General features: G+C 45.7%; 2 protein-coding genes across 4 annotated transcripts; one reads left to right on the top strand and one right to left on the bottom strand.

The window, feature by feature from the left end:
• The first annotated feature begins 21,662 nt into the window (after positions 1-21,662).
• LOC147105581 (serine/threonine-protein kinase 33-like) lies at positions 21,663-170,877 on the top strand. Of its 3 annotated transcripts, none has more exons than XM_086010064.1 (12): positions 21,663-21,875; positions 28,370-28,489; positions 114,293-114,406; positions 118,512-118,616; positions 146,770-146,908; positions 150,627-150,715; positions 154,913-155,006; positions 155,113-155,188; positions 156,388-156,500; positions 161,766-161,851; positions 162,906-163,100; positions 169,693-170,877. In XM_086010064.1, the coding sequence occupies exons 2-12, from the start codon at positions 28,409-28,411 to the stop codon at positions 169,864-169,866; spliced, it is 1,266 nt and encodes a 421-aa protein (XP_085866190.1). In that variant the 5' UTR covers positions 21,663-21,875; positions 28,370-28,408; the 3' UTR covers positions 169,867-170,877. The 3 variants fall into 3 exon arrangements, with proteins under 3 accessions (XP_085866190.1, XP_085866192.1, XP_085866191.1); XM_086010065.1 differs by lacking the exon at positions 21,663-21,875 and adding an exon at positions 27,447-27,508; XM_086010066.1 differs by lacking the exon at positions 28,370-28,489.
• Positions 170,878-175,563: 4,686 nt separating this feature from the next.
• arhgef39 (Rho guanine nucleotide exchange factor (GEF) 39) lies at positions 175,564-274,847 on the bottom strand. Its single transcript, XM_086010068.1, has 12 exons — positions 274,755-274,847; positions 229,715-229,890; positions 229,500-229,594; positions 227,804-227,924; positions 226,832-226,950; positions 207,304-207,374; positions 206,637-206,765; positions 203,777-204,006; positions 201,779-201,867; positions 182,800-182,932; positions 182,533-182,636; positions 175,564-179,014 (listed from the first exon to the last, which is right to left on the bottom strand). Exons 1-12 carry the CDS (start codon positions 274,795-274,797, stop codon positions 178,957-178,959), a joined length of 1,368 nt encoding a protein of 455 aa, XP_085866194.1. The 5' UTR covers positions 274,798-274,847; the 3' UTR covers positions 175,564-178,956.
• Positions 274,848-283,271: the final 8,424 nt, after the last annotated feature.

Here is a 283,271-nt window from a genome sequence, read left to right on the forward strand (position 1 = left end):
CCAATCTCTCTCTCTCACACTCCAATCTCTCTCTCTCTCACACTCCCAATCTCTCTCTCTCACTCCCAATCTCTCTCTCCTCACACTCCCATCTCTCTCTCTCACCACTCCCTCATCTCTCTCTCTCTCACACTCCCAATACTCTCTCTTCCTCTCACACTCCCAAGTCTCTCTCTCTCACACTCCCAATCTCTCTCTCTCTCACACTCTCCAATCTCTCTCTCTCTCACACTCCCAATCTCTCTCTCTCTCACACTCCCCAATCTCTCTCTCTCTCACTCCCAATCTCTCTCTCTCACACTCCCAATCTCTCTCTCTCTCACTCCCAATCTCTCTCTCTCACACTCCAATCTCTCTCTCTCTCACACTCCCAATCTCTCTCTCTCACACTCCCAATCTCTCTCTCTCACACTCCCAATCTCTCTCTCTCACACTCCCAATCTCTCTCTCACACTCCCAATCTCCTCTCTCTCACACTCCCAATCTCTCTCTCTCACACTCCCAATCTCTCTCTCTCACTCACACTCCAATCTCTCTCTCTCTCACACTCCAATCTCTCTCTCTCTCACACTCCCAATCTCTCTCTCTCACACTCCCAATCTCTCTCTCTCTCACACTCCCAATCTCTCTCTCTCTCACACTCCCAATCTCTCACTCTCACACTCCCAATCTCTCTCTCTCTCACACTCCCAATCTCTCTCTCTCACACTCCCAATCTCTCTCTCTCTCTCACTCCCAATCTCTCTCTCTCTCACACTCCCAATCTCTCTCTCTCTCACACTCCCAATCTCTCTCTCTCTCACACTCCCAATCTCTCTCTCTCTCACACTCCCAATCTCTCTCTCTCTCACACTCCCAATCTCTCTCTCTCACACTCCCAATCTCTCTCTCTCACACTCCCAATCTCTCTCTCTCTCACACTCCCAATCTCTCTCTCTCTCACTCCCAATCTCTCTCTCACACCTCCAATCTCTCTCTCACACTCCCAATCCTCTCTCTCTCACACTCCCAATCACTCTCTCTCTCACACTCCCATCTCTCTCTCTCACACTCCCAATCTCTCTCTCACACTCCCAATCTCTCTCTCTCAACACTCCCAATCTCTCTCTCTCTCACACTCCCAATCTCTCTCTCACACTCCCAATCTCTCTCTCTCACACTCCCAATCTCTCTCTCTCTCACACTCCCAATCTCTCTCTCTCTCTCACACTCCCAATCTCTCTCTCTCACACTCCCACTCTCACTCTCTCACTCACTCCAATCTCTCTCTCTCACACTCCCAATCTCTCTCTCTCACACTCCCAATCTCTCTCTCTCACACTCCCAATCTCTCTCTCACACTCACTCTCTCAATCCCTCTCTCTCTCTCACACTCCCAATCTCTCTCTCTCTCACTCCCAATCTCTCTCTCTCACACTCCCAATCTCTCTCTCTCACACTCCCAATCTCTCTCTCTCTCTCACACTCCCAATCTCTCTCTCTCACACTCCCAATCTCTCTCTCTCTCACTCCCAATCTCTCTCTCTCACACTCCCAATCTCTCTCTCTCACTCCCAATCTCTCTCTCTCACACTCCCAATCTCTCTCTCTCTCACACTCCCAATCTCTCTCTCTCTCACACTCCCAATCTCTCTCTCTCTCACACTCCCAATCTCTCTCTCTCACACTCCCAATCTCTCTCTCTCTCACACTCCCCAATCTCTCTCACTCTCTCACACTCCAATCTCTCTCTCTCACACTCCCAATCTCTCTCTCTCTCACACTCCCAATCTCTCTCTCTCACACTCCCAATCTCTCTCTCTCACACTCCCAATCTCTCTCTCTCACACTACCCCAATCTCTCTCTCTCACTCCCAATCTCTCTCTCTCTCACTCCCAATCTCTCTCTCTCACACTCCCAATCTCTCTCTCTCACACCACTCCCAATCTCTCTCTCTCTCACACTCCCAATCTCTCTCTCTCTCACACTCCAATCTCTCTCTCTCACACTCCAATCTCTCTCTCTCTCACACTCCCAATCTCTCTCTCTCACACTCCCAATCTATCTCTCTCTCACACTCCCAATCTCTCTCTCTCTCTCACACTCCCAATCTCTCTCTCTCACACTCCCAATCTCTCTCTCTCACACACTCCAAATCTCTCTCTCTCACACTCCCAATCTCTCTCTCTCTCACACTCAACTCTCTCTCTCACTCACTCTCTCTCTCTCACACTCCCAATCTCTCTCTCTCTCACACTCCCAATCTCTCTCTCTCACACTCCCAATCTCTCTCTCTCTCACACTCCCAATCTCTCTCTCTCACACACTCCCAATCTCTCTCTCTCTCACACTCCCAATCTCTCTCTCTCTCACACTCCAATCTCCTCTCTCTCACTCACACTCCCAATCTCTCTCTCTCTCAACTCCCAATCTCTCTCTCTCACACTCCCAATCTCTCTCTCTCTCACACTCCCAATCTCTCTCTCTCACACACTCCCAATCACTCTCTCTCTCACACTCCCAATCTCTCTCTCTCACACTCCCAATCTCTCTCTCTCTCTCAATCTCTCTCTCTCTCAACTCCCAATCTCTCTCTCTCACACTCCCAATCTCTCTCTCTCACACTCCCAATCTCTCTCTCACTCACTCCAATCTCTCTCTCTCTCACACTCCCAATCTCTCTCTCTCTCTCACTCCCAATCTCTCTCTCACACTCCCAATCTCTCTCTCTCACACTCCAATCTCTCTCTCTCATCACACTCCCAATCTCTCTCTCTCACTACACTCCCAATCTCTCTCTCTCTCATCTCACTCACTCCCAATCTCTCTCCCTCTCTCTCACACTCCCAATCTCTCTCTCTCTCACACTCCCAATCACTCTTCATCTCACTCAAATCTTCTTGCATAATCTCACTCAACATCTTCCAAACTACATAGCAAAATCTACAGTTCTCACACTCCCAATCTCTCTCTCTCACACTCCCAATCTCTCTCTCTCTCACTCCCAATCTCTCTCTCTCTCATACTCCCAATCTCTCTCTCTCTCACACTCCCAATCTCTCTCTCTCACTCCCAATCTCTCTCTCTCATACTCCCAATCTCTCTCTCACTCACACTCCCAATCTCTCTCTCTCACACACTCCCAGTCTCTCCTCTCTCACTCACTCCCAATCTCTCTCTCTCACACTCCCAATCCTCTCTCTCTCACACTCCCAATCTCTCCCTCACACTCCCAATCTCTCTCTCTCTCACACTCCCAATCTCTCTCTCACCACTCCCAATCTCTCTCTCTCACACTCCCAATCTCTCTCTCTCACACTCCCAATCTCTCTCTCTCACACTCCCCAATCTCTCTCTCTCTCACACTCCCAATCTCTCTCTCTCTCACACTCCCAATCTCTCTCTCTCTCACTCCAAATCTCTCTCTCTCACACACCCAATCTCTCTCTCTCACACTCCCAATCTATCTCTCTCACACTCCCAATCTCTCTCTCTCTCACTCTCCAATCTCTCTCTCTCTCAATCTCCCAATCTCTCTCTCTCTCACACTCCCAATCTCTCTCTCTCTCACTCCCAATCTCTCACACTCCCAATCTCTCTCTCTCACACTCCCAATCTCTCTCTCCTCACACTCCCAAACTCTCTCTCTCTCACACTCCCAACCTCTCTCTCTCACACTCCCAATCTCTCTCTCTCTCACACTCCCAATCTCTCTCTCTCTCTCACTCCCAATCTCTCTCTCTCTCACACTCCCAATCTCTCTCTCTCTCACAACTCCCAATCTCTCTCTCTCACACTCCCAATCTCTCTCTCTCTCTGACACTCCCAATCTCTCTCTCTCACTCCCATCTCTCTCTCTCTCTCACTCCCAATCTCTCTCTCTCTCACACTCCCAATCTCTCTCTCTCTCACACTCCCAGTCTCTCTCTCTCTCACACTCCCAATCTCTCTCTCTCTCTCACACTCCCAATCTCTCTCTCTCTCACACTCCCAATCTCTCTCTCTCCACACTCCCAATCTCTCTCTCTCACACTCCCAATCTCTCTCTCTCTCACACTCCCAATCTCTCTCACTCTCTCACACTCCCAATCTCTCTCTCACACTCCCAATCTCTCTCTCTCACACTCCCAATCTCTCTCTCTCACACTCCCAATCTCTCCTCTCCTCTCTCACACTCCCAATCTCTCTCTCTCACACTCCCAATCTCTCTCTCTCACACTCCCAATCTCTCTCTCTCTCTCACACTCCCACTCTCTCTCATCTCACACTCCCAATCTCTCTCTCTCTCACACTCCCAATCTCTCTCTCTCTCTCACACTCCCAATCTCTCTCTCTCTCACACTCCCAATCTCTCTCTCCTCTCCACACTCCCAATCTCTCTCTCTCACACTCCCAATCTCTCTCTCTCTCACACTCCCAATTCTCTCTCTCTCCTCACTCCCAATCTCTCTCTCTCTCACACTCCCAATCTCTCTCTCTCACACTCCCAATCTCTCTCTCTCTCTCACACTCCCAATCTTTCTCTCTCTCACACTCCCAATCTCTCTCTCTCTCACACTCCCAATCTCTCTCTCTCTCACACTCCCAATCTTCTCTCTCTCTCACACACTCCCAGTCTCTCTCTCTCTCACACTCCCAATCTGTCTCTCTCACACTCCCAATCTCTCTCTCTCTCACACTCTCCCAATCTCTCTCTCTCACACTCCCTAATCTCTCTCTCTCTCTCACACTCCCAATCTTTCTCTCTCTCTCACACTCCCAACCTCTCTCTGTCTCACACTCCCAATCTCTCTCTCTCTCTCACACTCCCAATCTTTCTCTCTCTCTTCACACACTCCCAGTCTCTCTCTCTCTCACACTCCCAATCTCTCTCTCTCACACTCCCAGTCTCTCTCTCTCACACTCCCAATCTCTCTCTCTCTCACACTCCCAGTCTCTCTCTCACACTCCCAATCTCTCTCTCTCGCACACTCCCAATCTCTCTCTCTCACTCCCAGTCTCTCTCTCTCTCACGCTCCCATTCTCTCTCTCTCACCCTCCCAATCTCTCTCTCACACTCCCATCTCTCTCTCTCTCTCACTCCCAGTCTCTCTCTCACTGCTCCCACTCTCTCTCTCTCACCTTCCCATCTCTCTCTCACCCTCCCAATCTCTCTCTCACACTCCCAATCTCTCTCTCTCACCCTCCCAATCTCTCTCTCTCTCATACTGCCCAATCTCTCTCTCTCTCACACTCCCAATCTCTCTCTCTCACACTCCCAATCTCTCTCTCACACTCCCAATCTCTCTCTCTCACACACTCCCAATCTCTCTCTCTCTCACACTCCCAATCTCTCTCTCTCTCACACTCCCAATCTCTCTCTCTCACACTCCCAATCTCTCTCTCTCTCACACTCCCAATCTCTCTCTCTCTCTCTCTCACTCCCAATCTCTCTCTCTCTCACACTCCAATCTCTCTCTCACACTCCCAATCTCTCTCTCTCAACACTCCCAATCTCTCTCTCCTCCACATTCCCAATCTCTCTCTCTCTCTCACTCCCAATCTCTCTCTCTCTCACACTCCCAATCTCTCTCTCTCACACTCCCAATCACTCTCTCTCACACACTCCCAATCTCTCTCTCCTCACATTCCCAATCTCTCTCTCTCACACTCCCAATCTCTCTCTCTCTCACACTCCCAATGTCTCTCTCTCACACTCCCAATCTCTCTCTCTCACACTCCCAATCTCTCTCTCTCTCTCTCACTCCCAATCTCTCTCTCTCTCTCTCACACTCCCAATCTCTCTCCCTCACACTCCCAATCTCACTCTCTCACACTCCCAATCTCTCTCTCTCACTCCCAGTCTCTCTCTCTCACTCTCCCATCTCTCTCTCTCACCCTCCCAATCTCTCTCTCACGCTCCAATCTCTCTCTCTCTTACACTCCCAGTCTCTCTCTCTCTCACACTCCCAATCTCTCTCTCTCGCACACTCCCAGTCTCTCTCTCTCTCACACTCCCAATCTCTCTCTCACACTCCCAATCTCTCTCTCTCACACTCCCAATCTCTCTCTCTCTCACTCCCAATGTCTCTCTCTCACACTCCCAATCTCTCTCTCTCTCACACTCCCAATCTCTCTCTCTCATCTCTCCAACTCACACTCCAACTCTCTCATCTCTCACCTCACACCCAATCTCTCTCTCTCTCACACTCCAATCTCTCTCTCTCTCACACTCCCAATCTCTCTCTCTCACACTCCCAAACTCTCTCTCTCTCACTCCCAATCTCTCTCTCTCACACTCCCCAATCTCTCTCTCTCTCACACTCACAATCTCTCTCTCTCTCACTCCCAATCTCTCTCTCTCTCACACTCCCAATCACTCTCTCTCACACTCCCAATCTCTCTCTCTCTCACTCCCAATCTCTCTCTCTCACACTCCCAATCTCTCTCTCTCACACTCCCAATCTCTCTCTCTCACACTCCCAATCTCTCTCTCTCTCACACTCCGAATCTCTCTCTCTCTCACACTCCCAATCTCTCTCTCTCACACTCCCAAACTCTCTCTCTCTCACTCCCAATCTCACTCTCTCTCACACTCCCAATCTCTCTCTCTCTCACACTCACAATCTCTCTCTCTCTCTACACCCAATCTCTCTCTCTCTCACACTCCCAATCTCCTCTCTCACACTCCCAATCTCTCTCTCTCTCACACTCCCAATCTCTCACTCTCACACACCACCCAATCTCTCTCTCTCACACTCCCAATCTCTCTCTCTCTCACTCACATCTCTCTCTCTCTCACTCACAATCTCTCTCTCTCTCACTCACAATCTCTCTCTCTCACACTCCCAATCTCTCTCTCTCCACTCACCACTCACACTCTCTCTCACACTCCCAATCTCTCTCTCACACTCCCAATCTCTCTCTCTCACACTCCCAATCTCTCACTCTCACACACTCCCAATCTCTCTCTCCTCACATCCCAATCTCTCACTCTCTCACACTCCCAATCTCTCTCTCACACACTCCCAATCGCTCTCTCTCACACTCCCAATCTCTCTCTCTCACACTCCCAATCTCTCTCTCTCTCTCACACTCCCAATCTTCTCTCTCTCTCACACTCCCAATCTTTCTCTCTCTCTCTCACTCACACTCCCAATCTCTCTCTCTCACACTCCCAATCTCTCTCTCTCACACTCCCAATCTCTCTCTCTCTCTCACACACTCCCAATCACTCTCTCACTCACACTCCCCAATCTCTCTCTCTCTCCTCACACACTCCAATCTTCCTCTCACACTCCAGTCCTCTCACACTCCCAATCACTCACTCTCAAACTCCCAATCTCTCTCTCTCACACACTCCCAATCTCTCTCTCTCACACTCCCAATCTCTCTCTCTCACACTCCCAATCACTCTCTCTCACACTCCCAATCTCTCTCTCTCTCACACTCCCAATCTCTCTCTCACACTCGCAATCTCTCTCTCTCTCACACTCCCAATCTCTCTTTTCACACTCCCAATCTCTCTCTCTCACACTCCCAATCTCTCTCTCTCTCTCACACTCCCAATCTCTCTCTCTCTCACACTCCCAATCTCTCTCTCTCTCACTCCCAATCTCTCTCTCTCTCACACTCACAATCCATCTCTCTCTCTCTCACACTCCCAATCTCTCTCTCTCACACTCCCAATCTCTCTCTCTCACACTCCCAATCTCTCTCTCTCACACTCCCAATCTCTCTGTCTGTCACTCCCAATCTCTCTCTCTCACACTCCCCAATCTCTCTCTCTCACACTCCCTCTCTCTCTCTCACACTCCCAATCTCTCTCTCTCTCACACTCCCAATCTCTCTCTCTCTCACTCCCAATCTCTCTCTCTCTCACACTCCCAATCTCTCTCTCACACTCCCATCTCTCTCTCTCTCACACTCCCAATCTCTCTCTCATCTCACACTCCCAATCTCTCTCTCTCACTCCCCAGTCTCTCTCTCTCTCTCACTCCCAATCTCTCTCTCTCTCACACTCCCTATCTCTCTCTCTCACACTCCCAATCTCTCTCTCACACTCCCAATCTCTCTCTCTCTCACACTCCCAATCTCTCTCTCTCTCTCTCACACTCCCAACCTCTCTCTCTCTCACACTCCCAATCTCTCTCTCTCACACTCCCAATTTCTCTCTCCAACACTCCCAATCTCTCTCTCTCTCACTCCCAATCTCTCTCTCTCTCACACTCCCAATCTCTCTCTCTCTCACACTCCCACTCTCTCTCTCACACTCCCAATCTCTCTCTCTCACACCTCCCACTCTCTCTCTCTCACACTCCCAATCTCTCTCTCTCACTCACACTCCCAATCTCTCTCTCACTCCCAATCTCTCTCTCTCTCACACTCCCAGTCTCTCTCTCTCTCTCTCACTCCCAATCTCTCTCTCACACTCCCAATCACTCTCTCTCTCACACTCCCAATCTCTCTCTCTCTCACACTCCCAATCTCTCTCTCTCACACTCCCAATCTCTCTCTCTCACACTCCCAATCTCTCTCTCTCACACTCCCAATCTCTCTCTCTCTCTCCTTCCCTCTCGCTCTCTCTCTCTCTCCTTCCCTCTCTCTCTCTTTCCTTCCCTCTCTCTCTCTGTCTCTCTCTCCTTCCCTCTCTCTCTCTGTCTCTCTCTCCTCCCCTCTCTATCTCGCTCGCCTTCCCTCTCTCTCTCTCTCGCCTTCCCTCTCTCTCTCTCCTTCCCTCTGCCTCCCCTCTCTCCCTCCCCTCTCTCCCTCCCCTCTCTCCCCCTCTCCTCCCTCCCCCTCTCCTCCCTCCCCCCACCTTCTCCCCCCTCCCTTCCCTACCCCCCTTCCCTCCCCACCTCCCCCTCCCCCACCTGCTCCCCTTCCCTCCCTCCCCCTCCCCTCCCCCTCCCCCTTCCTCCCCCTCCCCCTCTCTCCCCCCCTCCCCCTCCCCCCTTCCTCCCCCTCCCCCCGCTTCCACCCCTCCCCCTCCCCCCTACCCCCCCTTCCTCCCCCTCCCCCTCCCCCCTTCCCCCCCTTCCCCCTCCGTCCTCCCTTCCCTTCCTCCCCTTCCCCTTCCTCCCCCTTCCCCTTCCTCCCCCTTCCCCTTCCTTCCCCTTCCCCCCAGTCGCTCTCTCTCTTCCCCCCCCGCAGTCGGTCTCACTCTTCCCCCCCATTCTCTCGCTCTCTCTCTCTTCCCCCAGTCTCTCGCTCTCTCTTTTCCCCCCAGTCTCTCGCTCTCTCTCTTGCCCCCCGTCTCTCGCTCTCTCTCTTCCCCCCGTCTCTCGCTCTCTTCCCCCCGTCGCTCTCTTTCTTCCCCCCCCAGTCGCACTCACTCCCCCCGTCTCTCGCTCTCTCTCTTCCCCCCCAGTCGCTCTCTCTCTCTTCCCCCCAGTCGCTCTCTCTCTTCCCCCCAGTCGCTCTCTCTTCCCCCAGTCGCTCTCTCCTCTTCCCCCCAGTCGCTCTCTCTTTTCCCCCAACTCACTCTCTCTCTCTTCCAACATCAACATGCCCTCAAAAAAGCCTCGGCACTGCCGAGCACCCGCAGCTAGTTAAATATATTCAAGAAGGAGTTGGATATATTTCTTAAGGCTAAAGGGATCAAGGGGTATGGGGAGAAAGCAGGGACAGGGTACTGAATTTGGATGATCAGCCATGATCTCATTGAATGGCGGAGCAGGCTCGAGGGGCCGAATGGCCTACTCCTGCTCCTATCTTCTCTGTTTCTATAGGCAAATCTGGTCACATATGATATGGTTCTTGGATTGCTGAGACCATGGGTCTGCCAATTATGGGAAGGCAGTTAGGATTGAGTAATGTAGCTTTTAAGGTTAGATAGACAGTTTGGAGTTTTTTTTGAGTGTCTTTGGGGGTCAGGTTGAATTTCTGCAGAGCTTTCTTTAAGTTCATGATGAGGTTAAGTGTGTATGGTGTGTGAAAAGAATAGTCTCAAGGTGCTGAATGCTTATTTTTCCTCCTTGATACTTTTTAAATTCTTAAGTTCTTCCATTGCTTCAGGGTTTTACACATCACCTTCACTGCTGGAGGTCCTCTGTGCAATACATTTAAAGTTGGTGCTTTCCATTAGGTTCAGCAAGTTCAGCAACAAGTTAATCAATGACCATTGTTTTCCTGGCCTATGTCATGCAGTAAGTAAAGGAAATGCAGTAATAACAACAGAAAACACTGGAAAAACTCAGCAGGCCAGGCAGCATCCGTGAAGAAAGAAACAGAGTTAACGTTTCAGGTCGAAGACCTTTCATCAGAACTGGAAAAAAGCAGGAAAAGGAGCAGATTATAAAGCAAGTTTGGGAGCTGGGAAATGGGGGAGGGAATGAAAGAACAAAAGGGAAGGCCTGTAATAGGATGGAAGGCAGGAGAAGGACAGAGGCATTAAGAGATATTCAAGGCAAGAGGAGCTGGTAATGGGACAGGTTAAGAAACAGAGGATGGCTCTAGATGGAGTATGAATTGCGCTGGCAGAATGGAAGACAGCTGCCATGTGGGAGGGAAGAAAAAAAAAAGCGTGGATAAAAAATATATATCTGATAGGGGCCGAGGTTATGATCTGAAATTGTTGAACTCGATGTTAAGTCCAGAGGGCTGTAAAGTGCCTAATCGAAAGATGAGGTGCTGTTCCTCGAACTTACGCTGAGCTTCCGTGGAACAATGCAAGAGGCCGAGGACGGTGAGGTCTGAGTGGGAATGGAGCGGTGAATTAAAGTGAAAGGCCACCCGGGGAGCTCAGGGTCCCCCTTACGGACTGAACGGAGGTGTTCCGCAAAGCGGTCACCCAATCTGCATTTGGTCCCCCCAATGTAGAGGAGACCACATCGTGAGCAGCGAATGCAGTATACTAAATTACAAGAAGTACAAGTAAATCGCTGTTTTATCTGGAAGGGGTGTTTGGGGCCCTGGATAGTGGGAAGGGGGGAGGTATAAGGGCATGTGTTGCATCTCCTGCGCTTGCACGGGAAGGTGCCGGGCAAAGGGGAAGGGGTGCTGGGGGTGATAGAGGAGTGGACTAGGGTGTCGCGGAGGGAGCGGTCCCTACGGAATGCTGAAAGGGGAGGTGAGGGGAAGATGCGTTTGGTGGTGGGACCACGCTGGAGGTGGCGGAAATGGCGGAGGATGATCCGTTGAATGTGGAGGCTGGTGTTGTGAAAGGTGAGGACAAGGGGCACCCTATCGTGGGTCCGGGAGGGAAGGGCAGGGGTGAGGGCAGAAATGTGGGAGATAGAATGGACACGGTCGAGGGCCGTGTCAACCACAGTAGAGGGGAATCCTCGGTTGCGGAAAAAGGAAGACATGTCGGAAGCACTGGTATGGAAGGTGGCATCATCAGAGCAGATGCGGCGGAGATGGAGAAACTGGGAGAATGGAATAGAGTCCTTACAGGAGGCGGGGTGGGAGGAAGTGTAGTCCAGGTAGCTGTGGGAGTCAGTGAGCTTGAAGTGAATGTTTGTCAATAACCTATCCCTAGAGATGGAGACGGAGAAGTCAAGGAAGGGAAGGGAAGAGTCGGAGAGGGACCATGTGAAGGTGAGGGAAGGGTGGAAATTGGAAGCAAAGTGAATGAAATTATCTAGTTCAGGGCGAGAGCAGGAAACGGCACTGATACAGTAATCAATGTACCGGTAAAAGAGGTGAGGGAGGGGACCCGAGTAGGACTGGAACAAAGAGTGTTCCACATATCCCACGAAAAGGCAGGCATAGCTAGGACCCATGCGGGTACCCATAGCAACACCTTTGATTAGGAGGAAATGAGTGGAGTTAAAGGAGAAGTTGTTCAATGTGAGAACAAGTTCAGCCAGGCGGAGGAGGGTGGTGGTGGATGGGGACTGGTTGGGCCTCTGTTCAAGGAAGAAGCGGAGCGCCCTCTGGCCATCCTGGTGGGGGATGGAGGTGTAGAGGGATTGTACGTCCATGGTGAAAAGGAGGCGGTTGGGGCCAGGAAACTGGAAACTGTTAAAGTGGCAGAGGGCGTCGGGAGAGTCGCGGATGTAGGTGGGAAGAGACTGGACGAGGGGAGAAAAAATAGAGTCAAGATAGGAAGAGATAAGTTCCGTGGGGCAAGAACAGGCTGAAACGATGGGTCTACCAGGGCAGTCCTGTTTGGGGATCTTGGGAAGGAGGTAGAAGCGGGCTGTGCAGGGTTGGGGAACTATGAGGTTGGTGGTAGCGGGGGGAAGATCTCCAGAGGAGATGAGGTCAGTGACAGTCTTGGAAACAATGGCTTAATGTTCGGTAGTGCGGTCATGGTCCAGGGGGAGGTAGGAGGAGGTGTCGGAGAGTTGGCGTTCAGCTTCCGTTAGGTAGAGGTCGGTTCACCAAACAACAACAGCACCACCCTTGTCAGTAGGTTTAATGACAATGTTGGGGTTGGATCTGAGAGAATGGAGTGCTGCAAGTTCAGAGGGAGGTAGGTTGGAGTGAGTGAGGGGAGCAGAGAAATGGAGACAGCCGATGTCACGGCGGCAGTTAGCAATGAAAAGATCGAGAGGGTAAGAGGCCAGAGGGAGGGGTCCAGGTAGAACAAGAATTCTGAAAGCAGGAGAAAGGGTCAGCCGTGCGGGGCAAAGACTCCTGGCCAAAGAAGTGGGCACTGCGATGAAGGCAGCGGAAAAAGAGCTCAGCATCGTGCCGAGCTCAAAATTCATTGAGGTGGGGGCGTAAGGGGATGAAGCTCAGGCCTTTGCTGAGGACTGATCGTTCGGGGTCAGAGAGGGGAAGGTCAGAGGGGATAGTGAAAACGCGGCAGGGGGTGAGATTGGGAGAAGGGGGGTCAGAGGAAAGTGAAGGGGAAGAAGGTTCCGGAGGGGCGTTAGTGTTCATGAGTTGATGAAGCTTGCGATCCTTGACATCAGAAAGGAAGAAAAAAAGTTTTCGGTTGAAGCGTCAGATGAGTCGAAAGATGAAATGGAACTGTGAACCCGGACAGCTTTGGGATAGAGTGCGTCAGTGCTGCTGAAGAGAGAGGTTGAGAGTGTTCATGCGGTGCCGCATGGCGTTGAGCGTGGATCTCAAGATGCGGCGAGAGCAGTTCGAGGAACGATGAATATTTTGGAGATATTTGTAATCCTGGGTGGATCCGAAACACGAAGGGTGGAAGTTTAGTTGGAATCCACGTGGAATAATTCGGAACCAGAGACAGTTGCTGAGGAAAGAGATGTGGCTGTGAAACCGAGTCTTGGCAGATACCTGATCAAACACGAGAAGGGAAACTGAAAAGATAAACAAGGTTGAAGAGTCCCGTCAGAGAGAAGAGCAGAACTTCTTCAAGGTAGACATTCCTAGAAGAGAGGTGGCAGTGAACCAAACACTAATACAATAGCAAAATACTTTGGATGCTGGAAATCTGAAATAATAACAGAAAACACTGGAAAAACTCAGCAGGCCAGGCAACATCCGTGGAGAGAGAAACAGAGTTAACGTTTCAGGTCGTAGACCTTTCGTCAGAACTGGAAAAAAGCAGGAAAAGGAGCAGATCTTAAAGCAAGTTTGGGGGCTGGGAAATGGGGGAGGGGATGAAAGAACAAAAGGGAAGATCTGTGATAAGATGGAAGGCAGGAGAAGGAAAGAGGCATTAAGAGATATTCAAGGCAAGAGGAGCTGGTAATGGGACAGGTTAAGAAACAAAGGATGGCTCTAGATGAAATAACAACAGAAAATGCTGGAAAAACTCAGCAGGTCAGGCAACATCCGTGGAGAGAAATTTGAGTTGACGTTTCGGGTTTGACCCTTCTTCAAAACTGGAGTGTGAATTGCGCTGGCAGAATGAAAGACAGCTGTCATGTGGGAGAGAAGAAAAAAAAGGAAATGCAGTGTTGATTTCAGTCTTGCTATCCCCATAGGTTATTGCAACTGATAGTCTACCCCAACACCAGTAGCACATCTCCTGCAATGGCTTTTCCTTCCAGCACGGCCACCTCTGTTATCTGCAAGGCTCCATTCTTGTCCTCCCTCTAGTACACATCTACTTTCTGCCTCCAGGCAACATTATCCCTGAGCATTGCATCACTTTCTGTATTGGTAATTATTTGCTGAAGAATAATTTGCTTTTGTATCATTAAATATTATGTAAATACATTCAATCAGTAGTTTTAACCTGCACAATATAGTTGGACAGCATGATGTTTTATGCCTTTTGTAAAGTATAGGAGTGTATGGTGGGTAGGCTTTGCAATATGTCCCAGGAAAGCTCTCATTGTTAACCCTGTGGGATACGACTCCCATCCACAACACTCATTAAGGTATAAGTTTCTGATCCTTAGGAGCTGCAGGTTTTCCTAGGAAACTGTACTTCACTATGATCATGAATAAAAAAAGAGTTTGGAGAGAGCCCAAATTGTAATTACCCTTCACCTTGCTACATCTTTCCCTACTTCCAAAAGCCTCTGCAAAACATACGAGCATACAAAAATGACGGGCAGGAGTAGACCAGCTGGTCCAGTAACCCTGCCCCAAAAACCTACCTTTTCAAGCACACCATTGATTAACTCCGCTAACTTTTCTTCTCATTATTGCTCAGCATCTGATTTGTACCACAACATACTTTGGCTGTTTCCCTATGTTAAAGGAAAGTTTTTGTTGCTGTTTGGTATTGGTCTCTGGAGTTTAGAAGAGTGAGAGGTGATCTAATTGAAACGTATAAAATTCATAGAGGGCTTGACAGGGTAGATTCTGAGAGGCTGTTTCCCCTGGCTGGAGAGCCTAGAACTAGGATTCACAGTCTCAGGATAAGGGGTAGACCATTTAGGACTGAGAAAGTGAGACATTTCTTCGCTCAGAGGGTTGTGAATCTTTGGAACTATCTACCCCAAGAGGGCAGTGGATGCTCAGTCGTTGAGTATATTCAAGAATGAGACCGACAGATTTTTGGACACTAAGGGAATCGAGGGATATGGGGATAGTGGAGTTGAGGTAGAAGATCAGCCATGATCTTATTGACTGGTGGAGCAGGCTCGAGGGGCCAAATGGCCTACTCCTTGTTGTGTATGTACCCGTCTACCTTTAAGGAAACTATTGTATGTAACCGTTCACCTTTAAGAGAACTACTTTAGGTGTGGCACTACTTGTTTGGCTTCTGTATACTGTAATACCGACAGTGACCACACCAGTATATAAGTGTTGTGGCAGGATTGCTGGGGCAGATTCGCCCTGACCTTCGAATAGTAAAGACCTGTTTGTTTGTTACTCCTGAAGTCTGTGTCGTTATTAACAGTACAACCCACAGACTTTACAGTGGCGACGAGTCCGATCGTACCCTGCGGCAAGACTACCAAAGCAACGAAAGAGCGTCGAAGAGAGGCAACCGCCCTCGTCGTGCTGCTGGGAGAAAACACGAGGCTGCAGCAATAGAAAGGAAGAAGACTTTAGCAACAAAAGCTTCCATCTGCAACAGGCACTGACTACCCTTCTACCACGGTGCGGAGTGAGCCGATCAGCAGGAAACAAGGCGGCCGCGGAGACTGTGAGTAGGGGAAAGTGTAACGAAATCCGGAGGATAAGGGCTGTGCACTCGACCACGGTCGAGGGGGAGCAGAGCTGGTCGGGAAGGCGGGTCCAACGGCGTCGTGAGATAGCCGGACCGCGATCGGCGGGAAAAGCTGGGCAGCGACCGAAGCCACGAAGTGCTGAGACCGGGAGCAGGCGCGGGAAGAGAGAAACTCAGCCGCAGCTGGGGAGGGAAGCACCGGACTGCGTGAGGGCTGGGAGGCGAACGGGAGCCGAGCGTGTGGGAGAGGCAGAGCCGACCAAAGGAGGCTGCGCGAGAGCCAGTCCAGCGGCTGAACTGTTCTCCACCAACGGGGTACCCAGCGCCGGTAGAGCCGAACGTGTGGGAGAGAGACGGAGCCGAGCAAGGGGAGAGGGACTGCGTGAGAGCCAGTCCAGCAGCTGAACTGTTCTCCGCCAACGGGGTACCCAGCGCCGGTAGAGCCGAACGTGTGGGAGAGAGAGACAGAGCCAAGCAAGGGGAGAGAGACTGCGCGAGAGCCAGTCCAGCGGCTGAACTGTTCTCCGTGAACGGGGTGTACCCAGCGCCGGTAGAGCCGTGCGAGCGGGAGAGAGAGACAGAGCCGAGCAAGGGGAGAGAGACTGCGCGAGAGCCAGTCCAGCGGCTGAACTGTTCTCCGTGAACGGGGTGTACCCAGCGCCGGTAGAGCCGTGCGAGCGGGAGAGAAAGACAGAGCCGAGTAAGGGGAGCTGTGCGGAAGCCAGCCAGCGGCTGAACCTGTCCACTGTGGGGAAAGCGTACCCCTTCCACCAGGGAAGAAACGCGGGAAGCCGCCATTAGGCGGAGAAGACGACAGAAGCGGGAAACCGCCATTGAAGTGGGCGGAGAGAGAAGGAAAGAGCGGGAAACCGCCATTTTCGCGGGAAAAACCGCCATCTTAGAAATAAACAAATAAATAAGAATACTTAAAGAAATACTTGTGCTGCTCCCAAGGAAAGAAAGATGCCTAAGCGAGGGAATATTAACGATTTTAATTCTGAGATAGAAGACTGGGCCACGTACGTGGAACGCATAGAGATTTATTGTGAAGCCAACAAAATAGAGGAAGACGACAAGGCGATAACATTGCTAAACTCGATGGGGGCAAAAACATACGGGCTCTTGAAGCATCTAATAGCACCAGATAAACCGGCGGATCAGACTTTCGAAGAGATTGTGGCTGTGCTGAAGGACCACTTGAACCCCACACCATTGATGCTGGCTGAACGTTTCAAATTCTATGCAAGAACGCAGAGGAAAGACGAAAGTAACGCGGAATACTTGGTCGAACTGCGTAGGCTGGCGAAATACTGCCAGTTCGGAGGGAATCTGACAGAGGCACTGCGAGACAAGTTCGTATGTGGATTGTCCAAAGAAGGGACGCAAAAGCGACTACTGGAAGAGAACGACCTCACACTAGACAGGGCTGTTCTTATAGCTGCATCGCACGAAGCCGCAGCGAAAGGAACGGCAGAAATGCAGCTGAAGGCGGCGGCACTCGGGGTGGACCAAATTACCTCGAATACAACAAACTGCTATCGTTGTGGGAAGGCAACGCACGACCAGAATCAATGCTTGTTTAAGAACCAAGAATGTAGGAAATGTGGCAAACTGGGTCACATCGCAAAGGTATGCCGGTCAGGGAAGAAGACCAACAACCAAAGGAAGCCACCACAAGAAAAGTACAGCAAGGTACACAAGGTGGCTGAGAAGAGTTCAGACGAACAGAATTCAGACTCAGACCCAAACAACCAGGAGCTGGGTAGTCTGAGAATTCACAATGTGGGGAGGGAAGCTGATCTACAAACTATCTGGGTCATGCTAAGAATAGCTGGAGTCCAAGTAAGAATGGAGTTGGACACTGGATCAGCTCTATCAGTCATCAATCGAAGGGACTACCACCGGCTATTCTCTCACATACCCTTAAGGAATACCAAGTTTGTATTACAGACATACACGGGGCATAAAGTATACCCCATGGGGAAGATAAGAGTCAAGGTGAGAGAGAGGGGTAAAGAACACCCAAGAATGAACTTGTATGTATTACCTGAGGGAGGACCACCACTTCTAGGACGGGAGTGGATTAAGAAAATAGACATGGAATGGCACTATCTAAAAGCCATCACGAGTGAGGACTCGGTACGAGCAATCAGCTCAGATTCTGGAACGGATGACGATAAGACTAACTCAAATATGGAAGACAAGGCTGAAATGGACTTGCCGACTATGGTGGAGAAAACGAAGACAGGCATAAAGGCTTATGCTACCGAGAAGGATAAAGCTTCAGAGCAGAACTCCAGGTTGACAGAGAATTCTGAGCCTGTCCAAGTTAAGGACTTATCCATGACGGAAGAACACAGAGCCCGGACTCAAACGTATCGCAAAATACAACAACAATTAGAACAGTTGAGTTACCGTCTCGTACAAGAGATGAAAACAATGGAACAATTCTGGGACACCGAATGGAAGAACCTGGAAAGACAACAGAGGCAGCTAGCTCAAGCTGAGAGCGACCATAGGGCCATCATGGCTAAGTATCGATCACATCTCCCTGATGTTGTTCAAGAGTTAGAATATTTGCAGAACGAAGCAAGTGAAGAGGAATCTTCAGGCAGCCAGGATTTTATCCCAGTTCCTCTCTACGACTCCTTACAAGCAGAGTGTAAGAAGTTGAAAGAACAGTATGAACAGGCCCAGGCTACAATTCTGGAGGGGGTTAACTCGGCAACCTCCGAAAAGCTAGTTTTAGTGAAAGCATATGAGCAACTAAAGGTTGAACATGAGCAAGAAGTCCAAAGGATGCAGGAAATGTTTGAGGAGCTCCAGGCCAAGACAGACTCATCGGTAGAGATTCCATCCATCGATGAAAAATTGGAGGTGGAAGACATGGCAGAACATGGAATCCAAGAGGTTCAAGAACTCATAAAAGTACTGAAGGAAACCCAAGACAAATATGAGGCGGAAATGACCAGGGTTCAACAACTTGAAGAACATAGTCAACTGGGAATCCGGGCAGTGGAAGGAAAGGCAACTGGAAGAGAAACAGAGACTGGAAGAATGGCCCCTGAACTGGAGCTAGAGAGCATCAAGGCGCAGCTTCTTCGAGTGCTTAAAACCCAAGCACCAGAGGGAAAGGTGGATGAAATAGAGAAGAAGCTGATCCACAGTGTCCCCGGGGAAGAGTTAATGACCAGCCAACTCCTTCACAGGCGGAGTGACAAGACTCCACAAGGGGAACACGAGCTTCAGGCTTCAAAGGGAAGGAATTCGGAGCTTCCAAAAGGGATGGAGATAGCTGAGGTGGCAACACAGCTTTTACAAGGATGCCAAAAGGACGCTGAATTACGTCAAATTGAACAGAAGAATGGGGAAACAGCTACTCCAGTAGAAGGAGTAAATAGCCGGATAACGCAATCCCCGATGGAAGGGAAGGTATTGAACTCACAAATGAGGACAGTAGTGAAGGAATGGCAGACAACCCAGGAAGAGCGTGATGAATATGAATGTATGAGGAAGTCTTTTCAAGAAAGATGTCTAGGGAAGGAACCACAGTCGGCTAACGTCCAGATGGGTAAGGAGGAAGTAGAAGGCCGTCTCGCTGGCCTAACTCAGGACGACCCCGAATATTACCATGACCTGTTGAGTGACACTGAATATTACGAGGATCTGGTCTGCCCAGTTTGTGAGGAAAACTCCCAAAGTGCTGAAATCAGGATGAAACACTTAAGGTCTAAGGAACATAGAGAGTTGGTGGCGCTACAGCTGGCAGCCGAGAAAGGAGCCCCGAGAGTCTCAAAAAGGCAGAAAAGAAAAAGAAGAGGCAGAAGACAATAACTATCTAAAATATTATCACTTCTACCAGCTCAGGAGGGGACCTACGAAAGGAGCTAAATTAGTTGAAAAGTGGGAAATTATCAAGACAGCCAGTTGGTTATAAAAGTCGGCACTGCCGGTTCAACAGGACGAAAGTTCAAGCTGTTACGTCAAGGAAAAGGCTATGGAGGAGTCACACTATCCATGTGAACCGGCTACACCAAAGAGATGTTGTTCGGACCAAGTCAAGATCGGAGACTGAATCTGTGAACTGTTCCCGCAGAGACTGACTTTGTGAACTGTTTCCCACCGAGATAATATCTGTAAAGTGTTTTATATGAAGTTGAAGATATGTATGTTAATGGGACTCTGTAAGTAATAAGCTAAAAAGGGAGGATTGTAGTGTATGTACCCGTCTACCTTTAAGGAAACTATTGTATGTAACCGTTCACCTTTAAGAGAACTACTTTAGGTGTGGCACTACTTGTTTGGCTTCTGTATACTGTAATACCGACAGTGACCACACCAGTATATAAGTGTTGTGGCAGGATTGCTGGGGCAGATTCGCCCTGACCTTCGAATAGTAAAGACCTGTTTGTTTGTTACTCCTGAAGTCTGTGTCGTTATTAACAGTACAACCCACAGACTTTACACTCCTACTCCTATTTCTTATGATGGTAGTTCTTGGATCAGACAATGTTCAGCTGTACCAAATTGATGAAACCATATGTAGAATTTTTATTTTTTTGCGAGGTCAATGATATTATAGATTCTTTTTACATTTGCTGGGACAGTTACTCACCACCAGGCTCTGAGAGTGTATAAAACTTCTTTATTCTTAACAGCCTGGCCTTACTTGCAGTGATGATGGTTCCAGTGAGAGTTTGTTGAGATATACAGACTGACGTAACCGTATTTGTAGTGCCCACTTGGCATTCACTGCATAATGCTAACCAAACAGGGCACCTTGTGATGAAAGAGAATCTAAGACAGCTTGCTTGGCAAATGCATCGTTCTTAAATGTCACCCAATATGCCTTCAGGGAAAGTTACATGTGCAAAACACACATGCTGGTCTGCCAAGATTTTTGCCTTCGGTTTCATATCTCAAACTATAAAAAGCAAAGCTAGTGAATATTTATACAGGTATAGTTTTACAATAAACTTCTTGCACAAAACTCATTTCGCTGGGCACCTTCTCAGGCCATCTCCTTATTAGTGAACAAATTCAAAGGTCAAAGTGCAGTCAGCAGCAATTGTCTCACAACACCTTCTTTTCCTGCTGTTTTTTTTAAGAGTGCATCAGTAAATGCTCATTACATTTGCAAATTGAGACCCCTTGATGAAACTTTGGATCACATTGTTATATTTCCAGAAGGATATCTAGACCCAACATTAAAAAAACACGTACACAAAGAACAATTTATCAAGTTCATGACAGTGATTGATATTAACCAATAAAGCAGGTGTAATTGTTCTCGTTGCGAAGAGTTCAAGCTGTTTAACTACTACCCTCGCTTAAAAAAAATCACTTCCATTTAATGACACAGATGTTAAAAATTAAAATCCAGTTTGCTATATCACAGCCTCCCCTGTATGAACATAATGATTGCATGCTTTTGTGAGCTTAATTTCATAGCCCCTTCAGTTAAAGGGAGCAGTTGCAGTCCAGCATATATTTTAACCTATTCCTTGGCATTACTGATCGCCACTAAGCCATGATCACATCAGCTTGTGATTTAAAGGGGCATTGTTCTCAGGAATTTACAGCTGATAAACTGTGGCAGTGAGCAAACCTGCGATCATTTTCCCACTCGCAATATTTTAACTAGTTCAGAGATGCCAATCATTTACAATATGTTACCATACCATAAAAAGCAGCCACTATGAAATCACATGGAAGGAGGAATTCAATTCCACGTCTAATTCCAGGGCGGATCACAGACTAGAAATAGTTTTTTTTTAATGCATTGAAATGGTGGTGGCCTCTATGGCCAACACCATTTGTCAGCCAGACATTTCTGAGAACACCATTTAACTCTCAAAGGAACTGGAAGAACTAAATGGGGATAAAGCTCTCGAGGTGATCAACGGTGCTAATGAATAAATTAAACTTGTAAATTAAACGTGCTAACTGGCTATAAAGAAAGTAGAAATGAGTTGTTTACAGAATGTAACTATTGGATTTTCCCCTGAAGAATTCTGGCAAGGTTCTAGATGTGAGCTGGCGATTGGTAGGTAGGTCAGTTCTTTTGGTGGTTTCATTACATAAACTGTAACAAAGACTTCACTTGTGGAAGCATAATACACATGAGCCACATCGGACGTTACTATGCAACGTGAAACAGGTTGTGAGGCAAGAAAGTATTAGGTTTCTATAAAAAGAAAGCCTCTGAGCAGATTGAATAGAAAATTCCACAGAAATATGACCAGAATGAAGGACTAAGGTGATTAGAGCCAGCTTCTCAGTTGGGTGACTGGAAATACATTTTTAGAGTTATGTTTTGCCGTGTGGCAGTTCAGAATGATATACTTATGGGAACTCATTATCAGAAAGAAATGAAGATGTAAGAGATTTTTTTTATGCTGATCTCAAAATGTCAACAGTGTAAGTATTTTCAGATCCTCATGTTTATATAATGTTTCCACATCATCCTATTATTCTTCCTTATACTGTGAAAGCAGACAATTCTGGTTGCTACGAAGCTGAGTTGTAATTACCTTTTCCCTTTGAAATCTTGACTGTAAAAAGCTTTGGAGCGTATCTTTCTAAATGCTGTTCATGTAGCACACAGACAGGATATGTTTGTGAACTGCACAGGTACAATGCGAGCTATCGAACTTGTGGTTGGGCGACAGAGTTAAATCTATCCGAGACATAATTGCTTTATTTAAAACAAATACAGAGTATTTGACATAATAACAGTATTATGATGGAACAAATTATTGGAACATCTTAGTTGTGTGCTAGTAATTCAGAAAGGGCAGTTGTCTTTTGAGACTGAGTTATTTAAACATTTTACATATACTGCAGTACTAAATTTAGAGTTTGACTGCGAAAACGAAACTGGCATATGGCAATTACAAGATCACTCTGTATTTTTTAAATGTAGTATAGTTTAAAAAAAGTAACATTTTCCTTTCTATTTCTATTCATTTGTACAAAACATTACTGGTATACGACTATGCCTTGGGTCCACCTTCCCTGGTTCCAGTACGTCCATCTTTATTAGCTGCTCGTTCCCTGTCATCTCATTATATATAGCGCACAGAGGAAATCTCCCAACTGTTCTAAAGCATCAAACCATCCAACTACCTAATTTCCAACTATTCTGACCCTTTCTCTTCTTCCTCGGCTCTCTCCCTGCTCGATCAGTTTTCTCTGCCTTCATTGGAATGGAACAGACTGTAATCAGGACAGGTTCTCCATCCTAACAACTAACCTCAATGTTGTTTTATCCATAGTCAATAGGCTATATGGGTTCCCTCTTCACTAGATAGATCACAGCACCACCAGGAGAATATCATGTAATTACTCGGTGAGAAATAATCAATCTTACTGTGTGTCATAAATCGCAACTTCTACAAGAAGTAACTCAAGAAGTACTACTGAACGGCCAGCTGAGGGCGGCGCCCGAGGAGTATAAATACTCGGGCGTGGGCCCACCTTGGCCAGAGACAGTCTGGAAACAGGAAGCCAGTGACTACTAACTAGACCTCCATGTTTTGTTACAAGTCGATTAAAGCCTTGCTTATGTACAACCAAGTCTTTATTACGTCACTGTGTATGTCTGAGTTTTGTGGCTTAAAGACAGTGGGCTAAAAATTGAGTAGCGCCAACTTCGCTGGGGCACTACTTTTAGCGCCCCGGAAAAATTAGCGCCCCCGCGCTGTGAATTGAGTGGTAGTGCCCCAAGAGGGAAGCGGGGCGCTACTGGAAGTGCCCCATGCACTGCAGGCCTTCCTCCCCTTCTTAAAGGGGAGGGGCCTTGCGCAACGTGACCCGGGGCCCAGCTGGGCTCCCAGGGATCGGCGTGCCGGCAAAAGAGCCCGGCACGCAAGAGAAGTGCCGAGCTCTTGGAGTGCAGCCGACAGTCCGCGGGGGCGGGGGGGGGGGCGTTTCAGGAGGCCGGAGACAGGAGCGCAGGCAGGTGCTGGTAGGCGGCCAGCAACAAAAATGGCCGCCCCGCACCTCGCCTTTAAATTGCGCCTCCCCGGCCGCAGGCAGGCCCCCCTGACCCCGTCGGACATAGCATCCGGCGGTAAGTCAGGGGGCGCTCCCGAAGATCGCAGCCAGGGAGCGAGCGGGGCGCTGCGCATGGCGATGATGTCATCGCTGGCGGTGCAGCACCGTGGGACACTACCGGTTAGCGCCGCCGCTAACCTCCCGCTGAATTTCGCGGGAGGTGTGGGCGGCGCCACGCCTGGGCGCTAGTTGCTTTGTGCCCCATTAGCGTCCTAAGCGGGCGCTAACGAGAGGCGCAAAGCAACCAAAGCAGCAAGAGCGTGCAATGGGATTTGGAGGAATAGCGGGCTTTCCCATGGTCCAGGGCGCCATTGACTGCACGCATGTGGCTTTGCGGGCACCTCTAGAGAATGCCGAGGATTACCGCAACTGGAAGGGCTACCATTCGCTCAACGTCCAGTTGGTGTGTGACTACAGGCAGCTCATACTAGCTGTCAATGCCCGCTTTCCAGGCAGCAGCCACGATGCCTTCATCCTGCGCCAGACTTCTGTGGCAGACATTTTCGAAGCCCAGGCTCACCCACGAGGATGGCTTCTCGGGGACAAAGGCTATCCTTTGTGCACCTGGCTGATGACCCCGCTTCGTGCGCCCAGCACCCCTGCTGAAGAGCGATACAATGACAGCCATCAAGCTACCAGGAACATCATTGAGCACACAATCGGCGTGCTCAAGCAACGGTTCCGCTGTCTGGGCCGTTCCGGAGGAGCCCTACAGTACTCGCCTGAGCGAGTCTCCTATTTCATTGTAGTGTGCTGCATGCTGCACAACCTGGCTATCCTCAGGACTCAGCCACTGCCAGCAGACATTGGAGGACCACCAGAGGAGGAGGAGGAGGATCACCAAGACGGGAGGGAGGCACAAAGTGCAAGGGCCATCTGTCGGTGGTTTATTGCAACTCGGTTCCAGGCCCCCTCTCAGGGAATGGCTTGTGCCAATGAAAGAACATGAATGGAGCCGCTCCGCAAGCCCTCAGCCGGTCTAGGCAACAAATAGTTCAAAGTGCAAACATGGATAATGTGATTAAAGAAATTTTTTTACTGTGCAAACTCTGTGCCCTTCCCACATGACAAACTCATTCAGATAAACCCCCCAAAAAACAGTCAGAGACATAACTGGCTCTCACAACCTTCAGAAAATGAAAAAAAGTTAAACAAAAATGACCATGAACCTCGGCCTTCATATAAAAAACAAACACAACAGTCTCGGCCTTCATATATAAAAAAAACATTTGGCCACACCTTCTACTTTTTCCCCTTTGAGGGTGATCCGCCTCGCTTCCGTGAATGGCCCCTTCCCGCCCTGCAGCTCCTCCTCAATGGGACCCCAGTGGCTGCAGCAAGGCTGGGGGAAGGCTGCTGAGGGTCAGATGGTGAGACGCCAGATGCCCTTGGGGGACGGCCTGGACCAGCTCTGGGCCTGGAGGGCCCGGCTGCTGACTGCTCCAACTCTGCTTGGGCGGCAGCAGTCTGTCCTACAGGTGGTGGCAGCTGCAGTGGAGGAGTGACAGTGTTGGCTGCAGGAATGCTGCCAACCTGACAGAGCACAGGCACTCCCTGGTCGGCTGATACACTGGCACTCGCACGGGCCAGCACTGCAGCATGCGCAGCAATCTGCTGAAGCACAGACTGCTGGGCTGCTGCGGCGCGGCGAGGGCCCCGGCGATGCCTGGCCGATCCAGCGAGGGTGGCAGCAGTGAGTGCCCATGTGGCCCTGATCTGTGTCTGCATCAGACCAGCCAGTGAATGCACGGCACGACTGAGCACTTGGCTGGAAGCCGCCTGTGATGCAGCGAAGTCCTGCAGACTCCTTGCCTGTGCTGCACTGAATTCTTGCAGACTCCTGGGCTGTGCTGCCCCAAATTCCTGAGCACTCCTTGCCAGTGACTCTATGGAGTCAGGCATCCTTGCCACTACAGCCATGAGCTCAGTGTGCCTGCGATCAGCCTGGGCGCCCATTTCACCAAGGAGCCGCACCTCCTCTGTGCTCACTGTAGCAGGACTGGAGGCCGCACTCACCCTCTGGGGAGAAGGCCGCCGAGCTTCCCCACCCCTCCCGTGTTGCTGCAGCCCGCTGGGCCCCGGAGCTTCACTCTCCTCAGACCCTTCCCCCCTGCTCCCCTCCATGGAAGACGTGTCCCCATCATGGCCATGGGCTGCCTCGGCTGAGGGTGGCACTGATGGGCTGGCTTCCTCTTCCTCCTCCTCGAATTGAGAATCACTGACAGTGGCAGCTTGAGGGCCCGCCTCCTCACCTGGCGATTCAGCATCTGAAAGCAGGGAGGCACAAGAGTTGCTTTAGAGTGAGGACAGGGCGGCAGCAAGGGAGGCATGAGTGCTGCTATGCACTGCATTGGTTCGATAGTGGCAAAGGATGCTGGTGTGAGGCACAAGTGGAAAGAGAGAGGTCAAAAAGGTGATGACCTTACCATTGCTGTCCAGAATAGGGTCGGCATCTCCACTGGCAACGGGGCCAATCAGCCGGCCTGCCATAATGCGCTCCACAAGCTGCTCCAGGTCGCTGAGCTCTTTGAGGTCAGAATGGCCTCCCCTGGTCCGTTGCTGCTGCCTGCGATTGTGGGCCAGCTTGCCCTGCAAGAGAAAGGACGGCCTCTAAGTACAGTGTCAAGCCCTGATCTTGCCTGCACTGCCTCCCATGGTGGAATAGCCCTGACAGTGTCAAGCCCTCATCTTGCCTGCACTGCCCCCCATGGTGGAATAGCCCTGACAGTGTCAAGCCCTCATCTTGCCTGCACTGCCTCCCATGGTGGAATAGCCCTGACAGTGTCAAGCCCTCATCTTGCCTGCACTGCCTCCCATGGTGGAATAGCCCTGACAGTGTCAAGCCCTGATCTTGCCTGCACTGCCTCCCATGGTGGAATAGCCCTGACGGTGTCAAGCCCGGATCTTGCCTGCACTGCCTCCCATGGTGGAATAGCCCTGACGGTGTCAAGCCCTCACCTTGCCTGCACTGCCTCCCATAGTGGAATAGCCCTGACAGTGTGTCAAGTGGTGAATGTGCAAGTGGTTTTCATGAGAGTCCCATAGCTCTTGGATGAGGGCTGGGCACTGGGGCTTTCAGGTCCCTTTGGCCAGAAACTGAGGTGCACATGCAGGGATGAACAGGATAGTGGAAAGGGTACTCACCCTGACAACCCAAGTGAGGTCGTTGAACTTTTTCCTGCATTGAAGTGGAGTCCTGCCAACCATGCTGTTGGTGGTCACCCTGTTTGCCACCTCCCTCCAGGCTTTTCGGTATTCGCTGGGAAGCGGCCTCCTCCCACTGTCAGGGAAGAGGACAGGTCGCCTGCGCTCTACTGCGCCAACCAGTAGCCTCAGGGCACCCTCGCTGAAGCGCTCTGCTCGCTCCCTAGCCTTCTGCATGATCCTGGGCATAGAAATGATGATCCAGCAATGGTCAGGCCTTGCTTCAGGGCTGCAGTGTGCAGGGCGTCGCAGCCAAACAATTCCACCCTCCCCCTTTAAGAGCTGACCGGCGCCAGCATGTCTGCCTTCAATCAACAACTCGCCGCACCTGCGCTGCGCCCGCCCTCGGTGTTAGCACCTCGGCTCGCCGGTTTAGCGCCTTATGATAGTCTTGCACCGCCTGCTTTAGCGCAGCAGCAACCTCTTGGGGCAATGCAACTCAATTTCGGCGAAGGTGGCGCTAAGTTGCGCCGGGCACTAAATTTAGCGAACGCCCAGCTGTAGCGCCCCAAACATGGCGATACTGAATTTCTAGGCCATTTAGTTCTATAACCTACTTTTTTTCTCCAATATTTCAATGTAAGATTAGTATATGAAGCAAGACTCTGCAAACAGAGCATGTGTGAAGTTATCCTCATCAGATATACAGGAGCAGCTTTAATGCAACACATGCAATTAATGCACATTTCTACCCTTATCCATTCTTTCCTGTAGCTGGTGACTCAAAGTTGTGTGCACTTTTAAGGACACCAACAGCCCTCTGGTACCACATCCAAACGGATAGACTTCATGTGAGTCTAAACAGTGAACGTGGGGAAACTATTTGATTATGGGGTGGGTGGAGGTGGAGGGCAGTAGAGCCAAGCCAAGACATACATGCGCTCTTCCAGTGGATTCATTGGCTCACAATCAAGGGAGGGGCCCCAGCCGATTGTTCTCCCAGGGATGTCCCAGCAATGTCCCAGCTAAGATTAGCTAATCCAGGGATCAATCCTTGGACCTTCTTCATCTGTATGGCTGAGGAACACAGCACATGGTGCGTCACCCACTGAGCTCAAATCATTGCCCAACCTTTGAATTGGATCGGATAAAACCCCACATGTTCCATACTGCGAGGCTGGGATATTTATAATGGTTGATGTAACACTAACGAGGAATAAACTATCTATCTATCCTCATTACCTCACATAAACATTGCTTGCATATTCAAAATATAAAATCATATCAATCAGGGGTGTCCAACCTTTTGTCTCTGGGCCATATAGGTGTGTACCAAGAATGCTTGGGGGGCGGGGGGAGGGCATGTGTTAAGTTTAAATCTATGTTCCCATTGATTTGCAGACATCTCAAGTTGCTGATACTAACAGATCCTAGTGTTCTGATTTAGAACTTTCTCACAAATGAGGCAACATTGCTAAGAACAGTCCTTCCCATACCTACATGGCCCTTACAAATCAAACAGGACAAACCAGCGAATAAGTCTAAGCACCAATAGGCTTGAGCTGCTTGGGCGTCAAGGGCTAGATTTCCAGGGTTCAGAGGTTGCATGTGGTCCTAGGGCTGTACGATGGACATCTCTGATATAAATGCAGCGCAACGCCTAATGAATGCTAAATAATATATTCTGTACCATCTCCTTTTTTCATTAAAAGGTGACAGTTGAACAGGGACTAGATTTTCCATATGCAAAAATGGCTTTTCAGCGAGTTTCTTCCAACAGTGCGGAGATCACTGTACCTCATACAAGGATAGAAGATGAGTCTGTTATCAAGGTAGGGGGCTTTACATCTTTCTGTTTACTTTTTAAAATATCTCAGGGTTCATGAACACTGTCACCTGCACTATCACAGTAATTCCCACCAGGAAGGATAAAGTGTAATTTCATAACACACATTGGATATTCCTTGTCATGGGACAGATGTAGAATATGGTGAGCTTACCATATGGTGAGGTCTGATTTAAGCTGCACACACAAAGTGCACAACAACTCTTCCATGTTTAACATACCTTCAAGCTCTCTGGAATTCAGGATCACAGAGGATTGCAGATAAGCAATAAGCTTCTGTGTGTTCCTTAGCTGAAGATATAAAATTGCCGCTTCAACAAAGGCCTTCCCCCTCAAGCGTAAGGTTTCAAAAATGAAAACTCAAAAATTGAGGGTTTTATTAGAATAATAAATAGGGAGAAACTGTTTCCACTGGTGGGAGGGTAAATAAGATAATTGGTAAAAGAACCAGAGGACAGATGAAGAGAAATTCTTTTACATGACAAGTTGTTGTGATCTGGAATGCGCTGCCTGAAAGGATGCTGGAAGCAGATGCAATAGTAACTTTCAAAAGGGAATAGGATATATACTTGAAAAGGAAAATTTACAGGGCTATGGGGAGAGAGCAGGAGAGTGGGACTAATTGGATAGCTCTTTCAAAAAGCCAGCATGGGTGCGATGGGCTGAATGACCTCCTTCTGTGCTGTATAATTCTATGATTCTATGAACCATATGATAAGAAAATAACAAAAAAACCCTAACAGTAAGTTCACCCAGACAGTTCAAATCTCCTTTTGTCTTACCTTGCGTAGATATAATGTTGGCAGGTAAATGGCATGGTCCTGAAGCATACAGGCCAGGTTCAAAATTGTTCTGTGTTGTTAGGGTTCAGTTTCTCTGCAAGTACTGGTCTGAGACTGGCAGCTCTAATTCGAGTCCCAGCCTGGTAGAGCCATCTTCACGTTGCCTGATTGGAACTGTAACAGTCCTGCCTGTGAGAGAGCTGTGCGCTGCCTGGATACAAGGATGGCCAACTTTCTTTCCACAGTTAAAAATAAATGGTTTAGAGTGTGGCAAGGGGAGAATACCCCCCGCTTCCCTCTGTAATCATTTAGTCGGAGGTTAGTCGGGTTTTACAAAGTGCCCAAAAGATCGAGAGGTGTGAGGGTGCTGTGGCTCCGTAATCTCGCTCTGTTTGTTCAGGACTCCATATTTACACTGCCAGTTTAGCATCAGTACAAACATGAAATCGCTGCAGCGTGATGCTAAGCTTGCAGTGGCCAACCTCTGGCGGTAGCAGTGGAGTGCAATGAGTTATCTTCAAGTTCATGAGCTCGAGAGGTGCAAATTAGCTATTGTACCCGCTGCTAATTAAAATGCAGTGACCACTGCTCAAAGCACACACATCAGAACAGGACTGTGCTCCATCTATGATTCCCTTCCGGCCCACCAATGATGAAAAGCCTGCCAACACGCACTGCTGCGCTCACTTGTGAGGAATGGATGTTCGGCTTGGAACCAAAGGGCTGTCCGTGGAGCTCCATGCGAGAATGAGACATCACTTTCCGAAGCGGATAAGTAAAAACTGAAGGAAAGCAAAACATGATTTCAGGCTCCCCTAATGGCTCAGCAAGTTTACCTAGTGAGCTACTGAACCACACAGGTCAGGAAGGTCCTAGGCTTCATCCCTAGTCTGTGCTGAGTTGGCTTATCGAAGATGGTGAGGAAGCAACAATTGACCTGAGCACTCCTGGGTTAGGGAAAGGAAAATCGACCAGGGTCCCTGCTCCTGATTTCCACCCAGTGACCCAGGCTGGGTGCGCCCGAAGCAGAGTAGAACAGCTTTAACGCACAGCACTGAATAAAATTGAAGTGACAATGAAGTGAGGGGAGAATTGACCAGGGCCAATTCACAGATGGAAGAAAAATATTCCTCGCCACTACCCGTGCTTTGTGCTGTGCTCAATCACTTGCCGTAGTAATCGGATCATCATCACTTTGGGAACAAAAATTGTACTGAAAACCTATCACTGTATCCTCTCTCTATTATGCAATTAATGCAGATAACAATACTACTCAACAGATATATTATTGTCAAGCAACAATCCAATTGGTCAAGAGGGCTGATATTTATAGATAATAAAAGCCTGCATTCCTAGAGTGAATCTGACAGATCAAACTAAATAACGACTGCATCTCAATTATTTTGTGCTGTCCACTAATGATTATTATTTTGCATTACCCAGAGTGTTGTGTGCTGCATTGCAGACAGAGAGCTAATTAAACCACTGTTCATACTTTAATCATTCTGTGTCTTATTCCAGTACACAACACACCAAAATGTTCATTAGACTAATAACATTGAGTGCCATTAATGTTCTAAAAGATTTCTGATTATGACATCCAAGGCTGCTGTTAAGGGAAAGGAGAGGAAGGTAGGAACAGGAGTAGGTCATTCAGCCCCTCAAGCCTGTTCCGCCATTCATTTAGATCATGGCTGATCTGTACCTCAACTCCGGTTACCACCTTTGATCCATATTCCTTGGTACTCTTACCGAATTAAAACCTGTCAGTCTCAGTCTTGACAATTTCTATTGACCCAGGATCTATAGCCTTTTGGGGGAGAGATTTCCAGATTTCCACTAACTTTTGTGTGAAAAAGTGCTTCCTGATTTTACTCAGAATGGCCTAGTTCTCATTTTAAGGTGGTGCATCCTTGTTCTAGAATCCCGCACAAGGGGAAATAGCTTCTCTGTATCTACTCTATCGAATCCCTTTATCATTTTAAGTTCAAGGGAATACAAGCCAAGTTTATGCAACCTGCCCTCATAATTTAACCCTTTAAAATCTGATATAATTCTGCACTGCACTCAAGGCCAATATATCCTTTCTGAGGGGCGGTGCCCAAAGCTGAACACAGTGTTCCAGATAGGATCTGACCAAGGCTCTGAACAACTGAAGCATAACCTCCAAACCCCTTGAGATAAAGTCCAACATTCCATTAGCCTTTCTGATTACTTTTTGTGCCTATGCACTAGATTTTAGTCATTTGTGTGCATGGACACCTAAATCCTTTTGCACCTCCACAGTTCCTAGTCTCTCACCATTAAGAAAATATTCCAATTTGTTTTACTTGGATCCAAAGTGGATGACCTCACGCTTCCCCACATTGAACTCCATCTACCACAGTTTTGCCCAATCACTTGATCTGTATATGTGCCAAGAAGGACTTGTTCAAGGGCAACGTCTGAAATGATCGATTTAATGATGAGTAAGGAGTTGTCTTGCAAGACCCCCTCCTGGTGTGGAGCCCCATTTTATCAGGGCACGGGTCGCAGAACCAGGCCTATAGAGCTACAACCCTAACTTGGACCAGCACTTCTGCCTAACAAAGCTCGACATAGGGAGAGGACCCTGCAAAATTACCCTACAAGCTCCCAAAATAATGGGGACAGGTTTTTGGGGTTTTTTTACAGATGGGAAGAACTTGAAAAAATTCACAGCATCTTTATTCTGATTGCCAAGTTCTGTCTAAATTACCAATGTTAAGATACATTTTCCAAAAGAATTTGATGATGAGAAAATTAATCAAGAATATGCATTTGATGTGGAATTATCAAACATTTAATTCTGGATATAAAAATAAAACTGAAAATCTGACTGAAATGATGGGTAAGAACCGATTAACTATACTTTTCATCCTTAAATTCCTGATACCACTGAGTTGAAGATTTAATTATATAAAAGAGACTGTGGGATTAAGAACGGGCTGTTACACTTGATTGAATGCAAGAGCCTCCCTAGGATATTAGATCCCCTCATCATTGACTTGAGACAGACACTTACCAAATTTAACCTTTTGAAAATTTCATTAGCATTTCAACATTAACATGAAATTGCGAGATTTGTTCCGGATGTAGAGTTTCACTTGACTGGAGCGTACAACGAAATATTGGGCACTGATCCCTATGCCCAATCCTCTGATCTGCATTCCTGTCAAAAGGAATTTATTAACAACAACTACAACTTGCCTTTATATAGCAACTTTTAGGATCTCAGGACGCCCCAAAGAACTTCACAGTGCACTTTGCTGTGTAGTCCCTGTTGAAACGTAGGGAAACAATTTGCTGAGACATGCTATGGTGCTTAAAAGGCTAAGTCCTGAAATATCTTATTTCCATTAAGATTTCAAAGTATCAGATCAAATTGAGACCAGCTTTCATGGGTTAAATTAAAATATTTGCATTTAGCATATATTTCCTGTTGTCACATTTATTTTGTGCGTCACAATTTTATCACACCTATGTACACCTATGTAGCCCCCTTTTATTACTTTTAACTCTAAGATATAAATTAATATTCATCATTATACTTACAATTCAGTCCTCTAACAAAACAACAACAACTTGTATTTATATAGTGCCTTAAAGGAAAATGTACCACGGTGCTTCACAGGTGCATTCCGAGCCACATAATAAGATATTAGGGCAGAAAAGAGGTAGGTTTTAAGGAGCATCTTAAAGGAGGAGAGAGAGGTAGAGAGACAGAGAGGTTTAGGGAGGGAATTCCAGAGCTTAGGGCCTAGGCAGCTGAAGGCACGGCCACCAATGGTGGAGCAATTGAAATCGGGAAGGCTCAAGAGGCCAGAATTAGAGGAGCGCAGATATCTCGGAGGGTTGTAGACTGGAGGAGATTACCAAGATAGGGAACGGTGAGGCCATGGAGGGATTTGAAAACAAGAAGGGGTGATGGGTGAATGGGACTTGGTGTGAGTTAGGACATGGACAGCAGAGTTCTGGATGACCTCAGGTTTACGGAGGGTAGAAAGTGGGAGGCCGACCAGGAGAGCATTGGAATAGACAAGTCTAGAGGTAACAAAGGCATGGATGACGGTCAGCAGCAGATGAGCTGAGGCAGGGATGGAGTTGGGCGATGTTACGGAGGTGGAAATAAGCGTTCTTAGTGATGGCTCAGATGTGTGGCCGGAAGCTCATCTCGGGGTCAAGTATGACACCAAGGTTGTGGGGAATAGTCTGGTTCAGCCTCAGACAGTTGGCAGGGAAAGGGATGGAGTTGGTGGCTAGGGAACGGAGTTTGTAGCGGGGACCGAAGACAATGGCTTCATGCACTAGGTGACACTGTTACTCTTTCAAATTGTGTCCCCAGCCAGGTTCCTTCTGGGGAGCAGTGTGCTGTAAAATTTTACTTTAGCCATCAGTCACCGTTGGCTCCAGGTTCCCTGCATACAAGTTTCTGGACTGAAATATCTTCAGCCATCCTTGCATTGTTGCTGGATCCTAATTCTTCATCCGGCTCGGACATTTACATTTTTTCTTCAGCCATTCCAGCCTGCCCACTGGTGTCTGGCAAGGGAGAGGAGGATACGTCACGGCAAGGGTCCAGAAAAGTGGGAGAGGGCGATTGAGGAAGTGCTAATTCAGGGGAGATAGAATGATGATGGGGGAGAAAAGTAGAGCAATCAGAGAAAAGAAAGACAAAGAGCAAAATAAAGGAAAATCCTAAGATGTTTTATAAGTATATTAAGGGCAAGAGGATAACCAGGGAAAGGGTAGGGCCCATTAGGGACCAAAGTGGCAATCTGTGTGTAGAGCCAGATGATGTAGGCGGGGTTTTAAATGAATTTTTTGCATCTGTGTTCACTATGGAGAAAGACGATGTAGACATAGAAATCGGGCAAGGGGACTGTGATATACTTGAACATATTAGCATCGAGAGGGAGGAGGTACTAGCGGTTTTAGCAGGCCAAAAAGTGGATAAATCCCCAGGCCCGGACGAGATGTATCCCAGGCTGCTGTGTGAGGCAAAGGAGGAGATTGCAGGGGCTCTGACACAAATTTTCAGAACCTCTCTGGCCACAGGGGATGTACCAGAGGACTGGAGAACAGCTAACGTAGTACCATTATTCAAGAAGGGTAGCATGGATAAACCAGGGAATTACAGGCCAGTGAGCCTAACATCTGTGGTAGGGAAATTATTGGAAAAGATTCTGAGGGACAAAATTAGTCTCCACTTGGAGAGGCAAGGATTAATCGGGGATAGTCAGCATGGCTTTGTCAAGGGTAAATCATGTCTGACCAATCTGATTGAATTTTTCGAGGGGGTGACTAGGTGTGTGGATGAGGGAAATGCTGTGGATGTGGTTTACATGGACTTCAGTAAGGCTTTTGACAAAGTCATAGAGAGTCAGAGTCATAGAGTTTTACAGCACAGAAAGAGGCCCTTCGGCCCATCGTGTCTGCGCCGCCCATCCATCCCTGTCCAGTCTAATCCCATTTTCCAGCATTTGGTCCATAGCCTTGTATGCAATGGCATTTCAAGTGCTCATCCAAATGCTTCTTGAATGTTGTGAGGGTTCCTGCCTCTACCACCCTTTCAGGCATTGAGTTCCACATTCCAACCACCCTCTGGGTGAAAAAGTTCCTCCTCAAATCCCCTCTAAATCTCCTGCCCCTTACCCTGAATCTATGCCCCCTTGTTATTGACCCCCCTACTAAGGGGAAAAGTTCCTCTTTATCTACCCTATCTATGCCCCTCATCATTTTGTACACCTCAATCAGGTCCCCCCTCAGCCTTCTTTGCTCCAAGGAAAACAACCCCAGCCTGTCCAGCCTCTCTTCATAGCTGAGGCGCTCCATCCCAGGTAACATCCTGGTGAATCTTCTCTGCACCCTCTCCAAAGCAATCACATCCTTCCTATAGTGAGGCGACCAGAACTGCACACAGTACTCCAGCTGTGGCCTCACCAGCGTTTTGTACAGCTCCATCATAACCTCCCTGCTCTTATATTCTATGCCTCGGCTAATGAAGGCAAGTATCCCATATGCCTTTTTAACCACCTTATCTACCTGTTCCGCTGCCTTCAGGGATCTATGTACATGTACACCAAGGTCCCTCTGACCCTCTGTACTTCCTAGGGTCCTACCACTCATTGTGTATTCCCTTGCCTTATTTGTCCGTCCAAAATGCATCACCTCGCACTTTTCAGGGTTAAATTCCATTTGCCACTTTTCCGCCCATCTGACCAACCCGTTTATATCGTCCTGTAGCCTGAGGCTTTCCTCCTCACAATTTACCACCCCAGCAATTTTCGTGTCATCTGCGAACTTACTGATCATACCTTTTACATTCTCATCCAAATCATTTATGTAGATCACAAACAACAAGGGACCCAGCACCGATCCCTGAGGTACCCCACTGGACACAGGCTTCCAGTCACAAAAGCAACCTTCGACCATCACCCTCTGCCTCCTGCCACTCAGCCAGTTTAGGATCCAACGCGCCAAGGCACCCTGGATCCCATGGGCTCTTACCTTCTTGACCAGTCTCCTATGCGAAACTTTGTCAAAAGCTTTACTGAAGCCCATGTAAACCACATCCACAGCATTTCCCTCATCCACCCCCCTAGTCACCCCCTCGAAAAATTCAATCAGATTTGTCAGACATGATTTACCCTTGACAAAGCCATGCTGACTATTCCCGATTAATCCTTGCCTCTCTAAGTGGAGACTAATTTTGTCCCTCAGAATCTTTTCCAATAATTTCCCTACCACAGATGTTAGGCTCACTGGCCTGTAATTCCCTCGTTTATCCCTGCTACCCTTCTTGAATAATGGTACTACGTTAGCTGTTCTCCAGTCCTCTGGTACATCCCCTGTGGCCAGAGAGGTTCTGAAAATTTGTGTCAGAGCCCCTGTGATGCGCTATCAATTACTCATAAAAGACTGAGAGTTAGAAGAGTAACTAAAGGCTTTTATTAACAACAGAATGGAGGTCTGCCTCGCGTGGTCGACCGGTCCATGATACTAAGGGCTGGGGAGCAGTCACCTTTATACTAGGACCTGTGGGAGGAGTCAGCCGAGGCATGTCCAGGCATGTACACAGTGGAATACAAACAGGACAAACAGGAATACAAACAGTGGTTTACCACATTCACCCCTTGTTTAAAATTGAGTCCGGCGGGGTGAAGTGTATTAAAAGTTAGTGTATTGGAGTCTCTCCGGAGGTCTTGTCTGCCGCTGTGATCTGCGTGGCGACGGCAGGGGTAGTGAAGTTTCCGGCGTCGAGTCCAGCGTAGGCTGTGGCACAGGCGTGTCGTCCTCGTAGATGTCGAGCGGGTCGCGGGGCCCAGGCCTGCCGTCTGCTGGGGCTGGATATCGGATCGTGGGGGGGGGGTGGTAGTGGGTAGTGGGTTACTGCGGCCCCCGAGGGTGCAAGGTCTCTTATGGAGACTGTGTCCTCCCGCCCGTCCGGGTATGCGATGTAAGCATACTGGGGGTTGGCGTGGAGGAGGTCGACCCTCTCGACCAGGGGGTCCGTTTTATGGGTCCTCACGTGTCTTCTCAGTAGGACCGGCCCTGGGGACGTCAGCCATGGCGGTAGCGATGTCCCCGATGTGGACTTCCTTGGGAAGACAAACATTTTCTCATGAGGGGTGGCGTTAGTGGCAGTGCAGAGCAGTGACCGAATAGAGTGGAGCGCATCGGGGAGCACATCCTGCCAGCGGGAGGTTGGAAGGCCCCTAGACTTTAAGGCTAGCAGGACGGCCTTCCAAACTGTCGCATTTTCTCTTTCCACCTGTCCGTTCCCCCGGGGGTTGTAACTGGTGGTCCTGCTTGTGGCAATACCCCTAGTTAGCAGGTACTGACGGAGTTCGTCGCTCATAAACGATGAGCCCCGGTCGCTATGGATATAGCTGGGGAAGCCGAACAGGGTGAAGAGGTTGTTCAGACATTTAATGACCGTGGCACTGGTCATGTCCGGGCAGGGGAAGGCGAACGGGAAACGGGAGTACTCATCAATAATATTGAGGAAGTACACATTGCGGTCGGAGGAGGGGAGAGGCCCTTTAAAATCGACGCTCAGGCGCTCGAAGGGGCGAGTGGCTTTTATCAGGTGGACCCTGTCTGGTCTATAAAAGTGCGGTTTGCACTCAGCGCAGACTTGGCAGTTCCTGGTCATGGTCCTGACCTCCTCAATAGAGTAAGGCAGGTTGCGGGCCTTGATGAAGTGGAAGAACCTGGTGACCCCCGGGTGGCAGAGGTCATTGTGGAGGGCCCGCAGTCTATCGATCTGCGCGCTGGCGCAGGTGCCACGCGATAGCGCATCCGGGGGTTCATTTAGCTTCCCGGGCCGGTACAAGATCTCGTAGTTGTAGGTGGAAAGTTCGATTCTCCACCTCAAGATCTTGTCATTTTTGATTTTGCCCCTCTGCTTGTTGTTAAACATAAAAGCAACTGAACGCTGGTCAGTGAGCAGGGTAAATCGTTTTCCGGCCAGGTAGTGCCTCCAATGACGCACAGCCTCCACAATCGCCTGGGCCTCCTTCTCAACAGCGGAGTGTCTGGTCTCCGGGCCTTGGAGGGTTCGTGAAAAGAAGGCCACGGGTCTCCCCGCCTGATTGAGGGTAGCGGCCAGGGCAAAGTCAGACGCGTCGCTTTCCACCTGGAAGGGGATGGATTCGTCCACTGCGTGCATGGTGGCTTTGGCAATGTCCTCCTTGATACGGTGGAAGGCTAAGCGGGCCTCTGCCGTCAAGGGAAAAGAGGTGGACTTGATCAGCGGACGGGCCTTGTCCGCATAGTAGGGGACCCACTGGGCGTAATAGGAGAAAAACCCTAGGCACCTCTTCAGGGCCTTGAGGCAGTGGGGCAGTGGAAGTTCCATAAGGGGACGCATCCGGTCGGGGTCGGGGCCGATGACTCCGTGTTCCACAACACAGCCAAGGATGGCGAGGCGGTTTGTGCGGAATATGCACTTCTCCTTGTTATATGTCAGGTTTAGGAGTTGGGCGGTGCGGAGGAATTTTTCGAGGTTTGCGTCATGGTCCTGCAAGTCACGGCCGCAGATGGTCACATTGTCCAGATATGGGAAAGTGGCCTGCAACGCATTTTGATCTACCATCCGGTCCATCTCCCTTTGGAAGACGGAGACCCCGTTGGTGACGCCAAAGGGAACCCTAAGGAAGTGATAGAGGCGGCCGTTTGCCTCAAAGGCAGTGTACTGGCGGTCCTCAGGGCGGATGGGGAGCTGGTGGTACGCTGATTTAAGGTCAATGGTCGAGAAGACGTGGTACTGCGCGATCTGGTTGACCATATCAGCTATACGGGGGAGTGGGTAGGCGTCCAGCAGGGTGTAGCGATTTATTGTCTGGCTGTAGTCGATGACCAGGCGCTGCTTCTCGCCGGTCTTAACGACCACAACCTGGGCTCGCCAGGGGCTGGTGCTGCCCTCAATAATCCCTTCTTTCAGGAGCCGCTCCACTTCGGTTTTAATGAAAACCCTGTCCCCGGCACTGTATCGCCTGCTCTTTGTGGCGATGGGCTTACAGTCGGGGGTGAGGTTAGCAAACAGTTGGGGGGGGGTGACTCTGAGTGTGGAGAGGTTGCACCTGGTGCGCGGCGGGCAGTTTGGAAGCTGCTGGCTGCGGACTGTGAGTGGGGGTCGGGGTCCACCGTACGCCATCGTAACACTTTTAAGGTGGCACTGAAAATCTAACCCCAGCAGGACGGCAGCGCAGAGGTCAGGCAGGACCAGAAGTTTAAAATGATCGTACACGGTCCCGTCTACTACGAGTGTCACCACGCAGTAGCCGCCGATGTCCGCCGACTGGGACTCGGAGGCCATAGAAATCCGCTGTTGCGCAGGCAGGACTGGGAGAGAGCAACGCCGCACCGTGTCGGGGTGGATGAAGCTCTCCGTGCTCCCAGAGTCAAAAAGGCAGATTGTACCGTGACCATTTACCTTAATGTCCATTGTGGAACTGGCCAGTTGGTGCGGTCTCGCTTGGTCCAGTGTAACGGATGCCAGCGTAGGGGTCGGTGTGTCGCTGCGGGTATCAGATGAGGCGGTGTCGGGGGCCTGCTGCGTCCCGGCTGTCGTCCAAGATGGCGGCGTCCATGATCCCCATGTGGCTGGAGGCGTCCAAAATGGCTGCTGTACCGGTGATTCGCACATGGCCGGGGAGGTCCGAGATGGCGGCCCGCATGGCCCACACGCGGTGCTGCTGGGGTTCGGGGTGGCTTTGGCCCTGCAGACGCTAGCGTAGTGTCCCTTCTTCCTGCAGCCCGAGCAGATCGCGTTTTTCGCCGGGCAGCGCGCTCTGGGGTGTTTTGCCTGGCCACAGAAGTAGCATTTCTGGCCTTGGGGCACTGCTGTCTGGCCTTGGGACACTGCTGCGGTAGTTGGGCCGTTGTTGGGGTGTGGCTGGGGTGGCACGGCGCTATGAGGCGGTCCTACCGTGTCCCAGGCTGTCATTCCCCGCGGCGTCCACGGTGCAGAGGAGTAGGCATCCATGCCCTGGTAGGCTGCATCCAACGATAGTGCGAGTTCAGAGGCCTTGTTGAGGTCGAGGTTACTCTGCTCCAACAGTCGCTGTCGGGTGTAATTGGATCTGTGGCCCGCTACAAAAGCGTCCCGGATAAGTTCCTCTGTGTACACGGCGGCCTTTACATCCTTACAACCACAGGCCCGGCCAAGCACAGACAGTGCCTGAAGGTATTCCACGGTCGATTCCCCAGGTTGTTGTTTACGACTCCCCAGGAGGTGCCTGGCGTACACTTCGTTCACTGGGCGCGTGTACTGGTCCTTGAGGAGCTTGATAGCGTCCGCGTACGAGGTCGCGTCTTGGATGACCGAGTACACTCGGTGGTTCACTTTGGAGGTCAGGACATCCAGTTTGTCCTCGTCCGATTTGATTGCTTCGGAGGCGGTCAGGAATTTTTCGGAACACTTAAGCCAGTGAGTAAACTTGGTGGATGAGTCCGCCTCCCGATGATCTAAGTCCAGGCATGCTGGTGTGAGGATCTTCTCCATTATAAAAATGTTGTTAATAAAATTGATGCGCTATCAATTACTCATAAAAGACTGAGAGTTAGAAGAGTAACTAAAGGCTTTTATTAACAACAGAATGGAGGTCTGCCTCGCGTGGTCGACCGGTCCATGATACTAAGGGCTGGGGAGCAGTCACCTTTATACTAGGACCTGTGGGAGGAGTCAGCCGAGGCATGTCCAGGCATGTACACAGTGGAATACAAACAGGACAAACAGGAATACAAACAGTGGTTTACCACACCCTGCAATCTCCTCCTTTGCCTCCCACAGCAGCCTGGGATACATCTCGTCCGGGCCTGGGGATTTATCCACTTTTTGGCCTGCTAAAACCGCTAGCACCTCCTCCCTCTCGATGCTAATATGTTCAAGTATGTCACAGCCCCCTTGCCCGATTTCTATGTCTGCATTGTCTTTCTCCATAGTGAACACAGATGCAAAAAATTCATTTAAAACCCCGCCTACATCATCTGGCTCTACACACAGATTGCCACTTTGGTCCCTAATGGGCCCTACCCTTTCCCTGGTTATCCTCTTGCCCTTAATATACTTATAAAACATCTTAGGATTTTCCTTTATTTCGCTCGCCAGTGTTATTTCATGGCCCCTCCTCGCCCTCCTAATTTCTTTTTTAAGTATGCCCCTGCATTTTTTATACTCCTCTAGGGCTTCTTCCGTCTTTAGTCTTTTGTAACTGCCAAAAGCCCCCCTTTTATTTCTAATGCATTTTTGTATATCCCTTGTCATCCAAGGTTCCCTTTGCTTGCTGGTCCCACCCTTGACCTTTACAGGAACATGTTGGCGTTGTACTCTCTCTATTTCCCTTCTGAAAGTCTCCCACTGTTTTGATGCGGATGTTCCTAGAAGTAGCTGCTCCCAGTCCAATTTGGCCAGATCCTGCCTTATCATATTAAAATCGGCCTTCCCCCAATTTAGAACCCTTATTTCCGGGCTGTCTTTGTCTTTTTCCATGACCACCTTAAATCTCACCGAATTGTGGTCACTGTCGCCAAAATGCTCTCCTACTGACACTTCCACCACTTGCCCGGCTACATTCCCCAGAATTAGGTCCAGTACCGCCCCCTCTCTTGTAGGACTTTCTACATGTTAGCTCAAAAAGCTCTCCTGGATGCACTTTAAGAATTCTGCACCCTCTAAGCCTTTCACACTCTGACTATCCCAATTTATATTGGGGAAGTTGAAATCCCCCACTATTATTACCCTATTATTTTTGCACTTTTCTGAGATTTGCCTACATATCTGTTCCTCTATCTCCCCCTGACTGTTTGGGGGCCTATAGTACACTCCCAGCAAAGTGCTTGCCCCCTTTTTGTTTTTAAGTTCTACCCATATGGCCTCATTAGAGGAACCCGCTAATATATCATCCCTCCTTACAGCAGTAATTGACTCCTTAATTAATATTGCAACACCCCCTCCCCTTTTACACCCCCCTCTGTCTCGCCTGAAGATTCTATACCCCGGAATATTGAGCTGCCAGTCCTGACCCTCCCTCAACCATGTCTCCGTGACAGCAACAATATCGTACTCCCATGTGTTCAACAACAACTTCAGTTCATCCACCTTATTTGCAAGACTCCTTGCATTAAAATAAATGCCTTCCAGCCCTGCCATATTCCCTTTTGCCTTCACATATTTGCTCTGCCTTCCCAGCTGACTTGTTTTTCCCTCTATATTTGGCTGTAAATCACCCCCTACTATAGCTCCACTCTGTACCCCATCCCCCTGCCAAGTTAGTTTAAACCCCCCCCAGCAGTGCTAGCAAACCTCCCCGCAAGGATATTGGTTCCCCTCTGGTTCAGGTGTAAACCGTCCGACTTGTACAAGTCCCACCTTTCCCAGAAGCAGACCCAGTGATCCAGGAAACTAAAGCCCTCCCCCCTGCACCATCCCTTTAGCCACGCATTCATCTGTTCTATCTTCCTATTCCTATACTTACTAGCACGTGGCACCGGGAGTAATCCAGAGATTACAACCCTTGAGGTCCTGCTCTTTAATCCTTTACCTAGCTCCCTAAATTCTTGCTGCAGGACCTCATCCCTCTTTTTACCTATGTCGTTGGTACCAATGTGGACCACGACCACTGGCTGTTCACCCTCCCCCTCCAGAATGCCCTGCAGCCGCTCAGTGACATCCTTGACCCTGGCACCAGGGAGGCAACAAACCATCCTGGATTCACGTCTACGGCCACAGAAACGCCTATCTGTTCCCCTTACTATAGAATCCCCTACCACTATTGCTCTCCCACTCTTTTTCCCCCCTTCCTGGGCAGCAGGAGCACCCCCAGTGCCAGGAAGTTGGCTGCTGCTGCCTTCCCCTGGTGAGTCATCCCCCTCAACAGTATCCAAAGCGGTATACCTGTTTGAAAGGGGGATGTCAGCAGGGGTTCCCTGCACTACCTGCCTGCCTTTGTTGCTCCGCTTGATGGTCACCCCCTGTGCCGCCCTACCCTGAGGCGTGAACAACTCGCTAAACGTGCTATCCACGAGCCTCTCAGCATCGCGTATGCTCCAAAATTCATCCACCCGCAGCTCGAGCGCCGCAATGCGGTCTACAAGTAGCTGCAGCTGGATGCATTTCCCGCACACATGGTCGCCAGGGACACTGGCAGCGTCCCTGATTTCCCACATGGAGCAAGAGGAGCAGAACACGGGTCTGAGCTCTCCTGCCATGACTTACTCCTTTAATTAATTAAAAAATTTATTCAATACCCCAGTTACAGGTATACTCTAGGGCGCTTTATTTACCAACTGTCCTCACCACAACAGAGCCCCTAGAAATTTAACACCACAGAATTCAAGCTTGTAATGAAAAGAGAGAAATACTCACCAACCAATCACTTACCTGCTCCCTGGTGACGTCACACCCCGATTACTTTTTACCTCTCTGCAACTACCGAGCTCGCAGACTGGAGTTTGGTAGGCCTCTCCTGGCCCCGCTGCCGCCTTAAGTACCTCGCCGCCGAATCTCCCTCAGGTCCCGCCTCTCGCTGCCTGCCGCCGCATAGGAGACTGGTCAAGAAGGTAAGAGCCCATGGGATCCAGGGTGCCTTGGCACGTTGGATCCTAAACTGGCTGAGTGGCAGGAGGCAGAGGGTGATGGTCGAAGGTTGCTTTTGTGACTGGAAGCCTGTATCCAGTGGGGTTCCTCAGGGATCGGTGCTGGGTCCCTTGCTGTTTGTGATCTACATAAATGATTTGGATGAGAATGTAAAAGGTATGATCAGTAAGTTCGCAGACGACACGAAAATTGGTGGGGTGGTAAATTGCGAGGAGGAAAGCCTCAGGCTACAGGACGATATAAACGGGTTGGTCAGATGGGCGGAAAAGTGGCAAATGGAATTTAACCCTGAAAAGTGCGAGGTGATGCATTTTGGACGGACAAATAAGGCAAGGGAATACACAATGAGTGGTAGGACCCTAGGAAGTACAGAGGGTCAGAGGGACCTTGGTGTACATGTACATAGATCCCTGAAGGCAGCGGAACAGGTAGATAAGGTGGTTAAAAAGGCATATGGGATACTTGCCTTCATTAGCCGAGGCATAGAATATAAGAGCAGGGAGGTTATGATGGAGCTGTACAAAACGCTGGTGAGGCCACAGCTGGAGTACTGTGTGCAGTTCTGGTCGCCTCACTATAGGAAGGATGTGATTGCTTTGGAGAGGGTGCAGAGAAGATTCACCAGGATGTTACCTGGGATGGAGCGCCTCAGCTATGAAGAAAGACTAAACAGGCTGGGGTTGTTTTCCTTGGAGCAAAGAAGGCTGAGGGGGGACCTGATTGAGGTGTACAAAATGATGAGGGGCATAGATAGGGTAGATAAAGAGGAACTTTTCCCCTTAGTAGGGGGGTCAATAACAAGGGGGCGTAGATTCAAGGTAAGGGGCAGGAGGTTTAGAGGGGATTTGAGGAGGAACTTTTTCACCCAGAGGGTGGTTGGAGTCTGGAACTCACTGCCTGAAAGGGCGGTGGAGGCAGGAACCCTCACAACATTCAAGAAGCATTTGGATGAGCACTTGAAATGCCATTGCATACAAGGCTATGGACCAAATGCTGGAAAATGTGATTAGATTGGACAGGGCTTGATGGACGGCGCAGACACGATGGGCCGAAGGGCCTCTTTCTGTGCTGTATAACTCTATGACTCTATGACTCTATGACATGAAGAAAGATAAAAAGATGTGAAGAAAGGAGAGAGAAAAACCAGAGAGAGAGAAAGGGGAGAGAAATAAAGGTGAGAGAGTGGAGGGAGAGATCGGGGCAGAAAGAGAGCGAGAGAGAGAGATTAGAGAAGGAGAGATCAGAGGAGAGAAAGAATTGCAAAAGAGAGAGCCACCATTGGCAAGAGGTGTAATTACAGTGTGACCAGTTTATAGAGGCATTTTCCATTATAAATGTGACGTGGAAATTTATAATGGAAAAGTAAAAATAAGAATAGAATGCATGACCTGAAAATGGGGACTGAATTACATCTGTATACACTAGTCCAATTATCCCCTGGTCTCTAACCCTGCTTCACCTGAAGGTTATACTTAGTCCCAACTTTCTTAATGCAATTCATGGGAGATCGACTAGTTTTATATAATAATATATATATCTATACCTTAAACATTCACTCCCTCCACCACCAGCGCACCATGGCTGCTGTGTGTACCATCTACAAGATACACTGCAGCAATTCAACAAGGCTTCATCGACAGCACCTCCCAAACCCACGACCTCTACCACCTAGAAGGACAAGGGCAGCAGGCACGATAGCAAAATACTGCGGATGCTGGAAATCCGAAATAACAACAGAAAACGCTGGAAAAACTCAGCAGGCCAGGGCAGCATCTGTGGAGAGAGAAACGGAGTTAACGTTTCAGGTCGATGACCCTTCGTCATCAGGCAGCAGGCACATGGGAACACCACCACCTCCAAGGTCCCCTCCAAGTCACACACCATCCTGACTTGGAAATATATCACCATTCCTTCATCGGCGCTGGGTCAAAATCCTGGAATTCCCTCTCTAACAGCACTATGGGAGTACCTTCACCACACAGACTGCAGTGGTTCAAGAAGGTGGCTCACCACCACCTTCTCCAGGGCAATTAGGAATGGGCAATAAATGCTGGCTTTTCCAGTGATGCCCATGTCTCAGGAAATAATAAAAATATATCTATATACACATTTATGCTGCTGTCCAGATCTGCAATCCCGCAGTAGTAGTCAAATTTACCAGTGATTCATGAAAGTGACCAGTTTATACCCTTCGATGATACCATTAGCCTCCTCAGAAATAACTTTTCCTTAAATTACTTCATCTACTGATTTTGCTCCGAGCAAAGCTAAATTTAAAAAAAGACTTACATTTATATAGCGCCAGCACATCCCAAACGCTTTACAGCCAATGAAGTACTTTTGAAGTGTAGTCACTGTTGTAATGTAGCAAATGGCGCAGACAATTTGCACACAGTATGGTCCCACAAACAACAATGTGATAATGACCAGATATGTTGATTGAGGGAGAAATATTGCCCAGGACACTGGGATAACTCCCCTGCTCTTCTTCAAAATCATGCCATTTGAACTTTTACGTCTACCTGAGAGGGCAGACAGGGCCTTGGTTTAACGTCTCATCCGAAAGACATAAATAAAGACACAGAATGAAGTAAAAATTAAAAGAATTATGTTCCCATATACTGGGTGTGCACACCTGTGCAGAACATCAGTTTAAGTACATATATCTTGTTAAAAAAATACCTCAAATTGCTCAGTATATTTTGATTTTCAATTTACCATGTCAGCGCTGGATCCGGGGAGGTTCTTTATCGAGGCAAGTGGATGTGAAATACTTAGCACATTGGATCATTGGCCAGGGAATTGATTCTAACTGTATTATGTTTAGGTGGATCTCTTTGACAATGAGTAAGGTGCCCTAATTTGAGATGGCTGAGTGCTAATTGGAATTATGCCTTTGGGTGTTTTCACTGATACCTAACCAGTAGAAGGTAAATTACAGTTTACCTTTACAGAGACTCCCTACTGCCTGAGTGTCTATCGGGGCTGATTAGCCATCTAAGCCTTCAGTGACTGAATCTTCCATTGTCTATTATTGTCTCTTTAGGCACTGTTAGCATGGAAGTGCACTTGAATTATGTAAGACACGTTTAGTACTATCAGCCCCCAAAGTGCACTATATTGCTGCTGGTTCCAGCACACCTTGACTTTCGCAGCTTCAGCCTTGTTTTCCTTTGCACTAAGGACATGGGCAAGGAAACCTCCTGCTGATTACCACCTACCGCCCTCCCTCAGCTGATGAATAAGTACTCCTCCATGTTGAACACCACTTGGAAGAAGCACTGAGAGCAGCAAGGGCACAGAATGCACTCTGGGTGGGCGACTTCAATGTCCATCACCAAGAGTGGCTCGGTAGCACCAGTACTGAACAAGCTGGCTGAGTCCTGAAGGATATAACTGCCAGTCTGGGCCTGCGACAGGTGGTGAGTGAACCAACACGAGGGAAAAACTTACTTGACCTCGATCTCATCAATCTACCTGTCGCAGATGCATCTGTCTATGACAGCATTGGCAGCAGTGACCACCGCACAGTCCTTGGGGAGACGAAGACCCGTCTTCACACGAAGGACACCCTCCATCGTTTTGTGTGGCACTACCACCGTGCTAAATGGGATTGATTAAGAACAGATCTAGCAGCTCAAAATTGGGTATCTATGACATGCTATGGGCCATCAGCAGCAGCAGAATTGTATTCCACAACAATCTGTAGCCTCATGTCATAGAGTCATAGAGTTATACAGCACAGAAAGAGGCCCTTCGATCCATCGTGTCTGCGCCGGCCATCAAACCCTGTCTATTCTAATACCATTTTCCAGCACTTGGTCCGTAGCCTTGTATGCTATGGCGTTTCAAGTGCTCCTCTAAATGCTTCTTGAATGTTGTGAGGGTTCCTGCCTCTACCACCCTTTCAGGTAGTGAGTTCTAGATTCCAACCACCCTCTGGGTGAAATTTTTTTCCCTCAAATCCCCTCTAAACCTCCTGCCCCTTTCCTTGAAACTATGCCTCCTGGTTATTGACCCCTCTACTAAGGGGAAAAGTTCCTTTCTATCTACCCTATCTATGCCCCTCATAATTTTGTACACCTCAATCAGGTCCCCCCTCAGCCTTCTCTGCTCTAAGGAAAACAGCCTCAGCCTGTCCAGTCTCTCTTCATAGCTGAAACGCTCCAGCCCAGGTAACATCCTGGTGAATCTCCTCTGCACCTTCTCCAATGCAATCACATCCTTCCTATAGTGTGGCAACCAGAACTGCAGTCAGTATACCAGCTGTGGCCTAACTAGCGTTTTGTACAGCTCCATCATAACCTCCCTGCTCTTATATTCTATGCCTCGGCTAATGAAGGCAATTATCCCATATGCCTTTTTAACCACCTTATCTATCTGTCCTGCTGTCTTCAGGGATCTATGTACATGCACACCAAGGTCCCTCTGATCCTTTGTCCTTCCTAGGGTCCTACCATTCATTGTGTATTCCCTTGCCTTGTTAGTCCTCCCAAAATTCATCACCTCACACTTTTCAGGGTTAAATTCCATTTGCCACTGTTCTGCCCATCTGACCAACCCATCCATCTATATCGTCCTGTAGCCTGAGGCTTCCCTCCTCGCAATTTACCACTCCACCAATTTTCGAGTCATCTACGAACTTACTGATCATACCTCCTACATTCATATCTAAATCATTAATGTACACTACAAACAGCAAGGGACCCAGCACTGATCCCTGCAGTACACCACTGGACACAGGCTTCCAGTCACAAAAACAACCTTCGACCATCACCCTCTGCCTCTTGCCACAAGCCAATTTTGGATCCAATGTGCTAAATTGCTGTGGATCCCATGGGCTCTTACCTTCTTGACCAGTCTCCTATGTGGGACTTTGTCAAAAGACTTACTGAAGTCCATGTAGGCTACATCAACTGCACTACCCTCATCCACACACCTAGTCACCCTCTCAAAAAATTCAATCAAATTGGTTAGACATGCTGACTATCCTTGATTAATCCTTGCCTCTCCAAGTAGAGACTAATTCTGTCCCTCAGAATTTTTTCCAATAATATCCCTACCACTGATGTTAGGCTCACTGGCCTGTAATTCCCTGGTTTATCCCTACTACCCTTCTTGAATAATGGTACTATGTTAGCTGTCCTCCAGTCCTCTGGCACCTCCACTGTGGCCAGAGAAGTTCTGAAAATTTGTGTCAGAGCCCCTGCAATCTCCTTCCTTGCCTCACACAGCAGCCTGGGATACATCTCGTCTGGGCTTGGGGATTTATCCACTTTTAAGCCCGCTAAAGCTGCTAGTACCTCCTCCCTCTCAATGCTAATTTGTTCAAGTATATCACAATCCCCCTGCCTGATTTCTATGCGTACATCGTCCTTCTCCATAGTGAACACAGATGCAAAATATTCATTTAAATCCTCACCTACATCTTCCGGCTCTACACACAGATTGCCACTTTAGTCCCTAATGGGCCCTACTCTTTCCCTGGTTATCCTCTTGCCCTTAATATACTTATAAAACACCTTGGGATTTTCCTTTATTTTGCCCGCCAGTGTTTTTTCATGCCCCCTCTTCGCTCTCCTAATTTCTTATTTTTAAGTATCCCCCTGCACTTTCTATACTCCTCTAGGGCTTCCACTGTTTTTAGTCCTTTGTATCTGCCAAAAGCCTCCCTTTTTTTCCTAATCCATTCTTGTATATCCCTTGACATCCAGGGTTCCCTGGATTTGTTGGTCCCACCCTTGACCTTTACGGGAACATGTTGACGTTGTACTCTCTCTATTTCCTTTCTGAATGACTCCCACTGCTCTGATGTGGATTTTCCTACAAGTAGCTGATCCCAGTCCACTTTGGCCAGATCCTGCCTTATCATATTAAAATCGGCCTTCCCCCAATTTAGAACCTTTATTTCCGGTCCATCTTTGTCCTTTTCCATTACTACCTTAAATCTCACCAAATTATGGTCACTGTCACCAAAATGCTCTCCTACTGACACTTCTACCACTTGCCCGGCTACATTCCATAGCATTAGGCCAGCACCGCCCCCTCTCTTGTAGGACTTTCTACATGCTGGCTCAAAAAGCTCTCCTGGATGCACTTTAAGAATTGCGCACCCTCTAAGCCTTTTACACTCTGACTATCCCAGTTAATATTGAAGAAGTTGAAATCCCCTACTATTATTACCCTATTATTTCTACACTTCTCTGAGATTTGCCTACATATCTGTTCCTCTATCTCCCCCTGACTGTTTGGGGGCCTATAGTACACTCCTAGCAAAGTGCTTGCCCCCTTTTTGTTTTTAAGTTCTACCCATATGGCCTCATTAGAGGAACCTGCTAAGATATCATCCCTCCTTACAGCAGTAATTGACTCCTTGATTAATACAGTGACACCCCCTCCTTTTTTACACCCCCCTCTGTCTCCCATGTGTTCATTAACACCTTCAATTCATCTGCCTTACTCACAAGACTCCTTGCATTAAAATAAATGCCATCCGGCCTTGCCATACTCCCTTGTGCCATTACATATTTGCTCTGCCTTCCAGACTGACTTGTTTTGTCCCTCTATATTTGGCATCAACCCCTACTATAGTTCCACTCCGTATCCCATCCCCCTGCCAAGTTAGTTTAAACCACCCCCAACAGCACCAGCAAACCTCCCCGCAAGGATGTTGGTCCCGTTCCGGTTCAGGTCCCACCTTCCCCAGGAACAGACCCAGTGATCCAGGAAACTAAAGCTCTCCCTCCTGCACCAACTCTTTAGCCACGCATTCATCTGCTCTATCCTCCTATTCCTATACTCACTAGCATGTGGCACTGGGAGTAATCCAGAGATTACAACCTTTGAGGTCCTGCTTTTTAACCTGCTACCTAGCTCCCTAAATTCTTGTTGCAGGACCTCATCCCTCTTTCTACCTATGTCGTTGGTACCAATGTGCACCTCAACCTCTGACTGTTCACCCTCCCCCTTCAGAATGCCCTGCAGCTGTTCAGTGACATCCTTGACCCTGGCACCAGGGAGGCAACATACCACCCTAGAGTCACGTTTGCGGCCGCAGAAACGCCTGTCTGCACACCTCAATATTGAGTCTCCTACCACTATTGCCCTTCCACTCTTACTCCTCCCCTCTTGTGCAGCTGAGCCACCCACAGTGCCGTGAACTTGGTTGTGGCTGCACTCCCCAGAGGAACCGTCACTTTCACCGTTTTCCAACTGCTTTTACTGCTGAAGTCTCGCGCTCTCCAGCCGCTCCCGCTGCTTTTACTACTGCTGAAATCTCGCGCTCTCCAGCCGCTCTCGCTGCGTTTACAACTGCTGAAGTCTCGCGCTCTCCTGTCGCTCCCGCTGCTTTTACTGCCGCCAAAGACTCGTGCTCTCCAGCCGCTCTCGCTGCGTTTACAACTGCTGAAGTCTCGCGCTCTCCTGTCGCTCCCGCTGCTTTTACTGCCGCCGAAGACTCGCACTCTCCAGCTGCTCAGCATATTCCTCACTCTACCATTACCATCAAGCCAGGGGACCAACCTTGGTTCAATAAGGAGTGTAGAAGAGCATGCCAGGAGCAACACCAGGTGTACCTAAAAATGAGGTGCCAACCTGGTGAAGCTGCAACACAGGACTACATGCATGCTAAACAGCAGAAGCAGCATGCTATACACAGGGCTAAGCGATCCCACAATCAATGTATCAGATCAAAGCTCTGCAGTCCTACAACAACCATTAAACAACTGACGGGAGGAGGAGGCTCCATGAACATCCCCATCCTCAATGATGGTGGAGCCCAGCATGCGAGTGCAACAGACAAGGCTGAAGCATTTGCACCCATCTTTAGCCAGAAGTGCCAAGTCGATGATCCATATCAGCCTCCTCCTGAGATCCCCACCATCACAGATATAACTGAGAGCACCTTATTAATTCACATACTTTTTAACTTAAAAGCTAACCATCTCATCAGAAGAACATATGCCTACAGTACAATAGGCTGATGCACCATGCAGGTAGGCACAAAGAATTGTCACCTCTTCATGCACTAGAGGCTCAGAGAAACAAATTACGAACATTGGAACAGGACTAGGCCATTCAGCCCCTCGAGGCTGTTCTGCCATTCAATTAGATCATGGCTGATCTGTATCTTTTGGAAGAAGTGACGGGTCAATCTGCGCAACATTTTTGGACTGAGGATGTGAGAGAGGCAGGGTTTTTTTGCCTTAGATTTTGATTATGCACATCCAAAGGTTTCAGATTAACTTCAGGGGAGAAAGATTGCTTGGAGAAGTTTAGTTCAGAGAGAGAGGTTATATGGCTAATTAATCCAGTCACAGAAGATCTCGAGTAATAAGCAGTACTAGCAGATCTCTTGTGGCAATGCTCAATGGTGAGTTGGAAGACAGAGGCCCGTAATTTCCGATAGGAGGCTTCCTGCGTGCGGATGCTTCCTATCGGAAAAAAATCTACGAACTTACCCGAGGGCTCCCGAGGTCCGGACACTTCCGCTCCTGGGCCTCTCCACAGTCGAAATCTGCAGGGCCCAGGTATCCCAGAGATGCATGCGGTTCACAAGCGTCCCCGGGATCATGTGGGTCAAGCCAGCCAATAGGAGAAGGGAATCTCCCTTCATACTTTTGACAGACAGAACTGTCAAATATATGAATGGAGATCACCCCAAAAACACACTAAAACATTAAGGCCCCGATTTTCTGCCAGCCGTCGGGCGGGTTTTCATGCGGGCGGGGGCCGAAAATCGCCGAAATAGGGGGTCGCGACCCCCCCCGCCTGATTCCCCGCCCCGTCCGACTTTCGGACCGCCGGTTTCTCCGCGACCCGAATCAGTCCCGCCCGCCGCTGGCGGGACTGGCCGTCGGGACCCTGATCACCAATTATTGGCATGTTTAATGCCATTTTAGGGTGCCCTTGCAATTTTCAGGGGTTCCCCACGCTAAACACGCCTGCGGGGAACCCCGCTGATGAAACCTGGCGTGAAGCTTGCCGGCTTGCTTGCTCTCAGCTGCAGGTCATTCGGGAAAGCTGCGATTTAAAGGGACAGCATTTGTATGTTGAAGGACCTTGTTGTTGCAGGCTTGGGGCTACTTCTTCAAGGCTTAGGCACAGCTGTGGAAGGTTGGAGCCTCACACACTTCTCCAATGTGATCTCCTGGGAAGCACCGCTCGGCACCCTCACTCAGCGCTTCCTCAGCGGAGGCATCTACCAGAAGCATGGGACGCCTTTTTTTCCTTCCCTTCTTGCCATTAGAGGATCTCCAGCAGCAGAGGCGGCAGCAGCAGAACCAGGAACAGCAGGATGAGCACCAGGAGCACCAGGCTGCTGCTCACTCACCTGAAGCTGCACAGGCCAGAAGGGGCCAGCGCTTGGAAGTGGCTTGAGAGCACCTTGCTGCACTTTAGGGGGCCATGGGGACCCGTATCTGCACTGGCAGTCCTACTCAGAAGGACTTCCATGAAGGTCTGGTTTCTCTGTTCAATAGATGGCCAATGCTCCTCAAGAGATGTCATTCTCTTATGAGCACTCACCATGTTTTCCGTACCCTGGCGAGTTATCTCCTCCATGGAGGTTGCCAACCTTTCCATGGTGATGTGTTCCTGCGCCAATGACTCCACAAAGGCTCTGCTCATGGTCGCTATGGACTCCTCCATTCGCTCCACACTCGCAGCGACCCTGGAGACAAAACCTGCCAGAGACTCCTGTATCTGTGCATGGAGATCCATCACCTCTTCTCTTGTGGATGGACCCAGAGGCAGAGGGTCGACATGCAGCGCAGCTGAGCTGAGCTGGCAGTGTCCGGCGCCCTCCGACGAGGACTCTCCACTGCTGTCCCTGTCTCCAGAATCTGCTGAGACTCACTTGTGAGCTGTGAAACACCAGGTGACAACACTACTCTATGTCCCGAAGGTCCCCCCGAAGTGTGAGTGTCTGCGCTGGTGCTGGGTGCGCTTACTTCTGCTGACACTGCGCCCTCAGAGGTTGGAGCTTCCTCTGAGGAGTCTGGCTGCACAGCCTCTTCCTCCTCCACAGTGAGGACGGGGGCTCTGGATGGTCCTGTGGGGGAGTAGAGGAAGGAGTTAGAGATGTGATGCCAAGGTTACATGCACATTCGAGTTGACATCTGCTGACACCTGCATCCATGCAGCCTTGGTCTCAGTGGGAGGCCTCTTCCTGCCTGACCTAGGGAAGAGGACCTCCCTGTGGGCCCTAACACCATCCAATAATGCCTGCAGTGAAGCTTCGTCAAATTTGGAGGCAGCTCGGGGTCTGGCACTGGCCACAGCTGCTGCAGGCTCCTCTGCCATCCTGTATGGTTCATTTGGAAGCCAACAGAGGAAGCAATGCTTGCTGTGGACCTTGAAAGCACCACGAATGATGACATCATACTGTGGGGCTTCCTGACTGGAAATGGACAATTTGCAAGGCTGCCCACATGCTGGAAATTAATTGGCCACTTGAGGGAAAATTGCGTGCAGCTGGCTGACCCATTTTTTTGTGTGTCAGAACCCCACATTCAGGGGAATCCGACCATTTCCCACACAATCCACAAAATCGGGCCCTAAATATATATTTTTTTAAATTACATTTTTTAAATTAGTTAAAATTGCATTAAATTAAATATTTTATACAAAAATTTAATTTTTTGAAAAAAATAATTAAAGTTTTTTACGCGGTAAAAAATAAACCTACTTTTTTAAAAAGTATTTTTAAATTATAAATGAGTGAAAAAAATGTTATTTTTATTTTTTTCAACTCTTATGCTGGTAAAAGCAGGCCTTACAGTTCCCATGGATTGGAGGGTAGTTAATGTTACTCCGCTATTCAAAAAAGGTGGTAGAGAGAAAACGGGGAATTATAGACCAGTAAGCCTGACATCAGTAGTGGGGAAAATGCTAGAGTCCATTATAAAAGATGTAATAGCAGAGCACTTGGAAAACAGTGACAGGATCGGACAAAGTCAACATGGATTTACAAAAGGTAAATCATGCTTGACTAATCTACTGGAATTTTTTGAGGATGTAACTGGTAGAATAGATAAGGGAGAACCAGTGGATGTGGTATATTTGGACTTTCAGAAGGCTTTCGATGAGGTCCCGCATAAGAGATTAGCGTGTAAAGTTAAGGCACATGGGATTGGGAGCAAGGTACTGACTTGGATAGAGAACTGGTTGGCAGACAGGTAGCAAAGAGTTGGAATAAACGGATCTTTTTCTGAGTGGCAGGCAGTGACTAGTGGGGTACCGCAGGGATCGGTCCTAGGACCCCAGCTATTCACAATATATATTAATGATCAAGACGAGGGAACTACATGTAATATCTCCAAGCTTGCAGACGACACAAAGCTGGGTGGGCGTGTGTGCTGTGAGGAGGATGCCAAGAAACTCCAGTATGATTTGGACAGGTTGGGTGATTGGGCAAATGCAGTATAATGTGGATAAATGTGAGGTTATCCACTTTGGTGGCAAAAACAGGAAAGCAGGTTATTATCTGAATGGCAATAGATTGGGAGAAGGGGAAGTGCAACAAAGCCTGGGTGTCCTTGTGCACCAGTCGCTGAAGGTAAGCATGCAGGTGCAGCAGGCGGTTAAGAAGACAAATGGTATGTTGGCCTTCGTAGCGAGAGGGTTTGAGTACAGGAACAAGGATGTCTTGCTGCAGTTGTACAGGGTCTTGGTGAGACCACACCTTGAGTATGATGTGCAGTTTTGGTCGCCTGATCTGAGGAAGGATGTTCTTGCCATGGAGGGAGTGCAGCGAAGATTCACCAGACTGATACCTGGGATGGCAAGAATGACGTATGAGGAGAGATCGGGTCGATTAGGCTTATATTCGCTAGAGTTTAGAAGAATGAGAGGGGATCTCATTGAAACTTATAAAATTCTAACAGGACTACACAGACTAGATGCAGGAAGGATGTTCCCGATGGCGGGGGAGTCCAGAACCAGGGGTCACAGTCTAAGGATAAGGGGTAAGCCATTTAGGACTGAGATGAGGAGGAATTTCTTCACCCAGAGAGTGTTGAACCTGTGGAATTCTCTACCACAGAAGGCAGTTGAGGTCAATTCATTAAATATATTCAAGAAGGAGTTAGATATATTTCTTAAGGCTAAAGTGATTAAGAGATATGGGGAGAAGGCAGGGACAGGGTACTGAGTTTGGATGATCAGCCATGATCTCATTGAATGACGGAGCAGGCTCGAAGGGCCGAATGGCCTACTCCTGCTCCTATCTTCTATGTTTCTATGTTTACACATGTTTTTACCAGGTGTAAGATTTCTAAGGGTTTTCAGCGGGCGGAGGTTCTGCAGAAAGCGGAACTCTCCCCCCGCAGAGGCCCTTCTCCAGAGCAGGCGTGCGATCTGTCAAGAGGATTCTTCGCAGCGCGTTCCCACCCATAGGGATCGGAAATACGTGCCACACGGTTTTCTGACAATAAGGGTGTGACCAACAAAGCATGACAAGGAAAGCATTACAGGAAGTGCGTGCAACAGTTACAGGAATTTTGCGTTACACGTTAGACTTTTAACATATAAAAAAGGTATAAGATTATCAGTCTATGCTCGTGATAGGGTAGAAGAAACAGAGAAACAGTGCCTTAATGAATCAGGAATGAAAGTTGATCACAGAGTACTTGCTGAAGGCATAGCCTGGATGCTATTCGCATTGCAGGCAGAGAATGGTGGAGAGAGAGAGAGAATGGGACATAGAACCAAGCTGCTGCACAATTGGACCCAAACATTTCTGGAGCCAAAGATAGACTGTCAGCTATTTTACCAATACCAAACATTTAAACAGTTGCTATTGGAATGCTGCTGAGACTGTAAGACGTGAAATGCTAAACTAAATGCTCCCTAGGTGAAGCCATGAACTGCTGGACTGCTATCAGTCTGAAAGCTCTTGTAGCAATTATGATGATTATTTTGATAAACAGGTTACATTCTTTGAGTTAGGGAAATAAAGTTGTGTTGGAGATGTAACTCTGTGCTACCGTTTAATCCACGAGTTAAGCAGTTCTCACTCAATGCTGCACTTGCACAGGCCATTCATAAAATACTTTGGCCCAGAAATTCGGTGGGCTGCACCACCAATTAGCGCCTAAAGAGGGCACTCAGTGGCTTTAGTGCCACTGACCACGCCTCCCGCAATATTTAGCTGGGGCGCTAATGGCGACGTTAGCCTGTTGCGCTGCGCCACCACCGATGACGCCATCGGTGTGCGCAGCGCCCCGCTACCGCCCCGATCTCGATATTCGGTAGCGCCCGCCTCTGTAGTGCCCGCCTCTGTAGCGCCGTTCGCAAATTGCGCCCGGTTCACGGGGCCTACCTGTGGCGGCAGTGGCGCAAATTAAGGTGGAGGTGCGGGGCGGCCGTTTTTTTTCGGTGGCCGCCTGCCAGCACCTCCGTCCCCGGCCTCCTGATCTCCCCCCGCGGCATTGCCGGCTGTTTTCCGAGAGCCTGGCACTTCTCCTCAGTGCCGGGCTCTTTTGCCGGCACTCGTGATCTCCGATCGCGCTGGTGCAGGCCCCTCCCTCTTAAGAATGGGAGGAAGGCCTGCAGTACCACAGCGCGCCGTGCCGCAACGTGTGGCGCTGCGGCACGTTGCGCTGCGATATTCAGTTTCAGCGCCCTAAGAGGGACGCGGAGCGCCTCGAGCCTCGCCCCGTGTCCCTCTTGGGGCGCTCAAGCTGAATTTCCGGCGGTCACAACTGCTCCGATCGCTGCGCTAAATCCGGCGCCCAGGCGAGCTTGGCGCCCCGTTTGCGGCTCCACCGAATTTCTCCCCCTTTGACTTCAATTCATTTTTGGGTTCGTTTAATGGAGGATAACTTGAACAAGTCCAATACAACATCATATATTAAACGCTAGACACAAAGCATGATGAGGAAACTGTTACAGGAAGTGCGTGCAACAGTTACAGGAAGTTTGCGTTACACGTTAGACACACAATCACCTCCTACATACAAATGGCATAAATAAAACCCATTTCAACATAAAATGTACAAAACTCAAGTACATCACAATTTAACAAAATTCATCTGTACCATAATATCTGTTGCTTTGTGAAACTTTTTCCATAATGTTACAATTTTTCCAGTATCGTGTTAAGATTAGGTATACGCACATACACACACAAACTCACTCACGGGACTATAAAGGGAGTCAAGGGATATGGGGATAGGGCGAGAAAGTGGAGTTGAGATAGAAGATGAACCATGATCTTTGTGAATGGCGGAGTAGGCTCGAGGGGCCATATAGCCTACTCCTGTTCCTATTTCTTATGTTCTTATAAAGTTGTGATTGCTGTCGGCCCCTGTAGCATGAATCTTTTGCAACTGCCGGTCACATCAAAGAAAACCTGCTAGATGTTTAAGAATCCTGGCAAGGAAGACTCACTTTTGATTGGGTCTTCCTGACTGGCACTAGTGCCATTGGTCTTCCTAGGACTAGTAAACACACTTGCTGTTGTATCATGGCATCATGATGTCATTACACATGAACATATCTATTATTTCTATATTGACTCTGCACATGCACACTGGCCAAAATGTCATGGCTGCCTTAAGCATTAGCTTCCCCTTTCCATTGGTCAAGGCCACCCTGAGAATCAGCTTCCCCTTTCCATTGGTTCATGATCGCCCTGAGAATCAGCTTCCCTTTTCCATTGGCCACACTGAGAATCAGTTTTCCCCTTTTCCATTGGTTCATGGCCGCCCTGAGAATCAGCTTCCCCATTTCCATTGGCCACACTGAGAATCAGTTTTCCCCTTTTCCATTGGTTCATGATCGCCCTGAGAATCAGCTTCCCCATTTCCATTGGCCACACTGAGAATCAGTTTTCCCCTTTTCCATTGGTTCATGATCGCCCTGAGAATCAGCTTCCCCATTTCCATTGGCCACACTGAGAATCAGTTTTCCCCTTTTCCATTGGTTCATGGCCGCCCTGAGAATCAGCTTCCCCATTTCCATTGGTTCACAAGGAGGCTCGTGACATAATTGAAAAGCAAATTTACGTCACTATCCCTAATCTCCAGCCTATAATTTAAAAGGCCCTTAAAATGAAAATTCTTGAGAAGAGGCACACTAAAAATATCAGGAATTTTATACAGCACTGCAGTGAATTTATATTGACTTCTAGCAATTAGTTTCCCACAATGAAGTTGCTAGAAATGTGAAAAATCGACAAGGTATTTTAATTACTCCTGAGTTTACTGTCAAACGCAATAATATTGAACACATAAGGATCAAATAACATGTAAAGTTAAATCATGTATCTGTAAAGAATGTGGGAAAATGAAATAAAATGGCTTTTGAATTGAGTATTGCTTAAGGGATGTGTGTGAATGTGGAACCAGTCAAGGAGCAGACAAAAATCTTAGTTATTTTAACATATAAAATACCACAAGAAAAATAACCCACAATCAAAATTAACTGAGAAAAAGAAAAGAAAGACTTGCATTTATATAGCGCCTTTCACAACCTCAGGACATCTCAAAGCACTTTACAGGCAATGAAGTACTTTTGAAGTGTAGTCACTGTTGTAATGTAGGAAATGCGGCAGCCAATTTGCACATAGCAAGATCCCACAAACAGCAAAGTGATAATGACCAGATAATCTGTTTTTTTAGTGATGTTAATTGAGGGATAAATATTGGCCAGGACACCGGGGAGAACTCCCCCTGCTCTTCTTCAAAATAGTGCCATGGGAAATTTTACGTCTACCTGAGAGGGCTGACGGGGCCTCGGTTTCACGTCTCATCGAAAGACGGCACCTCCGACAGTGCAGCACTCCCTCAACACTGCACTGGAGTGTCAGCCTGGCTTTATGTGCTCAAGTCCTTTGGAGCGGGACTTGAACCCACAACCTTCTGACTCAGAGGCGCAAGTGCTACCCACTGAGCCACAGCTGACAGTAGAAGGTAGCAAGTAGGTGTGTTCTGGTATAACATAAAATTGGACATGCAGATTATAGTTCGATATAATATACTAAAGGGGAAACTGTATTGCGGACAATTTGAGGGCACAATCATATGAAGTTTACTCCATCACTTTTACTGTCCTTGCATTCTTTTGTTGTGCCTGTATTTACCTCTCTCTTCTGCTTAAAGTTCCTCTCAGTTTCCTTTTATTGTGCAGTCGCTCATTTTTTCCTTTCCCTCAGCTTTGTGCTTTTTTTTGCCTTTTCCTTTGTTCATTTTGTGTTTATGTGTGTCCTTTATCTTCTCTTTCTTTTCAGTTTTTCAAGAATGCTCACCACATAGGTCCCCAGTTTTCAATTCAGTTGTTGTACTTTTTATCGATTCCCTTTACCTCTTCATTCATTTTTAATGTACCTCTTTGTTTTTTTATGCCTCTGCGTTTGTTCATGGGCAAGAAACACTATCTAAAGCAGCTAAGGTGAGCAAGAGAGACGAGGACTGATAGTGGCAGCTGGGAGAATAGAAGACAGTGCTGAACTGATGCCAAAGGCAATGAGGACAGGGATAGGGTGAGCATTGAGAGAGTAAAAGAGAAATGGGCCAAGACTGGTGAAGAGCGGTTCAGTGATATGTTTGTGAGAGTGAAACCCCAATGGACTTCACTGCTTTGTGCTATATCTTTTGACTTCAAACTATGGCTATGTGTCTTCACTTTAACAGTGTTAGCAACAAATTGCTGCTTTGAATGCTCAGTTTGGAAAAATAAAATCATAATTTTCTGCCAATGTCTCTCAACGCTTCACTAGTCTCTGTCCTGTGACTGTGGTCTGACACTGTCATTTACTGTTGAAACTAAAACAATTAAAAAACTTAGAGTACTGTGTACAGTCCTGGTCTCCATATCACAAAAATCATATAAGGCACTAGAGAAGGTGCAAAAAAGATGATACCAGAACTGAGAGGTTATACCTATCAGGAAAGACTGAACAGGCTGGGACTCTTTTCTAAAGAAAGGGAAGGCTGGGTGATGACCTGATAGAGGTCTTTAAGATTATGAAAAGGTTTGATAGGGTAGACATGGGTAGACATAGAGAAGATGTTTCCACTTGTGGGGGAGTCCAAAACTAGGGGCCATAAATATAAGATAGTCATTAATGAATCCAATAGGGAATTCAGGAGAAACTTCTTTACCCAGAGAGTGGTTAGAATGTGGAACTTGCTACCACAGGGAGTAGTTGAGGCGAATAGCATGGATGCCTTTAAGGGGAAGCTAGATAAGTACATAAGAGAGAAAGGAATAGAAGGAAATGCAGATCAGATTAGATGAAGTAGGGTGGGAGGAGGCTCGTGTGGAGCATAAACACCGGCATAGACTATGTAAAAAAATAATTTAATCAGAGAGATTCCTGTTGGCCCTAGTGGAATTGTGCATCACATACGTTCTTGGTGCTCTGCAACCAGAGATATATCAACACTTCGAACTTCTTGTAGTCTGTCAGTATCCTGGCAAACTAACTTGAATTTGAAAGGTAAATATGGCTTTGAAGTAAATAAATGTGCATTAATTGAGCAATACTAACGTGCACTTCATGACAATTTGGCTCTGTTAGCAGCACTCTTGCTTCTAGATCAGAAAGCTGTGGTTCAAGCTCCACTCCAGGGCTTGAACACATCTACTCTGCCATCTCAGTGCAGTACTGAGGGAATGCTGCATTGTCAGAGGTGATGCCATTCCACTGAGATGTCAAACCAAGGCCCCAGTTTCTTATTCAGGTGCTGGTAAAAGGTTCTATACCACTATTTGAAGAAGAGCAGGAAGTTCTCCTGGTGGACCTAGCCAACAACTAGCCCTCACCGACACCATCAAAAACGAATTAATTGGTCATTCTTTCATTAGCTGTTTTTGGGACCTTGCGGTGCACAAATTGGCTGCCACATTTGCCTACAAAACAAGTGATTACACTTCAAAGGTAACCCATTGGCTGTGAAGTAATTGGGGATGTCTTGAGGATTTAAGGAGGATAAGGTGCTCTATAAATGCAAGGTCTTTCATACCACATAACAATCAATGCCATTCCAAATTGGCCCTGGCACTGACGTCAGAGCTGATACTACACTGCAAAGAAAGTCTCGACCCCAGCAGTCAAAAGAATCAGAATTTAGGATCTACACCTTGAATTTTTTTTTTAAGCATGTTTCCTGTGAACTGTTTTCTTTGATGGTGTCATTAGCTGAACTGAGAATGAAAAACATTGTTGAGGTTTAATCCATGACATCAGGGGTGACAAGACACATGTGACAATGACACTGAAGGAAGTGTGGTTTACGATTTAAACTTTCAAATATTAGCATTTTAACATGAGATCAATTACTTGGTGGAATTTAACAAGATTGCTGTTGGCCATTCAGTTTAAAAATTTGCTTAAATGAGGTCTGTGTCCTTGATTTCAGTATCGATCTTTTGCACCTGCAAGCTAGAAAGAACCATAATAATCCTCATGTTGGACAAAACAAGCCATGGGCTGAGTGTTGGGGCAGAGCGAGCGAGAGATAGCAAGAATGATGTGAATTCTAATCATCTTTAACCTTTGATGCTACTCCTTTTAGTATTTTGTTTTTTATTAGAGACGATTTGAAACAGTCAGAATTGTCTATACCAGAACATGTTTTTCTCTCCAATACCTACAGTCTTACCCAGAGGACCCAATTAAATGTCTGTGTTGGCAGTTGCTAACTCCCTTATTAAGCTTATTAATTTCAATGGAAAAAGTCAACACATTCTACTGTTAGTTGGGCTTTGTCACATTTGGAGAGTGAAATCTATCAGGCACCTCTTTTGTCAATATAGGTTAACAGTTTTAAACTGAGCCTGTATAGTCTACAGAGGTGATTCAATGATCCCAGTGGAAAGATCTGCACATCCGGAGTGTGGATCGGAAATAGGAATATAGGAACAGAGGTAGGGCATTCAGCCCCTCACGCCTGTTCCTCCATTCAAATAGATCATGGCTGACCTGTACCTCAACCCCATTTACCTGCCTTAGCTCCATATCTCTTGATACCCTTACCCAAATGAAAATCTATCAATCTCAGTCTTGGAAGTTTCAATGTACCAGCACCCACAACCTTCCGGGGGAGAACATTCTGAATTCCTGCTACCCTTTGTGTGAAGAACTGCTTCCTGATTTCACTCCGGAATGGCCTGGCTCTAATTTTCAGATTATGCCCCCTCGATCTGCATTCCCGAAGCAGAGGAAATAGCTTCTCTTTATCTACTCTTTTATCATTTTAAACACCTCAATCTTCTAAACTCAAGGCAATACAAAGCCAAGTACATGCCAACTGTCCTCACCAATTGCACCCCTTTAGCCCGGATATCAAATACTGCCACAACGTTGTAACCCCAATGCTTTGACATGTATTTCCTGTGAGCACAGCTCCCCACTGGGGATGCAGGATTGCAGCTGTATTGATTTCGTTGTGGGTTCAATGACGAGACATTTATGAAAGAGAATGTCTTTTAATCTAAAGTATGTTCAACTCTTTTAACAACATTTACAGGAGACATCATGCTAGTGATGCATCTAGAATGAAACTGAAACTAAACTAAACTGCCTTGCTTGTCTCTGTCACATGCCCTCTGCTGGTCAGGCACAAGCAATCAATACATGCAAACATGCTGGTAAGGCATCATAATCAAACAGGCAAATACCATCTCTATTTGCTGATATCATTACATCTCCTTTTCTTAAAACAAAAGTATTTTACTTTTAACTAACAACATGTTTTCTTTGTATTAATCTGCATTTTAACTGTAACACTTAATGAACTTACATTATCATTATCATGATCAAGGTTTTTTAACCTTGCTTTGTGTGTTCACATGAAGTATGTTAATACACTAGAACTTGAAGAAAGAATAAGATAACATTACTTCCTTCTATAACAATAGTCCTTAAATTTGCTCAATGAGTCTCTCAGGAGGCTTCACGTGTCTTGAGGATTTTCTGATTGATTGTCCTTGAATCTGAGTTGTTGCCTCAGATGATGTGTTCTCAGCTGTGTGATCAGGTTGTTCAACAGTATCAGTCTCTTGACCTGCTGTGGCTGGTCCCATGAGAAGATCTCGACGATTTTTTCTCAGAACAGCACCCTCATCTGTCTGAATGGTGTATGATCTCGGTTGAACTTCACTCAGGACAGTTTCCTTTCATTTTCGTTCGCTGGCCACGCCTCTTTTTTCACATTGGCGCTCGTTTTGTTAAACGGTTTGTATCCGTTCTTTCTCACTGCATCCACGTTGCAGCTATTGTCACTGAACAGCTCCTTTGCCTGCAACTTCACAGTCTCTGTAGCCCTACACAGTGCTATGGCTTTTCCCAGGTCTAGATCTTGCTCTCTTAGCAGTCTTTCCCTTAGACCATTATCTGGAATACCACACACCAGTCTGTCTTTTATCAGCGAGTCTGTCAGTCCCCCAAATTCACATGTTTTGCTTCGGTTTCTCAGTTCAGTCACATACTGATCAATAGCCTCACCCGTTTTCTGTACACATGTGAAAAATCTGTGCCTCTCAAACGTCACATTATGTTTAGGTATGCAGTAGGCCTCAAACTGTTCCATTATTTTATCTAACTTCATTTTGTCTCCATCAGCAGCGAATGTGAAGTTATTATACACCTCCAGCGCTTCATCACCCACGACATGTAAGAACAGTGACGATTTCCTTTTATTACTTTTCTCGTCAGCTCCAATTGCTGATAAATACAACCCCACACGTTGTTTGAATCTCCTCCAATTTTCAGCCACATTACCTGTCAACTGAAGCTTCGCCGGTGGGAGTAAACCTTCCATTTTTCACTTCGTTAGCTATTCTCTAATGGTAAGTAACGATGTTCTCTTTTGGCTTGCTAATCTGTGGAGAGCTGATTTAACTTCAGATTTTTCCTCTTCATCTCTTTCAATCACTTCTGACACCATGTATTGATTTCTTTGTGGGTTCAATGACGAGACATTTATGAAAGAGAATGTCTTTTAATCTAAAGTATGTTCAACTCTTTTAACAACATTTACAGGAGACATCATGCTAGTGATGCATCTAGAATGAAACTGAAACTAAACTAAACTGCCTTGCTTGTCTCTGTCACATGCCCTCTGCTGGTCAGGCACAAGCAATCAATACATGCAAACATGCTGGTAAGGCATCATAATCAAACAGGCAAATACCATCTCTATTTGCTGATATCATTACAGCAGCATCACCCCCTGATATATTTACTGGACAGAGTGATTAGCACAGAGTGAAATGTATTTCCTTACTTGTTGCATAGATATCAAAGCAAGGGTAGTTTTTCCTCTGTTGCATTCACTTCACGAAAAACGAACTCTCCTTGCAAATAACTCACTGAAGACTGAGATTATGTTTGAGATGAGAAAATTCCTGATTTATATAGTATTAGGTAAGAACAGCTGAACAACTCGTATACAAATGACAATGTCTGGATACAAGAGAAGCTTAACGATAGCTGAGCTAATACCAAGTTGTAAAAGCCTGGCCAAAAGTTTCTGTTTATCATTGGTTGTCAGTATTTGTCCATATTTGGTATTAACCTGCACATACCGCTGTTGTTGAGCAGGCTTTGGGGGTGGTGTTTCAGGGTTGGGGCTGGGACAACTTCTCACATTTTTTTAAAAAACACGCTTGAATTCTGATAGTACAAACAAAAAGAAAACTGCAAGCGCTGGAAATCTGAAATAAGAACAGCGAAAGCCGGAGATACACAGCAAGTCTGTCAGCTCTCCTTGCAAATAACTCACTGAAGACAGAGGAAAAGACGGGTTAACGTTTCGGGTGGGGAGTAAATGTTCCAATTGCGCGGTGCCAGAGGGATCCGGGGCTGCATAATCGGGAAATTGTGGATGCGCAGCCTATCGTTGCGGTCCGTTAACTTTCGCGGAGGGGAAATCACGGGTTGTGTAGGCACAATTTCCAATGTGCGTTCCTGACAGACAGAACATTTATATGCTGATAAAGGGTCCACACCTGAAATGCTAACCTGTTGGTTCTCTTTACACGGCACTCATGGGGCCTTTGTGTATGTCCTGTCCTTATTGCCAATTCTGCCATGTAGCTGGTCTGCCGGCTAATGTTACACTGGAGTGGATATACCGATGACATACATTTGTCGTGTTTAGAAATTTTTCACTATCTCAATGGCACGGTGTGTACTATCAGGACAGATTTCCCATTCCCACTCCTGCTTCTGCCCCAGTGCTAGACGGGAGCAGTGCACCTCTGATGGAGATCAGTAGCCAGAAGGACTTTAGCTTGCTGGGAGGTGGGGTGGGGGGAGAATTAAAAACGTATTTTTTTTTTACGAGTCTTGTGGCCTGGGGCCACTCGAGGGAGATGACCAGTTCAGTTGCAAACTATGAGCAATTTTGTGTTGTGGGCCCACCCACAATGGAAACTGGCCTGAGACCATCCACACTCATTTCACTTGGACCTTTCACAAACAACAGAGGGAGGAGGGATTGAACCAGACAGTCTGAACTGGATTTGAACCAGATTCCAGGAGGTAAAAGGACAGCATGTTAACCAACTGCACAAGTAGCTGACTAGTAATCATATTTCTTTGACTGTCATGCGTATCTTGTTCTGCTTCCTGTTGGTGAAAATGCCCTTTGGGATAAATAAGTGTTTTTGCTATTTGGAGGAAGGAAATAGGATGCTCTGAGTCTCTAAACAGGGAATAATGGTATAAAGACGTTATCATTGTGCAACATAATTAGGTATAAACACAATTGAATAGAGCTACGCTATTGTTGTATTGAGAGTTTGTATATAACTAGGAATTCAAGTCAACAGACTAAGTAAGCAAGGACAATTTGCTGGCCTGATTATACCCTGGCAACATATACTGAGGCGGCACTTCATAATCCTCTAAAATTATTCCACAAATTTGTTTTGGGTGGAAATATTAACCGATAAACCAATCATCGCGTGTTTTAGTTTTCAAACCTAATTGTTGTCAACTATACCACTTCAAACAACCAATGAAAGGACTTTAAAAGCTTCAAAGAAAAGGGATTAATTCACTGCTGGCACTCTCCCAGCCGGGAGCACAGGCCGGAGACAGGGCTATACTGTAGCACTGATTCTCTGACCAGCGCTCCCTTCAGGCTAGGAGTGCAGGATCAGTGAATTTCAGCCAAAGCACTCCAATTTTTAATCTAGAATTGGCTGGTTTGCTTTAAATCTAAAATACAGGTATGGTTTGGTAATTTTCACCTTGTTTTTCTGAATCAGCTCATTTGATATTACCCTTGAGCAGTTAGAAAGCATGGTACGCATTAATACTTAATAGTGTAGCGGTTCGTGTAGATTGCCACTAAATAAAAGAGTTTGACTTCGACGAACTATTAACAAGTTGTTTATTTACAGGAACAGACTAATTACATCAGGTAAGATGGCAGGTAAGATGGCTGACTGTAGGAGCACCGTGGTATAGGTCTTGTCCCAGCGAGGACTCCACGAGGACTGAGTTCGCAGTCCTGTGGAGAGCGTGATGACGTCATCGCGTTTGTGTTGTGACGTCATCACGTTGTTCGCGTTTCCCGCACTTAGGGCATCACGTGATGCGCATCGTTGCGTCGCTGGCCGTTGAGGCCGAGGTCGCGAGGCCGGGCTGTGCCGGTGCTTGCCGCGGGAACGGAAGATCGCGTCGCTCCTGTCGGCTGGCCGATGCGGCCGAAGACACGGTAGGCCGGGCTGTGCTGGTGGCTGTCGTGGAAGGCCGAGTCAGGCCGGCGGCCGCTGCACGCACATCACGTCGTACGTGACGTGACGTCAACACGTTAGGGTGCATTTTAAAGGGGCAACGGCCCCAACCGGTAAGTTAAAGGGGATTATGTGTCTTTATGTAAGGTACAACCGGTGGTACCGCCACATGGGCCCCCCCAGAATTCGCTTTAACGAAAGTCCAAGGATGAGATGATCTGACAAGCTGGTGGTCTCAGCGGTCGTGCTGTCTCGGCTTGGCGAGCGAGTTCCGAAGATGCTGCTCGTAAGGGGATCCGTACGCGCGTCGTGGCGAATAAAGTGTATCCGTCAGGCGAAGGACCGTGGAGACGTGCGAAACAGCAGGCCTTGTCAGAGTGACGGGCAGGTTGGGCGGACGCGGGCGATGACTCTGTTGATGTTGGAACAAGTCCTTGTTATAACGAACTCTGCAGGAACGCCAAACGAACGTTCCAGAAGGACTTGACCGGCGAGGTGAGTGAACTCGCCGACAGGTGAGCGAAACCTTCAGGAGGCTGGAACACGCAGAACGGTGCGTGCCATAGTGCTACGACGTTAACACAACAGAGGGTGAAGAGTTACAGCGTTAACCTGTGATCGGTGAGGCTAGCAACTTTCACGTGGCTGATCGCGGCCGCAGGATGCCCGTTGGACCCATCCTCGATGTGTGCAGCTTCAGTAGACGTTTGCGTTTGTTAAAGGGAAAACTGGAGAAAGGGCGGCAACGGTCCAGGTTGTTGTTGCTTTCAGGAGGGGTTAACTCTGCCTGGAGGGCGGCAACACTTCTAACAGTTGTAGATTTAGGAGAAAACAGCCGGGAGGGTGGCACGCCTTTTGTTCACGCCGAATCGTGTAGTAGGTAACACAACCAGCAGGCTGAAGGGCTGGTGCGTCGTTGGCGGAGAAGGAGTCATCGTTTTTCACGAGGGATGGGTCCTCGTGGTTCGCGAGGGATGGGTCCTCGTGTGCGAGGAGTGGGTCCTCGTGTTTCGCGGGGGTGAGTCCTCGTGGTATCCCCGCAGGGCGCGCTCCGATTTTGTGGGCCCGAACATACTGTACCCTGCACTTGGAGAGATTTATACTTGCTGTCGCTGTGGACGTAGAGGCGGACGATCCGTGTGGCGGTAGGAAAGACGAGTACGGGGACCGTGAGCAAGTGCGTGGTCGGCGCCGCATCGATGTTCTCGTCGAACGGGGCTTCTACCAGTATAAAGCACGAGGGAGACTGTGGCTCCCTGGATTGCGGTAGCGACAGCACAATGGCTGGTGCTTCCATGGCGTGCTTCTTTTGTGAAAATTGCTCACAAAAAAAAACAGGGTCCGGTTGAGTTTTGTCCGTGTCAAACGGGATCTGCTCCAGGCTGCGCTTACCTTGCGAATACGTTCACAAAGACGGGGACGCCTTTGGTGGAGTGAGGCGGTTGCTGTTCCGTGGTTGTTCGTCGGTTGTGCGTTGGTCGTCTTGTGTGACGACGAGGTTCAGGCGCGCGTTGCTACCGTGAAAATCGTTCACGTATACGGGGTCACCAATTATAGTGTAGGAATTGATGAACTCCCGTACTCACGTCGTTGGGTCACCAATGTAGCGGTTCGTGTAGATCGCCACTAAATAAGAGAGTTTGACTTCGACGAACTATTAACAAGTTGTTTATTTACAGGAACAGACTAATTACATCAGGTAAGATGGCAGGTAAGATGGCTGACTGTAGGAGCACCGTGGTATAGGTCTTGTCCCAGCGGGGACTCCACGAGGACTGAGTTCGCAGTCCTGTGGAGAGCGTGATGACGTCATCGCGTTTGTGTTGTGACGTCATCACGTTGTTCGCGTTTCCCGCGCTTAGGGCATCACGTGATGCGCGTCATTGCGTCGCTGGCCATTGAGGCCGAGGTCGCGAGGCCGGGCTGTGCCGGTGCTTGCCGCGGGAGCGGAAGATCGCGTTGCTCCTGTCGGCTGGCCGATGCAGCCGAAGACGCGGTAGGCCGGGCTGTGCTGGCGGCCGTCATGGAAGGCCGAGTCGGGCCGGCGGCCGCCGCACGCACGTCACGTCGTACGTGACGTGACGTCAACACGTTAGGGTGCATCTTAAAGGGGCAACGGCCCCAACAGGTAAGTTAAAGGGGATTATGTGTCTTTATGTAAGGTACAACCGGTGGTACCGCCACAATAGAAACGATTGTTACCTGGTGTGTACTAGTAGTTTTAAATAATAAAATGTCAGTCTAATGGACTTCAGATGTTTATTTTCATTGTTTAGAAAATGTAATTGCTTTTAGTTTATGACAAATAATTCCACTAAGCCTTTGATATTGAGTCAGCCATCAGGCATATTGTGATTCATTCCCCTGCAAACATTTGCTTAGCGGCACAAAGCTAATTATTCCCTTCTATCCTTTGCCAGCTTGGCACATACAAGTTTACACTCATTGTATAAGAACCAGTCATTATTTTCTGATTCCATAGTATGGGGCCAAAAGAAGTCTTGGGGTGAATTTGGCAAAGTTCTGTGAGGCATCACACCCAGCAAGCTCACATCAGAAAATAGTGGGTCCTTGACATCCACTGATGTCACTTCAAGCTCCAAAGATGCCAGGGCTCTGGGATTTTTAAAATGGAAACTAAGGCTGTTTTAGAAACATAGAAGATAGGAGCAGGAGTAGGCCATTCGGCCCCTCGAGCCTGCTCCGCCATTCAATGAGATCATGGCCAATCATCCAAACTCACTACCCTGTCCCTGCCTTCTCCTCATATCCCTTGATCCCTTTAGCCTTAAGATATATATCTAACTCCTTCTTGAATATATTTAATGAATTGGCCTCAACTGCCTTCTGTGGTAGAGAATTCCACAGGTTCACCACTCTCTGGGTGAAGAAATTCCTCCTCATCTCTGTCCTAAATGGCTTACCCCTTATCCTTAGATTGTGACCCCTGGTTCTGGGCTCCCCCGCCATCAGGAATATCCTTCCTGCATCTAGTCTGTCTAGTCCTGTTAGAATTTTATAGGTTTCAATGAGATCCCCTGTCATTCTTCTAAACTCCAGCGAGTACAAGCCCAATCGACCCAATCTCTTCTCATACGTCATTCCTGCCATCCCAGGTATCAGCCTGGTGAATCTTCGCTGAACTCCTTCCATGGCAAGAATATCCTTCCTCAGATAAGGCGACCAAAACTGCACACAATACTCAAGGTGTGGTCTCACCAAGGCCCTGTACAACTGCAGCAAGACATCCTTGTTCCTGTACTCGAACCCTCTCGCAACGAAGGCCAACATACCATTTGCCTTCTTAACTGCCTGCTGCACCTGCATGCTTACCTTCAGCGACTGGTGCACAAGGACACCCAGGTCTCGTTGCACTTCCCCTTCTCCCAATCTATTGCCATTCAGATAATAACCTGCCTTCCTGTTTTTGCCACCAAAGTGGATAACCTCGCATTCATTCACATTATTCTGCATCTGCCATGCATCTGCCCAATCACCCAACCTGTCCAAATCATACTGGAGTTTCTCGGCATCCTCCTCACAGCACACACACCCACCCAGCTTTGAGTCGTCTGCAAACTTGGAGATATTACATCTAGTTCCCTCATCCAGATCATTAATATATATTGTGAATAGCTGGGGTCCTAGGACCGATCCCTGCGGTACCCCACTAGTCACTGCCTGCCACTTGGAAAAAGAGCCGTTTATTCCAACTCTTTGCTTCCTGTCTGCCAAACAGTTCTCTATCCAAGTCAGTACCTTACCCCCAATCCCATGTGCTTTAACGTTACACGCTAATCTCTTATGCAGGACCTTATCGAAAGCTTTCTGAAAGTCCAAATACACCACATCCACTGGTTCTCCCTTTTCAAATGTTTGCTGGCTTTGTGCAAGACCCTTCCAGCAGCCTTAAAAATTCACCTCAGAGTCTGCCGAATTGTCCATAATCTTACATTTTATACAGGAGGCGTGACTCAGTGACTCAGTGGGTAAATGCACCAGTGGTATAACGTGGATGGGACTGGGTCTGTTGTGATTAGGATTACCTGGTCTGCATGCGACCTAACCAGCGATTCCTAAAGGGACCAGTGCCTTCGGTCTTGACGATGAATTTATAAAAACACTGCCCTGAATGTGGAGCCGAGAGGTGTGGTAGTGTTTTTCTCAGCCACACATTAAAACTGCCGGCCACTGCTCACCTTCCCCCGCCCACTTTCAGACTCACCTGAGGTCTTTGGCCGGCTGGGCTGCCCCTCCCGCAGGACTGGCGAGCTGCCTCTGGCCTACGACTGGAGGCCGCACACAGTGGTAAGAAACAAACCTGGCCAACGGACCAATTTGCCGTGTTCCCGCTGCCAGCCTCATTAGGTGCGTGCAGCGTGCATTGCAACTGGATTGCTCCCTGGTTTGGCTGTGATTCCATTTCTAGGCCATTGTATCCAGTGATAGCAAAAACAGGGGTGAATGTTTTAGCGGAGTGAACCCGAGGGGATATGGAGGCAGGCAATGTTACAGAAATGGAACCCAACAGTCTTGGTGATGCTTAGGATGTGGAGTTTGAAGCTTGGCCCTGGGCCCTTGCTAACTGAACTCATATCCCATTAATGCCCATCTGCTTGCCAGTTTTTGCTGTGAAGTTATTTATACATAGATCTATCTCAGGTGTACCTTCCAGGCATCTGGATATATTCATGTAAATTCACCAATCCCGTGGCCGCTGCAGGGAGCTGAAGGGAGCGTGAGTTAGCCTATCTCCGACCAGTGCTCCCTCCATGTATAGCTCCCCACTGAGCGTGAAGGATCAGTGAATTTGGCCAGTTCAGTCTGAAGTTGCAATGCACTGCGAACAGTGTAGGAATAAAACCATCTTTTTAAAAGGAAAATGAGGCAAAAGATATCCTCACAACAGCTACCCTTAAAAGCAGAGGACAGAGTTTGCAGCAATCTGATTAGTGTATTGCTGTCGTTAATTATTTATTTCACATGGGGCTCATTAAACTGGATATTGAACAGCTAAGGTTTTACACAGGAGAAATGCAACAATGTCTACAATTATACAGGGCTTCCAATTAGGTTAGATTGGCACAAAAAAAATCGTTAAATTCATATCAAGATCATTTTATAACCTCTAGCCACCATGAATACATTTTAGCATGATAATATTTTGATGTAACTTAGTTCAGTAAACAGCAAAAAGTGAGAGCCAGAGATTATACTCAATAGAATTCCTTCTCTTTATGCTATAACACAGAGTTGCCCAATCTGCAGCTTAGAGGCCACTTGGCAATTCTACCAGGCAACTCAAAACTATTAGTGTCAGCTGTGGCTCAGTGGGTCGCACCTTCACTGCTGAGTCAGAAAGTTGTGGGTTCAAATCCCACTTCCAGAGACTTGAACATAAAAATGTAGGCTAACACTCCAGTGCAGTACTGAGGCAGTGCTGCACTGTCGGAGGTGCTGTTTTTCAGATGAGACGTAAACCGAGGCCCCGTCTGCTCTCTCAGGTGGATGTAAAAGATCCCATGGTGTTATTTCGAAGAAGAGCAGGGGAGTTCTCCCCGACGTCCTAGCCAATATTTATCACTCAATCAACATAACAAAAACAGATTATTGGGTCATTATTTCAGTGCTGTTTGTGGGAGCTTACTGTGTGCAAATTGGCTGCCGCATTGCCTACATTACAATAATAATAATCAACTTTATTGTCATTGTTAGTGCACAAGTGCAGTACAACGAAATGTAGGCTTGCGGCTCTCGAGAGTGTACATTTAGATTAAGACATTTAAACATTCAACATTCATTTGGCTTGTAATACATTAACATATAAACATAATAAAGTGCATTGGCAGATGTGCAGGCTTTAGAGTTTATTTGTGGAGTTCAGTAGGATGACAGCCCTGGGAAAGAAGCTGTTCCTAAATCTGGTCGTACGGGTGCGAATGCATCTGTAGCGTCTCCCAGATGGCAGGGGGGCGAACAGACTGTGGCTGGGGTGGGTAGGGTCTTTGATGATGGTCAGTGACCTCCGTAAACAGCGTTTCTGGTAGCTGTTCTCTATGGTCGGTAGCCGGGTGCCGGTAATGCATTGGACAGTTTTGACTACCCGCTGCAGGGCTTTCCGGTCATAGGAGCTACAGCTGCCATACCATACTGTGATACAGTTCGTCAGGATGCTCTCTATTGTGCAGCGGTAAAAGTTAGAGAGGATCAGGGGTGACAGGTTACATCCCTTCAGCCTCCTTAGGAAATATAGGCGCTGCTGGGCCTTCTTCACCAAAGAGGAGGTATTGAGGGACCAGGAGAGGTCTTCCGTGATGTGGACTCCGAGGAACTTAAAGATGTCCACCCTTTCCACCACAGCCTCATGGATGTGGATGGGGGTGTGACTTCCGCCTTTAGATTTCCTGAAGTCCACAATGATTTCCTTGGTTTTCTTGATGTTAAGGGCCAGGTTGTTATCGGCGCACCACTTCATGAGATGCTGGACCTCCTCCCTGTAGGCTGACTCATCGTTGTTGGTGATCTGGCCTACCACCGTGGTATCATCCGCAAACTTGATGATGGTGTTGGAACCATGAACAGCCACACAGTCGTGGGTGAAGCGGGAGTAGAGGAGGGGGCTCAGCACACATCCTTGTGGGGCCCCTGTGTTCAGGGTCGGGGGGGGGAGGTGTGGTTACCTAATTTGACAGACTGGGGTCTGTTTGTTAGGAAGTCCAGGGTCCAGTTGCAAAGGGAAGTGTTCAGGCCAAGAGTGTGGAGTTTGGTGGCCAGCTTGTTGGGGACGATAGTGTTGAATGCTACATTGACTACACTTCAAATGTACTTCATTAGCTGTAAAGCACTTTGGGACATCTGGTGGTCGTGAAAGGTGCTATATAAATGCAAGTCTTTTTTTTCTTTAGCATTTCTTATTCACTGGTTGTCCTGTCTGAACCTGTGGGCCTGGAGGTTTGGAAAGGCCTGCTCTTGTCACTGTTGCCTCACTGGTGGACTGATCCTAAATCAGAAGATCGGGATCTGGTAGTTTTGACAACTTGAGATATATGTAAATTATTAGGAACAGGATTTAAACTTTATATATGGCCTCCTCGGCCCCATGGTGCGCGCTTATGTGGCTCACGGAGATAAAAGCCTCGACACCCTCAGTATAGGGGGTAATTTTGTGATGCTCCTCTACTGGCACAGATCTTCATGAGAAGCAGGCATGGATCAGAGATAGGGCTATAATCGTGTAGCCCTGATTCTACAACCCGTGTCTGCCATTGGCAAGGCATCACGCTGACACCAGGGTCTTGTGAAATTGCACCTTACATGTTTCACTAATATGGAAACCATTCAATTTTAAATTATTATATATGGTGACCCACAGTATACATGGTGTGGAGATGCCGGAGTTGGACTGGGGTGGACAAATGTAAGAAGTCACACAAAGAAGTCAAATAAAGCTGTTGGACTATAACCTGGTGTTGTGTGACTTCTTACACAGTATACATAGTCTACCTGTGTATACTTTATAATGCACGTGGTAAGAAATGGGTAGCAGTATTTATTGCCCATCACTAGAAAAATAGAAACATAGAAGATAGGAGCAGGAGTATGCCATTCGGCCCCTCGAGCCTGCTCCGCCATTCAATGCGATCATGGCTGATCATCCAAATTCAGTACCCGGTCCCTGCTTTCTCCCCATACCCCTTGATCCCTTTAGCCTTAAGAAATATATCCAATTCTTTCTTGAATATATTTAATGAACTGGCCTTCACCGCCTTCTGTGGTAAAGAGTTCCGCAGGTTCACCACTCTCTGGGTGAAGAAATTCCTCCTAATTTCTGTCCTAAATGGCTTACCCTTTATCCATAGACTGTGTCCCCTGGTTCTGGACTCCCCGACCATCGGGAACATCCTTCCTGCATCTAGTCTGTCCAGTCCTGTCAGAATTTTATAAGTTTCAATGAGATCACCTCTCATTCTTCTAAACTCCAGCGAGTACAAGTCCAATCGACCCAATCTCTCCTCATACGTCATTCCTGCCATCCCAGGTATCAGCCTGGTGAATCTTCGCTGAACTCCTTCCATGGCAAGAACATCCTTCCTCAGATAAGGCGACCAAAACTGCACACAATACTCAAGATGAGGTCTCACCAAGGCCCTGTACAACTGCAGCAAGACATCCTTGTTCCTGTACTCAAACCCTCTCGCTACGAAGGCCAACATACCATTTGCCTTCTCAACCGCCTGCTGCACCTGCATGCTTACCTTCAGCGACATGTGCACAAGGACACCCAGGTCTCGTTGCACTTCCCCTTCTCCCAATCTATTGCCATTTAGATAACAATCTGCCTTCCTGTTTTTGCCACCAAAGTGGATAACCTCACATTTATCCACATTATATTGCATCTGCCATGTTTCTGCCCAATCACCCAACATGTCCAAATCATCCTGGAGTTTCTTGACATGCTCCTCACAGCACACATGCCCACCCAGCTTTGTGTCGTCTGCAAATTTGGAGATATTACATCCTAGTTCCCTTGTCCAGATCATTTATATATATTGTGAATAGCTGGGGTCCAAGGACCGATCCCTGCGGCACCCCACTAGTCACTGCCCGCCATTCAGAAAAAGACCCGTTTATTCCAACTCTTTGCTTTCTGTCTGCCAACCAGTTCTCTACCCAAGTCAATACCTTGCCCCCAATCCCATGTGCCTTAACTTTACACTCTAATATCTTATGCGGGACCTTATCGAAGGCCTTCTGAAAGTCTAGATACACCACATCCACTGGTTCTCCCTTATCTATTTTACCAGTTACATCCTCAAAAAATTCCAGTAGATTAGTCAAGCACGATTTACCTTTTGTGAATCCATGTTGACTTTGTCCGATCCTGTCACTGTTTTCCAAGTGCTCTGCTATTACATCTTTTATAATGGACTCTAGCATTTTCCCCACTACCGATGTCAGGCTTACCGGTTTGTAATTCCCCGTTTTCTCTCTAGCACCTTTTTTGAATAGTGGGGTAACATTAGCTACCCTCCAATCCATGGGTACTGTTCCAGATTCCATCGAATGTTGGAAGATGATCAGCAATGCATCTACTATTTCCAGGGCCACTTCCTTAAGTACCCTAGGATGTAGATTATCAGGCCCTGGGGATTTATCGGCCTTCAGTCCCATCAATTTCCCCAACACCATTTCCCTACAAATACTGATTTCTTTCAGTTCCACCCTTTCATCAGACCCTATGTTCCCCGGCATCTCTGGGAGGTCATTTGTGTCCTCCTTTGTGAAGACAGAACCAAAATATGTATCTAGTTGGTCTGCCATTTCTTTGTTCCCCATTATAAATTCCCCTGTTTCTGACTGCAAGGGACCTACGCTTGACTTCACCAATCTTTTTCTCTTCACATATCTATAAAATCTTTTACAGTCAGTTTTTATGTTCCCTGAAAGCTTACTCTCATATTCTATTTCCCCTTCTTAATTAATCCCTTTGTCCTCCTTTGTTGAATCCTAAACTGCTCCCAATCCTCAGGATTATTGCTTTTTCTGGCCAATTTATATGTCCTCTCCTTGGATCTTATGCTATCCCTAATTTCCCTTGTTAGCCACGGTTGAGTCACCTTTTTTGTTTTATTTTTATGCCAAACTGGGATGAACAAATTCTGTAGTTCATCCATGCGGTCTTTGAATGTTTGCCATTGCCTATCCACCGTCAACCCTTTGAGTGACATTCCCCAATCAATCCTACACAACTCGCGCCTCAGACCATCGTAGTTTCCTTTATTTAAATTTAGGAACCTAGTCTCTGAGTCAACTACTTCATTCTCCATCTTAATGAAAAATTTGATCATATTATGATCGCTCCGACCCAAGGGGCCTCGTACAACAAGATTGCTTTTTAATCCTTTCTCGTTACGTAATACCCAGTCTAAGATGGCCTGATCTCTGGTTGGTTCCTCGACATATTGGTCCAGGAAACCATCCCGTAAACACTCCAGGAATTCTTCCTCCACAGTATTTCCAATTTGGTTAGCCCAATCTATATGTAGATTAAAGTCACCCATAATGACTGCTGTGCCCTTATTGCACGCTTCTTTAATTTCCCTTTTAATGCCATCCCCAACCTCCGCCTTACTTATTGGAGGTCTATATACCACTCCCACTAACGTTTTCTGCCCCTTGGTATTTCTCAATTCTACCCATACAGATTCCACATCATCAGAGCTAATGTCCTTCCTTACAATTGTGTTAATTCCTTCTTTAACCAGTAATGCTACCCCACCTCCCTTTCCTTTTTGCCTATCTTTCCTGAATATCGAATATCCCTGGATGTTGAGTTCCCAGCCTTGGCCATCCTTGAGCCACGTTTCCGTAATCCCAATCAAATCATATTCGTTTACCTCTATTTGCGCAGCCAATTCATCCACCTTATTACGAATGCTCCTCGCATTAAGACACAAAGCCTTCAGGCTTGTTTTTTAATGCTCTTAGACCTATTAGAATTATTATTTACTGTGGCCACGTTTGATTTAAACCGTTGATTTCTCTGACTGCCACTTTTGCTTTTCTCCTTCCTATCTTTTGCTTTTATCCTTGTTTTCCTTTCCTCTGTCTCCCTGCTCAGGTTCCCAACCCCCTGCCATTTTAGTTTAAACCCTCCCCCAGAGCACTAGCAAACACTCCCCCTAGGACATCAGTCCCGGCCCTGCCCAGGTGCAAACCGTCCGGTTTGAACTGGTCCCACCTCCCCCAGAACCGGTTCCAATGTCCCAGGAATTTGAATCCCTCCCCGTTGCACCATTCCTCTAGCCACGTATTCATCTGAAATATCCTTCTATTTCTACTCTGACTAGCACGTGGCACTGGTAGCAATCCTGAGATTATTACCTTTGAGGTCCTATTTTTTAATTTACCTTCTAACTCCCTATATTCAGCTGCCCTTTGTAGCGGGCTTTTAATAATGCGCAATTTGCTGTGGAACTCAATCCATTAAGAGCATTATTTTTTTCCAAGACTTATTTTTTTTTGGTGATGTTGGTTGAGGGAGGAATATTGGCCAAGACAACTCGTTCCCCTTGTTTGAGGAGTTCCATGGGATACGTAGCGTCCACCTGAACAGGAAGACGGGACCTCAATTTAAGGTCTCCACCAAAGGAGAGTGCCTCCAATACTGCAGCGCCTTCTCAAGTGCCAAATCCTAGAGGAGCAATCCACAGCCTGATTGCTGTTCCTGCTCATGAATTTGCAATGAAATTGCACATCAAAGTGGTTCATGACTAGCAATCCAGAGGTCATAAGTTCAGATCCCATCATGGCAAATTATGAAATTTAAATTTAAAATAAAATCTGGTAATTGTGGGATATCACCAAAAAATATCACCAAGGTAGGTGCTGGATTAGGCAAAAACCCAACTGATTCAGTCCTGTCTTCTTCAGCGACAGGAGCCTGCCACGCTTACCTGGTCTGACCTCCATGTGACTCCAGTTCCACACTATTGTGTTTGACTCTTAATAACCTCAGGGCAACTAGGGATGGGCAATAAATACTGCCACTCAAGAACAATTTTGTCCAGTGGAATAAATAACAGAAGAAAGGGTATTTGTAGCCCCAGCAGGGCAGTATCCAGGTTAACTCTGAACTGAGGTGATACCTTCAAAAAACGCTATTTGATCTTCCTCGCCCTCTCCATTTTCTCAATTATTTTTACATTCCCTGGCAGTAACTTGCAATAGATAGCTGTCTTCTTTTTCTGTGGGAACATTTTTTCGAGCTTGTGTTTCGCATACAATATTTTGAAAGGCAGGTAGTCCAAGAAAATCAAAACAAACGATTGCCATAGAGGCCAAAATTCTCCATTGTTTAAAATCAGGTATGTGTATCCTTTTAAAAAAAAAATTGGGCTCGGGCCAAAACTCTGGGAAAAGTACACCTCTATGGCATTAGCTTTTTATATCATACATTGATTCGGCTCTAAAACAGGAGACATGACTATCGAACATCGAAGACAAGTTGCCAAAAACATAAATTCAAGCTTCAGTCTGCCCAATCTTTCTTAATAAATGGTCCACTAGGACACAGCGACGCTTAAATTTACGTTTTAAAAGAAATGATATATGAGTTGGGTAGAGTTGCTGCTGTGATAGATTGTATATTAAAGATGATATTTATCCTGTAAACTGTAACATTTAGATCCTTACTTGGAAAAAATCGACTCTGGAGACCAAAAAACATGCAGAAACAGCTTTTGTTAACAAGCACTAAAAAATAGTTTCTCCATTTTTCTCTTCTGCAAGACAGCTCGTTAATGCCGCTTAAGTACTGTAAGCTAAACAGCTCTACCAAAAGTACAGGCATTCTGAATATAAAGCAATCCTTCAAAAAACCCAAGACTCAAAAGGCCTTCGATAAGATAACCCATAATAGACTGATGAACAAGGTCAGAGAATGCGGAGTCAGGGAACAAGTAGCAGAATGGATTGCTGGCTGGTTTCAGGACAGAAAGCAGAGAGTAGGGGGAAAGGGTAGCTATTCACAGTGGCAGAAGGTGGGTAGTGGTGTTCCACAAGGATCAGTGCTGGGACCACTGCTGTTCACAATTCAAACCTGTATGATGGAAGGTGTCATCGACAGTGCTATCAAGCGGCACTTACTCAGCAATAACCTGCTAACTGACGCCCAGTTTGGGTTCCGCCAGGGCCACTCAGCTCCTGACCTCATTACAGCCTTGGTCCAAACATGGACAAAAGAGCTGAACTCAAGAGGTGAGGTGAGAGTGACTGCCCTTGACATCAAGGCAGCATTTGATCGAGTGTGGCATCAAGGAGCCCTAGCAAAACTGAAGTCAATGGGAATCAAGGGGCAAACTCTCCATTGGTTGGAATCATGCCTAGCACAAAGGAAGTTGGCTGTGGTTGTTGGAGGTCATTCATCTCAATCACATGACATCACTGCAGGAGTTCCTCAGGGCAGTGTCCTAGGCCCAACCATCTTCAGCTGTTTCATCAATGACCTTCCCTCCATCATAAGGTCAGAAGTAGGGATGTTCGCTGATGATTGCACACTGTTCAACACCATTCGAGACTCGTCAGATACTGACGCAGTCCGTGTCCATATGCAGCAAGACCTGGACAACATTCAGATTTGGGCTGACAAGTGGCAAGTAACATTCACACCACACAAGTGCCAGGCAATGACCATCTCCAACAAGCGAGACTCTAACCATCTCCCCTTGACATTCAATGGCATTACCATCGCTGAATCCCCCACTATCAACATCCTGGGGGTTACCATTGATCAGAAACTGAACTGGACCAGCCATATAAATACTGTGGCTACAAGAGCAGGCCAGAGGCTGGGAATTCTGCGGCGAGTGTCTCACCTCCTGACTCTCCAAAGCCTTTCCACCATCTACAAGGCACAAGTCAGGAGTGTGATGGAATACTCTCCACTTGCCTGGATGAGTGCAGCTTCAACAACACTCAAGAAGCTCGACACCATTCAGGATAAAGCAGCCTGTTTGATTGGCACTCCATCCACCTTCAACATTCACTCCCTCCACCACTGGCACACTGTGGCTGCAGTGTGTACCATCTACAAGATGCACTGCAGCAACTCGCCAAAGCTCCTTCAACAGCACCTTCCAAGCCCGCGACCTCTACCACTTAGAAGGACAAGGGCAGCAGACGCATGGGAACATCATCACCTACAAGTTCCCCTCCAAGCCACACACCATCCTGACTTGGACCTGTATCGCCGTTCCTTCACTGTCGCTGGGCCAAAATCCTGGAACTCCCTTCCTAACAGCATTGTGGGTGTACCTACACCATATGGACTGCAGCAGTTCAAGAAGGCGGCTCACCACCATCTTCTCAAGGGCAATTAGGGATGGGCAATAAATGCAGGCCTAGCCAGCCAGCGACGCCCACATCCCATCAATGAATTTAAAAAAATTTAAAAATTCACATTAACAATTTAGACTTTGGAATCAAAAAAGCAATTTCTAAATTTGCAGATGACACCAAATTGGGGGGAATAGTCAATACTGAGGAGGACTGCAACAAGTTACAGGAGGACATTAATAAACTTGCAGAATGGGCATATAATTGGCAAATGAAGTTCAACACAGATAAATGTGAGGTATTACATTTTGGTAGGAAGAATAGGGAGGTCACTTATCACTTGGAGGGTGCGAGTCTCGGTGGGGTAGAGGAACAAAGGGATCTCGGAGTACAAATACACAAATCACTAAAAGTTGCGACACAGGTGAGCAAGGCCATAAAAAAAGCAAACCAAGCACTAGGGTTTATTTCTAGAGGGATGAAATTGAAAAGTAGGGAAGTTATGCTAAACCTGTATCGAACCTTGGTTAGACCACACTTAGAGTACTGCGTGCAGTTCTGGTCGCCATATTATAAAAAGGATATAGAGGCACTGGAGAGGGTGCAGAGAAGGTTTACAAGGACGATACCAGAAATGCGAGGGTATACATATCAGGAAAGGATGAACAGGCTGGGTCTCTTTTCTCTTGAGAAAAGAAGGCTGAGGGGTGACCTAATAGAGGTCTTTAAAATTATGAAAAATTTTGAGTGGATAGAGAGAGAATGTTTCCACTTGTGGGGAAGAGCATAACTAGAGGCCATCAAAATAAAATAGTCACCTAGAAATCCAATAGGGAATTCAGAAGAAACTTCTTTACCCAAAGAGTGGTGAGAATGTGGAACTCGCTACCACAGGGAGTGGTTGAAGTGAACAGTATAGATGCATTTAAGGGGAGGCTGGACAAGCACATGACGGAGAAGGGAATAGAGGGTTTTGCTGATAGAGTTAGATGAGGAAAGACGGGAGGAGGCTTGAGTGGAGCATAAACGCCAGCATGGACTGGTTGGGCTGAATGGCCTGTTTCTGTGCCGTATATCCTATGTAATCCTATGTAATCATGAACAAGAGACTTAGGAGTCCATTGTAAATGAAAAGCTTAACTGGTTAATTTGTGTTGTTTTCTCATTGCCACAGAGTTTTCAGTGACGGTCAGGCTGTCATCTGTCACTAGAAGGAATTTAAACTACTTGAACATTGTCAGAAAGTTTTAACATAATTATTTTCTTACTGATATTGAGAATCATTTAAAAGTTTGGGGGCTAAATTGGATAGCCCCCGAAAACGGGCACGGGGATCGTGATGCGTGATTACCCCGCGCCCGTTCAATTTGATGTAGGCAGCGCGCCAACTTCGTGCTGCCTGCTCATTACCATGATTGTAGCATGAAGCCAGTGCTAACCACACTGTATAGTGGCTGCATGCCTCAGCAGGTGGCCCAAAATCATTACAGGCTAGCATGAGTTAAAGCGAGCCTGCACTGCTTTAAGCCAGCCTGCACCTCTTAAAGGAGAGGTGCCTTGAGGCTGGAGCAGGTGGCGGAAGTCCTTGTACAAGTCACTCTGATAGTGGAAAAAGACTGAATAATGGCACAAGGTTCTCGGATGCTGAACTGGAGGCCTTGGTGGAGGAGGTGGAAAGGAGGAGGGAAGTGCTGTATCCACAGGGAACCAGGAGGCCCTCCAGACAAACGCTCAGGAGGCAGTTGGACCAGGTAGCCGTGGCGGTCAATGCCAGGAGTCAAGCCCCGAGGACCTGGATGCAGTGTGGCAAAAAGTTCAATGACTTCACACAAGTGGTCAAGGTCAGTGAATGCATCTTCAAATGCAAATCCCACCATCTGCACCACTCGCCTCAGACACTGCTCAATGCACCAAACCCCCATCACTCACCGAACAACAATCTCTATCAATCAGGACTCATACCTAACATTCACAGCTGCACCTCACCCTCACACACGTAACACTGCTGCAAGCCTCACACCCACAGCTCAAAGCTTGCACACACTGCCAGCTATTCAAGCATGACAGCCACTTCAACCAAACAGATTGCATCACACACACTGAGACACTTCCATCTCCCTTGCAGGACAAGGTGGCACACAACCGGAGGCAGCAGGAGCTAACTGCCAGGGGACAGGTGCGCCTGCATGTCCTTACCTCATAGAGGAGACAGAGCTCACCAACATTTAAGAACATAAGCAATAGGAGCAGGAGTAGGCCATTTGGCCCCTCGAGCCGGCCCCGCCAGTCAATAAGATCATGGCTGATCTGATCTTGGCCTCAATGCCACTTTCCTGCCCGCTCCCTATAACCCTTGACTCCCCTGTAGCTCAAATATCTGTCTATCTACGCCTTGAATATATTCAGTGACTCTGCCTCCACAGCCCTCTGGGGTAGAGAATTCCAAAGATTCACGACCCTCTGAGAGAAGAAATTCCTCCTCATCTCCATTTTAAATGGGCGACCCCTTATTCTGAAACTATGCCCCCTAGTTCTAGATTCCCCCACGAGTGGAAACATCCTCTCAGCATCTACCCTGTCAATCCCCCTCAGAATCTTATATGTTTCAATAAGATCACCTCTCATTCTTCTAAACTCCAATGAGCATAGGCCCAACCTGCTCAACCTTTCTTCATAAGACAGCCCCTTCATCTCAGGAATTAACCAAGTGAACCTTCTCTGAACTGCCTCCAATGCAAGTATATCCCTCCTTAAATAAGGAGACCAAAACTGTACGCAGTACTCCAGGTGTGGTCTCACCAGCGCCCTGTACAGTTGTAGCAAGACTTCCCTACTTTTATACTCCATCCCCCTTGCAATAAAGGCCAACATTCCATTTGCCTTCCTAATTACTTGCTGTACCTGCATGCTATCTTTTTGTGTTTCATGTACGTGGACCCCCAGATCCCTTTGTACCGCAACATTTCGTAGTCTCTCTCCATTTAAATAATAATTAGCTTTTATTTTTCCTACCAAAGTGGATAACCTCACATTTTCCCACAGTATACTCCATCTGCCAAACATTTGGCCACTGACTTAACCTATCTATATCCCTTTGCAGACTCTCTGGGCTGGATTTTACCAGCCCCGAGGAGGCGGGTTTGAAGGCGGGTCAGGTGGGAAAGTTGCAAAAAATGGCGGCAGGTTCCGATCCCGCCTTCAATCCGCCTTCAACTTTCCCAAATGTGGGCTTGCAGACTCCGCTTCGGTCCCGCCTCCAAGCGGTGGGATAGGCCCTTAAGGCACTTAACTGCTACTTAACGACCTCTATAATCCCATTTTGAGAGGCCTTTCAAAGTTTACCACATTTCCAGCGTGCTGCCCATCTCTTCTAGAACACGCCAGCTAATCCTGTCGGGTTCAGAAGTGGTTGGCTTCCTAACAGCTGCAGCTCCAACATAAAAACTGAGTTTTCAACAATGATCAGTTGCAGGTGGCAGAACTTTCTTTTTTCAGGTCTTGGACAACTTTTTGCAGGTCTACTGATTTTGGAAGTGGTGAAGCTGAGATCCATCTCCACTGTGACCTCCTGGGAAAACCCTTTCCCCACCTTGACTAAGCACTTCCTCAACTGACGTATGTCAGGAATCTTATCATGACTCATGAAGTAACACTGGGCGGCCAGCTGGTGGCGCCGTCCAAGGAGTATAAATACTCGGGCGTGGGCCCAGCTTGCTCAGGATGTTTCTGTAACCAGGAACTAGTGATGTAACTAGAATCTCATGGTTGTGAAACAGTTGATTAAAGCCTTGTTTTATACTCAAACCAAGCGCTCAGTCGTCTTTTTACATCAATGTATATACCAGCAGCATGGAAACCATTTATTTCCTTTCCTCCTGGACCTCAGATTCGGACGAAGACCAGCCGCGGCACCAGCAGAACCGGGAACAACAGCAGCACCAACAGCAGCAACAACAACAGGAGCGCCAACCTGCTGCTCACCCGCCTGAAGCTGCACAGGCCAGAAGGCGCCAGTGCATGGAAGGACATCGCTGCAGGAGATACCCCCAAAACAGAGTTTACAGACAGAGGATGAGCTACCTCAACATGACTGAGCAGCAGTGCCAAAGGAGGCTCAGACTTTCGCGAGAGGTAGTGGGTGACATCTGCGCAATGCTGCACCAAGACCTGGAGCCCAGAGGAGCGGGTGAACAGCCCTTACCAGTAGCTGTCAAAGTCACTACCGCACTCAACTTTTTTGCTTCAGGCTCCTTCCAGGGATCATCAGCAGACATCAGCGGCATTTCCCAGTCGGCCGCACACACTTGAATCATGCAGGTAACCGATGCCCTCTTTGCAAAGACGCACAATTACATCAACTTCTCCAAGGATCAAGCAAGTATAACCACGCGTGCGGTTGGATTTGCAAATATGGCAGGGCGTCGTAGAGTGCACACATGTGGGCCTTAAGGCACCCCATCACAATCCAGCTCTTTTTGTCAACCGCAAGGGCTTCCACTCCCTCAACGTGCAGCTGGTATGTAACCACAAGAAGGAAATTTTGCATGTTTGCGCCAAGTACCCTGGCAGTTGCCATGACTCGTTCATCCTGCGGCAGTATAGTGTGCCTCCACTCTTCAATCCGGCAAACCAACTTTGCATATGGCTACTTGGAGACAAGGACTATCCCCTGAAGACGTGGCTAATGACGCCATTCAGGAGGCCATTCAACGAAGCTGAGGAGCGCTACCGATAAGACTGGCGTGTGATGCGTCTCCCTACGGCATTGGGGCGGTACTGTCACATAAATTCCTTGATGGTTCAGAGAGGCCGATAGCTTTTGCGTCACGCTCGTTAACTTCAGCCGAGCGTAACTACGCCCAGATTGACAGAGAGGCCCTCAGCCTGGTGTGGGGGGTGAAGAAGTTCAATCACTACCTGCACAGTCAGAAATTTACTCTACTAACTGATCATCAACCTCTCATCTCCATTTTCAACCCTCAGAAGGGCGTACCGATAATGACGGCACAACGGCTACAGAGGTGGTCCCTTTTCCTAGGGGCACACCAATATGACATAGAGTAAATAGGAACTAAACAGCATGGGAATGCTGATGGATTGTCGCGCCTACCATTGCCGACGGTGGAAGAAGAACTGGCAGTGGATCCAGTTGAGTTACTCCACTCGACCATAGTCGAATGTCTCCCTGTGATGAATGCAAACATAGAAAAGGAAACACAAAATGACCCGACACTCTCCTGGGTCTATGATTTAATGGTGAAGGGATGGCCAGCACATGGCGAACCACTGCTGCCAGCATTCTCGCCGAGAAGAAAACAGCTGTCAGTGTGCAGAGGAACCTTGATGTGTGCATCTAGAGTAGTAATTCCACCCAAATTGAAGGATAGAGTGCTCAATGAGCTTCATGAGGGTCATCTGGGAGGGGTAAAAATGGAGAACTTAGCCAGAGCGTTTGTGTGGTGGCCGGGAATCGATAGAGAAATCGAAGAGATGACCAAGAGCTGTACAGGGTGCCAGAAGGTCCAAAACGCCCCACCACAAGCCCCTCTACATCCATGGGAGTGGCCCTCATCTCCATGGCAAAGGGTGCACATTGATTTTGCTGGTCCCTTTATGGACTCGATGTTTTTAATTGCGGTGGATGCACATTCAAAGTGGCCAGAGGTAATAAAAATGTCCTCAACCACCACAGAAAAAACTATCACAGTCTTACGAACCATATTCGCCAGGAATGGGCTGCCTGAACAGATTTGCTCTGACAATGGACCACGGTTTGTGTCTGAAGAGTTCCGGAGGTTCTTAAAGAACAATGGTGTTAAGCATTACACATCCGCCCCATATCATCCAGCCACTAATGGATTGGCCGAGAGGTTTGTTCAAACATTCAAGAAGGCTATCAAGGCAATGTGTAATGAAGATATACCCCTACAACACAAGGTGGATAACTTCTTGTTTGCCTACCGGAATGCGACACATGCGGTTACCAACCAAACTCCAGACATGATGTTCTTCAATCGAAGACTACGATGCCGCTTAGATTTGGTTAAGCCAAACATCAGAAGAGATGTGGAGAACAGGCAGTTTCAGAATATGAATGAAAGGCCGACCAGGAGTTTTAAGATAGGTCAACCAGTTTTGGCCCGGGACTACCGCACAGAGAAATGGCAGCCAGGAACGATCTGTACACGGCAGGGACCTCTAATGTATACCGTGGACGTTGGAGAGAGCATTGTAAGACGCCATGCTGACCAGATTCTAGAGTCACTGGAAAACATCAACTCCACACCACGATCTGATACACCTGGCGATGAAACCGAAGTACCAATTGCATCTACCGCAGAATCGGTGATATTGGAAGCAGACGAACCAAACAACGACATTGATCCCGACTCAACCTTGCCAGAAGAACCTGATACCCCAAAGAGGCGTTATCCAGACAGAATCAGGAAGCCTCCTCAAAGACTGAACTTATAATTGCTTAACTTCAACCAATTTATCTAGCAACCGTAGTTGTAATTGTAATTAGTTATTATTTAGTTGTTAAATGAATGTTATGTACTGTTTATCTAAAAGGGGAGGAATTGTTGTGTATGTCCCTTTAAGGGAATAACTGGTCTCAGACTGCAGTACCGGCAGTGACCACCCCTGTATAAAAGGCCCTAGCAGGCTTCTATAGTTTCAGTTTCCAGGTTGTCTCCATTCAGTAAAGACTTGTTAAACTAACTCCTGCATTCCGTGTCTCCATTAACACACGGATTTAATACTATGGATCTGAATTTTGCGCCCAAGGACATTTACCATTTATTTCTGTGGCAAATGAGCTGATTGTAGAAAAGCAAAGGAAAGGAATGGACTTGTATTTGTATAGTACCTTTCACAATGTCGCAAAGCATTTTACAGCCAATGTACACTTTACACTTCCGAAGTGTAGTCACTGTCGTAATGTAGGAAAAGTGGCAGCAAATTTGCACACAGCAAGATCCCACAAACAGCAAAGTGATACCTGACCCGAATAATCTGTTTTGGTGGTGTTGGTTGAGGGATAAATATTAGCCAAAGGATCAGGAGAACTCCCCTACATGTGAAGGCGAGGGAGGGGTAGAAATTAAAAGCAAAATTGATGACATTTTCCAGTTCGGGGCGGAAGCAGTAAGCAGCACTGACACAGTCATTCTGTGGGACTAAAAGCCGACAAATCCCCTGGACCTGATGGCCTACATCCTAGGGTTCTAAAAGAGATGGTTACAGAGATAGTGGATGCATTGGTTTTGATCTTCCAAAATTCCCTAGATTCTAGAATGGTCCCAGCAGATTGGAAGGTAGCAAATGTAACCCCACTATTCAAGAAAGGAGTGAAAGAGAAACAGGGAACTACAGACCAGTTAGCCTGACATCAGTTTGAGGGAAAATGCTGGAATCCATTATTAAGGAAGTGGCCTTTTTTTTGTCTTATAACGCTCCTGTGAAGCGCCTTGGGACGTTTTACTACGTTAAAGGTACTATATAAATACAAGTTTTTGTTGTTGTTGGTAACAGGGCACTTAGAAAGTCATTATATAATTAGACAGAAAACAGAGAGTAGGGATAAATGGGTCATGCAAAGGGATATAGTCAGGTTAAGTTAGTGGGCAATAAAGTGGCAGGTGGAGTATAATGTGAGGTTATTCACTTTGGTAGGAAGAATAGAAAAACAGAATATTTTTTAAATGGTGTGAAACTATTAAATGTTGGTGTTCAGAGAGATTTAGGTGTCCTTGTACAGGAAACACAGAAAGTTAGCATGCAGGTACAGCAAGCAATTAGAAAGGCAAATGTTGGCCTTTATTACAAGGGGGTTAGAGTACACAAGTTAAGAAGTCTTAATACAATTGTACAGGTCTTTGGTGAGACCACACCTGGAGTACTATGCACAGTTTTGGTCTCCTTATCTGAGGAAGTACATACTTGCCTTAGAGGCAGTGCAATGAAGGTTCACTAGATTGATCCCTGGGACGGGAGAGTTGTCCTATGAGGAGCGATTGAGTAGATTGGGACTATACTCTCTGGAGTTTAGCAGAATGAGAGGTGATCTCATTGAAACATATAAGATACTGAGGGGGATTGACAGGGCGGATGCTGAGAGGTTGTTTCCCCTGGCTGGAGAGTCTAGAACTAGGGGGCATAGTCTCAGGATAAGGTGTCGGCCATTTGAGACTGAGATGAGGAGGAATTTCTTCACTCAGAGGGTTGTGAATCTTTGGAATTCTCTACCCCAGAAGGCTGTGGATGCTGAGTCATTGAGTATATTCAAGGCTGAGATCGATAGATTTTTGGGCTCTAGGGGAATCAAGGAATATGGAGATCGGGCTGAAAAGTGGAGTTGAGGTCGAAGATCAGCCACGATCTTATTGAATGGTGGAGCAGGTTTGAAGGGCTGTATGGCCTACTCTTGCTCCTAATTCTTATGTTCTTATGTATCCTCACCTTCACATGGTCCATCTCCTATTCTTCCCTTCCTTTCAAACACTTCTCTATCTGCATTTCTGGGGATAGGCTGTCAACCAATATCTACTATAAGCCCACTGACTCCCACAACTACCTTGATTATACTTCCTCCCACCCCGCTTCCTGTAGGACCCTGTTCCATTTTACCAGTTTCTCCCTCTCTGTTGCATCTGTTCTGACGATGCCACCTTCCACACTGGTGCTTCTGATATATCTCCCAGAGCCACGATAGGGTTTCCTTTGTCCTCACCTTCCACCCCAGCAGGCTCCACATTTAGCGGATCATCCTCCACCATTTCCGCCACTTCCAGCGCATTGCCACACCAAGCATATCTTCTCCCCTTTCAGCATTCCGAAGGGATCATTCCCTCTGTGACAACCTGGTCCACTCTTCAATCACCCCAATACCTGCACCCCTTCCCATGCAAGCGTAGGAGATGCAAAACCTGCCCTTCCCACCGCCCAGGGCCCCAAACACTCCTTCCAGGTGACACAATGCTTTACTTGTACTGAAGGGATAATTACAAGTCCTAGCCCTTCCCGGGCTATCCCAGATCAGGCGTATTCCCCAGACATTCACCTTCAACTAAAGTTAGAGATAGCCGAATTCTACAAGATGCTTAAATGGGTCTAAAGGTTCAGGCTATCTCTCCCTAAAGGAAAGGAACGACTGAAGATGTTACCATCCTCCAGATAGCATTTTTAATAAGTTTAACTAGACTGTAACCTTCCAGATATTATGATGGTCCGGAATATCCCCCAGAATTCTGCAACTCCTTACAAAAGAGTGTACAGAAATTGGGTTTGCGAGTTTATACAGAATTACTCTTTGAGACAATTCTAAAAATATATAGTTTTATTTAAGAGCCGACATTCAGTTAACAGCTGTTGAATCAGTCACAACATTAACAATTCAAAATACAGATAGCTTACATTTCTTATTTCTCAGAGATCCTTATTCTCAAATCTTTACTTTGTTATATTTCTTATTTCTTACTTATTTCTAAATCCAGATTATCCACCAAAATCAATTACTTTGATTACCCGAGACTCAAAGTTAAAAACTTACAGATGGTGCCTGTGAAGTTGAGAAACGCTTGCCAGTTCAGCGAGTTCTGACTTTCTGTTTGAAAAGCTCTTATTGTTATACCCTTTTTGCAGTGGTTTATTCTTTGAAGTTCTCTGCTGATGTAAGCTAATTGTCTTTATTGACACCTCTGTTGAATGCTTTCTATCTTACTGTCAATTCAACTATTGCATGCATAATTATGTCTCTACCTTTAGGTGTTTCAAAAACCATCATAAAAACAATATGACAGCAATGGTTTCTATTTGATGCCATTCTTATAAAATTCTTTCATTCAATTCTTAATATTGGCTTAACTGGTTTTTAACAGTCTCCTAATTGCTCCAAGTTCAATACAAAAACCTTGTGATTGCTTGTTGTCTCTATTGAAGTCATATCTTCAAAGTGTTCTGCAGGTATCATATTTACTATGTATAAATTAAAGACACTTTGACTGAGTGTTTACTTGTTTTCTAGCTATCTCGATTGGTTGCATATTTAATCGTGTTTCCTGTCTTCCAAGTTTAACATAAAAACTATTTGACCAGCAGGTGTTTCTTTTATTTGATGTCATCTTTTCAAAGGCACGTGCCTCTTTTAATGTTTGTGTTTCTGTTAAACGTGTTGGTTTATAACACCTTAAACTGGGTCTTCCATTGTGTTATTCCCAAGCTCCAGACCCTCTGGAATCACCAAACTACCATTTCAATAGGGTCATTGTTTTAGTATATTTAACTAATTCCCATTTCAAAGCTTGTTTGGTTTTTACAACTTTGTTATCAAACCATCCCATCTCAGAAGCCTGTTTTCTGTTTGCAGCCTGTGTCTCCGAGGCTTTAGATTTTTAAACCCAATATATCATGTATTAATAAATATCAGAATTCTGTTCATATTATGGTGTATCTCTAGAAATATGGCTTATTCCCTCACAGTACTTCAAACTTGGTTTACTGTATTCGCTGCTCACAATGCGGTCTCCTCTACATTGGGGAGACCAAACGCAGATTGCATGATCGCTTTGCTGAACACTTACGTTCAGTATGCAAACATGACCCTGAGCTTCCGGTCACTTGTCACTTTAATTCTCCGTCCCACTGACCTCGGCCTCCTCCACTGCTCCAATGAAGCTCACGCAAGCTCGAGGAACTGCACCTCATTTTTCGATTATGCACTTTACAGCTTTACGGCCTCAATATCGATCTCAACAATTTCAGACCATACTATTACTCCCATTTCCTCAGACAGCAGGTGCTGGTAATGATTCTGCTATTGCCATTTACACCTTCCTCTGGACCCATCTTTTGTTCCTTTACTTGTCCCATTTCCACCCCCTTTTGCCTTGCACCGTCAGCCCTGATGTCATTTAATCACTCCTGCCCACCACCCTATCACAGACCTTTGTTCTTTCTTCCACCCCCACTTTTCCCTGGCTCTGTACTTGCTTAAAAACTGGTAAATCTCCATCTTCCTTCCAGTTCTGATGGTAACCCTGTTTCTCTCGCCAAAGATGCTGCCTGACCTGCTGAGTATTTCCAGCTTCTTCTGTTTTTATTTCAAATTTCCAGCTTACGCAGTATTTTGCTTTTGTAGAAAACAGGCATTCCTGGCTGAGAGCATTAGCAAATCTGGGAATCTGGAGAGTCTTATAGAAACTAGAACCTTTTGTATTGGTGTCATTGGGGTGTTTGCACCCAGCTCCTGAAGCACACGTCTCACACAGCTGGTGACAATCCCAATGTAAACCTGCTGTATTTGCCAAATCTGGGATGTCCCGGCAAAAACCAGCAGCCAGATTTGGTGAAACTGATAGGTTTGCAATGGAGTTGCCAAAGGTTGCATAATATCCCCAATCTGGCTGCACAACTACCCCACTGACCACCAGCTTAAAATTACCTGCATGATAGTTCTCCTAACTCTTCCCTTATCTTTGATGCCATGGGCACATTACCAGATGCCAATAACTAATATAATTTGATTCTCCACATGTTGCTGACAGAGCATACCTGCCGAGTCACTGGTGTTTTGGTCAGGGAGGTTGCTCAAGCTGTTTTTATACAGTGAGGGGGGGTTGGTGCTAGGAGTGGGGACCCTTTCAGTCAGAACACTGTGCTGGAGGGGTGCTCTGCACCCTTGGTGCCGACATACATTTATCTTCCTCCAGACTGCTGCAGATGCTCCACTTTGCCAGCTTTTCGTGCTTCCCATTCTACTTACCTATCTTCTTTTAGTGTCAGCTGTGGCTCAGTGGGTAGCACACTTGACTTTTGAATCAGAAGGTTATGGGTTCAAGTCCCACTCCAGGGACTTTAATCACATAATCTAGGCTGACACTCCAATGCTGTGCTGCACTGTTGGAGGTGCCGTCTTTCGGATGAGACGTTAAACCGAGGCCCCGTCCACCCTCTCAGGTGAATGTTAAAGATCCCATGGTACTATTTCAAAGTTATCCCCTGTGTCCTGGCTAAGATTTATCCCTCAACCAACATCACTAAAACAGATTATCTGGTCATTATCACATTGCTGTTTGTGGGATCTTGCTGTGTGCAAATTGGCTGCTGCGTTTCCCACATTACAACAGTGACTCCAATTCAAAAAGTACTTAATTGGCTGTAAAGACGTCCGGTGGTCGTGAAAGGCGCTATATAAAGGCAAGTCTTTCTTTAGCTCTTCTCGTACTCTCAATGTCTCCTATATGTCTTTTATTTCTCTCATTCTGCCTCCTTTTGTCTCTTCCGCATATCATTTTTTTACACTCATTCTCTGTCTTTTCCTCTGTTTATGGTTGTTGTGTGTTATTTCCCCATTCCCTTGTTCTGTTCTTTTTTAAATGCTGTTCCTCTGTAATGTTTTACATTCTGAAGAAGGGCGTATACCTGAAATGTCAACTGACTTGTGGTTTTCCATAAAAAATCTGACCTGCTGAGTGTCTCCAGCGTGTCCTGATTTTTTTTCCAGATTTTCAGCATCTGCAGCAGTTTGCTTCTTTTTCTATATATCGCGTGAGAGCTCAGCGAATGCCAGTGAGATTACTTTCAGGTAGCAAGTGGCTGTGGATTGGAGCCTGTGCCACTAGCACAGTGTCACACTGTATAAAAACAGCTTCAATACATCAGGTTTCTCATACCTAGCAAGAGTAATGGAAAGTGAGTTCTGTGCTGTTGCACAGTTCCCTCGTGTACTGGGAGCAACAATACTGCACAAATATGAATATCTCGGCACTGACCAAAAGTGATTGTAATTGCTTTGCGTAACCTGCAGGTTCTTGCGATGGTAACACTTTTGAAATTCATTCTCAGGATGTGGGCATCGCTGGCAAGGCAGGCATTTATTGCACTCATCCCTAGTTACCCTGGAGGAGGTGGTGATACAATTGAGTGTCCTTCTATACCAATTCAAAGGGCAGTTAAGACTCAAACACATTGATACAGGACTGGAGTCATATATAGGTCAGACCGGGTAAGGATGGCAGGTTTCCTTCCCTAAAGGACATGAATTAACCAATTGGGTTTTTATGACAATCTGACAACTTCATGGTCACTTTTACTGATACCCGCATTTTTATTTCCTGATTTTTTTGAAGTTGAATTAAAATTCTCAATTCGAACTCACGTTATCAGTCCAGTAATGTAAATACTGCACCATCGTGTAGTGATGACAATCTGATTTTCTTTGGGATTTGGTTTTGTATTCAGCCTTGAGCTCGGAGGTCAAAAGATTAGGTATTATTGAGGCTGGCTCATTCAGTCCTGATTCCATCATCTGATGGGATTCTTTCTAGACTGATCGGGAAAGTAGATAGCTCCTCCACAGTATAGAGATAATGGATGGAGAAACATGGGGCGCATGCTCCCAATTTGCACTGGGACACAAAAATTCCAAGATAGTTACAGATGAGGAAGGCCATTTGGCTCGTCTTATTTCACCTATCCCGAATGGCCTCAAGGTCTCCACCACCCTCCCCACTCTCTCCACCCCCACCACCCCCCCCCCCCCCCCGCCACCCCATGGCAGCATTCAATTATTTCTTAAATTATTCCAGGGTTTTTGCTTCCTTTACTCTGTCCAAGAGTTCATTCCATGTGGCGATCACTCTCTGTAAACTTCTTGACATCAGTCCTAAATTTCCCTTTTACTAGTTTAATCTGTGATCCTTTGTCTTACTCTTACAATTTAATTTTAAGTAATTTTCCGGATTTACCTTTCCATACCATTTGCAATCTTGTATATCTTTATATTTTAAGTTCACCTCTTAAATATTTCCTTTCAAGGCTGAAGAGCCCCAGTTTCTCCATTCTTTCCTCATAACTGAGATCTCCAGGAATGAGTATCATCTTTGTGGCTCTTCTTTCACTGCTTCTTGGGCTCTCGCATCTTGTGACCAGAACTGGACACAGTGCTCAATTGGGCTTGGGATCAGAGCACTGTACAGTTTGATCATGACTTCCTCTGACTTGCATGGGTTTGGCTATACAGTTCAATATGATATTGGCTTTATTGACCGCTGCTCTGTACTGGTGAGACATGTGGAGTGTCAAGTCTACCAAGACTCATATCTTCTTCAACTTCATCCTTAGCTATTTCAACACCACTAATAGAGTATGCGTGTCACCTATTATTTTTCCTTTCTATGTTTAATACTTTACCTTTGTCTGTATTAACTTTGATCTGCTGTTGTTCTGTTCTCTTGCCTATATTCTCTAGCTCATTCTGTAACTTCTGAGCTGCCTTTCAGATTGCACTCCCTCTCCTAGTTTAGTATCATCTGCAAACCTAACCAGTTTGCATTGGGTTTCCAAGTCCAAGTCTTTGATGTAAATTAGAAACAGTAATGGTCTCAACACCAATCCCTGGGGCACCACACTTAGTATTCCACTTATGCCCCATCACAATGTAACTCCTTTAGCAAGATTTCTATTTATACCCAAGATTTACTGAGAATCCCCACCACTTTGGGCTTGCTAATAGCCTTTCATGTGGAACTTTATCAAATGCCTTCTGGAAGTCTAGATACAGTACATCATCGGGTTTACCACAGTCCACTTGGGATGTCACTTCCTCAAAGGAGTCAAGGAGGTTGGTTAGGCAGTATTGTTCCATTCTGAATCCATGTTGAGCATTGTTATTTTAATCATTATTGTACAGATAACCTTTAAGCATACCCCTGACAATCAATTCCATTGTTTTTACACAGGACTGAAGTCAGACTAATGGGTCTATAGTTACCTGTGTCGGATTTCTCACCATTTCAAAATATGAGCACTATGTTGGCCTATTTCCAAATTACTTGTACCTCCCCAGTGTCCATTGACTCCCTCATAATAATTTCTCAATACCTCATAAATCTCTTCTTAATTTGTTTTGGTGGTGCGGTTAGAGGGATAAATGTTGGCCAGGATAACTCCTTGTTCCTCTTGGAATAGTTCCATGGGATGTTTTAAATCCTGCGCCGGTACACAGGGCCTCGGTTTACCACCCCATCCGAAAGACAGCAGTACTGATCGTACAGCATTCCTTGGTATTGCACTGAAGAGTCAGTCTAGATTATGTGTCCTAGACCTGGAATGTCAGTGGCAGAGAAGATAAGGGAAGTAGTTAGGGGAGCCCATAACCTTCTCATTCAGAGGCAAGAGTGCCACCAATTGAACAATGCTGACATTTAATGGGGATATTTTATAATGTAGTTTTGCAGCGCCTAATTATGGTGTAAAATAATCAGTGGTAGCTTGTTTGAAGTAAAAGGACAAATAACGCTTGTCTTTCTCTAAACTGGCCTGATCCTGACTCTCATGATAAACTGAACACCAGGCCTTAATCCTTTTTGTTTATATATGGTTAGCAATCTCCATGATTTGGACGTGTGTTATGTTAGATAGATTGCTTTTTGCTTTTCATTCTTTTTCAGTATTAAGATATATATATTAGATAAAAGTATTAAATAATTCTACGTTGTATACATGTTTTGCACATTTGATGACAAAAAGCCAATAAAATCTGCATTTATTAAAACTAATTATTTTATTTGAATCCTCCCAGATCATAAGTTAGGTAGAATATGCAACAGGTCTTATTTATAAGTTTGTTTTGCTGATTTTGTGACGACTATCTACTCTGATCAAATGGCCACATCTGCTACTATGGCAACAGTAATTGCCTTTTGACTATATTTGTTAAAATGAAAGGCTGTGAAGGATTTCTTACGCAATTCTGCAAACCAGCATATGTAGATTAACAAAGAAGATAGATACAGTAACCATCGTTTTCTGTGTTTAAAATGTGTCCATTGTGGCGGAGCCACCAAAGGACTCAGAGCAGTTGTACATAATTCCTTTAACAGCAATGTAGTTACTGTCTGTGCCTGTACCTTTAATTACACTGTTTGACTGTACAATGTCTAGTTACCTTTACAGCGCGGTTTCAACGTGATGACGTCATGCCGCTAGTCACGTGATTCCCCAATGGCGGGAAGAACGTCATGACGTCAGCCTTCAGACCGGGGATCAGTCCTCGTGGAGCCTTCAAGGAGAGCAGACCTGTAGTTGATGTATCCAGCAGTTTCTAGTTAAAACCTGTTTTGTTCCATTAAAGTTCATTGTTTTAATTGCCTGAGTCGAACTCAGTCTTTTTGATAGGAACCTCCGTTCCTACATTGGTGACCCCGACTTCTACGAACAATTTTTGTGGAAGATTCATCATGGACACGAACGCCGTCACGCTGAAACTGCCACAGTTCTGGAAGCAACAATCAGACGCCGGGTTTATCCAGGCTGAAGCCCAGTTCACCATCAGGAACATCGTCGCGGATCAGACCCGTTATTATTACGTGGTCTCCGCCCTCGACAGCGCAACTGCCTCACGGATCATCAGCCTCCTCGGTAGTCCTCCTACTGACAGCAAGTATGATGCGATTAAGGCGCGGTTGCTTCAGGTCTTCGGGCTCTCGAAGTCAGAGCGCGCTCGCCGGCTCATCACGATGCCTGGCCTCGGGGACTCCAAATCGTCCGAGCTCATGAGCCAAATGCTCACGCTCTTGGGTGCCGAACCGGAATGCTTCCTCTTCCAGGAGCTTTTCCTCTACCAAATGCCGGAGCAGGTACAGGCTGCCCTAGCCAGATCCGACATTACAGACTGCACCGAGCTTGCTGCCGAAGCCGATAAGATTTTCACAGTAACCCAGCAGTGCTGCGCGGCCACGAGGCGCCCATCCCCCACAGACGCGGTTCCAGCTCCTCCTACAGCGGGCTGGTGCTCCTACCATGCCCGCTTTGGCGCGAAAGCACGATGCTGCCGCTCCCCCTGCAGTTTTTCGCCCCAAAAAAAACCCAACAAAGCTCCTGCAGCGTTCCTGGCGAAGGAGGACCGGGTCTAACGGGCGCTCCACGGTTGCGATGGCCGTCGGATCTACGGGGAAACTTCTTTATATCACCGATTCCCTATTGGGTCGATGTTCTCTTTGTGACACCGGGGCGCAGTGTAGCATTCTACCTGCGTCGAAGCTCGATATGCAGGCTGGGAACCTCGGTTTTTCCCTCGTAGCGGCTAATGGCACAGCAATTCGAACTTTCCGAAAGCGGCGGGTCCAAGTCTGTTTCGGAGGTCAGCGCTTCTTTTGGGAATTCGTCACGGCCACAGTCTCACAGGCCATCCTAGGGGCGCATTTTCTGTGTGCCAACAGCCTCCTCTTCGATGTCCGGCACCGCCGGCTGATCAACACGGCCACCTTCCACTCGATTCCGTGCTACCATGGTACCTCCATGTCCCGCTCTATTGCCTGCACCTTCCCTCCTCCGGATGACTTCACTCGGCTCCTCGGGGAGTTTCCAGAGCTGACAAGGCCCACTTTCTCCTCCTCGGCAACAAAGCATGGTGTTGAACATCATATCACCACTACTGGCTGCCCGGTTTATGCGCGGGCTAGAAGGCTCGAACCCGGCAAGCTCGCGGCTACGAAAGCGGAGTTCGACACGATGGAGCGGCTCGGGATCATCCAACGATCCAATAGTCCCTGGTCCTCACCTCTCCACATTGTTCCGAAACCGGGCGGTGGCTGGCGGCCATGCGGTGAATACCGACGCCTAAACGACGCCACCACTCCGGATCGGTACCCGATTCCACATATTCAGGATTTCTCGGCCCATTTGGCAGGAAATTCTATCTTTTCTAAAGTCGACCTCATCCAGGGATATCACCAGGTTCCCGTGCACCCGCAAGACGTCCCGAAAACCGCAGTCATCACCCCTTTTGGCCTCTGTGAGTTCCTGCGGATGCCGTTTGGCTTGAAGAATGCAGCACAGGCGTTCCAGCGCTTAATGGACTCCGTGCTCCGAGACCTACGCTTCATCTTCGTCTACTTTGACGACATTCTCATCGCCAGTGCTAGCAAGGAAGAGCACGTCTCCCATTTGCGTACCCTCTTTACGCGCCTCAGCCAGCACGGTTTAATCCTCTACCACTTAGAAGGACAAGGGCAGCAGACGCATGGGAACATCACCACCTACAAGTTCCCCTCCAAGCCACACACCATCCTGACTTGGACCTGTATCGCCGTTCCTTCACTGTCGCTGGGACAAAATCCTGGAACTCCCTTCCTAACAGCATTGTGGGTGTACCTACACCATATGGACTGCAGCGGTTCAAGAAGGCAGCTCACCACCATCTTCTCAAGGGCAATTAGGGATGGCAACTAAATGCAGGCCTAGCCAGCGACGCCCACATCCCATCAATGAATAAAAAAAAAAAATCATCAACCCAGCCAAGTGCCAGTTCAGCCTGCAGCAGATCGATTTCTTGGGACACTGCATAACATCGGACGGCGCCGTCCCCTTAATGACGAAGGTGGAAGCGGTTACCTCTTTCCCGCGCCCGCCAACCGTCAAGGCCTTGCAAGAGTTCCTGGGGATGGCCAACTTCTATCACCGTTTTGTCCCTAAGGCAGCTCAGCTTATGCAACCCTTGTACGGGGCCTTCAAGGGCAAGTCCAGTAAGGATCCAATCAGCTGGACAGCCGAGATGGACCAGGCGTTCGTCAACACCAAGAGCGCTTTGGCCAACGCAACCATGCTGGCGCAACCACTTCCAGGTGCCACCATCACCCTTACCATGGATGCGTCAGACTACGCCATCGGTGCAGTGCAAGAGCAGTGGGTCAATGGCACGTGGCAACCGCTGGCGTTTTTCAGCCGTCAACTACGGAAAAATGAAAAAAAATACAGCGCCTTCGATCGGGAGCTACTGGCCCTTTTCCTCGCCATTCACCATTTCCGGTTCTTATTGGAAGGACGTCCCTTCACGGCTTTTGTCGACCACAAACCTCTTACGTTCGCCATGGCCAAGACCGCTGAACCGTGGTCCGCTCGTCAACAACGTCTTGACGTTTATTTCCGAATTTATCACGGACATTCAACATGTGTCTGGTAAGGACAACCTGGTGGCGGATTGCCTCTCCTGTGCGATGGTCCACGCACTGCAGCTGGGGATCGACTACGCCCTCATGGCTGCAGATCAGGCCTCGGACACTGAGGTCCAATCATACAGAACCATTCCCTCTAGCTTCCAAGCGACTGACGTCACTTTCCAGGCCACAGGCGCCATGCTCCTTTGCGACGTCTCCATGGGCGTTCCCTGACCTATAGTGCCGGTCGCATGGCGCCGGAAGGTGTTTGATGCCATACACGGGTTGTCGCACCCTGGGATGAAGGCTTCACAACGGCTTATGTCGGCGAAGTTCGTCTGGAAAGGTATGCACCTCGATGTCCATGACTGGGCTAATACCTGCATCGTCTGCCAGAAGGCCAAGGTCCAGCGTCATGTTAAAGCTCCAGTGGCTACGTTCGCTGTTCTGGAGCGTCGTTTCGACCATGTGCATGTGGACCTTGTGGAGCCGCTTCCACCTTCTCAGGGTTATACTCATCTCCTCACCATGGTGGACCGCACCACTAGGTGGCCAGAGGCAATTCTTTTGGTTTCCACCACTTCGGCAGACGTCGCTAGAGCTTTCATCTCCTGTTGGGTTGCCCGTTTCGGGGTACCGGCGGACATCTCTTCTGACCGTGGGCCACAATTTTCCTTGGAGCTTTGGAATGTTGTAGCTCAGGGGCTCGGCACCAAACTTCATCGCACCACTGCCTATCATCCACAGGCGAACGGCCTTTGCGAGCGATTCCACAGGTCGCTTAAAGCCACCCTTCGGGCCAGTCTTCAAGGTGCAGGATGGGTGGACAGACTTCCATGGGTCCTTTTGGGTCTTCGTACGGCACCCAAAGAAGACCTGCAATCATCCTCAGCTGAACTCGTTTATGGCCAGCCTCTCCGAGTACCAGGGGATTTCCTCCCTTCTCCCACAGAGCCATGGTCCGCCTCCCAGCAACTCGTTAGCCACCAGGAAGAGGCCAGATGCTTCGCTCCGGTGCCTACATCAAATCACGGCTTACAGAACTCCCACGTGCCACCGGGACTGAAGAATGCTGAGTATGTATTCATCCGCCACGACGCTCACCGGGATCCGCTCAAGCCCCCTTACACTGGTCCTTTCCGAGTCATCGAACCAGGAGACAAATCCTTTTCGGTCGACGTCGGAGGAAAGCCGGATCATATCTCGGTGGACCGATTGAAGCCGGCTCACCTGGACCTGGACCACCCAGTCGTCGTCGCTCAACCACCCAAACGTGGCCGACCGCCCGCAGCCGCCGTGCCAGATCAACCAAAGCTGCCCGCCAACTCGACCACGCTCGCCGCGCCTGCTCAACCACAATCGCCTGCCAGCTCGACCACCGGTCATCAACTTCCTCTGCCAGGTTATCGAAGTCGATCAGACAGACTTGTCAGACCTCCCCCTCATCTCACTTTTTCTGTTAAAGATAATTCTGGGGGGAGCGCATGTGGTGGAGCCACCAAAGGACTCAGAGCGGTTGTACATAATTCCTTTAACAGCAATGTAGTTACTGTCTGTGCCTGTACCTTTAATTACACTGTTTGACTGTACAATGTCTAGTTACCTTTACAGCGCGGTTTCAACGTGATGACGTCATGCCGTTAGTCACGTGATTCCCCAATGGCGGGAAGAACGTGATGATGTCATGACGTCAGCCTTCAGCCCGGGGGATCAGTCCTCGTGGAGCCTTTAAGGAGAGCAGACCTGTAGTTGATGTATTCCAGCAGTTTCTAGTTAAAACCTGTTTTGTTCCATTAAAGTTCATTGTTTTAATTGCCTGAGTCGAACTCAGTCTTTTCGATAGGAACCTCCGTTCCTACACCATAACATTAATAGGCTTGTCTTAGCCCCTATACAAAAGCTACATGTTAATGAGGTGTCCGACATGCAAGGAAACCCATCACTAGGTTTAAGAGTATCCAAGCCAATGCAAAGAGCACAATCTTCTCCTCATAAGAACACCCTGCACTTATCTAAGTCCAGGTACCTTAGGTGTAGGTTGGTGGAGCCAAGGCTTAGAAACACCCAAGTGTGCGCAGGATTGCTGTTGGAGATTCACCAGCTAAAACCACACAGATTGCCAGTACAATGGGGCTGCCTCCAACCTGTGTACACCCATAATTGTTAGGTTATTAGGGACCCAGCCATTTTAGTAAGCCACAGTTTTTATCTACTTCAGCCTCACTCCTGATCCCCAATAGCACAATCATCAGCTCACTGCATACTTATTTCTACAGTAGGGGTTGACTTGTGCCCTTGACCCTACGCATAGATAGCCCTACCCTTGTGTAGGCCTACCGCTGGTGGTTTCATATGTCCAAAACTTCATAACAGGTTATTCACAGAGTAACATGTCTGGTACTATTCACTGTGTACTGGGCATTTTATATCTCAGTTCATCTACTAGCGCAAGACAGAAATAACAACAGACTGAATCTAATATTTGAGTAGTACTGTACATATGGCTCAATTGAGATCTGTCTTGTGGTTCCTTCAGCTTAAATATGTGCAATCTACATCAAATTAAAAACGTCTTTGGCACAGCAGACTATAATGGTCATTAGGTGTGGTGCTGAGCAATGGAATAATGCCTTCAAATGATTTGGTGCTTATTAACAGACACAATTATATTTGCTTCTAAGCCCCAGTTGAATAAGTAATGATTATTTGAAAAAAGTAAATTAATAAACAAGCTCATGAGGCAAGAAAGTGTATCAGTGTTACCTTTCATAGCACCCACTTTTAAACCAATCTGTTGCAACAGTCCTTGCACAGTGATCACAATCTAGTATTGATTATTCATCATATTTTTGTTTCCTTTTGCAAAATCTGAAAGCAAAATATTGCACCGATCGGCAATAATCCATATATAGGAAAGAAAAGTGTTGAATTACTCAGTGAAAGTTTAAATTAAACATTATGACGGGCTGACTACAAGTGTAGACAGAAATAAAACATATGCCATGTATTGTTAAGTATTGGGGAATCATTTATAATTAAGAGGATCATATATTAAAACATTACTGATTCAGTGGTATATTTTGCAGAAATAATTGACCAGTTTCGTGCCTGCTCACCTACTAGAACATGACCCCAACCCAGAACACAAACCTCCTGAACACTACTCTGTGGGGGTCATGTTGACTTTGTGCGGTAGTGTAAAATGGCTGGTAGCAAATTGGCAGCCAATTTTAAATCGCTCCTGATTATTATTTCCATTGACGTCAAAGTCAAAATGACCCTCCTGTGTCTTAAGCGTTTGTCAGCGAGCGTGACACTGATGCACAGCCAATACTCACAAGTGCTTCCCACTCCATAGCTGAAGCCAGTTGCAGCCCAGCGAATGTATAGATCAGCTAACTCAGCACTGACTGGGAATCAAACCTTGGGACCTTCTGGCTTGTGTGGCTTAGTGGCTCCATCAGGTGATGCCTTTACTCACTAGACTATGTAACCTAGAAACTCAGATTACGGACAACCTATTGCTTCTAGTTGATTACTTTGTTTGAGAAAGAATGAATATTACAGCTAGGGTAAGCTAGGGTAAATATATTGGAGTGTTTATTTCACAGTAAGTTAAGTATTGTAGATGCTAAAAACACAGCCATTTGAGCAATTTATCAAAGGAAGGTTTACGGTGACAGTAAATGTGTAAATGGCTAGTCTGGGAACTCTGACCTTAGTGTTGGATGAAGTTTCTGACTGACCCAAACAAGGTCCACCCTACTGCTGATGAAGGGGATGGAATGGGACTTGGGCCAGGACACCAAACAGGCGGAATCACATTTATCGCCCATTATATGACACTGTAGGAATGGCTAGATTCCTAACTAAAGGACTGAGGTCGAGTCAGTCTATCAAACAAATGATGTTTAATACTAATCAACAGAGTTTAAAACGAAAACACAGGAGAACTACACTACAGGTCTGTACTCTTTGCTGGATCCACGAGGACTGGCTAGGGTGACTCCTCAGCCTGACGTCATGACGTCATGACGTTTTCCCGCCGCTGGAGGATCACGTGATCAACGTGATGACGTCATCGCGTTTGGTCTCATTCTTAAAGGGACCGCGCTATGTACATGCAATGATATGAACAAAGATACAGGTTCATTCTGAAGCTAATAATTTGTTAAAGATAATTATGTACATTGGATCAGAGTCCCCCTGGTGGCTCCGCCACAACACACCCGATATTCAGTTCTGTTGAAGTCAATGGAACAGCATATTGGGTGGGGCGTATAACAGGTGAGCAATGTTTGGAAACTGCCTGTTTAATGTTCCTGCCCATGTCCTGTTTCACCCCCCCGAACTGTTTTTCGATTGCTGTTGAAGTGGAAGGCTTAGAACGCTGAGGTGAAAACCTGCTAATGTCGATGATTTTGTGGAAGTTTCGAGGGGGCCGTTTTGAGAAGCAGGCGGAGAGCCCCGTCAGATGTGAGCGCAGGTTGGAGATAATGCGATAGCCCCGATTCTCTGACTGGCGCTCACCACTAAGGAGGCTCCGTCCTGGCAGAGCAGCCTCACAAAGTGACACCTTCGGCATAGTTTTCCCCGATAGTTGCCTCACCACCAAAATGCACGGGAGGATGATCACTATACACGAAGGATCATTTGAGATATTATTTGTGCGTATGAATTAGCATAATGAGAGCTGAAAGTTACAGTTTTGAGGCAGGAATTTGAGGTATTAAAATGGGGGAGGCACTGTGAATGTAGGAGAGGGTAAGAAAAGTGTGTGTGTGAGTGAGTACCATAGTTTCATTGAATTCCTTTGTATCATGTTTGTAATTTATATTAATTTTTTTTTATTAACACTCCCTTGATTACCCTGTTTTTTTTTCCTTTAAAGAGAAAGTGTGTTCTGGTCAAGCGTTACATAATCCCAAGTATTAAAAAGCTTGTATATCTACAAGTTTCCTCAAAGTGATCTCACAAAGATCTGCTTCAGTGATACATGAAAATATGTATATCTGTACATATACCATAGGGCTAAAAATTGATTAGCGCCCCATTTGGGGCGTTCACTTCGCCCCGGAAAAATTAGCGCCCCCCACGCCGGAACTTGAGTGGTTGTGCCCCAAGAGGGAAGCGGGGCGCTACTGGAAGCACCGCGCATCCCTCTTGGGGTGCTGTGAGTTAATATTGTGGCGCTACGTGCCGCAGTATTGCAGGCCTTCCTCCCCTTCTTAAAGGGGAGGGGCCTTGTGCAGCGCGACCCGGGGCCCAGCTGGGTTCCCGGGGATCGGGAGTGCCAGCAAAAGAGCCCGGGACTCAACGGAAGAGCCGGGCTCTTGGAGCGCAGCCGGCACTCCACGGGGGGGGGGTGCATTCAGGAGGCCAGGGACGGGAGCAGAGGCAGGTGCTGGCAGGCAGCCAGCAACAAAAATGGCCGCCCCGCACCTCGCCTTTAAATAGCGCCTCCCCGGCCGCAGGTAGGCCCCCCTGACCCCGTCAGACATAGCGTCCAGCAGTAAGTCAGGGGGAGCTCCCAAAGATCGTGGCCAGGATGCGAGTGGCGTGCTGTGCTGCAGGGCACTACCGGTTTAGCGCCGCCGCTAACCTCCCGCTGAATTTCACGGGAGGCGTGGGTGGTGGTGCGCCTGGGTGCATGGAGGCGGGACTGCTGCTTGCTGGGTTTCAGTCCCACCTCCATCAGCTTCTGGCCAACCAGCGGGATTTTCCCCTGATTGACTTTGTTAAGCCCGCCCGGAAGGCTCCGTAGACCAATTAGGGGGAAGTCAGTGGCAGGGCATGTCAACGTATGACGTGTCATCTGCCAAGAATTATGGAAAGAAGAAATGTCATCTTTTGACAGCTCTGTGAAGCTGTCAAACACTGACATTCTGTGTAGTTTGATGAGTCCTTGTGTTCAGGACTCATCAAACCTTTCAACTTTGCAGAAATCAGCTGGCTGTTGTATTGGAAGATGCAACAGCCAGTCTGTGATCTCTACAATGGAGATGTCGGGGACTCCAGCTCCACAGCGGCTGAAGGCTGTAGGTAGAAACAAAGGTAAGTTAACATTTTCTGACACTTTACACTCACCTCACATACTTACCACTCCACACTTGCACCCAAACTCACCTCTACATACATCGCACTTTCAAGACCCCTCCAACCCCCGCAGACTTCCTACTCACATCCTACACCCCGGAGGGGTTCCCCCAGGTCAGGAAGCCCGCACTTCAGGACGAAAAATGGGGATAATCCTATTTTCTGCCTGTTAACTACCTGTTAACAGGCAGTTAATAGGCTTTAATCTCTTCCCGCCGCCAAGGAGACAGGACCCGAGCGGGATGGCTACCCGCCTCCTGGGAAAATGCCACCCGCCCCCAAATTCTGCCACTTTCCCGGTAGTCCCGCCTCCATACCCGCCTCCTCGGGGCTAAGAAAATCCAGCCCGTAGTCACTGTTTTATTTAGTCAAGCAAGTTATGAGGAAAGGTTCGAAATACTTGGACTTGCCTCAAGGGAAAATTAATGAGAGGGGGTCCCTACACAGAGGTCAGTAAAGTGGAATAGGAAAGGTTAATACTGATCACTATTTCAAGTTAAACCATGACTGCAGGACAAAGGGACTTATAAACTGGCAAAGGACAAGTTCAGCACTGGGGTCAGGAAGCATTTTGTTAAACAGACCACTAGAGCTAACTGTAGAATAAGAATTGGTTCTGAACAAATCATAGCAGAACTCAAGGTGCATAAGTCACCAAGCCCTGAAGGCTGTTGAAAGAAGCCAAAGGAGGAGATGGCTGAGGCTCTGCACTTAATCAATCAATCCGCCTCAAGTATTGTGCCATGAGACTGGAGAGTAGCTGATGTAACACTCCTTGTTCAGGAAGAGAGAGAAGAATAAACAGGATAAACTATAGATCAGTTAGTCTAACATCAGTTGTGGACAAAATCTTAGAATCCCTAATTCGCGATAAAATTAGTAAGCATTTAGAAATGCCTGGGTTAATCAAGAACAATCAGCAACTCTTTGTTAAAGGCAAGTTGTACTTGACAAATTTTATAGGTTTTTTTGAAGAAGTGATCAATTGGTTAGATAAAGGGAATGAAGTAGATGTCATATACATAGATTTTCAGAAGGCTTTGCTGTATTACTTGATTCAGGCATATTGCATAAGAGGAAATGCAACAGAATGGATGGAAAGTTAATTGACAGACATGAAACAAAGAATTGGGGAGATTTTGCGATCTGATGCGCTCGCAGAGAATGCATTATTATGAAGTTGCGAATTCTACTGAATGGAAAATCATGGATTATATTTTTGCCAACCCTCCAGGATTGTCCTGGAGTCTCCAGGAATTGAAGATTAATCTCCAGGACACGGCTCCGAGCAAACCCGGGAGAAAAATCATAGGGCCGTTAAAAATAATTGGGTGTGATTCTTTTTCATTTTCTTTGAAAGCTTTCATTTATGAGTGATAAAAATATCAGAGACAGTCAAGCAGCATCCAATCAGGTAAGTTAGGCCGCGATTTTACTTACCTCGACGGGTCCGGGGCGGGCGAGGTCAGTGGCGGGTCCCCACTGCTGGCTCCATCCCGCTCTGTGAAATGACTTTCCGTTGATTGGGCTTGTCCACCCAGCACGTTTTCTGGTCCAATTAGAGGAAGTGGATCTGGTGATGTCATTTGATGACGCGTCATCAGTTGGTTTCCTTAAAGGGACCATGGCCAACTTTATCTTGACATTTGTGCTGTCAGTGTTCTACAGCATTGAGGTGCTGCAAACACTGACAATGACTGCACAAAGGCATAGGGCTGCACCCAGACTCTCCCATGGAGGGAGTCACAGAACGTAGGGAGGTCCTCTTCCCTTCCGATGGGCGGAAGAGACCTCCCCAGAAGACCAAGACAGCCTGGTTGCACATTGCACAGGAGGGCACAAGCAGGGATGTTGTCAGGATGACCAGGCTGCAGTGGCGCAAGCCTTTCAATGATCTCAGTAGATCACGAAACATTACTGCAAAGCCACGCTCAACCTCATCCTGCTGTGCCTCTCATCACATGCCCATCACTCTGCCTTCCCTACCCTACTCCTGCACATCCTTACACCAACTTACCTTGCACCTCCACCCATCCCTCTCTCTCTATCTATCTACATTATCACAACACCATCTCACTAACCACCCCTCACACTCACCCTCATCCTAGTGCAATCATACCAACTAACAACACACAAGGGTAGCCACTGGGTGTTTTATCCAATGTTCATGTAAAGTTTCTGTTAATGTGCTGTCAAACATTGAAACCTTTATTTTCAACACTGCATTCTTGGACAGATTTGTGTGCACCTTTGGAACTGACTTAGCGAGTTGCAGTGAATGGTGAGACATAACGATACCCCCCCACCCCCCGCAATTGTGGCGAGTGTGAAATGAATGGCTTGGCCATTGTAGGGATGCTTTATGGTGTTGGTGTGGGGTGGTGCCAACCTGGTGCACCATATGGCAGCCAGGGTGTACAGCCTCAAGTGAAGGAAATCTGGCCATGGTGAGGCCATCGCTGGCCTCTTGGGCAGCAATGTGCTCGGGTGTTGATGCCCTCTGTCCTGTGAAGAATCAGGCGATTGCGGAGAAGGTTTGTGTTGTTGTTGGCGCTGCTGGTGTTGGGACTGATCGTGGTCAGATTCTGAGGACCAAGGTGAGATAGTATAAAGGGCACCCATGTTGATGGAATAGATGGCAGGTGAAGTACAGATGACGGAAGCATTCTGTCAACGGTGAGAGAGTTCGTCCAAAGAGGTGAAAGTGGAAAGCCTGCAGAATCTGTGCTGGAAATGGACTGAGAAACAGCTTGTGGCTGAGGAAAGTGAAGATCTGTCAGGTGGGAGCTGTTACTATACATTTGAAGCTGTCAATGGTCCTTAATTTTCGATAGGAGGCTTCCTGTGTGCGGATACCTCATATCGGGAAAAAATCTACACCCTTACCTGAGGGCTCCCGAGGTCTGGCCATTTCCGTTCCTGGGCCTCTCCACAGTCGAAAAGTGCAGGGCCCAGGTATCCCAGGGGCGCAGGTGGTTCGCAAGCGTCCCTGGGATCACGTGAGCCAGACCAGCCAATGGGAGAAGGGAATCCCCCTTCATAATTTTGACGGATAGACCTGTCAAAAGTATGAATGGGGATCACTGAAAAAAGACATCAAAACATTAAATACACTTTTTAAAAAGCATCACATTTTTAAAATGAGTTAAAATTACATTAAATTAAATACTTTAAACAAAAATGTAATTTTTTGTAAAAAATAATTAAAGTTTTTTATGGGGCTAAAAATAAACTTACCTTTTTTTAAAGTATTTTTAATTTAAATTATAAATGAGTGAATAAAATTTATTTTTTTTACTTTTTTTAAACTCATGCTGGTAAAAATTGCCAGGCCTGGCAATTGAACTTGATGATGTACAGGAAACATTTTTTTATCCGGCACAGACGGGACCGACGTGGTGCCGGTTCATCAAAAATTCCGGATAACCGAAAGCTATAGTAAAAGATAGGGAGCTGAGAGCTCCGTATAAAGCAACAAACCCTGTTGCTTACAGCTTCAGAACAATGGCCACAGGTTCCAAGCATCTCTGTAGCTTAGCAACAGCTGCAGCCACACCCTTGCACAGCAACAAATGGAGGAAGGCAAGTAATAAAAGTTACCTGAACCTACTCCTGAATTTTGCCGGTTAACCGACATTTCCGGTTATTTAGGTGCCGATAAATCGAAAGTTTCCTGTCTGTTCATTTAGCATTCATGAAATTATTAATTTTCAACACTTGATGGTGCGATAGTTTCTCCTCTGGGCCTTGTGCATGAACCTAGTCTAAACTGACAGGATGGAAGGTTTCTCTCTCTGTTGATTGTATGGGCCCAAAGTAAAATGAGTGCAGACAGTTTCAGCATATCTTTGGGGGAACATGAATAGTACAAACCTGCTCATCAATTTAGTAATTACCATCATGAAATATCTAATCTTACTCAGAGCTGCCGGGAGGTTGGTTGGTATGGGGAAAATGGGAATGTCACAGTAGCGCATGTTATTCTGAGATTGGAATTAAGGCACATTGGGGGTGAAATTCTGCATGACATGAACGTGATTGATTGTAAAATGACATCCAAAGACTATTGTGCTGCATAGGTTGGCATGTTCATCTGCCCGGGGACAGAAGTTATAAGTTTCTAACTGTGGTTCTAACATAAATGAATTAGCAAATGTATCAGGAAAAAAATACCAATTTAAGCCATTAACTGGAGATGGGGATCCATTTAAGAGGGCCACTATGCAGTTTCTGCCTACTAAAAGGGCCCACAGACCTGTCTCCGATAACTGCAGTTCGGAACTGGCACTGATAGGGACAAGGTGAAACCCAGACTTGGCACAGCAACACTGAAGTTCATCTTTTGAGGCTCCCATCAACCTTTCAGAGGGGGAACAAAGCAAACACGAACTTCAGGGATATCTGAGCGTCATCTATTTAAGTACTCTTCCAGGACAAAGGGAATATATTTGTACGGTGGACGGACTGCTACCAGGTCGGACATATTATGTACCCATAGGGAACATTACATAGAATATACAGCACAGAATCAGGCCATTCGGCCCTACCAGTCCATGCTGGTGCTTACACTCCACTCGAGCCTCCTCCCATCCTTTCTCATCTAACTATCAGCATAAATCACTATTCCCTTCTCCCTCATCTATACTATTCGCTTCAACCACTCCCTGTGGTAGCAAGTTCCACATTCTCACCACTCTCTGGGTAAAGATGTTTCTTCTGAATTCCCTATCTGATTTCTTGGTGACTATCTTATATTGATGGCCTCTAGTTTTGCTTTTCCTCATAAGTGGAAACACCCTCTCTGTGTCCACTCTATCAAAATCTTTCATAATTTTAAAGGTCTCTATTAGGTCACCCCTCAGCCTTCTATTTTCAAGAGAAAGGGGACCCAGCCTGCTCATCCTTTCCTGATAGATATAACCTTGCAGTTCTGGTATCATCCTTGTAAATCTTTTTTGCACCCTCTCCGGTACCTCTACATCCTCACCTCGAGTCTCTTCGCCGGGAGCAAGCAGAAGCCAAGCGCAAGGAGCGCACGTCAACCCAAGCACCCCACCCACCCACCCCTTCAACCACCGTCTGCCCCACCTGTGACAGAGACTGTAGGTCCCGCATTGGACTCATCAGTCACCTGCGAACTCATTCTTAATGTGGAAGCAAGTCATCCTCGGTTCCGAGGGATTACCTAAGAAGAGAAGAAGGAGAAGACATCCTCACGTAGACTTCTGCAGTACAGCATCACAGTTGGCCACAGCTAACTTTTCTTACACCAGCAACCATTCAAGGGAACAGGAGGAGGCCATTCAGCCCATCAAGCCTGTTCCGCCATTCAATTAGATCATAGATGATCAAAGACTGCACCTCTGACAGTGCAGTACTCTCTCAGCCTACATTACTTGCTCAAGTCTCCTGCGTGGGACTTGAACCCACTACCGTCTGACTCAGAGGTGAGGGTGCTACCACTGAGCCATGGCTGACATTCAAAAATAAATATAATAGATGTATACACATAGAGATGGCGGACGTGAACAAGTTTATTGCATACCTTCCATGAGTGGAACGCACACCTACTTGTGTATATTTTGTGATCCTCTCAAATGTACTTCTTATCCTGTGAGTATATAGCTGTGGCAGTGCACCCCACCTGCCCCCACCCCCCACCACTCCGCCCACCCACCCCACCCTGCCACCCCCCGCAATGCCTCCATTTTGGGAAAGATGGAAGGGTCAGTGATACACCAGGATGGTGAGATATCCAGGTTAAGAATGTCTCAAATGGTAACTGTGCAGCATGTCCTTCCTTCCAATGGTGCTTAGAAGAAATATGGTCAAGGCTTCATGATATAAAGGATAGGCTGCTGGTATGCATTCTAACATCCTGTCTCTCTGGTGTCCGACTTAGGCCACTAATGGAAGGCGTCTCCTGATCGCGGTCGCAGATCTGTCTGAGAACAGAAAAATATGTACCTGAAATAGAAAAGTCCTATATTATGTCTCTAATCTCTCTCCAAGACTACCTTGCCCTACCCACAGGTCTTCTAAGATAGCTGTCTCTATTTGGATCAATGCCCGATGTGAAGAACATAAAACAGATAAGATAAACTCAGCCCGCTAGTGTACTGGCTCTCACAGTCTCATATTCAACTGTATTTTGAATAGCTCTAATATATTTCTCTTGACTAACTTGCTTTCTAGATTATCTATGCAAAGAAATTATTCCTAATAACAGTTTATTTCCGACTAATTTAAAGCTATTTCCTTTGGCCCTACCAGCTTGATCAAACTTTTAAGTAAGATTCCAGGCTTACCTCATCTATATATTTAATATTTTGAATATCTTGATGAAGGCTTATTACCCTTCTTTTCTCTAGACAGTAGAGGTTGAGGTTCCTTAATCTTTCCTCATGAATCATTCCCTTTCTACTTGGGATCAATCCTATTGCTCTGCCTTACACTTTCTCCAATGCATACATGGCCTTTTTATAGAGTGGTATCCAGATGTGTCGTCCCTGGGTTAAGGAGCTTTCCACATCAAACAACTGTTAGTTCAGCACATTGTAAATGTCAGAGTTGGAGCTCCTCATCTCTGAGATACAGGTATGCCGGACTCTGAGGTGGATGTCTCCATCCTGGCCAAACTCTCTTTTCCATAGTATGTATGGAGACCATAACATTGTGCGTAAGATACTGGTGTTCCAGTGCCCTCACTTGAAGGCAGGCTCATTGATGCCTGTACCCATCACACTCTCTCTGTTTGGGTCTTAGATCTAGGATGTCTACAACCCCTCAATGGTCACTGCAAGCTACCTGCAGCTAGAGGGGGATTCTAAGGCCTCTGCACTCTAGGCGTTCCTGTGTGGGCAATTCATTAGGTGGTGGAAATTGAGGTGGCTCTGTGTTGGTGCCAGGTACAGCAGTGGTGGTTGTGGATCTGCTGATGTGGCATCTGATGCAGCAGTGTTCTGAAGTCACAGGTTGTTTTGTGGCACCAACAGAAGGTTCAATAACATTTTGTTACTACGCATATACAGTATGAGTCCAAAGTACTGCTCCTGTGCATCTACTGTATGAACTGTAATACATATTATCAATAAAGAAGGCCAACTCTGTTACAGAATACACTTCCTAGTCGGTAATGTGCATGGGAAAGCAAAAGATAAAAAGAAAGGCAATTTAGTGTTGTTACTGCCAAATACACCCATCTCAGCATTTGTCACGCCCTCCAGACTTTCCTAGCCAAACAGATAGTGTCAACACTTTGACCTCCTCTGATCCATTACCCGTAGTCTTGCCTGTTGAGTGAAAACTAGACTTGGCTTGGCTCTCTTCTCAACATCGTAGAATCTTCCACTGATTTCCTGCCACTTTCTTTGGGTGTTGGACATGGTGATCACTTGACTGGTGATGTCCTCTGCCCACCATAACTGTACCTCATTTCCTTCTTACTAAAGAGCTAACCCATGATAATCACTGCTCTGCTATGATTGACTCAAAACCATTTATAAACATAGTGAGCAGCATAGGAATACTGAGAGGAAAATTGTGCATTCCCACCTGTAACTTCATCATACTTGGTGACAGCATGTGGAATTTGGCCTCCATTGTTGGGGCCTAGTAGAGTGGGATCCATATTCAGTATCTAACGCTCACTGTACCTGACAATGAGCCACTTGATGCTGGATGAAAACAAAAGTGAAGATTCTTTTGTTCTGCTGTAACTGACATCGCTCACATTGAAGAACAGAAAATTCACCACAAGACTTTTTTATGAAGTCACATTCCTGGCAGGCTGGCTCACCCAGTGGGAGCACATACTGGGAATTCAGGCACAAATTTCCCAGGATTTTTTGTTCATTATGGACATGTGCTCCCAGCAGAGGCGGCCCCGCACAGGGATGAATCATTTTGTTAAATTCCCCCTTATGTTTCTAAATTTGGCCGATTGGAATTGCAAAACAAAACAATATGTTAACAATACAAAAAGAAAATACTGCAGATGCTGGAAATCTGAAATAGAAACAGAAAATGCTGGAGAAACTCAGCAGGTCAGGCAGCATCTGTGAAGAGAGAAACAGAGTTAACGTTTCAGGTCGATGACCTTTCGTCAGAACCTGTTCTGAGGAAAGGTCATCGACCTGAAATGTTAACTCTGTTTCTCTCTTCACAGATGCTGCCTGACATGTTAACAATATATAGTTTATTTGTATTATGTTAGTTCGGATCTCAATCGAAATGTAGTGCTGTGGTCCAATGTGGGTTTATTTTAGCACTGTTACGTTGCCTAATGTTGAATCACAATGACTCTTTCAATTACTTTTTAGCTATTCTACCAGTTTGAACAAGATCTGGGGAAAGGTAGCTTTGGTGCTGTCATCCAAGCTACACACATCCCCACATGCACAAAGTGGGCCATCAAAATACTGAACAAGGAAAAGGTAATGTGTTTTCTAAAAAGCTGGATTTTCCACATGTTTCAGAAGCCGCTAAGCTCTGCCAGCCTCCGCCATGTTGTCCGTGGGACAAAGCAAAGATTTTGGATGTGGAGTGGAGGTAGATGTTGGAGGGAAACCCTTCCTGCACTGGATGATCTAAGGAGAAGCGCAAAGAGAAGTTAGGTTGATGCCCATGGACTAGGTCGCTGTTCCTCACCTCCGTGCTGCCCAGTTGTCACAGAAGAGATAGCGGCTATTCATATTTGGGTCAGGCATGCTGTGAGTTGTTATGCTCTGATGCCTGAGAGGGTGGTGGAAGCAGGTTTAGTAACTACTTTTCAAAAGGAAATTGGATAAATACCTGAAAGAGCTATCCAATTAGTCCCTATGCTCTGTTTTCCGTCATTTGCACTGCAGGAACTCTGAGCACAGGGGTTGCCTGTTCGGCCCCAGTGTCCAGCATTCAGATGTTGGAGGAGGAGGCAGAATTGGAAGAGGGATCTCTGCAAACACTTTCAGGGCATGGTCCTGCAAAAAGCGTTTCCTGATCAAAGCATTTAAAAATATTTCTTATATTTTCAGGCAGCACATGGGCTACTTCTTTTTGCCACTGCGGAAAGCCCCCAGAACCTACAGTTGTACATTTCTGCTCAGACTCCCCAGTAAAGGTCAGGGTGCCCACCTCACATACGTTAATGACCCCGGGGCCAGAAATGCAGCTGGGGTTGGGGGGAATCTCAAGGGTGGGCAGAAATGGCCTTTACAGCCAATGAAATATCATAAAATCATAGAATGATACAGCACACAAGGAGGCCATTCGGCCCATCGTGCCTGTGGTGGCTCTTTGAAAGAGCTCTCCAATTAGTCCCACTCCCCTGCCCTTTCCCCATAGTCTTACAAATTTTTGTCCTTCAGGTATTTATCCAATTTCCTTTTGAAAAGTAATTATTAAACCTGCTTCCACCACCGTCTCAGGCATCAGAGCATAACAACTCACAGCAAAACAAATACTCTCCTCATCTGCGCTCTGGTTCTTTTGCCAACTACCTTAAATCTGTGTCCTCTGGATAATGACCCTCCTGCCAGTGGAAACAGTTTCTCCCCATTTACTCTATCAAAACCCTTCATGATTTTGAACACCTCTATTAAATATCGCCTTATCCTTCTCTGCTCCAAGGACAATAACCCAAGCTTCTTTAGTCTCTCCACGTTACTGAAGTCCCCCATCCCTGGTACCATTCCAGTAAACCTCTTCTGCACCCTCTAAGGCCTTGACATCCTTCCTAAAGTCTGGTGCCCAGAATTGGACACAATACGCCAGCTGGGAGTATCACTTCACACTTCTCCGTTAAATTTCATCTGCCATGTGTCTGCCCATTTCACCAGTCTGTCTATGTCCTCCTGAAGTCTGTTACTATCCGCCTCATTATTTACTACATTTCCGAGTTTCGTGTCCTCTGCAAACTTTGAAATTATGCCCTGTACACAACAACAACTTGTATTTATATAGCGCCCTTAACACAGTAAAACGTCCCAAGGTACTTCACAGGAGTATTATTAAAACAAAAAATTTGACACACATAAGGAGATATTAGGGCAGATGAGCAAAAACTTGGTCAAAGAGGTAGGTTTTAAGGAGCATCTTAAAGGAGGAATGAAAGGTAGAGAGGCGGAGAGGTTTAGGGAGGGAATTCCAAAGCTTAGGACCTTGGCAACAGAAGGCACGGCCACCAATGGTTGAGCGATTATAATCAAGGATGCTCAAGAGGGCAGAATTAGAGGATTGCAGATATCTTGGGGGGTTGTGGGGCTAGAGGAGATTACAGAGATAGGGAGGCACGAGGTCATGGAGAGATTTGAAAACAAGGATGAGAATTTTGAAATCGAGGCGTTGCTTAACCGGGAGCCAATGTAGGTCAGCAAGCACAGGGGTGATGAGTGAATGGGACTTGGTGCGAGTTAAGACACGGGCAGCCGAGTTTTGGATGACCTCATGTTTACGTAGGGTAGAATGTGGGAGGCCAGCCAGGAGTGCGTTGGAATAGTCAAGTCTAGAGGGAACAAAGGCATGGATGAGGCATACCCAAGTCTAGGTCATTAATATATTGCAAAAAGAGCACTGGTCCTAATACCAACCCCTGGGAGACACCCGTGTATACTTCCCTCTGATCTGAAAAACAACTGTTCACCATTACTCTCTGCTTTCTGTCTCTTAGGCAATTTTGTATCAATTTTGTTCTTGTGCACCAGTCGCTGAAGGTAAGCATGCAGATGCAGCAGGCGGTTAAGAAGGCAAATGGTATGTTGGCCTTCGTAGCGAGAGGGTTCGAGTACAGTAACAAGGATGTCTTGCTGCAGTTGTACAGGGCCTTGGTGAGACCACATCTTGAGTATTGTGTGCAGTTTTGGTTGCCTTACCTGAGGAAGGACGTTCTTGCCATGGAAGGAGTGCAGACAAGATTCACCAGGCTGATACCTGGGATGGCAGGAATGACGTATGAGGAGAGATTGTGTCGATTGGGCTTATACTCACTGGAGTTTAGAAGATTGAGAGGGGATCTCATCGAAACCTATAAAATTCTGTCAGGCCTGGACAGACTAGATGCAGAAAGGATGTTTCTGATGGCCGGGGAGTCCAGAACCAGGGCTCATAGTCTAAGGATAAGGGGTAAGCCATTTAGGACTGAAATGAGGAAGAATTTCTTCACCCAGAGAGCGGTGAACCTGTGGAATTCTCTGCCACAGAAGGCGGTGGAGGCCAGTTCATTAAATATATTCAAGCAAGAGTTGGATATATATCTTAAGGCTAAAGGGATCAAGGGATATGGGGAGAAAGCAGCGACAGGTTACTGAGTTTGGATGATCAGCCATGATCTCATTGAATGGCGGAGCAGGCTCGAGGGGCCAAATGGCCTACTCCTGCTCCTATCTTCTATGTTTCTATGCTGCCACTGCCCCCTTAATTTTATGCTAACAAGTACTTTTTGAAGTGTAGTCATTGTTGTAATGTAGGAAATGTGACAGACAATTTGCACACAGCAAGATCCCACAAAGAGCAATGTGATAATGACCAGATAATGTTACTTTTAAATGTTGAATGTCCAGTTACAGCTAATATTTACAGCTAAAAAAAGGCTGAATCAAAATAATGATCATATAATCTGTTTTAGTGATGTTGATTGAGGAATAAATATTGGCCAGGACACGGGGAGAACTCCTTTGCTCTTCTTTGAATAATGCCACAAGATCTTTTACATCCACCTGAGAGGGCAGACAGGGCCTCAGTTTCACATCTCATCTGAAAGATGACACCTCCGACAATGCTGCACTCCCTCAGTACTGCATTGGAGTGTCATCCTAGGGCTGGTCAATAAATGCTGGCCTTGCTAGCGACGCCCATATCCCAAGAATTATTTTGTTTAAAGCCTGGATTATGTGTTCAGGTCTCTGGAGTGGGACTTGAAACCATAACCTTCTGACTCAGAGGTGAGACTACCACTATGCCACAGCTGTCACCTAGAGTTAATTACTTTATGGTGAATATGTGGGATGGACTGCTCAGTGAGTCAGGTAGCATGGAAATGTTTGAGGGAGAATTGCATGGATATTTCAGCAAATGGGTGATTGAGAGGGATTTGTTTTTGGGACTGTCCAGGTGGCCTGTAGAAACTTTTCCTGTATATTCCTGCGTAGAAATGGATCTTGTTTTTTGTTGAATTTGTTCTATGTATTTAGCAATTATCTGTTTTGCCCACCCAGTCATAACATACCGTGGGGCCCCATTATTCAAGTGTCAGCCTTAATGCTGGGTGTCAGTGAGCTATTCAACTGTGAGAACATCACAGCCAAGCCGTCACAGATCTAGCACACCTGATGTCAATACACTACCCTTTCAGCAGGGGCCACTGGATAGCAGTTGGGAGCAGAAACCCTGGCTGATTTTAAACCCAGGGGCCCTGAAACCAATTGCAGTGCCCCTACCGTTGCCTGAGCTTAGAACACTTATTTCAGCCCAGGAAAAATGTCCCTTGCCCGTGTGTTAAATTTATACTGTTTACCATGGTATTTGTTGTGCAGATTGCATGAGGCTCTTGATTTCTTGTTTCAGGCTGGAAGCTATGCTGTTAGAATGCTGGAGAGGGAGATTTCCATCTTGAAGATGGTGAACCATGAACATATCATTAAACTAGAAGAAGTCTACGAAACCACAAAGGTAATGGTTTTCCAGCTAAGAACTTAGGAAAACAAACTTTACCCTTTGAACTTTGTACGATACTTACTCAGCACATTCTAGCACTGGTTTTGTTTTGATCACCACCAATCTATTGAGATAACTTGTTTTCCATAAAATTGGGCTAACTTATCAGAAATATTTGCAGATCAACAATTTAGATCATATTATTAGCTAGAAGAAAGAGAGAACTTGCATTTTATATTGCACCTCATCAGGTCACTCAGGACAGTAGTTACCATTGTTATTAGAACATAGGAACAGGAGTAGGTCATTCAGCCCCTCGAGCCTGTTCAGCCATTCAATTAGATCATGGCACATCTGTATCTTAACTCCATCTATCCGCCTTGATTCCATAATCCTTAATAACCTGGCCTAACAAAAATCTTTCAATCTCAGTTTTGAAATTTTCAATTGACTCCCAGTCTCAACAGGTTTTGTGGGAGGGAGTTTCAGATTATGTAGGTGACCTTTCTATTGTGTCATTGTTTGTCTTTCTAATTGTAACCGAATTATTTATTTCACCTCAGTTTTCCCTGGTTATCTGCCCTCCTACTCTGACTCTCACTGGGCTATGGTTACACTAGTAGTCCTCAGGTACCTCACCAAAGGGGAAACTCTGCAGGGCCAACTTTACCTTTCAGTGGTATAAAACGGGCAATATTGGATTGGCCGCTCATTATACAACTCGTCCGAATTTTCTTTCCATTGTGGACAGCGGCCGATCTAATAAGAACATAAGAACATAAGAAATGAGAGCAGGAGTAGGTCATTCGGCCCTTTGAGCCTGCTCCGCCATTCAATGAGATCATGGCTGATCTTCTGCCTCAACTCCATTCACCGGCCCTATCGCCGTATAGAAACATAGAAGATAGGAGCAGGAGCAGGCCATTCGGCCCCTCGAGCCTGCTCCGCCATTCAATGCGATCATGGCTGATCATCCAAATTCAGTACCCGGTCCCTGCTTTCTCCCCATACCCCTTGATCCCTTTAGCCTTAAGAAATATATCCAACTCCTTCTTGAATATATTTAATGAATTGGCCTCTACTGCCTTCTGTGGTAGAGAATTCCACAGGTTCACCACTCTCTGGGTGAATAAATTCCTCCTCATTTCTGTCCTAACTGGCCTACCCATTATCCCTTGATGTCTTTACTAGTCAGAAATCTATCAACTTCTGTTTTGAATATACCCAATGACTGAGCCTCCACAGCCCTCTGGGGTAAAGAATTCCAAAGATTCACCACCCTCTGTGTGAAGAAATTTCTTCTCATCTCAGTCCTTTGTCTCAGAGGACAAAGGGATTAATTAAGAAAGGGAAAATAGAATATGAGAGTAAGCTTGTAGGGAACATAAAAACCGACTGTAAAAGCTTTTATAGATATGTGAAGAGAAAAAGATTGGTGAAGTCAAGCGTAGGTCCCTTGCAGTCAGAATCAGGGGAATTTATAATGGGGAACAAAGAAATGGCAGAACAATTAAATACATATTTTGGTCTGTCTTCACAAAGGAGGACACAAATAACCTCCCAGAGATGTCGGGGAACATAGGGTCTGATGAAAGGGGGGAACTGAAAGAAATCAGTATTTGTAGGGAAATGGTGTTACAGAAATTGATGGGATTGAAGGCCGATAAATCCCCAGGGCCTGATAATCTACATCCTAGGGTACTTAAGGAAGTGGCCCTAGAAATACTAGATGCATTGCTGATCATCTTCCAACATTCGATGGAATCTGGAACAGTACCCATGGATTGGAGGGTAGCTAATGTTACCCCACTATTCAAAAAATGTGGTAGAGAGAAAATGGGGAATTACAGACCGGTAAGCCTGACATCGGTAGTGGGGAAAATGCTAGAGTCCATTATAAAAAATGTAATAGCAGAGCACTTGGAAAACAGTGACAGGATCAGACAAAGTCAACATGGATATACAAAAGGTAAATCGTGCTTGACTAACCTACTGGAATTTTTTGAGGATGTAACTAGTAAAATAGATAAGGGAGAACCAGTGGATGTGGTGTATTTGGACTTTCAGAAGGCTTTCGATAAGGTCCCGCACAAGAGATTAGCATGTAAAGTTAAGGCGCATGGGATTGGGGGCAAGGTATTGACTTGGATAGAGAACTGGTTGGCAGACAGAAAGCAAAGAGTTGGAATAAACAGGTCTTTTTCCGAGTGGCAGTCAGTGACTAGTGGGGTACCGCAGGGATCGGTCCTTGGACCCCAGCTATTCACAATATATATTAATGATCTAGACGAGGGAACTAGATGTAATATCTCCAAATTTGCAGACGACACAAAGCTGGGTGGGCGTGTGTGCTGTGAGGAGGATGCCGAGAAACTACAGGATGATTTGGACAGGTTGGGTGATTGGGCAGAAGCATGGCAGATGCAATATAACGTGGATAAATGTGAGGTTATCCACTTTGGTGGCAAAAACAGGAAGGCAGATTATTACCTGAATGGCAATAGATTGGGAGAAGGGGAAGTGCAACGAGACCTGGGTGTCCTTGTGCACCAGTCGCTGAAGGTAAGCATGCAGGTGCAGCAGGCGGTTAAGAAGGCAAATGGTATGTTGGCCTTCGTAGCGAGAGGGTTTGAGTAAAGGAACAAGGATGTCTTGCTGCAGTTGTACAGGGCCTTGGTGAGACCACATCTTGAGTATTGTGTGCAGTTTTGGTCACCTTATCTGAGGAAGGATGTTCTTGCCATGGAAGGAGTTCAGCGAAGATTCACCAGGCTGATACCTGGGATGGCAGGAATGACGTATGAGGAGAGATTGGGTCGATTGGGCTTGTATTCGTTGGAGTTTAGATGAATGAGAGGGGATCTCATTGAAACTTATAACATTCTGACAAGACTGGACAGACTAGATGCAGGAAGGATGTTCCCGATGGTCGGGGAGTCCAGAACCAGGGGGCACAGTCTAAGGATAAGGGGTAGGCCATTTAGGACAGAGATGAGGAGGAATTTCTTCACCCAGAGAGTGGTGAACCTGTGAAATTCTCTACCACAGAAGGCAGTAGAGGGCAATACATTAAATATATTCAAGAAGGAGTTGGATCTATTTCTTAAGGCTAAAGGGATCAAGGGGTATGGGGAGAAAGCAGGGACCGGGTACTGAATTTGGATGATCAGCCATGATCGCATTGAATGGTGGAGCAGGCTCAAGGGGCCGAATGTCCTACTCCTGCTCCTATCTTCTATGTTTCTACATCCTGAATGGCCTACCCTTTATCCTGAGGCTGTGGCCACTGGTTCTAGACTCCCCAACCAAGGGAAACATTCTGCCAGCATCCACCCTATCAAGCCCTGTAATAATTTTGTATGCTTCAATGAGATCCCCTCTCATTCTTCTGAATTCAAGAGAATACAGGCCTAGTTTACTCAATCTCTTCTCATACGACAGTCCCGTCATCCCAGGAATCAATTTCGTGAACCTTCGCTGCACTCCCTCTATGGCAAGTATATCCTTCCTTAGGTAAGGAGACCAAAATTGTACCCAGTACTCCAGGTATGGTCTCACCATGGCCCTATATAATTGAAGTAAGACTTCTTTACTCCTGTACTCAAATCCTATTGTAATGAAGGCCAGCATACCATTTGCCTTCCTAATGGCTTGCTGCACCTGCACATTCACTTTCAGTGACTCATGTACAAGGACACCCAGGCCCCTTTGAGCATCTGCATTCCCCAATCTTTCACCATTTAGGAAATACTCTGCCTTTCTGTTTTTTCTACCAAAGTGGATAACTTCACATTTATCCACATTATAATCCATCTGCCATGTTCTCGCCCACTCACTGAGCCTGTCGAGATCCCCTTGAAGCCTCTTCACATCCTCTTCACAACTGACACTGCCACCTAGCTTTTTATCATCAGCAAAACATCACCCCTTTTACACCATTGTCGAAAGTTAAGATTGCCCCCACATGTGACAATCTGTAGGCTATCTGACTGTGGAGGGCACAACAGTTGAGACCGATCCAGTTCTCATCTAAAGTCCGCACTCCCTCACTTACAACAGGGGTAACAATCAGGAGTGGGAATTCTTTGCTTTCCTTTTGTAGGCCAGGACATCGTGGCCAGCTGTAGTGTTCTAGTTGCTGCCTTGGCTGAGTTGGGCTAACTTGGCATAGACAGGGGATTGAACCTGGGACTTTCCTGCCAAGGTACTAGTGGATGGTGACTTCAGCCACTGAACTATCAACAGTTTCATGTTGTTCTTTTTAAAGTGCCGGTGTCGTTTTGAAAATATCTTTCTCTTCACTTGCCAAGCAAAGTGACATTAAATCAAAAAACACCATAAAGACAGCAGTCCCGACATCCCTCGAGGGGGGTCCTGCTGGTCTCTCTCCATAACTCTCCTTGGACCAGCTGCAAAGCATATTTGATGAGACCTGTGTTTTTGATGGTCTATTTGGGGGGGAACTTTTTTATTGTTTGTTTCTCCATGCTGATTGTTTTCTAGTTAACAGAGTGAGGACGATGGTAGCTTATTGGCCAATTCCTAAATTATGCCTTTTTAAAAAAAAGTCAGAATATTAATTTGCCAAAGAATAATGAATGATGCAACAGTTAAGTCTTTTTTAGTCACAAATATTAGCTGTAACTGGATGTTCAACATTTAAAAATAAGACAATCCAACCTGGATCTTGCATCAATCAAAGACATTCTTGCTGCAACAAAATAAATTCATCAGATCATCTCATGACCCAATATTCAACATAAAGATCAGGGAGGATTTGGGGGCTTTTAACGGAATCAGGAAAGAATCTGTTTTTAACTAATCCACCAAACTTGAACAAATCTGGAAGATTATGGTAGAAGGCTACTTTATTGACCCCTAGCAAAAACGTAAGGTTAGTCGGGTGGATTTTCCAAATCTGTTACCGTCTGGGAGCCTTACCCACTGGCTGCACATGTCAGAAAATCGTGAGCACGTGTGGTGGGGAGTTCAGGAGAGGGTCGTCCACTGGCAGAGTGGACTCAGAAAATTCCTCCCATTTATTCAGGCAAATCTCGGGTGCTGGGGTATCAGGGTCGCAGTGGTTAGAGTTCATTACATAGAGCAAAACAAATCGAACATTGAAAATACTGTGGATTGCGCAAACCACTTCAGGTTGGTGGCGGTATCTGCCCAGGTTACTGGTACTCTGAGTGTGCCTGGTGGACTGCTGGATTCTCTTTGATCTGTAAAGACAGTAGATGGGACATTATTACCTGCATAAACACAATTGCTTATTTGCATCGTTTGTTGTCATTACTATGTGCTTGTGCATAGTGTGCATGTACCTGATATATCACGGACATATATCACAGAATATATGATTAATATGGAACATACCAGTAGTTCTGAGCTCCTTCCAATCTCTGCAGTCCCAGCACCTTTCAAAGTCTCTCTCCTGAATGATTCAACTTTCTCCACTACAGCGAATTGTTGCTGGTCATTAGACTCAGCACCTGTTGCACACTTTGCCTGTTATGTGCCAGATTTACCTTTACACCTAAAGCTAGGGTCGTGCGGCCCGACTGCCTGCCTCTCTTCCGCGGCTACGTTCGTGCCCAGATGGCCCTGGAGATGGAGCACACGGTGTCCGCCGGCACACTCAAGGACTTCTGCGACCGGTGGGCGCCGCAGGGACTGGAGTGCATCATCACCACCAGTAATGGAAGTTAAGTTACAGGTTATTGATTGGCACAAAAGAGTACACCTAAAGCTAGTAAAGATTAAGACAGGCTGCTTCCTTAACCTTACTACTTTCACATGTGCTACCTTGGCTCTGTGGTAGCACCCTTGCCTCTAGATCAGAAGATCCTCGGTGCGGTTGTCATTGAGCTATTATCTGCCAATAGTGCTCACTCTACAGCTGCATTAAACAACAACAACAACTTGTATTTATATAGCGCCTTTAACGTAGTAGTGTGGCGGAGCCACTGAATGACTCTGGGCAACTGTATATAATTCCCTTTAACGATGTTCTAACACCAGCCTAAGCCTGTACCATTGTGTTAGACATTGCTGTGTTTTGTATATAGTGTTTGTATGTACGGGGCGTGGCCCCTTTAAGAGTGTGGGAAAACGCGGGCAAACGCGATGACGTCACGTCGCAAACCACGTGACTGCTTAGTCAGTCCTCGTGGAATCTCCATCTTGTTAAGACCTGTTTTCGTGGTTCTCCTGTATCGAGCTCAACAAACTGTTTGAACTCGTTTAGTCTTACATTAAAGACCTGTTGATTGATCTCCTGAGTCGACCTCAGTTATTGGTTAGGAATTCGTCAATTCCTACAGTAGGAGTATTTTAAGACAAAAAATTTGATACCGATCCACGTAAGGATAAATTAGGGCAGGTGACCAAAAGCTTGGTCAAAGAGATAGGTTTTAAGGAGCATCTTAAAGGAGGAAAGAGAGGTAGCGAGGCGGTCAGGTTTAGGCAGGGAATTCCAGAGCTTAGGGCCCAGGCAACAGAGGGCACAGCCGCCAAAGGTTGAGTGATTATAATCAGGGATCCTCAAGAAGGCAGAATTAGAGGAGCGCAGATATCTTGGGGGATTGTGGGGGCTGAAGGAGATTACAGAGATAGGGAGGGGTGAAGCCATGGAGGGATTTGAAAACAAGGATGAGAATTTTGAAATCGAGGTGCTGCTTAACCGGGAGCCAATGTAGGTCAGCGAGCACAGGGGTGATGGGCGAACGGGACTTGGTGCGAGTTAGGACACGGGCAGCCAAGTTTTGGATGACCTCAAGTTTATGTAGGGTGGAATGTGGGAGGCCAGCCAGGAGTGTGTTGGAATAGTTAAGTCTAGAGGTAACAAAGGCATGGATGAGGGTTTCAGCAGCGGATGAGCTGAGGTAAGGGCAGAGACGGGCGATGTTATGGAGGTGGAAGTAGGCGGTCTTTGTTATGCTGCGGAAGCTCATTTCAGGGTCAAATATGACACCAAGGTTGCGAACAGTGTGATTCAGCCTCAGACTGATGTTGGGGAGAGGGATGGAGTCAGTGGCTAGGGAACGGAGTTTGTGGCGGGGACCGAAAACAATGGCTTTGGTTTTCCCAATATTTAATTGGAGAAAATTTTGGCTCATGCAGAACTGGATGTCGGACAAGCAGTCTGACAATTTAGAGACCGTGGAGGGCTCCGAGAGAAGAGGTAGTGAGGTAGAGCTGGGTGTCGCCAGCGTACGTGTGGAAACTGACGCTGTGTTTTCGGATGATATCGCCAAGGGGCAACATATAGATGAGAAATAGGAGGGGGAAAAGGATAGATCCTTGAGGGACACCAAAAGTAACGATGCGAGCGGGAAGAGAAGCCATTGCAGGTGATTCTCTGGCTACGATTAGATAGGTAAGAATGGAACCAGACGAGTGCAGTCCCACCCAGCTAGACGACAGTGGAGAGGCGTTGGAGAAGGATGGAGTGGTTAACCGTGTCAAAGGCTGCAGACAAGTCAAGAAGGACGAGGAGGGATAATTTACCTTTATCACAGTCACAAGGGATGTAATTTGTGACTTTGATGAGAGCCGTTTCGGTACTGTGGCAAGGGCAGAAACCTGATTGGAGGGATTCAAACATGGAATTGCGGGAAAGATGGGCATGGATTTGGGAGGCAACAACACGTTCAAGGACTTTGGAGAGGAAAGGGAGGTTAGAGATGGGGCAGTAGTTTACTAGGACGGAGGGATCAAGGTTTGGTTTTTGAGGAGTGGGGTGATGACGGCAGATTTGAAGGAGAGGGGGACAATACCCGAGGAGAGAACCGTTAACAATATCAGCTAACATGGGAGCCAGAAAATGAAGTTGGGTAGTCAGCAGTTTGGTGGGAATAGGGTCGAGGGAGCAGGAGGTGGGTCTCATGGACAAGATGAACGCAGAGAGGTCATGAGGGGAGATCGGAGAGAAACTGGAGAAAGATGTGAGTTCAGGGCTAGGGCAGGGAGGAACCTTAGAGGAAGTTTGGCCCAGTGGGCTAGGAGAAGGAAGGGAAGTGACAGAGGCAGCTGAACGGATGGTCTGAATCTTAGCGACAAAGAAGTCCATGAGCTCCTCACATTTGTTATCAGAGGTGAGGGTGGAGGAGACAGGGGAGAGGGGTTTAAGAAGACGGTTAGCAGTAGAGAATAGAGAATTCCAAAGATTCACCACCTTCTGAGTGAAGAAATTTCTCCTCGTCTCAGTCCTAAATGGCTAACCCCTTATTCTGAGACTGTGAGACTTGGTTCTAGACTCCCCAGCCAGGGGAAACATCCTCCCTGCATCTACCCTGTCAAGCCCTCTAAGAATTTTGTATGTTTCAATGAGATCACCTCTCATTCTTCTAAACTCTAGAGAATATAGGCCTAGTCTACTCAATCTGTCCTCATAGGACAATCTTCCCATCCCAGGAACCAGTCTGGTGAACCCTCGTTGCACTCCCTCTATGGCAGGTTAGTTAGTTAACAGAAAGTTAAAAGTACGAGAAATTATCTGTGTGAATGAGAGAGTGGGGGGAATTTTAACTCCAAAAAACGGGCGGGTTTGGGTCGGATGGGAGTTTACAGTGTTAAAAATCTGAATTCCCACCCCAACCCGCCTACTTCCAGTTTTAAAGGAGGCGGGACGGGGGCGGGGGCGGGGGCGGGCAACCAACCTGCTCCCAGGAAGCGGGTTGGAAATTTAAATATTATAATGAGGCTGTGTGCCTCATTATAATCCATGATTTCAAATTTAACTCTGGCCAGCCGGGTTTCCCAGGCCTTGGGAAACCCGCCGGCTAAAGGGAGGCGAGGACTGCTGGATCCAGGAGATAAGTGCCTTTTCACTTACCTGCTGGATCGACCGTACCTGCCTCGCCAACCAGCCGCGATTGGACACCCCCCCCAACCCTTCCAATCTCCTTCCGATCTCCCCCTACGTGGCCTCCGATCTCCCCCCACGAGGCCTCCGATCTCCCCCCACGTGGCCTCCGATCTCCCCCCACGAGGCCTCCGATCTCCCCCCACGAGGCCTCCGATCTCAGCCCCAAGGCCTCCGATCTCCCCCCCCCATGCTACCGATCTCACCCACCCCTGAGGCCTCTAATCTCACCCACCACCAGCCTCCGAGCTCCCCCCCCCACCTCCCCGCGCCCCCAGCTCCCGGCCTCTGATCTCTGCCTCCCTCCTCTCCGCTCCCCGGCTGCGGGCTTGTGCCGAAGGCTTAGCCGACCGACAGCCAGCCAGCCTCTCAATCTGGCTGGCTGTGGCCAGGATATGGAGAAAAAAAATGTTAATCAGGTCCTGCCATTAAATTTTGCAGGGCTTGAGGGAAACTCATTCTTCTGGGTTTCCTGACGTCAATCCCACTCCCTCCCCACCTCCCAGTAAAATCCAGCCCAGTGTGTGAGTGTGTGTGAGAAAGAGTGTGTGTTGAGATTGTGTGTGTGTGTGAGTGTGTGTGAGATAGAGTGATAGAGGTAATACGTGAGAGACAGTGTGTGCGTGTGTGTGTGTATGAGAGAAGGTGAAAGACAATGTTTAACTTTTATTGCTGGGCAAAAGATAGGTGATAGCGAAACAGCATCTCATGGAAAAGGAAATTGGGTGAGGTGTAAAATGGACGGCTGATTGTTGGCCCGGCGAAATAGTTAAATTTACCCCTAATCTGTGAGAGTGAGCATGTGAGAAACTGTATGTGAAGTATATGTAAAGTGAGTATGAAAATATCTGAGATCAGGAGAGAAAGAAGAGGAATTAATTTCCTAATTTCAGGAACGCTCAGCAGTTGTGTTCAGTTTAATTCTTTCCTGACTAATTGGCAAATGTCACCTGTTATGTTAACGAGAACATTCAGCTCTAACAGACATGACTAATTACATTAGATTTTCCCGTTGGCAATGTGAACAGCTACATTTGTGAATTATAAAACAAGAAGACGTTGATAAACTTGCAGAATGGGCATGTAATCGGCAAATGAACTTCAATATAGATAAGTGTGAGGTGGTACATTTTGGTAGGAAGAATAAGGAGGCCAGATATTCCTTGGAAAATAAGGCCGCGATTTCCCCAACCTCGGCGGGCAACATCGGTGGCAGGTCCCGATCCCGCTGCTGGCTCCATCCCAGCCTCCGACATGACTTTCCTGATTGGGCTTGTTAAGCCCGTCCAGTGAGTTTCCCGGCCAATTGAAGGGAGCGGGTCTGATGACGTCATCTGATTAAGTCATTTGATGACGCGTCATCAGCCGGTTTCCTTAAAGGGACCATGTACACAATCATTTTGACAGTTGTGCTGTCAGTGTTCTACAGCATTGAGGTGCTGCAAACACTGACAAGCACTGCACAGAGGTGCACAGCTGCACCCAGGTTCTCCCATTACTCCCTCCATATGCTTATGGAGAGAGTCACAGCACGCAAGCAGGTTCTCTTCCCTTCCAATGGGCGGAAGAGACCTCCCCAGGAGACCAATGCAGCCTGGTTGCACATTGCATAGGAGGACACAAGCAGGGATGTGGTCAGGAGGACCAGATGCAGTGGCACAAGTCTTTCAATGATCTCAGTAGATCACAAAACGTTACTGCAAAGCCACACTCAACCTCATCCTGCTGTGCCACTCATCACATCCCCATCACTTTCCTTCCCTACCCTAGTTCTGCACATCATTACTCACACCAACTTACCTTGCACCTCCACCCATCCCTCTCTAGCTACATTATCACTTCTCCATCTCACTAACCACCCTTCACACTCACCCTCATCCTACTGCAAGCATACCAACTAACAACACACAAGGGTAAGCACTTGGGTGTTTTAGCCAATGTTCATGTGAAGTTTCTGTTAATGTGCTGTCAAACATTGAAATCTTTATTTTCACACTTTGCTTTCTTAGACAGATTTGTGTGCACCTTTGGAAGTGGCTTAGTGAGTTGCAGTGAATAGTGAGACATAATGGTACCCCTGCAATGCTGATGAGTGTGAAAGGAATGGCTTGGGCATTGTAGGGATGCTTTATGTTGTTGGTGTGGGGTGGTGCAAACCTGGCACATCATGTGGCAGCCAGGGTGTGCAGCATGAAGTGAAGTAAATCTGGCCATGGTGAGGCCATCCCTGGCCTCCCAGGCAGCAATGTGGTCGGGTGCTGATGCCCTCTGTTCTGTGCAGCATCAGTTGATTGCGGAGAAGGTTGGTGTTGATGTTGGTACTGCTGGTGTACCTGGTGCTGCTGGTGTTGGGGCTGATCGTGGTCAGATTCTGAGGACCAAGGTAAGAGAGTATAAAGTGCACCTATGCTGATGGAATAGATGGCAGGTGAAGTAGATATGACAGAAGCAATCTGTCAGTGGTGGGAGAGGTAATGAGGTCAGACTGGATGGAGACTTGTGTAAGGACTTGCAGCATTCTGAATCTGTAGTGGAAATGCAGTTTAGAGAAGCTAGTGGTTAATGAAACATTTCTCAATCAGCTGGGAGCTTTGACTTAACATTTGAAGCTGTCAACTCATCAGCTGATTCAGTGGCAAGTGACCTCCCACCTCAGCTTCACAGACGAGGTCTGGGCACAGCGGGAAACCAGTGGACGACCTGTCAATTTGAAAAAGCTGGGAAAAAAAGCATTGTTAAGAGGCTGTAAACAAGCCACTAATGATTTGAATTGGCTCCCCTGTCGCTGCCTGTTGGGTCTGCTCAGCTCTGGCCGACCCGACATCAGGAAATGCAGGAGTGAGTGTTTTGAGAGCGGGTTCTTGACCTGCTGTCAATCATTTTAAATTTCACAGCTGACCCACCACCAATCGGGTCCGCTGAACGCTGGCAAAATTCTGGCCTAAGTGTCAAAATGAGGTAGAGCAGCAGAGGGATCGGGGAGGGAGGGGGGTGGAGGGGGTGAAGGGGGGTTGTGGGTACAGATACACAAATCACTAAAACGCAGGTTAATAAGGCGATAAAAAAGCAAACAAAGGACTGGGGTTCATTTCTAGAGGGATAGAACAGAAAAGCAGAGACGTTATGTTAAACTTGTATTGTACCTTGGTTAGACCACACTTGGAGTACTGTGAAATATTATAAAAAGGATATAGAGACACCGGAGCAGGTGCAAAACAGATTTACTAGGATGATACCAGAACTAAGAGGTTATACCTATCAGGAAGATTGAACAGGCTGGGGCTCTCTTTTCTAGAAAAGGGGTAACCTGATAAAGGTCTTTAAGATTGTGAAAGGGTTTGATAGGGTAGACGCAGAGAAGATGTTTCCACTTGCAGGGGAGACTCTTGTGGAGCACAAACTTGGACCTAGCCTGGACCTGTTGGGCCGAATAGCCTGTTTCTGTGCTGTAAATACTACCACTACTACTACGTACAATGACAACAGGCTACAATAAAAAAAACTCCTCATCAGACCAGCTTCCAGTAGATACGACTGTCAAGTGGCTCCCAAGACCTGATCAATTAAAGACTTCAAAATCTGAAAGGAGTTGGTTGCCTCACATCAGTCAGGTTTTGATGTGTATATATACTCCAGAATTCCCAAGACTGCGTACCTTGGGTACCACTTCTGTGATCAAAGGCTTGATAGCAAAACTTCAAATGTTTTTAGCACCGCTCCTGATGGTTAGATATCTATTATAGTGAAATGTGAAGACTTGTCCCTCCGAGCAATCCAGGAAGCAGCTGTGAAAGAGAGCTGAGAACACACCGTGAGTAGCAAAGGGTTGAGCAGCAAACTTCCACTACTTTTACTGTTGTAGTTAGGACTCTGGTCAAATGAAGCACCACAGCTCTGAGTGCTGGACTTTCCTTCATATAGCACCTGTGTTCTGCCGGTTCCTGCCAGCCTTTCCCCCCGTCCCCCCCCCCCCCCCAACCACATCCCGCCACCCCCATCCCTCCCCACCTTCACTCTTGGAACCCACGAGAATGTGGGTTGTGGATGACACCAGCAGAGCTTGTTTCATTTACATTATGGCACATCGGCAGTGGTGAGACTAACCCAAACCCCCCACCACCTGCACTCTGTCAATATAAAAGGGCTTTTTTTTATATATTATGCACCAATTAAAACTGGGTTAACATGCTTTCAGCGAGACTTACACTAACAATCTAATTGTAATAGCTTGGCTATTTTCTTTTAAATTCCTACTAGTGTGTCAAAGGTCCTCCAATGCAAGGTGTCCTCTGATCCTTGTACAGAGATGCTTTATTCAAGCATCTCCGAACGAGCAGGAGTGTTTTACTTCTTGCTGCACCCTTGAAGAGGTTGGACACTTCAGGTTGAGCAGAGCCGATGTCAGTCTCACTGATACTTGATTCTCAGTATGTGGGCCCATTGGGGGTAATTTTAAGCTAACTGGCTGGGCGGGAAACCCACGGGATCAGGTGGAACACTGGTCTTACAGCCCGCCCAATATTGCTGTCCACTGACTTTAGTGGGGAGTAACATCGGGCAGGGTGTGAACCCAGCATTGTACCCGATCCCGGCAGTTTCCAGCCCGGCTGGAGCCTAAACTACTGCTATAGTTCAAACGTAGAGCAGTGTGGTGGTTATGGTGCTGGCCTAGCAACCCAGAAATTGTAAGTTTTGTATCAATTACTTCTTGGGGGAGAAATTGGGTGAGTAGCGCCACCTGTTAGCGCCTAAAGAGGCAGTCAGTGGCTGTAGTGCCACTGGCTGCGTCTCTGGCGATATTCAATAGGGGCGCTAATGGTGGCGTTAGGCATTTGCGCTGCGCCGCCACCGATGATGTCATCGGTGTGCGCAGCGCCCCATTCGTGCGCCGTTCACGATATTTGGTAGCGAACGCCGCAGTTGCGCTGCTCGCTACCCGCGCCCGGTTCACGGGGCCTTACTGTGCCGGCAGCGGCGCAAGTTAAGGTGGAGGTGCGGGGCGGCCGCTTTTCTGGCAGCCGCCTACCAGCACCTCCGTCCTCGGCCTCCTAACCACCACCCCCCCCGCGGCATTGCCAGCTGTTTCCCGAGAGCCCGGCACTTCTCCTTGGTGCCGGGCTCATTTGCCGGCACTCGCGATCGGGGCTCGCGCTGTTGCAGGCACCGCCCCCTTAACAGTGGGAGGAAGGCCTGCAGTACCGCAGCGTGCCGTGCTGCAGCGTGTGGCGCTGCGGCACATTGCGCTGCGATAATCAGTTTCAGCGCCCTAAGAGGGACGCGGAGAGCCTCGCCCTGTGTCCCTCGAGGGGCAATGAAACTGAATATCTGGCGATCGGTATCACTCCGATCGCTGCGCTAAATCCTGCACTCCGCCGACTTTTGCACCACTTTGGCGCCCCAACCCAATTTCTAGGCCAATATCTTTACCTTGAATTCATTATTTTGTGTTTATTATGAGCTTGCTGCTTTTAAAGGCAGTTTCACAGCTGATTTAACTTCTGAAATTTCAAGGTTATTACAGAGACATCCTAGATGCCACCGGGTTAATCGTTTACGTGTAAACGCATGTGAAGCTCCATCGATGATCCAAACACAAGCCTGGATGAATAAGGTCTTCTGTGAGCCTTGGCTCAGTGGTAGCACTCTTGCCTCCGGGTCAGAAGTTTGTGGGTCTGCCTTCCACTCCAGAGACTTGAGCACACGATCCCGGCTGACTCATTGCTGCAGTACTGAGGGGTGCTGCACTGTCGGAGGTGCCACCTTTCAAATGTGATATTACACTGAGGCCCCGTCTGCCTGTTCAGATAGAAAGACTTGCATTTATATAGCATCCTTCACGACCTCAGGCTGTCCCAAAGCGCTTTACAGCCAAAGAAGTACTTTTTGAAGTGTAGTCACTGTTGTGATGTAGGAAATGCGGAAGCCAATTTGCGCACAGCAAGCTCCCACCAACAGCAACGTGATAATGACCAGATAATCTGTTTTAGTGATGTTAAATGAGGGATAAATATTGGCCAGGACACCGGGGAGAGCTCTCCTGCTCTTCTTCGAAATAGTGCCATGGGCTCTTTCACATCGACCTGAGAGAGCAGACAGGGCCTCGGTTTAACGTCTCAAAGCACTTCACCAGTACTGCACTGGAGTGTCAGCCTCAATTTTTTGCTCAAGGCACTGGAATGAAACTTGAACCCACAATCTTCTGACTGAGAGGCGAGAGTGCTACCCACTGTGCCACACTGTCACTGTAGATGATTGTAACGAATCTCATGACACTAACGAATAGCAGGAAATCCCCCTGGTGTCCTTGACTACATTTATCCCTCAACCAACACCAAAAAAACAGATTATCTGGACATTTGTCCCATTCCTGTTTGTGGGTCCTTGTGTGCAAATTAGCTGCCACACAATTACGACAATTCAATGGTGTGAATTGCTGTGGCATGTCCTGAGGTTGTGAAAGGTGCTATTTTTGTTCCCTCTAGTGCTCTGGGGATTAAAAGTCAGTGCTGAAGCATTTCATATTATTAGCAAAATTATTATTTTCTTAATGGATACATTCTCAAAATATGTTGAAATAATTCCATGGGTGGGGCTGAGATTAGCCTATGATGCAGGACAAATTGCTTTGGTCGCTAAGTGTAATGATGCTGTCCATACGTTCAGTGGAACAGTCAGTGTAGAATGGCAGAATCCAGCACATATCTGGCAATAATAGACATTAGAAGGTGGAAAACGTGACCTTTAACCCTGCGTCATTGGGTGCTGAGGCCTGCTCAGTGCCTGTAGTAAGGGCCACAGGCACTATCAGTGCTCAAAGCCTGTGCAACAGGCCTATTCTAGTCCCAGTACTTATTCAAATTAGTGGCAAATTAGCAGGTTGCGGGTTTGGGAGGTTGTCAAAGAAGCTTTGGCGGGAGGCCATGGACTGACAGTGAGGCCTCCCCTTTACAGGAGGCCTGCAGTGAAATTTATGTTGTGCCTTGCTGAGTGGCCCTTTCTTTTACATAGGCCAATGATGAAAGCCCTTCTGCCCCATTGCGTCCAGTGCTAAATCAGCACAGTGGGAATTTTCTTGTGGGGACATCTGTTCCCCCTCCCACTAAAAAAAGGCCCATCTTTAAAGAGCAGCCAGAATCACTTCAACAGCTGCTGCCTCCTGGTATTCGCCCCAAACTACCGTGCTATCCCACTGTGTCGTGTGGTAGGCACTGGGAGTGCTCTCGTAATTTGTTCATAAGTCCAGCTTTTATTACTGGGCGATTTCAGCTAAATAACAGTGCCAGTTGTTTTGATTTCTTTTTAGGTTCAATAAAGACTCATTTCTGAAAGAGAATGTTGTTTAATCTAAAGTCTTGTTCAAGACTTTCTACAGCTTTTTACAGAACACATTATGCTGTGATGCAGCTAGAATGAAACTGAAAGTAAAACCTCTCTGGACTGCTTGTCTCTCACATGACCTCTGCTGGTCAGGCACAAGTAATCAAAAACACAGACAAATATGCTGTAAGGCATAAGTAATCAAACACAGACAAATATCATCACTATTTGCTGATATCCTTACATCTCCCTTTCTTAAAACAAAAGTATTTTACTTTTAACTAACAACATTTAATGAACTTACATCATCATTATCATGATCAAGGTTTTTTACCCTTGCTTTGTGTGTTCACATGAAATATGTCAATACACTAGAACTTGAAGAAAGAATAAGATAACATTACTTCCTTCTTTAACAATAGTCCTTAAATTTGCTCAATGAGTCTCTCAGGAGGCTTCACGTGTCTTGAGGATTTTCTGATTGATTGTCCTTGAATCTGAGTTGTTGCCTCAGATGATTGGTTCTCAGCTGTGTGATCAGGTTGTTCACCAGTATCAGTCTCTTGACCTGCTGTGGCTGGTCCCATGAGAAGATCTCGACGATTTCTTCTCAGAACAGCACCCTCATCTGTCTGAATGGTGTATGATCTTGGTTGAACTTCACTCAGGACAGTTCCCTTCTGAGTCCATGTGTTTGTTTTGTCTTTCAACCTTACTTGGTCACCAGTGTGGAGTTCAGGTAGGTTTTGTGTTCCTCTGTCATAGTAGTACTTTTGCTTTTCTTTCTGTTGCTCTTTGAACTTCCTCACTTTCTCCCCCTCTTGTTTTCAGGAGGTTCTCCAGGATGGGTAGGTTTGACCTTAGCCGACGTCCCATCAGGAGTTGGGCTGGTGACATACCACACTCGAGCAGCGTTGTGCGGTATACAAGCATGCTTTGGTAGAAGTCAGTTCCACTGTCTTTTGCCTTGTACATCAGTCTTTTCACTGTCTGGACCGATTTTTCCACTAGTCCATTGGACTGTGGATAGTGAGGACTTGACGTTGTGTGGACAAAGTCCCACTCTTTGGCAAAGTGTCGGAAATTTGCATTGTTAAACTGGGGTCCATTGTCTGTGAAGACCTCGCTTGCCACACCATGTCTGGAGAATATGGCTTTCATACTTCTTATCACAGCTTCTGCAGTGGTGGTGTACAGTCTACAAACCTCTGGATACAGGGAGTAATAGTCTGTGACGACAAGATAGTCCTTCCCTTGACATACGAATAGGTCAGCGCCTACCTTCTGGTAAGGTCTGTCTGGTGCTGGGTGTGGCTGTAGTGGTTCTACCAGATTGCTTGCTGTCTCTCCTTCGCTTTCCACAACGAGGACTCTCTTTACCAGGTTCAGTCTCTCACAGGCTTTTAACCCTAGTATGGCTTGCACATCCTTTGGCACCACGATTAATGCTAGCGTGTGCTCTCTGTCCTTGTGTGTTACTTTGACAATGCATTTTCCTTTCACTGGTATATCAGTACCTGAGTATCCGGTCATTTTCACTTGTATTCCATGTAACTTTGGTCTGGGTCTAATTCTCTTAAAATCGGTCTCTGATATCACATTAACTTGTGCTCCAGTATCCAATTTAAATGGAATGTGTATATCGTTCACTTTTAGTGTCAACATCCAGTCTCTTTCTTCTCTTTTGTTTTCAGACACAACATCTACATAGAATTCCTCTATGTCGCTTTCATCTACTGTATGGACCTTGCTTTGTTGCGCTTGGTTCTTACAGCAACGGGCATAATGGTTGTTCTTGTTGCAACTATAGCAAGTTTTACCATATGCTGGACACTTTCTTGGTGGATGCTGTGTACCACATCGACTACATGACTTCCGATTGTCCCTTTCATTTTCGTTTGCTGGCCACGTCTCTTTTTTCACATTGGCGCTCTCTTTGTTAAACGGTTTGTATCCGTTCTTTCTCACTGCATCCACGTTGCAGCTACTTTCACTGAACAGCTCCTTTGCCTGCAACTTCACAGTCTCTGTAACCCTACACAGTGCTATGGCTTTTCCCAGGTCTAGATCTTGCTCTCTTAGCAGTCTTTCCCTTAGACCATTATCTCGAATACCACACACCAGTCTGTCTTTTATCAGCGAGTCTGTGAGTCCCCCAAATTCACACGATTTGCTCCGGTTTCTCAGTTCAGTCACATACTGATCAATAGTCTCACCGATTTTCTGTACACGTGAAAAATTTGTGTCTCTCAAAGGTCACGTTGCGTTTAGGTATGCAGTAGGCCTCAAACTGTTCCATTATTTTATCTAGCTTCATTTTGTCTCCATCAATGGCAAATATGAAATTATTATATACCTCCAGCGCTGCATCACCCACGACATGTAAGAACACGGACGATTTTTGTTTATCATTTTTCTCGTCAGCTCCGATTGCTGATAAATACAACCCTACACTTTGTTTGAATCTCCTCCAATTTTCAGCCACATTACCGGTCAATTGAAGCGTCGCCGGTGGGTGTAAACCTTCCATTTTTTCACTTCGTTAGCTATTCTCTAATGGTAAGCAACGATGTTCTCTTCTGGCTTGCTAATATGTGGAGAGCTGATTTTGCTTACTGGCCACAACTGCTTTCACTGTCCCATCAAGTTGCTAACTTCAGATTTTTTCTCTTTCAGCCACTTCTGACATCATGTTTTGATTTCTTTTTGGGTTCAATAAAGACTCATTTCTGTTAAGTCTGTGAATTATTTAGTTAATTAAGACACAGACTAATGAGTAACAATAAAAACAGGTCTTTACTGGTTGGAGGTAGGGACTATACGTAGGTCTTTACTTCATGCCCACAGGCAGGAACTGAGGGGAGATCAGTACCCACAGTACTATTTATACCCCTATGGCCAGGAGTGGTACTGCGTATCACTACGCCCTACAAGTAGTGCAGTCCTGTCCATAGGTTCAAAGTAGCACACATATTACATACACAACATTCCTCCCTTCTTAGCTTTACAGTCATCTCCCCATTTAACATAACGCAATAACATATATACATATATAACTTCAGGTTTACATAACAGAATAACATAGATACATAGATAACTTCATGTCAAAACAGATCACAGATTCAGTCTCTGCGGAAAACAGTTCACAGATTCAATCTCTGTGGTGTAGTCGGTTCGCGTTGCTGGAGTGACTCATTCAATAGTCCTTCCATGGATTTAACAGTTTGAACTTCCGAACTGAATTGGCTCCGTTCGGAGGGACCACGTGTGTGATCTGGTAGAGGTAATAATGGTTCAGATGGGTCATCTTCTGTTTCGACTTTTCCTTTTCTGCTTCTTGAAGACTCTCTGGGCTCCACTGTCAGCTGCCAGCTGCATGCGCAGTTCCTCCTTCCCTTCCTCCTTTTTCCGTAGTAGAGCCACCTTCTCCCGATGTTCCGTAGACTTTCGGTGCTCCTCCATGATTTCTGTATGGTGGGAGTCGAAGTTACAAGTTGGGCAGGACAGGACATAGTAATATTCGGTGTCGTCCTGAGCTAGGCCAGCGAGAGGGTCTTCTATTTCCTCCATACTCAGCTGGGCGTTAGCCAGCTTTTGTTCCAAGTCCAGACATCTTTCCTGAAGAGACTTCTTCATGCGTACCTCTTCATCCAGCTTTTTCTGGGCTTTCAGCAAGTCGTTTACTAATGACCTCATTTGAGATTTTGCTACTTCAACTTCTTTTGGAGATTGATTGATCGGACTATTCAATCCCTCTACCGGAGCAGCTGTTTCAGCGGTCTGTTGTTCTACGTTGACGTGAGTCAGCGTACTTTTGGCATCCAAGGGCTGCTCTGTTGCAGTCATCTCAGTCTGTGTTGCCACCTCAGCTCTTCCAATAACCTTTGAGAGCTCCGAACCCCTTTCGTTTGAATATTGAAGTTCGTGTTCAAGTTTTTCCCATTTCAGAGTCCTGTCCTTCAGCATATGCAGGAGTTGGCTGACCGTTAACTCCTCTGACATCAGACGTTTTGTGTGCTCCTGCTCCATTTTCTCCATCAGCTGCTTCTGTTGTCTTTCCAGATTCTCCAACTCTATATCAAAGAACTCTTTCGTTGCATTCAACTCTTGCTCAAAACGGCGAAGCATTTGTTCTAATTGCTGTTGTAGTTTGAAATGGAGTTGAGTTCGAGCCCGGTGTCCCTCAGAAATGGGCACATCAGTAGACTTGCCAGACTCAGAATCCACAGTTAAACTATGTTGTTGTTGCTCAGTGGAATTCTGTGCTGAAACTTTGTCTTTTGCACCTGAGTTGGGCTTACCATCATCCGTTCCAGAGTCTGGGCCGACTATCTTCACCGAGTTCTCACTCGTTATTGTTTGTAGGAAATGCCAGTCCATATTCATTTTCCTAATCCACTCCCATCCTAGTAGTGGAGGACCTCCTTCAGATATCACATATAAGTCCATTATTTGACTGTCTTCGCCCTTGTGGACCACTGCAACCTCTATTTTCCCGATGGGGTACACTCTTTGCCCCGTGTATGTTTTCAATATAATCCCCGTATCCTGTAGGGGAATATGTTGGAATAACTTTCCGTAATCTTTCTTATTCATGACCGACAATGCCGATCCAGTGTCCAATTCCATTTTTACTTGGACTCCTTCTATCTGAAGAGTAACCCAAATTGTCTGGAGGTCTGCACCCTTACCAACGTTGAGTACCCTTAAGCTAGCCAGTTCAATACTGCTTAAGCCAGCCAGTTCATTACTGCTAGCGTCTGAATCGGACTCCTGTTCGGCCACCTTGTGTACTTTTGCGTATTTTCCTTGCGGTGACCTCTTGTTGCTGGTCTTCTTCCCTGACCTGCATACTCTAGCTATGTGTCCAAGCCTACCACAAGTTCTACATTCTTGGTTTTTAAACCAACACTGGTTCTGATCATGCGTTGTCTTTCAACAACGATAACATTTGCCAGAACTCACACCCAATTTGTGTGCACTGAGCTCCGGTGACCGTAGCTGCATTACTGCCGTGCCTCTCGCTGTGGCTTCGTGTGCTGCTGCCATAGTGACCGCCTTCTCAAGCGTCAGCTCATTCTCCTCGAGCAGTCGCTTTTGTGTATCCTGTTTAAATAAACCACACACAAATTTGTCTCGTAGTGCATCTGTCAGTCCCGTTCCAAACTGGCAATATTTCGCTAATTTACGCAATTCCAGCAAATATTCAGCATTGCTTTCATGCTGTAGCTGCCTTCTGTCGTAAAATTTAAATCGTTCCGCTAGCATCAGCGGCGTGGGGTTTAGATGATCTTTCAGGACAGTAACAATCTCATCGAACGTCTTATCCGCCGGTTCATCTGGTGATAACAGGTGTTTCAATTGTCCGTATGTCTTCGCACCCATTAAATTTAATAATGTTAGAGCTTTATCTTGGTCACGAATTTTATTGGCCTTACAATAATTTTTTACTCTTTCAACATATATGGCCCAATCTTCGAGGTCACTATCAAAGGTGCTAATATTCCCGTGTTTAGGCATTGTAGATTTGCAATTTCTCAGATTTTATTTTCTTTACTTGTTATCAAAGATGGCGGCTTCCCGCTCTTGCCGTCGTCCTCCGCCCACAAAATGGCGGTTTTCCCGCGCTTGGCGGTCTTCACCTGTCCCCCGACGCCGTCTCCCTTCAGCCCCCGAGTGCGGCCCTTATCTTCGCCGCGATCGCCCGAGTGCGGCCCTTATTTATCAGCGGGTGCGATTGATGGCCCGGCTGCGCCTCGCACTTGAAAGTGGCCCGGCCCTTATCAGTGCTTGCGATCGATGGCCCGGCTGCGCCTCGCACTCCAAAGCCCTTATCTCCCGATCGCGATCGATGGCCCGCGCTGTGCACCGCGGCTCTCGCGCCTTCAATTTCTGCAGCCGCTGCCCTTTCAGCCCGAGTGCGGCCCTTATCGGTGGTTGCGATCGATGGCCTGGCTGCGCCCCTCACTTCAAAGCGGCCCGGCCCTTATCTGCCGATCGCTGTCGCCCTGTACCTGTCTTCCCCAGCCCTGTCTTCTACTCCGGTTCACAAGCTGATGGAGGCTTCAGGGTCCTAATGCCTGTCGCTTCCAGTGGGGTGGTGTGGTTTGAAACCTCTCTTCAACCGCCGTGGAATAACTGCCGCAGGGTAAGAACCTGACTCGTCGCCAGTGTTAAGTCTGTGAATTATTTAGTTAATTAAGACACAGACTAATGAGTAACAATAAAAACAGGTCTTTACTGGTTGGAGGTAGGGACTATACGTAGGTCTTTACTTCATGCCCACAGGCGGGAACTGAGGGGAGATCAGTACCCACAGTACTATTTATACCCCTATGGCCAGGAGTGGTACTGCGTATCACTACGCCCTACAAGTAGTGCAGTCCTGTCCATAGGTTCAAAGTAGCACACATATTACATACACAACAATTTCTGAAAGAGAATGTTGTTTAATCTAAAGTCTTGTTCAAGACTTTCTACAGCTTTTTACAGAACACATTATGCTGTGATGCAGCTAGAATGAAACTGAAAGTAAAACCTCTCTGGACTGCTTGTCTCTCACATGACCTCTGCTGGTCAGGCACAAGTAATCAAAAACACAGACAAATATGCTGTAAGGCATAAGTAATCAAACACAGACAAATATCATCACTATTTGCTGATATCCTTACACCAGTGAACCATTTGATAGGCACCATCATTAGGGTTTTAAACCAACATCAAATGAACTTAAATGAACAATCCATTTGTCAGAATTGGAATTTTCCATTTAGTGATTCAAGTTAGAGGTTTACCTAAAACTATATACATGCACCATCAAAACTGTTAAACTGCTCTTACTGCTGAAAAATGCTAAATCCCATTTTGATAAATGTGTAGTAAAATTGTTTTGCTTTTTAAGTCAAAATGACTGATAGTATAAACAGAAAGTATTCTGATGAACTCCAAATTCTTTGCTGGTGTCATCTGGTGCACCATGGGTGGAAAAGGGTTCTGCTCTAACTCTTAGGTCATCTTTTAATACAGAGTAAAGCTACTGTACCTAGAACTGCCCTCTCTCCACTGCAGCTGTAATGGGGCCGCTCTGAGGAGAGGGAATCACCGAAGTTGGGAAGGAAGGAAACTAATGCTTGGAGCAGCTTCTTGGTGACCATGGTAACGTTGCTGGGATACACACATTGCAGTCACACTAGTTCGCAACACCCTTGCATTTCCTTTAAGTTAGTTAGCTGTGCACAAGCTGTACATTTCATTCCAGTATATTTGCAGTATGTTTACATTGGTGCAGCTCAATAGCAGTTTTGAGAAAGATGGGCATGTAAATGGGATGTCTGTGCTGAATCGTATTCTCCAACAGGTATTGTACGGTTACCTGATGTTACCAGTGCTAGGCTATCAAAGTAAAATATGAATTCTATGCATGTTATAAAATGCAGCTGCTAGAATTACTTACTTGTATTTTGAAGCTATTGGGGGAAAAATTGAGTGGCACCCCCTTTGGGGCACTAACTTCGCCGGGGCGCTACCCGAAAAAATTAGCACCCCCGCGGCCGATATTCATCGGTGGGAAATTCTACTGGAAGTTCCCCGCCTCCCTCTTGGGGCGCTGTGAGGGAATATCGCGGTACTGCAGGCCTTCCTCCCCTTCTTAAAGGGGTGGGGCCTTGCGCAGCACGACCCGGGGCCCAGCTGGGCCACCAGGTATCAGAGTGCTGGCAAAAGAGCCCGGCACTCAAGAGAAGTGCCGGGCTCACGGAGCGCAGCCGGCACTCTGCGGGGGGGGGGGGCAGGGGGGGCTGCTCAGGAGACCGGGGACGGCAATGGGGGCAGGTGCTGGCAGACGGCCAGCAACAAAAATGGCCGGCCGGCACCTCGCCTTTAATTAGCGCCGCCCCGGCTGCAGGTAGGCCGCCCCGACCCTGTCGGGCATAGCGTCCGGCGGTAAGTCAGGGGCGCTACCGAAGATTGCAGCCAGGGCGCGAGCGGGGTGCTGTGCACGGTGATGACATCATCGCTGGCAGCGCAGCACCACGGGGCGCTAATGGTTACCACTGCCGCTAACCTCCTGCTGAATTTCGCGGGAGGCGTTGGCGATGCCGCGCCCGGGCGCTAGTTGCTTTGCGCCCCGTTATAATGGAAGGTGCAAAGCAACCAAATTTTTCCCCCCCATTAACTATTACAGTAAACTCTTGTTTAAACGGCACTTAATCATCCGGAATTCTTTAATAACCGGCAAAATAGATAACCGGTAATCTTGCCGAATCCATCCAGCACTCGTTTTGCCGAGTCCGAGTCTCCCGCAGTGGCCGAGTTAATCAGTGGTTTTTATTTTTTTTGTGTTAGAATTTTTCATCAACCGGCACCATCCTGGTCCCGTAGGTGCCGGATACGAAAGAATTTACTGTATTTTGTCATGCTCTGTATTTCTGCTCTCTTAATGATGATTATGATATGTCAATCTACAACCATTTGATACAATTTCTACGCTGTGAGTGGGTGATTGGGTTCAATGTGTCAGTGTCTTCTGATATACAACCTGTCACAAGGCCCCATCAGGGTGATGTGATTGACTCATGATTGTCAAATACAGTACAAGATAATACTTGGCCACAACTACTACACTTAAAGAAAGGTGCCCCGGACCAGCACTGAGACCCATACCGCTCGGCGCTACATTTCCTTTGAATACCACCTTTGGGGGAGGGGGGGAGAGTGGTGACTTTGCTTTTTGAGGTCATCCAAAACTCGGCTGCCCGTGTCCTAACTCGCACCAAGTCCCGTTCACCCATCACCCCTGTGCTCGCTGACCTATATTGGCTCCCGGTTAAGCAACACGTCAGTTTAAAATTCTCATCCTTGTTTTCAAATCCCTCCATGGCCTCACCCCTCCCTATCTCTGTAATCTGCTCCAGCCCCACAACCCCCCCGAGATATCTGCACTCCTCTACCTCTTGGGCATCCCCGATTTTAATCAATCCAACATTGGCAGCCGTGCCTTCAGCTGCCTAGGCCCTAAGCTCTGGAATTCCCTCCCTAAACCTCTCCGCCTCTCTACCTCTCTTTCCTCCTTTAAGATGTTGACCAAGCTTTTGGTCATCTGCCCTAATATCTCCTTGTGTGGCTTGGTGTCAAATTTTGTTTTATAACACTCCTGTGCAACGCCTTGGACATTTTACTACATTAATGGCGCTATATAAATGCAAGTTGTTGTTGTTTTAGAAACTAATGCTGGTTTTCAAAGTGTTAATCACCTGCTGTGTCAGGGATGAGCTGTCTCCTACTCAGTCCCTTTAGTAACAGATGGGCATATTTTCCTTCACTGGTTCTAGAAACATTTTTCACCCCTGCTTAAAATAACGGAGGCAATTTTTCCACTATAAATGTACTTTCCCGCATCAGCCTTCCACAAAACAATGTTCTAGCCTGGAAGATGAATGCAAGGGTTACTTAACTCCCAGTAACAATAAATTGCAAAACTTAATATATTCTATCTAATGGGGAAAAACAAATCACTTAGTTTAAAATCTGAGCATTGTTCCAAAATGGAACCACTTGTGCTAATGGGCTTAACTATTACAAAACATGATTAAACATTGACGCAAACCCATCTGTCTTCTTAAATAGGCGCACTGTATTTTCAGCAGTCTGAGCAACTAGTGGTTCAAAGTCACGTAGCCCTGCACTCTGTTCTGGGCTGCCTTTGAAAGATGGAATGCCTTCTCCAGTCTTTCCCTAAGCTTCCATAGCTTTCCTTTAAATTAATCATTTGGATATGAAGCAGCTTCATTTATCACATATCTGATTTCACTTCTTCAAAAACAATTGTTTCCACAAACTACTTTCTTTTAAACAAAAGCTGATATCATTCGCAATGTTAATTGGGCAGTAGCTTTGTTCTCCGAGGGCATGGGGTAATCAGCCTGTGTGATCACCATTTTTACTGCAGTTCCTATAAGCTGTTGTCTCCGACAATCTGAACCTGCACCTTTGCGATTCTCTGCCCTCGCACAGGTATAACCCAAGGGCTCGCATTACCCCACTTGCAGTAAGCTATGGATTTAATGTAGCTTTACCTCAGGTTACCCAACTCTCTGTAAAGTGGCAAATATTTAGCACACATCAAAGGTTTATAGACTAAAGCCATTCATACCTAGATTTATAAAGAAAGAGTAAAAGCAATCACAATAACCATCAAGTATTACGAGTGAAATGAGTGTAACATGGAGAGAGCGGCCAAAAATCAGCAGCTCACAATCGTAGAATCATAGAATCACAGAAACCCCACAGTGCAGATAGAGCACAGCACGGAAGGAGGCCACTCAGCCCATCGAGTCTGTGCCAGCTCTTTTGAAGAGCAATCAAGTTAGTCCTGCTCTTTCCCCATATTCCTGCTATTTTTCTCCTTCAAGTATTTATCCAGTTCCTTTTTGAAGGTTACTATTGAATCTGTATCCGCCACCCTATCAGGCACTGCATTCCAAATCCTAACCACTCGTTGTGTAAAAATGTTTTTCCTCTTGTCGCCCCATCCAAGCTTTTACTCAATAAACTCAATCCAAGCAGTTAGGCCGCCGTCGCGCCTGTCAGCGCCCTCCAGTGCTGACCCTGTCAGAGTCTATGGGATCAGCATCTCTTCACCATGAGACAGTTGGTGCAAGTGCTCTTTCACCTGCCTGCCCAAGGCAGCTGGAAACTCCAATCCGCCCCCAACCATGATCCCCTCGACCCTCCCTCTTGGTCCAAAAGGAGCGTGAGAGCCTCGTTTCAATATCGAAATGAGTCCTGCCCCCATTTTAGGCAGTCGATAGGACCATTTAAAAGGAAGGCTCCGACCAGTTTAGCAATTGCCCGAATTCCTCTGCAGATTAGGCATTGGCCTCTGCACTGCAAAACTGATCACAGTTGCATCCGTTTAGGCCCATAAAATGGGTGCAGCAATGTTAAATTTAGACCGCAGAGCTTCATAAACCTCATTCCTGACAAAGGTCTGCTGTCATGCAAGTCAGTGGATGAGGTGAAAGAGTACCCAGTGGTAAGGACAGAGGCATGGCTGGAGCATGCATAGATGAGGCTACACCACATCCGCCCCATTCAGCCTTCCTGCCTCGCTATTTAAATTTATGGATAGAAAATTAGATGGATTCCACATGATCGTTCCCGCCTGATTGTCCAAGTTCAAACAAGAAAAAAAGTGTCCCTCCTTGTGATTCTAGCAATTGGAAATGATTTCCCCCCTCTCTTCATTATAATGTTAGGTAGGCAATATTTTATTTAATTGCAGTGAAGCATTTTGGAATTGGTGTTACAGTATGGTCCACCATTGCACTGTGCCTCGAACTGGTGGAACAAGTGCTTTTGCAGTTTCCAATGGTTCCCATTCTCAGCTATGCCACCTGGGAGGGTGCTGTGCAAAGGGAGGAAGGGCAGCAGAGTCAGTAATTGAACCTGCTCTCTTGCCCAAGCTTGGTTTTGATAGATGCCTTGGAGCGGGTTGGCCACCCTCCCTGTGAGCAGTGGCCTGTATATGGTGTGATGAAAACTGAAGAGAATGATCTTTAAAATGCTGTTAAAATTACGCATAAAGCTGTCATTGAGTTGGTCTTCATTCTTTTTAAACAATGCTATTTAAGGGAAGGTTTGTATTTTTGGTTGCCGCTTCACTCAGTTCACTGCTGTCCATTTGATGTGACGTTTCAGAGAATTTGTGGTACAGTAGCTGGCATATTGTTGTTTCAATTCGGAGACCTGGTTAGAATCCAATCCAGACTGATGGATGAATGTCTCCTCTCTGTGCCAGGTATAAGGGTCCTAATTGAAACGACTTATAGCAGCATAAAAAAATGTTAATTTATCTTCTAGTCTCACTCAATGATAGGATTGCCCCCTTTCCCTTCACTGGGTGATGTCAGCTAAATCAGTGCACAAATAAAATTGCTAACCAATGCATATTCTACCCTTCTGCATTTCTCCTTCCTGATTCAGAAAGTCTACCTTGTCATTGAATTCTGCGAACTTGGGGAGCTGAAGGGAATTCTGGCAGAGAAAGGCCATCTGAGTGAGTCTGAAACCAAACACGTTATTTCCAGCTTGGCGAGTGCAATCTTTTACCTCCACAAAAATGGTAAGCATTGTAACTAATACTTACCTCAACCCTCTGTAATTCTGTATGTTTTATTTCCAACTGGTGTGACCATCTGCTGCTGGTCAAACTCAAGCACATTATTTGTGCCCTATCTAGAAATATTAGATAGGAAATGTTACTATTAAACTGTGTGACAGCTCAATATCTGTGATCTGTAATATTTACATCGCACCAATTTCCGACTTACTCTACTATGGAAAAAAATAATTCTGACTATATTGTGGCACATCTAACATTTTCAATATATCCTTGAAATAGGAAAATAGGAACAATAGATGGCCATTCAGCCCCTCGAGCCTGTTCATGGCAGATCTGTATCTCAACTCCATTTACCCACCTCGGTTCCATAGCCTATAATACCCTTGCCAAACCAAAGTCTATCAATCTCAGTTTTGAAATTTTCAATTGACTCCCCCCACCCCCCCCAGCTTCAGCAGCTTTTTGGGGGGGGGGGGGGGGGAGTGTTCCAGATTTCCACTACCCTTTGTGCGAAGAAGGGCCTCCTGCCTCCTGACATCACCCCTGAATGGCCTAGTTTAAATTTAAGCTTATGCCCCCTTGTTCTGGACTCCCCTGCCAAAGGAAATAGTTTCCCTCTATCTACCCGATCAAATCCTTTAATCATCTTAAGCACCTCAATTAGATCACCCCTTAATCTGCTATACTCAAGCACTCAAGTATTAAGGCTTACTCCACTTGTCTGTTTTGTTGTCACTGTAGCAGTTTAATAAGGTTAGACAATATAGGGGTAAATTTTGCACAGCCCTACTTCAAGTGTGGAGCCTCGTGAAATGATACAATAGGTCATAGATAAAGCTATAGCACTATAGTATCAGGTTTGGCTTAGTGGTAGCACCCTCGCCTCGGAGTCAGAAGGTTGTGAGTTCAGAGACTTGAGCACATAATCTACACTGATACTTCGGAGGTGCTGTCGTTTGGATTGAGATGTTAAATTGAGATGTCATATGAGAAGAGATTGAGTAAACTAGGCCTGTATTCTCTTGAATTCAGAAGAATGAGAGGGGATCTCATTGAAGCATACAAAATTATTACAGGGCTTAATAGGGTGGATGCTGGGAGAATGTTTCCCTTGGCTGGGGAGTCTAGAACCAGGGGCTACAGCCTCAAGATAAAAAGTAGGCCATTCAGGACTGAGATGAGAAGAAATTTTTTCACACAGAGGGTGGTGACTCTTTGGAATTCTCTACCCCAGAGGGCTGTGGAGGCTCAGTCATTGGGTATATTCAAAACAGAAGTCGATAGATTTCTGACTAGTAAGGGCATCAAGGGATACGGCGATGGGGCCGGTGAATGGAGTTGAGGCAGAAGATCAGCCATGATCTCATTGAAAGGCGGAGCAGGCTCGAAGGGCCGAATGGCCTACTCCTGCTCCTATTTCTTATGTTCTTATGTTCTAAGCAAAGCTTTACAACATTTACCCTTGCAAACCATGTTTTTTATTTTATACATTCACGGGATATGGGCATCACTAGCAAGGCCAGCATTTATTGCCCATCCCTAATTTCCCTTGAGAAGGTGGTGGTGAGCCACCTTCTTGAACCGCTGCACACCGTGTGGTGAAGGTAGGAGTTTGGTACAACTGAGAGGCTTGCTAGGCCATTTCAGAGGGCAGTTAAGTGTCAACTACATTGCTGTGGGTCTGGAGTCACAGATAGGCCAGACCAGGTAAGGACAGCAGATTTCCAATAGATCTAATGGAGTGGGGCTTGAACCCACTACCTTCTGACTCAGAGGCCGATGTGAAAGGACCAATCCACTCTGCATGCCACTCGGGATCAGGGGAGGTAAAACATTTTGTCCTCATGGACCACATTGTATATGTACTATATAACGTTAAAATCCATCTTCCCATTAATTTGCATATATCTCAAGTTGCTCATACCAATAGATATTCGTGTTGAGATTTAGGATTTATGCACTTAGAGACTATAAAAAATAATAATTTTCCGCAGAAATGATTTGGAAACTGCTACAGTTAAATGTTAGGCTTTTAAATCAAAGTGTATTCACACAAGTTAATAAAAAAAAGTGCTGAAATAAAAGGTGGTTAAAATACTAATGAGCGAGGGAGGCATTGACATTGTTTCCCCAAAGACCAAAAACAATAAGCAGTTCATTATACTGTCTCGGTAATCAATGAACATATCACACCCATTGTGTTGGAAGTGACTGGTCCCAGGCAATTGTTCATTATTTTGTATTATTATTCAAAGAGAAGTTGTGCGATTCAATTAAGCAGGCCCACTTGTAACTGTTGCTCCAAACACCCACTTGCTGCCTGAGAAATAAAGCAACTTAATGCTTCATTCTGACCTCATCTAAATAAAGTGCAAACCATCCGCCTACTGAAAGACTGGAGAAGTACATGTAAGGGCACGTGCAAAAGACACAAGCCAAGGGTTTCTGTTTTGGGCGGACTTGGCGATCCGGGTGCAAATTGCGCTCAAAATTGCGCCCGTTTTCAGAAGGGTTCGCTTTGCTTAAGTTTCCGCTCAAACTTATTTGCATATCGCCAAACGTAAAATCTTCTATGAACCAACGCAATCAGACAGCATTTTAGAACGTAATTTTAAAAAGCATTTGCATTTAAAAATATTCCTTTTATATGTTTAAGAGTGGTAACCTGGTGCAGTTTTATTAATACAGCTGAAAATGGGCTTATCACAAAGAATGAGCATTTTTAATAAGAGTGTCTCGTCCACCACCTGTGAGTAACCTGATTTTAAATAACTGAAAAATACATTAAAAAAAATACAGAGCCATTTATTAGTTACATTGGTGTACAATAGTCAGTTTCTTAGTAAATTAATTTTTTTTTAAAGATTTTAAAACGTGCCCTTGTGCTTTAAAAAAAGCTTAATTTTAAACAGTCTTTTCGAAGGCCTACAAATGTGCGCAATTAGCGGAAACTCGCAATGATGATTAATGGTGATTTGGGGGCATGGCCAGATTTGTAGGCTGGCCTACTTCGAGTGTGATATTTTTTAAACTAGCGCAAAAGATTGCAGAAACGCGGTTTGCGCTGGACGTAATTTGCGCTTGAAATTCCTCGATCTTTTGCGCTGGTTTGGCCGATTTGGGATGAACACCAGCCGCAGCCGAGCGGAAAGCCCAGGCCACGGTGTCCAGGTTGTATGGCAAGACAGCCGCACTGTCTCCTCCCCTGGGTTACACCATCAGATTGGTAGATATTGGGCAGTGTGAGCCAACTCCTGGATCGTAATGGGCGTGGGATTGGCTTACAGTGTCACCACTGAACCCGAGGAAGTATCTAGGACAGACCCGAATTTGTACCATTGATGCAACAGCACTAAGAACAACCATTTGAGAACGCCAGGCCCAAGAATTTCAAACAGTACAGACCAGAGAGTAAGAACAATGAGGATGAATCCATGTAACCAGTGAGTAGTGGCATTTGGGGGAGGTTGTACATCTGTTACTTCCCATCAATGGTTGTTCCCCACAGGGTTGTGGAATAAGCCCTAGCAAGTGAAGATAAGATTGAGTTGCCTAGGCTTTGAGCAGCGGATTGCTACTCCTTGGACCCCAATTTGGACACCCTGTTCCATCTGACTAGATATAGTCACACTGACAGGAGAGCTGTGAACAGTGTTCCATTGTTTTGGATCTACTCTACTGCAGAACTCTGAGTGTTTTCTTCATTCTCTTTTTTTAGATATTATTCACAGGGATCTGAAGCTGGAAAACATCCTGGTGAAAAGTAATGATAATGTAGACGACAACAAACACAAACTTAATATCAAAGTAAGTCTTACCAGTGATTCACCCTCTGTTATCTATCTGTGCACAATGCAATACGCAGTTTGTATACTGGCCTGATTTTATATGGTGACAGTTCTGGGACAACTACGGAAAAGTATCAATGAGTATTTAACCCAAGCCTTGAGTGGGTATACAAGCTCTATTTTCTTACAAGGAAATAATTGTTTTTTTAATTGCAAGCAAAAGGTATTAATAACAAGGTAAAAAATGAGAAAAGACCAATCAATTAAACTCACCTTGATATTTTGATCTTTCTACAGGACCCATCACTGCCCTTGCCTAGCTGCATATTCCCTTGCTCCCTGTTGAATCAGGAATCAATTCAGAATCTTTCTGAATGTTTCAACAGAGCCCACTTTCAGTGCACTGGGTGCTTTTCTGTATCAAGGAGCAGGGCAAGGCTGCGATGTTGTGTTACAACACTGTTATGTTCATAAATAAATAGACGTTTTCATTATGAACAGCTAGCTTGAGCTAGTCATTTATTCAGCCATGTGGACTAGTGTACAGGCATCCATCTTGACTATTGCCTTGTGGGTAGCCCACTACTAAACATACAGCTCCACCTAGTGTACCATTCTAGCATGACATGTTACTGATCATTACATCCCCCTTCCTTAGAGGTTAAACAAAATCAATATCAATCAATCATAACGACATAAACATCTTCACAACAGTCAACACATTTTCAAAGCTTTACTTTATGAACTCTAAGCTTTTCATTCTTTTATTATAGTTTTCTTTGTACTCAAAGATTAAGTCTATCAGGCTTTTTTACTTCACGTGTGGCTCGTCTCAGCACAGGTAAGTCTGATGTGTTTGCATGAGAGCCTGTATGTGTGTTTGTGTTAGATTGTTCTGGTGGTGAGTGACAAGATTCAGTTGCAGCATTGTCATCGATTTGCTCTTGGATAGTTTCTTGTGTTTTCAGGAGGAAACGGCGGTTCCTCCTGAGAATCTGTCCTTCCTCAGTTCTAACAGTGTATGACCTTGGTCCTACTTCCTCAAGAACTGTAGCTTTCCTGTTCCATGCATTTGGATCCTCAATCCTGACAACATCATCTCTTGTCAATGGTTTCAGAGTTTTGGATGACTTGTCATAGTGTGATTTCTGTTTCAGCTTTAACAGTTGAAGTCTCTGTCTCAGTTCCTTACTCTGCTTTTCTTTTGCACAGCAGGGTAGCGTGGTGCGCAACTTGCGACCCATTAGGAGTTCAGCAGGTGAAGAACCAGAGTCTAAAGGGGAGGCTCGGTAGCTCAGCAGGGCGAGATAAGGATCAGACTTGCTTTCTGCTGCTTTCTTTAGTAGCTGTTTGAGAACTTGAACACCTTTCTCTGCCTTACCATTCGACTGAGCATACAGAGGACTGGATGTGATGTGTTGAAAGTCATAATGTGCTGCAAATGATCAGTAACATGTCATGCTAGAATGGTACACTAGGTGGAGCTGTATTTTTAGTAGTGGGCTACCCACAAGGCAGTAGTAAAGATGGATGCCTGTACACTAGTCCACATGGCTGAATAAATGACTAGCTCAAGCTAGCTGTTCATAATGAAAACGTCTATTTATTTATGAACATAACACGTCAAGTGAGGCTCTAGAATAGAGTACTGCCTTCATAAGTCAAAAATTCCTGGTGTGCAGTAGTTATTGCCAATGTTATATTCAGCAGAGTTGTTATTTTTAGTTCATACTTACATCTCCTAATTCTACTCTCCTGGATCAGCACAAGGAACTTCGTTAAAACCCACCTCACTGACCCGCTTTCAATTTCAAAGCCAGGATCTTGGTTCTTTCAGTTGTTTTTTCTGACAAGTTTTAGCTCCTGGAACTTCTCTTCGGAGCTCATTGACTTAAGATCTGGTGTCCTTGTTAACTTCTGTAAGATCTTAATGATCTCTGAGTTCTTGGACAAGACACCAATAGGCAGCAGCCAGTATGTTTGAGCAATAGATCAAGATTTATTAAGCATACAGCGTAATATACTTAATATTAGGCGATAGTTTTAACGAGTAGCTCACAGCCCTTGGTCTCTGGAACCTCTCGGACACAGATGACGTCATCTTAAGTCTGTTCCTTTGTTCTCGCAGTACATCTGTGTAAAGTTGTTCTTTGAGTATTGAGGTTTTAACCCTTTTCTTATCAGAAGTTGGTTTGGCCAGTGTCCATATATGGTCTTTAACAAAATCACCTTTTTTAATGGAGTGGGCCTTTGGCGTAGCGGTAGCATCCCCGCCGCTGGGCCAGCAGGCGTAGGGTTTCGAACCCCGCTCCAGACAGTCCCGGCAAGTGGAGTCGGAGCTCCAGCTCTAAATTCTGGGTTGACATCCAGCGGGATACTTGCGTCCATGGGTGTGGGTGGGCCCCCCCCCTCGTATGGGTTGTGGGAGCCCGTAAAACCCTCCCGCCATAGGACTAACCACCCTAATGGCTGGTATGAAGATGGTTACAGTCATGGAAGGAGCGTTAATTGCAGCCAGAAATCCTTCCACCACTTCATACAGTTCCCCAAAGGTGTCGATCTTTTTTAATTGGTTCTAATGGTCAAAAATACCATTGACACTCAGACTAAGGTAGCATCCATGCCTTTGCAGTATTTTTCCACCATGTTCAGTGTTATCTTGTTTATAGTTTTTCACCCCATTGGAATTTACTTTATCTCTTTCATTTCTAGCTTCCCTGGTACAAGGCCTTTATACCAAGGGCCCATATCAGCACTTTTTCACTAGTCTTGAGGTATCCAGACTATCTTACTTTAATCTAGCAGATAAATACCTTATCTCCATGATCTCTCTCATTTTATGTCCTTATACTAATTATTTTTTTAAAATATCATTGCAATTAGTTTTGGTAATCGAATTCTAATTTCTACTTAGCATCATAATATGTTTTTTAGCAATTTAACCTTCACTCGCAGTCTGTGGCTGTTTGTTATCAAAACTTAGTCAAAACTGCTTTTGAATGTCCTTCGCAGCTGCATTTTGAACACGTCTTAGCTTTTTAGTTACCCAGGAGTAATTATGGGTAATATTATTTGGTCAATGGCTACACATGAAGGTATACATATATGATTCTCGTCTACTAAATATCTTTAAATATCAGCCTTTCGTACACTTCCTAGAACTCTTTCTAATTATGGTGAGCAAAAGTGATAAATAACATCCTCGACCCTTAGACTAAGCTTCTTATTGGATAACCTTCCCGAGCTAGTCTTCAGGGTCAGCCTCCCACCTCTGAGTAAGGAGGTCGTGAGTTCAAGCCCTGCTCCGTGCTGACACTTCACTGCAGGTCGGAGGGAGTGCTGTACCGTTGGACGTGTCGTCTTTCGGATGAGACATTTAACCGAGGCTCCGTCTTTCTTCTCCGGTGAATGTAAAATATCCCAAGACATATTAGAAGAAGAGCAGGTCTGGTGTCCTGACCAACATTCATCCCACAACCAAATCACAAAAAGCAGGTTATCTGGTCGTTTATCTCACTGCTGATTGTGGGACCTTGCATTGCCCAAATTGGCCGCTTTGTTTCCCTACGTTACAACAGTGACTACACTTCAAAAGTATTTCCACCAAATTTATGGCAGAGAAACCCCAAGAAAATCCCCCCACCCTCCCACTCCAAGTGTTAATGACATCCAAGGATTGTCTTCGGACCACTGCCTCCACAGGCTCTGCTTTACGAGGGAGGGAGTGACCGAGTATTGGCAATGGCTTGAATCTAACCTGCAGACAGCATTGACCACAGCAGTCGCAATGCCAGTGGAAGTGAAGCTTACCACAGCACTGAACCTTTATGCCTCCAGCTCCTTTCAAGTTACCTCCGAGGACATCAGCAACATCAACTAATCTACAACACAAAAATGCTTCAAGCAAGTCTCTGATCTGTTGTTCACCAGGTCATTTTCTCTGTGGTAAACCAGCAGGGTAATGAGATGGCACTGCAGGATTTTGAAAGATTAGGCATTATTAATGACACCTATGGTCAGTTGGGTCCTTACACAGTGTGATGGTGTTCATAAATTGCAATGATCGTTTCCCAGGCCGCAGATATGATTCCTACCCCAGGGTGAGGTATTAGCGTGCTGGTGGTTCCATACCCCAGGGTGAGTCTCTGCCGTCAGGAAAAGAAGAGGAAATAAGTTATTCTTGAAAGTATATTTTCATATGCTTTCTTGTTCACAGGTGACAGACTTTGGCTTGTCTGTGTTGAAGGACGGTGCTGGTGTTGGTAGCGAATCAATGTTACAGGACACATGCGGTACACCTTTATACATGGGTAAATGGCAGGCACTTTGCTCAGATTAAGTGTGGAAACTGAAATTGAAAACTAGAAACTTCATTTTTCCACTTACATTTCTAATTCTTCTCTCATTATTTGACAGCCCCAGAAATAATCAATAACTATGACTACAGCAGGCAGTGTGATCTCTGGAGCATTGGGATCATCATGTATACTCTGTATGTACCTATCCCACTGCTTTTTGGGATTTTCTAACTGTGCTACTTCCTATGAAAATTAATGTAGAGCCTTAAACAGGTGCAGGAGTAAAATCGATCTAAACAATCACACTCAGCATCTATCTGTACAAATGATGCTTATTGTATCACAGGGTAGTCTCCACAAGAGACCCTTGCACCTACCAACAACAACCACCAAGATCATTATTCAGCACGTTCTAGTCATCTTGAAGCATAACTGTAGATGTCCTGATGGTGTGAAATGGAAATGTAACGGCCAGGAATAGACAAGGATCCATTTGGCCGAATTCCCGCATAATTTGAAATTCATGGCAATTTCCAGTTGGCCTTTTAAGCCAAAGTTCCAAGAGCATCAGTACAAAGAGAAGACTGAGAGGTGACCCGATAGAGGTCTTTCAAATTATGATGGGGTTCGATAGGGTAGATGTAGAGAAGATGTTTCCACTTGTGGGGGAATCCAAAACTGAAGGCCATGAATATGAGATTGTCACTAATAAATAAGGAATTTAGGAGAAACTTCTTTACTCAGAGTGGCGAGAACATGGAACTCACTACCACATGGGGTAGTTGAGGTGAATGGCACAGATACATTGAAAGGAAAACTAGATAAGTACATGAGGGAGAAAGGAATAGAAGGCCATGTTGATAAGGTTAGATGAAGTAAGGTGGGAGGAGGCTCGTGAGGAGCATAAACGCTGGCATAGACCTGTTGGGCCGAATGGCCTGTTTCTGTGCTGTAAATACTATGCAAGTCTATGCAATAATCAGTGCTATGGAGATTCAAATTAGTCTGTGATTTCCGTTGTCCACAATGTCAGTCAAGGGCTTTTAATCCCTAGGTAGCCACAGATCGAGACCTTGCACAGGGCAAGGAGGAGGCTGCATTATTTTTTAAGCAAACCAGGGTTGGCTGGTCCATCATCAGCAGCACCTTGGAGAGCTGCAGTCATGCCTGGCTCATTATTCAGATTATGAGTCTGCCACAGATTAGTTTCCAATCTTCCATTGCCAGGTGTGTCATCTTAGAGTCACCTCCACCCCAAGGATGATAGTTGATCAGGATATTCTACTCATTCATCTAAAATAGCTACTACACCTCATGTATCAGTACACAGCTCTGAGCAAACTGAAAAGCTAAAAGGAAAAGATTTCTTATTTTGTATTGTTTTGTGTTGCAGGCTATGTGGCCAAGCTCCTTTTACAGCTACAACTCCGGAAAAACTGTACGAAGAAATCAAAAAAGGGGAGCTGGATTTTTCTCATTCAACTCTAGAGTCCATTAGTGAGAGCGGTAAGATGCTTAAGTACAGTAGCATTGCAAATAAGCCCAATGCAACAAGACAGATAACAAGTGGCCACCCTGTTAGGATTTTTCAAATGTTGTGTATTGTAGTATTTTTGTCTAAGGTTTAGCTTGATATTTATTGGCTTTTCTAATTCTGTCTTAGTACATAAGAGATTCAAAACCAGCGTCATTCATAGAAATTATGTCCCAGGTTAACTCGATACATTGCGACGATTGCTTGGTTGGCGTCTGGGCAGTTTGCTCGAAGGACGAGTCAAGCCACTCAATTCAAATACAAACATGCTATATGATTGGTTCAGCAGTGTGTCTGATTGGCAACTTTTTGAATTCATCAGACAGTTCTTTAAGTCTATGAAGCTTCGGTTAATGTTTCAGAGGTATTTATTAATCTACTTCTTTTCAAATGTGAGTTTGAACTGGAGCCTTTGAAGAGAAAACAATCTGTCTGAAACTTCTAAAGACAGCTAGTTCAGGTAAATAACACAAGAAAACTAATCATCACATAGATTTAGCACAGAGTTGTGAGTTATTATTTTCTATTATTTCAGGAGCTAGAAAAGCTGAAATACTACTGTTAATATCTATGCCTTGTTATTGCAATTATATGTTGTTCATTTACTGTTTTAATAAATTTATTTGGTATTAACTCCTAAATAAGGACTAATATTAGCTTTACTCTGCTACCTTGTGAAGATAAGGAGGCTCTTGTGGAGGCAAAAGGTAGAACCTGCGGCTGAAACAATCTAAAGAATGGGGTGGTGTTGTTAGTAAAGGTTGAAATCAGAGCAATAGCGAGAAAGGATATTGGCTCAGAAAATCAAGATGTAGAATCAGTCTATAGGCCTCCAAACAGTAGTGGTAATGTAGGGGATGGCATCAAACAGGAAATTAGAGATGTATGTAACAAGGGTACTACAGTAATCATGGGTGACTTTAATCTACATATAGACTGGCCAAACCAAATTAGCAATAATACTGTGGAAGATTCTCGAGTGTGTATGAGATTTTTTTTTTAGACCAGTACATTGAGGAGCCAACTAGGGAACAGGCTGTCCTAGATTGAGTATTGTGCAATGAGAAGGGGTTAATTAATAATCTTGATGTGCGGGGTCCTTTAGGGAAGAGTGACCATAACATGATAGAATTCTTCATTAAGATGGAAAGTGAAGAAGTCCAATACAAAACTTGGGTCCTAAATCTAAACAAAGGAAACTACGAAGGTATGAGGAGTGAGTTGACTATGATAGATTGGGGAGCTTCATTAAAAGGCATGACGGTGGATAGGCAATGGCTAACATTTAAGGAAAGAATGTATGAATTGCAAGTTATACATTCCTTTCTGGTGCAAAAACACAAAAGGAAAAGTGGCCCAACCATGGCTAACAAAAGAAATTAAGGATAGTATTAGATCCAAAGAGGAGTCATATAAAGTTGCCAGAAAAAGTAGCAAGCCTGAAGATTGGGAGCAGTTTAAAGTTCAGCAAAAAAGGACCAAGAGATTGATTAAGAGAGGAAAAATAGAGTACGAGAGTAAACTTGCAAGAAACATAAAAGCGGACTGTAAAAGCTTCTACAAGTGTGTAAAAAAAAATTAGTGAAGACAAATATAGGTCCCTTACAGTCAGAAACGGGAGAATTTATAATAGGGAACAAGGAAATGGCTGCGCAATTAAACAAATACTTTGGTTCTGTCTTCACGGAAGAGGACAGAAATAACTTCCAAGAAATGCTAGGGAACCAAGAGTCTAGTGAGAAGGAAGAATTAAAGGAAATGAGAATTAGTAAAAAAAAGTGTGCTGGAGAAATTAATGGGACTGAAAGCCGATAAATCCCCAGGACCTGATCATCTGCATCCCAGAGTACTAAAAGAGGTAGCCATGGAAATAGTGGATGCATTGGTTGTCATCTTCCAATATTCTATAGATTATGGAACAGTTCCTGCAGATTGGAGGGTGGCAAATGTAACCCCACTATTTAAAAAAGGGAGAGAGAAAACAGGGAACTATAGACCGGTTAGCCTAACATCAGCAGTAGGGAAAATGCTAGAGTCTATTATAAAGGATGTGATAACAGGACACTTAGAAAATATCAACGGGATTAGACAAAGTCAACATGGATTTATGACAGGGAAATCGTGTTTGACAAACCTACTGGAGTTTTTTGAGGATGTAACTGGTAGAATAGATAAGGGAGAACCAGTGGATGTGGTGTATTTGGATTTTCAGAAGGCCTTTGATAAAGTCCCACATAAGAGGTTAGTGTGCAAAATTAAAGCACATGGGATTGGGGGTAATATACTGGCATGGATTGAAAGTTGGTTAACAGACAGGAAACAGAGAGTAGGAATAAATGGGTCTTTTTCAGGGTGGCAGGCGGTGACTAGTGGGGTACCGCAGGGATCAGTGCTTGGGCCCCAGCTATTCACAATATATATATCAATGATTTGGATGAGGGAACCAAATGTAATATTTCCAAGTTTGCTGACAACATGAAACTAGGTGGGATTGTAAGTTGTGAGGAGGATGCAAAGAGGCTTCAAGGCGATTTAGACAAGTTGAGTGAGTGGGAAAATACATGGCAGATGCAGTATAACATGGATAAATGTGAAGTTATCCACTTCGGTGGGAAAAACAGAAAGGCAGAGTATTATTTAAATGGTGATAGATTGGGAAATATTGATGTACAAAGGGACCTGGGTGTCCTTGTACACCAGTCACTGAAAGCAAACATGCAGGTGCAGCAAGCAGTTAGGAAGGCAAATGGTATGTTGGCCTTCATTGCAAGAAGATTTGAGTACAAGAGCAAGGATGTCTTACTACAGTTATACAGGCCTTGGTGAGACCACACCTGGAGTAGTGTGTGCAGTTTTGGTCTTCTTACCTAAGAAAGGATATACTTGCCATAGAGAGAGTGCAGCGAAGGTTCACCAGACTGATTCCTGGGATGGCAGGACTGTCGTATGAGGAGAGATTGGGTCGACTAGGCCTGTATTCACTAGAGTTTTGAAGAATGAGAGGGGATCTCATTGAAACGTATAAAATTCTGACAGGGCTAGACAGACTGGATGCAGGGAGGATGTTTCCCCTGGCTGCGGGGGGGGGGGGTCTAGAACGAGGGGTCACAGTCTCAGGATACGGGGTAGGACATTTAGGACTGAGATGAGGAGAAATGTCTTCGCTCAGAGGGTGGTGAACCTGTGGAATTCTCTACCACAGAAGGCTGTGGAGGCCAAGTCACTGAATATATTTAAGAAGGAGATAGATAGATTACTAGACACAAACGGCATCAAGGGGTATGGGGAGAGAGCGGGAATATGGTATTGAGATAGAGGATCAGCCATGATCATATTGAATGATGGAGCAGGCTCGAAGGGCCGAATGGCCTACTCCTGCTCCTATTTCTCTATATTTCTATGTTCTCTGTTCATTACCCCAGGCCACACTAATACTTCCCAGGTATCAGGGCTAGTGAAAACATTCTCAAGGACATAAGAAGCAGCGGCTCCCCTATGAGAGTAATCTCAAAGAGAGAGTAAAAAGGGTAAGGAACCCTAAAATATTACGTTTCTGGTAGTGGATCAGCCATGGTCTCATTGAATGATGGAACAGGCACGAGGGGCTAAATGGCCTCCTCATGTTCATATGTTCCTAAAGGACCATTGTTCTCCACACTGGAGACTGTTTCCAATAACAATGGTGTTGAGATATGGGAGTTGTTTGTTAATTTAATAGTGCTCAGCTGAAACCACACATCTCATCTTTCGAGCCTGGGTTGCAAAGTTTCTACACTGTCACGAACACTCGTCAGCTTGGCTCAGTTAGTGGCATCTCACCTCATCCAGAAGTTTGTAGGTTCAAGCTCCACTCCAGGACTAGAGCACATAATCTAGGCCGACACCCTGGTGCAGCATTATCAGAAGTGTGGTCTTTTTGATGAGACATAAATAAACCTGAGGTCCTATCTGGTGCTCGAGATAGATACTAAAGATCCCATGGCAGTTTGAAGAAAAGCAGGATGTTCTTCTGGTGTCTTGGCCCACATTCTCCCTCAACCGCCAAAAATCAGATTAACTAGTCATTCATCTGATTTTGCTGTTTGTGGGATCCTGCTCTATACACTTTCCAGGATAAATCAGTTTGCTTGATCAGCAGCCCATCCACCACCTTAAGGATCCACTCTCTCCACCACCAGCGCACCGTGGCTCCAGTGTGTACTGATCACAGGATGCACTGCAGCAACTCACCAGGGCTTCCTCAACAGCACCTCCCAAACCCATATCATCCACCACCTAGAAGGACACAGGAACGCCATCTTCTCCAAGTCCCCCTCCAAGTCATACACCATGCTGACGTGAACATATATTGCTGTTCCCTCAACATCACTGGGTCAAAATTCTCGGACTCCCTACCTAACAGCACTGTGAGAGTACCTTCAACACATGGACTGCGGCGGTCCAAGAAGACGGCTCACCACCCCCTTCTCAAGGGCAACTAGGGACGGGCAATAAATGCTGGCCTCGCCAACAACGTCACATCTCAAGAATGAGTAAAAGAATAAATTGACTGCCATGTTTGCCTATGTACCAAAACGGATTGCAGTTCAAAAATAATGAATTGTATGTCACTTTGAGTGGCCTTGATGACGTGATAAGGCATTATATAAACACAAGGGCCTAGAAATGAGTTTCGGGCAGTGGTGCAAAGCGGGTGGTATCGGATCGGCTGCCTGTTATACTCAGTGCCTGATGTTCAGGTTCATTGACTGCAATAGACTGAGTATCAGGCGTTGTGTATAACGAGAGGCCGATTGGATACCGCCCGCTTTGTGCCATCGCCCGAGATTAGTTTCTAGGCCAAGTTCTTTCTTTGTCAGTTGGTAGCAGACAGAAAGTATCCTTGTTGTGAGTAGAGGGACAGTCCAAGTTCCCCTGTCAGAAAGGTAAAACATACCACTGAATGACTCACCCAAAATTAGACGAACTCTCCATGCTTAGTCAGCATGCTAGATGTTAACAACTTGCATTTTATAGTCAATAAGTTATGCGAAGATGTAGAGCAAGGGATGGACAGCTATACTGCGGAGACTCCTGTGGGCTAAAACTTTAAATACCGACCATTCAGCTAGCAAATTTCTTTGCTGCAGCTCTACTGCTACACGTGAAAGAATTGTATTAGTATACAGGAGTGGCTCTTCTATTGAAATACCGTACAATGGGAATATTGTATCCTGTTTTGTATTTATTTTTAACAGCTCACTGTGTGTTAAAAGGCCTTCTAATAGTAGATCCAGCCCACAGAATGACAGCCAGTGAACTGCTAGATCACTATTGGATAACCGTGAGTAATTATTAATAAATTGCTTTGAAATGCCAGACTGGCCACAGTGAGCGAACATTTTACTTACTGTTGAGCCACAAGCATTCAAGTAGAGAATACTTGTTATGTTGTATTTGTGCTTGTGTAGGTTTTCGGCTCAATCTCGAATGTGCAGTTTAGACATGATTTCCCACTGTACACAAATACATAGGCACACCTACCCCTATCCATGGGGGAATAAAATCAGTTGTATTCAGTAAATACACTTCACTGGCATGTTGTAATTTGACTATGTTGAATGCCCATGTTTAAATGGGTACCGTGGGCTGAACATTTGCCCATACTGTACCCTGACAAACAAATCATGGGCAAGATGGTTAAAATGAAGGTGTGCATTTCAATATATTAAAAAATCAAATTGATAGCTGTGTGTATTACAGCCCTGGGGAATAACCCATCATAATATTTTGTTAGAAATGGTCAGTGAATTTTTATTTTAACAAAATCTTTCCCATAACACAACTTAATTGTTTTCAATTTTGTACAAAAACATTTGAAGTATATTAAATATTCAATAAAAGGTTTAGACAAAGAATTAAAGTACTGTGTGAAATGTTTTCAAAGAACTATCTGAAGTTTTCACGATAAAAATCGATCCAAACAAATAACACGAGGCTCAAATACCAGTGGGCATAAATTTAAAAAAGGAAGCTAGGATGAGGAGGGAAGTCAGGCAGGGCCCTTTGCCCCCAGTTTATTCTCTAGACAATTGACAAGCTCATCAGGCTGAATGGCCACGTGAACTAAGGAATGGATGGGAGCGGAAAAGACCATCCCAGTCCAATCTGGCCTCATCCTGTTCCTATAAACTCTTACCTTCTTATGGAGTCTAACTCACAGGTGCCTTTGAACTGGCAAGTCCTTTGAAACTTGTAGAGAATAAGTAGTGTTTACACAAGAATGGTGTGGGTTGGAGACTTGCAATAGAGTCTTTGATACTCTGATCTGTTGCTGCTTTCTCTGGCTTCCATTCCTGACAGAACTTTGCGCTGTTTAATTTTCTGTGTGTTTTCAGGGAGATACCAGTAAGAGACAACAACCTAAAAATGTGCTGGAAATGATGAAACAATGGAAACTAGACACAAAGGGTGAGAATGAGGAGGAACTGGTAGAAGAGAATGGGGTGAGTGAAGATACCAACATGGCACTTTCAGAAGCAGACACGAAGACCGACTTCAACTCCGACAAACTACTCCCACTTACTACAAAGGTATTTATTTTTAACCACCATTAAAGAATCACTTGCGTTCACACAGCACTGCATTCACTCTCATGGAAACACCTTAAAGCCTCTCATATAAACTGAACTAATTGCAAGTGCACTGATACACAAAGCAGGGCTTTCTGCACACATGAAGACTTCACAAGCAGTAACAAGGTGAATGACCAGATATGATGGTACCGGGGATCAGAGGCTACGGATAAAGAGAGAGACTTGAGAAACTGGGGCTCGTTCCATCAGAGCAAAGAAGGTCCAAAGAGGATCTGATAGAGGTGTTTACAATTATGAGGGGCTTTGCTAAGGTAAATAAGGAAAAACTATTTCCACTGGCTGATGAGTCAATAACTAGAGGGCGTAAATTTACCACCAAAAGAACAAATGGGAGGTAATTCTATTGTCTTGCAGAAAATGAGTGATAGCGAATCAGAAATCTGTTTTACATAGAAGATAGGAGCAGGAGTAGGCCATTTGGCCCCTCAAGCCTGCTCCGCCATTCAATGAGATCATGGCTGATCATCCACATTCAGTACCCTGTCCCTGCTTTCTCCCCATATCCCTTGATCCCTTTAGCCTTAAGAAATATATCCAACTCCTTCTTGAAATATTTAATGAATTGGCCCCTACTGCCTTCTGTGGTAGAGAATTCCACAGGTTCACCACTCTCTGGGTAAAGAAATTCCTCCTCATTTCTGTCCTAAATGGCTTACCCCTTATCCTTAGTTTTACATCTTTCCATTGACGCCAATTGGACGAGCTGTAAAACAGGCTGCCGATTCGCTATCACCCATTTTCTGCCCGGCAATAACATTTAAAATGACCCCCGGGGAGAGGTTAGAGGGTCATTAGGACATGGATTGCCCTACCAGAAACAGTGGGGGAAAACTTCAGTGTAGCTTTTAAAAAGGGGAAATGGATGAACTTTTGAAAGAGAAAAGTTTAAGAGGGTCTGGGGAACGGAAAGAGAAATTAGATTAAGGTGGTAGCTCCTTCACACAGCTGGCAGAGGTGTGTGAGGAGGAATTGCTTCCATCTGTTCAGTGACATTCTGTGATTACAGTGTTATTGCGAGATATACCATCCATTATACAGCACGCAGAGAGTGGCCAGAATGTGGAACTTGCTACCAATGGCATAGATGCATTTAAGGGAAAGCTAGATAAACACGAGGGGAGAAAGGAATAGAAGGATATGCTGATAGGATTAGATGAAGAGGGTTGGGAGGAGGCTCGTGTGGAGCATAAACACTGGCATGGACCAGTTGGGTCGACTGGCCTGTTTGTGCTGTCGACTCTAATAGAAGGATGATTTCCAACAGACAAACGTACAAGTTGCTGATACAGGTATTGATGCAGAAAATGTTTTAATCTTTAATTACATACTGATTAACCCAGGAGATTGTTTCTGCAGATACACATGGTGCTTTGTGTCATTGTTAGCCAAATGCAAAACAAAATGCATGCTCTCTGTATACTGAATGTACAGTAATTAACTGCATTAATAGCCAGTTAGGAGTGAAGAGAATGCTTGGTGTCGGATTCACATTAGGATTGAAACACTTCTGCATTCAAGTAGAAGAAAATACATCCGCAGTGTGTCTAAGTGAAAGCATCTTAAGCTGCTTTTTCCCCAAGTGATAATTTTTTCATGAAGTGCTGCCACCTAGTGATTGCCATTGAGAGCCCAATTTCAACCCGATTGTTTCACTGTATTTCCCTGTGGCCAAGGCTCAATGTGGGCTGGTATCTGCCCACGTGATATACAAGTGAGTACAGATCATACTGTCATTTTTGATGGGGAATTTAAATTCAGTTAAATAAATAAATCTGGAATAAAAAAAGCTAGTATCAGTAATGGTGACCATGAAGCTACCGGATTGTCGTAAAAACCCATCTGGTTCACTAATGTCCTTTAGGGAAGGAAACCTGCCGTCCTTACCGATATGTGATTCCAGACCCACAGCAATGGCCCAGCAAGCCACTCAATTCTTCCAAACCGCTACGAAAAACAAGAAGAAAACGCGGCATCGACTCGGCACCGGACTCAGACACAACAAAGGTACACCCAGCCAAGTCAACCTTGTCCAGCTCACGAACATCTGGGGACTTGTGCCAAAATTGGGAGTGCTGTCCCACAGCTGGGCATACTCATACTCACAGAATCATACCTTTCAGCCAACATCTCAGACTCCATCACCATCCCTGAGGTGGCAGCACAGTGGTATACAGTTGGGAGGGAGTGGCCCTGGACATTGACTCCGGCCCCCATGAAGTCTCATGGTTTTAGGCCATGGGCAAACAAACTCCCTGCTGATTACCACCTACCACCCTCCCTCAGCTGATGAATTAGTACTCCTCCATGTTGAACACCACTTGGAAGATGTACTGAGGGTAGCAAGGGCACAGAATATACTCTGGCTGGGGGACTTCAATGTCCATTGCCAAGAGTGGCTCAATACCACTGACCGAGCTGGCAAAGTCCTGAAGGACGCAGCTGCCAGTCTGGGCCTGCGACAGGTGGTGAGAGAACCAACACAACAAAGTCCCGTCTTCACACTGAGGACACCCTCCATCATGTTGTGTGGCACTACCACTATGCTAAACAGATCTAGCAGCTCAAAACTGGGCATCCATGAGGTGCTGTGGGCCATCAGCAGCAGAATTGTATTCCACCACAATCTGTAACCTCATGGCCCAGCATATCACTCACTCGACCATTACCATCAAGCCAGGGGCCCAAAGCTGGTTCAATGAAGAGTGTAGAAGAGCCTGCCAGGAGCAGCACCAGGCATACCTAAAAATGAGGTGGCAACATGGTGAAGCTGCATCACAGGACTACATGCATGCTAAACAGCAGAAGCAGCATGCTATAAACAGAGCTAAGCGATCCCACAATCAATGGATCAGATCAAAGCTCTGCAGTCCTGCCACATCCAGTCATGAATGGTGGTGGACCATTAAACAACTAACGGGAGGAGGAAGCTCCATGAATATCCCCATCCTCAATGATATTGGAGCCCAGCACGTGAGTGCAAATGACAAGGCTGAAGCGTTTGCAACCATCTTCAGCCAGAAGTGCCGAGTGGATGATCTCTCTCAGCCTCCTCCCGAGGTCCTCACCTTCACAGGAGCCAGTCTTCAGCCAATTCGATTCATTCCACGTGATATCAAGAAATGGCTGAGTGCATTGGATACAGCAAAGGCTATGGGCCCCGACAACACCCTGTCTGTAGTGAAGACATATGCTCCAGAACTAGCTGTGCCTCTAGCCAAGCTGTTCCAGTACAGCTACAACACTGACATCTGCCCAACAAGCTGTTCCAGTACAGCTACAACACTGACATCTGCCCAACGAAGTGGAAAATTACCCAGGTATGTCCTGTCCACAAAAAGCAGGACAAATCCAATCCGGCCAATTACCGCCAATCACTCTACTCTCAATCATCAGCAAAGTGATGGAAGGTGTCATCGACAGTAATATCAAGTGGCACTTATTCACCAAATACCTGCTCACTGATGCCCAGTTTAGGTTCCGCCAGGACCACTCGGCTCCCGACCTCATTACAGCCTTGGTCCAAACATGGACAAAAGAGCTGAATTCCAGTGGTGAGGTGAGGTTAGAGTGACTGCACTTGACATCTAGACAGCTTTGAACCGAGTGTGTCATCAAGGAGCCCTAGTAAAATTGAAGTCAATGAGAATCAGGGGGGAAACTCTCCACTGGCTGGAGTCATACCTAGCACAAAGGAAGATGGTTGCGGTTTTTGGAGATCAATCACCTCAGCCCCAGGACATTGCTGCAGGAGTCCCTCAGGGCAGTGTCCTAGGCCCAACCATTTTCAGCTGCTTCATCAATGGCCTTCCCTCAATCATAAGGTCAGAAGTGGGGATGTTGGCTGATGATTGCAGTGTTCAGTTCCATTCGCAACTCCTCAGATAATGAAACAGTTCATGCCCGCATGCAGCAAGACCTGGACAACATTCAGGCTTGAGCTGATAAGTGGCAAGTAGGATTTGCACCACAAGTGCTAGGCAATGACCATCACCAACAAGCATTGGCATCCAACCATCTTCCCTTGATATTCAACGGCATTACCATCGTCGAATCCCCCACCATCAACATCCTGTGGGACACCATTGAGCAGAAACTTAACTGGACCAGCCACATAAAAACTGTGGCTACAAGAGCAGGTCAGAGGCTGGGTATTCTGCGGCGAGTGACTTACCCCGACTCCCCAAAGCCTTTCCACCATCTACAAGGCACAAGGAGTGTGATGGAATACTCTCCACTTGCCTGGATGAGTGCAGCTCCAACAACACTGGGGAGCTCGACACCATCCAGGACAAAGCAGCCGCTTGATTGGCATCCCATCCACCAGCCTAAACACTCACTCCCTCCACCACCGACGTACCGTGGCTGAAATGCGTACCATCTACAAGATGCACTGCAGCAACTTGTCAAGGCTTCTTCGACAGCACCTCCCAAGCCCGTGACCTCTACCACCTAGAAGGACAAGGGCAGCAGGCGAATGGGAACACCATCACCTCCAAGTCACATACCATCCTGACTTGGAAATATATCGCTGATCTTTCATTGTCGCTGGGTCAAAATCCTGGAACTCCCTCCCTAACAGCACTGTGGGAGTACCCTCACCACACGGACTGCAGTGGTTCAAGAAGGCGGCTCACCACCACCTTCTCAAGGGAAATTAGCGATCGGCAATAAATGCTGGTATAGCCAGCGACGCCATGAATGAATTTTAAAAAAACTCAGGCACGATGGACCAAATGGCTGCCTTCTGTGCTGTATGATTCCTGCTGCTGGACAGAATTGTAACTTCCTTTAGATGGTGTAAAATCAATTAAAAAGGTATGCCTGCTGTTCACGCTGCAGATCTTTCTGAAATAGAGACATAATAAAAGATTTGAGATCATCTCCCCCAAAACAGTTTCTCCCGAACAAATTAGTCTTGTTCATAGACTACAAACAAAACCTAAACTGCAGGATTTTCGCAGCTTAGTGATTCAGGACTGAACGACTGGGACTGATGGGCTTTTCTGTGCATCGATTTAAATAAGATTCAGTTGCAATACATCCCATATCATTATCGCAAACTAAATGTTAAGCTTTGTTTTGCTTGCTCTATTGGCTGTGATGTGTATTTTTGTTGAGATTTTGCAGCCTTGGTGCCATGTTTGACTACAGGAATGATTTAAGCTTGAGTTTTATTTATTTTAATTCAATTTCATAACTCTGGTTCTTCTGTCGGATACATTAGTAGCTTCAGCTCATCTTTTTGAAAGCAGGAAGGACCAGTTCAGTCAGCAAGCCAAGTGCTGACTGATAATTCACATAAAAGGAGAATGATAATTCATGTAAAAAGAGACCGATAATTGGCAGAAAAGGCCTATAATTAGCATTAAGCAGCCCAATAATTCACATAAAGGAGAATGCATAGATTTAAACACCTTGGCAACTATTATTTCCGTATCAATAGGTACTAATGTAACTATGGGGTTGGATAATAGTGTGGCTTTAGCTGGAAGAGATTGTGAGGGCCCAGGAAAAACCCCAAAAGCTTCTTCCAATCTTTCTGAATTGACGGAGATGCAATCAGCTGGTGGGCTGGCCTTCATCTCTCCGTAGGGTTGCCTGACTGGAACTCAGTGTTACCTCATCTGCTATATATGTTCCCTGAGGCAAATGACAGCTTATGGAAACAACTGTGAATAAATTAACGGGGACATCAAAGCTTTCCTTTCACTAGAACAGTGTTGTTATTTTGCTTTTAAATGTTAAAACTGTTGCTGCTGATTCAAAATTCAGATTGGCTGCAATTTATACTTTGCCACCAATTTCCATGATTGAACTGGAACATCCAACCCAATCATTGTGTACTAACACAAGCCGTAATCAAAATTAGGGTGCAGACTATGCTTTTGTTTCATATGAATTCCAATTTGATCTCTGTGCAGGATCAGCAAGTTAAATTAAAATTTAACAACTGTTACTTCTCTAAGTGGCAAGTGTGTAAATATAACTTTTGGGATGCACCTTTCTGTGAACAGCATTATTTCCAGAGTTCACAGATGGCATTAAACCCAGATACTGCAGCGAGCCAATGGACCTGATTTGATTACAGGATTTAGAAGTTAAGTTCTATATTTACATAACTGTAACCTGTGATGTGCCCCAAAGTTCCAGTCTCTATACAAAGCTGATGACCAATATTGGATGAGCAAAGTAGTCCAGTGGTTATGGTAGTGGATTCGTAACCCAGAGAGCCTAGAGTTCAAATTCAATAAACTTGGTCATTCATGGGCTGGTACCAGAAAAAAAAGTCAAAGCTGCCAGACTGTTGCAAAAATCCACTGGTTCAGTAACGCCCTTAAGGAAGGACAACCGCCGGTCCTACTTGATCAGGCCTACTCATGATTCCAGTCCCATACAATGTGGTTGATTCTTAATGACCTCAGGGCAGAAGGTAAAATCTGGTATTATGGGTTTTATACCAATTTAAAAAGGTAGAAGATATTTAAGAGCTTGAGCAGTAAATGTCCACAGAGGTTGTGTGTGTTTTTAGCCAACAGGTTCGAGACAGAAGTGCTATTCCTTTGACAGTTCACCATTACAGACCACTTCTGCATCAAAACAAGCTACAAGTTTAAATAGAAAAGCACGAAGAAAGTCTGAATCTGCAACTAACTCAAGAATATTGAACAAACTGAGCCCTCACCATCCGGTGCTTAAAAGATAACTCTTTGTCAAGGAGGCCCATCATCAGGTATCCCCCCACCCCCACAACAGCTGATGCCAGAGTTAAAACCATCGCACAAAACAGAACTTTGCCGCAACATTTCAGCACTGAATCAATTCACAACACGATCTTTAAATTACATACCTGGAGTGTCATTCTTCGAAACAGAGTTCAGCCTCCACCCCCAGATAGGGTGTTGGCAACTTTTCATAATGTGGGGTTGGGTAAGGGAACACCTGGGATACTGTCCCTTTAAGAAACTTGCCTCAGTCAGGTGCTCACACTCACTCCAGGCTGGGCCCTTGGTTCTTTTCCTCCCATTACTAGTCGCAGATTCGATCTTCCTCACCAGAAATAGAATTTGCCATTTAACATATCCCCACTGTTTGAAAACCGTCCAAATTTTCACCCACAAACCAAAAACTGTAGACGCTGGAAATCTGAAAGAGTTTGGGGTCTAAACCTGAAACAATAATTCCTGCTCTGCCCTCTCAAGCAGATGCTGACTGCCCTGCTGAGTGTTTCCAGCATTTTGTTTCAACTCTTCCCCAGATAGCCTCTTTGCGAGAAAGGCCTTTTTTCCAGATTTAAGTTTCTCATATTTTACTTTGTAGTTTCAGTCTATAAGTTCTCATTATGTTTTTTTCCCCACCCCCCAACACCATCTTCAGTAGCTGCAATTGGTTGAAGCATTATTGATCTCCCCAGCTGCCAGCTTACATCGCTTTCAAAATCTGTGCGACTTTTTCAAATGCGAAGCCTGCTTCAGACTCAGCATGAGGCCTCCGTGCAACCAAAGGAATAGTTATTCTTTGTAACGACTTGACTTCTTATTTTTGGAAAGCAACTGTTCGATGGAAGAATGTTTTATTTACTGTTAATCTTATTTGGTATTCAAATTCTCGTCACACTTAAGCATTTGACACCCTGAAAATATGTTTCAATTAGATTAATAAAAATGATAATTTATCTACAATGTATCGCACAATTTGAAACAATAGCACAATTAAATGGATAGAAAATTAAAGGCTATTGTTCAATTTTTGGATTAAAAAAAAATGACCCTAATTATGTTCCCGGTATGGAAACCCGCTGTGCAAAAATTTTAAGTGTGATTGATTTTTCCCATCCAAAGATTACAAGATTAAGATGGAAAGGAAGACAGACATGAAGGCACGCATGAAAAGATTTAAAGAACATCTCATTTCATCCTCAGGTTGTCCCAAAGTTCCGTACAGTAAATTATTTTTGAAGTGCAGTCACTAGTTACAGGAAACTTTCGATTTACCGGCACCTAAATAAGCGGACATCTCGGTTAACCGGCAAAATTCAGGAGTAGGTTTTACTTCATATTGTATTTGCCTTCTTCCATCTGTGCTGTGCAAGGGTGTGGCTGCAGCTGTTGCTAAGCTACAGAGACGCTTGAAACTTGTGGCCATTGTTCTACAGTTGTTGCTAAGCAACAGGGTTTGTTGCTTTATACGGAGCTGTCAGCTCTCCCTATCTTTTACTATAGCGTTCGGTTATCCGGAATTTTTGATGAACCGGCACCACGTTGGTCCCGTCCGTGCCGGATAAAAAAGTTTCCTGTACCTGGATAAACATAGTAACCATGTGCACAGCAAACGATGAATGTTTAGATACGAGGCCAGATTTTCCTGTAGCGAGGCCTCTAACAGTGTCGGCCATTAGTTAGACTTGCCCGTTGAGGTTTTTACATTTTTTGCGTGGCGAGTTGCTGAAAGTGCGAGCTGATAACGTCACAGCGAGGGAAACGGGGCATCTGGAAGTTGAGTGAACAGGACAAGCAACTGTGTGTCTCCTTAACCAATCAGATTGAGGGATTGAGAAAATAACGGCACAAGGAAAGGAAATACTTGCATTTCTATAGCGCCTTTCACGACCACCGGATGTCTCAAAGTGCTTTATGAAGTACTTTTTGAAGTGTAGTCACTGTTGTAATGTGGGAAACCTGGCAGCCAATTTGCACACAGCAAGCTCCCACAAACAGCAACGTGATAATGAATGACCAGATAATCTGTTTTTGTTTGTTGGTTGAGGGATAAATATTGGCCAGGACACTGGGGATAACTTCCCTGCTCTTCTTCAAAACAGTGCCATGGAATCTTTTACGTTCACTTGAGAGCGCAGACTCGGTTTAACGTCTCATCTGAAAGACGGCACCACCGACAGTGCAGAATTCCCTCAGCACTGCACCGAAGTGTCAGTAGATTTTTTTTTGTGCTCAGGTGTCTGGAGTGGGACTTGAACCCTCAACCTTCTGACCCAGAGGCGAGAGTGCTACCCACTGAGCCATGGCTGACACTCAGAAGGAAGTGTAAATTAGATTGGGTGAATTCAATGTCAAAATCAGGTACAGAAAGAGAAACAAAGAGGGGGGGAAAAGAAAGATTGGATTATGAGAGAGAGGAAAAGTAAAAATTAAAAATTATTTGTAAAATCTCCAACATTTAATACCCGAAGGAATGAGACTCCACACCTGTGCCAGAGGGTAATTGGCAGTAATTAACACTTACGTTGTTAAAAAGGTTCTTACACTTGAAATGACAAGATTTAACTTTCTGTGGCGAGTTTGTTTGTATCTACCACGCAAATACAGCAACTGCATGTCATTCGATGCATGTCAATGGTGAGGGAAGACAGCGAGATGTTGTTTTTGCAAAACGAACGGAGGAGTGGCGCATCTCGGACAGCAACTTCTGGATATTGGCATTTAACCGTGCATCTGCCCCCTCGCCTGAACTTGCTGTACGATTTTTGTGCATAAATAACAGCAAGCACCATTAGCCTCACTGTTATTCTAACAGCAAATTCTGGCCCAATCTGTTGTGTTGGTGGAGGTGGACGATTGGCCAGGACATAGGGAGACTCCCTCCTCTTCATTGACTAGGGCCTCAAGATATTTCACATCCACCTGAGCAGGCAGGTTTCACTTCCGACAATTGCAGCCCTTCCTCACGACTGCACTGTCATGTCAGAGGTTCATGGAATCAACATACACGACAGATTGGAGCACGTCGTCTCGGCTGAGTGGGAGGCGTGAGAACTACCAACTGAGCTAAACTGACACTTGAACGAATAAAGCTACAAAATGCTAAATCTCTTCTAAATGGTCTGTGGAGTTGAAGAATATTGCCCATTTAAAAAAAAATCCCTATTGCAAATTTCTTTCACAGAACCCGAGGAGTGATCGAACGAGCATACTTAGAATTGTCCTTCAAATGGCAGATCGGAGCATCTTTGGGCCACATCAAATAACATGAAAACCTGGAACACCAGAGGCAAAAACAGATTGCTTCAAATAGAAATGATTGTGTCTTGCAAATATGCTGTTGGATTGGAATATTGGGAGGTGCTATAATCTTGGTTTCTAAATTCAACAGTCATAATTAAAATAATATACGTCTTGTTTTTAAATCAGACATTTTCCCCACATGGTTTTACAAAGCAAAGCAGCACTCAGTTGTCGGTCCCACATGATCTACGGTGACCATTGCACTAGTGAACTTGGTCGTTCAGAATCAAGTTATCGTGGTCTCTTGGGCGAGTGAGGAGTTGGCTCAGATCTTCCCCCAGCCCGGAAGTGCCCCATCTACCATCCGCGCTCCCGGCCAGTGAGGCCCCCTGTTGCGAGTGGAGGTCAATGAATTAACCCTCATTTATTGTATGGGTACAAATGTAGACCAATATTAGACAATTGACCAGTGTTGAAATACTGAATGGCCTAGAAATTCGGGTCGGGGGCTTCCCACGGGTGCAAGCCCCCGACCTGCACTTACCTACCGCGCCGGCCATTGTGCTGTGGGCCCGCGTGGGATTCCGATCCTGCGCCTGCTCCAACTGCCGGCGCGCAGTGCTTGCGTATCCCAGGGGCGCAGTTAGTTCGAAGCGACGTGGGCCATGGAGAGCCAATGGTAACAGGGAATCTGTATTCATAGATTTGACAGGAAGACCTGTCAAATCTATGAATACAATTCAACCCCAAAACATCACTAAAACTTCAAATACATGTTAAAAAAAAAAATCACATTTTTAAAATAACTATAGATTACATAAAATAACTATTTTAAACAATAATTTAAATTTTTGAAAAAATTAATTACAGTTTCTAACGGGGCTAAAAATAAACTTACCTTTCTTTAAAGTATTTAAAAATAATAAACCTGTGGAAAAAATGTTTTAATTTTACTTAATTCACCACTTACCTTGTAAAAAGCAGACCTTGCGACTGCTTTTTAAAAGTGTAACTGCTGGAGACTTACCCTCCCGGAAAAAAAACGGAAGTTCCAGGCGCACGCGCTGCCTCTCCAGCGCACTTGTTTGACCCGTGAACCCCTTCCTTTAAGGGAACGGAAGTTCCGGTTTCCCGCGCATGCGCAATGCATGCACGGCAGGCTCGATGGGCCGAAATGGCCTCTATCTGCACTGTAGATTCTGTGATTCTGTGAAACCGGCACTTTCGTTGAGCCTACGCGTGAGTACCCAGCGCGTACTCACCCATGGGGACCCGAAGTTCTGGCCCAATGTTAGTTAAAAATGAGCACAGAAATTGATATTTCACTCCTTTCTAAAAAAAAATGCACCATTTTCTGCAGGATGTGGGTAGATCAGCTCCTTGCAGACTTCGCCCTAGTTTACAGTTTGCTCGAATGTGCATGAAAACTGGGCTCGATTTGCTCCTCTGTTCTTTCTTCTTTACACAGGGAGGTAACTTTCCTCCTCAACCCCTCCTCCAAGCAGCCTGGCCAAGATTAGGAACTCACTATGTTGGAAGGAGCAGGTGTTGACCCATATCCCACCATGCCATGGCCCATCACATTGGCATCATGATGGATGCACATCTGGTGGCCATTTTACTGGCTCATTTTTGATGACATAGCTAGAAAGACAGTAGATAGGATTGCAGTTCAACGAACTTTATGATCAAGTTTCAATAAAAATATAAATATTTCAATCAGCTTTAACTTTTGAAATACAAACAATAAAATTTAATGGTCACAATTACTTAGAGCAAAGCAATAATTAATAAACCATAATATAAACACCATTATTCAAAGCAGCATTGCATTCCTTATTATGAACCAATCTTTGCAATTTAAAGTTAATCTAGAATATAATTTTTCTGTAAAATTTTTCTCCATTACAATGCCTTCAAATCATTCATTTAAAAAAAAAAATTCGACTACATGAAAAAAAACCCCCAAAATATAAGTTGGGGCGAATCGGTCACAAAAGGATCTACAAATCTTCTTTAAAATAGCAGATAACACTTGCATGTCAAAACTGGACTTCAGATACAGTTTAGGAGAGGTTACATTTCTCTAGCGGAGATCGAGACCTTCATATTTGGTTTATAAGTGACTTTGTAGAACACATAACTAGCAGCGCAGAACAGAACAGGTCAATAGCATGTAACAAAATCTCACACAGACCACTGAAGATTTCTTTTTCAAAGCAAAAAATCATTTTAACTTCACCTTTTTTTGCAATTAATGCACTTAAACAATAAATGCTAAGAGACATTTGTGGGGCACTGCAACTTTAAATCCTTCCTTTCATCCAATATTTTCTCCCAATTCTCTACAAGTACTGAAGCACGGGCTAGATTGCTAGTGAAAATCACGCTGGAGAGAATGGGTGCACGTGTTGCTAAAAAGGTGCATTCTCAGCCGAATGATTTTTGAATATAGACATTTATTAGCCAATATTATGCAGTGCAAATTAATAGCCGTTTTAACAATGACTGAGTCAGGAACATTATACAATTAACACCAATAAAATCGATGGATGTGCTGTAATTGGGAACGCATAACATTAAACCATTAATTAAGACGTTTGTTTTGTGATTGAAGGGGATTTGTCCTGGCTCGCAGTGTGGGCATTCAGAGACTGCTCATTAAATAAAAAATAAATTTGGCATTTTCAATGGCACAAATATTACATCAGCTCAATCAGACTGGAGGATGGTAGACAGCGGTGTTCCCCAAGGGTCGGTGCTGGGGCCACTGCTTTTTTTGATATATATAAATGACCTGGATATTGGAATAGAGTAGAATTTCTAAATTTGCTGATGACACCAAACTTGGGGGTGTGGCAAACAGTGATAATGATACCAATTGACTGCAACAGGACATAGAAAGGTTAGCAAAATGGGCAGATAAAATTTAATACAGAGAAATGTGAGGTGATGCATTTTGGCAGAACAGGGAGAGGCAATATACACTTAATGGCACAGTTTTATAGAGTGCGCAGGGACAGAGGGACCTGGGAGTTATTGTGCATAGGTCCCTGAAGGTGGCAGGACATATTGAGAGAGTGGTTAACAAAGCATATGGGATCTTGGGCTTCATAAATAGAGGTATTGAGTACAAAAGTAGAGGAGTTATGCTGAACCTTTATAAAGCTTTGTTTAGGCCATAACTGGAGTATTGTGTCCAGTTCTGGTCACCACACTTTAGGAAGGATGTGAAGGCCCTTGAAAGGGTGCAGAGGAGATTTACCAGAATGGTCCCGGGGATGGGGGATCTTAGCTACAAGGACAGGTTGGAGAAGCTGGATTCGTTTTCATTAGAGCAAAGGAGGTTGAGGGGTGATTTGATAGAGATGTACAAGATTATGACAGGTTTGGATAGGCTAGACGGGGAAAGGCTGTTCCCACTAGTTGATGGTACAAGGACTAGGGGACACAGATTTAAGGCTTTGGGCAAGAGATACAGGGGGGGCATGAGGAAAAACTTTACACAGCGAGTGGCGAGGACCTGGAACTCGCTGTCGACAGAAGTGGTGGAAGCGGAGACATAGAAACAGAAGATAGGAGCAGGAGTAGGCCATTCGGCCCCTCGAGCCTGCTCCGCCATTCAATGAGATCATGGCTGATCATCCAAATTCAGTACCCTGTCCCTGCTTTCTCCCCATATCCCTTGATCGCTTTAGCCTTAAGAAATATATCCAACTCCTTCTTGAATATATTTAATGAATTGGCCTCCACTGCCTTCTGTGGTAGAGAATTCCACAGGTTCACCGCTCTCTGGGTGAAGAAATTCCTCCTCATCTCTGTCCTAAATGGCTTACCCCTTATCCTTAGACTGTGAACCCCTGGTTCTGGACTCCCCGGCCATCGGGAACATCCTTGCTGCATCCAGTCTGTCTAGTCCTGTTGGAATTTTATAAGTTTCAATGAGATCCCCTCTCATTCTTCTAAACTCCAGCGAGTATAAGCCCAATCGACCCAATCTCTCCTCATACGTCATTCCTGCCATCCCAGGTATCAGTCTGGTGAATCTTCGCTGCACTCCTTCCATGGCAAGAACATCCTTCCTCAGATAAGGCGACCAAAACTGCACACAATACTCAAGGTGTGGTCTCACCAAGGCCCTGTACAACTGCAGCAAGACATCCTTGTTCTTGTACTCGGACCCTCTCGCTACGAAGGCCAACATACCATTTGCCTTCTTAATCGCCTGCTGCACCTGCATGCTTACCTTCAGCAGCTGGTGCACAAGGACACCCAGGTCTCGTTGCACTTCCCCTTCTCCCAATCTATTGCCGTTCAGATAATAATCTGCCTTCCTGTTTTTGCCACCAAAGTGGATAACCTCACATTTATCCACATTATACTGCATCTGCCATGCTTCTGCCCAATCACCCAACCTGTCCAAATCATCCTGGAGTTTCTCGGCATCCTCCTCACAGCACACACGCCCACCCAGCTTTGTGTCATAACACTCAATGTTTTCAAGGGGAGACTGGATAGGTACTTGAGGGAAATAAACTTGCAGGGCTACAGGGATAGAGTGGGAGAATGGGACTGACTGGATTGCTCAACAGAGAGTTGGCACGGACACAATGGTCCAAATGGCCTCCTTCTGTGCTGTTATGACTCTATGACTAAGACTAAAATCGCATTCAGATATATTTGAATCAGATTCTAAACTGGTAATTTGCATTTTTTTTTGTTTTTTGAGGATAATGCCAGACAATTAATCGATAACGTCACTCTTTAAATTGCATCCAACCGCAGGGGAAGCTTCCATCTTCCGTGTGCAGTGAGCGCAGGCGAGGAAATTCGGGCCTTCATAAAGCGCCACGCTGGGCGAACATTTACCTCTGCGATGCAAAGACAAATTGGTGCTGTCGCAGATTGGAAAACTCCAAGCTCGACAACCCTTCACTGGCCTCTTCCTTCAACGCCATCAATAATGGCTCCATATCAAGTCTACAAAGGTTGGACCAAATGCAGCTTGCTCCACGATAGCTTATTTACATAAAAACGGCAAATATCATCAGCACACAACCTTTTGGTTATAATCTCGCACATCGTTCGCCAAGCAGAGCACGTTTCTGACTGGATTTAAAGACTACCGCTATTCACGCCAAGCATTTACTGCACTTCAGACTGCTCATCTCTTCAAATTCAACCCATGTCAATGGGCCGCTAGCCCATATGTTCTTTTATACTAAAATTGCCAAGTTGCACTTAGGCCTGCAATTGTGTAAATGCAGCTCAACAATCCACGTTCCCATTAATTTGCGTATAGCTCAAGTTGCTGATCTGAACAGACCTTACTATTCCCATTTAGAACTGATCCACCAATGAGACAAAAGCGCCAAGTACAACTCTTTCCGAATCGCCGGGCCCATGAAATTCAAACAAACACAGAGAAGAAAAATAATCAAATAGGACTGAACTGCTTGGGGTTCGAGGCACGGTCTGCCAGGATTCAAGGGCCACTCCTGATGGAACAGACAACTAACACCTGTATTAACACTAGCTGTGTGGTTGTCCCTCATTCCATCCCAGCAGATGGTACCTCATTGAGTCAATGATACTTCAGCAGCAGGAGTCAGATACTGAGTCATGTCACAAAACCTTCTGGATCAGCAGATTTCAAGAGTAGCATCTTCTGTCAGTCTGGACAGTTATCTCCAAACCATCAATTCAAGTTTCGGCTCCAGGAATATTACCAGCATTCTTCAAACGTGGTGTGAAGGAGTCCATTGTATGATTATAATACGAAAAACCACTCTCTATATGAAATGGGATCCAGTCCTTGTTGATTAACAGTAACTTTACAGAATGACACAATTGGTGGTCGTCTGCTCCACACTGGCACCAGCATCTTGATGTCTGGAAAAGTCAGAAAGGTTCTCCTTAACAAAAATTACAGTAATATAGCTACACAACATTCTAAAACAGGATGCATTGCGACTATTCGTCATATGTCTAGAAGCGAGATGAAATACAATTCTGGTTTATTTCACCATATTTTTTCCCCTCTTGAAGGCATGGATTCCTTCCGGTGGTTTGGCTCAAAGATGTTGATCACCCTCAATTGGCCACTTTTCACCATAAGGTTCAGTGGGTGTTGGCAGGCAATGCGGGGGGCGGGGGGAGAGAGAGAGAGAGAGAGAGAGAGGGGGAGGAGGCATCACAGCAGAGCCTGATTCTGTCCTCACCCGATGCCCATACACATGGATTCCCAGGGCAGATAACATTGAGTGTGAATGTTATCGGATTTCCTTTCCCAAATGCAGTGGCGTTGAAGGCCAATTGCAGTGTTCCTACTGCCACCCTGACTGAGATCACCGCACTGTGGACCAGAGACAGAGCCTGGGATCTTCTAGCTCTGGAAAGTTCAGCTACTCTCTGGGTAAACTTGAGCCATTGAGCGGTAGAAACGTGTTTCAATGCAGCTGTAACGCACCTCAGATCTTTCTTTCATGAGAGTGAAGCAAAGATAACATTTTTAGTCTTCCTCGTGTTAAAAGATAGAAGCAAAAGTAGGTCAATCTTTTTTTCACAAACTGTTGAGTCTGCTTGGCATGTAGCCACCGAGCTCTTACATCCAAAACATTTCCCCCTCCCTCTACAAGTGGACAACCTGCGTGGCCAATATATTTTGTTTGCATCTAGGAAAGATCTGGAGGGTCTACAATATGGTGCCTTCTGTCGCTACAGGAACCCATTCAAAGCAGCAGTCTGAGTCGCATTGCCCCAATAGTAACTCAGGTTTAGGTAGCCCCTATTATGTAACAAAACGTACCAAAGTACTACCTGTCTCCAAGTCCCAGTGAGCCAGGTTGCTAAGCTTTGGGAAGATTTTGCGCTGGAAGAATTCTCTATGGAGTGGGTCGGGACCATCTCGGCCAAGGGGAAGATGGATGTTGGTTCCAGAACGCACGCAGGAAAGACCAGGAGCATCAAGTAGGGCTCCAGATAGCGTTGGAAATTTAATTATGGTCTGTGCTGGTAAGCTGCGCCATCTGTACTGGCTAAACTCCAGCAGCATTGCTGCACACATTGGGGGAGCCCCACACTTACCAACCTGCAATCAAGTTCTTTGGGCTTAGGTAAGTGCACCCACAGCAAGTGTGTGCACTCCATATTGGGCAAATCAAAAAGCTACTGAATGGACTGGTCAATAGTTAGATTTTGAAACTTCAAAGCATGGTGATGAGTCTCTGTGCTCTTCAGAGCAGATCCACATAAACCCCAGTGGGTAACTACATAGAGAGTTGGAAACGCTGGCCAGATGATTCGAATATTCAAGGTATATACAAAATAAGGGTTGTTTTCCTTAGAGCAGAGAAGGCTAAGAGGAGATTTGATAGGTGTTTAAAATCATGAAGGGTTTAAGATGGAGTAAATAAAGAGAAACGGTTTCCAATGGCTGAAGGGTCGATAACCAGAGGGCACAGATTTAAGGTGATTGGATAAATATTTGAACAGGAAGAGCAAGAAAAATGGGGAGATGTCAATGAAATGGGATTGGAGCAGGCAGTCGAAGAGCTGTCAAGTGGCAATGGGCTGAATAGCTTCCTTCTATGCTGTCAATTCTATGGAGGTGAATTTCCACGGGGATTCTCCCCGTCGCAACTTCCACTGAAGACCTCCACTCGCACCATTTCCCCCTGGGGTTTCCACAGCTCTTCCATCAAAGTTACGGCAGACGGGGGTGACTAGGTGTGTGGATGAGGGTAGTGCAGTTGATGTAGTCTACATGGACTTCAGTAAGGCTTTTGACAAAGTCCCGCATGGGAGACTGGTCAAGAAGGTAAGAGCCCATGGGATCCAGGGCAATTTGGCACATTGGATCCAAAATTGGCTTAGTGGCAGGAGGCAGAGGGTGATGGTCGAAGGCTGTTTTTGTGACTGGAAGCCTGTGTCCAGTGGTGTACCGCAGGGATCGGTGCTGGGTCCTTTGCTGTTTGTAATGATTTAGATATGAATGTAGGAGGTATGATCAGTAAGTTCGCAGATGACACGAAAATTGGTGGAGTGGTAAATAGCGAGGAGGGAAGCCTTAGGCTACAGGATGATATAGATGGGTTGGTCAGATGGGCAGAACAGTGGCAAATGGAATTTAACCCTGAAAAGTGTGAGGTGATGCATTTTGGGAGGACTAATAAGGCAAGGGGATAAACAATGAATGGTAGGATCCTAGGAAGGACAGAGGAGCCTTGGTGTGCATGTACATAAATCCCTGAAGGCAGCAGGACAGGTAGATAAGGTGGTTAAAAAGGCATATGGGATACTTATATTCTATGCCTCAGCTAATGAATGCAAGAGCAGGGAGGTTATGATGGAGCTGTACAAAATGCTAGTTAAGCCACAGCTGGAATACTGACTGCAGTTCTGGTCGCCACACTATAGGAAGGATGTGATTGCATTGGAGAGGGTGCAGAGGCAATTCACCAGGATGTTACCTGGGCTGGAGCGCTTCAGCTATGAAGAGAGACTGGACAGGCTGGGGTTGTTTTCCTTAAAGCAGAGAAGGCTGAGGGGGGACCTGATTGAGGTGTACAAAATTATGAGGGGCATAGATAGGGTAGATAGAAAGGAACTTTTCCCCTTAGTAGAGGAGTCAATAACCAGGGGGCATAGTTTCAAGATAAGGGGCAGGAGGTTTAGAGGGGATTTGAGGAAAAACTTTTTCACCCAGAGGGCGGTTGAAATCTGGAACTCACTGCCTGAAAGGGTGGTAGAGGCAGGAACCCTCACAACATTCAAGAAGCATTTAGATGAGCTCTTGAAACACCATAGCATTCAAGGCTATGGACCGAGTGCTGGAAAATAGGATTAGAATAGATAGGGCTTGATGGCCGGCACGGACACGATGGGCCGAAGGGCCTCTTTCTGTGCTGTATAACTCTATGACTCTACGAGCAGGGGAAAAAAAAAAAATCACATGTAAATTCACCGCCTACGAATCCAGCTGTGAAAGACTACATAACGTAATTGGCCATAGACAGAAAACACGAAGACCTTGGTGTTTGAGGTGACGCTACATCCAGCTGTGGTGGTGGCCCATCACATCGTACAGCATCCGGGTAGAAAGTACTGTAGAAAATGTAGTTTAAAAACCGGCACTGGCAGACTTAAATAAAGGATTAAATTCAAATGCATGTGCTTTGGAGCCATCTAGTGGAAATGTCAGCAAAGTACAGTGCAGCATTTAGCTATTTAAAAATTCATAAAACCTTTTATCCAAAGGAAGTCGTTTTAAGTTCAAAAGAGTAGCCAGAATGTGTGTGTGATGTAGGATCAATAGAACAGTCTGAGTGCATTCAGAGAAAGAGCAAAACAGCATGCTGTGCAATGGCGCACAAACGACTTCTTTCAAATAAAGGAACAATTTAGATTACCTCACGGTGGGATTTGGCGCCAGTCTAATTCTCTTCGCTGCTGCCCCTTCATTCCTAGGCTTGCTGTTTGTGCTCGTCTCCTTCTCCTGGTGCTGATCGCCATTCTGTCAGCAAATCAAAAAAAAAGGAAAACAGAGGTCACTTATTACACGGGAGTTTTAACAGTTAATCACGAGCTTCCTTCAGGTGACAATAAATGAACTCTCAGAGCCATCCCTTGGAAGTGGCAGCTTTTAGCGTCCCTCATTTCCAGAAATAAATTCTTACCAAGCTTCTCTTGCTTCCACTTTTAGGGGTAGTCGAGTAGGTTTTCATTGACGTTGAGTTTTCGACCGACCGCAAGGGCCTCCTTGCGAGATTATCCTTCCTCTGCATAATGATAGACCGGGATCTCAACTGTCTGTGACATTACAAGTAAAACAAGTTCAATCAGTAATATGTTGCCTCTCTTCTGCACTGAACCTGGATAGGCTGAAAGAAACATTTTAAGCTGCATATTTCAGACAGGTTGCCACCATATTTGGATTAGACGTTATTCTCAGGTCATTAACGTTCACTTTTGAAGATCAAAACTCAAATTCAACTCGCACAATGACAACAAGGTCTCTGATGTTGGTTTAGGGGCCAAGTAAAAGCTTCCTGAAATTGACTCCTAAATTGGGCGTCTATTCTGAAAGCCAGCGAGAAGGTCACTCTTCTGCAACGGTAGTTAACCCCTCGAGAACTGCAGAGGATTGCGACCTTCCACATTCGCAGGATGCCCCACAGTGCTCTGCAGCCACTAAATTACTTTTTAAGTGCAGTCCCCCTGTTTTGTAGGCAAATGCAGCAGTCAATTTGTGCACAGCAAGGTCCCACAACAGCTAATGAGATAAATGACCAGCTAATCTGTTTTTGGTGGTGTTGGCTGAATGATGAGTCTTGGCCAGGACTGGGAGAATGCCACAGCTTTTCGTTAAGCACAAGTGTCACCGGATCTTTTTCGTCCACCTGAGCGGGACCTCGGTTTAACATCTCATCTCACAGACGGCACCTCAGACAGTGCAGCACTCCCTCAGTACTGCACTGGAGGATCAGCCTAGATTATGTATGTGCTCAAGTCCCTGGAGTGGGGCGAGCTCTCAGAGGCAAGAGTGCCATCACTGAGCCAAACTGACACTCAAAGATAACAACTATGACCAACGTGAAACCAATATTCAAGCTGTGCTCCTTTACTTTTTTTTTGCAGGAAAATGCAATTCTTGTGTTTACTCAAGTTTATTATAATACAGGGGATTCAGTGCCAGCTTTAAGGGTATGGTAGTGTAGTGGTTATGCTACTGGAATACAGGAAACTTTGTTATCCGGAGGCTAAATGCCCGGCAAGCTCGAGCCACTGGCAAAAATTAGGAGCCGTTTCGTTAGGTTTTTTTTCTTTTCGTTGCTTTTTTCTCAACAGTCAAGCTCTGCAGCTAAGCAACAGCTTCAGCTAGAGACGCTACAGAGACGCTTGCCGACTGTTTAGAAGCTGTTGCTAAGCAACAGTGTTTGTTGATTCACACGGAGCTGAAAATCTCCGTATGTTTCAACATCAGCGCTGGAGTGTCCGGCAGTTTTGAGGAAACGGCAACAGCTCGGTCCCGTCGGTGCCGGATAGCACAAAGTTTCCTGTAATACAATCCAGAGACTGCGCGTTCAAATCCCACCTTGGCAGTTTGAGAATTTGAAATCAGTTAAAAAAATAAATAAATCTGGAAATAAAAAGCTGGCGTCAGTAAAAGTGACCATGAAGCTGTGGGATTGTCATTAAAATCCAACTGGTTCACTAATGTCCTTTAGGGAAGGAAGCCTCCGGTCCTTACCCGGTTTAGCCTGTGTGACTCCAGTCCCACATCAATGTGATTCACTCTCAATTGTACTCTGAAGTGGCCGAACAAGACACTCAATTGTATGAAACCGCCCCAAAGAATAATCAGTACGACATGGACTGCAGCAGTTCAAGATGAAGGCCCCCCACCACCTTCTAAGAACAGAAGAAGTAGGAGTAGGTCATACGGCCCTTCGAGCCTGCTCCGCCATTCAATAAGATCATGCCTGCTTATAACCGGAGCTTAAAACCGGCAGCGAACGAGGCCCGACCAGAGCATCGGACCTGGGTGAGGATTGCAGCACAAGGCGGAGCTTAAAACCAGCAGCAAACGAGGCCCGACCTGAACATCGGACCTGGGTGAGGATTGCAGCGCGAGGCGGAGCTTAAAACCGGCAGCGAACGAGGCCCGGCCAGAGCATCGGACCTGGGTGAGGATTGCAGCACGAGGTGGAGCTTATAACCGGCAGCGAACGAGGCCCGACCAGAGCATCGGACCTGGGTGAGGATTGCAGCGCGAGGCGGAGCTTAAAACCGGCAGCGAACGAGGCCCGACCAGAGCATCGGACCTGGGTGAGGATTGCAGCGCGAGGCAGAGCTTATAACCGGCAGTGAACGAGGCCCGACCAGAGCATCGGACCTGGGTGAGGATTGCAGCGCGAGGCGGAGCTTAAAACCGGCAGCAAGGAGCACCAACTCAGCAGCAGGGGAGAGAGGTAAAAAGCAATCAAAGTGTGACGTCAGCAGGAAGCAGGTAAGTGATTGGTTGGCAAGTATTTCTCTCTTTTTTAAACTTTAACTCTGGTTTATAGTTTCTAAGGTCTCTCTGGTGTAGCGGGGACTGTTGGTAAACTATTTAACTGTAGTGTAATTAGTGGGATTGATTGATTTAATTTAAATTCAATTAAGTAAAGGGTAAATCATGGCAGGACAGCCCGGGCACGTGATATGCTCCTCCTGCGATATGTGGGAACTCAGGGACACTTCCTGTGTCCCTGACAACTACGTGTGCAGGAAGTGCACCCAGCTGCAGCTACTGACAGACCGCATTGCGGCGCTGGAGCTGCGATTGGATGCATACTGGAGCGTTCACGATGCTCGGGACATCGAAAATAGCACGTTTAGGGAGTTGGACAGGAAGGGAACGGGTGACCAACAGGCAGAGTACTAGGCGCAGGCAGGTAGTGCAGGGGTCCCCTGTGGCCATCCCCTTCACCAACAGATACACCACTTTGAGTACTGTTGGGGGGGATGGCTTATCAGAGGAAGGCAGCAGCAGCCAACTTCCTGGCACCAGGGGTGGCTCTGCTGCACAGAATGGGAGGAAAAAGAGTGGTAGAGCTATAGTAATAGGGGATTCAATTGTAAGGGGAATAGATAGGCGTTTCTGCGGCCACAAACGAGACTCCAGGATGGTGTGTTGCCTCCCTGGTGCAAGGGTCAAGGATGTCTCCGAGCGGCTGCAGAACATCTTGGAAGGGGAGGGTGAACAGCCAGTTGTCGTGGTGCATATAGGCACCAACGATGTAGGTAAAAAGCAGGATAAGGTCCTAAAAGCAGAATATAGGGAGTTAGGAGGTAAACTAAAAAACAGGACCTCAAAAGGTAGTAATCTCAGGATTGCTACCAGTGCCACGTGCTAGTCAGAGTAGAAATAGAAGGATACTTCAGATGAATACGTGGCTAGAGGAATGGTGCCAGGGGGAGGGATTCAAGTTCCTGGGACATTGGAACCGGTTCTGGGGGAGATGGGACCAGTTCAAACCGGACAGTCAGCACCTGGGCAGGGCTGGAACCGATGTCCTAGGGGGTTTGTTTGCTAGTGCTGTGGGGGAGGGTTTAAACTAAAATGGAAGGGGGTTGGGAACCTGAGCAGGGAGACAAAGGAAAGGGAAACAAGGATAAAAGCAAAAGATAGGAAGGAGAAAAACAAAAGTGGCAGTCAGAGAAATCAACGGTTTAAATCAAACGTGGCCAAAGTAAATAATAATTCTAATAGGTCTAAGAGCGTTAAAAAAACAAGCCTGAAGGCTTTGTGTCTTAATGCAAGGAGCATTTGTAATAAGGTGGATGAATTGGCTGCGCAAAAAGAGGTAAACGAATAGGATTTGGTTGGGATTACGGAAACGTGGCTCAAGGATGGCCAAGACTGGGAACTCAACATCCAGGGGTATTTGATATTCAGGAAAGATAGGCAAAAAGGAAAGGGAGGTGGGGTAGCATTACTGGTTAAAGGGATTAATACAATTGTAAGGAAGGATATTAGCTCTGATGATGTGGAATCTGTATGGGTAGAACTGAGAAATACCAAGGGGCAGAAAACGTTAGTGGGAGTGGTATATAGACCTCCAAACAGTAAGGCGGAGGTTGGGGATGGCATTAAAAGGGAAATTAAAGAAGCGCGCAATAAGGGCACAGCAGTCATCATGGGTGACTTTAATCTACATATAGATTGGGCTAACCAAATTAGTAACAATACTGTGGAGGAGGAATTCCTGGAGTGTTTACGGGATGGTATCCTGGACCAATATGTCGAGGAACCAACCAGAGATCAGGCCATCTTAGACTGGGTATTATGTAACGAGAAAGGATTAATTAGCAATCTTGTTGTACGAGGCCCCTTGGGTCGGAGCGATCATAATATGATCGAATTCTTCATTAAGATGGAGAATGAAGTAGTAGACTCAGAGACTAGGGTCCTCAATTTAAATAAAGGAAACTACGATGGTCTGAGGAGCGAGTTGGGTAGGATTGATTGGGGAATGGCACTCAAAGGGTTGACGGCGGATAGGCAATGGCAAACATTCAAAGACCGAATGGATGAACTACAGAAGTTGTTCATCCCAGTTTGGCATAAAAATAAAACAAAAAAGGTGACTCAACCGTGGCTAACAAGGGAAATTAGGGATAGCATAAGATCTAAGGAGAGGACATAAAAATTGGCCAGAAAAAGCAATAATCCTGAGGATTGGGAGCAGTTCAGGATTCAACAAAGGAGGACAAAGGGAAAATGGAATATGAGAGTAAGCTTGCAAGGAACATAAAAACTGACTGTAAAAGCTTTTATAGATATGTGAAGAGAAAAAGATTGGTGAAGTAGGTCCCTTGCAGTCAGAATCAGGGGAATTTATAATGGGGAACAAAGAAATGGCACACCAACTAAATACATATTTTGATTCTGTCTTCACAAAGGAGGACACAAATAACCTTCTAGAAATACCGGGGAACATAGGGTCTGATGAAAGGGTGGAACTGAAAGAAATCAGTATTTGTAGGGAAATGGTGTTAGGAAAATTGATGGGACTGAAGGCCGATAAATCCCCAGGGCCTGATAATCTACATCCCAGGGTACTTAAGGAAGTGGCCCTAGAAATAGTAGATGCATTGCTGGTCATCTTCCAGAACTCGATAGACTCTGGAACAGTACCCATGGATTGGAGGGTAGCTAATGTTACCCCACCAATCAAAAAAGGTGGCAGAGAAAAAGTGGGGAATTATAGACCGGTAAGCCTGACATCGGTAGTGGGGAAATGCTAGAGTCCATTATAAAAGATGTAATAGCAGAGCACTTGGAAAGCAGCGACAGGATCGGACAAAGTCAACATGGATTTACAAAAGGTACATCATGCTTGACTAATCTACTGGAATTTTTTGAGGATGCAACTGGTAAAATAGATAAGGGATAACCAGTGGATGTGGTGTATTTGGACTTTCAGAAGGCTTTCGATAAGGTCCCGCATAAGAGATTAGCATGCAAAATTAAGGCACATGGGATTGGGGGCAAGGTATTGACTTGGATAGAGAACTGGTTGGCGGACAGAAAGCAAAGAGTTGGAATAAATGGGTCGTTTTCCGAGTGGCAGGCAGTGACTAGTGGGGTACCGCAAGGATTGGTCCTAGGACCCCAGCTGTTCACAATATATATTAATGATCTGGACGAGGGAATTGGATGTAATATCTCCAAATTTGCAGACGACACAAAGCTGAGTGGGAGGGTATGCTGTGAGGAGGATGTCATGAAACTCCAGTACGATTTGGACAGGTTAGGTGATTGGGCAGAAACATGGCAAATGCACTATAATGTGGATAAATGTGAGGTTATCCACTTTGGTGGCAAAAACAGGAAGGCAGATTATTATTTGAATGGCAATAGATTGGGAGAAGGGGAAGTGCAAAGAGCCCTGGGTGTTCTTGTGCACCAGTCGCTGAAGGTAAGCATGCAGGTGCAGCAGGCAGTTAAGAAGGCAAATGGTATGTTGGCCTTCGTAGCAAGAGGGTTCGAGTACAGGAACAAGGATGTCTTGCTACAGTTGTACAGGGCCTTGGTGAGACCGCACCTTGAGTATTGTGTGCAGTTTTGGTCGCCTTATCTGAGGAAGGACGTTCTTGCCATGGAAGGAGTGCAGCGAAGATTCACCAGGCTGATACCTGGGATGGCAGGAATGACGTATGAGGAGAGATTGTGTCGATTGGGCTTATACTCACTGGAGTTTAGAAGATTGCAAGGGGATCTCATCGAAACCTATAAAATTCTGTCAGGCCTGGACAGACTAGATGCTGGAAGGATGTTCCCGATGGTCGGGGAGTCCAGAACCAGGGGTCATAGTCGAAGGATAAGGGGTAGGACATTTAGGACTGAAATGAGGAGGAATTTCTTCACCCAGAGAGTGGTGAATCTGTGGAATTCTCTGCCACAGAGGGCGGTGGAGGCCAGTTCATTAAATATATTCAAGAAAGAGTTGGATATATTTCTTAAGGCTAAAGGGATCAAGGGATATGGGGAGAAGGCAGGGACAGGGTACTGAATCTGGATGATCAGCCATGATCTCATTGAATGGCGGAGCAGGCTCGAAGGGCCGAATGGCCTACTCCTGCTCCGATATTCTATGTTTCTATGTAACTCCACTTTCCTGCCCGATCCCCAAATCCGTTGATTCCCCAAGAGTCCAAAAATCTATTGATCTCAGCCTTGAATATACACAACGACTCAGCATCTATAGCCCTCTGCAGCAGAGAATTCCAAAGATTCACAACCCTCTGAGTGAAGAAATTCCTCCTCATCTCAGTCCTAAATGGCCGACCCCTTATTCTGAGACCCTGACCCCTGGTTCTTGACGCTCCAGCCAGGGGAAACATCCTCTCTGCATCTACCCTGTCAATCTCCCTCAGAATCTTATATGTTTCAATGAGATCACCTCTCATTCTTCTAAACTCCAGAGAGTATCGGCCTAATCTACTCAATCTCTCATCATAGGACAGCCCTCTCATCCCAGGGATCAAGCGAGTGAATCTTCGTTGCACCGCCTCGAGGCGTGTATGTCCTTTCTCAGATAATGAGACCAAAACTGTGCATAATACTCCAGGTGTGGTCTCATCAAAGACTTGTACAATTGTAGTAAAACTTCCTTACGCTTGTACTCCAACCCCCTTGCAATAAAGGCCAACATGCCTTCCTAATTGCTTGCAATACCTGCGTGCTCACTTTGTGTTTCCTGTACGAGGACACCTAAATCTCCCTGAACACCAACATTTAATAGTTTCTCACCATTTAAAAAATATTCTGTTTTTCTATTCTTCCTACCAAAGTGAATAACATCACATTTCCCCACATTATACTCCATCTGCCACCTTATTGCCCGCTCACTCAACCTGTCTATATCACTTTGCAGGCGCTTTGTGACATCCTCACTTACTTTCCCACATAGCTGCGTATTGTCAGCAAACTTGGATGAAGGGACCGAGAAAATGTATTCAAGTCATTAGTATAGATTGTAAATAGCTGAGGCCCAAGCACTGATCCTTGCGGCACCCCACTAGTTACAACCCGCCAACCGGAAAATGACCTGTTTATTCCTACTCTCTGTTTCCTGTCAGTTAACCAACCCTCTAATTTTATTTTATTCATTCATGAGATGTGGGCATCGCTGGCAAGGCCAGCATTTATTGCCCATCCCTAGTTGCCCTCGAGAAGGTGGCGGTGAGCCGCCTTCTTGAACCGCTGCAGTCCGTGTGGTGATGGTACTCCCATAGTGCTGTTAGGGAGGGTGTTCCAGGATTTTGACCCAGCTACGATGAAGGATCGGCGATATACATCCAAGTCAGGATGGTGTGTGACTTGGAGGGGAACTTGGAGGTGGTGGTGTTCCCACGCGCCTGCTGCCCTTGTCCTTCTAGGTGGTAGAGGTCGTGGGTTTGGGAGGTGCTGCCGAAGAAGCCTTGGCAAGTTGCTGCAGTGCATCTTGTAGATGGTACACACTGCAGCCACGGTACGCCGGTGGTGGAGGGAGTGAATGTTAAAGGTGGCCAATGGGGTGCTAATCCAGCGGGCTGCTTTGTCCTGGATGGTGTCGAGCTTCTTGAGTTGTTGGAGCTGCACTCATCCAGGCAAGTGGAGAGTATTCCATCACACTCCTGACTTGTGCCTGGTAGATGATGGAAAAACATACATAGAAACATAGAAGATAGGAGCAGGAGTAGGCCATTCGGCCCTTCGAGCCTGCTCCGCCATTCAACGAAATCATGGCTGATCATCCAAACCCTAGCACCCGGTCCCTACACAGACAGCCATCCCACCCAAGCCCTATCCCCGTAACCCCACGTATTTAATCCCCCCTAACACTAAGGGTCAATTTTTTATCATGGCCAATCAACCTAACCCGCACATCTTTGGACTGTGGGAGGAAACCGGAGCACCCGGAGGAAACCCACGCAAACACGGGGAGAATGTGCAAACTCCACACAGACAGTCACCCGAGGCCGGATTTGAACCCGGGTCCCTAGCGCTGTGAGGCAACAGTGCTAACCACTATGCCACCGTGCTGGGGAGTCAGGAGGTGAGACACTTGCCATAGAATACCTAGCCTCTGACCTGCTCTTGTAGCCACAGTATTTATGTGGCTGGTCCAGTTAAGTTTCTGGTTAATGGTGACCCCCAGGATGTTGATGGTGGGGGATTCGGCGATAGTAGTGCCGTTGAATGTCAAGGGGTGGTGGTTAGACTCTCGCTTGTTGGAGATAGTCATTGCCTGGCATTTGTGTGGCGCGAATGTTACCTGCCACTTATCAACCCGAGCCTGAATGTCTTCCAGGTCTTGCCGCATGCAGGCACAGACTGCTTCATTATCTGAGGAGTTGTGAATGGTGCTGAACACTGTGCAGTCATCAGCGAACATCCCCATTTCTGACCTTATGTTGGAGGGAAGGTCATTGATGAAGCAGCTGAAGATGGTTCGGCCTAGGACACTGCCCTGCAGAACTCCTGCAGTGATGTCCTGGGGCGGAGATGATTGACCTTCAACCACCACAACCATCTTCCTTTGTGTTAGGTATGACTCCAGCCAGTGGAGAGTTTTCCCCGATTCCCATTGACTTCAGTTTTACTAGGGCTCCTTGATGCCACACTCGGTCAAATGCTGCCTTGATGTCTAGGGCAATCACTCTCACCTCACCTCTGGAATTCAGCTCCTTTGTCCATGTTTGGACCAAAGCCGTAATGAGGTCTGGAGCCGAGTGGTCCTGACAGAACCCAAACTGGGCATCAGTGAGCAGGTTATTGGTGAGTAAGTGTCGCTTGATAGCACTGTCGATGGCGCCTTCCATCACTTTGCTGATGATTGAGAGTAGACTGATGGGGCGGTAATTAGCCGGATTGGATTTGTCTTGCTTTTTGTGAACAGGACATACCTGGGCAGTTTTCCACATCGTCGGATAGATGCCAGTGTTGTAGCTGTACTGGAACAGCTTGGCTAGGGGCGCGGGTAGTTCTGGAGCACAAGTCTTCAGCATAACAGCCGGGATGTTGTCAGGGCCCATAGGCTTTGCTGTATCCAGAGCACCAAGGCGGAGGATAAAAGGAGGAGCGGAGCAGAGCGAGGCGAGGCCCGACCAGATCGGACCAGGAGAGCACCGAGGTGGAGGATAAAAGGATGAGCGAGGCGAGGCCCGACCAGAAGAGCACCGAGGCGGAGGATAAAAGGAGAAGCGAGGCGAGGCCTGACCAGATCGGACCAGGAGAGCACCGAGGCCAGGTATAAAAGGAGGAGCGAGGCGAGGCCCGACCAGATCGGACCAGGAGAGCACCGAGGCCGAGTATAAAACCAACTCAGCAGCGGGGAGAGAGGTAAAAAGTAATCAGAGTGTGACGTTACCAGGGAGCAGGTAAGTGATTGGTTGGTGAGCATTTCTCTATTTTTTAAACTTTAACTCTGTGGTTTATAGTTGTTAAGGTCTTTCTGGTGTAGCGGGGACTGTTGGTAAACCATACAAGCGCCCTAGAGTTTATCTTTAATTGGTGGTAGTGTATTAATTTAAATTAATTAAAGGGTAAGTCATGTCAGGACAGCCCAGCCCCGTGTTATGCTCCTCTTGCTCTATGTGGGAATTCAGGGACGCTGCCTGTGTCCCTGAGGACCATGTGTGCCAGAAATGCATCCAGCTGCAGCTACTAGCAGACCGTAATGCGGCGCTGGAGCTGCGGATGGATGGGCTTTGGAGCATTCACAATGCTGAGAGGGTCATGGATAACACGTTCAGTGAGTTGATCACACCGCAGGTAAGGGCTGCACAGGCAGAAGGGAAATGGGTGACCATCAGGCAGAGCAGTAGAGGCAGGCAGGTGGTGCAGCGGACCCCTGTGGCCATCCCCCTCTTAAACAGGTATACCGATTTGGATACTGTTGAGGGGGATGACTTACCAGAGGAAGGCAGCAAGAGCCAACTTCCTGGCACCAGGGGTGCTTCTGCTGCTCAGGAAGGGAGGAAAAAGAGTGGGAGAGCAATAGTGGTAGGGGATTCTATCGTAAGGGGAACAGATAGGCATTTCTGTGGCCGTAGACGTGACTCCAGGATGGTTTGTTGCCTCCCTGGTGCCAGGGTCAAGGATGTCACTAAACGGCTGCAGGGCATTCTGAAGGGGGAGGGTGAACAGTCAGAGGTCGTGGTTCACATTGGGACCAATGACATGGGTAGGAAGAGGGATGAGGTCCTGCAGCAAGAATTTAGGGAGCTAGGTAGCAGATTAAAGAGCAGGACCTCAAAGGTTGTAATCTCTGGATTACTCCCGGTGCCACGTGCTAGTGAGTATAGGAATATGAGGATAGAGCAGATGAATGCGTGGCTAATGAGTTGGTGCAGGAGGGAGGGCTTTAGTTTCCTGGATCACTGGGCCTGCTTCTGGGGAAGGTGGGACTTGTACAATTCGGACGGGTTGCACCTGAACCAGAGTGGGACAAATATCCTTGCGGGGAGGTTTGCTAGCACTGTTCAGGGGGGGGGGGGGGCCGGGGGGGTTAAACTAAAATGGCAGGGTGTTGGGAACCTGAGCAGGGAGACAGAGGAAAGGGAAACAAGGATAAAAGCAGAAGATAGGAAGGAGAAAAACAAAAGTGGCAGTCAGAGAAATCAACGGTCTAAATCAAACGTGGCCAAAGTAAATAATAATTCTAATAGGTCTAAGAGCGTTAAAAAAACAAGCCTGAAGGCTTTGTGTCTTAATGCAAGGAGCATTTGTAATAAGGTGGATGAATTGGCTGCGCAAAAAGAGGTAAACGAATATGATTTGGTTGGGATTACGGAAACGTGGCTCAAGGATGGCCAAGACTGGGAACTCAACATCCAGGGGTATTCGATATTCAGGAAAGATAGGCAAAAAGGAAAGGGAGGTGGGGTAGCATTACTGGTTAAAGAAGAGATTAATACAATTGTAATGAAGGATATTAGCTCTGATGATGTGGAATCTGTATGGGTAGAATTGAGAAATACTAAGGGGAAAAAAACATTTGTGGGAGTGGTATATAGACCTCCAAACAGTAAGGCGGAGGTTGGGGATGGCATTAAAAGGGAAATTAAAGAAGCATGCAATAAGGGCACAGCAGTCATCATGGGTGACTTTAATCTACATATAGATTGGGCCAACCAAATTAGTAACAATACTGTGGAGGAGGAATTCCTAGAGTGTTTACGGGATGGTTTCCTGGACCAATATGTCGAGGAACCAACCAGAGATCAGGCCATCTTAGACTGGGTATTATGTAACGAGAAAGGATTAATTAACAATCTTGTTGCACGAGGCCCCTTGGGTCGGAGCGATCATAATATGATCGAATTCTTCATTAAGATGGAGAATGAAGTAGTTGACTCAGAAACTAGGGTCCTCAATTTAAATAAAGGAAACTACGATGGTCTGAGGAGCGAGTTGGGTAGGATTGATGGGGGAATGGCACTCAAAGGGTTGACGGTGGATAGGCAATGGCAAACATTCAAAGACCGAATAGATGAGCTACAGAATGTGTTCATCCCAGTTTGGCATAAAAGTAAAACAAAAAAGGTGACTCAACCATGGCTAACAAGGGAAATTAGGGATAGCATAAGATCCAAGGGGAGGACATATAAATTGGCCAGAAAAAGCAACAATCCTGAGGGTTGGGAGCAGTTTAGGATTCAACAAAGGAGGACAAAGGGATTAATTAAGAAAGGGAAAATAGAATATGAGAGTAAGCTAGCAGTGAACATAAAAACTGACTGTAAAAGCTTTTATAGATATGTGGAGAGAAAAAGATTGGTGAAGTCAAGCATAGGTCCCTTGCAGTCAGAATCAGGGGAATTTATAATGGGAAACAAAGAAATGGCAGACCATATAAATACATACTTTGGTTCTGTCTTCACAAAGGAGGACACAAATAACCTCCCAGAGATGCCGGGGAACATAGGCTCTGATGAAAGGGTGGAACTGAAAGAAATCAGTATTTGTAGGGAAATGGTGTTAGGAGAATTGATGGGACTGAAGGCCGATAAATCCCCAGGGCCTGATAATCTACATCCCAGGGTACTTAAGGAAGTGGCCCTAGAAATAGTAGATGCATTGCTGGTCATCTTCCAGAACTCGATAGACTCTAGAACAGTACCCATGGATTGGAGGGTAGCTAATGTTACCCCATTATTCAAAAAAGGTGGTAGAGAAAAAGCGGGGAATTATAGACCGGTAAGCCTGACATCGGTAGTGGGGAAAATGCTAGAGTCTATTATAAAAGATGTAACAGCAGAGCACTTGGAAAGCAGTGACAGGATCGGACAAAGTCAACATGGATTTACAAAAGGTAAATCATGCTTGACTAATCTACTGGAATTTTTTGAGGATGTAACTGGTAAAATAGATAAGGGAGAACCAGTAGATGTGGTATATTTGGACTTTCAGAAGGCTTTCGATAAGGTCACACATAAGAGATTAGCGTGAAAAATTAAGGCACATGGGATTGGGGGCAAGGTATTGACTTGGATAGAGAACTGGTTGGCGGACAGAAAGCAAAGAGTTGGAATAAACGGGTCGTTTTCCGAGTGGCAGGCAGTGACTAGTGGGGTACCGCAAGGATCGGTCCTAGGACCCCAGCTGTTCACAATATATATTAATGATCTAGACGAGGGAATTGGATGTAATATCTCCAAATTTGCAGACGACACAAAGCTGGGTGGGAGGGTAAGCTGTGAGGAGGATGTCGTGAAACTCTAGTATAATTTGGACAGGTTGGGTGATTGGGCAGAAACATGGCAAATGCACTATAATGTGGATAAATGTGAGGTTATCCACTTTGGTGGCAAAAACAGGAAGGCAGATTATTATTTGAATGGCAATAGATTGGGAGAAGGGGAAGTGCAGAGAGACCTGGGTGTTCTTGTGCACCAGTCGCTGAAGTTAAGCATGCAGGTGCAGCAGGCGGTTAAGAAGGCAAATGGTATGTTGGCCTTCGTAGCAAGAGGGTTCGAGTACAGGAACAAGGATGTCTTGCTACAGTTGTCCAGGGCCTTGGTGAGACCGCACCTTGAGTATTGTGTGCAGTTTTGGTCGCCTTACCTGAGGAAGGACGTTCTTGCCATGGAAAGAGTGCAGTGAAAATTCACCAGGCTGATACCTGGGATGGCAGGAATGACGTATGAGGAGAGATTGTGTCGATTGGGCTTATACTCACTGGAGTTTAGAAGATTGAGAGGGGATCTCATCGAAACCTATAAAATTCTGTCAGGCCTGGACAGACTAGATGCAGGAAGGATGTTTCTGATGGCCGGGGAGTCCAGAACTAGGGGTCATAGTCTAAGGATAAGGGGTAAGCCATTTTGGGACTGAAATGAGGAGGAATTTCTTCACCCAGAGAGTGGTGAACCTGTGGAATTCTCTGCCACAGAGGGCAGTGGAAGCCAGTTCATTAAATATATTCAAGAGTTGGATATATTTCTTAAGGCAAAAGGGATCAAGGGATATGGGGAGAAGGCAGGGACAAGGTACTGAATTTGGATGATCAGCCATGATCTCATTGAATGGCGGAGCAGGCTCGAAGGGCCGAATGGCCTACTTCTGCTCCTATCTTCTATGTTTCTATTTCTTGATATCACAGGGATGAAGACTGGCTTCTGTGATGGTGGGGACCTCAAGAGGAGGCCGATATGGATCATCCACTCGGCATTTCTGGCACTTCAGTCTTGTCTTTTGCACTTGCGTGCTGGGTCCCGACATCATTGAGGATGAGGATATTCATGGAGCCTCCTCCTCCCGTTAGTTGTTTAATGGTCCACCACCATTCACGACTGAATGTGGCAGGACTGCAGAGCTTTGATCTGATCCGTTGATTGTGGGATCGCTTAGACCTATCTATAGTATGCTGCTTCCGCTTTTTAAGCATGCATGTAGTTCTGTGTTGCAGCTTTCCCAGTTTAGCACCTCATTTTTAGGTATGCCTGGTGCTGCTCCTGGCATGCTCTTCTACACTCCTTATTGAACCAGGGTTGATCCCCTGGCTTGATGGTAATGGTAGAGTAAGGGATATGCCGGGCCATGAGGTTGCAGATTGTGATGGAATACAATTCTGCTGCTGCTGATGGCCCACAGCGTCTCATGGATGCCCAGTTTTGAGCTGCTAGATCTGTTCTGAATCTGTCCCATTTAGCACGGTGGTCGTGCCACACAACACGATGGAGGGTGTCCTCAGTGTGAAGACGGGACTTCATCTCCACAATGACTGTGCGGTGGTCACTGCAACCAATGCTGTCATGGACAGATGCATCTGCGACAGGTAGATTGGTGAGGACAAGGTCAAGTAGGTTTTTCCCTCGTGTTGGTTCTCTCACCACCTGTCACAGGCCCAGACTGGCAGCTATGTCCTTCAGGACGCAGACAGCTCGGTTATTAGTGGTGCTACCGAGCCACTCTTGGTGATGGACATTGAAGTCCGCCACCCAGAGTACATTCTGCACCCTTGCTACTCTCGGTGCTTTTTCCAAGTGGTGTTCATCAGCTGAGGGAGGGCAGTAGCTGGTAATCAGCAGGAGGTTTCCTTGCCCATGCTTGACCTGTTGATGGCGGAGTTTGGGACATTGACTGAAAGGTATGATTCTGTGAGTATGACTGTGTCAGGCTGTTGCTTGACTAGTCTGTGGGACAGCTCTCCCAATTTTGGCACAAGTCCCCAGATGTTGGTGAGGAGGACTTTGCAGGGTCGACTGGGCTGGGTGTGCCGTTGTCATGTCCGAAGCTGGTGCCGAGATCGATGCCGGGTGGTCCGTCCGGTTTTATTCTTATTATTGTTTCTTGGAGCAGTTTGTTACAACTGAGTGGCTTGTTAGGCCATTTCAGAGGGCAGTTAAGATTCATCCATATTACTGTGGGTCTGAAGTCACATATAGGCCAGACCGGGTAAGGACGGCAGATTTCCTTCCCTAAAGGACATTAGTGAACCAGATGGGTTTTTACGACAATCCGATAGTTTCATGGCCACCATTACTGATACTAGCTTTTTATTCCAGATCTATATTACCCCCCAACCCCATGAGCCCTTATCTTGCATAGCAACCTTTTATGTAGCACCTTATCGAATTGCTTTTGGAAATGCAAATATACTACATCTACTGGTTCCCCTTTATCTACCCTGCTAGTTACATCCTCAAAAAACAAATAAATTTGTTCAACACGATTTCCCTTTTATAAAACCATGTTGACTCTGCCTAATCATATTGTGATTTTCCAAGTACCCTGTTACCACTTCCTTAATAATGGATTCCAGCATTTCCCCGACGACTGATGTCAGGCTAACTGGCCTGTAGCTCCCTGTTTTCTCTCGCCCTCCTTTCTTGAATGGCGTGGTTACATTTGCTACCTTCCAATCCGCTGGGACCGTTCTAGAATCTAGGGAACTTTGGAAGATCACAACCAATGCATCCACTCTCTCTGCAGCCAGCTCTTTTAGAGGTGCAAGTGCAAGTCAGGATGGGCAATAAATGGCGGCCTTGCCAGTGACGCCCACATCCCGAGAATGAATTAAGAATTAAGCTATATTTATCTTTCTAGTTTCGGAATTTTTTTTATGAAACCTGACTGCACTCATTTGCCAAGACATGACAGGCGATTCTGTGATTCAGTGGGGAGTGATGTTCAGAGCGCACATACCTCGGGGAACCGCAGACTAGCATCTGCAGCTCTCGGCGATGCGCTCCCTGTGAGCGCTGCTCCCTGCTGGGAGTGCTGGATTGCAGTTACTCCTGTTGCTTAGACTGCCCAGTGGGACTGGTTACAACAACATCCCTGGCCTAGTGCAACCCATTCAAAATGTCAAGTCCATGACATCGGCCTTCAAAATTAGAAGTAATGTGTTCTGATGGGGTCCCTCACATGGCACAAAAAAAGGGTACTCATATTCCACCTGAAATTTCCATGGGAGCATCCTTACACTGGATCATTGGCTCCGGCCTCTGACGGAGAGAACCTACTGACAGGGCAATCTTTGGCCCAAAACTAAAAAGTTGCCCTTTTCTTGCACGTAAGCAGAAGAAAGGACAGAGCAAGTACATTCAAGTGGAGGATGCTAAAAGTGGCCATGGGATGCAACAAAGAAAGGCATTGGCTCACGGTGCCGAATGAAAATGGTTTAGACGGATAAATGCACCAAATGATTCCTCAAAATGCAGAGAACAAATGAAGAATCAATCACTCCTCCAAAGTGGATTGTGGCATGCTCATTTTCCAGAGGGAAACTCTAAATGCCCATTTTTTTTTAACATGCAACACAAGTCTCGGCGTTCAAGTAACTGAAGATCATGCACCTTCCTTAATTACCACGACCACCATCTTGGTCATATTTTACCACCTTCAATAACAAATATCCTTCCTCCTTACCTAGTCTTCAAAAATTTGACCCCGGTACACAAAGTGGATGATGTTACAGTAGAGAATGAAGAGTTAAGTCCAGCTTCTCAGACAATAAAGCAGATTACAGTGCACCTCATGGTGGAAGAGCCACTCTGAGTGCTGCCAGTGTAAGTGGTCTTATGGTAAATGCAGAGGCAAGATCACTTCTAGCTGAAAATTTGGTCAAGTCTCCGATTTTTCCATTTGGCTAGTCTACAAGCACTTCACACAATGAATTCCTTTTGGGGTGGAGTGACTAATGTAGGGAAATGTGGCAGCCATTCTGCACCAGTAGCCACCTACAATCAGCAACAAGATGAATGACTAGCTAACTGTTTTTTCGGCAGAGTTGCCTGAGGGAGAAACACAGGCCAGAACACCAGGAGAGCTTCTCACTCGTCTTTGAACAGTGTCATGGGACCTTTAACACCAACTTGACCTACCAGCTTGGCCCTGGCATAACATCTTATCTGAAGCAAAGCACTCCTGACAGTTCAACACCCCCTTAATAGTGCAACAGAGTGTTGGCCTAGAATGTGTTTTAGCTCCTGTCATGAATCTCAAACCAAAATTCTAGCGACCCAGGAGTGCTATCAACTGAGCCAAGCTGACACACAGTGACCCAGAGGAGAGTGCTACCAGCTGAGGCAAGCTGACAGTGACCCAGAGGAGAGTGCTACCAACTGAGCCAAGCTGACAGTGACCCAGAGGAGAGTGCTACCAACTGAGGCAAGCTGACACAGTGACCCAGAGGAGAGTGCTACCAACTGAGCCAAGCTGACACACAACTTGTATTATACAATTAATAAATAACATTTAAGGCAAATGCATAGACTTTATAATGTAGTTACAACTGGCAAAAATCAGCAAACATTGCTCGGCAAATGAAAAGACCAGTATTCTAACGAATTAAATGCTGTGGTAACACTGGCAAAGTGGGCTTCGCTGGCTTTCCCCGGAATCACCGGAAGGCTCAGAAGAAAACCTTTAATGACCATTACAAGTTCAGGTTAAACGTCAACTTGGGAAACAAAACATTTAACCTTATTAGCCAAAACGTGGCGATATTTAAAAAGAACTGAATTTGGCCATGTGAGCGATACAGTGGAGGTCACCTACGAATAAAGCCACTCGTCCCACAGTCCCGAGCAAGCGTCACATTGAAGGGGAGCATGGAATGGAGAATTAGCGCTCTAGTCTCTACAGCCGCACGACTTGGGAGTGCAGCTCCCTGCTGGAGGGTGGATTTACCCAAAAGCTTCTACTTGGTACAGCCTTAAAGGGAAAGGGATCCCAAAATTATATCTCCTTTAGATATTGTGGTCTTTTACATGGTACAAGGAGGCTGTTAACAAAGGACTTGTATTACTGCAGTCCCTTTCATGTTGGTCCAATTAAAGAATAATTTGAATAAAATAATCTGTAGCAAGAAGTTGTTCAGGACACTAATGATATTGATCCCAAATTAAACAATTTAATACTGCGCATAACTTTAGCAAATTACACATTACTGAACTAAAGGAGGAACGAACGTGGTGCTCCAGAGGTTAAAAACATTTCTACCACGGAGCGAGACAGTGTTAAAATAAAAAAATAATCAACTGCAACTGTTCTGGGCTTTTAAGCAAAACTTTCAAGGTCTTGGTAACTGTGGCTAACAGATGCTTTGACAATATCATCTTTAACAAGGCAAGCAAAAAGGGAAACTTTTAACAAGATGCTCTCGCTCTCACAGCCGAGCTGCTGCTCTACGCCCCGCAGTGTGCATTTTATAGTAGGCCTCCTTCAGGTGGAAGGGTTATGCAGACTTACCGTCTGAAACACAGTCTACTTAGGGTTCAAACTGTGACCCTGCCAGCACAGATACAGCAGGGGTGACCTCAGTAATGACCAGTGCGCAGCCACCACGAAGCTGGTCAGTGCCAGCTGATTAAACTTTTAACAGCATCCCTTGTGCGATAAAGGGCAAAATGACAACTTTCCCCCCCCATCGCCAAGGTGTCTGTATAATAAACTAATTAGTAAACCACACAGTCTGTGGAGCTTTTAATGAGCACTATCGGCTGACTTCTGTAATAATAACCCACGTCTGGCCCCTTTTGGGATTCAATTAAGGGAAAGACTGTCATACGCTCAGTCTGGCTGATCAATGAATCCATCCCGACCTTTTGTCGGGAGTTCTCCACAAGGTCAGTGGCAGCAGCAAGGACAGCCAGCTTGGCAAAGAGACCTACCCGATGGCAGCAGACAGGCACCGGTACCAGTCGTTGATGTCCTCCTGGTCATTCGACATCACGAGGAGCTTCTCCTCAGGAAAGGTTAGCTAAAAGACGACAATTTTTTTTTTTTTTAAAAGGGACAGATTAGATTTCGCTTCTAGCACTACTGCCGTTTCAAAGCAGCCTTTTGAACTTTTACACAGAACGCGACTGAAATTATGTCGATCAATAACGCGCAAGTCCTTCAATTTATTCTTTCTGTAGATCCTTCATCATGAAATATTCAAAAACCATTTAAGAATGCAATAGCACGTTATCATCAATAACCATCATTGACACGTTAAACGTGCACCAAAGATTAGTCACGTCAAAATAAAACACCGATCTGACCAAAGACAACAGCATTTCTTGGTTATAAAAATATAAAGGCAGATTTGCATCTTATGACGAGGGAAGAAGTGAACAAACACTAAAGGAACATTTACTTTTCGACTAACAAATGCCTGGGTTTCTCGGCCACATTTTCCATTATGAGGACAACCAGAAATCATATTTGAATGATCATAAGGAGATGGTCGGCTAAAAAAATATATATTTTGCTGTAAAATACATTCACAACGTAGAAGTCAAAACGAATAAAGATTTCAAATGTGCTGTCATCAAATGTATTATCTAATTATGAAGTTCACTGAACAGGCCAAGTGAAGCTGTTGATAATATTAGTTCCTTGCCTTCTGGGAATACTTAAGATTTATGCACAAATAGATCCAGCGTCTGTGGAAACACAGTAATTAAGAATTTGTCAAGGAAATTTGACTCTCTGGGGCAGAAATTACATTGTAACACAAGAACAGCAGTGCACCAGCATTTGTACTGGGCATAATTCAGGTTGATTATTTATACATCAAAAGCAGCCCGCAGTGGCTGCAATATAATATGAAAGCGCTAGCACATTACGGATTGCAGAGTCTACTGAATTCTCTTTCAAATCTGCGTGCGAAAGTGGGAGATATTTTCATGAAGCATTTCATTTTGCATATAAATTGGAGCGTAGATTGTGCCTCTGAATTTACTGCTGTCAAATTTAATTTCTCTTTAATTCTTCAAGCTAAGATGCGAGTGGCTCACAGTGCCGGCTGCAATTTTCAATGCTTACAGGTAGCATCCAGATTGATAATCTGCCTTCGTGAGAGAGAGAAAAAAAATTGAACACTGATATTATTGCACTATTACCCTATATGAATTTTGCTTCACAGGATAATAGGATGATGAAATGCCAGCAGAGTTATTAGAGAAAGCCAACTACTTAAATAAAGTGGTTGACAGAATTGGCAGAGACAGACTTGAACACATAACTAGCTCAAAACGTTTAAGAGTCCCTGTAGGTGAAAGACTGAAATTCTATGCTTTTTTCTCCACAAACATATACATTTTTTATGTTAATAAAATTATCCATCCCATTTGTAACTCAACGCTATCTGCACTTCTGATTGTCTCAATTAAAATTACTATCTAGTAATTACTTTATGAATGAAATGGCTGAAAATGAAATTGCCTTGGATATATAAGTGCAGAATTATTCCAGCTAATTAATACGCAGATTTTATTGAACTTTATATTTTGTAGCACTTGACACTCATCTTGTAATGGAACATCAACCCAAGTATTGTTTAAAATATCACATTACTTTGCTTAAGTGCTATTTTTTGAAGGGTAATTGTACTCATCGCTAAGATTTCTGTAAAGTAGCTGGTAAGAAAGTCAAAGAAAAATATTAAATGGCTTGCAAAGTCAACAAAACAGACAGAATTTATTCAGCTTATACAAAAGACGATGGCTATGTGGGAACAAGCGTTTACAGCTTGGAACAAAGTCAGCAAGTTCTTAAGTAAAACACTTTCACGTAGGCTGCCTAACCAAAACCCTTGAGCTAGAAATCCATGAAGGCAAAACAATTTAATTGACAACTAGCGCGAGCCAGCATGAAGTGCGCATTTTAAAATGAAGACTTACACTAATAAGCCCTCCCTGACTCTTGGTGTGTCCAAAGACTTTTTCCACAGTGCCCTTGATCAAAGGGTAGGCCTTCTGCCAGGCAAACTTGTCGGAATGCATGGGGTGGAGTGGGTGGCAAGGTTTGGTCATCAGGAGAATATCCGAAAACAGAAAGAACATTTTGTGTTTCAATTCCTCGCCCTTAGATGGCACGGTCGTCAGCCAGCCCTCGCGAATATATTTCCTTCCTGTGGAAACAGAGGAAGAAAGTTGTTGAAAACAAACTTTGTAATAAGTATGGAAAGTATAAAAGGAGTTTGAGCTTTCCCTCAGTCACTTCACTGGAAAGTACAGGAGGTCCACTACTGGCAGGTCGTTCTCGTACAAAAATCCGAAGACAAAAATCAAAGGGAAAATTCTCTTCAATCGACATTGTTGATCTCACCAGTTCACTTTACCTTACTTTTAACTATTGTTAACCATTATAAGTCCAAGAGCAGCTCAAGATTTCTGTGAAAGAGCAAAAATACGTATTTTGAGGAGACCTTTGGAAAAAAAAAGTAACAGCACATTATCTGATTCTGTAATTGTGCCAAAAGATCTGCACAGCGATTTGACCCTCTCCTCCCATAATCAAAAGAAAGACTTGCATTTATATAGTGCCGTTCACCACCTTAGGACATCCCAAAGCACTTTACAGCCAATGAAGTACTTTTTGAAGTGTAGTCACTGTTGTAATGTAAGAAACGTGGCAGCCAATTCGCACACAGCAAGCTCCCACAAACAGCAATGTAATAATGACCAGATAATCAGTTTTTAGTTATGTGGGCTGAGGGATAGATATTGGTGAGGATACTGGGGAGACCTCCCCTGCTCTTCTTCAGAATAGCACCATGGGATTTTTTACATCCACCTTACAGAGCAGACAGGGCCTCAGTTTAACAATAAATCTGAAAGACAGCACCTCTGACAGTGTAGCACTGCCTTAGTACTGCACTGGAATATCAGCCTAGATTATGTGTTCAAGTCTCGAGTGGGACTTGAACCCACAACCTTCTGACATAGGCAAGAGTGCTACCAACCGAGCTAAGGCTGCCAGCAATCTTAGATGTTTGATTAACAACTCTTGCAGGTCAATACAAAGGGTAATCCTGTGCTCCCAGAAGGGAACCTGCACTTAAAGGGAGTGCGGATTGGAGAAAAGGCTACAATGCCGTTAGCACCCATTCTCCGATCTGCGGCTTTCGTGAGGTGCTGCTCCCTGGTGGGAGCATCGGCTGGTAGAATTAGCCTTATAATTGTTAGTGAACGGTTACTGTGCAGCCCAAAGACACCAACATTGTGTGACCGCCATTCTGTTAAAGCACTTGCACCCCCAGTGACATTCGCTGCGAATATCCACGGCTGGCATCAGCTAAGCAGAACAGGCATTAAAAATCATGTTGACCTGGGCTAAAAGATTTGTGCTCATAGGTTGAAGCTGAAGAGCAAACTCAACCTCGGCGAAAATAAAGGCCGCATATAAGTTACACCAAAAGTTGCTTTCCCTTCAAGGCAACATTGAATATTCCTGTGTCCATTTTGTAAAACTTAAAGGCAAAAAGTGAGCGCTGAAGAATGGTGTTAAAATAGTTTGCAAATATTTAAACCAGAACAAGAGACTAAGATGCAGACGCTTAAAGGAAAATCTGCTACCTTTCCACAAATACTTATTTTTGACTCAACAAAATGCAATTAAAACAAAAACACAAAGTGATGCAAAAAATTATGAATATTTCTGATCCCAACAGTGGCCTGTAAGAACTACCTCATAATTAAGAAATGAACATTTACAACTGCAAGGTTTTAGTCAAAATTCCCTTTAAAAAAGTATTTAAATAAATTACTTTTGGGTCTGGATGCACTGGAAATACAGATGCTCATTATCACAGATTTATTCCGTACTCAGCGAGCCGTGAACCTGTCCCCTTATTGTCCTCCCTGGTACTTTAAGCAGGACTTTGAAAAGAGAAAGTTCAAAGAGCAAGACTTTCATGCTACCCTTTCCATGTCAAACACTTTCAAGTTGTGGTTTCAAAGTGAAACTCAGCAGCTGTTCAAAGGGCCGTGGGTTTGCAGGGGGCAAGGATGGAGCAAGAGGTTGCACTTCAAAGTCTTAGAACTTCCCAGCAGTAATATCTTATACAAAAAGGTAAAACCCGCAAAAATAAAAAAACATTGAATCGCTTTCACGTATAAAATACTTGCCTTTGCCTAAAATTATCCATATTTAGAGAGAGGGGGAAGTGGGGGAAAGAGGAGAATAAAAGGACTGATAGCTTCTGTTTTAAAAAAATAACTAGTCGTCTCTTAATAGGAAACCAAATGAGAAGATTGAAATTGAATTTGGGCAAGAATACTTAAGAAGTGCCTACCAACATCTAAAAAAAAAAATACTGTCTTATACATGTCGGGGATTCATCTTTCTCTCACTCTCTTGCTAGCCTTTTTATCTGTCTGCCCACAAGATTTGGAGCACCATTAATTGGTCCGCAGGGAGGTTGACAGACTTCGGCTTTCATGACTCGGCTCTTTGTGCTGTTACACATGTGGGCATCTCTCAGGAGATAAACAAAAGGAGAAAGTGTGGAGAGAAAAAAAAAAGGCCAAAACTGTGCCTTCGATAATCTAGGCCCAAAGCCTTCTGTTTTCACCAGCAAGACGACAAAATTAGTTAAACTAATTCTTTGAAACCCGTGGCCATTTTGTGTTAGGCCACGTCGTTAAGGTTGGTGTAATCGTTCCAGTCACTTCGGATCACCTTCTTCCACATTTCTGCAACATTCAAGATCATTTCCCCAAGAAAAATAAAAAGGAATTGCTGATCACAAGAACTAACCTGGAGCCAACACCTTGCTCCATCGTCCTTTCAACAGTTTCTGTACTCTTAGCATCTGCAGGTAGTTTTCATGCCTCCGAGCCTGGTCTTGAATGTGCTGAGAAACTTCAGAAACTGCTTTTACGGCATCTGACGTTCAGAAAAAGCAGCGTAGGCATTTTTTAAAAGTAGATTTGTTTTAAGAAAGAAAACACAGACACCATTTGCTTGATCTTTGTAAGAGTTACATTATCTAAGCATGGGGTTTGATCGCTAACCCCTACGTAAGCAGTAAAACGTTACTGCGTAGCTTTCTACTCTTAGGTTTCTCCTATGCGTGCCAGGATATTGAAGGAACAATTCTGCGTTCCAACGCTCCTGGTGGGGAGCGGCGCTCTCAGGAGCGCGCAGGTGGGGAAATTGCAGGCGCGGACTGTGCTTCCCCCACCCCCCAACATGCTCTCCCTCTGAGCATTGGGTCATCACTTAATTCAAAAATATTACGTAGAAACCCACTGATTTACGTGGGTGATATTTATGGCTCCATTCTGTGACAGTCGTTCGATAATCTGATGTGTATCCTCTTATAAATCTGATATTTATAAAAGCTACCCTATCAAGTATACTGGAAAATATATTTCGATTAACACTAATTTTAAAATACAAGAGAAAGTAAAGTGAACCTTACTTGTGAGCTGCTGAAATTCAGGACGGTCGGGGCTGGTGTTTTCAGTTAAATCTCGCAGCAAATGTTTATATCTGAAATAAAAGTAGATTTTTTTTTTATGCTCTATTATTTTCACGAGCAAAGAAAAAAATGTAAATGATTTGTCAGCAGCAAAAAAAATACCGCACATTCACCAGGGAACTTGCTGCGCGCTTCCATTTTAAAAGCAGTTGTTCGATAAGCAGGAGGGGATCTAGAAGCAAAAAGGAGTCACCTATAGAGAGAGAGGGTGACAGAAGAAGTGAAAAGGCTGATTTTGTCCTGGGGGTGGGGGGTGTTTAGCATGTCTGTGGTTTCATGACTTGGGGGGAGGGGGTGGAGGTGAAGGCGAAGACACTCTCCCCCGAAAGCTGGTACTCAAAAATTAGTCTGAACAATAGTTCGAAAGAACAAAACCTGAAGAATTGACAGAAAGAAGTGTCAATTTCAACCTGAAAAGATGCACAAAAAACTCCTGCCTCCCAGAGAAGGCTTTTCCTTTTTATTACACTTTATCCACATGATTACAATCAGCATTTATACTCATCAGCCCCCACCTCTAGTTTACATTTTCCTGTCCCTTTAAACTAATATTTCCCTCCTGAGGATTTTAGGTAGATGTTTGTAAATTGCTGCAGAAGGGGTTGCACGTAAACGGCAGGGAGGGAGGGGGGAGGGGAAATCAAGTCTCCCGAGTTTTCCTGTCACCACACATCTTTTAGGTTATTTCAGACCTGTTAACACTGTTCCAATTACACCGCTAAATGCTTTGCTGCTTCTGGGAAAGCAACTTTTAAATTAAAAAAAAGGCCATCATTATTTCTGCCCCTTTATTTCACTTGCCTGCACCTCACCAACCTTGAACTGGTAGGACAGGTAAAGAGATTCAAAGGTGCCTCTCATTACCACCGATACTGTGCTGTGATGTCAACGGGAAACTGCTTTTGCTCTAGGCCAAAAAGAAATGAGCTCACGGTAGGGGAGCACTAGCTCCGACCAGAACTTCCAGCTAATAACAATGATGGGAATCCAGCCCTGATGCCTCCATTTCTCTCTCCTCCTAACCCGAAGGTCCCAACTTGCCCTGACACAGGTGCAGGTAGCCCTACGATACAAGTGGCCAATCTTCATTAGTGAGCCCGGCCTGTGGGTATTTAACTACAGGGGCATCACATCCAAGTCTGATCCTATCCACACCTATTGTCGACACTCGTACACTTCCCAGAAAGGGAGGGGGGGGAAGAGAAAGAGATGCTTACATTGGATAGGGACCAAAAGCAGACACCATGGTGCATTTCCCCTTGCAATTAGATACCTTATGATCAAAAGGTTATGGGTTTTTTTTAATCTGTATTGTGGAATTTCTGCTGTTTCAAAGTACAAATAAATTTGAAATTTAAAAGGATTTAACATGCAGAGTATAAACCACAAGTCCTTTTCTCTTCGAAGTGTACAGTCAGTTACACTTCTGAATTCGATGCACATGTGCCATCGCAGCTCTCTACAGCTTAGTCTCTCATGAAACAAAGCACTGGATATTTAAAAATACCAACAGCTATAAATGATCACACGATAGCTATAGATGAAGGTTATTCTGTCCACGCAAGTTCATACACCCGGAAGAATCCTAAAGTCCCCCTAATGCAGCATCCAATTGTTCCTTAAAAGGTTTGAGGGTTTTTGCCTCCACCTCTGTCAAATTCCAATGCACTGATGGCTGCACCTTGTAGAGAATATAGTACACTCGGTGTGACAAAGTATTTTCCCGGACATCAGTCCTCGTTCCACCTTTCACTAGTTTGAATCTGTGTCCCCTTGCTTTACTCTCACTATTTAACTTGAATAGTCTGGATTTACGATTTTCATCCCTCTAACTATCTCGTGTGCCTTTTCGTGTAACTCAGATCTTTCTCGCGAGATCGACCTCGTGACTCCGCTCTGCACCATCCCCAGTGCTCGAGTGTCTCTCAGGGTGACTCGACGATCAGGGCCGGATGCAGTACTCAAGGTGTGGTCTGACCAGAGCACAGTACGGTCTGATCAGGACTTCCTCTGGCTTGTATTCGACTGTATTCGTAGCTTAACACGATATTGGCTTTGCTGATTGCTGCTCTACGTCGGTTGGACACGTTGCCCACTTATTGTTACCGAGACTCCTAGGTCTCATTCGGCTTCATCCTTAGCTATTTCAACACCAATTCATGGAGTACGTGATCAAGGTTTGCAAGCAGAAATATTTTCATACTCTAACAACTGCCCACGAAGTAGTAATTGTTTTACCAGAGGGAGCCCCACAGAAATCTAAACGACAGTAATGAGGCGCAAATATGACAAATGCACTTATGGTTTTAAGATATGACATTCTGATACCAACAGGTTATTCATCAATGCTCATGTTTTTAATTAAAATGAAACACAATGACACACTACTACTGGGGAATATCTAATTTGTGGTCATCGTCTGTTAACGGCTCAATGGAAAAACAACATATTCACAAGAAAGTAACCAGCATTTTAAGTATCTTGTGTAAACAACAACTTTTATTTATATAGCACCTTTAATGCAGTAAAACGTCCCAGGGTGCTTCAAAGGAGCGTTAGAAGACAAATAACGGCAGGTGACTAAACGTTTGACCAAAGAGGTGGGTTTTAAGGAGGAAAGAGGTAGCGAGGTGGAGAGGTTTAGTGAGGGAATTCCAGAGCTTAGGGCCCAGGCAACAGAAGGCACGGCCACCAATGGTGGAGTGATTAAAATCAAGGATGCTTAAGAGGGAGAATTAGAGGAGTGCAGATATCTCGGGGGGGGGGGGGTTGTGGGGCTGGAGGAGATTACAGAGATAGGGAGGGGCGAGGCCATGGAGGGATTTGAAAATAAGGATAAGAATTTTAAAATCGAGGCATTGCTTAACTGGGAGCCAATGTAGGTCAGCAAGCACAGGAGTGATGGGTGAACGGGACTTGGTGCGAGTTAAGACACGGGCAGCCGAGTTTTGGATGACCAAGTTTACGTAGGGTAGAATGTGGGCGGCCAGCCAGGAATGCGCTGGAATAATCAAGTCTAGAGCTGACAAAGGCATGGATGAGGGTATCAGCGGATGAACGGAGGCAGGGGTGGAGATGGGCGCCGTTACCGAGGTGGAAATAGGCGGTCTTAGTTATGGTGTGGATATGTGGTCAACGGGGAAAAAATGCATACCACAAGAAATCTCCACAGCATGAGGAGGGAAGGTCTGGGGGTGTTCGAAGGGAGAAGTTGGGGGCTTTGGGAGAAAACTATGCTTCAAATTCTCCCTCATCATCATCTGTTTTTCATTTCCCTTCCAGGACTTCCTTCTCACTCTTGTTGGGGTTGGGCTTTCCACCGACACCGATTACAAGCCCACAGACAAAGGGTCTACTCCTGGAATGTGAACTTACCTGCTCGTTCCACAGATGCTGACTGACCTGCCGAGTGTTTCCTGCATTTTCTGTTTTTGTTTCAGATCTCCAATGATTGCAGGTTGTTTGGTTGCTTTTTGCGCACAGTAAGGACGCTGTTTCATTGCACCTCATTGGGCTCGGGGAGACAATAATATGTGCAGTTTCCAAGCCGAGGTATTTTTAGGATCATCGATCTTAGCTCCAGAGACAAAGTAAAGTAATACACCACGTGCAAAATAGTCTATTTCTTCCACAAACGCCCATAGTTTGGAAAGATAACAATAAGTGTGGAATGAGATATAAATGGGAGATGAGTTAGTCTACTGGAATGTGTATGCCCAGCAAAACGTGAGGTGAGAAAGAGGAAAGATGCCTTGATCCAGCTGGAAGCACTTTTGATAATCCATCAAAATCACTCTGAAGAAGAGATTGACAGTCTCTGATGCCAATGATAAGAACAAACGAAAGACAAAGAAAAGAAAGGACGAAAGAACGACTTGCATTTATATAGCGCCTTTCACGACCATCGGATGTCTCAAAGCGCTTTACAATCAATGAAGTACTTTTGAAGTGGAGTCACTTGTAATGTGGGAAACGTGGCAGTCAATTTGCACACAGCAAGCTCCCACAAACAGCAATGTGATAATAACCAGATAATCTGTTTTTGTTATTTTGATAGAGGGCTAGATATTGGCCAGGACACCGGGGAGAACTCCCCTGCTCTTCTTCGAAATAGTGCCATGGGATCTTTTACGTCCACCTGAGAGAGCAGACGGGGCCTCGGTTTAACGTCTCATCCGAAAGACATCTGGACTTGGATGACTTTGGAATGCATAGTACAAGGAGGCTTTTGGAGGACAGGGTGACCAACACTGAAGTGATGAGAAGGATTGGCCACCGTCCAATAATAGAACATCCTGCAGCAAGAAGGTTGCACTGGACAAGATAGACATGCTGCAGGACTAAAGACAAGCGTTCATAGAAACATAGAAGATAGGAGCAGAAGTAGGCCATTCGGCCCTTCGAGCCTGCTCCGCCATTCAATGAGATCATGGCTGATCATCCAAATTCAGTACCCGGTCCCTGCCTTCTCCCCATATCCCTTGATCCCTTTAGCCTTAAGAAATATATCCAACTCTTTCTTGAATATACTTAATGAACTGGCCTCCACCGCCCTCTGTGGCAGAGAATTCCACAGGTTCACCACTCTCTGGGTGAAGAAATTCCTCCTCATTTCAGTCCTAAATGGCTTACCCCTTATCCTTAGACTATGACCCCTGGTTCTGGACTCCCCGGCCATCAGAAACATCCTTCCTGCATCTAGTCTGTCCAGGCCTGACAGAATTTTATAGGTTTCGATGAGATCCCCTCTCAATCTTCTAAACTCCAGTGAGTATAAGCCCAATCGACACAATCTCTCCTCATACGTCATTCCTGCCATCCCAGGTATCAGCCTGGTGAATCTTCACTGCACTCCTTCCATGGCAAGAACGTCCTTCCTCAGGTAAGGCGACCAAACCGGCACACAATACTCAAGGTGTGGTCTCACCAAGGCCCTGTACAACTGTAGCAAGACATCCTTGTTCCTGTACGCGAACCCTCTTGCTACGAAGGCCAACATACCATTTGCCTTCTTAACCGCCTGCTGCACCTGCATGCTTACCTTCAGCGACTAGTGTACAAGAACACCCAGGTCTCTTTACACTTCCTTCTCCCAATCTATTGCCATTCAAATAATAATCTGCCTTCCTGTTTTTGCCACCAAAGTGGATAACCTCACATTTATCCACATTATAGTGCATAGTCCGAAGGTGATGTTTGGGTTCCTGATGGGGAAAACAAAAGATGCCGTGGAAGGTAGAGCTGAGCTAGTGGTACTCTTCACAAGACCTGAATGGAAGAGTACAGGCAGGCAACTATTGAAACTGCTGGAGAAGAGAACACAGCGATGGGGTCATGTGGTATTGATGGCTGGCCTGGTTAACTTTCTACGCCCAATTTCAAATACAATGAGCTGCACATCATTCCACCCTGTGCAATCTACTCTTGCTTTGTGAAATGTTTGCGGGAAGTTCTTCCTACAATGCAATCAAGAAACACTAAAGGTTATTTGAAACTATTATTGGAGAGTTTAGGCAGAGGATGCACCAGAAACCATTTATTCCAACAGAAAGAACAAGAGTTGGGTTTGAACAAGGGCTTGGGACTTTCATATTTTTCTGTGTGAAATCTCAAGATATCAGCTGTTATAACAATTTTTAAAAAATAGCTCTGGAGGATTCTTTGAATTTTTACATTAATTTGGATTACTGGGGTTGTAGGGGACACAGCAAAGGGTGACCAAACTGATGATATGATGGTTCTGGCTGAGCGGTGAATGTTGGCTGCAACACCAGGAGAATGCTCAGTTCTTCTTCGAACAGTCCCAGCTGAAGCAGGTAGTTGGAGCCCCAGTTTAATGCTTCCTCTGAAGGATGGCACTTCTGACGATGCAATACTCCCTTTAATACTGCACTGGAGCATCAGCCCAGATCATGCGCCCAAGTCTTGGAGCAGACTCGGTGGTGAAAGCCTTACCAGCCGAGCCAAGCTGACAACAGCTGTACCTTAATGCAAAGCAGGGTACCTTAAAAATTCCAACACGACCAGAATACTCACCATACACAATACACTACTCAGTCTAGAATAACTCCTGTAAAATGTTCAAACTATTTGGGAGTTACCAAACAATTACTGACAAACCTGTTCTCTTCAGCATGTACGCAATGGGAATCTAATTAGTACACATTCAACTAGACCAAACAATCCCTGTTGTAGGCATTCCAGGAGGAACAGTATAATGAAAACATAACAGACTTGACATACAGGTCTGCTTAACAGTAACTGGTCTACGATTTGCTTCTAATATAATTAGTGTATTTTGTTATTGTCTGATGGATATTTTCTGGTAATAAAGGGCAGCGTTAAGGCAAATTCCAACTCCTCTGGGCCTAATATGCCAATGGTGCACGACTGTCACGGTGGGAGTCTGTCAAATGCGGAGTGCTCCACTGTGCAGGTCCTCTCTGAACAGTGGCAGCAGCTGGCTCTGGCATATGCTTCTAGGAGCGGGAGCTTCCCAAGACCTGCTGCTTTCATCACTGCGGAGATTAATTACTGCAGACTGGTGTCAGTTGCAGGCAGGCCGGGCCTAGGGGAGAATCCCACACTATATACTTCATGACAGGACACATTATGTCTGCTGTCATTGGCAAGTCCAGCACTTAGTTTTTTTTAAAAAAAAGCTATTTAAAGCCAAACCAGAAATACTGCAGGTCTATTATTTCACAAAAATGTCGACACGTTTTGATGCAATAAATACGTTAAACTTAAAATCCACAGAAATTTTGTAAAAACAAGATTGATAATCTAGTCGGAGTAAAATGAAAATGTCAGCGTTATTGTACTGTATTACTGAAACATGCACAGATCCAAAGTGCATATTAAGTAAAAAGATATTTGAGATATGAAATTAATAAATGCATTAATTATATACAATTAACGGTTAGTCAGATAGATTATGTGGGTTTGAATCTAGTGCAGACGGACAATGGCAATCCACAAGTGCATGAAGTATAAACAGCGGACCCCAGGTGTCTCAAAAATCATCCTCTAAACATTTATTATTTTTTTACAACACAGACAGAGACAAATCTTTTCCTCCCGATTTCAGTTCTGAAAAATGGTTCACAGCATGTCACAGTAAAGCGATCACAAATAAAAAGATGGAACAAACCTGAAAAGCAACAAGAAACTATCACAATCTCCCAAGAGAACCACTGGAGCAGAGTTTAGAGAGGGGAGCTGCACATATGATGGTGACATTTACAGAAAACACAAGGTAAAACTCAGCATCATGTAGACATGACATTTTTGAGCCTGCAAAATGTGCTTTGAGCCTTGTTTGATTAACTTAGTGTAAATCCCCATAAATGCACCCAGCTTCCAATTGGCAAGTTAACTCATCCAATGGCATAAGTTAGCTGAACAAAATCAAGTTCAAATCACCCGTGCTCTTCCAAGTCTCCATATGCTTCTCTGCCGTTCTACAGGGGGGGGGAGGGAGGGAAGGGAGAGGGGGAGGGAGAGGGGAGCTGGAGGGAGGGGGGAGCCAAGGGAGAGGGATGGGGGAGCCGAGGGGGGGAGCTGAGGGAGAGGGAGCTGGGAGAGGAGAGGGGGAGGAGAGGGGGAGGGAAGGGGAGGAGAGGGGGAGGGGGAGGAGAGGGGGAGGAGAGGGGGAGGGGGGAGGAGAGGGGGAGGGGAGGAGAGGGGGCGGGGAGGAGAGGGGGCGGGGAGGAGAGGGGGCGGGGAGGGGAGGAGGGAGAGGGGAGGAGGGAGAGGGGGCGGGGAGGGGGAGGGGGCGGAGAGGGGGAGGGGGCGGAGAGGGGGAGGGGCGGAGAGGGGGAGGGGAGCGGAGAGGGGGAGGGGCGGAGAGGGGGAGGGGGCGGAGAGGGGGAGGGGGCGGAGAGGGGGAGTGGATGGAGATGGGGAAGAGAGGGAGGGGATGGAGAGGGGGAGAGGGGGAGGAGAGGAGAGGGGGAGGGGAGGAGAGGGGGAGGGGATGGAGATGGGGAAGAGAGGGAGGGGGAGGGGATGGAGAACCACCATGAGTGCACATGCAAGATAGCTCCATGGAGAGCTCCACAATTATTTAAACTTATCTGTAAGCAATGCCACAGAAGATTGTTTAATATTGACTAGCTTATCATAATCATTCTATAACAAGTTTGCCAACAGGACATAATAAATGTTTTGGATATCAAATTGAGAATGTTTAATGTCCATAATCAGCACTTCTCCATGGAGTTAACAACTGGAACAGCTGCATTGCAAAAATATTGTTAATTGGAGTCAATTATTAAACACCCTGCCTTTATTTCTCCAGAGAGGATCTTTCTATGGTCAGATTATTGGAGATGCTCGCAGAAGAAGCCATCCGTCTGGAAAAGATGGAAGATGAACCTGACTATGATGATACAATTGGCAAAAGATGCCCACCCAAGACCCTCAGGCCAAGGAAGGGGAGATCTCCCCCACAAACTGTGCTCCAATTGTCAGGTGGAATTCGAGCCCTTCGCTGGATCTTTCCAGATTGACAGATTGCGCAATGCATGCCAACGAGTTCATTAAAAAGGAGACAAAACAAATCAACCACATTTTCAGTGGCGGAGATTTCAGAGCTATGCCTCCCCTCCTGCAAGTGTTGGCATGTCACCACCCTGGCTACACGCCCAAAGCATGCAGGAGGGAGGCATGCTCCCGGGTCTGCTGGCAAGTGGCAATGTCTTGGAATCCGTGCTGCTTGGTCTCAAGATGGACCCCAAGATGGCAATATAGTATCATTTGAAGCAATTTGCCTGTCCACAGTTGGCAAGCACTGGATCGAAACTAGCAAGCTCTATCTTCACAGCTGCAGGACGTAGCCATTCAGAGTTCCATCAAATCCCCTGAAGGACGTTCGAGGGGTGAACAAAAATAAAAATCTAGCTACTCTGCGGCTGATATGCCATCGCATCCAGCCTGTAACCTACCGAAAGATTCTTCAAGTGATTGCCAGGTTTAGAAGGATCAGTCACCCCAGCGCAAACTCTGCATTTGGGCGAATATGCAGAGCTTTAGAAAAAACGTTTTGTTTCAAATGGATTCGGTTCCTTAAAAAGCTCATTTGTATTTGCATCGCCATCAGACAACAGTAACTTACATTTGTGAAGCAACTTTGAAGCAGCAAATCATCCGCAGAGGCAGGAGGAAAGGAGAGATTAGGAGTGGTGACTGAAAGCTTGATCGAAGAGGTAGGTTTTAAGAAGAGAGGTGGGTTTTAAGAAGAGAGGCGAGTGGAGGGTTGGGTTTTGGGGGGAATTTATAGCGAGCGGCAGCTGAAGGCACAACATGCCATGGTGGGCAGATAAGGGGATGAGTGGAACATGGTGCAGGACAGCATACGAGCAGCGGAGTTTTCAATGAACTGGAGCAGGTTCGAGGGGCCATATAGCCTACTCCTGCTCCTATTTCTTATGTATATGGAAGGTAAGGGACAGGAGAGCATTGGATCAATTAAATTCGGAGACGACAACGGTATGGTTGAGGGTTTCAGCGGCAGATATGCCGAGATAGGGGCGGAGGTGGGAAATGGTCCTGAGGTGGAAGTAAGCAGTCTTTGTGATGGAGAGGATATGGGGCCGGGCATGATGTAGATCCGGAAGAGGAAGGGGCCGGTGATGAATGCTTGGGATACTCTGGAGGCAATGGTGAGGGGGTGGGAAGAGAAGGCACTGATGAAGATGCTCTGGTTTATCCATAATACTGATACACAGGTTTCCTGGAACTTAGTCCAGCTATCTCGTGTATCCATATTAGTTTAAAATGTAATCAAGTGGAGTTAGGAACAATTTATGTCGCACCTTTTCATGATCCCAGGACGACGCAAAAATTGTTAGGCAAACATAGCAACTGGGTTGTCATTTTGTCCAAAAAAGTTACTTTTACTGCCTTCTCATAACAGTGCAGATTGGACAATGTAATGCCAATGGTTTGTTTAATCAAACAATCTATCACCAGAGTCATTTTATGTTGCAAATTTTGTCATTATTCATCAGACATGGGCTAACGTAAAACTAATTTGGAAATGGGTTTCCAATATTGAAAACGAACATGCATTTATATAGCTCCTTTCACATCCTCGTGATATCCCAAAGAGCTTCAACGTCAATTAATTTCTTTTGAAGTTACGTAATCAACTGCAGCAGCACAAAGGAAGGTCCACAATAAGCAAATGAGATCAATGACCAGCTCGTCTACCTTGGTGATGATGGTTGAGGGATAAATATTGGCCAGTCTTAGGTTCATTAATAAATAGACATTCTTGTTATGAACACAGCTAGCTTTTGCTAGTTACTTTATTGAGCACATGTGGACTAGGTACAGTATCTGTAGAGGCTTCCATCTTGACTGCTGCCTTGTGGGTAGCCTAGTGCCTCATGGGTAATGTAGTCTTAATATATATACAGCTGGGTAGTGTAGTCTTATATACGGCTCCACCTAGTGTCCACTATAGAATGACATGTTATTGATCATTACATCCCCCGTTCTTTGAGGTTTAACAAAAATCAATATCAATCAACTTTCAAGAAAACAATAAAGATAATATCAGTAACACTTTTGTTAGTGCTCTATAAACAAACATTTTCAAAACAGTCAACACATTTTCAAAGCTTAACATTGTACTCAAAGATTACGTCTATCAGGCTCTTTTACTTCACGTGTGGATCTTCTCAACACAGGTAAGTCTGATGTGTCTTCATGAGATTGTTCTGGCGGTGAATGACAAGATGCAGTTGCGGCATTGTCATCAATCTGGTCTTGAATAGTCTCTTGTGTTTTTAGGAGGGAACGGCGGTTCCTCCTGAGAATCTGTCCTTCCTCAGTTCTAACAGTGTATGACCTTGGTCCTACTTCCTCAAGAACGGTAGCTTTCCTGTTCCATGCATCTGGATCCTCAATCCTGACATCATCCCTTGTCAATGGTTTTAGAGTTTTGGATGACTTGTCATAGTATGATTTCTGTTTCAGCTTTAACAGTTGAAGTCTCTGTCTCAGTTCCTCACTTTGCTGTTCCTTTGCACAGCAGGGTAGCGTGGTGCGCAACTTGCGACCCATTAGGAGTTCAGCAGGTGAAGAACCACAGTCTAAAGGTGAGGCTCGGTAGCTCAGCAGGGTGAGATAAGGATCAGACTTGCTTTCTGTCGCTTTCTTCAGTAGCTGCTTGAGAACTTGAACACCTTTCTCTGCCTTACCATTTGACTGAGCATACAAAGGACTGGATGTGATGTGCTGAAAGTCATAATGTGTTGCAAACTGTTGCCACTCCTTACAGTTGAAGCACGGACCATTGTCGCTAACGGCAATCCTGGGAATTCCATCTCTGGCGAAGATGGATTTCGCATGCATTATGACACTGCTTGCTGTGGTGCTTGAGAGCAGCGCCATCTCAGGATAGTTAGAATAGTAGTCAATCACTATTAGATAGTCTTTACCATTTAAATGAAAAAGGTCCATACCAACCTTTTGCCATGCTGCTGTTGGTATGTCAGCTACTGTCATTGGTTCCTTTGCTTGTTTGTTTTGGTGTTTCTGACATGTCTCACATTTGCCGATCATGTTCTCAATGTCCTTATTTATGCCAGGCCAATAAACAGTGTCTCTTGCTCTCCTTTTGCACTTTTCAATTCCGAGGTGTCCCTCATGAATCCTTTTGAGCATGTCTTGACGTAGAGCCTGTGGAATGACTATTCTGTTGTTTTAGTAATAGTCCACTTGCGACACTCAATTCTGACCTTGTGAAGATATTTTGGACAGGAACCTTTTGGCCAACCATGATGAATGTTCTCTATTACTGTTTGTAATACTGTATCTTTTACTGTTTCTTCTGCTATTTGCTTTGATTTTGTGTCTGACACGGGCAGCGCAGCAGTGACCATACTCACATGAACATCCACGTCTTCTTCAGTAGAGCTCACATGACTCATTGTGGGTGCTCGGGATAGTGCATCTGCTAACACTATGTATTTGCCTGGTGTGTAGATCACTTCAAAGTCATATCTTTGCAGCTTCATCATGAGTCGTTGAATCCTTGCAGACATCTCATTCAGGTTTTTTTTAATGATGGCAACCAGAGGGCTGTGGTCTGTCTCAACTGTGAAGGTGGGAAGTCCATATATGTAGCCATGAAACTTTTCTAGTCCAACTACCAAGCCTAGACATTCCTTTTCAATCTGGGCGTATCGACAATGAGTATCAGTCATAGACCTGGAGGCATAGGCAACAGGCTTCCAATCTTCACCATCTGCTTGTAGCAAGACCGCACCTAGGCCATCTTTTGATGCATCCGTTGACACTTTGATTCTTTTGGTTGGGTCAAAGAAGGTGAGTACAGGTGTGGTTGTCAGCACTGTTTTGAGGTTCATCCACTCTTGTTCATGTCTTTCTGTCCATGCGAACTCATTTGTTTTGCGCAGCAGGTCTCGCAGACAGGCTGTCTTGGCTGACAAGTTAGGAATGAACTTTCAAATGAAGTTTATCATCCCCATGATGCGTAGCACTCCTTTTGTCAGTGGGTCGGGGCATTTTGAGTATGGCGTTTACTTTTTCCATATCTGGCTCTATTCCTTTACCAGATAGATTATCTCCTAGGAAAGTGACTTCCTGGACGCCAAACTGACACTTGGCTTTGTTGAGCTTCAGTCCATTCCGGCGTATGCTCTGTAGCACTTTAGTCAGTCTCTCATTGTGTTCTTTCAGTGTGGAGCCCCAGATGATGATGTCATCAACATAGACCCGAACTCCTTCCAGACCTTCAATTATGTGTTCCATCGCTCTATGAAAGATTTCAGATGCAGATATTATCCCGAAAGGCATTCTGAGGAACCAATACCTGCCAAATGGTGTGTTGAAGGTACAGTATTTGGTGCTCTCTTCATCCAGTTTTAGTTGCCAAAATCCTTGTGAGGCATCGAGCTTTGTAAAGTATCTGGCACCTGACATTTCACTGGTGATTTCTTCTCGCTTGGGAATCTGGTAGTGTTCACGTTTTATGTTTGCATTTAAGTCCTTTGGATCCATGCATATTCTTAGATCATTGTTCTTTTTCTTTACACATACCATGGAGTTAACCCAGTCTGTTGGCTCTTCGACTTTCCTGATGACTCCTAGTGTGGCCATTCTGTCCAGTTCATTCTTGAGCCGGTCACGCAGGGGTGCTGGAACTCTTCGTGGAGCATGTACCACTGGCTGAGCATCCTGCTTTAGCTGGATCTTGCAAGTGAATGGTAGAACTCCAAATCCTTTGAACACATCCTGGAAATTATTCACTACAGAATCCACCGAGTCATCTGGTCTGCTTATGGCACAGTTTATACGGTAGACTCTTTTGACCAGTTCTAAGTCCTCACAAGCTTTGTCACCCAGTAGTGAATCAAGCCTTTCAGCCACAACAGAAAACATGAGATGATGCACTTTGTCTTTGACTGTCACTTTAAGTCTGCATACACCTAAGCTATCTATTTTCTGTCCATTATAGTCCTTCAGTAGTACTGATTTTTCTGTATTTTGGGCTTTTCTTTCATATTGTTAATGTCACTCATACTGATTTAAGTTTGCTTTTGCCCCAGTGTCTAGTTTCAAGGTAACTAATGCTCCATTTACCTGCAGTTGTCCTCTTTTACTGCATTAACTTTATGTTCAGCATTGTCCATTTCTGAGGGCTGCACATTTTCTGTATCCTTTTTGATATTGTCACATGACACCATTCCTACAAAAAATGTCTCACTTAAATCAGTGTCCTCAATTACATTAACTCGTTGCCCTTTCTTAGTTTGTACTTTTGAAAAGCATTGTTTGGCAAAGTGATTCTTTCCATTACACTTTGTGCACATTTTTCCAAATGCTGGGCATTGTCTTAACTTATCACTCATTACAATCGCATCATTATTGATTTCACTGAAAGTCTGCGCGTGCTTTCGAGCTAGCTCGCTGGCTTGGCATATTTTCATCGCATTTTCCAAATTTAGTTTGGTTTCTCCCAACAGACGTTCCCTGACTTTTTTATCATGAATACCAAACACAATCTGGTCACGAATCATGGATACTTTGAGCTCAGAGAAATTACATGTCTGTGCTTTCAGTTTCAGATCAGTTATAAAGCGATCAAAAGTCTCATTTTGCTGCTGTGTCCGAGAACAGAAGATGTATCTTTCATAGGTCTCATTCTTTTTGGGAGAGCAATGTGCATCAAATTTTTTTAGCACATCATCTAATTTTTCTCTGTTCTCCACTGGATTAAATACAAATGTATTAAATACCTCTATCGCCTGTGGGCCTGCAACCGTAAGCAGCAACGCTATCTTCCTTGCGTCTGGCTTCGTACCGAATCCGATGGCTGCAATGTAGAGTTCGAATTGTTGTTTAAGAGTCTGCCAATTGTAGTCGATGTTTCCTGTGAGTTTCAAACGCTCTGGTGGCTTCAAATTCTCCATGTCGCTTTTCACAATTTTCCGCAGATCTTCACCACCCTGGTACCATCTTATGTTCATTAATAAATAGACATTCTTATTATGAACACAGCTAGCTTTTGCTAGTTACTTTATTGAGCACATGTGGACTAGGTACAGTATCTGTAGAGGCTTCCATCTTGACTGCTGCCTTGTGGGTAGCCTAGTGCCTCATGGGTAATGTAGTCTTAATATATATACAGCTGGGTAGTGTAGTCTTATATACAGCTCTACACAGCTCTACGGCTCCACCTAGTGTCCACTATAGAATGACATGTTATTGATCATTACAGCCAGGACCTCAGGAGAACTTCACTTGTATGCAATAGTACCAGAGGATCCTTTATGTCCTCGGTTTAATGTCTTAATCCCTCAACATGGCATTGAGGTGTTAGCCTAGATGATGTGCTCAAGTCCTGGAGTGGGGCTAGAGGCCATGACCTCTTGATTCAAGAGGCGAGAACGCTAGCAGTGAGCCAAGTTGACAGTGTGGTGCCGTGGTTTCAAAGGTTGAAGTGACAGGAAAGCCACTATTACTGCAGTCTGCCCCCATTAATTCTCTGAAAATGGAGCTTTTATTTCATGCATGATAAGCAATTACTGCTCTATTAAACCCTCCTCAGGAAATGTGGACATGCAATAGTATCAGTAAAAATGGCGATAGTTTCACTAGAGGCACCCTCTCTTAAGTGATTGCTGAGTGGGAAAATTTTGCCCTGTATAATTATTACAGGAGAAGGTACCAACTGAGCAACTGCTTATCATTTACATCCAATTGTTAATCCTCATGGGAGCACTAATCTTGGAATGCATCAAGACTGGATGTCTACACCTCTCCCGGTATGAAAGCTGACTGAAAGCAAAGCACTTAAAATTGAAACTTCAAAAATGCTAACTAACAGATGTAACGGAGGGATTTCAAGATTGTTATCTAATTTCAGATAATGATTTATAAATCATTTTATCATTGCTCTCATAGTGCATGATGTTCTGTGAATTCCTTCAATTAGATTACTGCCTTGGAACACATTATACCAGAAGTCATACGCACGTGCATAATATACACAACGCACACACACAATCAGCGAGCTTGCTCAATCTCCATCAACTACCATGCAACAAAACGAGTTAATATCCTTTTGTCAATGTCAAAAAGTATTAAAACACGCCCCACACATCAAGGACATTGTGCCGACAGTTGTAGCAAGCAACAAAAAAAAAGCCAAGAAAAATCTAATTTGAAAATAACTAACAGTACAAGAAACTTCGCGATATCCGGCACCAACGGGACGCCGATCTATGAAAACTTCCGGACAGACCAGCGCTGATGTTGAAGGATACGAAGGTTTTCATCTCCGTATCTGACAACAAACACCGTTGCTTAGCAACAGCTTGTAAACAGTCAGCCCATACCTTGGAAGCGTCTCTGTAGCTTAGCAACAGCTTCAGAGAGGCTTTCCAGAGACTGACTGTTTAAAAAAAATGCTAGAAGAAAAAAAACCTAACAAAACGGCCGCTGATTTCTGCCGTTAGATCGAGGTTTCCGGACATACAACTTCCGGATAAACCAAAGTTTCCTGTATTTGTTATAAAAATAACCTCCATGGGCGAGAGCTTTAATCTGCTGTACAATTATTGTTATGAACTGCTCAAGCTTCATGGACATCATAACCCTACATCATTACATCCTTGAAACTTACTCTTGGCATCAATTATATATAAACAGCACTTTGTGCAATAAAACAATATTTATTTACATACTGGTTTATGTAAAATAAAATTTTAGTGTCTCCAAAACTGCTGGAACTAGCTCCTAAATGCATCTCCTAGCGGTGTTAAAATTATATCGATAGCAATGAAGACTTGCTTCAGTTTATGCTCCAATTGTCCCAAAAAAGTCCAAGGGCTGGATTTTCATTGAGTCGTCGGGTTGGAGGCGGGACTACAACTTTCAGGGTTGTAGTCCACCTCCATCGAGTTCTAGCCAACCCACGCGATTTTGACTTGATTGACCTTGTTGAGCCCGCCCAGCGGGCTCAGCAGGCCAATTAAGGGTCACCCGGCAACAGGTGACGTCACAGATTGATATTTCATCTGTCAAGATCTTTTGACAGATGAAATATCAGCGTTTCACAACTGTTTGAAGCTGTCAAACACTGAATCTGTACTCCAAGTTAATTCCTTCCTATCAGGATGATTTAGAGATCTCCCCGGAACAGAAAGCAGAGGCTGCAATTTTTGACAGCTCGTAGCCATTCTGCTTTCTGTGCCGGTGAGATGAGGGACTCCCGAGACCTGAAGGAAGGAAGGCTGTAAAAGTAAGTAAAGGTAAGTAAAACTTCTTTAAACACTTTACACACACCAAACACACTTACCTTTGCACTCATGCACCCATCACTCACCTGAACACCAGACATCTCGACCCCTCCAAGCCCTTCATCCCGACGGTCCGCCTCCTCTAACTTGGTGTGGTTTGGAGCTGTCGGGAATCCCACACTTCAACATTAAAAATAGGGATTAGGCCAAAAACTGCCTGTTAATTACCCGTTAACAGGCAGTTAATTGGCACTAATCCCCTTCCCACCTCGGGGAGGCGGGTCCCAGTGCGGGGCGGATACCCACCTCCTTTGAAACTGGCATGGAGGCGGGACCCCCGATTTCGGGATTTTAACCCCCCACATGCCTCCAATTCCACCTCCACGGCCCAATGAAAATCCTGCCCCAAGTGTTTTATCTCCAGGATTAAAAGGTCACATGATTTTTAAAAAAAAAATTTAATTACATCTTTTGAAATAAATCAAGAAACACCACTTGGGAGCAGCTTTTGAACAAATTTACTTTTATTGGCATTAAACCTTAGGATTTCTGCTTGAAAAATCAAGAATACTTTCCCACTATTCAAATATTAACTTTACAGAATCTGAGGTCTCAGTATTGCATTGGGGAATAAATGTCAAATTGTACATTGACGTTATACAATATCTGATGGAAAATGGAGTTCCCTGGGAGAACCTACACCCTATCTTAACCTGAATATTACAATCCTCTGCGGAGTACAAGAGTAAACTATGAAATTTGTTAAGACTTAACAGCTCATGAGCAGAGACTAAATAAAACCAACAGGGAAAGGCTTATTTTGATTTATCGGAACATTCACCTGGTCATAAAAAAGTTGCTGCAGACACAAAACATTAAGAAATTCCTGCAATAATGCGACAGGAAGCAGGCAGTCGGAGAATGGGCGAGAGCCCGGAAAGATGTCAACAGGGCTGAATCTGAGAATCAGCACGAGATAGTTAACATGCTAAATGATTATTTCCTCCAATTATTCATGAATGAAGACATGATCGCTACGTCCTTCTTCAATAATAAGCCATGAAGTTAATGACAGAGATGAAAAGCCTAGGCTGTCTGAAAAATGCTCAAAAAATAGATTTTGATGGACGGTTAGTACAGATCTCTCAGCACCAAGAGAAACAAGGGTTGCGATTTGTGGTCATCACAAGCGACCTAATGAAAACTGGAAGGCCCCAGTCATTGGGAATCATGCTGATGCGGTTCCCATTGGTGCAAAGCAGACCCAGACATGTGCAGATACATTAGACTAATGTCAGTAAGGAAGAACTTGCATTTATATAGCCCCTTTCTCAAGTGCTTCACAAGCTAAAGCCGTACTTTTGAAGTGCAGTCATTGCTCACGGGTCAGTTTCAGATCAGAGCTTAATTATTGCTTGGTTTGGGAATTTTAAAAGTTTTAAATTACTGGCCATTTTCTGGTTCTCGCTGAGATACACAGCATTTTATGATTGCTTGCTATCAGTGAAGTGTGATGTGTGCATTGCAATTAATGTAATAGAGTGATAGGATAAGAGAGGGGGACATATTTATGAGTTTCTGATGTATATAGATGAGAGAGAGAAGCGAGAGTGTTCATCCACCACCTCAACCATCCATTCCCTCCACCACCGGCGTACCGTGGCTGCAGTGGGTACCATCTACAAGCTGCACTGCAGCAACTCGCCAAGGCTTCTTCGGCAGCACCTCCCCAACCCGCGACCTCCACCACCTAGAGGGACAAGGGCAGAGGGCGCATGGGAACACCACCACCTCCAGGTCACACGCCACCCTGACTTGGGGCATATATAGACATTCCTTCCTAGTCACTGGGTCAAAATAGTGGATCTGCCTACTGAACAGCATCGTGGGAGCACCTTCACCACACAGACTGCAGCGTTTCAAGAAGAAGGCTCAACATCACTTTCTCAAGGGCAACTAAGGATGGGCAATAAATGCTGGTCTTGCCAGCAACAACCAGATTCAAGAATTTTTTTTTTTTTTTTTTTTTTTTTTTTTTTAAATTACTCGTGTCTTTGGGCGTTGGTACACCGGACATTCCACCCCCAAAATGGAATGTGTGTTGAACTCAGCAAAGCATTAACTGCCACAAAAATAGCTGCTGCAAAGATACAGTCACACAATGGAGACGAAGAACATTCATCCACAGTACTGTCCTCCAAGTTTTATTCTTCGAGATTCTTAACAGCTGTAAAGAACACTTGCTTGGGATTATCAGGCACCAGGAATGAGGCTTGACCTGTACACTGTTTGTAATGAAATAGTTACTTAGGCCCCAGGATTTGGGTTTGATGGATACACGGAGTCATGAAATTGGTAATTAGGCAATAACTCAAGATCATATGCCGTTTGTGACTAAAAGTGTTCAAATATAGCCAACAAACTGGGTAACACATAAGCAGAAGAGTGAATAATTCAAAATCAATCGACTAGACCCATCCAGGCAAGTGCGATTTCATCTGCACAGCTCCCAATGACCAGATGAATGAGCGAGGCATGACTACTTTTAATTAATTTGCCACCAAAAGATTCCAAAAAATTTCCAGGGTCTTGCATTTAAATGTTATCAAATAGCATCATAATGGTGTGTGTGGGTGAGAGCATTGAAAGAGGTAATGGAGAAATGACTACAATAACCAATGTCTACTTACTGATAAACACGCTTCAATGGCAGAGGAAGCAAATCCTCCAGTTTCAACCCTTGGAATTCTGGTCTAGACTCTTGGAGTTTCTTAAATCGTGCAAATTGTTTATTTTTCTTAATTTGTTCCTAAAGCAGACCACACAAGATGTATATTAATTGAAAGAATGTTACAGATGTTGGTAGAATATATTAATCTCAACAATCTCTTTTTGCCCACTGAAGATATTTCATAACATTTTTCGATTTAAACTAATTGCACAGGGGTACATTATTATGCACAGGGACGATACTGAAGGTTGAAAAGGACAAACCAACCATTCTTTGTCACACTGTCCTAATTATGCAGCCCCATGTTCCAACAATTACATTTATGTAGACCCACTGTTAAAATCAATGTTACTTGTACAGCTAGTCCTTAATCAATGAAATCAGTCAATTTACCATGGTCGCATCCTTCTTCTTAATTAAGACAGTGATATCTCTCTAGCTCAGGGTCTCAAAGAGATAAATAAGTACACAGGTTGGGAAATGTCAGAGAGGTGACTCCATGATTTTACTCCTATGAACTTTGAAGGAGCAAAAGGGTGTCCTCAATGAAGTGAGGGGGAGGGGGTGCAAAGAAAAGTCAGACAATATTTCGAAGAACCAACTTCGAATTAATTAAGGAAAGAGCAGGTTGCACCAAAAGCTGACAGCACAAGCTCTAATGAGCAAAGAATGCTTTCAGCGTGCATATCCTTCACAGTCAAAGTCTAAATTATGACGGTTGTGCCACTTATGCTGAATTTAATTAGACAGAGCGCAGACCTCATTGGACAATTAGCCTTTCCTTTCAAAAAGAAATCCATTTCAATATGGTGTCATCTCGCTCTCATCAACAGAATGGCAGAGTGATAGAATAACCTATTTAAATTTTGCTCGTAATATTAATCTGTCATTACAAACATACCCTCAATGACTCATATAATTGCTGCATTACCTGTAGGACTTGGACAGCATGCTCCATGTTGTCTGTGTAAGTGGTATAAAGCTGGAGGTGAGGACAGAAGTTGTCAAAGCCCAACCCAAACTTTCCATCCTCAAGATTACGCAGCAATGTCCTGTGAGAGATATAAAAAGGACCGCTACTGAGTGGCATGTCTCGCAATCCAAAACTAATAAAATTAATGCTCCATTCTCTGTGGCAAGGTTTACTTTCTCAGAATTAACAAATATAGGGCAAACTCACTGATACCGCACTCAAAGGGAGCGCGGATTGGAAAATCGGAGATACAATGCTGCATTTGTACTTTCAGCCCACAGTCACACGTAGCCAAGACCAATTGTATCTTTACAGGATATACTTGCCATAGAGGGAGTGCAACGAAAGTTCACGAGATTGATTCCTGGGATGGCGGGACTGTCGTACGAGAAGAGATTGAGTAAACTAGGCCTGTATTCTCTTGAATTCAGAAGAATGCGAGGGGATCCCATTGAAGCATACAAAATTATTACAGGGCTTGATAGGGTGGATGCTGGGAGAATGTTTCCCTTGGCTGGGGAGTATAGAACCAGGGGCCACAGCCGCAGGATAAAGGGTTGGCCATTCAGGACTGAGATGAGAAGAAATTTCTTCACAGAGGGTGGTGAATCTTTGGAATTCTCTACCCCAGAGGGCTGTGGAGGCTCAGTCATTGGGTATATTCAAAACAGAAGTCGATAGATTTATGACTAGTAAGGGCATCAAGGGATACGGCGATGGGGCCGGTGAATGGAGTTGAGGCAGAAGATCAGCCATGATCTCATTGAAAGGCGGAGCAGGCTCGAAGGGCCGAATGGCCCACTCCTGCTCCTATTTCTTATGTTATGTAAAGGCTGCAGAACTGGAGCGACAGAAAAGTCAAGCCTAAGCAGGTTTTGAGGCTGAATTTTCAAAGCTCAATAATAGAGCCTTTTAGCATCAGTTGCAAGGAATTTTGAGGGCACTAACTTTAAGGCATCTATATAGGGATCAAGGAGTTTCAAAGCTATCGGCATCCAATGAGTTTCTAAATGAATACCCCAAGGTATTGAGTAGAAAGCTCATTTCATCTTTTGTCCTTCATCAGCCCACAGAAAATATCCAGGCAAAAGGCAAATAATAAATTGGAGTATCAGCTTGGCTTAAATCGGTAGCACACTTGCACCGGAGTCGGAAGATGGTGGGTTCAGTCTGTTCCAGCACTGACTGCATAATCCAGGCTGATATCTCAGTGTGCTACTGAAAGAGGTACATTATTTGAGGTGCGATATATTAATCAAGACTTGAAACAGAGGCCCCATCTGCCTATTCAAGTGGAAGTAAACGATCCCATTTTTAAGAGGAACATGGAGTTCTCTTCATGTCCTGCCCAACATTCCTCCCTCAACCAAAAGCATCAAAAACACATTAACTGGTTGTGCTTTTTTGGGCTTTGCTCTGTGCAAATTGACCACGCTTGCCTATACAATTAACAGTGACTGCAAATAAAAGCAATTTTCTGCTTCTGAAGCACGTTGATATGTCCTGAAGACATGTTAAAGGCGCTATATGAACAAAACTTCTGCCCTTTCAAGCAAAGATCAATAAGCTGAGATGAAAACAAACGCGAGAAAACAAGTATTGTTTTACTGAGAAAGACAACTTAAAACTCAAAACATATTGAAAAAAATCGTACCTATTTATTGAATGGATGGATTTGAAGGTGCAAAATATTGCATCTCTTGTATCTGGCCGCAGAGTCCCCTTTGCTTCTAAAATCTCTACAAAATACTAACAGAAAATAAGTCTGTTAAACATTTACAAGAAAAGGTGATGTTAAAAAAAAAAAAAATCTGTATTTAAGGCATGTAGGCATACACATTTCTGCAGAGTTCGCCATCACATCCTTACCACGACAACCAGCTCCAGCTGTTCGAAGTACCTCTGCTCAGTCTCGACCAACTCTTTAGCTGTCCGGATCCTCTTTCTCTCCCAGCGTGCTCTCTGCTCCTCTAAGGTGGCGCCTCCTGCAGAGTACGTCAGTTGAATATTCCTAGCCGTTGTGGTATAGAGTTGATCGCTGGCAGCTGGTTGTGAGAAACAGAACAGTTACAGAAAGATACAGACCCCTGTGAATTAGGAAAAAATTACTTAAAAGCAGGGCCTGAATTTCATTTACATTCATTACCAAAATATGGTAATTGCTAGAATTTGTTTTTACTGCTTTCACCCTTTAGAATATTTATTTTAAATATGCTTTTTTGTAATACTAATCAATTAGTACTATATATGATTTTAAACCAGAAAGTTGTAGCCCCACAATTCTCAGGTAAATGCAATTCTTTCAGTAAAGACAATCTCAGCTGCAACCCAACTGATATCAAAACACAACAGTGACACATAGCATTGATTGCATCTTCGTAATTAAAAGTCTGGCGTCCAGCACATGCCTGGCTAGCAGAAAGATTTTTTTTTTACCCCCCCCCCCCCCCGCCAGCATTTTATACAGTTTAAGCAATTGAGTAAAAAAATCCAAGCTAGCGGTTTGGGTTTTTTGTTTTGCTTAGGGAGACTGATGTTTGTAATCAGGCCAGAAGGGTTTATTGATGAGGCGCCTTTGATGCTGATTTGAGATGTTGCAGCCCGAGTCATGGCAAATGACCACCTGTTGAATGTGCCTAAAATCAACAGGGGCAGTGTTACAGCAACAACCTCGGGAAGAACTACAAGTTCACCACAGAAAAGTATCATCAAGAAACAAACACTTTGTAATTGCGTAAATAACCGAGAAAAAGAGAGACAATGGCCCTGAAATTAGGATCGGGAGCTTGCCGCGCGTGCAAGCCCCCGATGTGCACTCACCCTGCACGCCGACATCTGAAGCCTGGGCCTGCTTGCATTTCCTGTCACTGGCCCGGTTCAGATGTCGGCGCGCTGTGTTTGCCTGATCCAGCGGCGTAGTTAGTGCGATGTGCCGGCTGGGATCAGGTGAGCACTGTGCAGCCAATCAGGGGAGGGGAAACTCATTCATGAGTTTGATAGTAAAGACTGTCAAACTCATGAAAAGTACAGGCGCCCAAAAGACTAGTTTAACTTTAATTAAAATTTTAAAAAACATCCCAATAATTAAATAAACTATAAATAACTTTAAAAAACTATTTAAAACAATTAATAAAATTTTTGAAAAAAATAATTTTTTACGAAATCGGGTCTAAAAATAAACTTACCTTACTGTAAAGTCCTTAAAAACAATGAAGCTGTGGAAAAAGTGTAATAATTTTAAATAATAGGCCACTTACCTTCAAAAATCCACTGCTTACGCCTCCTTTTTTCATTTCTAAAAAGTTCAGGCCCTTGCACACGCGCAAACCTGTCAAAAAGAAGGAAGTTCAACGCGTGCGCACAGAGTCCTGCGCGCACGCGTTGGACCTCTTAACCCCTTGGTTCGATGGAGAGGAAATGCCGGTTTCCCGTGCATGCTGAAATCCGGCACTTCCAACGGGCCCACGCGCGAGTACACCGTCCGTACTCACGCGTTGGGACCGGAATTACTGCACCAATGTCGAGAAGGGTCGCGGGAACAAGTCAGTGCATCTTAATACTACAAATCCATTGCGAGACACAAAGCAAAACAAAAATTAGAATATAAATAACTGGAAATGAGGGGTTTGGCAGAGGGGGAAGCAAAGTTTATTAAGCATATTAAGTTTTGTAAAGTGGTGAGCAAATAGTATTACAAATATTGTATCGAGAAGGTCCTGTGTCTTTCAGTAACAGCATGATATGCAGTACCTCGAGCCGGTTATGATAATGCATTGCTTCAATAAATTTGCTGCGTGATAGCAATTGGCAAATCACTGTCGCATTTTGGCTGCTGCTGGATTGTGATAAATATCAGGAGCCAGATTCTTCGTGAGCTACTCCATGGGAGAGCTACTCGTAGCTGTTTATAAAATGACACCTCACAAATGTTGGTGTGTCGAGAAGTCTACTGGTCCAAATTTCAAAGTCACTAGTCCCAGTAAGAAAATACCCACAAGAGAAAAGTTATTTTGCTGTTGTCTGGAGTCCTACAATTTTCTTTGTGATCTGTCTTTGGCTCAGGTGGCCCTGACTCAGACGGTCATGGGTCAAGCCCCACTCCAGCATTTGTGCACTTAATCTAGGCTAATATCACAACACGATTTGAAGAGCAGAGTGTTCTCCTGAAGTCCAACATTGCTCCTTCAACCATCATCAAATGAAGATTAGTCATTCTTCTCATTGTTGTTTGTGGAACATTGTGTACAAAATGGTGCTTTGCTTTTGCCTACACAACAGTGACAGCACTTCAGAAGTAATTCATTGTATGTGAAGTACTTTGGGACATTTCTGAGAGATGCGAGGAGATGATACATAAATGCAAGTACTTAATTTTTCATTTGTAATTTATTTTCTTTTTCCTATTTCTGTTGCTTTCTTCATTGATGCTAATTACTCTTGGCTGCAATTTTCTTTACCCACGTGCATAAAATCAAGTGTTACTGAGATACCAATGTGCTATATATAAAACAAACACAATCAATAGCAAGAGAAAGAAAGAACTTGCATTTATATAGTGCCTTCCACATCCTGGAGATATCCCAAAGTGTTTTACAACCAATGGGTTACTTTTGAAGTGCAGTCACTGTTTTGCAGGCAAAGGTGGCAGCCATTTTACCACAGCAAGGCCCCACAAACAGCAATTGAATGAACAACCAGATAATCTGTTTTTGGTGGTGCTGGTTAATGGAGGAATGTTGGCCAGGTTATTGGGAGAACTACTTCCAATATTGCCTTGGGCTCTTTTACATACACCTGAAGGCAAATGGAGCCTTGATTTAATGCATCTTATCCAAAATGCGGCATCTCAAATAGTGCAGCATTCCGTCAGGGTCAGCTTAAATATAAGTTAATATTGCTCCAGCCCTCAAATATGTGACACATTAATTCATACCTGTTCCTTTACATGGTGCAACGAGGGTGAAATCCCTATCTTTAATAATTTAATTGAAAAAGCAATCCGGAGTCCAGCCATTTCAGACCAACATTGTGTATTTTCCTGGATGAATGATTCAACTTACCCATCGTACACAAGAGCAATGAACTTTGTCACTCTATTCTGTCATCTCAAAGATCAAGATTATTCACATGGCCACCTGTGCCCTCAACATATCCTCCACCTCTGTCTCCTCCTGGCCTCTGCCCCATCCCACTCCCAATCGCATATTGCCCAGCAATGTTTCTCCCACCTTCCCTCATTCAACCCTCAACAGGTTGTTCTCAAGAAGCAACTTCTAAACCCCTAACTCCTTCCCAATGCCTACAAGCTAGTTTCCAGCCCGCTCACAGCATTGAGACCACTTAGTCAAACTCACTAATGATGCATGTTATCCCTCCTTGACCTTTCCTACATTACAACAGTGTCATAGAGTCATACAGTTTTATACAGCACAGAAAGAGGCCCTTCGGCCCATCATGTCTGCGCCGGCCATCAAGCCCGGTCTATTCTAATCCCATTTTCCAGCACTTGGTCCGTAGCCTTGTATGCTATGGCGTTTCAAGTGCTCATCTAAATGCTTCTTGAATGTTGTGAGGGTTCCTGCCTCTACCACCCTTTCAGGCAGTGAGTTCCAGATTTCAACCGCCCTCTGGGTGAAAAAGTTTTTCCTCAAATCCCCTCTAAACCTCCTGCTCCTTATCTTGAAACTATGCCCCCTGGTTATTGACCCCTCTGATATACCTATCAATTCATTCCATGAAAAGCGACGAGTTAAGATAGTAACTATAGGTTTTTATTGGCTAAATAACAGAGCCCACCCTCGTGGGTGATCGGTTCCAACAAGGAAGAATACTGGCCAAGCGGTCACCTTTATACCTGGGCAAGCAGGCGGCGCCATGGGCGGAGTCAGCTGAGGTATGCCTAGGTATAACAGCGTGCGTGGCAAGAGGTAACCTTGTGTAGTGATAACAACAGTGTCAACAGTGATAACAACAGTGTAACAATAGTGAACGGTTGTGAACGGTAACAGTGGTTTACCACACCCTCTACTAAGGAGAAAGTTCCTATCTACCCTATCTACGCCCCTCATAATTTTGTACACCTCAATCAGGTCCCCCCTCAGCCTTCTCTGCTCTAAGGAAAACAACCCCAGCCTGTCCAGTCTCTCTTCATAGCTGAAGCGCTCCAGCCCAGGTAACATCCTGGCGAATCTCCTCTGCACCCTCTCCAATGCAATCACACCCTTCCTATAGTGTGGCGACCAGAACTGCACACAGTATTCCAGCTGTGGCCTAACTAGCGTTTTGTACAGCTCCATCATAACCTCCCTGCTCTTATATTCTATGCCTCGGCTAACGAAGGCAAGTATCCCATATGCCTTTTTAACCACCTTGTCTACTTGTCCTGCTGCCTTCAGGGATTTTTGTACATGCACACCAAGGTCCCTCTGATCCTCTGTCCTTCCTAGGGTCCTACCATTCATTGTTTATTCCCTTGCCTTGTTAGTCCTCCCAAAATGCATCACCTCATACTTTTCAGGGTTAAATTCCATTTGCCACTGTTCTGCCCATCTAACCAACCTGTCTATATCGTCCTGTAGCCTGAGGCTTCCCTCCTCGCTATTTACTACCACCACCAATTTTTGTGTCATCTGCGAACTTACTGATCATATCTCCTACATTCATATCTAAATCATTAATGTACACTACAAACAGCAAGGGACCCAGCACCGATCCCTGTGGTACACCGCTGTGCCATTGACTGTAAAGCGCTTTGGGACATCCAGAGGTCATGAAAGGCGCTATATCCACAGGCTTCAACGTGGTCAACCACTGCATCCTCCTCGGTTGTCCCTCCTCTGTAGGCGACTTCCATGGGTCGGCCCACCCTTGCTTCCATCCCCACTTTTCTGAACAGAGCGAGCCCATCTCGATCAATAGCTTCTCCTCCCGCCCCCACACAGTGACCTCCTGAATAGCCAAAGATTCCATCCGTAGCCCCCTCCGCTTCCTCCATTAAAAGCTGCTCCTCGGAGAAATCATCCAGAGAAACGGGGTCAGTTTTCATGTGTGCTGCGACGTCCAGCTCTCCTTCTCCACCTCTTTGTTGCAAGACTGCCGACCTGACACCAAGTCCAAGGCTCAGCCAGAACATTCTCAAAGTGATCAAGAAAAGCAATGGCTTCCTCAAACTGAAATCAGAAAGCGCACACGCTCGCTGTCTTGTTCAAAGCAGCAGCTAAGATTTAAACTGCATATCCAAGCATTGTTAAAGCCATATTTTATTGCTGATCGAGAAACTCAGGGTTTTTTCCCCCCCGTTATTTTTCAGTTCTAATTTTAGTGTCAAATAAACAGGGTGATAAAAACAGGGAGAAAAATTGTAGTGAATGGAGAAAAATCGTATCATTAAAAATCAGTTTTTATTTGTAATATCAAAGGAAATGTTCAGTTACTTAAATGGAGATGGAGCTGGATATGCATCAATCCAAAACACGTCCAGAGTGCAACAGGTGAACCATCCACCAACCACGGAGATAAGAGATAAAGAATTGTTTGGAGGAGTTAGTGCAACAGACGGAGAGGGAGGAAGGAAAAAAAAAAAGAGATTTTCCATTTTTTAATGTTTTTTAAAACCTTGAAGGCAGACAGCTCTGTGGATTCAGCTAAATGTGTGAGATTTTGGTCTCTTTTTAATCCCGTGTGAACAGGGCTGTGGAGGTTGCAAATCAGGAGTTCCAATGGTGGGACTGATTGGGTTCACATGCTGGTGGGAATCTATGTTTCATCCTTATGGAGCAACAACAGGTTCCTTTGTCGCAGCGACTAATCTCTGCTACTTTGTACTCCTTTGCTTCCCATCTCAGAGTCTTTCACGTCCTCACGTCACAAAGCCAGTGTCTTTTGAAGTGCAGGCCCTGTTGCCATGCCAGTTTGCACACAGCAGGATCCCACAAACGGCAATGAGATAAGTGACCAATTGATCTGTTTTGGTGGCATTGGGAGAGGGATAACTGCTGGCCAGGGTACCGGGAGAACCGTCTTCTTTGAACAGCGCCATTGAAATGTTTACATTGTTTCACTCAAAGCCAGACATGGCTTTCCTCTTTCTCTATGGACGCAATTTCCCTCCAAACTAAATGATTTTACAATTCCGAACCTGGAAAACCTTCAGAAATGAAGCAAGTGAAAAATAATGTGGTAACTTATTGAAAACTAAAATGACTGCACCCCCTCCAATATTAGAATATGGATTTTCCCCCCCTGAAGTTAACCGTTTTTAACTAAAACAGATATTTGCTCACTCTAACATCTCGGTTCCGGCACTTAAAGCAGAGTACTCGGAGCTGTCCTGTACCAACGCAAACCGAAGATTAGTTTCTTCCTTGAAGTCTCAGTAAATATAAATGTTGTTTTGAAATTTATTTTTGGCCTCACATGCTGGACGTTTCAAGGAGCAGATCTTTAAGGTAAAACAGCGATTCCATTCGCTTTGAGCAATAAGCGATTTTAAAAAGGAACAGGAGTTGATGAAAGCATCTATCACCGTAAGTCCACAGATAGGTCACTAAGGCTGTCAATTTCAATCTGCTCTGTAATTAAATACATCACTAATATGGATTTTTCTAAGATTGTCACTAGTTCCACAGACATCAAGACTGTGACAAATCACAGTTTGCAGCCTTGAAGGTTTCAGCAAATTTACCTTGGTAACCACAAATCCAATAAATGAACACAATGCCATAGCATATCCATTCACAGTTGATAGTCTGTCTATAAAAAAAAAAAAAATTCTTAGAATAAATTTTGAGTCGAATATGAACAGAAGGATGATGCTAAACTCAAGACACCATTTTGGTCACTAATATTTTCACCAACTCACTACTGGTTATCCAGCCCTCAAACTTTAAAACACTTCCCTACACACACTTGGTGACAAGAAATAGGTACACACAAATAAAAACAAAATCCTTCGCTGGAGGTACGAGAACAGTTCAGATACCAAGGCCCTTCCATGAATCACTCCTTAACTATTTCCCCTTCAATTTATAGGACCAGAACCTTTTAAAATTCATTAAACAAATTCATTAATAAATGGAACAAAATTTAAATATTAACCGAGGTACTTTTCGGCACAGCTAACAAATGCTGACTGGACCTTTCTGCATTTAGTTTTCTTATTCTTGCGAACTTTTGTCCCTTTAAATTTTGCTCATGTAATGCAAAGTTTAGGAACAGCAGCAACAGCAGAATGAACTTTTCACCATCAAGCTGGTAAACCAACCCTGGTTCAATGTGGAGTGTAGGAGGGCGTGCAAGGAGTAGCGACAGGTACACCTTAGAATGAGGTACCAACCTAGTGAAGTTACCTGCATGCTAAACATCAAAAGCAGCATGTCATAGATGAAGTGAAGCCGAGTCACAACCAACAGTTCAGAACAAAGCTCTGGTACCCTATCTCATCCAATAAAGAACACCCAGGCAACTAACAGGAGAAGGTGGCTCCATGAACATCCCTCAACCTAGGTGAAGCCCAGCTTGTGAGTGGAAGGGACAAGGCTGAAGCGTTTGTAAGCGTCTTTAGCCAAACGTGCCTAGTGGATGATTCTGCTCGGCCTCCTCAACATCATAGATACCAATGTCCAGCCAATTCGGTTCACTACACATGACATTCAGCAGTTGAACGCAAAGGCAATGGGCCTTGACAACATCTTGTTTGTAGTGAAGATCTGTGTGCCAGAGTTAGCTGTTCCAGTACAGTTATGACACTGGCATGGACCCGACGTGAAAGATTACTCAGCTGTGCCCTACCCACAGAAAAACAGGACATCCTAACCTGGCCAACTACCGCCCTATCAGCCTCCCCTCAATCATCAGTAAAGTGATGGGAGGGGTCATCAATAGTGCCATCAAACAACACCTGCTCAACGATGTTCAGTTTGGATTCTGCCAGAATCAGTCCAGGCCTAATCACAGCCTTGATCCAGACATGGATGCAAGAGTTGAATGTCAGGAAAGGTGAAAGTAGCTGCCATCGAGATCAAGGCAGTGTTCAACCGATTACGGTACCAGGGAACCATAGAAAAGCTCAAGTCAATGGGGGTCAAAAGGAAAGGCCTCCAAGGTCTGTAGTCCTACCTAACGCAAAGGAAGATGTCATAGTTGTTGGAGGCGAGTTATCGCAGCCCCAGGACTACAGTGCAGGAGTTTCTCAGGAAGAGTCCTCAGCCCAACCATCTTCAGCTACTACTTCGGTTAATGACCCCGCCGCTGCCGCCCCCACCGCCACAAGGACTGGCGTAAAGCTGCTCACTGATGATTCTACAGTGTTCAGTTACCTTCATAACTCCTCTGATAATGAAGCAGCCCATGGCAGCCTGCAACAGGACCAGGATCACATCCAGACTTAGGCTGGCAAATGGCAAGTAACATTTGCGCTACACAAGTGCAGGGAATGACCACCTTGAACAAGGGAAAGCCCAGCCACTTCCCATTGACCCTCAGTGGCACCACCATCTCAGAGTCCCCAACGTCATCCTAGGGGTCAGCATTAACCAGGTTAACTGGACCAGTCTTATTACAAAATCAGGACAAGTGACTCATCTCTGTTCCCTTAAAACCTCTCCACCATCTACATGGCTCAAGTTGGGAGTGTGATGGAACACTCACCACTGAAGAAGCTCGATACCATCCAGGACCAAGTTCACGTGCCCTGCCACTGCACTCAATGTCCACCACTCTATCGGCACATTGTGGCTGCAGTAGGTACGATCTACTGGATGCAGTGTAACAACTCACCAAGGTTACTGAACAGGACCTCTCTCTCCTGCGACCTCTACCACCAAGGAAGACAATCAGCAATGTCACGGGGACAGCATCGCCCTCAAGTTCCCCTCCAAGTCACACACTATCCTGACTTGGACGTACAACACCCATCACCTGGAACTTCTTACCGAACACCATTCTGGAGCACTATCACCACAAGGATTGCAGTGGTTCAAGGCGGCTAGGGGTGGCAGTAAAATGTTGCCATGACTGCGTTACCCACATCCCAAGAACAAGTTGGAAAAAAAAATTCCTCCCAACCCAGCACAAACATTAGTTTCCATCAGCAACACAACTCATAGCAGACACCGATAACTAGAACTGAATTTTTAGTTCATGGTTGTATAAAACGTGATGATTTTTGTTGCTACTCCGCACCGAACCCACCACGAAAGTGCTTAAAATCGCGCCGGCCATTCTGGGAAGCAGCAGCCAATATTCATGCAGCTGGTATCGATCCACTATCCAGATGGACGGAATTGTGGGACGCATACAACATAAAGAACCAACACTTCATCACTGACCCAACAGCAGAGATCCCTGGCTTCAACCTCCTTTGAAGACAGGGGACAGCACTGAATCGAATCCACACAAGGGCATGGACGATGTGGCCACCTGCCCCACAAACGGAAGATGAGGGATGACCCGAAGTGCGACTGTGGCCATGAGTCCCAGACCATGGAACACATCACATCAACCTGCCCACTAAGATCTGTCGCGGGAGGCACCTCATTTCTCCACTCAGCATCTCAGGAGGCCATCGAATGGACAGCCAAATTAGACATCCCATTCTAAGCTTTTCCCGTCATACGAAGGTAGTAGTGGTAGTTAACCATTGTTGTTTGTGAATTTCCTGCCCAGTTGCCAAGCAGAAGGGAGATGTGGCCGTGCAGTCTGTAGTGTATGTGCCTTTAAGAGCCCCCTGTGTACTGTAATGCCGGTAATGACCACTCGGGCTATATAAGCCTGTATATTGTGTTGTATCAGTTAGTTCACCTCCAGACTTTGTTCAGTAAACACCTGTGAAACCAACTCCTGCCTTCAGTGTCTCTATTAACACACGGACACAACAGTGGCGACGAAGTGGAAACGGACTTACCTGCAATTCGGCAGCACCTCAAGAAGATCGATTCCTCAGACGAAAGTCAAAGAAAAACTGTGGTTTCACCAGCTAGCCGAGCTGGTGGCAGGTACTGCAATAATCCTTCCTGGGCGGCGGGCTGGGGCTCCATCGGCTGGCTCTGCAGCGGGGCCGAGCAGCGAAGGCGGAGGCAAACACAGACAGAGGGGGAGAGCACTCGGGAGACGGCCGGCGCTGCAAAACAGGTCAGCGTTCGGACAAGCAGAGGGAGGGAAAAGTCCCAGAGAGTCCGGCGGGAACGAGTCTCCACCTGTAAATAAAAACCGTGGAAAACAGCGTTCTCAGCAGCAGCAGCGGCGGCGGGAAGCGCCATTTTTTCTGCAGGAAAGCGCAGGAAGCGCCATTTTTTTTTCAAGATGCCTAAGGCTGACAATATTAATGCTTTCGATAACAATATAGAGAATTGGACCACATATGTGGAAAGAGTGGAGAAATATTGCACAGCGAATGAAATAAAAGATGATAAAAAGGCATCGGTACTTCTAAATCTAATGGGCGCAAGGACATACGGGCTGTTACGAAACTTAATCACTCCAGCCAAACCGAAGGACAAGAATTTTAAGGAGATTGTTGATACCCTACACTGCCAATTCGGGACAGGACTGGCAGATTCTCTACGAGACAAAGTCGTCTGCGGTCTCCTAAGTGAAGGAACACAAAAAAAGCTACTTTCTGAGAAAGATTTGACACTGGACAAGGCTTTCAGTGTGGCTGTATCATACGAAGCAGCAGCAAGAGGAGCTGCAAAGATACAGCAAAAGCCACAGGACTTCGGCACCCATGAAATGACATGGGGTTTCGAGAGATGTTATCGCTGCGGTAGATCCACCCATGACCAGAGGGACTGCTGGTTCAAGGACAAAGCATGCAGGCAATGCGGAAAGATGGGACACATTGCACGTGTATGCCAATCTGGAAACAAAAAATCCACTGACAGGAAAAAAAATCAATAAGGAAAAATACAGAAAGGTACAAATGATGACAGACAGTAGCTCCAAAGACCAGAAGAGCAATAACGACTCCGGAAACAAGAGACTAAGCTCTCTCAAATTACATAATGTAATTGCCAAAGAAGATTACCAGACCATTTGGGTTACCCTCACGATAGCGGGGTCCCCAGTTAAAATGGAGCTAGATACAGGATCAGCCCTAACCGTCATAAGTCGACGGGATTACGAGCGGCTATTTCCGCATATACCTTTGAAAGACACATCCATTATCTTGAAAACATATACGGGGCAGAAAGTATACCCAAAAGGGAAAATAAAGGTGCCTGTTGTATACAACGGCAAGGAAATACAGAAGTTGTATTTATACGTTCTACAAGATGGTGGTCCACCGCTGTTGGGACATGAATGGATCAGGAAGATACGGTTAGACTGGCACTCCATTCAGGCACTGACGGTGACCAGTAAGAAAAAAAATGATGACGACGTCATACCTGAACGATTAAAAGACATCTTGGCCAACGCCAAGGAAGTGTTTCAAGAGAAACTAGGAACCTTGAAAGGCATCACCGCCTCAATAAAAGTGGAAGATGCGGCAATTCCCAAGTTTTTTAAGGCAAGGCCGGTGCCATACGCAATTTGTCCAGCAGTCGAGGCAGAGCTGGAGAATTTGGAAAAGGCAGGCGTATTATCCAAGATAGATTGGAGCGAGTGGGCAACACCCATCGTCCCGGTCATGAAGAAAACGTTGAATAATGATAAATCTGAAGAGAAAAATTCGCATCTGTGGAGACTTCAAGGTGACTGCAAACCCGGTCCTTCACACGGTACAGTATCCTCTTCCGAGGATAGAAGATATTTTCGCCTCACTATCCGGAGGGAAACGTTTCACCAAAATGGACTTGGCACAGGCATATCTACAAATGGAGGTTGAAGAGGCCTCTAAAACGTATCTCACAATAAATACACTGTACTGGCCGTGCTAGACGTGCTCCTATCTAGTTATCCAGCAAGTTAAACACTTATTCAAAAATAATTCTTCTGAAGCCGGTTGCTGTTTTGAAGCTTTACTTGAACAAATTTGTGAAACTGTAAACAAAGACAAAGTATGTTTTGTACATAAACTGAGTACTATACATTCGATATTACATAAGATAAACATATTTACAACAGTAGAATAGACTAATTGTATAACTAACTAACATTTGGACTAACTTCTATAACTACCAAATATTAACCTTTTATAAACATAGTATTATCAAAATATTACTCTGACAACGTTGCTATTATGCTAAGGAACAAAGATACTCACAAATATTGCGCTTGGCCTAACATATGAAATCAGATTACATTGGATTGTGAATGGAACCTCTCATGGCAGATTCTCCATTACTCAAGTCAGGTTCTTCCTAGCAAAACTGCTTCCTGGGGTCAACAGGAAGAAAGGTAGGAAGGTCAAATGACCTCACACAGGAAGAAAGATCAGATGACCTTTCCAGCATACAAACTGTTAACACAATAACCACCACCAGAGGGTGCTATCTGCACACACAAAATGTTCATTGGTCCAGAACATACACACAAAGGCCTGTACCAGTACAATCGACTGGTTTTCGGAGTAGCATCAGCTCCAGCTATCTGGCAAAGAGCAAAGGAGTAAGTCCTCCAAGGGATTCCGGGGGCTCAATGCTACCTAGACGACATCCTTATAACAGGAGAAAACGACAACGAGCACCTTGCCAATTTGGAGCAGGTGCTCACTAGGCTGAGAGAACGGGGCCTACGAGCAAATCGCCCCAAGTGTGAATTTTTCCAGAATCAAATATCATATTGTGACCACATAATTAATAAGGGTTGCATAAGTCACCTGAAAAAATTGAAGCGGTCATAAAAGCCCCAGCACCTGAAAATGTTTCACAATTAAGGTCGTTCCTGGGATTGATAAATTACTATCATAAATTTTTACCGAACTTATCAACTCTTCTGCACCCTCTTAATGAACTGCCACAAACAGGAGTAATTTGGAAATGGAGCAAAGACTGTAAACGTGCCTTCCATAAATGCAAAGACTTAATCACATCCAAGGAAGTTTTGGCTCATTACAACCCATCACTGCCAATCAGACTGGCGTGCGATGCATCCCCTTACGGCGTAGGAGCGGTATTATCGCATAGATTCCCTGATGGCTCGGAACGGCCAATAGCTTTTGCGTCACGCTCATTGAACTCAGCTGAGCGTAACTATGCCCAAATCGACAGGGAAGCACTCAGCTTGGTGTGGGGAGTGAAGAAATTCAACCATTACCTACACGGACAAAAATTTACCTTCTTGACTGACCATCAACCCCTCATCTCCATATTCAACCCTAAAAAGGGTGTTCCCATTATGACAGCGCAAAGGCTACAGAGGTGGTCCCTTTTTCTAGGGGCACACCAATATGACATAGAATACAAAGGATCAAAACAGCATGGGAATGCTGATGGTTTATCGCGCCTACCGTTGCCAACGGTAGAAGAGGCACCTACAGTAGACCCAGTGGAGATGTTCCACTCTACCATAGTCGAATGTCTACCAGTAACAAATTCTGCCATTGAAAGGGAAACGAGAAATGACCCGACTCTCTCACGAGTCTACGATTTTACAGTGAAGGGATGACCAGCACATGGCGAACCACTGTTGCCAGCATTCTCGCAAAGAAGAGAACAGCTGTCAGTGTGCCGAGGAACCTTGATGTGTGGATCCAGAGTGGTGATTCCACCCAAACTCCAGGATAAAGTGCTAAAGGAGCTTCACGAGGGGCATCTGGGTGGAGTGAAAATGAAGAACCTAGCCAGGGCGTTTGTATGGTGGCCAGGTATCGATGGAGACATCGAAGAAATGACCACGAGCTGCCTAGGATGCCAGAAGGTCCAAAACGCTCCACCACAAGCCCCTCTACATCCATGGGAGTGGCCCTCATCTCCATGGCAAAGGGTACACATCAACTTTGCTGGTCCCTTTAGGGACTCAATGTTCTTAATCGCGGTTGATGCACATTCCAAGTGGCCGGAGGTAATAAAGATGTCCTCCACCACCACGGAAAAAACCATCACAGTATTAAGGACCATATTTGCCAGGAATGGGCTGCCTGAACAGATCTGTTCTGATAATGGACCGCAATTTGTGTCCGAAGAATTCAGGAAGTTCTTAAAAAAACAATGGGGTTAAGCACTACACGTCCGCCCCATACCATCCCGCCACCAATGGATTGGCTGAAAGGTTTGTCCAGACCTTCAAGAAGGCCATAAAGGCCATGGGTAATGAAGACATAAAACTTCAGCATAAGGTAGATAACTTCTTGTTTGCATACAGGAATGCAACACATATGGTTACAAACCAAACTCCCGCCATGGTGTCCTTCAATAGAAGCCTAAGGTGCCGGCTGGATTTGATCAAGCCAAACATCAGAAGGGACGTGGAGAACCGGCAATTTCAAGGCATGAATGAAAGGCCAACTAGAACCTTCCAGATAGGTCAACAAGTTTTGGCCTGGGACTACCGTACCGAGAAATGGCAGCCTGGAACTATTTGCACACGACTAGGACCGCTGATGTATACCGTGGACATTGGAGAAAGCATAATAAGATGCCATGCTGACCAAATCATAGAGTCATCCGAAAAGGGACAACCTACACCACAACTATATACGCCTAATGATGAAGTAGAGATACCCATAGTATCTACCTCCGATCCGGTGATACTGGAACCAGATGAACCCGACACTGGCATTCAAGCCGAATCAGCCTTGCCAAGAACCTACTACACCACCAGAAACTACTACACCACCGAGGCGTTATCCAGACCGAGTCAGGAAGCCTCCAGAGAGACTGACTTATAATTGATTAACTGCAGCAATGTGTAGATTATTGTTCTTGTAACATGTAATTAATGATTACTTAAAAAAATTATGTACTGGTTGGCTAAAAGGGGAGGAATTGTAGTGTATGTGCCTTTAAGAGCCCCCTGTGTACTGTAATGCCGGTAATGGCCACTCGGGCTATATAAGCCTGTATATTGTGTTGTATCAGTTAGTTCACCTCCAGACTTTGTTCAGTAAACACCTGTGTAATGAAATGTGTTTGGCTTGCCTGTATTCATTTTGCACTCATGTATATTACCCTCCCCCACACGGTGTATAGTTTCACTTCCTCTTTCCTGACTAACCTGGAATGTTCCAGGTCTTGACTCTTGGCTCCGCCCCGGACTTTTCTTACATAAAGATCCCAGGATCTATATGACTCATTCCTGCGAGCCAGTCAGTGTGTTGAGATGTTAGCTCTGATCTTAGTGATTAAAAGCCAACTTGTTAAGGTCTATAACTTCTAGTTTTGTGGTTATTGAAGGCACATCAATTTTAATCACTAAAGAATACTAGGATGGATCGACTCCTAAAACCAGAGCGTCTGGACTTGGATCCACATTCTGCTGAAGCATCAAATCAATTTGGACACTGGCTCAAATGCTTCGAACTCTTCGCGAGGGCCTCATCCACTAGCGAGGTAGATAAACTGAGTCTACTGACTACTCGCGTTAATCATCGGATTTATTCGTTCATCCGGGACGCCACCTCTTACACGGAGGCCATCACTATCCTGAAGGCCCAATACCAGAGGCCAGTAAACAAAGTGTACGCCAGACATCTGCTGGCTACACGCAGGCAGCGACCTGAGGAATCAATGGACGATTTCTTACAGGGCCTAAAGGACTTGGTCCGGGACTGTAACTGCAAGGCCGTGACGGCCAACGCGTACTCTGACGAATTGGTCCGCGATTCCTTCATCACTGGTCTCAAATCGAATTATATCCGGCAGAGACTGCTGGAGAAGGAGGTCCTGGACTTAAAAAAGGCAGTGGCCACTGCGCGATCGCTGGACGTGGCCCAGAAAAACTCTGGCTCTTATTCTTCCGGCCATGCGGCCCTCACCGCCTCGTGCGCGCCGAGCGGGCCGCCATCTTGGAATCAGCCATCTTCCCCATCCAGGTCTCAGACCAGCTCTACACCGCCGGAGTCCCCACACAGAAGTTCACCCAGGAGTCCTACTACAGCGGCAATGTCTCGAGGCCCGAAATGCTACTTCTGCGGCCAGGCCAAGCACCCCAGACAACGATGCCCAGCGAAGGACGCTACATGCTTCAAATGTAAGAAAAAGGGGCATTTTAGCAAAGTCTGCAGGGGGAATCCGATTTCCAACTCCGTCACCGCCTCGTGCGTGCCGTGCGGGCCGCCATCTTGGGATCTGCCATCTTTTCCCGACTCAACGGCCGCCCAGGGCCCAACAGTGGCTTCGATCACGGTGGATCAATCCAGGCCACACCCGTTGACAAAATCCATGATGGACATACAGGTAAACGGGAATTTAACGAAATGTTTAATTGACTGTGGGAGTACCGAGAGTTTTATCCACCCTAGCCTGGTATGGCAGCACTCATTAACGGTAACCACTACACGGAGCAGAATTGCTATGGCTGCTAAGCCCCACACTTCGGACATTTTGGGCTACTGTGTGGTAACACTGACTGTAAAAGGCACGGACTACAAGGATTTTAAACTCCGTGATGCCAGAACTCTGTGTTAATGTAATCTTGGGCCTGGACTTCCAGTGCCACCACGAAAGTGTCACGCTAGCATATGGCGGGTCCCAGCCGCCACTCACAGTCTGTGGCCTATCAACCTTAAAAATCAGCCCGCCCTCTTTATTCGCTAATCTCGCTCCGAACTGTAGGCCCATAGCGACCAAAAGTAGACGGTACAGTCTGGAAGACAGACACTTTATCAAGGCGGAAGTGGACAGACTCCTGCGGGAAGGCATTATTGAATGCAGTACCAGTCCGTGGCGTGCCCAAGTAGTCATAGTTAAAGATAGCGAAAAGAAACGGATGGTAATAGACTACAGCCAGACTGTTAATATTTATACCCAGCTGGACGCCTACCCTTTACCCCGCATATCAGAAATGGTCAACCAGATCGCGCAATACCGAGTCTTCTCGACTATCGACCTCAAATTCGCGTATCACCAGCTCCCCATTAGAACGGAGGACCGCCCATACACCGCCTTTGAGGCGAACGGACGCCTCTACCATTTTCTCAGAGTGCCCTTCGGGGTAACAAATGGGGTCTCGGTCTTCCAACGTGAGATGGACCGCATGGTTGACGAGAATAAACTACAAGCTACCTACCCCTATCTGGACAATGTCACTATCTGCGGGCACAACCAGCAAGACCACGATCTAAATCTTGCGAGATTTTTAAAAACTGCCCTAAAGCTGAATCTAACCTACAACGAAGACAAATGTGTCTTCAACACAACCCGTCTCTGTATCCTCGGCTGTGTGGTGGAAGATGGGGTAATTGGACCGGACCCTGACCGATTACGCCCCCTAAAGGAACTGCCCCTGCCACACAATCCCAAAGCTTTAAAAAGGTGCTTGGGATTTTTTTCGTATTATGCCCAATGGGTGCCCAATTACTCTGATAAGGCCCGACCCCTCATTAAATCGACGTCCCTCCCACTATCAGCTGAAGCTCGGGAGGCTTTCACCAGTATCAAACAGGACATTGAAAGGGCTGCACTGTGTGCAGTGGACGAAAGCATTCCCTTTCAAGTCGAAAGCGATGCGTCAGACTTTGCTTTAGCTGCGACCCTCAATCAGGCTGGGAGACCTGTGGCCTTCTCCCGAACCCTTCAGGGACCTGAAATCAGGCACTCTTCTGTCGAGAAGGAGGCACAGGCTATAGTGGAGGCAGTGCGGCACTGGAGACACTACCTAGCCAGCAAACGTTTCACCCTGCTCACCGACCAGCGGTCGGTGGCTTTCATGTTTAATAACAAAGGGGGAAAATCAAGAATGACAAAATACTCAGGTGGAGGATCGAACTATCCACGTTCGACTATGATATTATGTACAGGCTGGGAGCCCTTAATGAACCCCCAGACGCCCTATCGCGGGGAATGTGTGCCAGCATTCATACGGACAAATTACAGGGTCTCCACAACGACCTCTGTCGCCCAGGAGTCACCCGACTATACCATTTTATAAAGTCCCGCAATCTGCCCCACTCCATCGAGGAGGTCAGGGCAATGACCAGAGCCTGCCGCATCTGTGCGGAATGCAAGCCTCGTTTCTACAGGCCTGACCGTGCACACCTTATCAAAGCCACACGGCCATTCGAGCGCCCAAGTCTGGACTTCAAGGGACCCCTTCCCTCTGCCGACCGTAACGTCTACTTCCTCAATATCATCGATGAATATTCCCACATTCCCTGCCCAGACATGACCAGTGCCATGGTCATCAAGTGTCTCGGTAATCTATTCTGTATGTTTGGCATGCCGAACTACATACACAGCGATAGGGGGACGTCATTTATGAGTGACGAACTGCGCCAGTTCTTGCTCTCAAAGGGGATAGCCACTAGCAGAACCACTAGCTACAACCCCCGGGGTAATGGGCAAGTGGAAAGGGAGAATGCTACTGTTTGGAAGGCTGTCACGTTAGCCTTAAAGTCAAAAGGCCTTCCGACCTCCCGCTGGCAGGAAGTCCTCCCAGACGTGCTCCACTCCATAAGGTCTCTGTTATGTACAGCCACTAACGCTACCCCTCACGAAAAGATGTTCGTTTTCCCCCGGAAATCTACCTCGGGCATATCTCTACTCGCGTGGCTGACGTCTCCGGGGACAGTACTATTGCGGAAGCACGTGAGAGGCCATAAAACGGACCCCCTTGTGGAAAAGGTACAGCTCCTCCATGCAAACCCTCAGTACACCTATATCGAATACTCTTGACGGGCGAGAGGACACTGTTTCCATAAAAGACCTCGCTCCCTCGGGGAGCGGAGAGAACGATGAGAGACTACCCGAGGAAGACCTACACCAAAAAGAGACAGGACGGCCAGAGGTATCAATACCCAACTTTAACCTGGAGGACACTGCAGATAACCTGGAAGACATTGCGGAGGCCCGGACAGCGGAGGAACCAGAATCCACTCCCCTAGAGGCACCCCAACTGGCTTTGCGCCGATCACTGAGAACCGCAAAACCTCCCGACAGACTCACTTATACCAACTTTTAAGAAACATCACCCCGATGGACTAAATCTAAAGAAGGGGTGAATGTAATGAAATCTGTTTGGCTTGCCTGTATTCGTTTTGCACTCATGTATATTACCCTCCCCCACACAGTGTATAGTTTCACTTCCTCTTTCCTGGCTAACCTGGAATGTTCCAGGTCTTGACTCTTGGCTCCGCCCCTGACTTCTCTTACATAAAGATCCCAGGATCTATATGACTCATTCCTGCGAGCCAGTCAGTGTGTTGAGATGTTAGCTCTGATCTTAGTGATTAAAAGCCAACTTGTTAAGGTCTATAACTTCTAGTTTTGTGGTTATTGAAGGCACATCAATCTGTGAAACCAACTCCTGCCTTCAGTGTCTCTATTAACACACGGACACAACACCGTCTGCTTTCTCTTTCAACTTTACATTGCTAAAATACTTTAAAGCAGCATCCAGTCAAACATACTTTAAAGCAGCATCCAGTCAAACAAAGAGCGATGGAGAGTCACAAAAGACCGAGATACAGGAAACACACACAAAAAAAAATTAAGAAGCAAAAAGGAAACCAAAATCGTTTCTTGCAATATTTAGCAGAACATCAGTACAATCACTGGCTTTCCACATTTTTCTTGGTACATTTTCATACACAGTACACAAAAAATAAAAAAAATTCAAAAGAAAAACTGTGGCAGAGCCACTAAGGGACTCTAAACAAATGTACATAATTCCCTTTTAACAACTTGTTAGCTAGACTGAATCTGTATCTTTATTTATATTGTTTGCATGTAAATAGCGCGGCCCCTTTAAGGGCGCGGCCAAACGCGATGACGTCATCACGTTGATCACGTGATCCTCCAGCGGCGGGAAAAACGTGATGACGTCGACCCGGGGACCTCCCTCTCAGCCCTCGTGGAGCCTCTGAGCTGAGCAGATCTGTATTCGATGTTCTCCTGCAGTTATTTGTTTAAACCTGTTAGTTTTCATTAAACTTCATTTTGTTTGATCGCCTGAGTGGACCTCAGTCTTTTGGATAGGAACTAGACATTCCTACAAAACACATGAAAGCCAGAATCTGGAATGTGTCAGTGCTTCCATAAACACAAGACAACACAGTGACGTGCCCTCGTGAAAATGACCAAGTTCATCATAATTTGCTGGGCAAATCAGTTGTGCAGGGCACGTCTAGATAGTGCAGCAGCTGCTGGGGACACATGTTGGCAATAGGCGGCAGCGAATCTCACATCATCACACTTTGCCTGTTACAATAAATAAGCGAATTATAATTACTACAATATAGGAATTGGGCAATAGGATATCATGTCCCTGCTGGGCTGGACATTCATGCTTCTATCCTCAAAATCCATACAGATTGTAAGCTACCTGTAGATAGCAACTGTCTAGGAAGATACATCATGGTGCTAATTGAAGCTCTGAGAAACATGTTTTGCAGCTACTGTCATACCAATTAAAGAAATAAATAAGCCATACCATAACTCCGCATAGAAGAACCAAAGGTTACGTCATATCTGTCTCCTAAAGTAAGATGTTCCATTTTTGTTTTGTAGTTGCGGGAATGGGGAATTCGTAAACTGCAATATTCCATAAATTTTACAAGAAGCAATAGAACCCAGCACCTCGCAAACAAAATACTTATTTATTCAATTAATAAGCTTCTTCGTATAACAATGCTTAAATAATCTGTACTTGCTATTATTTCTTCATAAAGGCTTTACTAGTAAGTCAGTAAGAAATTTCAGGTTAACTATGAATGAAGTGGACACACAAATTTATGTTTACGTATGAAGAGGAAGTGAAAAGAAAACATCTCAATTTATGGTTCACTGACTAAGCAAGTTGCAATGCCTCCTTGTATATTCTGCACACAGAGCTCTACAAAAGGATAAACCTCAGCAGCAAGTTTCTTCCTCCTGTAGGCAGCGAGTGTTCACTGCAAACAGTACAACTTTAGTTCACTTGCTCACAATGGTTAAGCTTGCCTGCCTATGGATATTGTTTGACTACACCATTGAATATGTAAGTAGAATAACTATTGTTTTGCCAATCGATAAACAAGTAGTACTTCACATAGAATCACATCGCACAGGAAGTGGCCAATCGGCCCATTGTGCATGTGCCAGCTCTTTGAAGGAGCGACCCAATTAGTCTCACTCCCCGCCTCCTCTTTCCCCATAGCCCTGCAATTTTTTTCCTTTCCAAGTATATATCCAATTCCCTTTTGAAAACTAATGAACTTCAATTCACTCATGATCGGAGGGAGATGCGAGGTGACGGTGGGGGGGGGATAACTCCATTTCCAGGAAACATGTAGTATATCGGTGTGGTGATTATTCCTTGTTTAGTAAAAGTATTGTGATTGGTTGTTTGTTAACTGCCTTGGGATATATGTTGTAATCTCATTGGTAGTTGATGATCACATGATGTGTTGTGGCCACCTTAAATTCAGTTCTTTTCCAGCTTTGGTTGGGACTGGATGTGGGAAGATGTGCTGCAGATTTTAAAGTTAATAAAGCCTAGCTTTGGAAGGCAAATCTATTCTTTATTTCAATTTATTAACTTTAAGTTAGAATGGAGCGATATCTTCAACCAGAACGATTTAAAGCTGACCCCAATTCTGCTGGAGTGGATGATAAATGGAAACATTGGTATTGTACATTTAAAAACTTTTTGGGCATGTTGGATCAAGAGTCTAAATAAGCTGATCAACTACATTGCTCCGGATGTATATAAATATATTTTGGACTGTAAAACTTATGAAGTGGCTATTTCTACATTGGAAAAGATTTTTGTTAAACCAAAGAATGAGGTATTTGCACGTCATCTTCTATCTGCCCGTAGGCAGCAGGTGGGAGAATCTTTGGATACTTATTTACAAGCCCTTCGGTGCCTTAGTGTTAACTGTAATTATAAGGCCGTGACGGCTGAAGAATATAAGGAAGAATCGGTACGGGATGCTTTTATTAATGGATTACTGTCTAGATCAATTTGTCAGCGGTTGTTAGAAAGTAAGACTTTAGATCTTAAAAGTGCTTTTGAGCAAGCTTCTACATTGGATGTGGCTCAGAGAAGTTCGGATTCTTATGCTCTTTTTAATCGGCCTGCGACTATGCTTTCGGCAGTTTTGGATGAAAAGGAATTATGTGGACTTAATGGGAGTGGTTTACTAGATTCTGAAACAGTTTCTACTTCGGCGGCTGTTGCCTCTAGGATTCAGAAGTGTTATTTTTGTGGGAATATCCGGCACCCTCGTCTGAAGTGTCCTGCTCGGGAGGCTGTGTATAGTAAATGCGGCAAGAGAGGTCATTATGCACGCGTGTGCAAATCATCAGGTTCAATTACCTCCTCCCCTCCTCCACTACCTCCTCTGTGACTATTCAGCCTTTAGATAGGGCGTTTATTGCATCAATTTCTGCTGCATTTGCTCATGGCCTAAACAAAGCTATAGTTACGGCTCAAGTTAATGGGTTGGAAGTGAAGGCCCTTATAGATACGGGCAGTACTGAGTTTTAAAAGTCTTCAGTTTGCGAAGGAGAAGCATTTGAAAATTTCACCTGTTACGTATCAGGTGTGTATGGCTCAGACGACCCTTACTTCACAAATAGCTGGTTGTTGCTTTGTGAAAATGATTCTTCTAGGTAATACGTATACTGATATACGCCTATCTGTTTTGCCTAATCTCTGTGGATATTTTGATTGGACATGATGTGCTTCAGTTACATGAGTCTCTTAGTCTTTCATTTGGAGGGACTAAGCCACCTTTATCTATTTGTGGATTAACCTCTATCTATTTCTCCATTATCACTTTTTTCCAATTTGATGTCGGATTGTAAGCCAATTGCTACCAAATCAAGAAGATATAGTAGTCAGGATAAAGAATTTATTAATTCTGAAGTTCAACGTCTCTTATTGGAAGGAATCATTGAACCTAGTTGTTCGCCTTGGCGAGCACAGGTAGTTGTCACGACTAACGAGAGACACAAGAAACGAATGGTGATAGACTATTCCCAAACTATTAATAGGTATAATCAATTAGATGCGTACCCTTTTGCCTAAAATTGATGAGCTTATCAACAAAGTATCTCAGTATAAGGTTTTTAGCACTATTGATTTAAAGAGTGCTTATCATCAGATTCCTATGGTTAAGAAGGATCAACCATATACGGCCTTTGAGGCTGGTGGAAAGCTGTATCAGTTTTGCAGAATACCATTTGGTGTTACTAATGGTGTTGCTTGTTTTCAACGGGCAATGGATGCTTTTATAAGTGATAACTCCCTCTCACACCTTTTCATACTTAGATGACATCAGTGTGTGGCAAATCAAGGGTGGAGCATGATTCTAATTTAAAAAGATTCCTTCAAGCTGCGGAAAAAGTTGGTTTAACTTTCAACAAAGAGAAATGTATCTTTTCGACTACTGAGGTAAATCTATTGGGGTATATTATCTCGGGAAACAAGATTTAAACCAGATCCAGAACGTCTGTGACCATTGATTGATTTACCTTGTCCTACTAATTCTAAGGCTTTGCAACGAGTTGTTGGACTGTTTTCTTATTATTCTAATTGGATTGCAAATTTTTCACAGAAGATCCGGCCTCTTATTCGGGTTACAACATACCCTCTATCATGGGAGGCCAGGACATGTTTTGAGAATTTTAAAAAGGATATTTTAGGAGCAGTTGTGCATTCTATTGATGAGCAGGTTCCCTTTGTGATCGAGACGGATGCTTCGGATTTTGCAATTGGGGCTACTCTGAACCAAAATGGAAGACCTGTGGCCTTTTTCTCACGTACTTTTAACAATAGTGAAAAAAGACAAAGACATTCTTCAATAGAGAAAGAGGCATACGCAATAGTAGAAGCATTGCGTAAATGGAGACATTATTTATCGGGGCGACATTTCACGTTGGTATCTGATCAAAAATCTGTGTCCTTTATGTTTGATGTTAAACATTTTGGAAAGATCAAAAATGATAAAATGAGATGGAGGATTGAGTTGGCATGTTACCATTTTGATATAGTTTATCGTCCGGGGAAGGATAATGTTGCTGCTGATGCACTGTCGAGGGCTTATTGTTCTGTGATTCACGGAGATACGCTTATTAATCTTCACAATGCCTTATGTCATCCTGGGGTTACGAGGATGATACACTTTGTACGCAGTAAGAACTTGCCTTTTTCAGTTGAAGACGTCAAGCGGATGACTTCATCATGTTCTATCTGTGCTCGGTGTAAACCGAATTTCTTTAAGCCTCAACGAGCTCATCTTATAAAGGCTACTTCTCCTTTTGAACGTTTGAGCGTCGATTTTAAGGGGCCTCTTCCTTCAACTACTCAAAACCGATATATATTTACTGTTGTGGATGAGTTTTCAAGGTTCCCTTTTGCTTTTCCTTGTGCAGATGTATCAGCTGCTACAGTTATTAAATGTCTGACTCAACTTTTTGTCGTCATTGGGATGCCTGCGTATATCCATTCGGATCAGGGAAGTTCTTTTATGTCTTCCCAGTTGAAGGAATACCTTCAGAGTCGGGGAATTTCTACTAGTAGAACTACCCCGTATAATCCCCAGGGTAATGGACAGTGCGAACGATACAATGGGGTGATCTGGAAGGCAGTTATGTTGGCTTTGACATCCCAGAACCTTAAGAATACACAGTGGGAAATGGTACTGCCTGATGCCCTGCATTCCATTAGATCATTGCTTTCAACGGCTACTAATGTGACCCCCCATGAAAGGCTCTTTAACTATCCGCGGAGATCTACTACGGGATATTCGGTACCTTCATGGCTTACTATGCAGGGACCTGTGCTGCTTCGACACCATGTTAGATTGTCAAAATATGATCCTTTGGTGGAGGAGGTGGAGCTGTTGGAGGCAAATTCCCAATATGCTCATATTCGATTCCAAGATGGGAAAGAAAGTACTGTTTCAATTAAAGACTTGGCTCCTTGTGGGGGCCAGCCCTCTTCTGAGGATATTAACAATAGTCATGATTCAGATAATGTGGATGCTGTTACAGATACTACGAATATTTCCAATCCGATTGCAGATAATTATACTTCTATTAGTCAGCCCTTGATGGATGTTTAGGACCGTCCCAGTTTACCTTCTGATGGGATTTCTAATCGGGATATGGATAGCCTTCCTGCTGAAGATACTTCTGTGCCTTCTGGTGTGGGAGGGCAAGGAATTTCACCAAGGTTAAGAAGGTCGACACGAACAAGATATCCGGTTGACCGATTGAAAATGGACTTTTAAATTGATAGTAGTGTTTTAAAATTGTTGAAATATTGTTTTAGTTGAGATACTTAATACTTATGTGCAATGTTACTATTTGTTGTTGTTCACTTAGTATTGTGCCATGTGAACAGTTTTATTCTTGTTGTGCATAGTTTTAGTTGTAAATAATTAATTATAAATTGTAAAGGTTATTTAGGTTGGGGTATATTTTAAAAGGAGGGGTGAATGTGGTGATTATTCCTTGTTTAGTAAAAGTATTGTGATTGGTTGTTTGTTAACTGCCTTGGGATATATGTTGTAATCTCATTGGTAGTTGATGATCACATGATGTGTTGTGGCCACCTTAAATTCAGTTCTTTTCCAGCTTTGGTTGGGACTGGATGTGGGAAGATGTGCTGCAGATTTTAAAGTTAATAAAGCCTAGCTTTGGAAGGCAAATCTATTCTTTTTCAATCGGCCAATGGTATAAGTGTCCATATATTACAATGGCCTAGTTTACTCTACAGCAGTTATACATTTATACCAGCCTATCTTGGGTGCTCAGTATTAATTTAGGGACAGCATACCACCACCTTCAAGGGCAATTAGGGATGGGCAATAAATGCTGGCCTTGCCAGCGACGCCCACATCCCAGGAACAAATATTAAAAAAAAAAAAGTTGACACCATCTCATGCCAGCATTTTTCCGACAAATGCAAATTGGATATTAGATACGGGTACGCATCAATTTAACCAACAAAACTCTATCAGCTTAACCCCTAGTGGTTACTTTCTTGTTAATCAATGATAAATGAGTTAAAATAGCACCCCTGTTATTACACCACACGCAAAACAACTCTTCCTATCATTCGTCAACAAGAGAGTTTTGCTAGTATTATGTCAAATCACAATTAACTGCATTAAATTCCTGTTGTCATGTTGGGTCAGAACAGTCTTGCAGTGTACAGGTATATTATAAACTTTGTTATTTGCTTTAAAAATCAGAGATGTGCTGCGCAGGTAATTGAAATAGCAAACCTCAATCTGATGAGGATGGGAGGCAATGCTTTTATGACACGACATCACGTGAGATTTTCAGATAAGTGAAGTTCAACTTGAACTCGGAGGATGTTCCAGAAATTGAAGAGCAAACCACTCCAGATAGGGCTTTCCTAACAGCGGCAAAGTCTGGTTAACACCAATAGACCATCTACAAAACTGACTCTGCTTGGACATGGGCAGGGGACAACAGAGCTCTTGTCTTTTTTACTCTGGAAGACCATGTACATCAACCAAGCTGCCAATGTGATTTGCCTGGATCTTTATCATCTGGAATAGTCCAGGCAGCGACACTTAAGCGTTTGGTTTCCTCTCGGTATCAGGATGCCAAATTGTGGGTTAACAACAACTTGTATTTATGTAGCGCCTTTAACGTAGTAAAACGCACCAAGGCGCTTCACAGGAGTATTATAAAACAAAATTTGACACAAGATGATATTAGGGCAGATGGTGGGTTTTAAGGAGCGTCTTAGAAGTAGAGAGGTTGAGGCAGGGAATTCCAGAGCTTATAGCCTTGGCAGCTGAAGGTATGGTCACCAATGATGGAGTGATTAAAATCGGATGCGCAAGAGGCCAGAATTAGAGGAGCGCAGATATCCCGGAGGGTTGTGGGGCTGAAGGAGATTACAGAGATAGAGAGGGATTTGAAAACAAGGATGAGAATTTTAAAATCGAGGCATTGCTTAACCTCAAGGAGAGCTCGACCTTAAAAGATCTCCCACTTGAAAAAAAAGAGTGCAGAAACATTTCTGCTTTGTGTTGCTAACTTACCGTACTGTACAGAATTTTCAAAACTCTGGATTGTTATTAGTCCACCAAGATGTTACAAGCCTATCAGCCCTCAGAATTCAAGGTCACGACTGGCTTAAAACCAGTAGAGCTTCAGTGTAAAACAGAAAGCTGAACAGCACCACTATGAAAGGCCCCAACACACAATGGGAGACATTTAATACGGTATGCAGTTAATTATATGATTTCAACTAGAGATGCTATTGAGCTGGGGGAGGGGAGGGAGAACATCAACCTCATCGCTCCCATCCCCAACCCCATCATTGGGCATTTGCTAACACTCTCCCCGATCTTCCTCCTACAATATCCCCCTCTGTCCACCTTCCCCATCCCACCCCTAACAAAGACTTGCATTTATATAGCGCCTTTCAAGACCACCGCACACCCCAAAGTACTTTCCAGCCAATGAAGTACTATTGAAGTGTAGTCACTGCTGTAATGTAGGAAACGCGGCAGCCAATTTGCGCACAGCAAGCTCCCACAAACAGCAATGTGATAATGACCAGATAATCTCTTTTTGTGATGTTGATGGAGGGATAAATATTGGCCAGGACACTGGGGATAACTCCCCTGCTCCTCTTCAAATAGTGCCATGGGATCTTTTACGTCCACCTGAGAGCAGACAGGGCCTTGGTTCAACGTCTCATCCGAAAGACAGCACCTCCGACAGTGTGGCACTCCCTCAGTACTGCCCTGGAGTGTCAGCCTAGATTTTTGTGCTCAAGTCTCTGGAGTGGGACTTGAACCCACAACCTTCAGACTCCGAGGAGAGTGTGCTACCCACTGAGCCACAGCTGACACGGAGTCCAACTATACCCTGCTTGATCCGAATACTGCACTAGGTCTTGACTCCCTGTGTATAATGCTGAAGATCAACTAGAAGTATTTTGCAAATCTTTTATCTGTATGCACTCCTGTTGAATGATCATTCCTGTAATGGAAACTGCCTCTAGACTGGCACAGGCTGTGACTGCCCCCTCCCCTCCAGTGGGGGTGCTGCAGCACCACCACTGGTATAAGGCTGTTATTCACCAATTGTAGATCCCATCTCCTTCCACGTGTGCAAGTTGTCTGGTCCAAATACATCTTTACGAGCTTATACTTTTCCATAAACTCATCCATCATTATTTGTATTCAGCCAGCTCCTCTTCTCATCCTTTATAAAAGTCAGATATTTTTGACTTGGGCAGCTTCCCATTTTCTGACTAGGTGAAGGCAAATGTGAATTAACTTTTTAATTACTCACTATGCCTTTGTCCCTGGATCCCTTTCTACTATTACTTTTAAATAGATCAATACTATCTTTCACCCTTTGCTTATTGCATATATATATTTGCAAAGATTTTTTTTTTTTTTTTTTTTTTTATAAATGGTACTTAAGATATCTTCAACAATGTTACATTCAATGTTCCTCCTCACTTTGCATTTTTATAATTTACCAAATCCTCCTGATAACCAGATTCCTTGCTCACCTTATCCTAATAAATATCTGGGAAAGTGCAATCTCCCAAGATTAACCTTCGGGCCTATTTACAGCCCTAGCCCATCTGTAAAATATCCTCTCCTCCCTGTCCAGGAATGTGGTACCAGCCACTAACCATGACCTTTTTCCTCCTTTATTATCCTTGATCTCCGGTCATAGCATTCGTTAAGCCCCTCAACAATGGAGCCGTAACTGGCTGGAGCAGAGCATTTCACGGCGTACGCTGTTGGTTAGACTTTTTCCTGCATCTTCAGCTCAAAAATGTTTTCTGTGGATACGACTCCTCTTATATAAACTTTGCCAATGCTCCTTATGTTTTTTTGTGCTTACCCTTTCTGTAGGCTCTATGCCATGATAATTTAATCCATGTGTTGACTTAACTAGCTCCCCATTACTTCACATTTTTCCTTCAAAACACATTTGGCAAGTTCAGAAGCTCATTCTATATTAGTACGAAACTTAGGCTTTTCCTCCATTTTATTTTTTTCCTTTCACGTCATTCGTTCTTTTATCCGCCACAATATTTACTTGCCAATATTTCCCCATAGAATTTCCGACATCCCGTTTTAGTATCCTTGCAACCACCATGCACGAGCATAAAGAAACTGGCCAGTATTCCATATCGGCAGCTGCTTCAGAAGCCCCACAAAGACTTGCCCTATCGAGTTAGGCAGGGATTGGCCAGCTGAAATGAGACTGGATCCCTCGGGAAGTGGCTCCACGGAGACCAGTACAGATCAGCAGCTCCACAGAAAACATTCCAAGCCTGAAAACCACCAGAGCGGGCACTTTTATTTAACCTGAAGTCCCAGAGTTAGCTTGTAACGTGACTCTGTTTCATAATGTCATCAAGGTAAAGAAATAACTTGGAACCAAGGATTAATTTCAAACCTGCTTGCACTCTGATTGCAATTTAATGTGGAATATTTTTTTTCAGTCAAATTGGCTAGGTTAAGCTAACCAAAGAAGTATTTTGCTCATTTTTCTCTGACTGGGTTCTCCCCAAAGGCTGAAAAAACTTCGGTACCAAGGCACACAATTCAAGGTCCCCTGGTTATCTGACCTAACCATGGTGGCAGCGCATGTACAGCGAAACCTGGAAATTACAGGCACCTTAGGGACTGGCATCAGCTGTCCTTATTTTCAAAATGGTCACAGTATGTACTGTAAAAATATTCAGCAGAATGGAGAGCGATTTACCCAGCATCCATAGCGGCAGAGAAACTGCTCCATCTCTGGGATAGAGCCGTGCCAGCGTTCAATCGCAGAGATAGAGCAGTTGCTCTGCTGCTATGGATCCTGGGTAAAGAGCGCCCCACTCCACAAAGCCATTTCTTGCACAAAACCCGCTTCCGCCGCGCACTGACCTGCATGTCCCGTGCTTTAAGTTGCAAAAGGGTTCGGTGCATTGAAGGCTGTCTGCAGTTTGTAATTTGCGACTGTCCGTGGTTTCAGACTGCCTCATATTATTTGGGTCTCTAAGTGTGTTTTTTTGGGAGTGTCCATTTATACAGGTTTCACTGTACTGCAATAGACCCGAGTTCCAGGACGAGAAACGGTTTGTGGGGGGGGGGGGATAGAAAAAGAGAAGATTAACAAGGGTCCCCATTCCCAATCATTGTCCAGTGATCCTTCCTGCAAATCGAAGGGGGTCAGGATTGGGCAGCATTGCACTGCCCCTTCCTATTCAAATAACGTGCCAACATTCATTTGAAGAATTTGCACTTGGTAAAAGTGCCAGAGGGTTGCTGGCATGCAAGGATCTGTAAGCCAGTGGGAGTTAATGTCGTCAGAATAGAAGAGAACAGGCAAAAGGTGGAGAGGGAAAAACTGAACAAATTAGAAAGAACCTAATTTTACAGAACTCTTTCATGCTTTTATTGACAAACATGATGGTATGATATGGGGATGAGAAGAACAGGCAAAGTACATAACCATGGATTAAAACAATGATCACAAATTTTGATCAAGAGAACTCGTCTTAATTTAAATTTTACAACAAGCGGAAACAGAGCCAGAATTTCCTCAATCCAATTTACGTCAGTTTTTGCGCAAAAGTTTCCCGAGGCTCTCATCGGCATACGCCCGAACATAAAAAGCAGCTTAAAACAAGCAGAAATCAGCGTTAACGATCGGAGCCCGGGGAAAGCGCAGAACATACATCAGTATCTTATTAAATGTTATGAAAATTAAAATTTTAAGCCATCAAACTATCATTTATGCATATTAAGCACAGCATCTTTAAGAAAATATATTGTGGAAAGCTTTCCTCTTTTTAATGCAACAGATTCTGATGCAATAAAGCAAAGATATTAAAGTGTAGAACAATTATTTTTTTAAATTACAAAAAGAAAACGTTATAAAATGGATGAATAAGGGTGTAAATGCCGGAAACGTGCGCTCTTTTGCGGGGGGGGGGGGGGGGAGGAAAGAGGGAAAGAGAAAAACATAATTTGGGAGTGTCGTAATAAAAGAAAATTAGTGCAGTGATGTTTTGGGGTAAAACTGGTGTAAATCAGTTACATGCAAGTTTCCTCAGAACCCCCCCCCCCCCCCCCCGACCCAACTGTGCTCTTATGCCGTAGATACGTCAAAACATTTCAAGAAATTCTGGGCCATAGTTATGCTCATCAAGGTGGGAAGACTTTCACATTGGTACCCAGTGTCAGTATCAAGAGTTTCCTGGGGAGTGGTTTAGAGAGTAAATCTACCTATACAATCTCAAGTGAGTATCTTCTGTTGTGCATTTTTCTCATTTCCCAACACCATCTCTAAATAAGACTGTTAATTATCAGCAAGCCGTCGGCTCGCAAGACCCACGGTCACTCGGAACTCAATTGAGACGGCCTAAAATGATTGCAGTAAGGACTCTCAAGAAACACTGAAAGACCGAGACAGATTGATTCAAAACTTGGATCTGACACGTGACCCTGTACACAGCCAGCTTCAGTATTCAGTACAATAAGAGTCCAATGAACCTTTAAACCACTTTGTTTAAAACTTTTAAATATTGTAATATCTCGATAGAAGCAGCTACCTAAAGATTGTAGAATCCCATGAAATGTAGTACTTCTGAAGTGAAATGATTGCAGTGGAATCTCGGAGCGGTGGAGTAAGTATAAAAGGCTCCAAGAGACCAGGTAAGGCCTCAGTCCAGAGCGCGAGAGTCGGCAGGAATCTCGGAGCGGTGGAGTAAGTATAAAAGGCTCCAAGAGACCAGGTAAGGCGTACCAATCTCCAATCTCGGAACGCAGAGGGAAGGAGAGAGGTAAAAAGCAATCCAAGTGTGACGTCACCGGAAAGCGGGTAAGTGATTGGTTGGTAAGTATTTACTCTTTCTCCTTCTTTACACAACTTAAATTCGGTGGTTTATAGTTTCTAGGGTCTCTGTGGTGTAGCAGGGACTGCTGGCAGGCAAGCGCCCTTGAGTATATCATTTAATTGGTGGTATTGATTTAATTTAAATTAATTAAAGGGTAAGTCATGTCAGGACAGCCCAGCCCCGTGTTGTGCTCCTCTTACTCTATGTGGGAATTCAGGGACGCTGCCTGTGTCCCTGACGACCATGTGTGCCAGAAATGTATCCAGCTGCAGCTACTAGTATGGCAGATGGATGAGTTTTGGAGCATTCGCGATGCTGAGAGGGTCGTGGATAACACGTTTAGTGAGTTGGTCACACCGCAGGTAAGGGCTGCACAGGCAGAAGGGAAATGGGTGACCATCAGGCAGACCAGTAGAGGCAGGCAAGTAGTGCAGGGGACCCCTGTGGCCATCCCCCTCTCAAACAGGTATACTGATTTGGATACTGTTGAGGGGGATGACTTACCAGAGGAAGGCAGCAGCAGCCAAATTCCTGGCACCAGGAGTGCTTCTGCTGCTCAGGAAGGGAGGAAAAAGAGTGGGAGAGCAATAGTGGTAGGGGATTCTATCGTAAGGGGAACAGATAGGCGTTTCTGTGGCCATAGACATGACTCCAGGATGGTTTGTTGCCTCCCTGGTGCCAGGGTCAAGGATGTCACTGAACGGCTGCAGAGCATTCTGAAGGGGGAGGGGGGTTGAACAGTCAGAGGTCGTGGTTCACATTGGGACCAACGACATGGGTAGGAAGAGGGATGAGGTCCTGCAGCAAGAATTTAGGGAGCTAGGTAGCAGATTAAAGAGCAGGACCTCAAAGGTTGTAATCTCTAGATTACTCCCGGTGCCACGTGCTAGTGAGTATAGGAATAGGAGGATAGAGCAGATGAATGCGCGGCTAAAGAGTTGGTGCAGGAGGGAGGGCTTTAGTTTCCTGGATCACTGGGTCTGCTTCTGGGGAAGGTGGGACTTATACAAGTCGGATGGGTTGCACCTGAACCAGAACGGGACAAATATCCTTGCGGGGAGGTTTGCTAGCACTGTTCGGGGGGGTTTAAACTAACTTGGCAGGGGGATGGGATACAGAGTGGAGCTATAATAGGGGGTGATGTACAGCCAAATATAGAGGAAAAAACAAGTCAGACTGGAAGGCAGAGCAAATATGTAACGGCACAAGGGAGTAGGGCAAGGCTGGATGGCATTTATTTTAATGCAAGGAGTCTTGCGAATAAGGTGGATGAACTGAAGTTGTTGATGAACACATGGGAGTATGATATTGTTGCTATCACAGAGACATGGTTGAGGGAGGGGCAAGACTGGCAGCTCAATATTCCAGGGTATAGAATCTTCAGGCGAGACCGAGGGGGGGGGTAAAAGGAGGGGGTGTCGCAATATTAATTAAGGAGTCAATTACTGCTGTAAGGAGGTATGATATATTAACAGGTTCCTCTAATGAGGCCATATGGGTTGAACTTAAAAACAAAAAGGGGGCAAGCACTTTGCTGGGAGTGTACTATAGGCCCCCAAACAGTCAGGGGGAGATAGAGGAACAGATATGTAGGCAAATCTCAGAGAAGTGTGCAAATAATAGGGTAATAGTGGAGGATTTCAACTTCCCCAATATTAACTGGGATAGTCTTAGAGGGTGCAGAATTCTTAAAGTGCATCCAGGAGAGCTTTGAGCCAGTATGTAGAAAGTCCTACAAGAGGGGGGGCGGTACTGGACCTAATTCTAGGGAATGTGGCCGGGCAAGTGGTAGATGTGTTAGTAGGTGAGCACTTTGGTGACAGTGACCATAATTCGGTGAGATTTAAGGTAGTCATGGAAAAGGACAAGGATGGACCGGAAATAAAGGTTCTAAATTGGGGGAAGGCCGATTTTAATATGATAAGGCAGGATCTGGCCAAAGTGGACTGGGATCAGCTACTTGAAAGAAAATCCACATCGGAGTAATGGGAGTCTTTCAGAAAGGAAATTGAGAGAGTACAATGGCAACGTGTTCCCGTAAAGGTCAAGGGTGGGACCAACAAGCCCAGGGAACCTTGGATGTCAAGGGATATACGAGAATGGATTAGGAAAAAAAGGGGGGCTTTTGGCAGATACAAAGGACTAAAGACAGAGGAAGCCCTAGAGGAGTATAAAAAGTGCAGGGGGTACTTAAAAAAGAAATTAGGAGAGCGAGGAGGGGCCATGAAATAACACTGGTGAGCAATATAAAGGAAAATCCTAAGGTGTTTTATAAGTATATTAAGGGCAAGAGGATAACTAGGGAAAGAGTAGGGCCCATTAGGGACCAAAGTGGCAATCTGTGTGTGGAGCCAGAAGATGTAGTTGTGGTTTTAAATGAATTTTTTGCATCTGTGTTCACTATGGAGAAGGATGATGTGGACATAGAAATCGGACATGGGGACTGTGATATACTTGAACATATTAGCATCGAGAGGGAGGAGGTACTAGCGGTTTTAGCAGGCTTAAAAGTGGATAAATCCCCAGGCCCGGATGAGATGTATCCCAGGCTACTATGTGAGGCAAAGGAGGAGATTGTAGGGGCTCTGACACAAATTTTCAGAACCTCTCTGGCCACAGGGGATGTGCCAGAGGACTGGAGAACAGCTAACGTAGTACCATTATTCAAGAAGGGTAGTAGGGATAAACCAGGGAATTACAGGCCAGTGAGCCTAATATCAGTGGTAGGGAAATTATTGGAAAAAATTCTGAGGGACAGAATTAGTCGCCACTTGGAGAGGCAAGGATTAATTAGGGATAGCCAGCATGGCTTTGTCAAGGGAAGATCATGTCTGACCAATTTGATTGAATTTTTCGAGGGGGTGACTAGGTGTGTGGATGAGGGTAGTGCAGTGGATGTGGTTTACATGGATTTCAGTAAGGCTTTTGATAAAGTCCCGCATAGGAGACTGGTCAGGAAGGTAAGAGCCCATGGGATCCAGGGTGCCTTGGCACATTGGATCCAAAATTGGCTCCGTGGCAGGAGGCAGAGGGTGATGGTGGAAGGTTGTTTTTGTGACTGGAAGCCTGTGTCCAGTGGGGTGCCGCAGGGATCAGTGCTGGGTCCCTTGCTGTTTGTGGTCTACATTAATGATTTGGATGTGAATGTAAAAGGTGTGATCAGTAAGTTCACAGATGACACGAAAATTGGTGGGGTGGTAAATAGCGAGGAGGGAAGCCTCAGGCTACAGGACAATATAGATGGGTTGGTCAGATGGGCGGAACAGTGGCAAATGGAATTTAATCCTGAAAAGTGTGAGGTGATGCATTTTGGACGGACTAACAAGGCAAGGGAATACACAATGAATGGTAAGACCCTAGGAAAGAGAGGATCAGAGGGACCTTGGTGTGCATGTACATAGATCCCTGAAGGCAGCAGAACAGGTGGATAAGGTGGTTAAAAAGGCATATGGGATACTTATATTCTATGCCTCGGCTAATGAAGGCAAAAGCAGGGAGGTTATGATGGAGCTGTACAAAACGCTGGTAAGGCCACAGCTGGAGTACTGTGTGCAGTTCTGGTCACCACACTATAGGAAGGATGTGATTGCTTTGGAGAGGGTGCAGAGGAGATTTACCAGGATGTTACCTGGGCTGGAGCGCTTCAGCTATGAAGAAAGACTGGACAGGCTGGGGTTGTTTTCCTTGGAGCAGAGAAGGCTGAGGGGGGACCTGATTGAGGTGTACAAAATTATGAGGGGCATAGATAGGGTAGATAGAAAGGAACTTTTCCCCTTAGTAGAGGGGTCAACAACAAGGGGGCATAGATTCAAGGAAAGGGGCAGGAGGTTTAGAGGGGATTTGAGGAAAAACTTTTTCACCCAGAGGGTGGTTGGAATCTGGAACTCACTGCCTGAAAGGGTGGTAGAGGCAGGAACCCTCACAACATTCAAGAAGCATTTGGATGAGCACTTGAGATGCCATAGCATACAAGGCTACGGACTAAATGCTGGAAAATTGGATTAGATTAGACAGGGCTTGATGGCCGGCGCGGACGCGATGGGCCTCTTTCTGTGCTGTATAACTCTATGACTCGAGTCTGGTTTCCAGCTGTTTGGAGTTAGGTGCATGCTCTCTGTACTAAAACCCCAATAACAATGGATCGTTCGATGGTTACAAAGCCTGCTCAGATGTTGCTGTAAAGTTGTAATTCCCCAAATATATTTCTAACTGGGACAGTCTGTTTCACATCATCAGTGTACAAACAAGCCAAAGGATGTGCAAAAATGACAATCACAGCTAAACTGAAACTATGCATACTCAACACATGTATTTAACCAACATCTTTATCCCAAATGAACTTTATTCTTTGTCTTCCTTCCTTCATAGTAAGCACTACTATTTTCCCTCAATTTCTCCTTTTTAGGCTCATGGGATATGACAATAGCACGGGAAGGTGGAGTTGAGGTAGAAGATCAGTCATGATCTTATTGAATGGCGAAGCAGGCTCGAAGGGCCGTATGGCCAACTCCTGCTCCTATTTCTTATGCTCATTCCTTTGATTTTGCTTTATTTCTCTCGCACTTGAATTTCATGTTTTCAATCCTTCACTTCCACTTTCCTTAATCCCAAAGAATATCCATTTCCCCAGTTAGCGTGATGTATGGTCATTAGCTTCGGAAGAACAACTAGTTTTAAGTTATGGAAATACCAGAAGAAACGGAAGAACTTGCATTGATATAGCACCTTTCTGAACGTCACAGCCAATTAATTACTTTTGAAGTATAGTGACTGTTTTGTCGGCAAACACAGCAGCAATGTGTGAACAGTAAGGTCCCACGAACAGCAAATGTGATGAATGACCAGTTAATCTGGTTCGTTGGTATAGATTGAGGGGTGAATGTTGGGCAGGACATTAGAAGAATGGCCTCCTCACCTGCAAAAAAGTGTCAAGGAATGTTTTATGTCCAGCTTTATGGTAAACAGGGCTTTGGTTTAACATCTCACCCAAAAGCTCGCACTCACAACAGTGTAGCACTGGAGTGTCAGCCTAGATTATGTGCTCGAGTCCTGGAATGGGGCTTGAACAATATTCTCTGAAGAGGTAAGGATGCTACAACTGAGCATAGCTGACACAAAGTGCTAAAACAGTGCAACCACATGCAAAACTCCTCCTTCTCCACCCCGACACTGACTCACCCCAGTACCTCCAATGCCCTGAGATTACAGGAGCCCCTCCTCCCATGGTGCCATACAACAGGGCAACCCCAGACAATATCGCTTCCAACTCACCCCTTCTTTTGCCAATAAACTCAACTCTGTTGCATGTTCCTTCCCCCGCTGCCCACCCCCCGTAACCCTCGGCTGGCTCCCAGGCTACCAAACCCAAAGTTCCCTTCCACAGGACTGCCACCCATTAACTCTCCCTCCAGGCTGCCAAAGCCTCCATTACTCCTACACAGGCCAATTTACCTTCCACAGCCTCACTGGTAAACTATGTGACTACATTCAATCGGCTCCATGCTCCCAACTATTTCCTTGTACAATAGCAAAATACTGCGGATGCTGGAAATCTGAAATAACAACAGAAAGTGCTGGAAACACTCAGCAGGCCAGGCAGCATCGAAGAGAGGAGAAACAGAGTCAATGTTTCGGGTCGAAAGCCTGACCTGCTGAGTGTCTCCTTGTATATCCTGAGCTTAAAACAAACCCAGAAAATTAAATACATAGCCAGAGGACCATATAATAATCAAAGCCTCCCCAAGAGTATTAAAAATTCCAAAATACAATGCAACAAAAATTAGTCACCATTAATCAGTGGCCCGGATAATACATTATATATTAAAGGGCATAACGCTCCCGTTATAAATTAGCACCTCTCCAACTCACTGAACAGCACTACTATTATAAAAATGATAGTTCAAGCAGGTGTTTACTGTCCATCAAATCTGTTTCACGTCACAGTATAAACAACACAAATGTTTGCAGTGCCTTAAATGGCCTCAGAACTCACCCAATGTTTACTTAACAGCAATTAGGCTTTGTAACCTTAGACTCTGTAGCCTTAAAGGGGTACACATCTACATTTTAGTCAAGAATTACTTTTTTTTTACATGGAATAATGCCCATGTAAAATATAGCATATCTTTGGACTTACCGTGAACAATGCTATGGGAAATTTCCTAGGATACATTTCCTGTCCATTGTATCACACCTTGACACCTGAAGCAAAATGATCAAAATTCTAGGTAACTTCCTTTTACACTTGCAGTTGATTGGCCGATATGCAAATTTAACCAAGCTTAATGAAAAAATTCTTCCACCTCATTAACCGAGTCAAATTTTATTCATTGCACATCCGTCACATGCAGATTTCTTGGAAAGAATGAGGAACGATGCAATCAGATCACTCAAAAGACCGGACTCTCTTCCTCCCACAGCTGGCCTGATAGAGGTCTTTAAAATGACGACAGGTTCAATAGGGTCGATGCAGAGGAGATGTTCCCATTTGTGGAGGAGGCCAAAACTAGGTCATAAATACAAGATAGTCACTAATAAATCCAAAAAGGAATTCTTTACCCAGAGAGTGGTTATAATGTGAAACTTGCTACCACAGGGAGCGGTTGAGATGAAGAGCATAGATGGATACAAGGGGAAGCTAGATAAGTCCATGAAGGAGAAAGGAATAGAAGGATATGCTGATAGGGGGGAGATGAAGGCTCATGTGGAGCATAAACACAGGACCCGACCAGTTGGGCCGAATGGCCTGTTTCTGTGCTGTAAATTCTATGATTGACAGCACTTGCGCACCAACATACATCTCAGATCTCCCATGTTGAGGCTCACAGCGAGTCGGAGCATGTGCGGAGAATGGTCCCTCTGTGGCAGATCTTGTTGAAACACCTGTACTGATGGGAAAGTCAATTTGAAGAACAAATGCTTCTTTAATATTAGCGCACAGGGAAGAGCCTATTATTTTATTTAAGCACCTACGGAGCTAATACTATCTACTTGCAAGCTCCAATGAATTTAAGGGCTACTTAAGAACTTCTGTTACTTAATAATTCAGTGCTGGCTTAGTGCCCACAAAAATCATTTCCTTGCTGGGAGCAACACTCTCAGCAAGAAAGACGTGTGGAGGAAATTGGGAAAAGGGTTGCGATGGGGTGGAGGAAAAGAGACGGAGAGGAGAGACAAAGCCCAAGGTTTGACCACAGCCAAGAATATGGCACAAAGGGTGCCAGAGGCAGCAACAATGCCAATCAGGTGGCCAGTGACAGGTCAGGTGGGTAAGCTCAAGCGCTAGATTTGAGGCCAGAATATAGAGGACAGGTGGGGAGTCGTGTCCCAAGGCCAAAGTTGGGCAGCCATAAATGGTTCAGGTGGGTAGAGTGCAGAGTCCTGAATGTGAAACACCAGAAAGTGCCGAAAAGGACACCCGAAAAAATTGGTGGTCCACAGTGCCAGCTCGCGAAAGGAGTCCTGCAACTACAGTACAACAAGCAAATGGGATTTTTGCTCTTCTAAAATAGAGTATTTTGCTAGAAATTGTTGACATATTGGCATAACAAGCATGACTCAAAAAGCCAGTTAAATATGGACAGGAACTACTTGCTTATAATATCTTATATAATATATTATTATTAATGCTCGTCAATCTTGGGGACATGGGGGAGTCAATACAGTTAGATGGAGGAGGATAATTGGACCAAGACACATACATTTTGTTTTTACTGTTATGTAACACTTAGCTTTTATATTATTCAGTCAAATATCAAAACAGAGAAGTAGTATTAGTTGGAACATTGGAGTTTCCCTGCAGTAGAGGCAGAGAAGCTGGGAGATGCAGAACGGAGGCACTACAGCACCAGTATTGACAGTGTGACAAGTTAGCACAGGTATGTTTCCATTCTAAAGGTGGCCATAAGAATTTATAATGGGAAAAATTGACAGGTGTGATGAATACATGACAACAGGAAGTCAGTGCAGGTGCCAGATTTTTAATATAGATATATGTATAACATGCTGTATTAGACAATCTAATCTGGTCTTGGTAGGTAGGGGGTGGAAATCTTAAAATGGTTTCCTAAAAGTGACTTAGGGAAACTTATTTAAAACACAGCCGAGTAATTCTTTCAAATACAGGTCGCCCCCAAGTTACTTCCAGTGATAGCCTTTTAAGTAATCCACCTCTTCTCCACTGCTGCTAGCCCTCCCCTGCCTTGACTGGCTGCTTCCCTCACAGCATGACCACACCCGAAGCTAGGCTGGAGAACAGGTGTCAGGCCTAGAGGTCCAGTTGCATAAGGAGAGGGGGAACCCATCCAACAAATTCCATCCCCTCCCAGTGGCCCAAACCTACTCGACGTGACCTTCAGTGGCGAGGGCCTCGAGCACAGCTGCAAGTTAAGCTTCAAATTCTTAAGCACTTTTAAAACCAGCATTGATCAAACAATGAGTGACCTTCTGAACACAAATCTCACCTGTTTGTCGGTCATATACTTTAAATAGTTACAGCAGCTGCCCTCATCACAGAACTCAAAAACAATCATATTCGCATAAACAAGTAACAAGTTCTGCAAGGGCAAGTCAAGGCTTATGGCAGGCGCGTGGATGTCAACGCGATTTGCCCACTATAGGTGGTGGACACTGTAACCAAGAAAGCCCGTGGAAATTGATAGAAAACGGCTCTTGACTCGAGTAGGATAACCCAGAGCAAGAGGATGCAATCTGAGATTTCAAACTAAACCAATTCAGAGAATCCAGCATCGGAGCCGGGGTCCCTGCAACGACGAGGACCTCAACACGCCAGTAAGGGGGGCTCGCAGGAGTTCTAGAGGTCCCGAGGGACTGGAGGCGGCAGGGCTGCTGTTGCTTCTTGAACTGCTGGAAGATTGGCGCACTTCATACGGTTTAAGCCGCACCTTTGCAAATGATAATGGCAAATGGTTAAAGTCATTTGTCCGATAAAATCAGCGGCTGACAGGATAAGCAGGGACAGTAAATGGTGAGGAAAGTACATTAGGGACATTCTAAATAAAAGCCCTGATTTAAATATACTGATTTTGGTAACACTAAGTACTGATCGAGAGATATTTGTTATAGAAATATACAAATGAATTAAACTATTTCTTAAGTTTTATCTAATTCTGTTGCTCAAGGCAGAGGTAAAAAGAGATGGACAAGCAAGGGTAAAGAGAGGATTCCTCTAGAGATTGATTTCTTATATTTAAATGCGCAATGCGAAGGAACAAATGTATTTGGTTACCCGCAGTGGGCATGAACACCACTATTTATTTTCCAGGAAGCTAATTAAAAAAATACACCATTGATTTTAGGAAGATTTTTTTACAAAGTTCCAATCAAATCCTTGAAATGACCATGTGCGGCCTCCCCCGCAGGCACAACCGTCCAACTGCTGGCTCGCCATGAGCAACGCCATGGGAGACCTACTAGTTGTACTATTTTACACTCAGGCAGCAGTTAGACAGTAGCAGGGATCTGATGCCCTTGAAAGAACACCATTTTACAGGTGAAGCAAGCGTCAAATACTTGCTTATTCATAATGTACAATACAGGCCCACAAAGCCAGCATCCAGTAGTCTTAATTATGTGATAGCCTCCATAATACAGTACGTCAGTTCCACTCCAAGTCTCTGTCACCTTAATTCCTATTTCACCAGAGTGCCATTCACCTCATGCTTTCCTTAGTGGTATCATTTTTAGTGTAGCAGCAAGCCTGCATTGTTAGTTGGCACTAAGAGTTTAACAGTAATTAACCCCTGCTCTATCCCCAGGGAGCAGTACATCAGCAACTTGCCAAAACACTGTAAACAAGCAGCCTCTGATCAATGGAGGACTGTGCTGGCTCGAGAGCGCAGTAATAATGGGAGCGATTTCTACATGTATAAACCTGCACAGCTAATGATTCAAGTGTGACATTATCTGTAAAAACAAAAATGCTAGAAATACTGAATTCCATTTTTCAATTTATAATTGAGACCCAAGATTATGGTAAAAGATTTGAACACAAGTAAAACCAGATGCTTTTCTTAATATAGATACAGTAAGTGGACTATTAATGTGGACATGTTGCAAGCATTTATTTGGCCAGATAACAGAATTCCCTCCTACACTAAAATGGTATACAATGAACCCGTGTGCTTACTGGTGATAGCTTTAGAAATTCTAGGCACTAAAGGTTTGTGATCTCCCTCAAATTCTGTCAGTTAATAAATTAAAAACTTAATTCCAATTTCACAAACCAGAAGCAGCAATAGCTAAGGGCTGAGGATTTCATCTCAGCAAATCCCGAGCAGCACCTCTGACTCTTAGCTGTCAGCTCCAAATGGTTTCTAAATGGAAGGGAATTCTAGCATTAACAGTGTCACTGCTAGCAGCCACAACACAGCAACGAGCCACTGTTAAACTTAAGTTTATTTTTTGCTCTCCATTTTTGATGCCCTGTATCCTACCCCATCCAAAAAGCCCCCCCCCCCCGAGGCCTCTGAAAATGTCACGAGTCGGTTGCTAAGAGAGGTTTGGGGCAAATGACTGCCAATTTCCCCTCGCTCTTGTGGAAAAACATCCATCAGCCCAAACCCGATAGCAGCTTCTGACCAAGTATCCTCCAACATTGCCAGGTGGGCATCATGCCACTACCAGTTGTGCTAACCACATAGAGGTGGAGCTGGTCTCCCTGGAAACCGGCCTGTAGCTTTAGAAACCCGGCCGAATCCACACATGCTACAGTGGCTGCAGGGCATTGGCTACTGCACATGTGCGAAGTACTGATGTGAGTAATGGCTGACACGACCATGCCGGCTCCATACAGCAGCTGTTTGGATTGCAAACAGAGAACAAGTGCTGACCCAAGTTAGTTAAAGTCCAGGGCAGGGGCGAGGCAGGAACTGACAGGTCATAAGATTATCACGTTTTCTCTCCAGCATTTTTTTTTTCATTCCCCTTCCTTTCTCAGTTAGTTTAATTGCAGCAACAGCATGGCACGATGTTGGTTCCATCTGTCACATCCTCTTTTCTGCTGGAGGACAAAACCAGGCAATTTTTGGAAGAATGACTTTCCTATTAGTCAGGAAGAGGAGGATTGTGGATTAGTAGGGGACTAATGGGGCACTCAGTAAAATATAAATTATAGTTATCAGCATAACCAGCTGGTAATAAGACCAAAAGAAATGTAAATTCTCAGCGGTTGTGTAGCCAGCATTTGGGAGACTGGAATCCCAGAGCACTAATCTCTAGAATCCCTAAACATTAATCTTGATCATTTTAACAAGAAGATGCAAAAGACCCTCCAAGTTTTTAACCCTTTGATGCAGAATATCACAAACTGACCTCAGAAATGTTATGTACTGTCAAAAGCGCACTTAGTATCACTTAAAGAGACACCTTTTCATGCAAAATTGTTTGCAAAACATATTTTCATAACTTAGTAGCAAAATGAGTACATGGAATTAATACATGGCTTTACTGGCTCATCTGTCACGTTTCAGAATTCTGTGGCCATTTATCCACAGAAATGATTTAGTTACGAGTGATTTTAAACTGCATTGCGAGTTAAAGCTTGCTTCAGAGGCGTTAGCTCCTCAGGACAGCAGCATGCTGGGTTGTGATTTCAAAGTCGGGTGGAAGGAGGTTATTATGCTGATCGAGAGCCGTTTCCCTCCCCCCAGAGGCCAAACAATGGGCAATTTGGTGGCTTGTTTCCTTCAGAAATAAACACTTTGCACCCTTAGTGTTGGAAGGCTTTTGATCTCTTCCTGACTGTGAACAGTCAGGGTTAAAGCTGAGCACAGGCACCACGGAAGGCAGTCTGGTATTTGGAATCAGAGCTGCACAGGCAGTCTGTCTAGAAAGGGCTGTGAAGGGAGAATGATTCCACCCCAGTACTGGAGGACAGTATGCTGTTCAAGTTAAGATGACCCACTGGAGTGGCGGTTCTCTCCTTTGTATCGACACAAGTATAAGTTATACTGATTTAATCAAGTAACTCTCATTATACTCATGACTTACTGTGGAATAAAGCAGCTTACGATTCAAACCGAACTTAGCCTCATCTAGTGTCAACTCAGTCCACCTTAAAAAGGAGATTGATGTAATGCTTGTGTGCAATTCAATTTCAATTTTATTTGTCACATAACCAAATACAACAAGTGAAATCCAGTCAGTGAAATGCTTTTTTCTTAACGAGCCGAGCGCACCAAGAAGCAAAGGACACTTAGCTGCCTGGTACGCACGGAGCCCGCAACGACGGCAGCCATCTTCATCGGCGCCATCACAATAGGGTCCGCTCTCGCCTCGCTCCGCCTTTCCCACACTCCTGCCCGACAATCTTCAGCCGCCGTGGTACCGACGTCCCGGGGCCTGCTTCTCCCTGGCTCTCCTTCCACCCGGTCTGACCTCCGAGCCTCCCGCGGTGTCCGACCTTCCAGGGCCTGCTTTTCCCGCCCTCGGTCCGCTGGCCGCCTCCCCTCCTACCAGTTCGACCTCCGAGCCTCCCGCCGAGGAGCTGCCGGCCGCCGTGCTACAGCGGGTCGTCGTGGTCTCCATCGCTGCTTCTGCTGCCTCCCCGCCAAACTCATCAGCGCCGATGCACAATGTCTGTAGCGGGAGTGGGCCGACCGACTCAGGGAGAGCGCTTACCCTGCGACCGCCACGGACGCCATCCAAGACATTGAGATCCAGTCCAGATCACAAGGGAATGCCATCGTTACGCTCATGGGGCTCACTACCGTACAAGTAGATATAGGACAGCGCGCGCCAACTCCCATAAAGGTCAGTTGCTCATAGCACTGGCGGACAGACTGATGCCATTGAACCCAAGACGTATCTATGGCAGACCTGAATGCTTAACAGTCTCTCTCCCTGTTAAGGAAAGTGGTCCATCTCTAAACTGAAATCAGTGGATCTCTTGAGAATTTAGCTGAAAAATCTCAAAGTTGCACGTCTGTGACTCTCAGAATATATGACAGCAGGTTCAAAACAACAATCATTAGAACAGGGCCTCAGTACCCCTTGCAAACCAACAGGAAAAAATACTTACTCTGATGTCTGTTCAGTGGAGTCTGATATGATGATGCAGACATGATTGCATGCAGATAATTTCCTGTATAACCTCTTGGTAAAGGAAAAGAAACCTAGAAAAAGGCAGAGAATAAATTTCAACTAAAATCAGGGTTCACTTTCGCTTCCTATTTCACGAATTGTGAAAGTTTAGAAAACAAGGTGGCGCAGGACATAAATGGACACGAATGGACAGATGTTCATAGATACTCAAAACACTGTACAGGTTGACTATCCCTTATCCGAAAACCTTGGGACCAGCTGTGTTTTGGTTTTTGGAAATTTTCGGATTTCAGAAGGTATTATTTCAGACTGGGAAACTCTGAACATTAAATTAATTTGGTAATTAGTATTTGTATTTAATATAAATTTTAAAAGTTCAGGCTACCTCTTGCGACTGTTCCGTGTCTCATTCCCCTTCCTGCTTCTCTGTGCTGCCGCTCAGTCTGTTTACAGCTCCCCCTGCTCCGTATCTGAATTCCTTGACTTAGCGGGGGTCTGCGGCTCGACTGCCGCCGCCAGCTGTGGGAAAGCTGGATATCGGCTGACTCCTACGCTAAGCTGGCCCGCAAATCACTAAGGGCCAATTTTTATCATGGCCAATCAACCTAACCCGCACATCTTTGGACTGTGGGAGGAAACCGGAGCACCCGGAGAAAACCCACGCAAACACGGGGAGAATGTGCAAACTCCAGACAGTCAGCCGAGGCCGGATTTGAACCCGGGTCCCTGGCGCTGTGAGGCAACAGCACTAACCACTATGCCACCGTGCTTAAACGAGGAGAGGGAGGTACGGGGGGGATTCCAGAGCTTAGAGCCTAGACAACAGAAGGAGTACGGCAGCCAATGGTGAGACGAAGGAATTCCAGAATGTGGGGCCTAAGCGGCCGAAAGCACGGCCACCAATGGTGTGCAAAGGGCCGGGGGGAGGGGGGCCACGAACAAGATGCCAGAGAAAGAGAAATGGAGACTTGAGGTGTGGAGGTTGTCAGATTGGAGGAGGTTACAGCGATAGGAAGGGCTGCGGCCATGAAGGGATTTAAACATGAGGATGAGAATTTTTAATTTTACAGTTTGGGGGAACCATCGAAGTAGACCAGCGAGGACAGGGGTGATGGGCGAGCAGGTCTTGGCGTAGGATAGGATATGGTCAGCAGAGTTCTGCATGAGCTGAAGTCAACAGAAGGCGGAGATGCAAGCTTTGGAATAGTCAAGTCTGGAGGTGATAAAGACATGAATGAGGAAATCTTACCCTTTAATATAATGGGTGTATTTTCCAATCGGAGGCATCCCGCGTGCAGAAGCCTCCGATCTGGAAAAATCTACGCACTTACCTGAGGTGCATACAGTTCTGATGCTGGGCCTCTCGAACTCCAAGTGCACAGGGCCCACGTATCCCAGGGGTGCAGGCGGTTTGCAAGTGTCCCTGGGATCACGTGGGCCATGGGGAGCCAATCAAAGAAGGGAATCTCCCTTCATATACTTGATAGACCTGTCAAATATATGAATGGAGATCACCCCAAAAACACTTTAAAACATTAAATACATTTTTTTTAAATAACATTTTTAAAATTAGTTGAAATTACAATAAATATTTTAAACAAATTTAATTTTTTGAAAAATAATTAAAGTTTTTTATGGGGCTAAAAATAAACTTACTTTTTTTTTTAAAAAAGTATTTTTAAATGATAAATGACAGAATTAAAAATTTTTTTTTTTTTTTTTTTTTTACTTTTTTCAACTCTTATCCTGTTAAAAGCAGGCCTTACGCCTGCTTTTACCAGGCACAAGAATTGTAAGGGTTTTCTGCGGGCGGAGGGTCTCCAGAAAGCGGAACTATCCGCCCACAGAGGCCCTTCGCCAGGGCAGGCGTCCGATCTCAAGAGCATTCTTGACAGATTGGAAATGCCAGTTTTCAAGCGCATGCACAGTGCATGCCTGAAAGCGACATTTCCGATGTCCCTACAGGTGGGTACACAGCTCGTACGCATCCATAGGGATCGGAATATCTGGGCCAATAGGTTCAGGAGAAACCCATCCACCTTAAATACGTCCCATATTTTGTTTATTACAATACAAAATGCTACAAAACAGAAACAGGCCATTTGGCCCAACCAAGTTAGTGTTTACCCTCCATGCAAGCAATGGTTCTGATCACATTTACCCACCCTGCTCCCATACCCCATCAACCCTTCTTCCTTCATCCAATTTAATGTTAAATGTTGATAGGGTTGGTGGTTGAGGCAGAAACTGAGGTGAATTGCACATCCTCCCAACTCGCTGTGTAGAGGTTTTTCTTGCTCTCTGTTCTAAATCTTACATTTAATCTTTTATCTGTGGCCCCCTCGTACTTGACCCTTCAACTATTGGAAACAGTCTTCCCTGTCCCATCCTTCAATAATTATAAACACTTCTATCACATGGCCCCATAATCTGCGTTGGTGTTACGGTAAAAGAGACAATTTTTCCAAATCTTTTTTGTATTTGTATTTCCTCATACCAGACAGCATTCCAGTGAATCTGCATTGTACCCTGTCTAAAGCCTCAATATCCTTTCTGTGGCATACAGCTCAATACGATACACATTACTCTAATTGAGATTTTGCTACGGTTTTATATAGGCTCATCACTACCTCTTGCGATAAATCCTAGAATTTCATTAGCTTTTCTTTTGACGGTCTCATCAATCCGAGGTCCTGCCTTCAATGTTCTGTGAACTTGCACCCCCAAATCTCTCTGCTCTTCCACAGCACCTAGCTTACTCCCATTCAAAAGTATAATTACTGCTGTTATTCTTTTTTAAATAAAATGCACCACCTCACACTTACTAACATTGAATTCCATCTGTCACTTTTTAGCCCATTCCTCCATCTTATCAATATCCCTTTACATAGAAACATAGAAGATAGGAGCAGGAGTAGGCCATTCGGCCCCTCAAGCCTGCTCCGCCATTCAATGAGATCATGGCTGATCATCCAAACTCAGTACCCTGTCCCTGCTTTCTCCCCATATCCCTTGATCCCTTTAGCTTTAAGAAATATATCCAACTCCTTCTTGAATATATTTAATGAATTGGCCTCAACTGCCTTCTGTGGTAGAGAATTCCACAGGTTCACCACTCTCTGGGTGAAGAAATTCCTCCTCATCTCTGTCCTTAAAGGCTTACCCCTTATCCATAGACTGTGACCCCTGGTTCTGGACTCCCCCATCGGGAACATCCTTCCTGCATCTAATCTGTCTAGTCCTGTTAGAATTTTATAAGTTTCAATGAGATCCCCTCTCATTCTTCTAAACTCCAGCAAGTATAAGCCCAATCGACTCAATCTCTCCTCATACATCATTCCTGCCATCCCAGGTATCAGTCTTCCTTTGGTCTTCTAAGGAATTAATTCTGCCTCCTGCAAATTTCAACCTATCTAGGCCTATATCTAAATCATTGATACATACATTGAAATATACAGTCCGCTACATCGGCAGCTTATCCATCATCCACTACCTTAGACATTCGCTCCCTCCACCACTGTGTACTATCTACAGGGCAAACAGCAGCAACTCACCAAGGCTTCTTCAGCAGCACCTCCCAAACCTGCGACTTCTACCACCCAGAGGAACAAGGGCACCAGGTACATGGGAACACCTTCACCTCCAAGTCACACACCACCCTGATTTGGGCCATTCCTTTATTGTCACTGGATCAAAATCCTGAAACACTCTAACAGCACTGTGGGAGCACCTTCACCATATGGACATCCACATCCCAAGAATTCGTTTTTTTTTTTAAAAACTAAAAGTGCCTCCAGAACGGAACCCTGAGCGAAACGACTACCCACTACCAATAACTCTGAGAAACTAACCGCGACTCCTATTCTGTTGTCTCCTTTCTAACCAATTTGCTATCCTCTCCCTCATTACATACCTCTTAATGTTCCTAGTAAGCTCCCATTTGGTACCTGGTCAAAAGCTTTCTAAAGACCAGGTACAGTTCAACCACTGCATTTCCCCCATCTACACATGTTACATTTCTGGAAGAATTGGATGAGGTTTGTTGAGCACATTTGCCCCTTTTGAAATCTACATTGGCTCCTTCTAATTATTTGCTTTTCACAGAATCACAGAAACCCCACAGTGCAGATAGAGGCCATTTCGGCCCATCGAGCCTGCACCGACACATATCCCACCCGATCCCCGTAACCCCTACACCAGCACATATCCCACCCTATCCCCGTAACCCCACATATTTAATCCCCCTAACACTAAGGGTCAATTTATCATAGCCAATCAACCTAACCCGCACATCTTTGGACTGTGGGAGGAAACCGGAGCACCCGGAGAAAACCCACGCAAACACGGGGAGAATGTGCAAACTCCACACAGACAGTCACCCGAGGCCGGATTCGAACCCGGGTCTCTGGCGCTGTGAAGCAACAGTGCTAACCACTATGCCACCGTGCTGCCCTTTTCATCTGGATACGTGGCAATTTCATCCTTAAAGACTCTGAAATTTTCCCTATCACAGATGGTAAGCTAACTGGCCTATACTTACTAATCAGCTGTCTCTCTTTAAAAATGGGAACTACCTTGGCCACTCTCCAATCTTTCAGCAAATGCCCGCACTCAAGAGAATCCTGAAATACAACTTGAAAAACCAATGCAATTTTCTTCCTCAGGATCCTAGGATGTAACACTTTCCTTTTATCCCTCATGATATTGCTCACCTTTTTCTCAAACCACTGAGTCAGATTGTTGTGGTTTCAAGTCTCACTCCAGACACCTGAGCATAAAATTTAGCTGACGTCCCAGTGCAGTACTGAGGGAGCGCTGCACTGTCGGAGGTGCCGTCTTTCAGATGAGACATTAAACCGAGGCCCTGTCAGCCTTCTCAGGTGGACGTAAAAGATTCCATGGCACTATTTCAAAAAGCAGGGGCGTTATCCCCAATGTCCTGGCTGGGGGTACAGGAATAGGGAGACCTGGGGGTGTACATACACAAGTCTTTGAAGGTGGCAGGACAAGTTGAGAAGGCTGTTAAAAAGGCATACAGGATCCTTGGCTTTATTAATAGAGGCATAGAGTACAAAAGCAAGGAAGTTATGCTAAACCTAATAAAACACTGGTTAGGCCTCAGCTGGAGTATTGTGGCCAATTCTGGGCACCACACTGTGGGAAGGATGTCAAGACCTTGGAGAATGCAGAGGCAATTTACCAGAATGGTACCAGGGATGAAGGACTTCAGTTACATGGAAAGACTAGAGAAACTGGGATTGTTCTCCTTAGAGCAGAGAAGCTTAAGAAGAAATTTAATGAGGCGTTCAAAATCATGAAGGAGTGAACAAAGAGAAACAGTTTCCAGTGGCAGAAGGGTTAGTAACCAGAGGTCAGATTTAAGGTAATTGGCTAAAGAACCAGAAGCAACATGAGGGCTGGGGGGAAATACAGCAAGTTGTTATAATCTGAAACACACTGCCTTAAAAGGGTGGTGGAAGCAGATTCAATAATCCAGCTCACATCTGGATAAATTCTTGAAAGGGGAAAATCTGCTTCCACCGCCCTTTCAGGCAGTGCATTCCAGATCATAAACTGACCCTGCTGGCATTGTCATGTAGAAAGTAATGCCTCCCCCTTTTCCACACCCCTTTCAAAGAGCCAATCCAGATATGATGGGCCGAAAGGCCTCCTTCTGTGCTGTATCATGCTACGATGCTAGAAACGCCAGTCTTTTTCTTTTCCTCTCCATTATCCGTGTATAAGGAAGGACTACCCATTAGCAACATCCCTGGGGAGTGTGCTGCAATCCACCCGCTCACATCTGGCAACATCGGGCTGTTTCCCCAATTCATTTACCCTAAAACATACTTTCATTTAAAAAAGTGTCGCACGGTCTCAGAGCAATCGCCGCACAGTTAACACGGAGTGCTGGTGCAAGGAGGTCGCCGTCCGTTAAGGAGCAGCCGAGACATTTCCGAGGAGCCGCTGGGTGGAGTGCGGCGAGCCTCGCTGTGTGTCCGAGTGTCCCCGGGCCGTTTGCCTTGAGCGCGGCAGACAGTGACCGAAACCATGATCGGCAGCGGCAGACCCCAGCGCCTCTTACCTGGAGCTCTGCTCCGCGCCGTCTTTTCAAACACCGCGCTTCCGGGTCCAGGCAGCTCCTGATTGGCTCTTTGAAATGTATCCGTGATGCTTTGGGGCCGGGACGCGGATTGGCTCCCGGAGTTGGCGGCGTCCCATCCTGAGCTCAACGCCCGGAGTCAGCGCAGACCCGGCGCGTCAGAGCCCGTCAACTCAGCTCATCTGTGGGAGAGCTGCCAAAACTGGCTCACTTTTGGTCCTTGTGAGAAGAAAGGTTCTGTTCTGTTAATCCCCACCACCCAAACCACTGCTTATACATTTTAAAACTCCCCCGAACTGTTCTGGTCAGAAGTTTCGGTTTTAATCAGGATCTATCTCTATCCTCTCTAATCAGAGGGGAGAATGGCAACCTGACCTTGCTGGTATTGTAATTGGGAAACTGATGCCCCCCTTCCCCCCTTCCCTATCCTCCTTTCCCCCCTACTCTATCCTCCTTTCCCCATCCCCCCTCCACCCCTTCCCACCTCCTCCTTCCCCTCCACCCTTCCTGCTCCCTCATCCCCATTGCACATCACCCCATCCCACTTCCCCCCACCCCACTTCCTCCAACACCCCCATCCCCCATTCTCACCATCTCCCATCCCACTTTCCCCTTCCCACATCCCTACTTTCTCCAACCCCCTTTCCCCATCTCATTTTCCCTTTCCCCCTTCCCCATCATCCTGTTCCCCCTTTTGCCTATCGCCCTTCCCCAAATTCACCATCCATTCCCTTTCCCCCAGCCTCCTTTCCCCATCCCACTACCCTTTTTATCCTTTTCCCTATTTTCCCCATCTCCCTTTCCCCCTCTCCCCATCCCCCTTTTCCTTCTTCCACACCCCACTTCTCCATCCCCCTTTCCCCCCACCTCTTTTCCCCAACTCCCTTTCCCCATCCCCCACCACATTCCCCTTTTCACTATTCCCCATCTCCCACCACATTCCCCTGTTCCCTTTTCCCCATTTCCACTTCCCCCTTTTCCCCATCCCCTTCCCCATCACCCTTTCCACCTTCCCCATCCCCCTTTCCTCTCTTCCCCATCCCCCTTCCCCATCTCCCTTTCCAAATCCCCCCTTCCCCATCTCCCTTTCCCCTCCCCCTTTTCCCTATCCCTCTTTCTCGAATACACCATCCATTCCCCATCCCCCATTCCCCTTTTCCCAATCCCCCTTTCCCCATGCCCCTTTTCCCCATGCCCCTTTTCCCCTCCCCCTTTTCCCCCTTCCCTTTCCCCTCCCCCATTTTCCCCATCCCCCCTTTTCCCCTTCCCTTTCCCCATCCCCCTTTCTCATCTTTCCCCATCCCTTCCCACCTCCCCCTTTTCCCATCCTCTTTTCCCTATTTCCCCCTTCGCCATCCACCCCCATTCCCTTTCCCCATCCCCCTTTTTCCTTCTTCCCCATCCCCCTTTCCTCATCCCTGTTTCCCCATCACCCATATCCTTTCCCCTTCCCTGTTCCCTATCCCCTTCCCCGAATCCACCATCCATCCCCTTCCCCCTTTTTCCTTTCCCCCTTCCAGTCCCCCTTTCCCCCTTCCCTGTCCCATTTTCCCCATTCCCCCATCCCCCTTTTCCCCACCCCCTCTCCTCTTTCCCCATCCCCCTTTCCCCTTCCCCTTTTCCCCCTCCCCCCCTTTTCCCATCCACCTTTTCCCCATCCCCCCTCTCCCCCTTCCCCCTCTTCCCCATCCCCTCTCACCATCCCCCTTTTCCCATCCCCCTTTTCCTTCTTCCCTATCCCCCTTCCCCGCATTCCCACATTCCCCCATCCCCCTGCCCCATCACCATTTCCCCCTTCCCCACCCCCTTTTCCCCTTTCCCCCTTCTCCATCCCACTTTCCCCATCCCCCTTTTCCCCCTCCCCATCCCCCTTTTCCCTTCCCCATCCCCTTCCTCACCCACTTTCCCCATCACCCCTTTCCCCATCCCCCTTTCCCCATCACCCATTTCCCCACTCCCCTCCCCCTTTTCCCTATCCCTCTTCTCAGAATCCACCATCCATCCCCCTTCCCCCTTTTTTCCCATCCCCTCTCCCCACCCCCTTCCCCTTCCTGTCCCCCTTAACCACTTTTCCCCTTCCCCCTTTCCACATTCCCTGTTCCCTTTTCTCCTTCCCCATCCCCCTTTTCACTTTCCATTTTCCTCATCACCCTTTTCCACCTTCCCCATCCCCCCTTGCCCATACCCTTTTCCCCATCCCCCTTTCTCCCTTTCCCCCTTCCCCATCTCCCTTTTCCCTATTCCCGCATTCGCCTTCCCCCTTTTCCTTCTTCCCCATCCCCCTTTCCCCCATCCCCTTTCCCACTCCCCCTCCCCTTCCCCCTCCTCCACCCCCCTCCCTACCTCCCTCACCCCCTCCCTACCTCCTCCTCCTCCTCCCTCCCCTCCCCT

The sequence above is a fragment of the Somniosus microcephalus genome, chromosome 17, assembly GCF_052327205.1.
Source record: "Somniosus microcephalus isolate GS21.2 chromosome 17, FLI_Smic_1.0, whole genome shotgun sequence".
NCBI lineage: Eukaryota > Metazoa > Chordata > Chondrichthyes > Squaliformes > Somniosidae > Somniosus > Somniosus microcephalus.

Coding starts and splice junctions, on each gene's coding strand:
- LOC147105581 (XM_086010064.1), top strand. CDS start 28,409: ATGGCTTTTCAGCGAGTTTCTTCCAACAGTGCGGAGATCACTGTACCT. Junction 155,007..155,112: donor CGGTACACCTTTATACATGG/GTAAATGGCAGG, acceptor ATTATTTGACAG/CCCCAGAAATAATCAATAAC. Junction 155,189..156,387: donor GGGATCATCATGTATACTCT/GTATGTACCTAT, acceptor TTTGTGTTGCAG/GCTATGTGGCCAAGCTCCTT.
- arhgef39 (XM_086010068.1), bottom strand. CDS start 274,797: ATGTCTGCATCATCATATCAGACTCCACTGAACAGACATCAGA. Junction 229,891..274,754: donor TCCACTGAACAGACATCAGA/GTAAGTATTTTT, acceptor TCTCACAACCAG/CTGCCAGCGATCAACTCTAT. Junction 229,595..229,714: donor AGCTGGAGCTGGTTGTCGTG/GTAAGGATGTGA, acceptor ATTTTCTGTTAG/TATTTTGTAGAGATTTTAGA.